The sequence below is a fragment of the Diabrotica virgifera genome, chromosome 9 (genome assembly GCF_917563875.1).
Source record: "Diabrotica virgifera virgifera chromosome 9, PGI_DIABVI_V3a".
NCBI lineage: Eukaryota > Metazoa > Arthropoda > Insecta > Coleoptera > Chrysomelidae > Diabrotica > Diabrotica virgifera.
Window position 1 is genome coordinate 457791 of NC_065451.1, and position 227030 is coordinate 684820.

Genomic DNA, 227030 nt, shown 5'->3' on the forward strand with positions numbered 1-227030 from the left:
CAAAAGACAAAGTAATATTACAAAGTGGTGTATACAAACTGACATGTGGTGACTATCCAAAAACTTATATAGGTCAAACTGGCAGAACTTGTGACAAACGCATAGCAGAACACAAAAGGGCGTTCAATAATAGAAGAACAGATTCTACGTACGCACTTCACGTTCTAAATCGTAATCATTCTTTTAGTGAACAGTTAATTCTTCATAGATATTCAAAATAAAGGCCTTATCTTTATTAGAGTCTATGGAAATAAAATTAAAAATACAGATGTAATTATGAATGACTAACTTGAGACAAACAGTTCTTCTCTGAACCTATTCAGTTAGAGACTTTAAAGTGTAGATACACAGTGAAATGCATCACTTGAGAAAGGCACTCTGTCGATACAGCTGTAGTGACATTAATTTATAATAAATTTTGTAGAAATATTGAAAACAAAAATGTTTTCAGTGATTTATTGGTAAATGAAAGCAGTCTCACTAGTTCAATTCATTTTAGTACAAAAATTTCTAATTCGGGCAATTTTTTTTAGTTTATTACTGAACTTTCTTTTATACTTTTTTTGTGACAAATTTATTAATTAGAATTAGATCATGAATCATTATATTTTTTGCTCGCTATTAAAATACTGACGCGATTTCATTACTTTTGGAGTCAGTGTACCGATAGTTGTTATTATTTGTAATTTCGTCAGTAGTTATGGGTTAGCAATTTTTGTGATGAGTTTCATAATTTTGTAACAAGAATTTGCAATAAGAATTTATAATCAGATAGTGCTTGAATACTTTGATACCGGGTAAGTATATCTTTATTTTATGGGTTAAATATAATTTTTAATAGTTTATTTATGGTCTAGTTAAATAAAATTACAATACACATAAATAAAATGTAATTAGGAACAGATCGGAACAAATTTTAATATATACTAAGGATTTCCACAGTTCACTGTATTCCTTCACTCAACCTTTCTCTCTAGCTCTTTCAATTTTGCTAATCCCCTTCCTGTAGATTTCTTCTCCCCATTGCTTCGTCCACTTCATCTGTGAAGGATCTTCGGGGTCTGCGTCTCTTCCTTCTTCGTATCGGGCGCCACTCTGTTATTCTATTTATCCAACGATTTTGGTCTCCTCTTCTGACATGTCCGTACCAGGTTAATCTCTTCTGTTCAATGTAGTCTATTATATCCGAGTTTACTCCCATGCTTCTCTTAATCTCTATGTTCTTTATTGTATCTCTTCTTATTACTCTGCAGCTTCTCCTCAAGAATTCCATCTCTGTTGCTTTTATTTTGTTTTTGTTTTTATTTATTGTAAAATTTTCACACCCATAAGTGAGGATACTTCTTTTCATGGTATTATACAGGGTGTCCCGAAAAGATTGGTCAAAAATTATACCACAGATTCTAGGGTTAAAAATAGGTTGATTGAACCTCATTTACCTATATACAATACTGCACACAAAAAAAGTTACAACCCTTTGAAGTTACAAAATGAAAATTGATTTTTTTTCATATATCGAAAACTCTTAGAGATTTTTTATTGAAAATGGACATGTATCATTCTTATGGCAGAAACTTCTTAAAACAAAATTATAGTGAAGTTTGTCTAACCCATAAAAATTTTATGGGGGTTTTGTTCCATTAAACCCCCCCAAACTTTTGTGTACGTTCTAATTAATTCATTATTGTGATACCATTAGTTAAACACAACGTTTTTAAAACTTTTTTGCCTCTTAGTACTTTTTCGATAAGCCAGTGTTTATCGAGATATTTTGAATATTTGTCGATTCCACCACATATTTGTATATGGTTAAGTACGATTATAGAGACCTGTTAATAATCTGAAAATTTATTTATAATTTACATTTTTAGGTATATTTTGAAAAAGAAGCCACATCTCGATAAAAGGTGACTTGTCAAAAAAAGACTAAGAGACAAAAAAGTTTTAAAAATACTCTGTTAAACTAATGGTACCACAATAATAGTTTAATTGGAACGTACACAGATATTTGGGGGGTTTAAAGAAACAAAACCCCCATAAAATTTTTATGTAATATATTAAAAAAGAAGCCGCCTCTCGATAAAAACTGGCTTATCGAAAAAGTACCAAGAGGCAGAAAAGTTTTAAAAACGTTGTGTTTAACGAATGGTGCCACAATAATGAATTAATTAGAACGTACACAAAAGTTTTGGGGGGGTTTAAGGGAACAAAACCCCCATAAAATTTTTATAGGGTAGACAAACTTCACTATAATTTTGTTTTAAGATGTTCCTGCAATAAGAATGATACATGTCCATTTTCAATAAAAAATCTCCAATAGTTTTCGATATTTTAAAAAAAATCGATTTTCAGTTTATAACTTCAAAAGGCTGTAACTTTTTTTATGAGCACATTTGTACTAAGGTAAGTTAGGTTCAATCGAACTCTTTTTGACCCCAGAATATGTGGTATAATTTATGACCAATCTTTTCGGGACACCCTGTATATTCTTTTTGTTTTTGTGCTGATGTTCTTATCCCACAGTACCGGGTTCAATCTTTGTATGCAGTCTCTTGTTTGTCCTAGTCTATTTTTTATTCCATTTTCCTTTGATTGATTTTAAAAAACCTAAATACTTGTACTTGTCTGTTCCTCTGATTTGTTTACCTTCGTCAACTTCCAACTGTTTTATTTTAGATCAGGAAGGATCTGCTTTTAGGAGGATGTGAGAGGTGGCATTCGGATTTTTGCGGATAAAGTTAGGTGATAACTTCGTTAATAATAATTGACTTATGCTCTTTCTCAAATATGCCCGGAACATTAATAAAAAAAAAAAAATATTTAAAAATTTCAAAAAATTTCGTTTTTTTCTACTTTCTTTGCTTATAACTTTAAAACGATTCATTTTGGAATAAAGTCGTATAGGAATTAAACAAAGACACCCTTGCTGCAAAATAGCAACATATATAAAATAAGTGGGCAAAACAAGCCTGTCCTTATTCAATGTTTTTTCATCACTTAGGTTACACTTGGAACATTCCTAATTCGGTTAGAAAATTTTTGTAATGTGCTAAAACCGTCCACCAAATTTCAATAAAATTGACTTACTAGATTTTGCATAATAATTTTGCAATCTAAACTTTTTTAAAAATTTAAAATTTTTTAAAATCTTGCACAACAAAAACTAGAACATACAAAGATTTGTCAATTTTTTACATATAAAGAAGCACTCCACCTATCTAATGCACTTTACAGAATTGAAATCGGATTATTTAAGCATCCTCAGCAAAGTTTTAAAGTTATAAAAAATTTTTTGGCTTATAAACAAATTAGTTCTGTGTCCAGAAGGGGTTGCTACGGGCAACCCCTTTATTTAGATAGACTTACCCAAGTTTTCTTATGTATTTTGACCCGTAGAACACGAATTTTTTGGGTAACAGTTGATCCGGATATCGATAAGATTGTTATAAACAAAGAACTTGAGGAATTACATAACATCGATTTTTCGCAAAGTAAAACATTTGTTTCTATTCTCTATAAAAATTGCAATTTTTGAACGAGAATAACTTTTGATTAAAAAATAAAATAGCAATTCTGCTGACAGCATTTGAAAGTTTAAGTCAAATTATACCGGTTTTAATTATTTGCATTGCTAAAAATTAATTTTTTTATTATTAAACAAAGTTATTTGTTTATAAGCCAAAAAATTGTTTAAAATTTTAAAACATTGCTGAGGCCCCTTAAATAATCCGATTTTAATTCTGTAAAGTGTATTAGATAGGTAGAGCACCTCTTTATATGTAAAAAAATTAGCCAACTTCTAAATGGTCTACTTTTTGTTCAGAAAGATTTTAAAAAATTTGAACTTTTTAAAAACATTTACATTGCAAATTTATTATGCAAAATCTATTAGGTCGATTTTAATGAAATTTGGTAGACCATCTAAGTAAGTTATAAGAATTTTCTAAGCGAATTACTAAGGTTCTAAGTGCCACCAAAGTGGTTAAGAAACATTGAATAACAACAGGCGTATTTTGCCCCCTTATTTTTTATTTATCGCTATATTGCAGAAAAGGTAATACCTTAAGACATTTTTGACCAGTCGTATATCATACAACATTCAATTATCTTTATTTTATTTCTATACGACTTTGTTCCAAAACGAATCGTTTTAAAGTTATAAGCAAAGAAAGCAGAAAAAAATCGATGTTTTTCGAAATTTTTAAATATTTTAATTTTTTTTATTAATGTTCCGGGCATATTTGAGAAGGAGCATAAGTCAATTATTATAACTGAAGGTGTCACCTAACTTTATCTGCAAAAGTCCGAATGCCACCTCTCACATCCAAAAATACACGTTTTTTTACAGATTAGTCCTGGTCTATTTCTGTATTCCCGGTTTTTAGGTATTCAGTTTTCTTTAGGTTTATTTCCATCCCATTTTTTGTATATTACTGTTCCAGCTTTCTCATCATAAAACCGAGGGTCATCTTCGTCTTGGGCGATCACTATTTGGTCGTCGCCAAAACTTAGGGTATATAGTGTTATGATCTGCTTCTTATTAATTTTATATTAATTATTATTTATTTGATTAATTATTTAATTGTCGCAAATCATGCATAAAAATGAATAAAAAATCTCAGGGTGCCTTTTTATGATATTAAAAAAATGTCTAAATTATCTTACGTTATACTTATCTTCTCTCGTGGTTTCAGTATCTCTTAGTTGATCCTAATCGGGATAAAATAGGAAAAAGAAATAAAGCAAAAATATAAAATAAACATACAGAATTTCTTTTATTTATCAAAATTAATACTCTAAAAATCTATCAAATCTAAAACCTGTGGACACAGATGTCCGAATGAAATTTTTACCACGTAAATTTATTCTAGTTAAAAAAAAACAATTTATCGGTTTGTTCCCGATGACTTTGGTAAAACAAAATAAACAAAACCAATTTATGTATTCGCAAGATTAGCTATACTTCCTATTTACCTTTTGAAATATTGGAATTTTAATTCATATGCTTTTTACTCAAAATTTTAGTTTCCGAACATAAAAATATCTTTCACATAAGTTGACTGACCTTTTGCTTCACTCACTCTGATGTCTTCTCGTGACCCAAAACAGCTCTCCCTCGTTGACTATGTTAAAGGCTACTCATCAAAGCCCTCTCCGTTCTCCAGCTTCAAAACTATCAGCATACCAGCACCAATTCTCCAACAAGCCAGGCCTCTTTTGACCAGTACTCGATTCAAACAGAACTCCAAAAATTCTCTGCTCTCCTTCTCACAATAATACAGAATCAAAGAGGTATTTCGTCTCAATTTGATCTGTCTCTCGTTCCACTTTTCAGCACTATTCTCCACTATCAAACAACCACTGGTACTTGCTAACTATCTATCCACGAAAACGTCGAACTGCTCCTCAGCGATGCCAATAACATACTGCCTTTGTTTTCAAACTCACTCAATCATTCAAACCACTTTTCCCCTTCCAAATTGCCAAGAATCAGAAACATTTCTCTTTTCCATTCGATAAACAAACAGTCATTCTTTCAAAATTATTCCGACCATCCTAATTACTTTCGGGGAAACTCTTACTCGGGGTGAAAAAAAGATATTAAAATTCCAAACTTTCTTTTAAACCATTTTTCTAGAAAATGATAATTACCTCTACCTGTGGATTCTATAGTTCCCGTAATAAACAGTATTTTTCCATTTTAAACCTGAATACATCGTCCTTTTCACTTTAATTATTCACAAAAGTCTTTAATGGTTCATCGGAAAACTCATTAAAATAGAAATCCACTTACATCCAAACTAAATTCTAATAAATATTTACAGATCAATATAAAGGGTGTATCAAATTTATGTGCCCGCGTTATTTAAAAAAAAAATAATTTAATTTTCATTCTGCCTTTGATTGATAAATTGAAAACACAATAATAGATATTCGTTCCCTACTGGTATACCCATTCCTTCGCACTATATTTTATATGATTTCGGGGTTTTCCAGGAATATTTTGAACAGGGTAGGGGATGTGGAGCAGCCCTGTAGTAGTAGTTCCCTTTATCGTCTTAAATGGACTGCATATTATATTGCCTATTTTGATAGCTAGTTTTTTATTCTTGTAGAGTACTTTTACTGCTTTTATTAATATTCGTGGACTCCATGTCTTCCATTATTTAAACAATGATCCCTTATACAGAGTTGGGATAAAGTATGGAACCAAGCAAATATCTTTTAAACGAAAAGAACAATATTTATGAAACTTTGCATGCAAGTACAGTGACGCAAAAGGCATCTGATGCCATATTTTTTGTTACTACTCCACTTCCGGTTTCACTGGAACTACCCTTAACTTATTTACTTTAAATGGGACACCCTATATATTTTTGCAGCTTTTAAAAGAACTTGTTATTTTTAATTCATACATACCAAGTTTGGAAGAAAAAACTATTAATACAAGAAATAAATCTCTTTACAGTTAAAAAATAGGTTAATTTATTTACGTTAGACCAATAATATTAAAAATAAAAAAAAATAATTTCAAATGTTGAAAATGTTTGCTGTTCACCTCCTGACAACGTGCAAGCCTATAAATAAATTCGTGAGTCACTTTTTGCAAGATTTCTCCACGTATTAGTTCACATTCATCAATTATTATTTTTTGTCTCAAATCCTGCAAGCATGTTGGTCGCCTAACGTAAACATGTAATTTTAGATAACCCAAAGAAAAAAATCTAACGGGTTGAGGTCCGGAGAACTAGCGGGCCACTCTATGAATCCTCTACGTCCAATCCATGGATTTGGAAAATTCACTTTCAAAAAATGAAAATTCACCATAACCTATTATCATAAATATTTCAATACGATATTTTCCACTTAAATGAACCATTTTTAATACAACTTATTTCTGTCAATTAGTTCAGTAACAGTTTTACGGTTTTACCTACTATACTAAATTCAAATAAGTCATGCAGTGCATGTAAACAACAATTTTAGTCTACAGTATAAATTTTATAGATGGTACTCGTTTATTTCCTATTACGTTGTATTAATACAAAAAATTATCTACAGACACTTTTTAAGAAATTTTCTCTACCAAATTTGGTATGTAAGAATTAAAAATAACAAGTTCTTTTAAAATCCGCAAAAATATATAGGGTGTCCCATTTAAATTAAATAAGTTAGGGGTATTTCCGATAAAACCGGAAATGGAATAGTAACAAAAAGATGCTTTTTGCGTCACTGTACTTGCATGCAAAGTTTCATAAATAGTGTTCTTTTCGTTTCAAAGATATTTGCTTGGTTCCATACTTTATCTCAACCCAGTATGAATCGTATACATATTATTATCTTTTGTTTTCACCCAAACGTTGATATAAAATCTGTTCCAACCTGCGCGTAATTACATTTTGATTTTATTTAATTAGCCTACTAGTCGTTAATTATAATATTTAATAATATATTTATTGGTAATTACAATAACTATCGAACCATTAAAACTGCTATCTACAAATATGTAATGTGATGTAACTTTTGATCGTAAAATGAGTTTAAATGAGTAAATGAGTCTAAAAACATCGATTTTTATTTGGTGATAAACCTGCAAAGGCGTTTAATTTTGCTAATTGTTAATCAGTAAAATGAGTTTCTTCGAGACATATTACTGAATGCAAGTGTTTAGTAATTAATAATTTAAACATTTCTCATCATCATCATTGGTTCTGCAACCCATGATGGGTCTTGGCCTGATCCAGAATCAGCTTCCATTCCTTCCTATCCTTCACCTTTCGCAATTTCGCATTCATATCATTCACAAGCCGTCTTCCACCTGGTCCTTAAATTGTGCTCTGGGCCTACCTCTTCTCCCCAGTCTATCCGGTCTCTGGATATAAATGTGGTTCGACGGTTCCACCTCATTCATTCTCTCTAAGTGGCCTAGCCACCGCAGCCTGTTTATTTTGATAGATCTACCAATACTAGGCTCATATATAAAGGCGGTACAGCTCAAAATTATAGCGTCTATGCCATAGTCCTTTTTCCTGCACGCCTATAATAAGATATGTCTGAGGATTTTACGCTCAAAACAGCCCAACAGTTCTTCATCATCACTTTTTGTTATCGTCCACATTTCTGACGCGTAAGTGAGAACGGCCTTGATTAGAGTTCTGTATAAAGGTAAATATTTTTCCGTATTACCACCACCATCGAAAACAAGCAAAACCATCATTTATTATTTTTATTTCCTTTACTCGGATTTGAGTACTGAAAGTTCCTCTGCTGTCCGTTTTTCCTAGACGAATGAAAGCGGAATGTGATCGTTTCCCTTTCGTTTTCTATATTCGTCGTCTGCTGTCTTATTAATTGAAAAAGTCGCAGATTAAGGATGTACCAGTAAGAACTTTCAACACGAAAAATCTCAGTTTTAAAATACTATTTACCATTTTAATTCTTATTAAATTGGTGGATTCTGCATCTGAGATTCTTCAATTTGTCAATTTGTAAATATTTTTGTTCTTTTTGTAACTTTGTGTGATGTTAAAAGTTTCTTTAATCCATAGTAGGCTCTATTTGCTAGATATATACGTCTGTTAATTTCTGCAGTCACTGTATTAGTTTGGTTGATTTGTGAGCCTAGATATATGAACTCTCTTACTCCTTCGAAAGTATATGTCCCAACCGTTTCCAAACCAAAACCAGATCTTCTGGTTTTTCTACTTTATTATTTGTGACCTTCATATACTTATTGTTAACGTGTAGCCCCATTATTTTTGCTGCTGCTTCCAATGCCGTGAACGAGTGAACCAGGTTCGCCTTTCTTCTTGCATTCTTCAATGCCTTGCTTTCTTCAATGCCATCTGCATACGCTAGTATTTGTACACTCCTATTAAAAATGGTCCCTCTTTTTGTTATTCCAGGTTCTCTAATAGCTTTCTCTAGGGCAATGTTGAATAGAAGGTACGATAACCTATCTCCCTGTCGAAGTCCTGTTTGTGTCTGGAAAATTCTTGATATTCCATTCTGCACTCTTAACCTTACACACTCGACTGTTGAGAAGGTTGCTTTTACCAACCTCAATAAATGTATTGGGATATTAAATTCTACCCTGGCTTTGTATAACGAGCTTCTGTTAACACTCTCATAGGCACATCTAAAATCCACTAACAAATGGTGGGTATCAATTCCATACTCATATGTTTTTTCCAAAGCTTGTCTTAGAATGAGTATTTGATAAATAGTAGACTAGTAGTACCCACACTGGTATTTGCCAATTACGATTTCACAATATACCGACAGTCGACCGTAAAGAATGTAAGCCAATATTTTGTAGGGCACGTTTAGTAGGTGCCGAGGCTCCACATTGCTTCTTTGAGCAGTTTCCGATTGGTAGGTTGCTAACCTTGCGAGTCACCCTCCACATTTTATCCGGGCTTGGGACCGGTGTGGTAACTGCAGAGCTAATCGATCCACCCCGCAATTACCCCAGGCAGTGGGGTAATTTGTTATACTCAAGAGAGGTACCTCTAGGAATAATTAAAATTAAAACAATTGAAAACATCTACCAGAACAACACAATAAAAGTAAAAGTAGAAGATGAACTAACTGACCAAATTGAAGCTGAAAATGAGATAAAACAGGGGATTCCTTGAGTCCTTTATTGTTCAACCTGATCATGGATGAAATAATAAAAAAAAGAATGTGTGTGTACTTTGTACGAACGTAAGAAGTTATACTTCTACTACATATTATGTGATTTTTAAGACAATACCAAAAATTTTAAAAAATACAAGAATAAAACGCACACAAATACATTGAAAAATGCCACAAAGAAAAAATGATTTCTGAACGATAATAATTGTTGGCAAAAATTTTAAATACTCATTTTCTGAAAAAAAAATTATATAACAAATATACTTACAATCATAAAATTAATAAAAAAATAAAAAAATAAAAACTTGCATCGGGAATCGAACCCGTGAATTTCGGGACGCTTTGATTCGTAATCGAAGCCTAGACTCACTCGTCCAATTCCACATTATTTGTCATTTGGAAAAATAGGGTAACTGAACGTTTTACTGTTTGACAGTTGTTTTGAATATAATTAAATTATGTAGTTTAAATTTTGTGGAAGAAAATATTAAAATATAACAAAACAGTAAGAAAACAATATATTAGATGAAGATTGGTAGAACTTTTGTTGGTAATCAAATTAAGTATGTAAATCAAAGCATTACATACCTACTAGATAAATAAATCTACGCCAAAAAATCATAATTTAAAAATAAAAATCGGACCTAATTTGGGATTTCTCTCTAAAATCCCCATTCTTGAGAAAATAAATGTACAGTAGAGCGTCGATTATCCGAACGTCGATCAACCGAACGACCGCTTATTCGAACTATCGACTCCCGCGTCCCGCACTCGAATACCGAGCAAGCGTTAGTAATTGACACTTAAAATATCTTCAATTTTCTTCAATATTGTATCCAAAAATAATTATGTTGTTGCAAAGACTGCACTTTTTTGTTTAGTTGCTAGTTGTCATTATCAAGATATAAATAAATATGTAGGTATATAAATATGGCTTTTATTCACTTGTGGATAAATATGTATGACTATAAATATGTATCAATATATTGTAGTTCGATTATCCGAACAAATCGGTTTTCCGAACACCTATGTCCCCCAATTAGTTCGGATAATCGACGCTCTACTGTATTTCAACCTAATCCAAATGTATAATTACAATATGATTATAATAAAAACTACTTACCAAATTAGAATGAGTTTTCCTTGTCCAAAATAGTCCAAAAGTCCAAAAATATAGGTATATGAAAACTATTTAAAAAGGCAGTATAACTATTAACTAACTTTTGTTTGTTGTTTCTTTTCACACAAATTTTAAAACGCAACAACCATAAATAATCTAACTACAGCTGTGCCACAGCTGTGCCACAGCCGCCATATTGAATAATTTTTGACATGTCATTTGAACATCCAATCAGAACAAAGTTATAATGCGCATGCGCCGGGATCGTAGGTTTTAACATATAAAAATTTACCCTCATATCGCCGGTAAAGAAGTATAACTTCAAAAAAGTACGAACTAAAAAAAAGGATGCCAAATGGGAGAAAAACAACTTAAAATAATCTGCTATGCAGACGATGCAATACTAATCTCTTAAAGTGAAGATGATTTACAACGTATGCTGCACCAATTTAACATAACCGCCAAAAAATTTAACATGTTAATTTCCCCAAAAAAAAACAAAATGCATGGTCATAACAGCAAATCCAATAAGATGTAAATTGGAGCTGGAGGGTCAGATAGAACAAGTGATGGAGTTTAAATATCTAGGCATCACACTATCTAGCTACGGAAGGCTCGAAACAGAAGTGGAAGATAAAGTGAATAGAACAAACAGAGCCACAGGTTGCCTGAATGACACAATATGGAGAAATAAAAATATCGGAAAAGAAATGAAAGGCAGAATTTACAAAACAGTTATCAGACCAATAATGACATATGCGGCAGAAACACGACCCGACACTTCTTCTTCCACATCTGAACATAAGCCTCCTCAAGTCTTCCTTTCCATTGTTTTTTGTTGTACGCTACTTGTAGCCAATTTTTCCCGGCCTCTGGGTCTTTTGTGTTCGTATGGTCTCCAGGTTAGAATTGTTCTGTGCCATTTATTAAGATCGCTCCTAGCTACATGTCCAGCGTATTCCCATTTCAATTTTAGTGATTTTTGTACCACATCAGTGACTTTGGTTTTCTGTCTTATCCATGTGTTTGTTTTCCTGTCCTTAAGTGATATGCCAAGCAATGGTCTTTCCATCGCGTGTTGAGTGACTCTGAGTATGTTCATATTCTTTTTTGTGATTGTCCATGTTTGTGCCCCATATGTTAATATCGGAATAATGCATGCATCAAAAACATTAGATGTAAGATGTAGTTGAATTTGCTGATTTCTGAGTATATAGTTCAGTTTGCCGAATGCTGCCTATGCTAACTTTCTTCTTCTTTTTATTTCTTCCGTTTGAATTTCCCTATTTAGTATTATTTCTGTCCTAAGTATATATATTCTTCAACTTTTTCTATAACTTTGTTGTTTATTATTGTCATCGTTTCTTCGGAGTGCATGACTTTTGTTTTGTTTTTTTTTTGTTTGACGCGACACAGAGAGGACAAAAGATTGCTCGAAACAGCGGAGATGAAAACCCTTTGAAAAATCGATAGTAAGACTCTATGGGACAGAGCTAGAAGTACAAATATACGACTGGGATGCAAGGTGAACAACATTAATAACTGGGTAAGAAACAGAAGAATAGAATGGACATTAGCCGAATGACAACAAATAGAATAGTAAGGACAGCGAGAGACGGTTCCCTAATAGGAAGACGATCAGTGGGAAGAGCACGAAAACGATGGAACGACAACTTACTAGAAAAATTGTAAAAACAGAGTCATGTCTATACAAAAAGAAGAAGAAGACGTTTAGTAGGGTAATGTCTGTGTAGTTATCACAAACTGTTTGGTTGCCTTCCAGTCAGCTGGCAGTTTCTCCAGCTTCCAAATCAGTTCTACTAGCCTATTTATACTACCGGTCAGATTTTTGCGTCATGTTTTAAAAGTTCAGAAGGCATGCCATCTGATCCAGGAGTTTTGTTTTCTTTCAATTTTTGTATTGCTTTGATGACTTCTTCTTCTGTTGGGACGTTATCTTTCTCTCTTTCGTCGTTCATGTCTTCGAGCTGTATTTCTGCTTCTTGCAACCTCCTCTCACTTTTTATATTTAGCCTACCCTCAAAATTTTCTGTCCACCTTTCTAGTATCTCGTCCTGATCACCAATTATTTCTCCTGTCCTGTTTCTAACTATTGATAGTCTAGGTCTGAATTCCTTTCTGGTCTGGTTAATCTTCTTGTAGAATTTTCGCGTTTTCATTTGTATGTTATACTTCTCTAGTTTAAACATTTCTAGTTATGTAGAATTCTTCTTCTTCTTCTTCCTCTGTCTGTAGAGGTTCTGAAGAGTTCTATTGTTGTTATATTCCAAATATGGTATAAGAAATTTAATATGTCTGAATGCACATTTTCATCATTTAATTCCAATTTTATTTAGAGGCCAGAAACCGAAGCTTTTCACCTCGCAATTTTTACAGAATGGATCGATTTGCTTGAAAATTTGAGAATAAGTAGTGGATAGTCCAAGGATCAAAATATATATGATGCCGAAAGACGCTTTTACCATGGGGGTGGTTGCCACCCCATCTCGGGGGTGGGAATTTTTTATTATTTTTTGACCGCAAAAGTTGATTCTAAGCAAAAAATGTTCCATATATTTTTTTGCTAAAATTAATAGTTTTCGATTTATTCGCTATCGAAAGTGTTAGTTTTATATCGAAAAATTCAATATTTTTCGATTACTTACTCATTTACGATTCACTCAATTTTTACCGTACAAAAATTTTTTTCTAACCAAGTTCTTGGGAATTAAATAACCTTTAATATTTAAACATTTTTTTGTATCTCGGATGCTAATCTTTCTATTCTGAAGAAAATGGCATTTTTTACCAAACTACAATAATTCGTTATTCGCTTTTAACTCCAGTTTTTTAAAAACTAATCATTTTACGCCAATCAAATTTCTAGGATCTATTAATAATGCACAAATAAAGAAGAATAAATAAGGCCAACGACTAAAAACACCGCTAACTTACATTATTAGGCTTCCAATTGGATTTCTCATTTTTTCTTCAAAAAAAATATATTGATTTTTTAACCGTAACTTTTTTATTTTTTATCCTAGAAAGTTTGGTAAAAAAAGAATTTTGTAGGTTTTTACAAGATCTATAAGGCTATTGAATTTAATTAAGATGTGACTTTGAAATGGTTGGTAAATGTGGTTTTTGCATGTTATTACAAGTTATAATTATCAATAGCTGATTCAATTTTTGCCGTAGAAAAATTTTTTGCAAACCAAGTTCTTGGGAATTAAATAAGCTACAATTTGATATTGAAACATTTTTTCGTGTCATTTTCGAAGAAAAGGGAATTTGTTACCAAACTACAAAAATTCATTATTCGCTTTTAACTCCATTCTTTTTAAAACTAATAATTCTAAGCCGGTCATACTTCTAGAATCTATTAATAATACATAAATAAAGATGACAAAATAAGGTAAATGACTAATTTTAATTAGAGTGGTGAATATGGGGTTTATTCCGATCACTTTTTCGCTGAAAAAAATAGGGACTGACATTCTTTTCATTATAAGTCACTTAATTTTTGAGCTAAAGACTTTTTTATTTCTGTGGATAGATATGTTTAAATACTTTAAATTAGTTTCAACAAATTATCCTCGAAAAATGCATAGTTTTCCCGTCTTTTGACTTTGAAACTACAATATTTAGCATTTGACGAAGAAGAGCTAACATATAAGAAAGTATAGCTCGATTACTATTGGTCTTAAAGAAAATAAAAAAAAAACGGTTTTGTTTATTTTTTCAAAAGGTACATTTTTGTAAAGCAAAGTTGTTTTGATAAAACGAAAACTTTTTGAGTTATTAGCGGAAAACTGATTAAAAGCATTAATTTTTTCGAAATAAAACTAACACTTTTGATAGCGAATAAATCGAAAACTATTAATTTAAGAAAAAAATGTATAGAACGTTTTTTGCTTAGAATGAATGTTTTTACCAACTTTTGCGGTCAAAATATAATAAACAAGCTGAAAATGCGAGCATTGTCATAACGAAAACTTTGTATATTTACGTATTTTAATTCATAATATGGAAAATTTCTATTATGAAAAGTAGTTTAGAATTAATAATTACGTTTTAATGTGCAATTATATCATTCTAATTTAAATGTTATGAACTATAAAGGTAATTTACTCTTGATCGAAATTCATATTTTTTATATACCTCGTATAAAATTAATAAAATTTTATACAAGGTGTCCCAAAAGTAGTGGAACGGTCGAATATTTCGCGAACTGAACATCGGATCGAAAAACTGAAAAATACGTGTTCAATCATTTTCAAAAATCTATCCTATGACACCAAACACCAACCTCCACTACACCCCCTGGAGGTGGGGTAGGGAGTAACTTTAAAATCTCAAATGGAAACCCCTAGATTTTCTTGCAGATTTGGATTCGTTACGTAAAAGTAAGCAACTTTTATTCAAGACATTTTTTCGAACTGTGGATAGATGGCGCTATAATTGGGAAAAACGATTTATCCTGATACCATGGGTAAATTATAGAAACGGTCTAATATCTCGAGAAATACACTTCCAAATGAGAAACCAAACAAATTTTTTTAATACTTTTCGAAAACCTATCGAATAACACTAAACATGACCCTCCAACCCACCCCCTGGAGGTGGGGTGGGGGGTAACTTTAAAATATTAAATAGCAACCCCCACTTTTTATTACAGATTTGGATTTGTCATGAAAAACTAAGCAACATTTATTCGAAACATTTTTTAGAATTGTTGATAGATGGCGCTTTAATTGGAAAATACGATTTATTAGCGCCATCTATCAGCATTTGTAAAAAATGTTTCGAATAAATGTTGCTTAATTTTTCATGACGAATTCGAATCTGCAATAAAAAGTGGGGGTTGCTATTTAAGATTTTAAAGTTACCCCCCACCCCACCTCCAGGGGGTGGGTTGGAGGGTCATGTTTAGTGTTTATCGATAGGTTTTCGAAAAATATTAAAAACCTGTTTTTTGGTTTCTTATTTGGAAGTGTATTTCTCGAGATATTAGACCGTTTCTATAATTTACCTATGGTATCAGGATAAATCGTTTTTCCCAATTATAGCGCCATCTATCCACAGTTCGAAAAAATGTCTTGCATAAAAGTTGCTTAGTTTTACGTAACGAATGCAAATCTGCAAGAAAAACTAGAAGTTTCCATTTAAGATTTTAAAGTTACCCCCCACCCCACCTCCAGGGGGTGTAGTGGGAGTTGGTGTTTGGTGTCATTGATTTTTTTGGATAGATTTTTGAAAATGATTGAACACATATTTTTCAGTTTCTCCATCCGATGTTTAGTTCGCGAAATATTCGACCGTTCCCCTACTTTTGGGACACGGTTGCATCATAAATCTTAGAACAAGAAGAGCTTTTTATGAAGAATAACTTTTATTTGTCAAATTAAAAATAAAAGAGTTATAAATGAAAATGTTCTTGGTATCCATAATTTGAGAAAAATCTTCAAATATTTTTTTCCATTAGAAGGATGTACACAGACACAATACTGGCTAGTGATTTTAGTCAATAATTTTGCCAATTCGACAAAAAAATAATTTCTAAATAGTTAATTATTACTAAATAATTAGTAATTTTGCCAATTTCGGCAAAATTCTCAAAAAACAAAAAAAATTACCTTCTACAATCACTATCCAGTTGTGTCGAGTTTAGGGAACGACTAGGTATACATAATATTTTAATTTTATAGCAAATGGAACAGTCCATTTATCATAGAGGGAGGCCGTATTTATACTGGTATAAACCTTTTTAAAACTGTTAATAAATTATTGCTTTTAAAATATTTATACTCAAATTGTATTTTCGAACATCTTATTTATTTTATATAATAATTAAATTCAATATCAAATGTCATTGATGTTTTATTAATACTTAATTTAAAATTTAGTTTGACATTCACGAAGTGTCAAACTCAAATGTAAATAACCTATGCTTGGCAAATCGAGATTTAAAAAATAGTAACCTACTTCCTAATCAACCATTTGAGCTGACGTTTAGTGCGTCTGTAGGAGATAACCGGATTGTGACGTCACATTTTAGACTTTGAGGTCGATTATCTCGAAGACGGTTAGATATATCGAAATGCCGTTTTCAGATTTGGATTCAGAAGGCAAAACTACATAAGAATCCATCGATACACCTGCTCTAAGTATTGCAGGAGCGGCAACGCAATAACACACAGACTTTTGCAAATTTATAAACGAAAAGTTTTCGTTGAAAATTTCCCCCCCGTGATGGGGTGGCAACCACCCCCACGGTAACAGCTCCTTTCGGCATCATATAAATTTTGATCCTTGGATTATCCACTACTTATTCTCAAATTTTCAAGCAAATCGATCCATTCTGTAAAAATTGCGAGGTTTTATCCTATTTTAAGCTTCATTACTTGAACTATTACACATTACTGTTTATATTTTTGTAAATAAGCTTTAGAAAATAGATAACATATTTAATGTTGATTTGAAATAGTGTCAAGATTGATATTTGCAACAATTCTATAAATATTTAAATTAAACAATAACAAATAAGTGACGATAGTATTTCCCCATTTTAATGCAGATAACAATATCCTTCCATCCTAAAATTTCTATTCGTGTAGTCTATTTTGATCTTATCTTAAACGGTTTGGGGGTAGATACTACTTAACCCTTTAAAACAGATATGTATTATGTTCGGATCGGACAGATAATTTGTGATTGATTATGCAGATGTAATATTTGTTCTCAGCGATAACCAACGAATTGAGTGTTTTTCTTTTCAGTGAAGTGGAAGTTATCGATATAAAGGCGGATATGTTATATAATTTCGTGAAGTATTCTGTAGAAAACTGATAAGTATATTGCTTTTCTCATTTATTTATGTGGTTAAATAGTGAGTTAGTGTTGGTCAACGTAGATGATAACAACTGAACATTGGTAAGTCATTGACAGCTGGCCAATACTGATAAAAGGCATTAGAGATTAAAAATGACCTTATTTATGTATGTACATAAGATGCATAAACAAAATTAAGACGCAATGATTATAGTTGAAAATGAATGAATTAAGAGGGATTTAAAAACCCTTCGTTTATCATTTTTCCTTTATTTTACTACTTCTTCTTCTTATGAAATCCACTAATGGATATTCGCGATCACGTTTGACCATTTTTCTCTTTCTCTTGTAGTGTGTATTTGTTTATATTGTCTCCAATGTTTCTTAGCCCTGTCCATTGTTTGACATTACGGAGCCGTGACATTTTCTTCCTGCGCACTCCTCTTCTTCGTTCAATCTATCCTTCAATTAAGGCTTGAAGAAATTGGTATCTTTCGTTTCTAATTACGTGCCCGAGGTATGCCTTTTTTCTCTGTTTAATTGTGCATAGCAGTTGTCGTTCTGTACCAATTCTTCTCGAGATTTCTTCATTTGTTATTCGTGCGGTCCAGGGAACTTTAGGAATTCTTCGAAAAATTCACATCTCAAATGTCTCTAGCTTATTAATTGTGTTTAATTTTTAAAGTCCATCCTTCCATGCCATATAGGAGCACTGACCAATCTGGCCATATATAGCATTTCGTGAATCTTAATCTTAGGTTCAGGTCAAAGTCAGAGCTCTTAAAGACGTTTCTGAATTTTATGAATGCACTTCTAGCCCTTTCTATCCTACATTTAATTTCCACATCCGACATCCAGTCTTCACATAGCCAGGTTCCCAGGTACTTAAATTTTCTTACGCACTCTACATTTTGATTGTTATATACTAGACTTCCATTTTGATGTTGACATAATTGACGGCTGATTATAAGGAACTTCGTATTTTTTATGTTGATGCAAGTCCCATGTTCTTGCTATGTTCTCCAATTTTATTAAGAAGCTTTTGAAAGTCTTCTATATTGTCTGCTATTAAGACCGAGTCATCCGCATATCGTATATTATTTACCAGGTACCATTTACTTTGATGCCGCTTTCGCAATTCTCAAGAGCTTCCTGGAAGATAATTTCTGAATATAAACTGAATACTGGTGGGGAGAGAATGCATCCCTGTCTTACACCTCTGATAACTTTTTGAGCTTGCGTTTTTTCGTTATCCACCTTGACGACAGCTGTTTGATTCCAGTAAAGAGCTTCTATGCAACGAATAGCTTTTTGATCCATGCCGAGTTTTTTAATATATGTACGAGTTTATGATAGTGTACTCTATCGAACGCGTTTTCATAATCTATAAAGCACATCATTTGACCGTAGCAGTTCTGAACTAGCACATGGCCTTTTCTAAATCCAAATTGTGAGCAACCAATAACCATATCGTATTTTGTGGAGATCCTGCAGTGAAGAACTTTTAGAAATAATTTTAAGGAATGGCTCATCAGACTTATCAGTCGGAGGTCGTACTCTCTTATTTTACTTACTTATTAAGAATTGTTCGCCTCTTTGATCTCATTCTGCTTGTCATACAATTTCAACAACTGCTTTATTTCTGCTCTTATTCTATTGGCTTCATATTTTTGTACATATTTATGTTATATGTTAGCACTACAGGCCGTAAAAGCCTTTGGCTTCGACAGTCTTGAAATAGTTTCATCCACTTTTTTCGGTCTTTTACTTGTTCTCTCCAGTCCCTTGTTTCCATTTCTTCTATGTCATTCCGACCGGCATCTAAACACTTCCATTGTGGTCTTCATCTTCTCTTCTTCACTTGTTCTAAGCTCTTAGTACGTTTCTTTCTTATGGTATTCGTAAAACATATTCCAACTATCTATTTTTTGGTCTGCTCCATGCTGTTAGACTGCTTTATCCCAGCAAAAACGTTTTCAAAATTTTTCCTTGCCAAATCTCTAATTTTTTTTCTTCTTTTTGATTCACTGTCCAAGTTTCATATGCATCCAATTCCGTTGGTCACACTATTGTTTCATAAGTTTGAATCTTGGCTGCCCTGGACATGTCTTTTGCCTTCAAATTTTTATTTATTGTTCTCTACAACCGTTTATCTGTTTCTCTCTCTCTCTCTCTCTCTCTCTCTCTCTCTTCCCCTTTTCTATTTGTAACTGTTATTCCAAGGTACTCAAATTCTGTTAGCTTCTCAAATTTATCCTCTCTCTCATTCATTCTTAGAGTGATCCATATATTTGCTTTTGCGTTTTCCCCTCTCATTTCCCTATACTTGTTTTTTTTCATGATTTATAGTCAGGCCATATTCTCTTGATTCTTCTTCAAATTTTGTGAACTTTTTTCGAAGTTCTATTCTTGATTGTGCCAGAAGTACTAAGTCAACTGCGAACACCTATTCACTGTTGTCTTTTGTTTAGTATTATCTTCTTCTTCTAGTGCCATCTCCGCGACAGAGGTCGGCAATCATCATAGCTATTCGGACTTTGGCGACGACTGCTCTGAAAAGTTTATTTGATGTATGTACATCCGTACCATTCTCTCAGGTTGCACAGCCACGATATTCTGCGTCTCCCTATGCTCCTGTTTCCTTGAATCGTTTCCTGCATAATGAGTTGGAGCAAGTTGTATCTGTCTCCGCGTGTAATATGTCTGAGATATTCCAATTTTCTGGTTTTAATTGTATTTAAGACTTCCATTTCTTTATTCATCTTTCTCAGAACCTCTTTGTTTGCGACATGTTCTGTCCATGATATTTTCAGAATTCTTCTATATACCCACAACTCGAATGATTTCAGTTTTTTCATTGATGTCGCACTCAAGGTCCAAGTTTCCATTCCGTAAAACAGAGTCGAGAAAACGTAGCACCTAGCCAACCTTACTCTTAGCTCTAACTTTAGATCTCTTGCGCAGAGCGTATTTAGTATTTTAGTTTAGTATTATAGCGATTAGTAAATACAACCCAAATAAGTAAGTACTCCACGGCAGAAAATTCCAGTCAAATATTACATTTTGAACTGAATATCTCTATTTGGTAGCATTTTTATTGATTATCACAGAAAAAGAACATGTATATTTTAATTATTATCATCATTAATTCATCATCATGGCATCTACACTCCTAGTGGAGTGATTATTGATCCGCCCTCTTTGAGCTCTTATGACCGATTTATTAGGTATTAACATTTTGGTGTTACAATTGGTTCTGTGACGTGGCGTCTTCTACAATATTTCTGAATTCGCTCCTGTTTTTGCTTATGGTTGACCATTCTCTTACTCCCATCTTCTTAAGGTCCACAACTATCTGATTCTTCCATCTTCGTTTTCAGTATTTCTCCTGGTCTGCTTGATACTGATCTCCATTTGGTGATTTTCTTGATAATTGCTTCTAGATTTCTCCTTTCTATATGTCCCATCGATATGAGTCTCCGTGCCTTCATAAATCTGACAATGTCTTCTTCCAAAAGTTCTCGTAGTTCGTCAGTTTTCTAAATTCATTATTACCTAAGTTTAGTGTGCCTGCTATTCTCTGAATGATTTTTCTCTCTAGGATCCTTAATCTTTCTTTATCTTTCTGTGTCAAGCACATTACTTCAGCACCATATTATGTGACTACTAGTCTAATTGTTGCTCTGTAGATTTTTAGTTTGGTATTCTTAGTAAGCTTCTTATCTTTGAAGAAGTTGTTGTATCTCCAGTAGGTTCTGTTTCCTGCCAGGATTATTTCATTGATTACTATGCTTCTGTCATTAATTCCATTAACTGAGGTCCCAAGATTTTTAAACTGTTCTACCTTTTCAAACTTATATTCGCCAATATTTAACATTGTCACATTAACCGTATTTTTTGAGCATATTAGATATTTTGTTTTATTTTGATTGATTGCCAAAACTCTCTTAGATTCTTTCTTGCACAACTTCGCAAATTCTTCCTTTAGGAAAAGGAAGGTTACTTTCCTAAAGAAAAAGAAACCTAATTCAAATAGATTCCATTTTTAGTCTCCACAGTCTCAATCAAATACCTTTGCAAATAAAGATTATTGATCCATTCTCCAAGAGGGAAAAATCAGAAATATCTCATACCTTATAAGTTCAAGTTGAAGATAACAAATTTTTGTGTACGTGAAGTATTGATAACCTCTTTGATTACATTTTTATCAAGTACTTCAAACTGTATCACACTAATTGATATCGAGTTTGGAAAGATAAATGCCAGGGCAGAAATAAAAATTAGTTACTGTATCTCTTAACATTTTTTGGCATATCGTATAATGATGTGTAAATAGTATTTATATTGACTAGTCCAGAGAAATAAGATTTTTCTCGTGACACATCCCCCTCCAGGCCGAAATCAAATTTTTTGAGTAGTATGGACATCTATTATAATAACCTATGGGCCGGTTGTTCGAACGCTAATCAACATTGATCACTAATCAATCAAATATTTAATTACAGTCACAACTGTCAAGGTTAACTTTGGTTGGGTTGCTGAAAACATAGTTAATTATAATTATGAGATTAGTTAGTCAATTAACATAACAATTATTAACATAATTGATTAACTAATTTTATAATCGTCATCAATAATTATGTTTTCGGCAACCCAACCAAAGTTGACATTGACAGTTGTGACAGTAGTTAAGTATTTGATAGTGATCAATGTTGATTAGCGTTCGAACAACCGGCCCTATATGTTTCCTGCAGTCGATTTTGATGATATACGTAGTTATAAACAAATGAAGATAAAAAAACTGTAAATTTTCGCTTTTTTCGTCTATTGCCAACAAGTGAAGCATTCTAAACAAATTTCAGAATAAGAAACTCATAAATCATATAAAAAACTTCAATATGGCGTTAGCTGAATATGTCTATCCTTATTTGTAGCTTAGAATATTGCAAAATAAGTCATAAATTTTGAGATTTTTTAAATGTTCATAACTTATGTAAAAATTAAGTTAGAACCTTCTTATTACACGGAATGCTGAGACTTCTTGTGCTTAAATTATATCTTAAATTTCAAAGCAATTGATCAAATAGTTTAAAAATTATTTAATTTGTTTATCCCAAATTCATTTTTTTTGCAATACTATAAGTCAGAAAATTATGAGGTTACAGTAATACTTCGGATAGTTTATGAAAGAAGAACATTTATACTATTAACTTAATTAAAAAATGACAAGAAGTAATTTTAAACAGTGTAAAATTAATTTGCAAAACATGTTGATTTTTTGCTTACTTATAAACAATTAGAATAACTTTTTAACCGTTACCCGTAGAAAAATTATTTTTTTTTATATTTAGAAAGACTGAATTTTTATACACATTTAGAAAGAAAAACAACTGTCGTAGGACAATTAGTGACGAAGTTAGCCCCCCCACTTTTTTAATTCACATGTTCTTGCAAGATAATTTTGCAATATTTAGAATTATTTTCTGTAATTTTTTTTAATTAAATTAATAGCGTAAATCTTCTTCTTTCATAAACTATCCAAAGTATTACTGTAACTTCATCATTTTCTCACGTATAATGTTGCAAAAAAAATTAATTTGGGAAAAACAAATTAAATAACTTTTAAACTATTTGACCAATTGCTTTGAAATTTAGGGTATGATTTAAGCACCAGAAGTCCCAGCATTCCGTGTAATAAGAAGGATCTAAGTTAATTTTTACATAAGTTATGAATATTTATAAAAACTCAAAATTTATGATTTATTTTGCAATTTTCTAAGCAACCAATAAGGATAGACATATTCAGCGAACGCCATATTGAAGTTTTTTATACGATTTATGAGTTTCTTACTCTCAAATTTGTTTAAAATGCTTAACTTTTTGGTAATAGATTAAAAAAGCGATAATTTACCGTTTTTTGATATTCATTTGTTTATAACTATGTATATCATCAAAATCGGCTGCAGGAAACATACAGGTTATTATTATAGATGTCCATACTACTCAAAAAATTTGGTTTCGGCCTGGAGGGGTTGTGTCACCAACAGGATATTTTTTTCCTTATTTCTCTGAACTACACATCTTCTAATGCAAAAGTAAATAATTTTGGAGCGATAGTGTCTCCCTGTCTAACTCTTATTTCCGTTCTTATTTTGCTTGTTATTAGAATTTCTACTACGTTTATTTGCATAGTTACATTGTCGTATTATGTATTTAGGAATATTACATATCTGGAACAAATCCTTGCGTTATTCATTCCTTCTGATACGGCCCAGAGTTCTACGGAATCGAATGCCTTAGTGTAATCCACAAATCCCAAAGGAAGGGGTTCATTGTATTCATTATACTTTTCGATAAATGGTCGTATTGTCTATTATAGGTGTATTGTGGTAGGTGTTCTATGGTACTATAACCTTTGCAAAATCCCGCTTGTTCAACAGGCTGGTAACTATCTAACTTATTTGATATTTTGTTGGTAATTATTTTGGTAAGGCCTATTGGTCTGTAATTTTCGAGTTTGCGTTTGTCTGCCAATATGTCTGTGTTTGCCGATTAAATTAAATACAATGTATTTTAGAATAAACTACAAGAATAATGTTAAGCATAAAAATTCTGTTATGTATGTTGCTGGCACACCAATCTGCGGTAGAAGCTGTATATAATGTTGGAGTTGGACGAGCCGATTGCACAGGACCATCAGCAGAAATTACTTTTGTAAGTATTCTATTTTGAATAAAAAATAAAAAAGTTTAAAAAATTTGATGTTTTACAATATTTGCCATCATGGATAAATCAATTGGCTGTTATAGTTCTGTGTACGATGTATGCAACATTATTCAGTAAGAAATATAATCATGTCAAAATAATCTATTTGGACTGCCTGTTGGCTAATCTAATATCCAATTCTGGACTATGTCGACATGGTGTTGTTTTGAATAAGTTATTTTAATCCACTTATTTTATTAGTTGGATTATACAAATTGGTTATATATTATCATTAAAATATGGTCATATTTTCTTTCAACCAATTATGTCATATATCAGATTTTTATTAACATCCTAAGTGTTCTAAACTTTGTTGCAAACACACACTAAACACAGTTGGTCGAAATGACATAGTGTAGTTTACCTCCGAGGTCCAGAATTGCTTTCAACTGTTTTTTAATAAAACTTTTTGGTAAAGCATGGAAGAGTGCATGATTTACAGATTTACAGATTTTTACGCCTCAATGGTTCAAATTTTGACGATATTTAATCATCGTTTTCTTTACCATTATCCTTTACCAACATGACCTGCTTAAGCGTCCTCCCCAGGTGTTCTATTGTCTTCCTCTTCTACTTCTTCCAGGAACCCGCAGTACAGCAATTCTTCGTTATCAACGTCTCGACGTTGAATATAACCAAACCATCTTTACCTACGCTCTCTTATTTTGGCATCCACTAATATACTAAACTTTCCCTAATATACTCATTCCTAATTTTATCCTTTTTTGTTACTCCACTCATCCATCTAAGCATTCTCATTCCTGCCTGCCACATGCATTCGTTGTTCCTGTTTCTTTTTAACTACCCAACATTCAGTCCCATACATCATAGCCTGTCTTGTGACTGTTTTATAGAAGTTTCCCTTCAGATTCATTGGATTTTTCTGTCACACACCACACCACTCGCTTCCTTCCAGTTCATCCATCTAACCCTAACTATATTCCATGCATCTCTATCCATTTCCCCATTACTTTGTAATACCGATCCTAAGTACATACTTAAAACTCTCAATTTTCACAATCATCTCACTATCCAAAGATATACTTTTATTTGTAGTAATTTCATCTTTAAACGAACATTCCAAAAATTCCGTCTTTGTTTTTAAACCTTTTTCCTCAAGAGCTTGGTGTCCACCGTTCCAGTTTTTGTTCTAAGTCTCTTTCACTATTTCCTACTAATACTACGTCATCAGTATACATTAAGCACCAGGAAATGTTACCCTGTAGTTTCGCCGTTATCTGATCCAAGACTAATGAGAATAAATAAGGACTAAGCAGCGAGCCTCGGTGCTATCCTACTTTCTCATGAAACTTATTAGTCTCTCCCAGACCTGTCCAGTTGTTACTCCCTCATACATATCTCTCACAATCTTTACACATTCATCGTATTCACTCTCTTATTGGGTTATTGGGGAGACACCATAGAATCTCTCGAGCAACTCTATCACATGCTTTCTCAAAATCAATGAATATTCAATATACAGAGTGGGCCGAAGAAAAGAGTCCACCTCGATATTTGACAGTATTTATCAGATTTTAAGGAAATGACGAAACAGGTCGGTTTTGGATATAAGGGGGACACATTTTTACGGTACATACATTTGTCATTTGTCAACCCCCTCCCTTCCACTTCCCCCACTCTTATTTTTAAATAGGGAATAGAGGTCGTGTGCCAGCTCATTTGAAAGGTTATTCAATTCTCTATTCAGTAATATAAACATTAACATAATTATTTATACAAGGTCTCCAAGAAAAAAAATTTTTAATTAAATTAATTGACACAAAAAGAAGAATGGATATAATTTATTTACTTCAAAATACATTCTACCGCTGTCACAAAACCGGAAAAAAAGTTTTTTGATAAATAAACATTGCTTTTCGCTTAATTTCAATGTTCAAGCTGCCACCCATCTGCCCCTTGGTAGGTTGAATATTGAATTTAAGCGAAAAAAATTATTTATTTGTCAAATAAACATTTTTCTCTGTTTTCCGTTAGTAGTAGAATGTATTTTGAGTTACATAAATGGGATACACTCTTCTTTTTGTGTCAATTAATTTAATTCAAAATAATTTTTCTTTGACACCCTGTATAAATAATTATGTCAATGTTAATATTACTGAATAGAGAATTGAATAACCTTTCAAATGAGGTAGCACACGACCCCTATTCTCTATTTAAAAATAAGGGGTGGAGGAAATGGAAGGGAGCGGGTTGACAAATGACAGATGTATGTACCGTAAAAATCTGTCCCCCTTATATTTCCTTAAAATCTTATAAATACTGCCAAATATCGAGGTGGACTTCTTTGGCCCAGTCTGTATACATTTAAAAATATTTAGAATTAAGTATTACATAATATATACAAATTATGGGTATATTGTATGTATTTATTTTGAAGATGGGTTATGCCAAATCCGGTCAGAAAGGATGTGGTATCCATTTAAGGCAGTTTTCAAGAGCATTTGTGATTAAAGATGAGAACACTCTAGTTGCATTTGTGACAATTGACACATGTATGATGAACCATCCCCTAAAACAAGCGGTAAGTATAAAAAGATTATTTTTTATTTCAAAAATTGAAGAAAAAGATCTTCTGTGTAAAAGGTATATTAGTTTAAAAGCCCCAATAAAGGACTACATTAAAATACAGAACGTTTTCGCTCTAAAGAGAGCACCATCAGTGTTCTAAGCAAGCTCTACATGCTAAGTTACCAAAAATACATGGCTTAAAACACTTAAAATGCCGACCAAAGGTCTTACATTGGCATATTATTTATTAAACCCTGGCGATGGGTGAAATTTAAAAGGTATACCTCACTCAAGGCACCATATGACTATACCACAAGCATGTGGGTGGTTGAGTTGATTTCTCAGTCTTCACAAAGAGAAATCTACTCAGCCACCCACATGCCCGTGGTATAGTCATATGGTGCCTTGAGGTATACCTTTTAAAATTTCACCCATCGCCAGGGTTTAATAAATAATATGCCAATGTAAGACCTTTGGTCGGCATTTTAAGGGCTTTAAGCCATGTATTTTTGGTGGCTTAGCATGTAGAGCTTGCTTATAACACTGATGATGCTCTCTTTAGAGCGAAACGTTCTGTATTTTAATGTAGCCCTTTATTGGGGTTTTCAAACTAATATACCTTTTACACAGAAGATCTTTTTCTTCAATATTTGTAATTAATGGTATACAGCCAGCTACAGGAAAATTTTTCCTTATGGATTTTTGATTTCCTTTTCTACTACTTTCGTCATTCCTTCTCATCTCCCATCATTAGGCATATATCTAGCAAATAAAACATCCTCATTAAGTGAGCAAATGGTGTACTGGATCACTTTGGTAACCTATCCATCAGGGTCTCTGATGCTGATGACCAGAAGAGCCTCCTCCAAAAGGATGGCTAGACAGATTGTTTTTCATTTTATAGGACTAAGCATGTCATACGCTAAACTTACCAACACCAAAAAAAAAAACCAATTCTCAATATAAAATTTATTTCTATCACCCTGTACAAATTTAATAAGCAGAAGAGGAGATGAAGAGATAAGCGATGAGTTTTACACTCGATATACAGGGTGACCCTTTATAGAAAAGAGGAAGAGATCTACAGATAAGCGACCACTTCTAAATCTTCTGGTCATTGTCGATCACTTCTTTCATACAGGTAACAAATAAACAGGTGACAACTCTTCTTCGGAAAAGAAGAAGAGATCTAGGGATAAGCAATGAGTTCTTACAACCATCTGGTCATTGTCAATGACTTCCTCAGGAAAGAGGAAGATACGTAGAGATAAGGGATGAGTTCTTATAATCCTCTGGTCATTGTCGATACCCTTCTTGTACTTCTTCTGCACCCCCAAAATCAAAGAAGGCCCTTCTGGTCATCCGTATCGGAGACCCTGATAGACAAGTTACTATTCTCAGACGTTTGGAATGAATTATTTTAGTTTTTTAGGAACATACTTTTGATCATTACAGATTTTTTTACTGGATTTTAGGTAATAGATAAATTGGATCTAAAATATCCCAATGTATTTACTCTAAAGAATACAATTCTCAGTGGAACACACAGTCACAGCACACCTGGAGGTTTCCTCAAGGATGTAATGTTGGACATACCAAGCTCGGGATATTGTAAAGAAACCTTTAACGCATTGGTAGCAGGAATTGTAAAAGTAAGTAAAACTCTTTTGAAGATTACATGTACAGGGTGGTTCATCTTATTCACCTCGGTGCCTGTACGGAAAACCAGTTAATATTAAAAAAAAAATTCTTCACAGAAATATACAGGGCCATTAATACTACAATCTAAAAATAATGTAAATTATAAAGGGTGCTCCAAAAAAGAGTGGTATATCAAAGTTATATTTTTTCTTATGGAATGCCCTATATCTGATGACATTATTGAATTGAACTTAAAATATACTATACTTTTATAAGGGTTCCCTCCTCCTAAATACAGGGTGTTTTTATTTATTTCGATTTTTATAAAAATGTAAGGTTTTAGAAAAAAATAAATATCTACGAATCTAAGAATCAGTAACAAATTCTTTCTTGGATCTTAATAATATACTATTTAGCATACTTAAACAGATGCTTATTGCAACCAAGTTTCTTACAGGGTGGTCAAAATATGAGATTGTTCTATTAACAAATTCAAGCTGTAATAACTTACTTATTTTAAATGGAACACCCTATATCTTACTAGTCTATCGCGTAGAAAATTTACTTAGCTTTCAATTTGTATTAGGGTTTCCTATACCTTTCTTTTTACGGGGTGGTCAAAATATTAGATTGTTCTATTAACAAATTCAATCTATAATAACTTACTTATGTTAAATGGAACACCCTGTATCTTACTAGTCTATCGCGTAGAAAATTTATTTAGCTTTCAATTATTATTAGGGTTTCCTATACATATCTCCCTTAATTTTTTAAATATTTACAGATTTCCTAATTTGTAAGCTTTAAAAATTAGAATTTAGAATCTATGTCGTGGTTATGTACAACACATCACCAACACCGGCAATATACTTGGACAAGATACTGTCATTAATAAAATTTTCATTGTTATCTTGTAATCACACAGAGTGTTGTATTATTTTATTTGATTTTGGCCTACATGTGACATTGAATAAAATGTTTATATTAAACTGCACACCCTATATTAGATGCCGTATTCTGGAAGATATTTAAATTATGTTTCATTCCGTATAAGTATTTTCCATATCTTAAACAGACGGTTATTAAGTATATTTAAGAACACCACTTTTTGTTTGAATCTTTGAATCGCAATTACAAACAATTAAATGCAATGGCTACTATGACGAAAATGAGCCTATTGTACAAAAATATGTAAAAATGGGTATTTACAGAATATCATGGGACTTTATATTTAAAGAATAACATGTGTATTGAGAATGTTTACATGTAATTGAAGAGATTTTAAATATCTTCCATTATAAGGAATATAATATCGAGTATGTCATTTAAAATAAGAACACTCTGTATGATTTAATGATAAAAATGTGAATTTTATTAACGAAGGTATCTTGACTAATTGCCGGTGTTGGTGATGTGTTGTACATAACCACGACATAGGTACTTAATTCTAATTTTTAATGCTTACAAATTAGGAAATCTTTAAATAGTTGAAAAATGAAGGGAGATAGGTATAGAAAACTCTAATAAGAATTGAAAGCTAAGTAAATTTTAAGACTAAACTAAGTAAATTAAAAGACTAGTAAGATACAGGGTGTTTCTATTTAAAATAAGTAAGTTATTACAGCTTGAATTTGTTAATGGAACAATTTAATATTTGACAACCCTGTAAAAAATAGGTACAGAAAACCCTAATATAAATTGAAAACTAAGTAAATTTTCTACTCGATAGACTAGTAAGATACAGGGTGTTCCATTTAAAATAAGTAAGTTATTACAGCTTGAATTTGTTAATAGAACAATCTCATATTTTGACCACTCTGTAAGAAATTTTGTTGCAGTAAGCATCTGTTTAAGTATGTTAAATAGTCTATTATTAAGATCCAAAAAAGATTTTGTTACTGAAAACCTTACATTTTCATAAAAATCGAAATAAATCAAAACACCCTGTATTTAGGTATAGGGAACCCTTATGAAAGTATAGCTTATTTTTTAAGGTCAATTCAGTAATGTCATCAGATATAGGGCATTAAATAAGAAAAAATAAATCTTTGGAATCTAAATATACCACTCTTTTTTGGAACACCCTGTATAATTCACATTATTTTTAGATTGTAGTATTAAAGGCCCTGTATATTTATGTGAAGAAATTTTTTTTAAATATCAAGTGCTTATCAAATAAGATGAACCACCCTATATATTGTTTGGCTCAATAAACAAGTACCATCACTGATTTTTCTATCAGGGTGTATTATTAAGAATGTCCAATCTCTGAGTTGTAGATTCTAAACCTAAAAATTAGGTGTTTTATTTAAAAAGTTATTGTTATATAATGAGTTACAGGGTGTTTTATTTAAAAATTTATTAAACTATTTGTGCCCAGTACTTTAAAACTGTTTGACATAAATATCCTTTTTATACTTGGCAGAAAGAGTAGGTTTCGTTCAGATGGCTTAGTGGGCTGAGGCGCTCGATCGGCAACTCTAGTGGATTTACCATCGAGGTTCTATCATCGGCCAAGACATTAAAAAATAAAAAGGTCAACGTCGTAGTATAAAATTCTGTAGAATCTATGGCTTGGTTTCGAATGATCAAGGTGTCTGGTCGGTCTATGGAGGAGCGGTACGGCAAGGGATAAGGGCTTGCGGCTTGGTGATACTTCTCCATAGAATAGATCCCTACCGGAAGCGCGTTGACTCCTAATAACAGTGTATGTATATAGAAAGAGTAAATACTGTACACGCTACTAAATTATGGTCATTATAGGGGGCATTGAATGGTTGGTCCTTCCAAAATTCTACGCCACTGGCGGAATTTCTATTTTTGCGCAATATTTCGATTCTCCAATACTTTCTATGTAAATAATATACTCTTCACTAGTAACGATAAAGTCATTAGTTTTAGAGATATTTGAAGTTAAACATGTCACGGCACAGATATGTATTATACTGCTTAATTTTAAACTTCGAATATATATCAAAAGAATAAATATTTAATCGTTAAGGATGACGAGTATATTATTCATTCTTAACGATTAAGTCATTAGTTTTCTAGATTTTTGAAGTTAAAAATTAAACGGCACAATACATTAATCACAATAGCTGTGCCGTGGCATGTTTAACTTCAAATATCTCGAAAACTAATGACTTTATCGTTACGAGTGAAGAGTATATTATTTACATAGAGAGTATTGGAGAATCGAAAACTTCCGCTAAAATAGCAATTCCGCAAGTGGCGTAGAATTTGGCAAGGGTCAACCAATCACTTTCCCACTTAGTAGGGAGTACAGTACCTATAATTGCTGCTAAGTATGACAAATATATGTCAAACGGTTCTAAAGTACTGGGTACAAATAGTTTTTAAACTTTTAAATAAAACACCGTGTAGTTCAGTAACGAGTCACAGTCTATTTAAGTGATTTGGGTTAAGTCTTAATATTTTGACGTCTAGAATCTACAACTCAGAGATTGGACGTTCTTAATGATACACCCTGTATAAGTTTTCTGTTTCTTCATAGTACAATTATTTTCAAATTTATTCTGATTTAGTCCATAGATAAAGCATACAACAATCAAGTTGAAGCAAGAATCTTTTACAGCACTACTACAGTAACTAATACAAACAGGAACAGAAGTCCAGCTGCTTACCTCTATAATCCAGAATCAGAAAGAAAAAAGTAAGTGTAATACTAGATAATAATACTTTAAACTTTATTAAGTATAATAAAATTAATAACGTACAAAATACTCAAAATTAACATTTATTTCCAAATTACCATATAAATATAATTTTAATAATTCTGGGACTCAAAACATTGTAATTTATTTTTGCTTATTAATAATAATAAATTGTACAAATAAATTCTATTTGTCACTCTAAACACAAATAAGATGTTGCTGTTCTTTACGACAGTCTCCTGGCGACTAGTGTCATAACTTTTATACTCGCATTTTAATGGCCATCATTAATAGTGGAGTCAATGGAGTTTTTACTTAGGAAAAAAATCAAACAAGAGAGGACTGTTTATAACTTCATTAAGAAATGTATCATAAACAACACATCAAAAAGTTCTACTCCAAAAAAGTACGTGCTTATTTTTTAATAAAACAAATTAACTGCAAAATTAGTTGTTTTTTAAAATACCTGCGAAAATATAAATCTTAGAAAAAAACTGGACTGACCATTGAAAAGTTAAGGAAAGTTTAGAAGAAAAAAAAACATATAAATAGTCCAGAAAGCCACTGCGCATCCGCTAGGGAAAATATTCTAATTCGTATTTTTTTAACAATCTTACTCAAAAAGGACCCCTTTTAACAAATTTGCATGTTGCCAGGACCAAAAGTTGATCAAAAATTTTTTAAACGTTTTTTTTTGTTTCTTTCTTAAAATTATTTTTTTTGCATGGAACAAAATTTTTTTAGGTTTTTTGGATCATTCCAAACAGAAAAGGTCTTTAGTGACTTTTCTCTAAAGTTGATAGTTTTTGACATATAAGCGATTAAAAATTGAAAAATTGCGAAATTAGCCATTTTTAACCCTCAAAAACTATGTGAAAAACTGAAAATTTAAATGTTGCCAAGGTAGATAGATATTCTTTAAACATCGATTGATGAACTCCTAAAGAGATTTTTGCAATACAATATCAAAAACCCCTTTGTTTTTTAATTGCCAATCAAGCGTGCGCGACACTATTTTCCACCGTTGCATGTGTATGCAGTATGGTGCAAGTGAAAGGAATAAATTCGTTGTTTCGTAAACCGGCGACTTTAAGCAAAAATCCCGAAACAGGTCGATTTTTATTTTTAAGTTATGATATTGTGACATATATGGTATACTAGTGACGTCATCCATCTGGGCGTGATGACGTAATCGATGATTTTTTTAAATAAGAATAGGGGTCGTGTGCTAGCTCATTTGAAAGGTTCTTCAATTCTATATTGAGTAATATAAACATTTACATAATTATTTATATAGGGTGTCCAATAATTTAATTTTTTTGTCAATTTGCCAAATTATTTAATTTAATAAAAATTTTTTGGACACCCTGTATAAATAATTATGTACATCTTTATATTACTGAATAGAGAATTGAAGAACCTTTCAAATTAGCCAGCACACGGCCCGTATTCTCATTTAAAAAAATCATCGATTACGTCATCACGCCCAGATGGATGACGTCACTAGTATACTATATATGCCACAATATCATAACTTAAAAATAAAAATCGACCTGTTTTGGGATTTTTCCTTAAAGTCACGGATTTACGAAATAACGAATTTATTCCTTTCATTTGCACCATACTGTATATACATGCAACGGTGGAAAATAGTGTCGCGCACGCTTGATTGGCAATTAAAAAACAAAGGGGTTTTTGATATTGTATTGCAAAAAACTCTTCGGGATTTCATCAATCCATGTTTAGAGAATATCTACCTACCTTGGCAACGTTCAAATTTTCAGTTTTTCACATAGATTTTGAGGGTTAAAAATGGCCGATTTCGCAATTTTTCAATTTTTAATCGCTTATATGTCAAAAACTATCAACTTTAGAGAAAAGTCACTAAAGACCTTTTCTGTTTGGAATGATCCAAAAAACCTAAAAAAATTTTGTTCCATGCAAAAAAAATAATTTTAGGAAAAAAACAAAAAAAAAAACGTTTAAAAAATGTTTGACCAACTTTTGGTCCTGGCAACATGCAAATTTGTTAAAAGGGGTTCTTTTTGAGTAAGATTGTGCAAAAAATCCGAATTAGAATATTTTTCCTAGCGGATGCGCAGTGGCTTTCTGGACTAAAAACGTACAAAGATTTTTCCAAAATTAAATCTACAGCTTCTATAATTTTTTTATTTATCAAACGTATAAAACGTGCTACATACTTATCTATATAATTTTACGTACCTATATAAATTTGAAAACTACACAAATTATTTTTCAACCATCATCGTACTAAACGATGTTTAATTAAAAAAAATCTCAAAAATGTTATTTAAATGACATGACGTCTCAAAAAATTAAATTTTTTAAAACTTCGTAGTTTTTTAGAATTACTACCATTTTTAAAAGGCTATCACTCAAGTTTAAAGCTAAATTACAATACTAAAATCACAATAAAGATGCATTAAAAATAAACAAACCAAGACACGTTACATGTTACGAGGAGCACTCCCGAATCATGATTTACAATGTATAAACTTTGGAAATCATCATTTAGGATTTACAATGTATGTACATACAGGGTGATTGATTAATGGGGTAAAGCTCAATAGATCCGCTATAGCAATAGATAGCAATAAAATTTAATAACAAAAATTGTAGCCAACTCTGAGCTTCACATTTTAAAATTAATTAAAATGTTATAAGGTGTTCGATAACTTAGTGGCAGACCAAACTTATGTTTTTTAAATGGAACACCCTATATTTTATCTTATATTCGAAATCTTCTTAACTTTGCGATAACAAAAATATAACATTGAAGTCTAGGGTCTTCTTCTACCTTGCATAAAATCTATCTTAATCTCTCTATCTCTAATAAAACTTATAAATCAAAATATTTTAGGTATGAGACTGACGTGGACAAGGAGCTAGTTCAAATAAAATTTGTGAGTACCAAGGATAACGTTGCAATTGGTGCAATCAACTGGTTTCCGGTACATCCCACCTCAATGAATAACACCAACTGTTTGGTGCATTCAGACAATGTTGGATATGCGTCTCTTCTGCTAGAATCTAGTGTTAACACAGACTCCTTACCAGGTCAAGTGAGTACTCAATATATTGACCATTAGAATTATTCGTTGTCTTCAATTGGCGTATATTCAGCAGGAAGTATGTACTTAAAGAACACCGCACACACCATGTGGAAAATAAACTGCTCGTCAAAAGTTAGAGCTACCTATAGAAATTTATGCTCATTTCCATAGTTGATTTTTTCGTGAACAGATTAACGGATTCCGCTAATTTTTTTATTATTTTAGATTTTTCTTTAGTATTTACACAGTTATCCAAAGGTTTACTTAAACTTCTTATTTGTACTTACACCGGGTGGAAGAAAATAAATGTGTTTCTTATGTTAAGTTTGAGACACCCTGTAGGGAGGACGAGATGCAAATGGGAGTATACTGTAACAAAATAATTATTGACCGACCCTCGTATACCAGCTCCCGTCTCCGTACAGACAGAAATCGATGTTTCGAGATACGACGATGCAGCGCCGATAAGGACGTGCAAGTGGTCTCATGGACATAGCTAGATAGAGATATACAGAACGTTCGGGAATGACGGCTAGAGTATATAAATTGGGACGGATTTTGTAAATAGTTTAGTGCAGTGGCGGCTTTTCTTTATGTGCTGCTGAGCTGCAGAACTACCAAACAACCATAGCAAATCTTAATTATTAAAGAATAATTAATATAGTTTTATTTCAAATCTGCCATATTATCATATTAAACATCAACTGTTAATAATAATTCACCAACAACGATGATTAATATTATTTTTTTTACGTATTTACTCCTCTAGTGAAACCGTATAATTTTTTTACGTATTTGGTGCTCCAGTGAAGCAATCTTTTTACGTATTTGCTGCTCCAGTGAAGCCGCGTCGATTAACAACCGAAACACTGGCAGCGGTAAAATGCATTTATTAGGCAAACGGCGATCTTAGCCGATGTGCTTCGGCAATCAGCTGATTAACGGCCTCGGAAATGTGTTTGCGAGCTGCAATTCACGACAGTTATTCGTGACCGTTGCATCTGTGCCGTGTTTAGAAATTCTTAGGTTACAATTTTGACTGTAGAGAAATTCCATGACTGAAGACCGACTTGTAGCATTAACCATGTTGTCAGTAGAAAAAACACTTATAAAAGAAATACCAAACTTTAATGAAAAAGTTATAGACAAGTTTGCTTTAAAAAAATCGACGAATCGAGCTTATTTATAAAAAAAATAATATATTTGGCTCTGTGTGTAGTTAGTTCGTAAGACCCTATAATGCAATTATTGTTGTGGCGATTTTGTTTGTAGTGTTTTTTCGTTTGCATTCCTTAGTTTCGCGTATTTATCGATAAAATTCTACTAAAAACATAAACTATAAAACAATTACTAGTGTGCCATAATGTACCATTGCTATTTTTGATATAATTGGATTTATCTTCAATTTGAAAAGAAGAAAATCGGTAAGTTCTTTATTATTTTTTAATAATATATGGTATATAATGAATAAATATATGGTGTAAAATATCAAACTAAAAGCCTCGTTGTAAAATACAACGATTAAAAGATATTGAATTAAAAAAAACCAAAAAATACTGCAGAACTACCAAATTTTTGAGTCACCAGCCGCCACTGGTTTAGTGTATAATATAAATTCGTCTGTAACTTGTATAAATAAAGTCGTATATAAATACGAACCGCTAGTTTTATTGTAATTATAAGTAATTACAGCAGTCACGTTATAATACATCAGAATCGTATTATAGTCTTATGTTTTGTGAACATTTTGTTTTATGAATGTCCCTGATATCTTTAGAAACAAAAAGAAAATAAACGGTTTTGTAGTTTAACATGTGTTTTAACCGAAACAAAAGTTTGAGACACCTTTGAGATAGGTGGTTTTACTCTTTATTATGTGTTTTACCTGACTACATGCGATACGTGAGGAGGCTATGTCTTATCATAACACACATGAAATAAATTATTTTCTACATATAGTGCGAAAGAACAGAGTGTTTAAAGAAAAAAATCTCTGTACTGTACCTCTCGCTATTTAGAGAGCCTCCACGTCGTAGACACCAAATCCGTACTTATTCTCAAGAAAATTTTACCCCAAAACATCACAGAGCCTCCATTAAACAATCTTGTCTCTTTTATGTTGCGCTGTACATACCGCTTACCTGGTCGACAAATAACTCTTATAGGTGTCGATAAGAACCGTTTACCTTATGTGCCTTTCTGTTTGTAAAGTTTTGTTAACTGTAATTTTTTATTATTAATTTAGTTTTGTTTAATAACCAATTGTTTATGTTTAATAATTTAGTTTTGAGTAAAACCATCTAAATTCTTTATTTATAAAGTTATCAGTGACATTCAAAAAACAAAATATTCAGAAAACGTAAGACTACAATACGATTCCAATGTATACTATTAACATTTGTACCTCGTTCTCCCTACAGGGTGTCAAAAACTTAACATAAGAAAAACATTTCTTTTTTGCCTCTCGGTATAAATACAAAAAATACGTTTAAGTAAACCTTTGCACAACTAAAGAAAAATCTAAAATATTAAAAAAAATATCGGAATCTGTTAATCTGTTCACGAAAAAATCAACTATGAGAATGAGCATATTTTTCTATATCCCTAACTTTTGACGAGCAGTTTATAATGTCACTTAAATGAAATCAAATTTACATGAATAGATTCCTCTATAGGGCATCAATGAGGGTATTTGGCTCCGAATTCCATCCTACTACATCGATTTACTTGATATTTTCACAGTAAGTAGGGAATAGCTCAAGAAACAAAGGCTACCCTATGCCGATGCGCGCTTTTATCTTGGGAGTGGTTCCCTCCACTTCTCGGGGGTGAAAAATGATTCGGTTAAAATAGCCACGGAAAAGGCTAGAGAACTTTTTTTTTGATTTTTGCGAATACCTTAAAAACTTTGCATCTAAGAAAAAAACTATATAAAATATTTCTGTAGGTTATAAAAAAACAAAGAGATTCTTTCCTTTATAAATCTTCTAGTTAAAATACAAAGAGGGAAATGGTAAGTAAGAAGATTTTGTTTTTTTGCTGCATGCTCAAATCGGTGTATTCAACTTGAAATAACAGAGAAACTGTCGATTTTAGGTGTATAATGATACTAATAACTTTTGTAGTGCTTGAAAAGACCTTTAAAATGAGCAATACTAATTGTCGATTACATTCAAACTAAGCAAGATATTCTGAAAAAAAGTTAATGACTAATGTATTTTAAGAAGAAATGAGAAGTATATTTAACCCCTCATCCATCAGAATTTAAATATATCTTTTTCCTTCTACAATACTTTGTATTATAGTGTTATTTTTATGTTCAAAAAGTTCGGCTCGGCTAGATTAAAATGAATGGTTTTTGAAAAAAATAAGATCAAATTATAAAAATCTTTTTTGAAAAAGATAAGAGATGCGAAAAAAAGATACCACACAAAAATGTAGGGCTTTTTCAGATAAAAATTGCCTTTTTATTTTTCAAATCTGTACCTCTTATTATTTTCAAGTTACATGGAGAAAAGGGAAGATTTTCAAGAAAATTTAAAAATGCGCTCTATAATTTGATCTTTTTTTTTCAAAAACCATTCATTTTAAACCCGTCCAACTTTTTGAACATAGAAATAACACTATAATAAAAGGTATTGTAGAAGAAACACCATGCATTTACATTTTGGTGGATGGGGGTTAAAATTACTTCTCATTTTTTCTTAAAATACATTAATTATCAATTTTGTTTGCAGCATATCTCGCTTAGTTTTAACGCAATGGACCTTTAATAACATTTTAAAGGTCTTTTCAAGCACTGCAAAAGGTATTAGTGGCATTATACACCTAAAATCGACCGTTTCTCTGTTATTTCAAGTTGAATACACCAATTTGAGAATGTACCAAAAAACAAACTATTTTCACCTACCATATCTCTTTTTGTATTACTTGTACCTAACTAGATTTGTGAAGACAAGTCTCTCTTTGTTTTTTTTATGACCTACAAAAATGATTAATATAGTTTTTTTAGTTTGATACATAGTTTTTAAGTTATTCACAAACAACCCTTCGAAAAGGTATCATGTTTCAATGAAAATGGCCAATTTTCAACCGTGAATATCTCAAAAAAGTTTTCAAAAAAAAATTATAGAACAGTTTTTGCTTTGAAATAGGTTCTCTAGCGAATTCGGTGGCAATTTTAACCAAAAAATTTTCCACCTTTAAGAAGGGTTGGGAACCATCCCCAAGATAAAAGCACACATCGGCATAGGGTAGACTTTGAATTAGGAGATAAGTAGAGGCTAGGTCTAAAATTTCATTAAAATCCATGCAGTAGGATAGAATTCGGAGGTAATATCCTATTCTTGCTCCCATTGACTGGCGTACTACATAGTAATTACAATTATTTCATAGCATTGCGCCAACTCTGAATAGTGATTAATACCGGCGTAAATTGATTATGTAAATTAAATTAGTAAAAAAGTAAATTTTTATAAATATAATAATTCTTTTTTAGGGCGATTTCGTGGGTGCTTTTGCCTCTACTAATTTGGGTGACACCTCACCAAATCTTAAAGATCCTATTTGTGTCAATACGGGAGAACCTTGTGATTTTGTTCATAGTAGTTGTGCCGGAGGAAATAAATATTGCATCTCCTTTGGGCCCGGTGAAGATATGTTCGAAAGTACCAAGATCATTGCTAATAACTTGTTTCAAAATGGAAAGGTAAATGTTTTTTTATTATTAGGAATAGTATCTGATGTCTATATAAGATGGAGTATATACAGAGTGCGTTTTATGGATCGAACTCCACAATTACTTCGGAAACGGGTTGCACAATAATTGTTATAGGTCTTAGTGAGTAAGGATCTTGTGATGCGATCGATATTATGGTAGTATTTGCATTGTTGAAGATCTTCGGTTTTTCTGGAAATCTAATCTTTCTTATTTTTTCAGATCGGACACCCTGTATATTTTTTGCACTTTTAAGTCCTTAAGAAATACGGAATACAACACTTCCTATACCTAAATGTCTTAATTTCGGAGTTAATGCTACATTTATTAAAAGAAAATAAAACAAATTGTAAAAATCAATTTTTTTGGTCCGGGCAGACATTATTTTAGGTTTTTTGGATCTTCGGAAACAAAAAAGGCATTTTGTAGTTTTTCTCTAAAGTTGATTAAAAACGAAAAAAAAACGAAAAATGACTATTTTCAAGACTCAACACAAGTAAAAAATATTATTTTTTGAAATTACGTAGCATCTAAATTCAAGTATAAGTCCATCAGTTTCCGATAAGTATTTTGGACTTATTTCATTTTAAAACATTCTTTTGTATTTGTTAATGCAGCCCAATCGCCCGTCCTCTCATAAGCGCTTTATTAACAATTAACAAACAATATTTTAGAATAAAACATGCCAAAAATTTGTATTTAGGCACCTTGTAATTTGTAATTCCAAAAATCATATTTTTTACTTGTGTTTGAGCCTGAAAATCGGCATTTTTCGTTTTTTTTTAGTTTCAAATTGTTTATTAAAATTGTTTTAAAAATGAATAACCATTTTCAATTTCGTTGCAACACGAAACTACAGCGGCATCATTATTCCAGTTCAATCAGAGAGTGCAGCAAGCACCTCTACCGGTTTCGAAACTTATTAGTCTCTCATCAGAAGGCACATATGCTGCTCTCTCTGATCCAATCAAAACAAACCCCAGCGTGCAGTCCCGGATTGCAACGAACTATATGGCAGGGAGGCCCTAGCGGCAACTACTAGCAAAAGACTAAGTTTTCAATGTTACTCTACATCCTACCAGATTGAAAACAATGGGAACCTTCTCTGATAACACCTCCGAAGCTTCTACAATTTGCAAGCCATAACGGATGCTGAGACTAAGGATCGAACGTGAATTATAAATTGTAAAATTCCCTCATCTTCCTTAGTTTCAGCATCCGTTATGACTTGCAAATTGTAGAAGCCTCGGAGGTGTTACCAGAGAAGGTTCCCAATGTTTTCAATCTGGTAGGATGTAGAGTAACATTTTTTTATGTTGTTTTATGTGCTATTAGATTGAAAACTTAGTCTTTTGCTAGCAGTTGCCGCTAGAGCATCCCTGCCATTTCGTTCGTTGCAATCCGTGCCTGCACGCCGGGGTTTGTCCTGGTTGGGTCAGAGAGAGCAGCATATGTGCCTCCTGATGAGAGACTAATAAGTTTCGAAACCGGTAGAGGTGCTTGCTGCACTCTGATTGAACTGGAATAATGATGCGGCTGTTGTTTCGTGTTGCAACGAAATTGAAAATGGTTATTCATTTTTGATTAACATATTTACTCTGATTGGAGTACGAAGGGAACCATTCTCGTTGGAACTTTACCGCGCTGAGCAGATGGGACGTGAATTTTCCTTAGTCTCAGCATCCGTTATGGCTTGCAAATTGTAGAAGCCTTGGAGGTGTTACCAGAGAAGGTTCCCATTGTTTTCAATCTGGTAGAATGTAGAGTAACATTTTTTTATGTTGTTTTATGTGCCATTAGATTGAAAACTTAGTCTTTTTTTTAAATTGTTTTCTCTAAATACTTTAGAGAAAAATTATAAAATACCTTTTTTATTCGCACTCATACAAAGAACCTAAAATAATGATTGCCCAGACCAAAAAAATTTTATTTTTTTTTCAAAAATGTAGCAATAACTCCGAAATTACGGCATTTAGTTATAGGAAATATTACATGAAAAATAATCATTATTTGTTAAGGACTTTAAAACGCAAAAAATATACATGGTATTCCATTTGAAATAAGAAAGTCCATTAGATTTCCAGAAAAACGGAAGATCTGACAGCAATGCAAATATGTACCACCAAAATATCGGCATTTTACAAAATTCCCCTGTCACAGACGTCTAAAGGTGGGAAACAGTGTAATGTAATGTAAACTTATAGGTTCCTTTCGATAATTTTACACCTCTACTAGTTTCATCGCTTTTTATTCACAACGTGCTATGTTTTCCATATTTTGCGTTATTTTGCCGGTTATTAGCCCATCACTGTAAAACTTCAGTCTTGGTCACGAATTCGGCCGGATGTTTGTTTGAGTAGACACGCCGAAAGTTAGTTCCACTATCATCCGCTTACAAAGCGCGACAACCGCTTTATCTGTCAAATCACAAATAAAAATATCCAAAATTGAATTTTGAAATGGAATTTTCAAATATAAATAATGACAATATCAAAACAAAAATATATTAAGCCCAATTCAAAATGTTGATTCCCATTGATTTCATTTATTATCGTAAATTATATTGTATATATAAGAATACTATTTCATACACCCGATTTTAGTTTGGAGTGGTTTGGATTCTACTTGAATCTAAACGTGATCTAAACCACTCCAAACTTGTATTTCTATCTAATTCCATTTAGATATTAAAACATTTAAAAATCAGCGAATTTCTGCTGCATCTTGTCTATGGCATTATTATTTCAACCAATTATCATTGCAAAAAATACACTAGGTAATAAGTTGTAAAGTTCGTTCAAAACTGTAATAAAGATATTGTAGAGGGAAACATACAGTCATATATTATTAGAACTAACAAAACAATTCGGAATTTAAGAATTTGTCGGAAAACACAACAAATTTAATCATAATTTTAAACAAAAATAATAGAATTATCAATAAGAATCTTGAAAATTACAATGGAAACATAGAAAAATAAGTCATTCTCAACGTTTTAACACTATAACCAACTTATAATACAAGTAGGTATTTTACAAATTAAGTAAGAAGAATATCTGATAATTCTGTTGGAAAATCTACTTTTCTATTTGCATTACATAACATACATTAATTTAAAAGAAAGAAATGATACTTTAGTAATGATTCGATAAGTTTTAAATGTACTTACCTTTACAATGAGATCCAGCGAACTTTCAATCCATATTATTCATAATCTTCGAAGTTTATAAACAAAACACTTTAACCACTACATTTCACAAATAGTTATTTATATTCTTATAACAAATCAAATAAATAAATTCTAATTTCAACGTTTGAAATTGTATTAATAAAGTCTAGAAGAAACTATTCGAAAAAGGAATAAAATTATAGAAATCTTCTAAATTTTTACGAGTTTGGTGAAAGACTGAAGACTGAAGCATGTTGCGCATGATCGAAATAATGCATTGTTGGTTGCATAAATTATTTTGACAGTCTAAATTTTGGTGGATTAGCTTTCCCATTCTAGATACCTACAGGTCATAAATTTTATTTTTCTACTGAAAACAAATTTTTTGACGATTCCTGTTACTTATGCAACTAATAATACAGGACAGGTATATTTTTAGAGTAGAGCAAAATTCAAAAAGTGTGTTGTATGTTACTCATAGTAGCACTATCTTTTTCGCGTAGCTTTCTTGGTTCTTCTAGTACCTATAATTTATTTTATTCGGTGGCAAAAATCGGTGACTTAGCATTTTAAACATTGAGGATATTTTTATAAACATTTATTCTAAGGCTTTTCTTTTAGAAACTACTGGATGGCGCAACTACAGACGCAACAGAAATAACTGGTACCATACAATATATTCACAAATTCTCACATATGCCTAGTCAAACCACTACTTACCAATTGGAGAATGGAACACAAATTAATGTAAGTTAAAAAATGTCTATGTTACCGTAAAAACCCGATTTCAGTTAAAACCCGAATTTACGAGGAAAAACTAGTTTTAACTAAGCGCTTTATAGACAAGGGCGCATCTGTAGAAATATTAGTACATTTGGCGTTGAGAGGTGACTCAAATTCTTTTGCCGAAATTGCTTGAAAATAACTCAAATAATAATATTTGAGTTATCCTCCCTCTCAAAAAGGTCCGGAACATTGTTTAAATAATCAAAATATCAAAAAATTATTCATTTCCGAGAAAAGTTGTACTGACATAAAAGTTGCGTAATTCAATTTCCAATAATATAGAATTAGTTAAAATTTAAAAAAATAGTCACCCTTGTTGCAAAATAGCAATAATTGCGAAAAAAACATACAAAAACAAGTATTCGCATTTAACGTTTTTCAACCATTTATGCTACACTTAGGACTTTCATATTTCACCCAGAAAAACTTTATGCTACAGAGGGCTTTTCATCGATTGTCATTTGTTTCGAGCTTCTGTCATGTGTCACATAATATTAATATATCTACGTCATACGTCTTAGGTTTGTATCATTGGTTATATCAATAACGTATGACGTAGATATATTAATATTATGTGACACATGACAGAAGCTCGAAACAAATGACTGTGAATGAAAAGCCCTATACTGTAAATTTTATTAAGATCGGTTCAATAGATTTTGCAAAATAAATTTTGCAATCCAGCTTTCGCAAAAAAAATTCATTTTTCATTTTAAAAAAACATTTTAAAAAAATGAATTTTTTTGCGAAAGCTGGATTGCAAAATTTATTTTGCAAAATCTATTAAACCGATCTTAATGAAACTTACAGTATTGTTTTACTATATCATAAAGTTTTTCTGGGTAGAATATGAAGGTTTTAGGTGTAGCATAAATGGTAGAAAAAAGCAAAATGCAAATACTTGTTTTTGTGTGGATTTTTTCGCAATTATTGCTATTTTGCAACAAGGGTAACTATTTTATAAATATTTAACCAATTCTATATTGTAGGAAACTTTTATATCAGTACAACTTTCCTCAGAAATAAATATTTTTAAAGTTATAATCAAAAAATCAATAAAAAAATCGAATTTTTCCTTCATATTTTGACATTTTGATTATTTAAACAATGTTCCGGACCATTTTGAGTGGGAGGATAACTCAAATATTATTATTTGAGTTATTTTCAAGCAATTTCTGCAAAAATAGATGCCATTTCGTTCGTTGCAATCCGGGACTGCACGCTGAGGTTTGTTTTGATTAGATCAGAGAGAGCAGCATATGTGCCTCCTGATGAGAGACTAATAAGTTTCGAAACCGGTAGAGGTGCTTGCTGCAGACTCTGATTGGACTAGAATATGGTTCGGCTGTATTCTCGTTTTGCAACGAAATTGAAAATGGTTATTCCTTTTTAAGTTTATTATAGTTTATCAAGATTATTTAATAAATTTTTTTGTTGAAACCATTACAAAGTAAGAGGGTGAAAGAAGTTGCTTATCAATTAACGGATATATTCTTGATTTTTTACATTCATGCATTTTACATTTCGATAACGGCTGAGAGTTTGGTAATGCAGTTATAATTAATAAGTTAATGTCATACTGGCCTGAGGCAAAATTAGTTTATGGAAAACCAAGGCATAGCCAGAGTCAAGGTTCAGTTGAGCGAGCTAAGCAAGACATCGAGAAAATGTTAGCAGCCTAGATACAAGACAATAACACAACAACGTGGTCAAAAGGACTTGCGTTTTTATGTTTGCGATCTTGTCCAGTATTTTACGTTTTAGTTTAATCTGGAAATTACTGAAAAGTTTAGTAAAAACTAGTTTTGACTGAAATATGTTTAGTCGTAACTAGAATTAACTGAAAATATTTGACAGTTCTAGTTTTCACTAGTTAAAACTAGAATTGTCTAAAGCCCACAGTTAAATATAGTTTTTCCTAGTAAATTCGGGTTTTAACTGAAATCGGGATTTTACGATAACATCTATATCTATTTTTACTATTTAATTTACAACATACCAGTGGTTCTGGCATTTGTCGATTATGAGAAGGCTTTCGATTCTGAAAAATTTGAAACAATACGAAAAGCCCTAAAGCAAAGTCTAATAAATTACAGGTATAAGGCAAGTTGACAATATTTCACCAAAATTGTTCACGGCAGCTGTAGAGTCAATATTTAAAAACACTCAATGGCAAGATATGGGCATCAATATATAAGGGAAAAGATTAAATCATCTGAGGTGTACATACGATATATTGATTGTAGACAAGATACCATTTCTACGATACATTCACTTAAAACTCTCTCTGAGAGATCAGGATGAACTATCAGGATAAACTTATAACAATTCTCGTAATGAATGGAAATATAAATATTGCCAATGATACCATACAACAAACAGACACTTACAAATATTTGGAACACGAGATCAAAATAAGCAGAGACAATGAAATACTTGAAATACAGTTTACAGAGGAATACAGACAGGAAGATAAAATATAGAATTGTGAAATACAAAACTAGAGACCGTAGGACTAGGATATTGCAAAAGCTTCAGGAACTCACTGGAAAAGCGCAGCCAAGGACATACAGATATAGAAAGATTTGGGGAAGGCCTATGTCCAAAGTGTTATAGAAATAGGCTAAAGAAGAAGAAGTATACAGAGGCGAATAAGCCTAGGAATAAACTCAGAGTTAAAAGAGAAATGCTGAATGTGTGCCTTCAAGGCCACTTAACAAACCAACAAATCAGGCAAAGATCAGGTGTTCAAGACGTCATCGAAAGGCGATCAAGATGCTTAAGTGGAACTTAGCAGAGCACTTAGCTAGAACACAAGATGGACGATGGACAAGTCGAATCATAGAATGGAGGCCCAGAATCTATAAAAAAAAGAAGAGTACGACCAACGACTAGATAGGCCGACGACATAAAAAGAGTAGCAGGAAGCTGACTACAAGCGGCCCAGTGTAGAGAACACTGAAAAGAACTGAGGGAGGCATATGTCCAGCAGTGGACGCTATTTATTGATTGATGATATGTATTTTATATTTTAGGTGAGGGGTTGCCTTCCAGCCATGGGATATGGCTTTGCTGCCGGTACAACTGATGGCCCTGGAGAATTTGATTTTGAACAAGCAACTAATACGAGCAACCCTTTCTGGAATGTTGTAAGGGACTTTATTTTCCCTCCAACACCAGATGACGTTGTATGCCATTTTCCAAAACCTATACTTATCATGTCAGGAAGGGTGAGTATGGTTCATTCTCTTCATTTATTTATTTCTAAGTAACTTTCTATTAACTAGTTTTGATGGGAAATAAGCCACAATTTTACTAAAAAAATCATTTTATTAACGTTTCGACGCCCACAGGAGCGTCATTTGAAATTTTGTTTGGGGGGGGGCAAGCACTATATATACAATACATTATATATGATGTTATGATGAATATTGATGTATTTTTTGTAAATTTCAGTCATTTTTTAGGGCCAGGGGGGGCAAATGCCCCCTGGACGCCCAAATGACGCCCCTGGACGCCCAAATCGAGTGTCGTTGTCAAAATACAAAAAATATTAATGAATTAAATAAAAATGTTGTTGTTTAGCAAAAAAATTCTTTTAATAATTTATTTAATCTGACTCATTTATATTTAGAAGACTTTAAAATGATATTGCCAATATTTATGAGTTGCGTTCCTAGGACGACTTTATTGAAAGATAGTTCATTCGATTACATAAAATCAATCCCAACTCAAGAATATCCGTCACAAAAAAATCATGTGATCTGTCTTCACAAGGTATTTTATAAATACAATTCTTTGTTCTTTCTTGTTCACTGTTTAGTTTAGTTTTAGATAGAATAGATCTCAACGTGTTTGTTGTTTTGAATGTTGTTGAAATTATGAATTTATTTCCTATTGTTTTAAGTTTCTCGGATAGTCCTTTTATATATGTTATTGATATTTTCCTCGTATTATTTCTTGTGAATGCTTTAGGATCCCGTTCTATGTTGTTCTGTTCCATTCGATCCAATCTTGACAATTCCTTATTTATAAACGATAAAGGATAATCATTTTTTAATCAAACAGATGTTAACAATTGTTTTTCTTCTAAGAATGAATTTTCGTTAGAACAAGTAATTTTGTATTAGTTTTAATATTTTGGTATTAGTTTTGAGAGTAAACTAAAGTAAGACCTAATACTTACGATGTTGGGATAGTATCACGAGGTTTTTCCTGGTTTTCCCTCCTGATTTACTATGGAATCTCTAGCGCGAGAATTTTACTGTCACCATTGCATGTGATTGTCTTTTTAAAGACAGATCACATGTTATGATTTTTTTGTGACGGATATTCTTGAGTTGGGGTCGATTTTATGTAATCGAATGAACTATCTTTCAATAAAGTCGTCCCAGGAATGCAACTCATAAATATTGACAATATCATTTTAAAGTCTTCTATACTCCATCTAATTTACTTACCGTTGCACGTCATCCGCCTCATAGCCCGTGACGTCACATGATACCAACACGAAATATTTAGGCGGTAGGTGTGTTCTTTTTTAGAATCATTTTACTGAGTACACTGGCATTACAGCCACTAGACATATTTTATTATATACGCGTAGAAATATTACTTAAAGATTTCTATTAATGTTAACTTAAAGAAATACACAATAATATGTTTCATTTAATTTGTATACCTACATGGATTATAAAGCGTGTTTATGAAGCACATTTGTTCGGAATACACTGTAACTATAATCGAACAAAGGTGATATTTTGGCATAAATTGGTAACATTCTTCTTCTTCTTCTTCAGTTTATTGGCCTCCACCTACTTGGGTATTTGGCCAGCTCATCGTCTCGGAACAAGGGAAAAATCCCTTATTCACTTACAATTTGGAGTTAGTACATTGTACAATTTGTTTCTTCTTCTTCTTCATATTTTTCTTCTTCTTCTTTAGTTAAACAGTAATTTTGGTTGGTGTGGGACAAACATGACAAGATAAAAAAAATTTCACGCTAGGGGCAACCTCTCTTTCCTTGTCTAAGGGGGCAACTGTCTATCAATACACAATCTTCTTTTTCTTCTTTGATTTAGTAGAAATTTTGACATTAAACTTTTTTCTCTCGAGGGCAACTGCCGACTACTACACAATCTTATTCTTCTACTTCTTTTTTAGTTTACTGGCAATTTTGAGTTGGCATGGGACAAATTCAACAAAGACACAAACTTTGCTCTCAGGGGCAACTGCCGACCATTACACAATCTTATTCTTCTACTTTTTTTTTAATTTTACTGGCAATTTTGAGTTGGCATGGGACAAATATAACAAGACACAAACTTTTTTCTCTCAGGGGTAACTGCCGACCATTACACAATCTTATTCTTTTATATCTTATTTACAGGCAATTTTGAGTTGGCATGGAATAAATACAACAAAGGCACAAACTTCTCTTATACAGGACAACACCTGACCATTACACAATCCCATGTTGTTGCCTCAGATAGGTATAGTGAAAAAAGATTATATTATTCGGTTATATGAATTATATTTTCACGTGTACTTTTGACATATTTTTCAAATTATTTATAATATATTCATTTATGTTATTAATTTATTCCGCTCGGTCTGTAGATCCAAGTAAAGTTCATAAGTAAAAAGTATCTTTATCATGTATGTATTATTTATTTTACAATATTGGAAAATTGTTATTTAAAATGTGGTTTGGAATAAAAAAGTATATTCTGATATATGAAATTACATCCTTCTAATGGAAAAAAATATTTGACGAATTTTCTCAAATTATGGATACCAACATCATTTTCATTTATAACTCTTGTATTTTTAATTTGACGAAGAAAAGTTATTCTTCATAAAAATCTCTTCTTGGTCTAAGATTTATGATACAACCATCATGAATCAAATTTTATTAATTTTATACGAGGTATGTAAAAAAATATGAATTTCGAGTAAAGTATCTTTATAATTCACAACATTTAAATTAGAATGATGTACTTGCACATTAAAACATAATTTTTAATTCTAAACACTTTTTCGTAATAGCAATTTTCTATATTATGAATTTAAATAGATATATAAACAAAGTTTTCGTTATGATAATGCTCGCATTTTCAGCTTGTTATTAATAGTTTTTGTATTTTGACAACGGCACCCGATTTGGGCGTCGAAACGTTAATAAAATCTTTTTTTTAGTAAGATTGTGGCTTATTTCACATCAAAACTAGTTAATTGCAAAAAATGCCACAAGAAAATAGCTTCAGAATAACTTTCTAAAGTGGATACTAAATTGAAAAAATAGTGGAATAACCACATAAGCAGAATGTGGTTAACCAAAGAAATAGCAAGATATAAATCACCAATCGGTAGAAGTATCGTCCAACCGCGCAAAAGGTGGAGTGACAAACTCCCCTAGAGGTATCATGAACAAGCAAAAATTACTTATAAAGAAGAAGAAGAAGAAGAAGAAGAAGAAGAAGAAGAAGAAGAAGAAGAAGAAAAAGAAGACTCTCAAAGTTATGGGGTTCTAGAAGTTCGGCGTGTAACAAAATGCGCACTTTAAAACGCAAAAGGTTTAGTTTTAAATCGGGTAGTTTTTCCTTTAATTTGTGCTAGTATAAAGTTATTTTACTCAAAATACACCCGAGTTACAAGTGAAAAATCGCCTAAATGGCGTAATTTTGCAATGTTTTTGCATTAATCATTCTACCACGTTTTTATATACTTCGTTATTTGTCTGCCTCTTTGTCCGAGAAAACTATTGTAATCGATTTTAAACAAACCTACCGACTAGCTAGAGATTTGAAATTTTCAGAATAGCTCAGAACTCGATAACAATGCAATATTCAACAGCTTCTACATGGATGCATTAGGTTTTATTTGGAATTTTAAGCCACTTTAAATTTTATATCATAAAATTAGTTCTCACTTTTCTCAAAAGATGGCGCTGCTAGTTTTCTCAATAGATTCGTTTCTTTCTGTAGTTTACATAAAAAATTCTCAAAAATAAATGTTTAATTAAAATTTTCTTTGATTTATATGAGTTTAAAATCGATTACAAAATTGATTCATGACATAGGAAACAGACCACGAAACAGGACTAGCTTCTAGACTAAAAACCGTTAATATGCTTCTTGTAGATTACTAAGCCATACGAATGGCAACCGGTAACAGTTTCTAACCAATTAGTAAAAATAGGACAGCTTGTTCTGATTGCCGTTCCTGGAGAATTTACAACCATGTCTGGAAGAAGATTGAGAGATGCTGTTAGGAAAGCAATTATCACAAACGACGGACCCTCAGATTCATTGGTTGTTATAGCGGGCTTAAGCAACGTTTATACCAGTTACATTGCCACCCCAGAAGAATATCAGGTAGGTTGTAAGATATAAGATGTACTTAAAGATTGTATTTTCTTTTTGTTCTTGACTGGCTTTACAACTCAGGATGTCTTCGCCGCATCCACTATAGCCCTCCATCTTCTACGATCTTTTCTTTTTTTTATTTTTTGTCCATTTCCCATTGTTGTACCCCAATCCTTCATAAATCGGGTTCGACATCATTCGTCCATCTTTTTCTGGGCAGGTCTACTGATCTTCTACAGTCTGGTATCTCAAAAAACACTATCTGTGATACTCTGTCTTCCTCTGATCTTACTACATGGACTGTCCATCTTATCCGGTTAGCTTTTATTCGCTCATCCGGAAGAACAGTGTCACAAGTCAAAAAACATCATTTTTCAGGACAGACAAAAATAGATTTTTTAGATCTTAATTTAACTGTCAGTTTTAAACGGTAATTGCTAAAATTTTCAAATCAAAAACGAAGAATATGGATAAGTGAATGTTTTTAATTGCGCAAGAAGCAAAACCAAAAAAAAATATCTGATTTAACAAAGAAAAAAAGATGAAAATTTTGACTTACGTCACTTTTCTTTTAAACTGTTGGTTCCTTTTTTAAAAATTAATGAAAGTATTAACTTGAGAAATGAAATTTTATTTATAATAATGTGGAAATTATCTTACTAGTATAAAAAAAATATTATTAAACATATAAAAGAAAATAAACATTTTATGTCTAACACTTGATAAAACGAAAATACTTGAATATAACAGGTACCTAAATAGTAATCTACAAAGACTCATAAAATGGCAAATAGCACTTGGGTATACAATTTTTTAAAACAATGACATCAGCCCTTTCTTCTTTTTTTCTGATATCCCTACTTTATTTTTGTAAACCTTTTTCAAAATTTCAGTTTGATATTTTTTTCTTCGATTCAATATCAACACACTATCAAAATGTTCTTGCTGGTAAGAGGTTTTATAAAACAATATTCCAGGGAATTCTTTTGTGATTTTCAAAACTTTTATATCGTGAAATTTTTACGGGTTCGCTATTAGTATTCTTGGTAAAAGAGTTTAAACTCATATATCAGTTGCTAATTGCTTCAGATCATAATTATCTTGATGACAAATTTCATCAACTTTGTATGGTTCTCCAGAATTTTTAGCACTGCGTACAAGCGTCACATACTGATCAGGGGATATACAGGTCCTGACCTTTTTGATCATTTATTTGGCGTTCAATAACTGAATGAGCACTATCTCCCTCATTCTGACTGTGTCCTGTAATCAAAAACTTATGTGTTATGCTCTGCAGCTCATCGATATTCAAAATGGCGTATACGTATGCAGCTATCATAAAACGGTTTTTCTGTTGGCCTGCACAGTTATCAGAAAAAAATATAATATTCCTATTTTTCTCTTTTTCTAAACTATTGAGGTATTTTAGTATACATGAACCTATTTCATTTACTCCTCTTAGAGCCTCTCCTTCATGCCACATATAACATTGAACATTTTTAGTCTGAATGTTGCATATAGTTAGATTATAAACGTTCACTTTGGAAACATAATAGAAGGATGAGGCTCCTCCAGATGGGCATGGTAAAACCGCCCGAAGATCATAGATTGCAATCGTGTTGTTAGAACTTTTATCGTTTTCCTTTTCTTTTCGAGATAAATCTGTTTCTACACGATGCACGTCATAGGTTGATCTGTAGACCCTTTCCTCTTCCGTAGCGTTATTATATCCAACACATACTTCGCACTGACAATGCATACAATAAACTAACATAATGAATATTTTTCCCATACAAAAAAAAAACGAATACCTCACTGTATTCGTTTCTACAACTGATATTACTAATATTTATTTTTAAATAGAATTCCCCATTCAATAAAGAAATCATGCTTATTCTCAACAACTCAAGATCATCAAAACGACCAATTCTGTAAACATATTTCAGTGAATGTAAATGAATATAAACATTAAACAAATCAGGAATAATTGATAAATTTAAAACAGTATTTTTTTATTTTTTGAATCAACTTATAAGTAGGTATTTGATTCTGTCCATTACTAATTATTAAAATGTTCATTTATTTACAAAAAAGTAGATAAATATACGAGAAAAAAGTCATTTCTGTAAATATTTCAACAGTGACGATAAATAGTAAATCTATTTTTTCAAGAACAATGTAACATGTGAAAAAAAACAAAAACGTAAAATTTATTTTATCAAATACTTCATGAATAATTACATAATTCAAAATATGACTATATTTTATTAATAATGTAATAAGAAACCTATTCACTTTTTCAAAAAAAAAAAGACACAAATCTAAATATCTCACTTTTCCGTCGAAACCCCGAAAAATATCAGGACACTTCTCAAAATATAACGGTTTCTTGATAAAAATCGATAAGTTCACTTCGAACGTCAGAGCCCAACTGAAAAGTGTCATTCTTTGGGAATGAAAGTATTCATTTTACCACCAAAGGAATAAGGACACTACCGCTATCTTTCGAAATTGGTAGTAGATATCTATGTGACATTTTTCCTGGTAAAAGTATAGGATATTTGGAGTCAATTTAACAAGATAACTAGAATTATGCATTTTTTGAGTTGTGTCACTTTTCTTCCGGATGAGCGATATGTCTGATGATGTTTTCAGTTCCATACCGAGTCAACAATTCAGAATTGTGGCGCCTTCTCCATTCACCATTCATTCCTTTGGGGACCAAATATCATTCTGAGAATCTCTTTTCAAATACCAGCAGCTTATTTATTTCCCGCTGATGTAGAAGTGCGTGTTTCACTTCCATATGTAACAACTGGGCGAATAATTGACAGTCTTAATTTGGATGGACTTTTTAGCAGCTTATATCTTAATAATGATGATAGGGAGTATAATGCTCTATTCCCCGCAGCTATCCTTGCTCAGACCTCTTTTTTTATGTGGTTGTCATCTGTAGTTACCGCTACTTTTTGACTACTTCGAAGATGTGGTCATTAATAGTTATGTTCTGCCTAGATCTTGGTTTTGGATTTTTGGAGACTAGCATGTGTTTCATCAGTGGCGTAAAAAAAACTGTCGCCCCCCCCCCCTCGCAGAATTGGAAATGGGGCCCACTTGAAAAATTACTAAATGCGATATGCGTCACAAAAACTTATATGTATGTGTTATAGCCCAGTAAATGAACGTGAAATACGGCGATATCGTGTAATTTCCAATGTCACCATCGAAGTGGTCCAGTCAATACTACTTTTCGAGTTATTTACGAGTGAAAATGTTCAACACTGTAAAACAAAAAACCACGTTTTCAGGTGGGTTTTCGCATATAACTCAAAAAGTAAGTACCTATTCGTAAATAGCAAAAATGTGGCTTATACAAAAATGAAGTCGACCAAGTAAATGTAAATGTGTAGCTTATGAAGAATTGTTCTTATTTGTCAAATTCCAAATCGAATATTTCAACATGAAATAACCAAAAAATGGAGCACTTTTCGGGGAAAACTCATTAAAATTTTTTAGTGTTTAAAATAAGTTTTACGTATTTTTACTTTTTATAAAACTTTCTATCATCAAAACTAAGCGAGTTAGGTACGCTCAAAATACAGTGAGTCTTTTTTGGTAAACAAAAATTGTGAAAATCTCCCCCTATTTAGCACCTCAAATGAAACTAATCATTACACCTTTAAAAATTACTTAACTTAAATTTTAAATGACCTGTAAGTTTCACCGGATCAAAGTGCTTATTTTTGAATGGGTTTTATTTGAAAGGGCTCTAACAAATCACTAATTACGAGTGTATGCAAATTGTGAACAGCCATATCTTAAACAATTTTTGTTTTCCAGAAAAACAAAATAAAACTAAAATATTTATAAAAGAGCAAAACCTACATTTCTTAACTCTTTGAGATTTTTCATATCACTAATATAGGGCGGATCTTCGGGGGGCATGAACTTTTTTTATGATATATGCATAGTTTGGGTTACCTCGTTCAGCACAACCTTCACTACCGTTCTGCGCAAAGATAAAAACATTTTTCTGGTAGAAAGAGAGATATGTGTTTAAAACAAAAACATTTGAACTGCAAATTTTAAATTTATACGATTGTAAATTCTCGAGAGGGGGCTCCCTGAGCCCCTCTAAAACTTTGAGCGTAACTCGCTTAGTTTTGATGCTAGAAGCTTGCTATAAAATGTGATAAAAAATAGAAATAAAGCTCATTTTTAAACATTCAAAAAAGTTTCAATAAGTTTTCCCCGAAAAGTGGGAACGAATATTTTCATGAGCTACAACTTTCCTTTTACTGTGTTTATAGCCTTCATGAATAGGTACACCATTTTTTTTTGTTTTTTATAAGCTACATTTATACTAAAAATATTTTTTCGACAATATTTAATTCGATGAAATACTTACTTTTTGAGTTATTTGCGAAAAACCGCCTAAATACGTGTTTTTTTTTTTGTTGAAAAATAAATATTTGCACTCGCAAGTGACTTGAAAAGAATTGACTTCGATAAAGAAGCTCTATAGAACAAAAGCTGCTCAGTCAATTTATCCATTTCCGGACTTATTTTAAACGTATATTTTTCACACCCGAGAAGGGGTGACTTTCAACCCCCCCCCCAAGTAAAAGCAACCAGCGGCACAACTCCAACTTTGAAGTGGAGGATAAGTAGAATCTAAATCCAAATTGCCTGGCAAATACGTCGTGACGCTGATAATTACACTCCAAAACAGTTATTTACTGTATTCATGCACTGTTTAGGACAACTTACATTTTTCATCTTTATTGATATAGAATAAAATAGAAAGAACATTAATAAATGACTACATTATTACATAGTATTATTCTATGAGATGAACAATTTTCTTCGTACACTACTATCATCGAATATATCTACAATTTTATTAATACATACAATACGTACATACGATACATTGTATCTATCTGATGGGCAACTTCATTTTCAATGCTATAATTGGTTCATTATACATTTTCAATAATATAACAATAACACATTTTTACATATATTTATTAGACAAGATATGGCCCCCCGCAAGCTTCATGCTGCTTCATCATCTAGATTATAAGCAAAGGACACAATAGTTTTGATCCTCAGTTTGCAAATTCCCTTCTCAGTTCAGACGAAATTTTACTTATTGCCTATTCTAAGACCAAATTGAATAGCTTGTCAGTCCTGATGTTATACTAAATGGCATCGATTTTCTATCTCCTTCTTTACCTGTACATATGAGTCTTTCCACTAGTTTTCTTGGTATTGCCATTTCTAGCATTGCTCTTGCCATAGTCTAATGACTTTTGATGTTTTCACCCAATTTTGAAAAAATGTGAAAACTTTGGATTATCCACGTCCGTCTGTCCGTCCGTCTGTCTGTAACCACAACTCCTCCGTCATTATACTAGGTAGAATGACAAGTGAGGTGTCAAATGAAAGCTTATAATCCAAGGATGGTACTAAAGGTGAGAAATTTGACCTAAACTATCTGTCCGTCGGTTTGTCCGACCGCGAATATAACTCCTCCGTCATTATACCAGGTAGAATGACAAATGAGGTGTCAAATGAAAGCTTATAATCCAAAGATGGTACTAAAGGTGAGAAATTTGACTTAGGCTGTCTGTCCGTCGGTCCGTTCGACCGCGAATATAACTCCTCCGTTATTATACCAGGTAGAATGACAAATGTGTCAAATGAAAGCTTATAATCTAAGAATGGTACTAAAAGTGAGAAATTTGACTTAGGCTGTCTGTCCGTCGGTCCGTCCGACCGCGAATATAGCTCCTCCGTCATTATACCAGGTAGAATGACAAATGAGATGTCAAATGAAAGCTTATAATCCGAGGATGGTATAAAAGGTGAGAAATTTGACTTAGGCTGTCTGTCCGTCGGTCCGTCCGACCGCGAATATAACTCCTCTACTATACCAGGTAGAATGACAAATGAGGTGTCAAATGAAAGCTTATAATCCAAGGATGGTACTAAAGGTGAGAAATTTGACTTACGCTGTCTGACCGTCGGTCCGTCCGACCGCGAATATAGCGCCTCCGTCAATATACCAGGTAGAATGACAAATGAGGTGTCAAATGAAAGCTTATAATCCAAGGATGATACTAAAGGTGAAAAATTTGACTTAGGTTGTCTGTCCGTCGGTCCTTCCGACCCCGAATATAGCTCGTCCGTCATTATACCAAGTAGAATGACAAATTAGATGTCAAATGAAAGCTTATAATCGAAGTATGGTACTAAAGATGAGAAATTTAACAGGCTGTCTGTCCGTCGGTCCGTCCGACCGCGAATATAACTCCTCCGTCATTATACCAGGTAGAATGACGAATGAGGTGTCAAATGAAAGCTTATAATCCAAGGATGGTACTAAAAGTGAGAAATTTGACTTAGGCTGTCTGTCCGTCGGTCCGTCCGACCGCGAATATAGCTCCTCCGTCATTATACCAGGTAGAATGACAAATGAGATGTCAAATGAAAGCTTATAATCTAAGGATGGTATTAAAGGTGAGAAATTTGACTTGGCTGTCTGTCCGTCGGTCCGTCCGACCGCGAATATAACTCCTTTACTATACCAGGTAGAATGACAAATGAGGTGTCAAATGAAAGCTTATAATCCAAGGTTGGTACTAAAGGTGAGAAATTTGACACGCTGTCTGACCGTCGGTCCGTCCGACCGCGAATATAGCTCCTCCGTCAATATACCAGGTAGAATGACAAATGAGGTGCCAAATGATAGCTTATAGTTCAAGCTTGGTACTAAAGATGAAAAATTTTAGCTAGGCTGTCTATCTGTCCATCCGCGAATACAACTCCTCCGTTATTAATACAGATAGAATGACAAATGGGGTGTCGAATGAAAGCTTTTAACCTAAGGATGGTATTATTAAAGATGAGAAATTTGACGTCGGAGTTCCGGTTTTAGAGTTGCAACCGTAAGTATTGACTATTTTACAGTCGCCGAAAGAGAATAAGTGATACATTATTCAACGTGGCTTAGCAAGATGAGAAAAAATGTAAAATTTTTGTTTTTACGTAATTTCCGCTTAAAAAGTTATAACCGGAAATGCCATTATTTGCGGTGTGCAAGTACTTGGAAGGGATACGAGAAACGATCGTGCGCGAATAGCGGAGAAATATTGCAACTTTCTTAAATAATTCATATTGTCCATTGAAATTGTCAAATTGACGTACATTTCATACCTACTGTCATTGAAGAAGAAAAATTATATGTTTCTCTACAATATTGATATTATATGCAATTATTATATAAAGGTAAATTAAATTAATTGTATTTTGCTTGCAGTACTGCATTTTAATAACCAATTTTATTTACTACATACAATTGTTTACGTTTTAATAACATAACCTGAATCTTATTTTTTCTTCTTATTATTTTTTTGGACTATGGCCTTGACAATTATCCAGTAACCAGGACTAATATAATTGGCCAATATAATTAAAAGTGCGAATAAAGTTGCAGAGCGTAGAAACCAGGTGTCGTTTTGCCGAACTTACACGGTCCCAATAGACTCAGAAATAGTATATGTAACACATAAATCGAAGCGTATTGAAAGGTTTGAATCTTTAGAGTTATTTCTGTGTAAACAGTTTAGTAAAAATGACTCAAAATTAGTAAATTTGTATATCAATCCACGCAAAGTTACACGAATAATTCAAATATCGACTTCCAGTTCTGCTTTCGATTACTTTGGGTGAAAACCTAGGACTTACAAAGTCCAATTACTTGTTTTTAATTTCCTTTAGTGCGTCTCTTAGCTAGTATTTTGCTATTTTTTATATTCATTTTTTTCTGTCTTTCAATGGTTCCTCTTAATCTATATAGCAAATGTGATGCAAAAACTAGTTTTGTAAAATTTGTTGTTACAGTTCTAGAGTTGCCAAGACTTTGTTTAACCAACGGCATAACCAGGATGATCCTATGGTGTGGGGTTACAACTACTGGAGGGTCTGGGAGGGGGGGTATGGAATAGTACTGGTGTTAAGCGTATAGAGCTCAAAGTACATCCCAATGGGGGGCTATAACCTCCAAAAACCCCCTTGGTTACGCCACTGTGTTTAACTTATACAGAGTGAGTTTTATGTGTGGAAACACTCAATTATCTCGAAAACGGCTTGCACGATTTTTATAGATTTTGGTGCGTGTGCGTTTTCTAATACGGCCGATATTACGGTGCTAATTACATTGTTGTCAGACCTTCCGTTTTACTGGAAATATAATGAATTTTCTTATTTCAACTGAAATACCCCGTATATTTTTTGCGTTTTAAAGTCCCTAAGAAATACGGGTCTAGGACGTTTCATCGCCGCCGTTTCGATGCCGCCAGTTCGATGCCGATGCCGGCCGATTCATCGCCAGTCAATTAATCGCTATCTGATATATTTCCGAATTTTCGACAGTTACAATTATTAGTTATTGTTAGTATTAATTAGGAATTCTAGGAAATGCGAGATATGACGGCGATGAAATGGACTGGCGATGAACCGGCGACATCGAAACGGCCGGCGATGAACCGGCGGCATCGAAACGTCCCATTCCGAAGAAATACTGATTATGTTTCATGATATATTCCCTATACCTAAATGCCATAATTTGGGAGTTATTGATACTTAAAAAAAAAAATAAACAAATTATAAAAATCATTTTTTCGGCCCTGGCATTTATTTTACGTTCTTTGGATCATTGGGAACAAAAAAGGTCTTTTGTAATTTTTCCCTAAAATTAATCGTTTTCGAGTAATAAACAATTCAAAACTGAAAAAAATCCAATAATGACGATTTTCAAGGTTCAAAAACACAAGTAAAAAATATAATTTTTGAAATTACGAAGTAACTAAATTCAAGCTCAACTCTTCGTCTAATAGATTGCCATAAGACTTTTTAGGTCATTTTATTCTAAAACATTGCTTTTTAATTTATTGTTAATGAAGTGCATACGAGAGGACGGGCGATCGGGCTGCATTAACAACTAAAAAACAATGTTTTAAATGAAACAAGCCCAAACTACTTATCGGTAGCTGATAAAATAAGGGTTGAACTTAAATTGGAGTACTTCGCAGTTTCAAAAATAATATTTCTATTTCCTTTTTTTAACCTGGAAAATCATCATTATTCGATTTTTTTCAGTTTTAAATTCTTTATAACTCGGAAACGATTAATTTTAGAGAAAAATTACAAAAGATCTTTTTTGTTCCCAATGATCCAAACAACCTAAAATAATATTTAGCCGGGTCGAAAAAATTGATCTTTATAATTTGCTTAAATTTTTTTTAAATAAATGTAGCAATAACTCCGAAATTGTGGCATTTAGGTGTAGGGAATATAACATGAAAAATAATCAGTATTTGTTAAGGACTTCAAAACGCAAAAAATATACCGGGTATTCTATTTGAAATAAGAAAGTTCATTAGATTTTCAGAAAAATGGAAGATCTGACAACAATGTAATTAGCACTGTAATATCGGCCGCATTAGAAAACTCCTACCTACCAAAATCTATAAAAATCGTGCAAGCCGTTTTCGAGATAATTGAGTGTTTCCATACATAAAACTCACTCTGTATATCATTATGGTTTGAAAGTGGAACTGGTATTTTTCTACAAAAATGGTAGTTTCATTGAAAATATTTTTTATTTTAGCTTCAACGATATGAAGGTGCTTCAACCATCTACGGTCCTTATACTTTACCAATCTATGAAAACATTTATGGTCAGCTAACGAAAGCCATGATGAAGGTAAGAAATGGCCAACTCATTTGGTGCTGCCATAGTGTGTGGTCTACCTATAAATATCTATTATAGTGTACAGAATAAACCAGTTTTGTAGCTATTTCCCAACTTAAATAGTAAATTGATATGACTATTGTATTAATTTGTAAAATAATAATTCTTCTATGCGTTTTCTTCATTTTGTAAAGATTTTCTTACCGGCACTGTAATATATTACAGGTTACCCACCGCATCCGTCGGTAGACCGCAAACTACAGCAGAAACGCGACGGTAGATCGCATACTATGGTTTCACAACTCATTTTATGTCAATTGTCTAATATGAATTCCTATTTAACACTGCTATTCTTTTTCTCATGATCATCTTTCAGTGCGTCACAGTTTTTCGATTTCTTTCTAACGCAATAAATTGTATGTGACAGAAAAAAAGGCACGTCCGTGATTACAGACATTTACAACATTTATTCTAGTTGTCGATAGATGGCGCCATAATAAAAAAATATATTTTTTAATTAGATAATAATATTATAAATATAATCTGTATAATTTATAACACTATACAAATCAAAGAAAATACCATTTTATAAATGCAAGAAACACACATTTGATTTGTTTTTATTCCAAATTGAAAATAAAATGTGACAACTGACAGATTTAACTAAAATGTCATGTTAGAATAAATGTCATAAATGTGTATTACCCTTTTTCCTATCATTTGTTACGCACTGAAAAATGCTCATGAAAAGGACAATATTGGCTTCTTTTTAGAATGAAACTGTGAATGACGACTCAAGTCCCTATAAATTCCCGAAAGACATGGCCACTCTTATTACTCCCGTTATTATGGATTCTAGTGGTTGGTTTAATAATTTTGGTGACTGCGTCGTTCAACCAAATGACTGCTATGAACCGGGCCAAACAGTTTCTGCAGTTTTCGTAAGTTTAGAAGAAGAAAGTATACAGTAAGCGCCATGCTAGTAGACACACGAGTGCCTAATTTATAGGCGTGGGCTAATCCGGCCCGTTCTCACCTGTGACTTTCATGTCATGTGACTGTCATGAAACTATTCAAAATACTTGTTTTTCCATAGAAAAAATACCTTTATTAATACTATTATTACTCTGCTTAAAAAATCTTTATTTCAAACACCAACAATATTGCAATATATACAACTTTATTACAATGACAACTAAACTTACGTGCATAGAAATCGGCCCACTTAAAAATTTGGTCATTTTCGATGTCTCATATTTCCTAAACCTTTTGGCCGATTTAAGTGATTTTTTGAACATGTTATAGCCTGATTCTTTAACAATAGGGCTTTTCATTCACAGTCATTTGTTTCGAGCTTCTGTCATATGTCGTATAATCCGTGTATATTAATGTTATACACAGATTATACAACATGTGACAGAAGCTCGAAACAAATGACAATCGATGAAAAACCCTATAGCACTGTAATAATGATAGATTTGTTCTAGCATGTAGTTTTGTATGGTTCGACACCAGATTATTGTACTGCTTTACTGCGCATGCTCAATCCACAAATTGGTAACAAACTGTTTTTGCTAGAACGCTTTTTTATCGGAGTAAATACCAACGTCAAATTGTTTGTTTTTATTTATAATTTTGAGGTTAGATTAGAAGTACACTTTTCTTATAAGTATCAAAATTTTCCAGATTTATTCTAAATATTAAAAATTAATGTTATAAACGTAAATAATATAGTCAAAGCATATTACTTTCATTTAAAATTTATAAACCTCAAACAAATAATTCCTCTGCGCAAGTCACATACTGAAAATCCGAACAAAATCCGCAAACTCTTTTGATCGTTTGAGACTAGTAATTTGTGTGCTAGAACGCCATCAAACAAATGCGCATGCTTCTGATAGTTTCAAACCGTTTGAAACTGATGCTAGAACAAACCTATTGTTGCTAAACAGGTAAATATTCATTGTATACCGGGTGTACCAATCAAACTGTGTTTTTTTCTTAAAGTTCGCACCACCCTGTGGAATATTTTAGCATTTATAAAATACTGAAACTAGAACCCAACTATAGCCTCAGGTTTTCTTAACATTCTGTTTTTTGAATCATTCGTTTATGTTGGATAATAAAAAAGTTAGGTACTTTAACAACTAGACATGTTCTTCATTAATACACGGTGTTTCTAAATAAGTGTGACAAACTTTAAGGGATAATTCTGCATGAAAAAAATAATGACAGTTGGCTTTATAAACGTATGTCCTCAAATGTTTCGTTTTCGGGATGTTGAATTTTTTCTTACAAACTGATGATTTATTTTATTGCTCTAAAACCGGTTGATATATGTCAATGAAATTTGGTGGGTTTTATATCGTAATTGTTGCACATTTTCTGACATACAATTAAGAATTTAATATTCACCATTAGCCCGCATACGTATAATATGACCGATCATATTACCCGTATGCACGCTAATGGTGAATATAAAATTCTTAATTTTATGTCAAAAAATCTGCAATAACTATCTTTTAAAACCTACCAAATTTCATTTGCATATCTCAACTGGTTTTAAAGCAATAAATAAATCGTCAGTTTGTAAGAGAAAATTCAACATCCCATATCTCGGAAACGAAACATTTGCGGACATACGATTATAAAGCCAACTGTCATTATTCTTTCATGCAGTATTATCTCTTAAAGTTTGTCGCACTTATTTAAAATCATCACCGTGTATTGATGAAGAACATGTCTAGTTGTTAAAGTATCTAACTATTTTTATTATGAAACATAAACGAATGAATCAAAAAGCAGAATGTTAAGTAAACCTGATGCTAGTTGGGTTTTAATTTCAGTATTTTATAAATGCTAGAATATTCCACAGGGTGATGCAAACTTTGAGAAAAAAACACAGTTTGATTGGTACACCCGGTATACAATGAAAATTTACCTGTTTAGAAACAATATTATAACAGTGGTATTGCTAAAGAATCAGCCTATAACATGTTCAAAAAAGAATGTGTGTGTACTTTGTACGCACGTAAGAAGTTATACTTCTATTATATGATTTAAACGAAATTAATATACTTATTATTTATATTTTGTTTAAATATTAAACTAATTTATACTTACTACTTCTCAAACATTTTTATTAGAACAGTGCCAAAAATTAAAATAATAAAAGAATAAAACACACACAAACACATTAAACAAGCCACAAATGATGTCTGAACATTAATTGTCGAAATTTTTTTTAACTAAATACGTATTTTCTGAAAATACAATTATATAATAAATATAGTTACAATCATAAAATGTATTAAAAAAAAACAAAAAAGAAAGTTTCTATTGGGACTCGAACCAGCGCTGATAAGAGCGGTTGGTATTGGAATTCATTTGCCTTCTCCGCTTAGCCACGGACACTATGTGTCATTATTTACGAAGATCGACTAACTAAACGGATTAAACTTGTGATATTTTGAAAATTGATCAAATTATTTTAATTTTGAATTGAAATGATTTAGAATTGAAAAAATACAACAAAACATAGAGCAAAAAACAATATATTAGGTGAATATTGATAGAAATTTTGATGGTAATCAAATTATATAAATAAGGGCCGGTTGTTCGAACACTAATCAACAATGATCATTATCAAATAATTAATTACTGTCAATGTCAACTTTGTTTGGGTTGTCAAAACATAATTAATTACAATTCTGAGACTATAATTAATTAATATAACAATAATTATTAACATAATTAATAATAAATCTCATAATTGTAATTAATTATGTTTTCAGCAACCCAAACAAAGTTTACATTGACAGTTTTGGTGACAGTAATTAAATATTTAATAATGATCATTGTTGATTAGCGTTCGAACAACCGGCCCTAAAAAAGTATTACATACTATGTATTTTGGCAGATCAAATAGGTAGGTTTATACCCATGATACATTAACAATTATTACGTACCTGTTGCTTTTAAAAACTATTTAAAAGTCACTACAATATTATAAACTTTTTTGTTTCTGTCCTCACAACAATAAAACTAATATATTATACATTTGTTTACCTTTACCTCCAAACCACAGCTGCCATATCGGATAATTTTTGACATGTCATTTGAACATCCAATCAGAACAAAGTTATAATGCGCATGCGCCGGGCTGATAGGTTTTAACATATAAAAAAATCACCCTCTATCGCCGGTAAAGAAGTATAACTTCAAAAATCACTTAAATCGGCCAACCGGTTTAGGAAATATGAGATATCAAAAATGACCCAGTTTTTAAGTGGGCCGATTTCTATGCACGTAAGTTTATAACGTTCAAATACAACTGTTCTATGAACTGTCAACTTTCTATGTTTATATTGGTCTCTATACATTTTCTGACGTTCTAGATATAAAAGTAAACAGTGCAATAAGTGAAGGGCCCAAGACTGTATTACCTCAATGTATTATGTATGTGTTTAGTAGAATGGCGGTTACTTCCTCCATAATTAGTTATTTAAAAATGTTTGATATGATTCTTATTTTAGGTCGCAGGCCATCCCCGCAATGATGTTATGCAAGACAAAACCTTTTTGACCGTACAAAAACAAGAAAGTCAAAATCAAGATAAGCCAACTTGGAAAACTATTGCAACGGATGCAAGCTGGGAAACTAAGTAAGTTTTTCTTTTGTTCGTTGTCAGACATGTCTGGTTTACTTTTTAACGCCTTTTACGATCTTTTACAAAGATCAAAATCACAAGGTGATAAATCGGAACTTTAGGGTGGATGTTCTAATATCCTTCATTTTTTTCGTTGTATATTTTCTTTCTAAATACATAACTAACAAGCATAACTAGCATTTCAGAATGTTAGTTGAGCGATTACCATAATTATTGTTTTCAAGGATAACCTGACCACAGATGTGTTTCAATTGAACAAGCTTATAGTTTTTTAACAAGATCATTATTATGTATAGATATATGTATATTATTTGTTATATACTCTTATTAATATATTTTTAAGGTTTATTTGGAGTAGACCAGACCCATTAACACCTACCAGTCAAGCAGAAATTCGATGGGAGATTCCAGATGGCACACAACCTGGATCTTACCAAATCCAACATTTCGGCAACTATAAGACGCTTTTTAGCGGCATCTATGCGTATAGTGGTGTCTCGAGAATATTTTCTGTGAAAGAAAATTGTCAATCCAAGTGATTCATTATTTTTAGATATAATTTTTGAATTTTGGTTTAATAAATTTGTTAGTTTTTTATTTTTTTTATTTCTGTTCATCAAATTCCTACTTGGAGTGTTTGCAGTGCCTATAATAAGTGAACTGTCTACGTTATTCAACTTGTACACAAGGAAAGGTGAAAGTCGAAATAAAAAAGACACCCAATGAACATATTCTATAATAAGTACAACTAAAAAAATCATTATCAAACGAGCCCAACTATTACTCGAATGATCAGAAAAATCCTGTATAATAATCAGACAACTGTCATATGGAAAATTATAAATAAAGTACCTTTCTTTACTTAAAACCAAATGCTTTCATCTTATTTGTAGTAGAATATTATGGTAATAATAACACAGTTTTCTCTAAAAAATTAATAAAACCTTGTAGTCAAAATAAAAATCGTTACGATAATAGTTAATAAGTCTTTTTAGCGCACTGGAAAAGCAAAGTAAAATGATTGTCATTATTTCATGGAGATTGGTCATGATAAACAAAAAATTTATCGTCAAATTTAGATACGTTGCACATACGTTGATTTTAAATAATGATAGCAAAAGTCAAATTTCAAAAGTGACGTTAAAAATTCAAGACACGTCCTAGGGACACCTGATGGTTTGTCTTAACAAAAACTTACTATCCCCACTCCAGAACTATTCACCGCGCACGTGTGCACGTGCGAATGCGCGCGCATGTAGCTGTTCGTTAATTTTTGTTCTCTTAGCTTAGTAGTCAACTTTTAAAAATTGTGACATTTTGCAATATTTACCATATTTTTCAGTGATTGTGATGGAATCGAATAATTTAGGTAAGAATTAATACTTCTTGAAATATTTTTAGAAAGTTTACTGTTATTTTATATTATTTTTAGAGTCAAAAACAAGCCGTTTTATAGTGACATTTTTGTTTAATTTTTATGTTTATAAGATATTTAGTTATATTATCGCCTCCGATCTAGCAATAGTATTTATTTTATAGCATACTGCATATATTTGGCTAATTAATGGCATAGAATTTAGCTGCGGATGCCAGAAATACAGGGGTTTTTAGTTTTGCTTTATAGAATGACGTCACAAAAATAAAAGTACCTACATATTTGTTTTAAATATAATAATTGCGATTTTTTTTAACTCCATCTGGTGACTGCTCTGACCTAAAAATAGTACTCCGTAAATATCTCTGAGACCAAATGGAGCTACAAGATTTTCCTAATGTAGAGGACAAATTAAAATATTTGGAAATTAACTTATTGAACTGTTATATCTGATAATTCAATCAATTTAAAACAAAGATTTCGAGATTTTAAACGGCGATGATAGAGAAAAGGTTAAAGACTGACGAAAAGATGCGGTAGTTCTAGAAGCAAATAAAGATTGGTTAAATGGAACATTTAAAACTTAACCAGGTCGGTTTCCTAAATTATTTGAGGGTTCCAGTGAAAGGATTAAAAGAAGAAAAACAGAAGAAATACGTTCTTTCCTTAATGGTGAAGTTATCGTTCATGCAGCACAGACAATACAGGCTCGTGAAAAAAGGAATGCTTAAAAAATACCAAAAGAGATCCCAACTAGTGCAAGGAAATACATAATTGAGTACAGGAAATTTAACTTCTAACCAGCTATTAACAATTTTAAGAAGCAAAAAAAGTGTACAGAAAGGGGTCAAACCACGGTCATTTTGTTCTGAAACGATTAAAATGCTGTTACCTACCGGGTGACCCCAAATACTGAGTCCGATATGTCAGACACCGACTGAGGTATAAGTAAGAACCTGCATATTTTGTATTAATTTTAAAGGGCCTAGCCGGGTAAGATGATGAAAAGTGCCTCCAACTCGATTCGAATTCCATATAGATCACCGTTTAGCATATATGTATAGTGAAACTAACTTTCTGAAATTTTTAGCCGCCTAGGTGGTCATGTGACCCACCTAGAGCCTAATTAGGCTTTTTAAGTTTTTATTTTTTATCTCAGCCGCATCGAGAACTAGCGAAAAACTTTAAATAAAAAATTTGTAAGATTTAAAAAGTTCTGTGCAAAAAAATTATTTTTTTAATTTTTGGCGGGAAATTTAAATTTTAGAACGATTTTAAAATTTTAAATGAGTATAAAAAAATAACTAAGACATTCGTTTTCACGAAAAAAATATATAACGTGTAATTTTGCATAATATTTCACCCTGAATTTTTTCAAATTTTTAAAATTGGTGAAACGCACCTTCAAAAATAAAAAACCGCATTTTTTCGTTTTTTTTTTTCGTTTTTTGATACAATTTTATACATATTTTTCAAAAAAGGTAACACCGTCACTGGAGCAGGTAAAAAATTTAAAAAGAATTGGGGTTTGCTTAATAAAAATTTTTTGTAACACCATCCATTTTCAAGATACAGGGCGTTGAAGAAAACAAAATTTTACACATTTTTTACGATTTTGCCGAAACTACTCGCAACATTGTAATAAAACTTGGCGGGTTTTAAGAGGTAGTTATTGTGCATGTTTTGACATACAATTAAGGATCTGATACTCATCATTGGCGCGCTTAGGGGTAAAGGTCTGAACTTCAAAGAAAAAAGATAGAAGGTACGCCACTGACATATTTCAAATTAACAATCATTTTTAAATTCCTCATTCAATTTGCGATAAAAAAACTATCTTATTATTTTTTCATACTAGGCGCCGTTTTGCTGCAAAAAATAAAATATCTTAACGCTTCCAAAGTATTCGAATTAGTTTTTATAATGGACGTCCGAGTTTACGTATGTAGATGTAGAAACTACTAATAGAAGTTCGAATACTTCGTAAGGGTTCGTAAGATGTTTTATTTTTTGAATAAAAATGGCGCGTCGTATGAAAAAATAGGAAGGTAGATTTTCTGTCACAAATTAAACGAGGAATTCAAAAAGGATTGTTAATTTGAAATATGTCAGTGGCGTACTATCTTTTTTTTTTAAAAAAGTTCAGACTATTACCCGTATACGCGCCAATGATAAATATAAAATTCTTAATTGTATGTCAAAAAATGCACAACAACTACCTCTTAAAAATCGCCAAATTTTATTACAATGTTGCCAGTAGTTTCGGCAAAATCGTAAAAAATGTCTAAAATTTTGTTTTCTTCAACGCCCTGTATATTGAAAATGGATGGGATTACAAAAATTTTTTATTAAGCAAATCCCAATTATTTTTCAGTTTTTTACCTATTCTAGTGACGGTATTACGTTTTTTGAAAAATATGTATAAAATTGTATCAAAAAACGAAAAAAAACCTAAAAAATGCGGTTTTTTATTTTTAGAGGTGCGTTTCACCAATTTTAAAAATTTGAAAAAATTCAGGGTAAAATATTATGCAAAAATACACGTTATATATTTTTTTCGTGGAAACGAATGTTATTTTTTTATACTCATTTAAAATTTTAAAATCGTTCTAAAATTTAAATTTCCCGCCAAAAATTAAAAAATAATTTTTTTTCGGACAGAACTTTTTAAAGTTTACAACTTTTTTATTTTAAGTTTTTCGCTAGATCTCGATGCGGCTGAGATAAAAAATAAAAACTTAAAAAGCCTAATTAGGCTCTAGGTGGGTCACATGACCACCTAGGGGGCTAAAAATTTCAGAAAGTTAGTTTCACTATATATGCTAAACGGTGACCTATATGGAATTCGAATCGAGTTGGGGGCACTTTTCATCATCTTACCCGGCTAGGCCCTTTTGATTTTTTCTGTGAAAAATGCAAGTCAATTTTTAAAAAACATTTTTCTTTGATTTGCACCAGATTTAGTAGAAATATGCTGTAAAATAATTTTGGCCGCGTAAATCCATTAAATCGACGTACAGTAAAACCTCCGTTAACCGAAACCTTTTTAACCGAAATGGCTGACAGTTTCAATAATTTCGTCAATAAAAAGTAAATTTAAAAAAGCAATAAAATTAAGGGAAAATATCGTGTTTATTTAAAGAAATCTTCTATTTTCTTTTATGTTTTCTTTTAACATCGATGTTTTGCAGCTATATCTCTCCAATACTATGTAATTTATTACAAGAAGAATACAGAAAACAATGATATTTTTAACCGAAATTCTTGTTATCCGAAACGGCCTCCCCCCAATTATTTCGGTTAACGGAGGTTGTACTGTATGTGCGTTGTATTCCTTAAATTAAACAAATCAGTTTGCCGTCGAATTTATGTTGTTATAGTTTGTTTTTAAACCAAGAGGAGTAATTCAAATTGTCCGCGCTGTATAGCTTGTTTGTAATTGGTCCAACCTCAGGCGAGTTTACTCCACTGTTATCAAATTTTGACACTAACGACATTTATAAAATTTTGACACTATTGGAATTTCATAGGTTAATTAAGTTATATCAGCGATTTTTTTTATTGTCTGCGTTATTACTTTAATTTTTAGATATTTAGTCTCTTTTTATATAAAAACAGTTGTTTTTAGAACTCTTTAGCGACGTATTAGTATAATATAATATTTATGAATTACCGTCAAAGGCCGATATAACCAACCAAAAAAGATGTATTTGGTGATACTTCTAGTGACTTTCTTGGGTATAAATCTGTCTCTTTAGTTTACTCCTCTTGGTTTAAAACAAAGCTTAGTTTTTTCTCGTGGCTGTGTCCATGAATTGAATAGTTATACGCTCCTTTCATATATTTTTAAAAACATGTATGTATACCTTTTTAAGAATTGTCTGCAAGATAGACACAGCAGATATATCAATTAGTTCTTTTTAAGTCCGTTGTACTTCATGAATGTCATTTCTACATCACTATAAGAATATCCCTCTATATCTCTTTATATACACTCGACAGGCATATGATAGCGTAGACAGAAACCAAGTATGGAATGCCATTGCCGAGTTCTCAATACCAAAGAAATTTATTCGGATGACCCAAGTCTGTATGGAGGATGGAATATCTAAAGTACAGTGGAACCCCGATAACCCGGAAGTCCGGCTAACCGGGACCGATTTTCATCAGACAAACATTTCAACAATTCAAAATAAAAATGTATGTAATATAATATTTGAAAGATAATGGGTATTTGTGTAATTTGAACTACATATACGATAGTAAAAATGACTCATGGCACACGGCGGCAGGTTCATTGTTTTGAATTATCGGACACAACAGGCACCTGTTTGTGTAAATTGTTGATTGAATTGTTGTTAGGTTGCTGGTTTAATTGTAGATATCGTACTGGTAAATATTAGATCGATAGGTGGAACAAAGAAATTGGTACGTTCACACTTCTTTATTGATGATAACATTGTTGTAACACTGTTGTGTTATATTTAAACACTGTTGTAGTATTCCTTTATTTATTTTAATCAAACTGTCTTAGCATTGTTTAAAAAAGATTATTTATAAAATTATTTTTTATACAATGGTCTTAATTCTTCACTCTTCTTAAATAACATAACATCGTTCCGATTGTGACTGTATTGTGTGTAGTACAGTCTTGTATTGTTTGCTTCCGTTTGTGTTTACGTGTTTTTAGTAATTTAGATGTGTACTGTGCATATACATTTCATGTTATTTCAATTATAACAGAGTTTATCTGTAAATATACCGTATTTTATTAATTTTTACCATATTCTCCGGCTAACACTGATTTTCGATAACCCGGATCGGCCGCGGTCCCGATTAATCCGAGTTATCGAGGTTCCACTGTATGTGTAAATAATAAACTGTCTGGCAGCTTTGAAATCAAAGTAGGCTCAAACAGGGTGACGCGATATCTCCACTACTTTTTAATCTTGTACTAGAGAAAGCCACGAGGGCGGCCGAAAATAAAACAGAATTTCTGTTGGTTCAAAGTCCCAAGTTATTACTAGCATACGCAGATGAAATTATCTCATTGGAGACTCCATCATATCCATTAAAGACATTTTCATCAAGGTGGAGGAGGGAGCAACAAGTGAAGTAGGGCTTAAGATTAATGAAGAGAGGACGAAATATGTGTATAAATAGAACGACACAACAATTGAACGTCACAAATATATTCAACAGCATATACAACTCTGGACAAATACCAACAGAATGGCTGAAGTCCAAGTTTATTGCACTTCCAAAAAAACCAGGAGCCAAAAAGTGCGAAGAATACCGTACGATAAGTCTGATGAGTCATCTCCTAAAATTAGTCCTAAAGGTAATTCATACGAGAATTTACAAGCTATGTGAAAGTCGAATTTCGCCCAACCAGTTCGGGTTCATAAATGCTCTTGGTACGAGAGAGGCTTTGTTTTCAATACAAGTCTTATTCCAGAGATGCAGAGACGTAAATTGCGACGTATACGCATGTCTGGTTGATTACGAGAAGGCGTTTGATCGAGTACAACACGCCAAGATGATGCAAATACTAAAAGAAGCAGGAATTAACAACCAAGATCTGAAAATAATTAGAAACCTTTACTGGAATCAGACTGCAAACCTCAGAGTTGACGGTGAACTCACCGAATATGTCAAAATCATGCGTGGAGTAAGGCAAGGCTGCATTTTGTCCCCCCTAATTTTCAATCTTTACTCTGAAAGGATATTTATCGAAGCTTTGCACGAAACTGAAAAAGGTATTCTACTAAACGGGTATCGGCTAAATAATATCAGGTATGCAGACGAACCCATAGTATTTGCGGACAACCTAGAACACCTACAAGTCCTCATGGACAAAATCACGTATTACAGTCAACAATATGGACTCAATAAAAACGTAAAGAAAACAAAGCTTATGATCGTCAGCAAGAAAAAGATAACAGAAGGTCAACTCTATATCAACCAAAACCCTGTAGAAAGAGTGAGGCACTACAACTACCTCGGCACCATAATAAATGAAGAATGGAACAATAACCAAGAAATAAGAGCGCGCATCGGAAAAGCTAGATCAATCTTCAACCGTATGGGGGCGTTTTTCAAGAGCTTTCAACCTTTCTCTTGGTATAAAAGTAAGAATGCTGAGATGTTACGTCTTCTCTGTCCTTTTTTATGGTGTTGAATCATGGACCTTGAACGAGGATATGTGCCGAAAATTGGAAGCATTTGAGATGTGGCTATATCGGAGAATTCTTACACCCGATTTCACCAACGATACCTAAATAGTTGCTTTATTAAGTAATTCTTATCGATAGGAACTGCCTAAGTCAATACTTAGAAACAATCGCGTTTCACAACTAAAAGCAATGCTTATCTAGGAAATGCTTTCCTAGGTATTACCTTGCGTACGTTTGAACTATTTTTGATAAATAAAAAGAAGAATAAGATGACATTACCTTACTTTTTCGATTATTTGTCATTATTGTTTGTTTGCCAAGTTGGTTTTATTCAGTTTTGTACTGTTATAGTTATTTTATTTAGCAGCTAGTTATTTGTGAATTAAGTTTAAGTTTTGTATGTTATTTGTATAATATGTACAGTGAAATGGAGAAAAATAAAAGAGTTGTCAATTCCACATAAGTATCATGACGAAAAATTAAAGTTAGTTGAATTGTCGTTAATGATATAATTTTAAAATAAATATATTGAAAATTGCTTCTTTTATGATTAATTTTTAATGACACACTTTTAGTGATATCATGAATGGGATTTGAAACACAACACTAGTTTGTTAGGTAGTAGGTCCATCCATAATTTTGTCAATAGACCTGTAAAAAACTCCAAATGATTTTTTATATTTTCCAACACATATTATATTATTAATATAAAAGAATACAAAATTACAACTACTAATATACCTAATAATACAGAATAACAGAAAAATTGAGGTAGGAATCAAATTATTGACAAACGTCACAAGTACATTAGTTAAAATTGTAAAAACATAACCTGACTGTCAACGATAAGTAATACCTAAAGTTTAGGGAGATCGAAAACCGTATCCTAACGTAAGGTAATGCTTAAGCGGTTTAGGCAATTCTTATCGTATGGTGAAATCGGTTTTAGAGTTAGGAAGTACTTAAACCCACTTAGGTAATTCTTAAATATTTAGGTATCGTTGGTGAAATCGGGCATTAAAATCTCATGGACTGATCGCATCACAAATGAGGAGATTCTTAGGAAGAAGCCATCCTACAAGGAAAAATATTTGGAAAGCGAGGTCCAGGAAGAAGAAGAACATCCTGGTTAAAGAACCTCGTAACCTGGTTCAACATCTGTGCAGCTTTTCCGCGTTGCTGCAGATAAAGTGAAGATTGCCATGATGATCGCCAACATTCGTCACGGATAGGCACATCAAGAAGAAGAAAATAGAACGACACGAAGAGACAGGATAGGACGAAATGTAACGGTCAACACGTTCAATTTCGAAAGAGTACAACGTTTTAAGTATCTGGGGGCCGTAATCACAGCCGACAATAATCGCTGTCTATTCGCACAGGATAAGATTATAAATTAAAAAAATCAAGAAGTTTCAAGATCAAAATCTACAATTCCATCGTCAAACCTGTAGGTACTAGCATATGGATACGAAACGTGGACCATCACCAAAGCAAACGAAGAAAAGCTCAGACGTTTTGAACGAAAATTATTTTTTCTACGAGCGTGCAAAAATGTCTACTTTCGCGCACGCGTTTAAGTTTAAAAAGTTTTACTTTTCCGCACTACTTTTCAGCATTACTTTTCCGCACTGAATTTAGATATTTTAATATGGCCTTAAAATAATTATAATACATGCAATAAACTATTTATGCTTTTTCTTATGAGGATCTTTCAGTGCATCACAGTTTTTCGATTTCTTTCTAACGCATTAAATTGCATGTGACAGAAAAAAAGTACGTCCGTGATTACATTTCGTCAGTGACATTTATAACATTTATTCTAGTTGTCAATAGATGGCGCTATAATTGAAAAAAATAATTTACGAATTATATAATATATCTACGAAAATCTGTTCAATTTATAATACTCTACAAATCAAAGAAAATACCATTTATAAATGCAATAAACAGAATTGATTTGATTGTATGCCAAATTGCAAATAAAATGTGACAACTGTCAGATTTAACTAAAATGTCATGTCACTGAAATCTATATTATCACCGATTTACCTTTTTTTCTATCATTTGTGACGCACTGAAAAATGCTCTTGAAAAGAAGCATAGATATTATTTACTAATTTATTTCAAATGTATCTTATTGTGTACATCTTCTTTCTTCTTTTAGCCCATTTCTATCCAACTTTGGACATAAGCCTTCCCCAAATCTTTCCAGTTAGTTCCTGCAGCTTTTACAATATCCACGGTTCTTAGACATTACTACGGTTGCCTAAATCGACTAACCAATGAACATTAAGGGTGAGATTACGTCACGAGAGTTTACTGTCATTTGAATCGTAATATGATTTTTTTCGAATCCTAAGAAAACCAAGTATTTTAGAAAAATTTTAACGCACGATGCAAGATTACACTATTACCGAGGGCGGAAAGCCCCTTAGAATAAACAAGCAGATTCTATTGAATGAAATATTTGAAATTAAATATCACACTTCTCTTTTATTTTCAGCCCTGTAACTTATTAAAATAAACATTATAGAAGTTTTCAGGGACTTTCAGCCCTCGGTAATAATGTAGTCTTTCTTTCTGAGTTTAAATTTTTCAAAAATATTTATTAGTTTTCTCAGGATTCGAAAAAAATGAATACAATTAAAACACATTGAGAATTTTGACTGCGTCAAAATTTTGCATTAACTCAATGTAAAATTCTGAACTGTTGAATTCCAGCTTCCCTAATAATTATTGTACATCAAAGACATTAGAAACTATTTGTAGAGGATTATTGAAATCTGTATTGGAAATAACTGTTAAAATTGGTCTACGTAATTAAACATATTCCAAAATTTTGTAAAAATGTAATACATTTTAGTTTTCAGCCCAAACTTAGGCCGCACACAATGCAATAATGTTCATATTTTTGAACTGTCAATATTTTTATTTTATCATCTATTGTTTAAAAACAATACAGTTGATAAGATACCCTCAGTTGCAGAGAAAGGATTAATAATAAAGATTTTTTTATTCAGACAATGGTGTGAGGCACTGTCAGTTAAATAGTAACGTGTGACCTTACTTTTACAGGCATACCTATTGTGGCAAATGTATCATATTTTTCAAAATTTTGGAATGCATTTAAATCGTAGAACAATTTTAACTTTTGATGTTAATACAGATTTTAATTCTCTACAAGTATTCTCTCATGACTTTTGATGTAAAATAATTAGGGAAGCAGGAATTCAACAATTCAGAATTTTACATTGAGTTTCCTATGGCCCTTTTTACGATTCACCACCCGGTATAAGATAAAATGTGTACTATTTGTGTAATTATTTCATAATAACACAAATAATACACATATATACACAATAACACACATTCAATGATCGAAAATCATTTAAAAATATGGGAATGTAAACTCTTGTGACGTAAAGTCAAAAATATAAGTCTCCCCACCACCGTCGGACAAGACAACCGTAATAAAGTTTAATAACCGTGTACAATATCGTCCTTCCATCGCATCTGAGGTCTTCCTCTTTCTCTTCTTCCTGTCCACGGTCTCCAGTTTTGTATTTCAGCATTCCATCTTTTATCTTCCTGTCTCGCATTGTGGCCCTCAAATCTCCATTTTAACCCTGTTATTTCAGTTACATTTTTTTTTGTAACTGAATAACTACTTTTTTTTGTAACTACTTTTGTAAATGTAACTGAATTGTGTTCATGTTTTAATAACGCGACAATTCGATGAAATAAAATTATTTTGACATAATATTCGAAAGTCAAATCAGTAGACAGTGGTTTTGAATCGTCGTCATGGAAACCAAGATCGTCGTCATGCTGACCAATTATGCTGAAAGCACCTGAAAGTTTTGTTTTGACAACGTTGTCAAAGAATTAATTTGTGTATGTATTTTCATCAAGATTTGGTCATTTTTTAAAGACTCGTAGAAAAAATATTGTTCCTCCCGCTTCGCGTCGTTCGGCAAACTGCAGTCGCTTGCGGAAAATTATGACTTTCTGCACTTGTTATAAAGAGAGACTTGTAAGACTAGTATGGGAGGAAATTCCTATAGCCAAAAGACCACTCGGACATCCCAGAATTCGATGGAGAGATAACATCCAATCAGATCTCCGGAAAATGAACATTCCATTTGACCCTAGGTTGATGGAAGACAGAACAAAAAGCCAGGACCCATCTAGGGTGGTAGCGCTACGTGATGATGATGATCAAGTGTTATAAAAGTCAAATAAAATCTACCATTGTTGTTTTGTTATAAAAAATATGTATTTTCCTGTTGACTTTTTTTGTACAATTAAAATTGGTTCCAAAAAGTTCTTACATTTCAATTGTTACATCAGAACAGTTACAGTGACATCAGAATACACAGCATCTCATGAGCACTCTAAAAAACGTAATACACCGACATATTAAACATTCGAAAATAAATCGATGCCTAGCCAAAATGGCGTTAACAACTTGTGAAATACATGAATCTCACGCTGTCATTGAATTTATTATCGAGACCTACTTCCTAAGTTTTTACAAATTGTCAATAGATGGCGCTTTTAACATACGTCAAGATTATAATGGGGCAAGACTTTGACGTTTGGGAGGCAAACTGTCAAACAATTGTGTTTGTTTTATATTATTTGAACCATATTGCCATGTTTCTTAAGTTTTTTTACCGTTAACGGTTTTTTTAGTTGTATTTTCCGAACATTTTGTTGTAAATTTTGTGTAGTTTTTAGTTACAGAAGTACTTGAACGACTTTATTTAGTTTTAAGCAGTGAAGAAATAAACATGTGTGCATATAAAGTTGATGGTAGACAATACAAATGTTGCTAGTACTAGGTACCTAGACGCACAGTGGTAGGTACAAGCAAAAGATTGGCAAAATAAATAATATACGTCCACTTTCCCTCAAGAGGTCTGAGTTAACCTACTAGGTCTGGATCCCGCGTATGAAAAAAAAGTTGATTAACAGCAAGCTGAAAATTTGTTAACAGCTTAAGGGTGTCTAGTCGGACAAACTTTGATATATGGGAACACTGGAACAGGGGAAGTTTTAATTGTAGAACAGGTTAAAAATTTGGAACGGTCAGACCACGAAAACGGCACATGTATTTTGTCCGACAGAACAGACTTAAACTCTCCGAACAGAGATTAAACTCTCATGCAAAAATCAGACTGCTATTTATCACCAAATGGGCGTTTTAATGAGTGGAACATGTAGAATATGTATGTCAAATGACAGGAATTATGACAGGTGATAAATAGCAGTCTGATTTTTTGCATGAGAGTTTAATCTCTGTTCGGAGAGTTTAAGTCTATTCTGTCGGACAAAATAAATGTGCCGTTTTCGTGGTCTGACCGTTCCAAATTTTTAACCTGTTCCACAATTAAAACTGCCCCTGTTCCAGTGTTCCCATATATCAAAGTTTATCCGACTAGACACCCTTAAGCTATTAACAAATTTTCAGCTTGCTATTAATCAACTTTTTTTAATACGCGAGATCCACACCTATACAGTTTAGACGTTTTCCAAGCGTAAGTAACATGGACATAGTTAGTTTTTTTAGTATTTTTATAGGACGTTTTAGAGCATTTAACCATTGTTGTCTCTCGGATAATATCTTATTTAGGCGTGTTATGTTTTTGTGTCTCAGATGATAACTTATTTAGTTGTTTTATGCTTAAAATGTAGTACATACTGATGGTAACCGATAAAACTGAACATACTTAGCATTCCACAACAGAAATGAGGTGTATTATCTTTTTCGATTAATTATTTTAATGAGAATGTTAAATTAATCCTTGTACAAAACAAAATTACAAAGAAACGCAACTAAAATGATCTAAAACACATTAAGAACTGATAGAATAACATTTATGTTTGCCTCCCGGCTGTCAGATTGATTTAATTTTGACAGCATGTTGGAATACTCTATTTGGATTTGACATTTATTGACATTTTTAACATTTATTAACATTTAAACACGAAGATTGAATGAAATAATTCATTAGAAGGATACAAATTGTTTCAATCTTTTTTAAAAATGTCCATTTTTTTTTAATTTTGTAGAAATTTAAAAAGTTCGGTCTCGGTAGTGCTAGGTTTACTTAAAACGAAACAGTCATTACACTTATTGATTCTTCTTCTAAACCTTAAGTAATATAATACCTTAACTGTGAAGATAAACTATAAATTACATAGATGTCGGAGACCAAAAATTCATTTCTCTTAATTCTGATGGTTTGGCTCGAAAGACAGGTGGAGTTGTCTTGATTGGCTGTTGTTGCTGTTCGCTGAGACTCACTGCTGAGGAGGTGCGTTCGAGATCTTCTTTGCCTTCTTCTTTTATTTGACCAACTGATTGGGAGATTTCTCGTTTGGCGTATAGATTCGACAATATCCAACTACCTAAAAATTAAAAGGTCAGTAAAGAACAAAGACTAAAAAGTATGTTTTCATCTAATCGTAATAGTTTTTTCACAACATTAAAATGAATGAAAAAGGTCGCTTTTATTTTGCTTAAATGTTAATAAAACCAACATCCGAAAAATGTAGCGATTATACAATGATTTGCCTTATGAGCCACACTTTAAAAATATTTCTATGTATTATCCACAGTAGGATCAAAGACAACTGTGACAAGAAGACCAGGATGAAACACAATTTGGCTTCAGAAATGGACTGGGAACCCGGGACGCCCTCTGCGCTAAATGTATTATTGCAGAAATGCCGAGATCAAAGGAAATACGTCTTTGCTGTATTTATTGACTATAAAAAGGCCTTTGATCGAGTACAACATCACAAATTAATTGAAATATTAAATGATAAAGGATTTGATAATTAAGACGTACGAATCATAGAAAAATTATACTGGCGTCAAATAGCGACAGCTTGCATAAATGGAAAATCATCAGAAATATGTAAAATTCAAAGAAGTGTTAGACAGGGTTGTATACTGTCCCCACTGTTATTCAATTTATATTCAGATAGAATATTTAAAGAAGCGCTGCATAATTTGGAATGGATCTTGAAAGTTCTAGGAATCCTAATAAATTCAATCAGATGCGCAGATGATACAGTTATTCTAAGTGATGACACGAATGGATTGTAATGCCTTTTAAATGCCATTGACACAGTGGGAAGAGAGTTTGCCCTAAACATAAACTGTTCAAAAACAAAATACATGGTGTTTAGCCGTTTGGCACATCAAGATTCATGGTTAAAAAATGTTGATGGTCATGTAATTCAAAGAGTACCCAGTTTTAAATATCTCTGTTGTCATATTACTGAACAACTATGTAGATCCAGAAAGAGGTAAAATTTAGAATCGAGATAGCCCGCATAACATTTTTAAAAATGAGGTCATTCTTCTGTAATGATAACTTGCAACTTTAACTTCGAAAGCGCATGATTAAATGTTACATTTGGTCAGTCCTCTTATACGGTGTCGAAGCATGGTCATTAAAAATATCTACCATTAATCTTTTGGAGGCTTTTGAAATGTGGCTGCACAGACGTACACTAAAAATACCATGGACGGCTATGCTGACAAATATGACAGTCATTTAGAGAGCAAATGCTGCTCGCGAGCTGCTTGATAATATCAAATGTAGAAAGATGGCTTATTTTGGACACGTAGTAAGACTGATATTCTTCAATTTATTATGATGGGTAAAATGAAGGACGCAGTGGGAATTGGTAGAAAACAGGCCTCTTGGTTGAAGAACATCAGGGAGTGGACAGGCATAAAGAAAGTACAGCAATTATTTAGAATAGCTCTAGACAAAGACAGTTTCGCCATGTTAATCGCCAACGTCAAGGGGACTTGATAGGGCACGTTAAGAAGTTAATAATCTGAGGTTCTTTTAACCCGGATGTTCTTCTTCTTCCTAGACCTCGCTTTACAAATATTTTTTCTTGTAGGATGGCATGTAGGAGGCATATCTGGATTCATTTCGCATAATGTGTCCAAAGTATTCCAACTTTCGAGATTTGATGGTGGTTAATACCTGTCGGTTCTTTCCCATTCTTCTCACGAGTGTTAAGAGTACGAAATTGGAAAACTAAGGAGAAGGATAGGAAGGAATGAAAATTGATCCTAGAAGAGGTCAAGACCGACCATGGGTTGTACAGCCAATAATGATGGTGATGACGAGTCTTACCTTTAGATTTGTCCACATCCGTAAATGCCCCAGTGAAATACTTATTGACCCTTCTGTGGGCTTTAGGACTGCTTCCGGGAGAAGTAAGAGGTGAAGCCGGTAAAGACTTGCTGTTGCGTCGCCTTGTGCCGTCGTATTTCTCCTCCATGGGCTCCACCGGATAACAGGTTCGTAGGCCCAGACCTTGGTTGGAAATCATCTGCGACGCCACCTTGATTATGGAAGAACCGCATTTGGCCGCTTCTCCTTTGAATCCGTCGTCAGTACCGGGCGATTTGATTTTCATTTCTGAGCTCGTTTGAGGTGGTACGTCTGAAAGACAATAACGAAAGGTTTATAAATATGTCAGAAACAGAGGAGAATATCTTGGTTATGAGTTAGTTTATGTTTTACAAATAAGTAAATAGAAATAAATCAAACCATGAGTTTTAACGTTGATGAATGTTTTCTGAAGAAACAAAATTAAACTGGCTACATAAAACATATTTTGATCTCGAGAAGGCACAAAAACGAACGAGGCAATAGAAAAAAAGAAAACGTCATAAACAAGATCAAAAAGGATAGAAAATACACAATATCATTTCTTTTCATGTTTTGTCCCCCGATACTTATTTTTGTAATTTTCCTCAATTTCTTCTAAGAGTTTTTCACTATATCTTTCTGAAATTGTCTTAAACTAAACAATTAACTCCCTTGTATTTACTTCTGTAGCAAAGTGTTCTAGTTTTCCTTCCTCAAACAATTCTCTGATATTCCACGTTCCCATCTGTATATACTGTTATGCTCTGTATCTCTCTTTTATGAGATTGATGAGCAAATTCTTAATTTAATTAATTACTCAATTATTTTAATTACTGCTTATGTAAAACAAAACCAAATTTAAATTAAATTTTCTAATAAACTTTATTCTCAGGGCTATTTTATTTTTGATGCTTTACCTTTGGTTTGTGGCTTCTGGTATCTCTAGTTGCTTACTCCGTCCAATACAAAGCAGGGAAATTAAACACACTCAATGTCATATAAATGTTAAAAAATATTATTTATTTATCCAATATACCATAAACATAGGATTTAAAAAATATGCTAAAATCTAAATTTGTTGCAACTATGGCTCATCTACTAAATTAAGCTTTAATTCTGATATCTCCTCTGTTTTAACAAAAAAAATATTTAAATAATTCGTTATTTATTCTTACAAAATTTAATAAAATTTACTTTTCTCTTTTTGAATTGATTACTTATTTTTTCTTTAAAATTTGGACTGACTAATTATGTTATAGAATTGTTCAATACAAAAATTAAGCAAATATGGTGTGGATATAAACAAACTCTCTCCGTTTCACAAATGATTTGACTAACCTTTTTGTTTCTTCTCTACTCTTTTCCCGGATTGCGTCGTCCTCGATTCTCCCACACGTACTCTTAGGTAGGATGTTGCGAAAGGTCCCTCTCGTCCAAACTGCTTCACAAACAAACAAACAGGACTCGCTCGAATTCTCGACTCAGTTTTCTCTCTGCTCGATATCTTGTGCAAATAGATACCAATCGGCTACTCCTTCTAGACAGAAACAGAAATCTTCCTCGGACACAGGAAAATTAACTTCTCGAACCGGTCAACGATTTTGTTTCAACTTGATTCTGCTCGCAAAAGGCAATTTTCACCACTTTACACTGACTTCTCACTTTTCAAAAAAACTGGACTGCTGTCTCCCGATATTCATTTCACAGTGCCTATGTTCTCTCCTGTCAAAATCAGACTCCACACTCATCCCCTCCATCCACCATTTTCCACAATTCACAAAACATCCTTTCTACCCACTACCCCATATTATAATGTCTTAAGAACCAATTTAATTTGTATATAACTTTCCAATTTGTTAAATTCCGGGAGACATAAAATTACTTTCGTTTCTAAATAAAAAGCCTTACATTCTAAACGCAATAAATTTTTTACCGCTTAACCTTCTTCGAATTTTTTATAAAATGTCTTATTGTCCATTGCAAAGCGAAATAAACTGTATTGTCGTAATCTGACCGCACCATTGTTTAAGTCCGTTTCCACGAAAACACTGATTACTCACGAAATTATCCTATTACAATTTTTGGTCATATACAGGGCGATGAAAATCTATAATTTCGTGGTCTCTGATATAAATATATTTTTTAAATTTTTCCCAAAAAAAAATTATACAACAATACTTATCCTTTGCTAAACTGTTTTTATTTTTTGTTACATTACGTACTTCTCGTTTTCCTTTTCTATGCCTTATCGTTACCGTTGCGTAGTCATTTTCTATTTTATTTGCTGGTTTTTTTAACTATCTTTGCTATTTTTCCAGTGTTTCTCTTTCTCCATTTCCATATTTCGTGGTCGATAAATATTTTGAAATCCAATCTTAACATGCTTTCCTTTTGTTCTTTCGTCCTTTGCATAGTTCCTGATTTTTTCTTGCACATACATCTCTTTTACTTTGGTCATATCGTCATGTATAAAAATCTATTTTTCATGCTCTTCAATTTATTTTTCGTAACTATTTTTCTTTTTCTCTATTACTTAACTAAACATGTTTTCTCTCCCAATTTTTTCGCTGCATTTACTGTTATTGCAGCTCCTATTTCTCTCCCGATAAAATTCTTTATTGTCTCTCGCAATTCTCTCTGCCCATTATTTTTTATTGTGAGTTCTTGTTTTTTACTCGTTTTTCTCTTTCTATTTTTCCACTCTGTCTTTCATCAAAGCGAGCTCGATTTTTAGTTGCTCCATTCCACGGTTTGTTCATTTACTTTCTTCAGTTCTTGTATTTATTTTTTGTATTCTTTTTGTTTTTATTTAGTCGAGTAAATCCTTGTTCTCTGACCTTATTCGAGGAAATGGAGCATTTTGGCTCGCAATTTTTTCAAGCATGGATTTACTTGAAATTTTCACAGAAGGTAGGGAATAGTCCAAGGATCATTTTCTATATCATGCCGCTGTACGCCAAAACCTTGGGGGTGGTTGCCACCCCATCTCGGGGGCAGGAATTTTTTATTACATTTTAACTATGTAAATCAATGTAGAAAGTAATACTAAGAAAAAAATGTTTTTTACATTTTCTTCGTAAAACTAATATTTTTCGAGTTATTCGCGCTTGAAAGTAACAGTTTTTCGTCGAAAAAAATCGACTTTTTTAGAGGGTTTTTGTAAATATGCATTTAATCAAAAAAACTGCAGATGACAAAATTGTATCTTTTAGTAACATAAACTAAATTCTTTTTCTATGATATCTTTAAGACCAATACAAACCGAGATACGCCATGTTAAAGGTTAGCTGTTCTCGTCAAATGCATAATTTGAAATATTCAAAGCCAAATAACGGGAAAACTTTGCATTTTTCAAGATTAACTTTTTTCAAGTATACAATTAAACCTTTCAAAGAAGAATAATAAAAAAATTCTAGCATGAAAATACAGTGACTTATGATCAAAAAAAGGTCGGTACCTGCTTTTCTCTACGAAAAAATCAGTGAAAATAACCCCCTAACTACCCTTCTAATTAAAAATTGGTCTTCACCTTTCTGTAATTCTTTGTATTATCAATACGCCCAAGAAGTTTAACCTATTTTAGAAAACTAAGAGTTTAAAGAAAAATTGATTTTTTGCAAATTCGTATTTTTTACCTTTTACTTCAAAATATCTCCGAAAATACTGGAGATACGAAAAAAATGACACACTACTAAATTGTAGCTTTTATAAAAACTAAAATTATGTTGTGCATAGATTTTCATTGCAGTGAATAGTTAGTGAGATATAGCTGTTTAAAACCTCTATGTACGAGCAAACATCCCCTTATTCGAGCCCTTTAAACCCACCCCAATTAAAAACTAAGGGATCTAACGGAATTTAATTTACACATTCTTATAGCTCTTCAAAAATCCTACAAAATTATTTTTGAAAAAACTTTTTATCGCCAAAAGTGAAGGAGCTATGTTTATAAAACGATTTTTTTTTCGAAATTTTTGAATAGTCCGCTTATGGAACATTTTTAATGCATGTATCTGGTTCACAGAACTGGTTCGTATACTTCAAGATGACTTAAAAACTATTTGCATTTGTACTTCGTATTTTTGTGTAAATAAATGTTTTTGTAATTCTTTAATTCTACTTTTTTTCTGTATAGATCTATTGAATTATCTACTTATAAAAATTGTAATGTCCTTAAGGGTGATTTTTAAGGGTTGAAATATTATATTATACCCTAAAGCATAAAATAATCATTATTTTTAGCCAATGAAAACCAAATTTGACCCATATTAAAGTTTACAATGTTTTTACATAATTTTTGACAATAAGGGGTAGTTTACACCCCTAAAAATAATCGACGCCCTTGAGCATGTTATAGAATATGAAGTACAGGGTGAGATGATCCTAATCCCAAATTTTTATGTAAATCGATGCAAGCCGAAATTATTCTTTTAGGATAAGTAATTTTTTATATATAGCTCCAACAAGGGTGTTTTTAAGGGTTGAAATATTATGATAGTATATTTTAAAGCATAAAACAATCATTATGTAACTAATAAGAACCAAATGTTGACAATATTAAAGTTTAAAATGTTATTTTATAATTTTTTACAAGTAGTTTTTTTAGGGGTAGTTTTCACCTCTAAAAAACCAAAAGCGTACTACGGCTTAATATAGAAAATGAACTAGAGGGTGAAATAAGCCTAATCCCAAATTTTTGTACAAATCGATGCTGGACGAGAAAATTGCAAGGTTTTGCCATTTTTTCAGTTTCATTTCCTTCATGTTATTCGTTATGTTGTCTAACATTTTCGTCATTGCTTCCATTTTCTTCTTTTTTTGGTATTATTGGTGTCTTTTTTGTTCTATTACAGATATCAACTTCTGACTCATCTATTATAGTAGCTTTCCTCGTACCTTCATCTGTCATGGAACCATCCGAATCACTTTTTTTGTACTGCGATAAGAACCACTGCCTAGGTTGACCCTTCAGAGGCTTAGTTCTTCCCAGTAAAGTTTATTACATATCTAATTTAAAGTCTACTAAATTTAACTCTAAGTTAAATTTAAATACCTAATACTTAAAGTAAAGAAATCGTTACCTTGACCGCTTCGCAGATATTTTTGGCAAGGGACTGGATGTTGCGAGAAATCTTGCTTTTTCTTTGTCACTGTTGCCACCGTGATGTTTTCAGGTAGATTAGTGGTTGTTATGGTGGTGGTGGTGGAAAAGTTCGATTCCGGTTTCGGTCTTCTGTAGTACAACATGAAGCTGTCGTCCAGTTCAGTTGGTGAAAAAGTACTTGGGTCTAAGTCGAATCTACAAAAAACAGTATTTATAGAGACCGGAGGTAAATTTATAAACGATTAAAATGCAGTTTTATTGACGAGAAATATTTTTTTTCGAGAAATACCTAATGTGCGAGATCAAAAAAAATACATTTTACCGTCTACATGTATGTGTTAATTTCCTCATTTGGAGTCTAAATACCTACGTCAGATAAAAGGAATCGTCAAAGTACCTACTTTAACGCTATCAGAAGAATTTTGGGTAAATATTTAGTATGTAATTAACGATTGCTTATCGAAAACTAGAAGTAATTTACCAATTTGTTGTGACACAATAATCAGAGCAAAATAGTTATTTATGTAATAAGGGCATTAAGTAGATGTTTATGCCCTAGGGTGACTATCTTGGTGACTAAAAGCACGTTCACATGTTAAGTGCTTAACGCGTGTTTTGATAACGCGCGATTACAACTATGTACATACATTTTTCATTGTTAAACGCGCGTTAGGCTACGCCCACACAAGTGATAATTTACGACGCCGCAGAGCAGTAAAATGAAGCGCGACAATGGGTCCTACGGTGAGTTAGTGGATGGCCAGAATGAGCTGTAGTCCGTTCTTTAACGGTAAAATATTGCAAAACCTCTAAATTTTAAAGAACCGCTTGGATTGACATGAAATTTGGCATACACATAGCTAATAAGTCAACGAAAAAAGTGATATTGTGCCGATATGTGCTTTTGCCCTGGGAGTGGTTTTCACCCCCTTTTGGGGGTGAAAAAATATTCGTCCAAAGAAAGTCAGGAAATGGATAAACTGCCTAATTTTAAATAACTTTTGTTCTATAGAGTTTTTTCACTAAGTCAATACCTTTCGAATTATTTGGCAGTGAATATGTTCATTTTTTCAACAAAATAACCACGCTTTTAGACGGTTTTTCGCAAATAACTCAAATAGTAAGTATTTTGTCGAAAAAACATTATTAGCAAAAATATAGCCTGTAAAAAATTTAAAAAAATTGTGTATATATCATGTCTGTGCACCTAGTATGTAGAAGCAGAGTTACAGCTAATGAAAAATAGGTTCATATTCGTCAAATTCCAAATGGAATACTTTAACGTGAAATAACCAAAAATGAAGCACATTTCGGGGAAAACTCATTAAAAGTTATTTAAAGTGTTTAAAAAAAGTTTCATTTTTGTTTTATAAAAAAAATTACTAGCATCAAAATTAAACAATTTACGCTCAAAATAAAGTTAGTCCCTTTTGGTTTTGGTAAAAAAATCGAGAAAATCACCTCCTAATTAGTATCTTAAATGAACTTATTCGTTACGACCTCACAAGTTTCTTGACTCGTGTATATATTGTTTATATGATCTGTAAGTTTCATCGGTTCAAAGTCCTAATTATTGAAAGGGCTGTAGTTAAAAGGGGTTGAACAAGTCACTGATCACGAATGTATGGAAATTTAGAAACACCAAATCTTAATCAATTTTTGTCTAACAGAAAAACAAAAAAATACATGATATTCAAAAAAGTAAATCTGACTTTTTTTGTTTTTCGAGATTTTTGGTATCTCTAACAACTTTTAAGTTATTTTGAAAAAAAGCATATTTTTCAAAATTTAAATAAATTTTACTTTGAAACCAAATTTTTTCAAAAATAAGCACTTTGAATCGATGAAACTTACAGATCATATAAGCACAACATAAGTAAAATAATTTGTGGAGCGGTAATGATTAATTTCATTTAAGTTGCTAATTAGGGGGTGGTTTTCCTTATTTTTTTTTTGCAAAAACAAAAGGGACCAACTTTATTTTGAGCGTAACTTGCTTAAATTTAATGCTAGAAACTTTTTGTAAAAACAGAAATAAAGCTTTTTTTAAACACTTTAAAAAAGTTATAATGGATTTTCCCCAAAAAGTGCTTAATTTTTTGGATATTTCACGTCGAAATATTCTATTTGAAATTTGGTGAATATGAACCTATTTTTCATTGGCTATAACTCTCGTTCTACGAGATCCAGAGACCTAACGCGTACACCATTTTTTTACTTTTTTATAGGCTATATTTTTGTTAAGAACGTTTTTTTCGACAAAATACTTACTTTTTGAGTTATTTGCGAAAAACCGTCTAAAAATGTGGTTATTTTGTTGAAAAATAAACATATTCACTCGCAAATAACTCGAAAAGTGTTGACTTGGCGAAAAAGCTCTATAGAACAAAAGTTACTTAAAATTAGTCAGTTTACCCATTTCCAGACTTATTTTGGACATATATTTTTTCATCCCCAAAAGGGGGTGAAAGTCACCCCCAGGACAAAAGCACACATCGGCACAATATCACTTTTTTTCTTTGACATGTAAGCTATACGTATGCCAAATTTCATGTCAATCCAAACGGTTCTTTAAAATTTAGAGCAAAAACCGTGAAAGAATGGACTACTGTAAAATATCTCGCAGCAACATCGAACTTGCCCATCTTCGGCGTCGTGTCGCAAACGAATGGACCTGGGTCCAAATTTGTAGCTCATTTAGCCACAACAATTACCAAAACGCTGTATTTACATCTCGCGACACGCAGTAATTTACATCCCCGTCTGGCCATGCTTTTTACTGCAGCTACTGCCGCTTAATTTTACTGCTCTTAAAGCGCTGTAAGACCAGTAATTACCAGTTGGAAAAAATACATTTGGAAAAATCCTCTTCATCACTGCAAAACATCTGGGTTGGTTTGAAAGATCCCGACAAGTATACAGGTAAGTGTCTGCATAGACCATAGAATATCGATATGGAGCCATGAAGATATGGGTGTGTATGGAGCCAGAATGACAACGTTAAAGCGGCATGATGGATGGAAGAGTACGTCAGTTGCTGAAGGATATATAGAGGGTAGTACATCTTCAAAAAATTAGGTTTCATGGATGCTGACAGACATACATTTTGGATCTGGCTTTTCATTACATAAGCTTGATACATAGAAAATAAAAGATGAATCATTATTTGCTGCTCGCAATCTATCTACTACCGGATCTATCCAGAATTGTCAGTTTTATGTTAATTTCAATAAATAATGATATGTAGTTACAATATTTTAATTCCATATTTTGTAACTTTAATAATAAATGTTATCAAGAATTTGTTAAAATTCTGTTTTGTCTTTATGTATGTGCGGGCAATAAAGTATACTATTATGTGGTTGTTTACTAAGTAATAAAAACATAATAATTGACTAGTACGACACAAATAATATTTTTACATGAACTCGTAAAAAGTATGTACTAATAAATAAAAAGTGTAACATACAAGATAAAAATTATTCAATCAGTTGCTAATAGATTATAATGATGTCTTAAAGAAATTACTCTAGGACGAATGCAGTAATAAAATTAAATGAATAATACTGGAATTATCTGGAATATACTACACTGAGGATGTAATTTTGATAGATAACACAAAGGCCGATCGAAAATTAAATAAATAGCCAAGCAGAATAAGTCGGATTGGTAGGAAGTCACTTCCAATTTACCAATATCTGTACCATGCGACGATAAGTACTGAACTTAGAATAAACAACGTATTGTTGACTACAAATACCAACAAAAATATAAATTCAGTAACAACCGTAGACAAAGGTCTATGATAGACTATGTAATAACCAACAGAGATACACATCAATCAAAAATAATCGATTTTAGATGCCTCAACTCAGCAGATGTAGGTATCATCATTAAATATATCAAGAGAGCGACAGCAACACAAACAAATATCATAGTCGAAGGAAAATACAGAATTCACGAAATACAGAAAAAGAATATATGAGAAGATTGCTGAGAACATAATTAACGCAGCAACAGAAGCACTTAGAGAGAGGAAATCAAGGAATACTAACATCAAAAAAGAAAACCTCATGGTTTAGAGTCGAAGTGAACATAAAATGTGAAGAATTTGTTTCCCTAAGAATATAGTCAGATAATAGAACAAGTGAATAGAGTGAAGAAACAACGAATAGAGGAAACAGAGTCGCAGGGTACCTGAATGAAACATGATACAGAGAAAACAAAAAGAAGACTAGAAGCAGCAGAGATGAAAAACCTTTAAAAAAGTTGGTAAGACACTATGGAATAGAGCTAGAAGTACATATATACGACGGATATGCAAAGTGGAGAACATCAAAGACTTGGAAAACAGACTAGAGAGGAATGGAACGATCATATACACCGAATGATAACAAATAGAGTAGTAAAGACGGCAAGAGACTGTTCACCAATAGAAAGACAACAAAAACGATGGAATGACAACTTTCCGAAGGCATATTTTTTTTACATATTACATAATATACAGATATGTTGTTTACTTATAGTACGTTCTTTAAAGGTATAATATTCCAAAACCTGTAAATTTTAAAAAACTGCTTGGATTGACATGAAATTTGGCATACACATAACTAACAAGTCATAGAAAAAAAAGTGATATTGTGCCGATGTGTGGCTTTTTGCCCTAAAGGTGAGTTTCACCCTCTTTTGGGGGTGAAAAATATATGTTCGAAATAAGTCCGGAAATGGATAAAATGACTAATTTCTAAGCAACTTTTGTTCTATAAAGTTTTTTCACCAAGTTAATACTTTTCGAGTTATTTGCGAGTGAATATGTTAATTTTTCTACAAAATAACCACGTTTTCAGACAGTTTTTCGCAAATAAACTCAAAAAGTAAGTATTTGGTCGAAAAAATTCCGATCAAAAAGATAGCACGTAAAAAATTGAAAAACATGGAGTATAATATTAGGTCACTATACCTAGTAGAAGCAGAGTTGTAGCTAATGAAAAATAGATTCATATTCGTCAAATGCCAAATCGAATATTTTAACGTGCCATAACCAAAAAACGAAGCACTTTTTTGGGGAAAAATTTTAACACATTTTAACTTTTTTAAAGTGTTTAAAAGATGCTTATTTGTGTTAAAAAAAATGCATCAAAAATAAACAAGTTACGCTCAAAATAAAGTTAGTCCCTTTTTTTGGTAAGAAATCGGGAAAATGACCCCCTAATTAACATTTCAAATAAACTTTATTGTTACCACTTCACAAGTTTTTTACTCGCGTATGTATTGATCATATGATCTGTAAGTTTCATCGTTTCAAAGTCCTTATTTTTGAAAGAGCTGTAGTTAAAAGGGCTTGAATGAGTCACTTATCACGAGTGTATGCAAATTTAGAAACACCGAATCTTAATCCATTTTTGTCTTACAGAAAAACAAATAAATACAAAATATTCAGAAAAGCAAAGCCGACTTTTTTTATTGTTTACCAAGATTTTTGGTATCTCTAATAATTTTTAAGTTATTTTGAAAAAAAGCATTTTTTTCAAAATTAAATTTTTTAAAAATTTTACTTTAAAACCAAATTTTTCAAAAATAAGCACTTTGAATCGATGAAACTTATAGATCATATAACCACAACATAAGTAAAATAACTTGTGAAGCGGTAACGATTAATTTCATTTAAGTTGCTAATTGGGGGGTGATCTTCCTGATTTTTTTTGCCAAAACAAAAGGGATCAACTTTATTTTGAGCGTAACTTGCTTACATTTGATGCTAGAATTTTTTTTATAAAAACAGAAATAAAGCTTTTTTTAAACACTTTAAAAAAGTTATAATGTGTTTTCCCCAAAAGTGCTTCATTATTTGGAATTTTTCGAATATGAACCTATTTTTCATTAGCTATAACTCTGCTTTTGCTAGGTATAGAGACCTAATATATACACCGTTTTTTTTTTCACTGTTCTATAGGCAATAGTTTTGCTAAGAATATTTTTTTCGACAAAATGCTTACGTTTTGAGTTATTTGCGAAAAACCGTCTAAAAACGTGGTTATTTTGTTGAAAAATGAACATATTAACTTGCAAATAACTGGAAAAGTATTGCTTTGGTGAAAAAACTCTGTAGAACAAAAGTTGCTTAAAATTAGTCAGTTTATCCATTTCGGGACTTATCTTGGACGGGACATATATTTTTTCACCCCCGAGATGGGGCGAAAGTCACTCCCAGGGCAAAAGCACACATCGGCACCATATCATTTTTTTTATTTGACATGTTAGCTATGCGTACGTCAAATTTTATGTCAATCGAAGCGGTTCTATAAAATTTACAGCAAAAACTGTGAAAGAATGTACTAATAGTTTTAAGTTAAGTTCCTAATAATTTTGATTCTTAAATATTTTTTTAGTTATGTTTGTTTATAACTAATTTATATTTATTTCGGATTTTTCTATAGACACACACACAGATGTTTTCACATCTAGGTGTCTTTCTGTACACTACTATTATGCCTACTTAAAATTGTAAATTTTGGTTAATAAATTAAATTGAATATTGAACAACAGACAGAGTGATGTCTACACAAAAAGGAGTTAAGATAAATAAGAGTTTCATAATGCGGAAGTCCGTGGAAATAAATTTTTACAAAAAGAACATTGAACAAGAAAATTTGCTGTGATCAGTTAATGTTCAATTTAAACGTGGACGAAACCATAAATAATTCAAGATTGAGAAGGATATACAATGCAGGAAACAAATTCAAATATCGTCGTCCTAATCTGTAAACTACGTAACTCCACAATTCTCTGAAAATTAGTTATTATTGCCATATCTTTAAAAAAGTCCCTCTTATCGTTTAAAAAAGGACGCACGTCCATATTTTTACCAGATGAGTAAATAGCGACCTCGTTGTATGCACCGTATCTACATTGCAGACGAATTTAGTATGAAAAATACGTAACTCCCTAGGTTGTCATACCACATGACTGACCTATCACTGTTTAGAAAGTGATATTTTTAAGTATTTTCAAGGAAAATATGATGGTATCTAAGTAATATTAAATGCTTATTAAACAATATACAAATAATGTTAGTGATATGTGTATCTATAAAATATTCCCTTTTAGCATCCTGTTTTAAAATGGGAGATACGTAATATTCGCATTAGTCATATTTAGAGAGATAGTTTTTTGTGTCTCTTGCAAAATTTGGATAAATGGAGTTACGCAGTTTACAGATTAGGTCGACGATATGTCATTCTGATTGCGCTATAACGATGACGTTATAGCCTTGTAATACCACAAATATGTCATTCGAAAGACTCACAATGACTTAAAACATTTTCGAACAGCTTTCAAACATAAAGTTGTTGTTGTTCTGAAGCTATTTCCTTGTGGCATTTTTATAATGAACTATTTTAAATGGGAAATAAGCCACAATTTTATCAAAAAAATGAATTTATTAACGTTTCGGCGCCCAAGTCGGGTGTCGTTGTCAAAATACAAAATCAGTATGATTGTGGCTTATTTCCCATTTAAAATAGTTCATTAGAAAGTTGTTATAAATATTACCCAAAAATGAAGAAAAAATGATAATAAAATACGAAATTAATAGAATAATACCAATATACCAATAGCTACCTCCATCTTAACACGTTGTTTCGTGATCTCCATCACAGACACAACAAATAATAATGTACTTCTGCATACTGAATCGTTTGAAGTAAACTAAACAAGTAATGAAAACTCATTTGGAAATTAATGATTTGTGGGCTTAAAACGAAAAAACCCACAAGTTAGTTTTTGTCACTAATGAATTATTTCGCGTTTTTGTCACTGACGAAAAATACGAGGTTTGTACGATAAATAGTATTTAAAGAGAACTAGTAAGAGACCAGATAGAAGGTTTATCCATGGCAAAAATAGTAGAAAAAATGAGCTGGATCATGAAAGAGAGTCCTAATATAATATGGCTATTATAATTAAAGATTGCCCCCCTCTTTGGTGTCGCCTCTCCCGATGGATCGCATTTTACGAATCTTAATCAATAATGGAAGGTAGATGATTGGCCACATCAGGATATCTCAGGAAAGAAGTTTGAGAATAAAGAGACCTGGTGCCTGGTGGTGGTCAAACGAAGTGCAAGAAAAAATAATAAAAAAAAAGAAATTGTATAAAAACCGAAAGGACAATGGGCCTGACCCAAATCTGAAAAATTATAAGGTTGCCTACAAGCAAGCGAAAGTATCATAGCAGAACCTAAAGCAGAAGCGTAGACGTGATGTATTTCGAGTTAAAATACCAGTAAACTGACCAACAAAATAAAAAGAATATAAAAAGAAAGTACCTAGATGAAAATAATACTTCTTTGATCTTGTGAAAAGAAATATGCAATAATTATAAAAACATGAAACCAACAACAAAATAATCCTTTTGGGTCAATCCATGCCAAATGGTCCAATATAAATTAAGTAGGTTGCTTGACTATTTTTAATATCTTTTAATTTTCTACCTTTTAAACTTCAGTCTATAGAGACCACAGAATTCCATTTATTTTATTTTTAAAAAATTTAGTTTGCCGATGACGGCCATTTTTGTTAAAGCGTATCGATCATTTTCACGGAAAACATGGCCCGATAACATGGCCCAATAAAGAGCCCAGGCTCTTTAGCCAATATTTTCACTGAGGTTTGTCCTAGAACAATAAATCGAAAACCAAACTTTTTAGAAAAGTATTCTCTAAAAAAAAAAACGGTTTATAGCATTATCTAATTTCAAACTACCCTTAAGGCCTTAAATGAACCTCAAAATTTGAAAAGGTAAACTGATAAAATTCCATTTTCAGCATTTTTTTAACAGCATAAGGCAAGCCGATAATGGTTTCTAATTTTTTTTCCAAAGACATACGTACATATGTACTTTAAATAAAAAAAAGTTTGAGCTTTGAGGCTGGAGTAAATTTTTTCAAAAAAAATCTCAAAAATGTAATTTTTTGAAAAATCTCAAATTTTGATACCTTATATCTCTGATGGGCACGGATGAAAAAATTTGAAATTTGGCTGAATGTTAGCCCATAGCAAGTAGAAAAAGGTGTAAAAATTTGGAGTTGCAGGCTTACCTCATATAGGGGTTACAGGCCTGAAAAATGGTCAAAAATCAAAATGATCAAAATTTGATCGTTTGCGGGCAGGGTAATTAAAATTCAAATAAACTGTTTAATGAAATAAAAATTAATCTATTTTCACCAGATTTCACAATGAATACAAATTTATACAGGGTGGGCCAAAGAAAAGAGTTCAGCGTGATATTTGGCTAGATTTTAAGGGAATGCCGAATCAGGTCGATTTTTATTTTTAAGTTACAATTTTTTTTATATATATTTCATAAGTCTCCATGACGTGTCATCGTCAGTGACGTCATCCATCTGGGCGTGATGACATAATCGATGATTTTTTTTAATGGCAATAGGGGTCGTATGTTATCTCATTTGAAAGAGTGTTCAATTCTCTGTTCAGTAGCATAAACAATAATATAATTATTTATACAGGGTGGCCAAAAAATAATTTTTGAATTAAATTAATTGACACAAAAAGAAGAATGTAGTAATTTATTTAACTCAAAATACATTTTATTACTGTCATAAAATAGAAAAAAAAAATATTATTTGGCAAATAAACATTGCTTTTCGCTTAAATTAAATGTTCAAACTGTCAAGAGGTAGGTGGGAGGATGTTTGTGATTTACTTTACGCGAAAAGAAATGTTTATTTGTGAAATAAACTTTTTTTCTATGTTCTGACAGCAATACAATGTATTTTTAGTTGTCACAAGACCTCTATTCCCATTTAAAAAAGCATCGATTACGTCATCACGCTCTGATGGATGACGTCACGTAGTATGAAGTATATCCCAAAAAGTTGCAATATAATAAAAATAAAAATGCTATTTCGGCATTTCCTTAAAATCTAATAGGTAACTATTGCCAAATATCGAGGTGGACTCTTTTTATTGGCGTACCCGGTATTTGTATTCGTTGTGAAATCTGGTGAAAATACATTAATTTTTATTTCATTAGACAGTCTATTTGAATTTTAATTACTCTGCCCGCAAACGCTCAAATTTTGACCATTTTGATTTTTGACCATTTTTTCAGGCCTGTTACTCCTATATGAAGTAAGTCTGCAACTCCAAATTTTTACTTCTTATTCTACTTGCTAGGGGCTAACATTCAGCCAAATTTCAAATTTTTTCATCCGTGCCCATCAGGGATATAAGGGGTCAAACTTTGAAATTTTTCAAAAAATTACATTTTTGAAAGTTTTTTAAAAAAATTTACTCAAATCTCAAAGCCTAAACTTTTTTTATTTAAAGTATGTACGTATGTCTTTTCCAGAAAAAAATTACAAACCATTATCGGCTTACCTTATGCTGTTAAAAAAATGCCGAAAATGGAATTTAATCAGTTTACCTTTTTCAACTGTAAGGTTCATTTAAGGCCTTACGGGTAATTTAAAATTAAATAAGGCTACAGGCAATTTTTTTAGAGCATACTTTTCTAAAAAGTTTGGTTTTTGATTTATTGTTCTAGGACAAACCTCAGTAAAAATATTGGCTAAAGAGCGAAGCCATGTTTTCCGTGAAAATGATCGACACGCTTTAACAAAAATGGCCGTCATCGGCAAACTAAATTTTTAAAAAATAAAATAAATGCAATTTTGTACTCTCTATAGACTGAAGTTTAAAAGGTAGAAAAATAAAAAATATTGAAAATAGTCAAGCAACCACCTTTGGACAACTTGGCTTGGATTGACCCTTTTGAAAGAGAACAAAATCTTAGAAAAAGAGGTAAAAATCGAAATAAAAGAAGATAAAAAATTGTGGAACGAATACATACTACTCATATAAGAAAAAACGTAACAAAAATATGAAAGATACAAAATCCAGATAATAAAGGTTAAAGAAATAGTCAAAAATAGGAAAAAGGAAAGCTGGGATAAGTTCGGAGAATAAATGGAAGAAAACAGTAAAGCAAATGTAAAAATTGGTTTATATAACATCGAAAACTCTACGAAACAACAAATAAATACAGCTAAGACAAGTAATGACCAAAAATGGAACAATTTTAACCGATGATAGGAAATGGAAAAGGACGAATGGAAATATAGGGAACATTTCAAACAGTTACTGAGCGGAGACCAAGGAGAAGCAAACGAAACTGAAAACAACGTAATTGACGGATCAGAGGAAAACACTGAAGGAAACAGAAGCTGTACAGGAATACGAACTAGAGGAAGCAATAGGAAAGATAAAGATTGGGGAATCTCCTGGAAGCGATGAAGTTAGTCCAGCAATGTCGACATATATATAGGAGAGAAAGTAAAGAAAATATTACTATAAATCCTAAATCTCTTCTAATCTAAACAAGCAGGGAAATAGAAGATACTGTCAGAAAAACAGGTTTATATTATTGTGCGTACTTTATGATACATTAATAACAGTTATCTTAAGACATGAGAAGAAAGTTATGGTTTTTTGTTTTGTCTAATGTCACATATGTACAATTCTAATGTTTTATGTTACGCAACCCTTTTGAGGTTATGATTTGCGCTTATCAACAAACTATTTACGAACTTTATGAGATTATGAAAGTATGATGGTCCATCAAAATATTCACCTGTCCTTTATTTCGGCACTCATTTTTGCGTTATACGTAAAACACTTGAAAACAAACAATTTTCAAAGTTATAAAACACCAAACACCTAAATTCCAATCACAAGATAAAGATAACACAAGCTCATCGAAACATTATCGCAATGTTCAAACAATGTTGAATGTTGGCTCGTTCGCAGGTCGAAATACTTTTTCCGCCTCACTTTTGGGGATCTAAATGCATCACTCACGTTCATATCAAGCGCTCACATGATCTTTCGCTCTCGATGTAATTCATTTTTATTTACTAGATTTATGTTTAACGCGCGGCGTCACAAGTACAGCGGTTGCCAACTGAATTGGCGGCGGAATACAGGAAAAGACACAATTAACTAATAAAATAGAACTCTTTTTAAATTGGGGAAATTTTTTAAAAAATTTACATGGAATATTTAAAAAGTGAAAACAGTATAAAACCTAGTTGACATCTACATTTAACCACGGTAACGTTAAGGTTTCAATCACGGTAATGTTAACATTTTAACCACGGCTTTTGTGCCTGCTACTTCCTCTGTGGCCTTTTGCATCTCTTCCTCCGTTGTATTGGGTGTGATTTCCTGCACCAAGATGCTTCTCCTGTTCCCAGGCATAATCCTGTTTCTATGAGCTGTATGGTTTTAAAATCTATCAGTAGAGTCCTAACCTGGCTGTACACCTCCTCCTCCTTTGCCTGGGCCTGGTCGATCTACACGATCCACCCAACAAAACTGCACGCGGAGTCTCAACGTCCACAAAGGAAAACGATACAGAATAGTGATGTTGATTATAGTTACTTTCAAGTATTCGTTACAAATCGATACTTTTGTATAAAGTAATCGTTTAAAGTATTCGTTACTTTGATTACTTTTGTTACTTTTGTATTTGAGTACCGGTAATTAGACCGGCAGTATCGTCGCCCCCGCTAGCGAAATTATTCCGATTCGATTTTTTTGCACAAACTTACTCAAAAAGATGTCCTTATAACATATCCACAGGGTGCCGGACGGTGCCGTGGTAGAAAAATTGTTTAAACAATTTTTTTTTAACAAATTCACAAAAATAATTTTTTCATTTCGAAAAAATTTTTTTTAGATAAATTGGCTTATTCTGAGCAAAAAAGGTCTCCCGTCATTTTTTTCTAAAATTGATTGTTGTCGAGTTATATGCGATTAAAAATTTGAAAAATGCGAAAATGGCCATTTTCAAGGCTTTTCAAGGCTATATTTAATAACTCGATTAAACATTATTATTATGAAATTCAAAAAGTCACCAAATCAAGTTTCAAATCCCTTCTTCAAGGTCCTGAAGAGATTTTTGTCATTATTTTATTAGAAAGCTGTTATTTTTAATTATTAACAATTAGCGCTATAGTCCAGGATTTATCGTCGCCCCCGTTAGTGAAATTATTCCGATTCCATTTTTTGCAGAAACTTACTCAAAACGAGGTCCTTATAACATATCCACAGGATGCCGGGCGGTGACGTGGTCTCTAAAAATTGTTTAAACAATTTTTTTTTTAAACAAATTCACAAAAATTATTTTTTTATTGCGTACGATTTTTTTTAGATAATTTGGGTTATTCTGAGCAAAAAAGGTCTCTTGTGATTTTTCTCTAAAATTGATTGTTGTCGAGTTATATGGCCATTTTCGCATTTTTCAAATTATAAATCGCGTATAATTCGACAACAATCAATTTTAGAAAAAAATCACAAGAGACATTTTTTTGCTCAGAATGTCCCAAATTATCTAAAAAAAAATTTGTTCGAAGTGAAAAAATTATTTTTGTGAATTTGATTAAAAAAAATTGTTTAAACAATTTTTCGACCACGTCACCGCCCGGCACCCTGTGGATATGTTATAAGGACCTCGTTTTGAGTAAGTTTCTGCAAAAAATGGAATCGGAATAATTTCACTAACGGGGGCGACTATAAATCCTGGACTATAGCGCTAATTGTTAATAATTTTAAAATAACAGCTTTCTAATAAAATAATGACAAAAATCTCTTCAGGACCTTGAAGAAGGGATTTGAAACTTGATTTGGTGACTTTTTGAATTCCATAATAATAATGTTTAATCGAGTTATTAAGCCTTAAAAATGGCCATTTTTGCAATTTTCAAATTTTTAATCGCATATAACTCGACAACAATCAATTTTAGAAAAAAATGACAAGAGACCTTTTTTGCTCAGAATAAGCCAATTTATCTAAAAAAATTTTGTTCGAAATGAAAAATTATTTTTGTGAATTATTAAAAAAAAGATTGTTTAAACAATTTTTCGACCACGGCACCGCCCGGCACCCTGTGCATATGTTATAAGGACCTCTTTTTGAGTAAGTTTGTGCAAAAAAATCGAATCGGAATAATTTCGTTAGCGGGGGCGACGATACTGCCCGGTCTAAATCATATTAGTCTAGGAGCTAGTGAACCCTCCGACTAACGGTCGTCCTGTAAGGCTAGAAATTTTTCTAGTGATAATTCATAGCACACCAAGGCTAAAAACCATGACCTGGCAGACATCAGCGGTGCACGTATCTACCAGGTGAATCGAAAAGTGCAAATTTTAGGGGGTAAAATAAACTTTCTCCTGTAAGGTTTAAATTTAAGTATGTGTTTGAGTAAGTCATTTAGAAGAAATGTGTACAATGACAGGCGATTCTGAAGAGCATAAGACCTTGCCAGGCGAGGGGAAAGATTAGGGGTTTTTCCTAAAATTATTCTTTTTGCATCGAACAAATTTTTTTTAGGTTTTTTGAATCATTCCAAACAGAAAACGTCTTTAGTGATTTTTCTCGTAAGTTAATAGTTTTTGTTATACAGTGAGCACGTAAAGGTTGGAATAAATTCATTTTCTCGAGAATGGACGATTATGGAAAAAAATCCCAAAACAGGTCAATTTTTATTTTAAAATTACGACTTATTGGCATACATATCATACAAGTGACGTCACCCATCTGGGCGTGATGACGTCATCGATGATTTTTTTTAAATAAGAATAGGGGTAGTGTGATAGATCATTTGAAAGGTAATTCAATTCTCTATTCAGTAATATAAACATTAACTTAATTATATATATAGGGCGTCCAAAAAATTTTTTTTTGAATTAAATTTATTGACATAAAAAGAAGAATGTATTTAATTCAAAATACATTTTACTGCTATCAGAAAACAGGAAAAAATGTTTATTTAGCAAATAAATATTGTTTTTTGCTTAAATTCAATATTAAAGCCGCCACCCACCAGCCTCGTGACAGTTTGAACATTTAATTTAAGCGAAAAGCAATTATTATTTTTCAAATAAACATTTTTTTCAGTTTCCTGAGAGCAGTAAAATGTGTTTTAAACTAAATAAATTACATACATTCTTCTTTTTATGTCAATAAGTTTAATTCAAAAAAAAAATTTTTGGACACCCTGTATAAATAATTATGTTAATGTTTATATTACTGAATAGAGAATTCAATTACCTTTCAAATGATCTATCACACGACCCCTATTCTCATTTAAAAAAATCATCGATGACGTCATCACGCCCAGATGAGTGACGTCACTAGTATGACATATATGCCAAAAAGTCGTAATTTAAAAATAAAAATTGATCTGTTTCGGGATTTTTTTCCAAAATCATCCATTCTCGAGAAAACGAATTTATTCCAACCTTTACGTGTCACTGTATAAGCGATTGAAAATTTTGAAAATTGCGAAATCGGCCATATTTAACCCTAAATCGGACATTTATCTAAAAATTTCAATGTTGCCAAGGTACGTAGATATTCTTTAAACATTGATTGATGAAATCCCGAAGAGTTTTTGCAATAAAATATCGAAAACCCCTTTGTTTTTTTAATTGCTAATCAAGCGGACGCGACACTGTAGTATAAGTGACGACGTTTGAGTTTGCATAAATTCATTATCTCGAGAATGGGCAAATTTCAAGAGAAATCCTCAGACAGGTCGATTTTTATTTTTGAATTAGGACTTTTTGGCATATATATATAATACTAGTGACATCCAACTGGGCGTGATGACGTAATCGATGATTTTTTTAAATAAGAGTAGAGGTTGTGTGATAGCTCATTTGAAAGGTTATTTAATTCTCTATTCGGTAATATAAACATTAACATAATTATTTGTACAGTGTGTACAAAACAAAATTTTCTTCTATTTGTCAAATTTAATCAAGTTAATTTAATAAAAAAAATTTTTTTTTACACCCTGTATAAATAATTATGTTAATGTTTATATTAGTGAATAGAGAATTAAATAACCTTTCAAATGAGCTATCACACAACCCCTACTCTCATTTAAAAAAATCATCGATTACGTCATCACGCTCAGATGGATGACGTCACTAGTATTATATATATATATATATATATATATATATATATATATATATATATATATATATATATATATATATATATATATATATGCCAAAAAGTCCCAATTTAAAAATAAAAATCGACCTGTCTGAGGATTTCTCTTGAAATTTGCCCATTCTCGGGATAATGAATTTATGCCAACTCAAACGTCCTCACTTACACTACAGTGTCGCGCCCGCTTGATTAGCAATTAAAAAACAAAGGCGTTTTCGATATTGTATTGCAAAAAACTCTTTGGGGTTTCATCAATCCATGTTTAAAGAATATCTACCTACCTTGGCAACATTGAAATTTTTAGATAAATGTCCGATTTAGGGTTAAAAATGGCCGATTTTGCAATTTTCAAAATTTTCAATCGCTTATATAACAAAAACTATTAACTCAAGAGAAAAATCGCTAAAGACGTTTTCTGTTTGGAATAATTCAAAAAATCTAAATTTGTTCGATGCAAAAAGAATAATTTTAGGAAAAACCCCTAATCTTTCCCCTTGCCTGGCAAGGTCTTATGCTCTTCAGAATCGCCTGTCATTGTACACATTTCTTCCAAATGACTTACTCAAACACATACTTAAATTTAAACCTTACAGGAGAAAGTTTATTTTACCCCCTAAATTTGCACTTTTCGATTCACCTGGTAGATACACGTGCACCGCTGATGCCTGCCAGGTCATGGTTTTTAGCCTTGGTGTGCTATGAATTATCACTAGAAAAATTTCTAGCCTTACAGGACGACCGTTAGTCGGAGGGTTCACTAGCTCTTAGACTATATCGAGAATCGCATTTCTCAGTATATATTTTGTATTAGTATTAGTAAGATACTTTGATTACTATGATTACTCTTGTATTTGAGTACCGGTAATCACATCGAGAATCGCATTTCTCAGTAATTCGTCTAAGCATAAGATCCGATATAACGACCTTCACCGATCTATTTAATTGATAGAAATTAAATGATATGTAATTGTTCTGTCATTGCTGCTCCACAATATCAGTAATCTCGAGTAATCTGTTTGCATCAATTAAGTATTAAGTGCCAAAAAACAAACCCTCGAAACTCTAGATGACGTACCTTAGCAGTAATCCTGGGCACCCAGGTGCTTCGGAGGTCGGTTCTGATTGCAAATTCGTGTTCAGTGACCCCAAATACCCCGAAATAAGAAAATCTGGCCCTTAAATACTGATTTTAACATGTTTATACATTTTTCGATGCGTTTTAAACACTTTAAAATGTAATAATGCATTTCCACCTATTTTTGTATTGTTTCTTTTTTCCAGACGTCATCCTAATCCTAAATACAATGCAAAAAGTTGCAAGTCTCTATGTACCTACTATATTTAAAAATAGATTTATTCCTGTGTTTTTAGTGTTAAATGCTCTGGTCTAATAAAAACAATGCCATACCTACATGTAAACTTAAAGTTGATGATCATAGTCTAGAAATATTATCATTTCTACATATTTTCCGATCAACCTAAGCTATTTTTTTCTAGGCCTGATAAGAATAGTGTGTATTTATTATTAAAATCTAATGTGTTGCATTTTTATTTTCAAAAGAACTAACATCTGTGAAATTATGTGAATTATCTACCTCGACAAATCGTATAGACATCTGTTTCTGGGTGCATGCTTTGTTAAATGATATACCTCCCTCTGTTTCAGCTACTTCTCAGCGCCCTGTAATACTGTAAAACTCTTCATAGCCTTCGCCCTTCATAGATAAAATTTTAGTTAACTGTACTGATACCGAACACTTGTGGAATACCGAATACCGGTCCGACTCCGATATCAACTGAGTAGATACAATACTCAAAATCAAAATAGGTACTCGCTCTGATACGATTGGTACGAAGTACCGAAGTAATCAGAGTAATAAAAGTAATCAAAGTAACGATTTACCTCTCTGTATAGTAATCGTTACTTTCGGTATTCGTAAGTAACGAGTACTTTGTAACGAATACTTACTTTTTCAACATCAGTAATACAGAATGGGAAACAAAGAGGTAAAAATATTCTGTTACGCAGACGACGCAATATTGATAGCCCAAGATAAGATAGTCTGCAAAAATTAGTCCACAGATTTAACATAAGAGCAAACGAATTCAATATGACAATATCATATCAGAAAACTGAAAAAGACCTATTATGACATAAAATATGCGGCAGAAACAAGACCACAAACAAATAGAACGTTACAAATGATGAGAACAGTTGAAATGAGAACACTGAGAAGTATACAAGGCAAAACTCTACGTGACAGAATAAGAAGTGAAGGCATCAGACAAAACTGTGGAATACAGGACATAGGAAGGTGGGTCAGACAGAGATGAAGATATTAGAACAAACATATAAAGAGAATGGAGGACAGCAGACTCGTTAAGTAGGTAAAAGACCACAGGGTAGACCAGCGCACCAGACCATATACCAGAATGCTGAACCTCGTCGTCCGGGAAAGACTTGATGGCAAGAAACAAGTAGTAGCCTACTAGCATGATCGATCATGCTAGAAAAAAGATGAAGAAGAAAGAAAGAAAGAAAGAAAGAAAGAAAGAAAGAAAGAAGAAAAAGAAGGAAGAGGGGGAGAAAAAGAAGAGTTCTTTCGTAGTAGTCATAGACAGTTTCCTTGGAAACAAGAAGTCTCCGAACTACAAAGAAATTGTAGCCAACATGGTAGAAAATTATAAAAAACCCTGGGATGCAATATGAGCGTCAAACTTCGTTTTCTGGATTTGCACGTTGACTATTTTCCCGAAAATCTTAGAGCTGTCAGCGCGGAACAGGGAGAGAGGTTTCATCCAGGTATAAATGAGATGGAGAGACGTTACCAAGGAAAATAGAGTATTAGAATGATGGCTAATTTATTACTGCTGGACATGAAGAGGGACTTACTCACAAAAATCCATAAAAAGAGAACTATTTTATTAAAAAAAAAACAATGATTGTCTAACGTAAATTATACTGCATTGTTTTTGCATAAACAACTATGTTTTACAGTGTAACTTTCTATTAAATAATATAGTCTCAATTAATATTTTCTCAGTAGTTTTGGCAGCTTCTATAAAAACATTACAAACAAACTCCTTGAAAACCTGACATGCTGGTAAAAACTAAGCACGGACTAGTGATTAGCATACCCTAGTTACTATAAGATACAGATTAAACTTAAAACACTTTTTCATAAAAAAAATAACAAAAATAAAAAGTTATAAATAATTAAATAATTGTTTTTTTATGCAATTTAATTATTATTTTATTTTTGTCACTAGAAGTAAAGCGTTTCTATTACGAGTATTGTCCTTGTAGAGCAAACAACATAATATGACCTTTAAGGTTTAAGGCCAGGGCCCTGATTCTAAATCAAATTTCGACCAAAAACAAGTCGCTTTCAATATGGCGACTGTCGAAATTATTTGACACGGAGATGAATGAATGGCCAAAAGCGAGGTTAGGTTTAGTTTAGATGTGTTTTGTTTATTTCTTGCAAGGAAAACTAAATCAAAAGGTATTATAATATAGCTGGGTTTAATTGAAATTTGCTTGTTTTCAGGAATTAGATAGAATAGTATTAAATTAGAAATATAATAATTGAGAATGTCCACAACATGAATCATCAACTCAATGAAAGATGTGAGGTAATAATCTGGGAAAATTAGTAAAAAACAAGGAAAATTAATTACCAGCTATTTTATTGCTGGACATGCTGAAATCAAATCTTAAGATTTCCTATATTAGTAATATAGCTGTGCAAAGTCCACAGAAAGTGTGCTATTTTGTTTATAAACAAATTAGCGCTCCGAAATATTTTTTTTTATTATTGCTCTATAACTCCGAAAATTTTAACTTTAAACCAAAACACTCACATAAAAATTGACAGTAATTTAATTCTGCACATTGATAATTTATTCCAATTTCCTTCGACGGAAATTTTCTTCGGAAAATTCGGGTTTTCCAAACAAAATCTTTAATTTTCAACTAAAATTTGAGGGAAGTAATTATTTATCAATAATTAAATAATTTGGTGACAGTGACATAAATCTTTTTTGTTATGAGTGTCTTGAAGATATGAAAATTTGTATGTACAAAGAGGACCGGAATTAAAAGGTATCTAATGGTTCAAAGATTAAAATCCTGTTGTTTATAACTCTGTCGCAAATGCCGGTCAAATTTGACCGGTTATACCTGGAATCACTCCTCGCAATTCAATTTGTTTTTCTTCGAAAAGGACACAGAAGCCGTGCTCTTTTGAACAGCGTTAACTTAATTTAATTTAATCTAATATTTTCTGAGGGGTTCTATTTGTTTATAAGCCAAAAAATTGTTTCTTTATAACATTCCTGAGACCGCTCAAATGGTCCAATTTCAATCCTGTAAGGTACGTTGAATAGGTATAGTGCTTTTTTATATGAAAATCATAGTTATTCTGGTGTATCATAATCTTTCTGGTTATTATTTCGACCGAATTTTTTTAATTAACATTTTAATTATTGCTAAACTATTGGTTAGATTGTCGCCGGTCTCCTGATATACAGAGAGGGGCTAAATTATGGAATAAATTCATTTTCACTAAAATGGACGATTTTAGAGAAAAATCCCGAAACAGGTCGATTTTTATTTTTAAATTAAATTTCTTGGCATATATTTCAAACTAGTGACGTCATCCATCCGAGCGTGATGACGTAATTATTTTTTTAAATAGGAATATGGGTTCGTGTTGTAGCTCATTTACAAAGGCGTTCAATTCTCTATTCAGTATTATAAACATTAATATCAATATTTATACAGGGAGGCCAAAAAAAATTTTGAATTAAATTAATTGACGCAAGAAGAAGAATGCATGTAATTTATTTAACTCAAAATACATTCTATTGCTGTCAGAAAATAGAAAAAAATGTTTATTTTGCAAATAAACATTGCTTTTAGCTTAAATTAAAAGTTCAAACTGCCAATAGGTAGGAGGGAGGCTGTTTGTGATTTAATTTAAGCGAAAAGAAATGTTTATTTGTGAAATAAACCTTTTTTTCTATTTTCTGACAGCAGTACAATGTATTTTGAGTTAAATAAATTACATACATTCTTCTTTTTGCGCCAATTAATTTAATTCAAAATTTTTTTTTGGCAACCCTGTATAAATACCTAATAATATTAATGTTTATATTACTGAATAGAGAATTAAACGCCCTTTCAAATCACCTACCACACGACCCCTATTCCCATTAACAAAATTATCGATTACGTCATCACGCTCAGATGGATGACGTCACTAGTATGAAATATATGCCAAAAAATTGTAATTTAAAAATAAAAATCGACCTCTTTCGGGATTTTGCTCCAAAATCGTCCGTTTTAAAGAAATGAATTTATTCCATAATTTAGCCCCTCTGTATAATCTACTATAATAAATCTTTCATGTCTTCAATTATTTAATTATTGATAAATAATTAGGTACTTCCCTAAAATTTTAATTGAAAATGGCAGATTTTTTGGGAAAACTCGGATTTTCTGAGTAAAATTTTTGTTGAAGGAAATCGGAAAAAAAATAACTTTGTGCAGAACTAAATTACGGTGAATTTTTATTTGAGTGTTTTTGGCTCAAAGGAAAAATTATAGGAGTTACAGACCACTAATTGAAAAAAAAAGAAGATTTAGGAGTGCTAATTTGTTTATAAATAAAATAACACACTTTCTGCGGACTTGTCATACCCCATATTACTAATATATGCAATCTTAAGATTCGATTTTAGCAATAAAATAGCTGGTAAATAATTTTTCCCAAAAATGGTACTATTATTTCGATAATTTTCCCAGACTATCAACAAAATCCAAGAAACCGAAGCGCCAACCCAAATTCTGAGCAGTCTCAACATGATAAGGTATAAGGTTAATATCCCCAGTTGCTGTCATGGCGGTGTCGAAATGAAATTGCGACTGTCGAAATGAATTAGAATCAGGGCCCAGGCTGCGATGCATTGTCCGTCTTATTTAATTTAAACGCACTGTTATTCTTTATACAACGATAACTTGTTTCAATTTATAATAAATATGATGTAAATATTTAAACAATACTATAAGAATCCAGGAAGTTATCAGGAATCGTAAATTTAAATAAAAAATTTAAATATGTATAAGAATTAATTGATTGGGTACATAATTTGTTATTTTTTATCTTCATTATTTTGACAATAATATCACAAGGAAATGAGCAAAAATATAGTGTTTTTATGACATCACTGCAACCTACTACCTAACAATATTTTTTAGAGTTTTTTTCGTATATTGTTATTTATTAATTATTTAAGAAAAAAAATGGCTGGTTTTTAGAATTTTCCTCTGTTAGTTAAAATCATTTATTTTATCAAACAACTGACGAAACAAGGTAAATGACACTGATGGAAAGCCAATAGCAAAATTGTGGTACGAGTGGGAGAAGTGTTAGAAAAATATCTGGCAAAGGGCTTCTTAGGGAGAAAGAAACTTGGTGGTGGTACGATGAAATGCACCAGAAGATTAGGGAGATGAAAGAAGCTAGGAAGAGGTTTAAACGAGAGTAAGTTAAATACAAGGTAGCAAAGAGGGAAGCAAAACGTGTTGTAGCTACTGTTAAGGAAAGATCGTCTGCAAAGCTGTACGAAGAGTTGGAAACACCCAACTGTACAACTGAAAGGTTATCCAGCATGGCTAAAACAAAGAACAAGTCACCAGAGGACTTGACTCACGTGCGGGAGATTGTATGAGTATGAGTACCTACTTTATAAAGTTGCTAAATGGAGAACACAAGAGGAGAGACAAAGGATAAGGGACACCAAATGAGAATGTAATGCCGGGGGTAACGAAAGATGAGGCTGTCGAGGCTCTAAATAGGATGAAGCTTTGTAAGGCAATAGGACCTGATGAAATACCTGTGGAGATTTGGAGGCTCTAGAAGTGGAAGAAATTGATGTTTTGTGGCAAATGATGAGTAGGATATATGAGGAAGAAAGGATGTCCAATGGATGGAGAAGAAAGAAGATGGAAGGACTGTGTGTGGCAGAGAAAAGGTATAAATTAAGAAGACACGATGGACAGGAATAAGTGACAGAATAGTAAGGAAAAGCGATTCATAAAAAGGTATAAATTGAGGAAGAAGTTCCTCAAAAGAAGAGTTTCCTAAAAAGGAAAAAACTTTAAAATGAGCTATAGTAAAAATTTTTTGGTGCATTTATAATAAACCTCAAAACGGAGCAAGACTTCTAAAATAAAATAATTCGTTAATAAATTTTGCAAACATGGTTTTAGCACATTTGATTTTACGTCATAAAGAGGCTTTATAGTGAACAATACGTGATAAAACTTTCAAAACGATTTTTTGAATAGTCTTTAAACAATTCAATTTGTTTATCGCAAATCTTATAAAATTACGATATGAAAATTAACGGTGTTTTACAACTCTTATAATAATAAAATTAGAAGAATTCCACAATGCTTTTTCGGATATATTGAATGTAGGAGCACTAATATAGACTCTGACTCCTATTTTAAAGGAGCAAAACTCGGAGACCTTATATCTAACGCTAAAAATGCCCCCAGAACATAATCTACGAAATATTATGAGATGCTAATATCTGAAACTGCTAGAGATAGTTATTAAGTAGTAGCTTTGGTGGCACAATTGGAAGAAACCACAAAACCTATACCAATATTAACAGAGGAGTTCGACAGGGAGATGTTATTTCTCCTAACCTATTTACATTAGCACTGAAAGATGTTTTCAAAACAATGGAGTGGACAAACATGGGAATAAACATAAATGGAAAGAAACTAAACCACCTAAGATATGCAGACGATGTAGTAATAATAGCATCAAGTTTTGAATATCTACCAACCACGCTAACCGAGCTAGCAAGTGAATCCGAACAAATAGGTCAAAAAATGAATTTTACCAAAACAAAAACAATGACAAACACACAAGATAATAGAAACGTAATACTAAACGAAACCACAATAAAAGCGGTTAATTATTGTATATATTTTTGACAGATAATAAAAATATAAAAAGAAAACCAAACAGCGGAGGTAAAAAGAAGAGTCACATTAGCCTGGGCAGGATTTGGGAAATTAAAATGGGTCTTAAAGAATAAAAAAAAATACATCAATACTTAAAAACAAGATTGTTTGACCAGTGCATACTCCCAATATTCTCACGTGGGCATGCGAAACATGGACCTTGACAAAAGCAAACACGGATAAAATAATTAAGACACAAAGAGCACGGAGAGAGCAATGTTAGGAGTAAAATTAACAGACAAAAGCAAAACAACGGTAAGAAATAAAATAAAAAGTCAAAGACGCAGGACAACATAAATAGACAGACTAAAATAGAGCTTCGCAGGTCGTAAGGTCAGACAAACCGACAATAGGCGGAATACCACGATACAACAATGGAGACCATGGACAGGAAAGAGGGCAAGGGGACGACCCCAGATGAGATGGGGAGGGAGATGATATTAGAAAGATAGGAGGAACACACTTGAAACAGAAAGCACTAAACGGAAGCGAATGGAGAAAACTAGGGGAAGCCTATGTACAAAATTGGACGAATTAAAGAGAAAAAGAAGAAGAAGAAGCTTTGGTGGTCAAATGGAGAATGTAGATCTAGACTCCAGCAACGCAAAACGAGATAAACTCTGGAAGATTGTGAAAACCTCCGACGAGAAGAAACAAGAAGATTTAAAAGGAAGAATACGAGATTGTCAACTAGCATAACAGAAAAGACTCACGAAAGATTCTATCAATATAAAAAGCTGTAGAAAAAAATTCAAACCCAAAATAATAGCCTGTAAAGATATAGTCGAGGAAATGAAGCTGGAAAAATGGCAAAACCTCGCAATTTTTTCGTCCAGCATCGATTTGTACAAAAATTTGGGATTAGGCTCATTTCACCCTCTAGTTCATTTTCTATATTGAGCCGTTGTACGCTTTTGGTTTTTTAAGGGTGAAAACCACCCCTAAATGTAAAATATAAAATAACATTTTAAACTTTAATATTGTCAACATTTGCTTCTTATTAGTTACATAATGATTGTTTTGTGCTGTAAGATATAATATCACAATATTTCAACCCTTAAAACCACCCTTGTTGGAACTATATATAAAATATTACTTATCCTAAAAGAATAATTTCGGCTTGCATCAATTTACATAAAAATTTGGGATTAGGATCATCTCACCCTGTACTTCATATTCTATATCATGCTCAAGGACATTGATTATTTTTAGGGGTGTAAACTACCCTTATTGTCAAAAATTATATAAAAACATTGTAAACTTTAATATAGGTAAAATTTGGTTTTGACTGGTTAAATAGTGATTGTTTATTGCTTTAGGATATAATATCATAATATTTCAACCCTTAAAAACCACCCTTAATAACATTGCAATTTTTATAAGTAGACAATTTAATAGATCTATACAGAAAAAAAAAGTGAATTAAAGAATTACAAAAACATTTATTTACACAAAAATACGAATTTACAAATATATAAAAATACACATATAAATAGTTTTTTACTCATCCAGTATACCAGGGGTGGGCAAATACTTTTAAGCGCGGGCCAAAATAAAATTTTCAAAATGTCTCCCGGGCCGGAGGACTATACCCAGTATGTACGCTAATGTTTTTGGTGGAGGTTTTTCCCTGTCCAAGAAATTTTTTTGGCAAAAATACTATAAGTATTATTTTAAAGAATTTGTAGAAAGACATTTTTGACTGTTAATAATAATAAATTGCCTTTCTGGTGTGTACATGCGAACAATTTGTTCCCAGTAAAATTACGAAATTTTTAATATGGTCCATTATATTAAGCCATAACAAGGATCCAGATAAAAATGAACTTCAGAAATTCGATCAAGAATAGAGTAATCAAGAGCAGCCTTTTTGAAAATGGGCAAATTTCTGAGTAACCAAATATTCAATCTGCATATCTACCGGATGGTAAAATGTTATGTCAAGTCAACCATCATAGACGAAATTCAAAGGAGACAACTGATCTGGTATGGTCAATGTACGACGTCACTGGACGACGACAGGCTGCCAAAACAAATTTTAAAATGGACGCCAAGGGAAAGAAGGAAGAGAGGAACGCCGAAACAATCCTGGCTAGGCGGCATTCAGAAGGCAATGTCGGAAAGGAACCTTCATCCTGACGAATGCAACGACGGACGAAGCTGGAAACTTTCAACCGGAAGGCGGGGAACACTATAAAAATCCGGGATAATAATAAAAATGTTATGTCCACTCTATTCTTCTTTATTGGATTGTTAATGCTGACTTAATGAAAAAGCTGCAACTTTTGAGATGTGGCTTTTTAGGGGAATTTTGAAAATACCATGGACCGATCATATTACGAACGAAATGGTGTTGCACAGAATGGAAAAGGAACAGAGAACTTTTGACCATCATTAAAAGGAGAAAGACATAATTTGAAATTAAAAATCACACTAAATTTTCTCTTTTTTTTTCACCTATGTGATAAACATTATAGAAGTTTTCAGGGACTTTTGGCACTCGATTATAATGTAATTTTTCATTCTGCGTTTAAATTTTTCAAAAATACTTATTAGTTTTCTCAGGATTCGAAAAAAATGAATGCATTACGCTCTTAAAAAAAATTGCTCAAAAATCTCAATGGGCCGGATAAAGTAAGCAAAAGGGCCGGATCCGGCCCGCGAGCCGGCTTTTGCCCACCCCTGCAGTATACGAACCGGCTCTGTGGTATTATATAGGTATATTGAAAATGCTCTATAAGGGGACTATTCGAATTTTTCGAAAAAAAAAAAAATAGTTTTATAAACATAGCTCCTTCATTTTTGGCGATAAAAAGATTTTTCAATAACAGTTTTGTAGGATTTTTGAAGAGTAATAAGACTGTTTAAATTAAATTCCGTAAGATCCCTTAATTTTTAGTTGAGGTGGGTTTAAAGGGCTCGAATAAGGGGATGTTTGCTCGTAAAGAGATGTTTTAAACAGCTATATCTCGCTAACTGTTCACTGTAATGAAAATCTATACATAAGGATATTTTAGCTATCAAAAAAGCTACAGTAGTGTATAATTTTTTTCGTATCTCCAGTATTTTCGGAGATATTTTGAAGAAAATGATAAAAAATGCAAAATTGCAAAAAATCAATTTTTCTTAACTCCAATTTTTCTAAAATTAGGCCTTTTAAATAAGTCAAACTTCTTGGGTGTATTGATAATATAAATATAAAAGAAATTACAGAAAGGCAAAGACCAATTTTTAGTTACAATGGTAGTTAAGGGGTTGCTCTCACTGTTTTTTTCGTAGAGAAAAATAGGTACCGATTTTTTTTTTGATCATAAGTTGCTCAATTTTTATGCTAGAAACTTTTAATTATTATTTTTTGAAAGATCTTATTATATGCTTGAAAAAAGATCATGTAAGTTTTCCTGGGAAAATGCAAAGTTGTCCCGTTATTTGGCTTTTGATTATTTCAAATTATGCATTTGACGAAAAAAGCTAACCTTTAACATGCCGTATCTCGGTTTGTATTGGTCGTAAAAATATTATAGAAAAACAGTTTCGTTTGTGTTACTAAAAGATACAATTTTGATATCTACAGTTTTTTTGATAAAATGCATATTTTTCGAGTTATTCTCAAGAAACCCTCTAAAAAAGTCGATTTTTCCGTCGAAAAACTGTTACTTTCAACCACGAATAACTCGAAAAATATTAGTTTTACGAAGAAAATGTAAAAAACATTTTTTTCTTAAAATTACTTTTTACATCGATTTCCATGGTTAAAATGTAATAAAAAATTCCCGCCCCCGAGATGGGGTGGCAACCACCCCCAAGGTTTTAGCGTACAGCGGCATGATATAGAAAATGATCATTGGACTATTTATTCCCTACCTTCTGTGAAAATTTCAAGTAAATCCATGCTGGACGAAAAAATTTGCGAGCCAAAATGCTTCATTTCCTCGACTAATAGTGATGGTTCTGTAATTAGTGACAAGGAACAGATACCGTGTATTTGACAACAGTGCAGCCTTCCTGTTCTAACATATGGCTCAGAAACATGGACATTAACAAATGCCAACATAAACAAAATAGAAATAACTCAGAGAAAAATGAAAAGATCCATGTTGGGAATAAAACTGCAAGACAGAAAATCAAACAAATGGATAAGAGGGAAAACAAAAGTAAAACATGTAATTGAACATATAACAGGGTGAAAGTGGAGATTTGCGGGCCACAATGCGAGACAGGAAGATAAAAGATGGAATGCTGAAATACAAAAGTGATGACCGTGGACAGGAAGAAGAGGAAGACCTCAGATGCGATGGAAGGACGATACTATAAAAGCTGCAGGAACTCACTGGAAAAGCGCAGCCAAGGACAGATAGATATGGAAATATTTAGGGAAGACCTATGTCCAAAGTTGGATAGAAATGGGCTAAAGAAGAAGAAGAACAGATACTTAACAGATGTGCGAAACATTTTCAAGAAGTGCTTAATGGCATTATGAAGATGAGGTGGAGACTACCATAATTCAAATGAATGCTTTGAATTCTGGAAAGAAGCTGGTAGAAGCTGGAAGAATCAAGATTAGGAAAGAAGCTGGTATTATCGTTAGCTGATAGCAGTTGCAGTGATTGTTTTGATAAGTTCTCATTTTTCTGATCTATAACGTTTCTAATTGAAAATTTGTACACTTTAATAAAGTTACCTTTTATCGAAAAATCCCAAAAATGAAGACATTCCTGATCACAACTTTTTAACAAGTCAACATTTTAAAGTTTACATAGACATAATTAAAGATAAAAGAGAAATTTTGGGTAAGATGTTAGATGAAACTGTTATATATGTACTTCTATTTATGTGTCAATTTAAGCTTATCTCGCTATTGTTCGAGTATTATTAAGTATTGTAGTCTAGACTGTTTATCGTTGACTTTTCCTTGGGATAAAATGATCGACATTTTGAGATTAAATTTCACTGTTATTATGATACGACGTTTATAAAAATAATCTACGCTCTAGGCTGCTTGAAAATGACCGATTACCTATGACCTATACTATTGTGCTATTTCTAAATAAAATCTACTGGTAAGAACAGACAATACATACTGGTAAGAATACTGTTTTTAAAAGTATCTTTTGAAAAGACCTTTTCATTTCTGAACATATTTCTGAGTCTTTTTTTTAAATTATTAACCATTTAGTACTTAGTGAAAAAAAATGCAATAGATCAAATATTTACGATCCGACAAATATTAGAAAAAAACTAGTAATTCAACCGAGACGTACACCAAATTTTTATAGATTTCCAGAAAGCATATGATTCGATAAAAAAAGCAGACTCTAGCAATGCTAGAAAAGAGAATACCAAGATCATTAGTGGAGCTCACTCAATGTGTGTGACAGACTCATATGCACAGGTAAAGATAGGATACAGAACATCGACACCATTTAACATGTCAGGACTTATAGAAGGAGACCTCTTATCACCGTTGCTATTCAATTTGGATTTAGAATATGCAATAAGTAAAATTATATCATCTGAGCTAGCAGAGGAGCTGAGAATCAAGGATCAAAACTATTATTTGCCTTTGCTGATGATCTAGATGTAGTCACTCATTCTACAAGAGACGTGAGAGAGGTGTTTTCAGAACTCGAGGAAGAAACAGGTACTCTGGGCATTTGAATAAATAAAAAGAGAAGACGAAGTACATGCTCGTAACCAAAAATCCAAGATCAACATTTAAGCAGAACATAATTATTAATGACCACAACTTCGAAGTAGTAAAAGAATTTAAATATCTGGGAGCGATAATCACAGATGACAACCACATAGAAAAAGATGTCTCAGCAAGGACAGCTCCGGGGAATAGAGCATTATACTCCCTATAATATACCATCATTATTAAGATCTAAAGATAAAAAGAGGTGTGCGACAGGGATGTATATTGTCCCCATTATTGTTCAATACATATTCAGAACACATTATGAACCTAGCGCTAACGGACATAGACGAGGGAATACTTATAAACGGAGAACGATTGAACAACATAAGATACGCTGATGATACTGTCATTTTTGCAGACAGTCTTGAAGGTCTGCAGACACTTGTCTCCAGGGTGGCAGAAGTAAGTAGCAGGTTTGGGCTTGATTTTAACATCAAAAAAACCAAATACATGGTTATAAGCAAAAATAGGATACCACCTGGTCAATTACTAGTTAACCAACAACCTATAACACAAATCACCAACTTTTGTTATTTAGGTGCAAACTTAAATGAACAGTGGGACCAATCGACGGAAATTAAGATAAGGATCGAGAAAGCAAGATCAGCCTTCGTCAAAATGAAAAAAATCTTTAACAGTCACGATATAAAATTGGAAATAAAAATTCGTTTACTAAAGTGCTACGTATTCTCCGTTCTTTTATATGGCGTGGAGTCATGGACCTTAACTGAAGCATCACTGAAGAGACTCGAAGCATTTGAGATGTGGTGCTATAGACGCATTTTGAGGATTTCCTGGATAGACAGAGTTACCAACGAAGAAGTTCTACATAGAATGGGTAAAGAGCGCGAACTAGTCGTAACCATAAAACGTCGCAAACTGGAATATCTGGGCCATGTAATGCGCAATGAACAACGATATGACCTACTTCGGACCATACTTCAAGGTAAAGTGCATGGGAAAAGAGGTCCAGGACGAAGAAGAATATCCTGGCTGCATAACCTGCGAAAATGGTTTAACTTGACCACTACCGGACTTTTCAGGGCAGCAGTCAACAAAGTCAGAATAGCCATGTTAGTGTCCAACATCCGTAACGGATAGGCACCATAAGAAGAAGATTAAGATCTAAGCAGCTAAAAAGAAAGTCTAAATTAAGACTGTACATGTCAATTATTCGCCCAGTTGTTACATATATGAAAGTGAAACATGGACTCTACACCAGCGGGAACTAAATAAGCTGCTGGTGTTTGAAAGGAAGGTTCTCAGAGTGATATTTGGCCCTCAAAGAGATGAATTGACAAGAGAGTGGAGAAGGCGCCGCAATTCTGAATTGGTGACTCGGTATTTAACTGAAAACATCATCAGATATATAAAAGCTAACCGTATAAGATGGGCAGATTATGTGGTAAGATCAGTAGGTAGGCCCTCCCAGAAAAAGATCTAAGGATGATGTAGAAGCCTATTTATCTAGGATTGGAGTACAACAATGGGAAATGTTGGAAGGCTATAGTGAGTAGATGCTGCGAAACTATCAATATTTGTCAAAAAAGTTAAAAAAATAATTTTTATAACCAAAAATCGTTTTGCAAGATTACTGCTATTTTTAACGTGTAAACAATTAGAATAACTTTTAAGCTATTACTCAAGACGAAATATTTTTTCACATATAAAAAAATGACAGTTTTACACGAATAAACAAAAAGCAAAGTTATTTTAGAACGACTAGGTAAAAAATAGGGATAATATTATATGTACCTAGACAGCATTGTTTGTGAGTGTTAAAAATGAGGCTGAGATGAAGATTAGTTGGACCATGTCCAAGGGGGAACTAAAAATTCGAGCGTTAAAAAATGTTAATGAACTTCAAAATACTGTTTTCTTTCTCTACAGTTAAGTATAGTTGATATAAGTTGATATCTTTTGTCTTGAAAATGAAACTAATTAGGTACTTTTTTAATTATTATGAACAGATTAGCTAAGAATTAAAAGAAAAACTTTCTATTTACCAGCAACATCTTGCGAGTGCAGGTTTTTGGATGCAAAAAGGACTAGATGAAAAAAACGCGAGAAACGATTTAGTTTACAGAAGAAGCCAAAAAAAATATCACTAAAATGATCCTCCTACTCATATCGGCGATATTGAGAAGGTGAAACAGGTAGAAATAAAGTCAGAATTCTCGGAAAATCAATCAACCTGTCACCGTAGAAAGATATTTTGAAAGTCTTTTAAATTCCAGCCAACAAACTATCAAGGGTATGTAATAATTTTAACCACCAACAACGAAAAACAGATAACTATAAATGTAATGAGATTTCTTTCTAGGACAACAAAAGAAAAAGAAATACTTACAGTACAGATACTCACGCAACAACGAATCCTACAGCCACCACACTAGAAATAGCATTACCGCAGAAATAAACCATAAAATTTTCACTGACAAAGGAGAAATTCCACAAAACAATAATATGACCAATAAGTACTTATATTTCATGAATTTACGACTGTTTTGGATTATCGCTAGACAAAACACAGCCAAGGTAAATTGCTCTAGTAATGAAAATAGGAAATAAGTAAAAGTCAAAGTTTTTCAACCTAATAAAATATTTAATAAATATTTTAAAAGATATTTAATTGAAAAACTTATTGGAGCATTTTCCTGGTGACACTTCCATGGCTTCTAAAAATTGCAAGCCAGATGGATGCTGCAGTGAAGACAAGAGGGAATTCTAAAAAGTTGCAATTTATAACCCCGTCTACAGCTTGGTAAAATTCCAACGGAAAATGGACCTAATTACTTTATAGGAGTAATACTAATAAAAATAAAAATGTATACCATTTTTATTCAGTTGCAATGCGAAGGCAAAACTGTCTTATTTTTCATTTGGTGTAGAGAGCGCAAACCAGCACTGAATAAAAATGGTATACATTTTTAGAAATGTAAAATTTAAAAGGGAAATCGCTATAGACCTGGATCCCCCGTACCAAAAAGTTTATTAATAGCAAGCTGAAAATTTGTTCAAAGCTTAACGGTGTCTAGTCGGACAAACTTTGATGTACGGGAATACAGGAACAGGGAAAGTTTTAATTGTGGAACAGGTTACAGGTTTCGAACGTCAGACTACTAAAACGTCCCATGCATTTTGTCGGACAGAACTTCCAATTGATTTGTTATCCTTTCATTAAACTTTCATGCAAAAATCAGACTGCTATTAATTTACCACCAACATGATTCCTGTCATTTGACATGTTCTACGTGTCGGACTTATTAAAATGCCCAATATATTTGTCGGACAAACATTTTTTCATATATACAAAATTTGCTAATGAATAAACTTTAAAACAACTTGCTAGTTTTCACCATCCTAAACTTGTCAGGATGACACGTTCCACAATTATTAAAATTACGTTCCACAATTAAAACTTCCCCTGTCCTAGTGTTACCATACATCAAAGTTTGTCCGACTAGGCACCGTTAAGCTATTAACAAATTTTCAGCTTGCTATTAATAAACCTTTTTTGGTATGCGGGATCCAAGCCTATTAGCGATACTCCCAAAACGGTTGCAAATTAATGGTACCATAATAAGTTTTATCATAGTAGTTACTTTTGATTGGAAGAGTTTATTTGTGTATTGACAGCGAAAATGGCGTGAAATGTTTTAGACACAAATTTCAAGTACTTAAGAGTAAACAGTAGCGATCAACAGGTAGCAACAAAATATAACTTCGGGAGATAGTATCATAAACTTTGGCAACAGTGGTAATATTTGACATTATCTAAGATTAATATTTTGACAATATCATAGTCGGGGTAAATGGAAGTAATAGAAAACGATTTTATTATTAATAAATAGATATTTATAAAAATAAACCAAAATGGGTGAAAATTTTATGTTAAGATAGGTATTTAGAAAGGTATTGGCATGAAATATCTAATAATAAAACAATAATAAATAATCATTTTTTGTTGTGAAGCGAAACAAAATTCGATTTTCGCATAATTTTGGCACAGTTTTTAATGGACTTTTTCTTGGAAGGTTTCACTTTATTTTTCGTTTGATTTACTTTTTCCATTTTGTTAAGCTATTGATAATATTTTTAGAATAAAAAATCCTCCTAAAACTTTATATACTCGCATTCGAATTCGAAATATTTTTACGTAAAATATACTTACCTACCTACATATAACTAAAACTCACAATTAACAACAATCTATTCTTTCAAAGAGGCCAACAACTTATACAACAACAACAAATATATAATAAATTAACTATCAATAAACACTACTTTCCTATGAAACAACAAAAACGAATTCTTAACTTAACACACTACTGCACTGAACAGATATCGATAAAGATTACAGAACAGATTAGAGAAAATCTGACGCAGGTTTGTCAAAATGACAGTGTTTTATTAGACAGTTAGTTATTTAGTTATGATATGTTCGATTTCTTGTTAGAAATAAAAAATTTTAGTAGTTCCAAGATTACACAAAATCTAGGCATTGGATAAAAAAGTTTATTTGAAGAAAGTTTATTTTTTTTTTCTTCTTAATGGCGGTACAGGCTCCTTTTTTCAATATTTTATTTAGTTATAGAGTAATTTCCACGTACTAACATATTTCTGAAATTGGGCTCTGTACCGCCATTCTTTATTATATTACGAATATGTGTACCAAATATCTCGACAAAATTAACAAAATTAGAGCCGCAATCTTGGAACGCGTTTGTTGCTACCTGTTGATCGCTACTGTAGCCTCTTAATATTTAATTTGCACGTTTATTTTGATACTGAAAAGCCAATGGAAGGCATTTGCGACCAGTTCAATCCGTACATAAACGTGTATGTGATGCATTGTGTATTATGGTTTGTTTTTAAACCAAAAGGAGTGATTCAAATTTACCGCGCTGTAATGCTTGTTTGTAATTGGTCCTACCGCAGGCAAGTTTACTCCACTGTTATAAAATTGTGACACTAATGACATTTATAAAATTTTGAGACTAGTGGCATTTCATAGGTTAATTAAGTTATATCGGCGATTTTTTGTGTGTTTCTGTGTTATTCCTTTAATTTTTAGATTATTAGTCCCTTCTTCTTCAAGCGCCGTCTCCTAATCGGAGGTTGGATATCATCATCACTATCTTTACTCTATCCACCGCTGCTCTAAAGAGTTCTATAGAACTGCATCTAAACCAGTCCCTTAAATTCTTTAACCATGACACTCTCCTTCTTCCTATACTCCTTCTGTGTCTTATTTTTCCCTGTATTATCAGTCTTAGCATTTCATATCGCGGCCCCCTCATTACGTGTCCCAGATATTGTAACTTTCTTATTTTTATTGTGTTTATTATTTCGCATTCTTTACCCATTTCTCGCAATACTTCCGTGTTCGTTTTCTTCTGTGTCATTATTAGTCTGCTTTTATATAAAAAGTTGTTTTTAGAACTCTTTAACGACGTATTAATATAATATAATATTTATGGATTACCGTTGAGGGCCGACATGATGAACCAAAAAGAAGATGTAAGTATTTGGTTATTATTCTAGTGACTTTCTTGGGTGTGAATCTGTCTTTTTAGTTTACTCCTCCTGGTTAAAAAATAAACCATAGTGAGACAAAACTCGAAGTCAGTTTTAAAAAACAGAAAAAGTGTAAATACTGAAGTAGAGCTCTCAATATAAATCTAGACCACACATCCAGCCTAAAGATTATTTTGTAGTCATCAAGAACTTTATGTAAATTCAAGTTCAAACCTTCACCTACCAGGTCCCAATAAGAATTGTTGCCATATTTTATTCTAAAATTAATATATTTTTTTAATTGGTAATGAGGAAGGTTTCTTATGGCAACATTCCATACCATAGATCTTAAGAATAAGAAAAAAATGGAGGATATCAGAAAAAATGAAGGGTGCCAGAAAAAATTGGAAGGAGATCCGATAAAATATGAGGATGTGACAAAAAATTGAGGACAGTGACTGTAGAAGGCAATTGATTGTATTCCAAAATCACTATAAGTATACAATAACATTCCTAATATCTTCATGGATGACAATGATACATCATTCACCAAAATAAATCGGTTCCATGACATATTGAAACTATGCATATTCATAACAACGGTACAATTTGTAATGCAAACATTTAATTCTTTTTAGCAAATTTAGTTTATTTGTTCTGACACAACGATGTCTGGATATGAATCAGGACATATATGCTTGCTTCATAGATTTTAAAAAAGCTTTTGACAGAGTTCAACATGAAAAGCTTTTAAGTATTCTTAAGACCAAAAACATAGATAGTAGAGATCTACAAATTATATCGAATCTGTATCAAAATCAGAAAGCAAGAGTAAGAGTCGAATGACTGACAGAGGAAGTAAGTATACTTAGAGGAGTTCGACAAGGGTGCATACTTTCACCACTCTTATTCAACGTCTACAGTGAAGTGATATTTCAAGAAGCTTTATTGGATATTGTGGAAGGTATTTTGGTCAACGGAAATACCATTAATAATATTAGATATGCGGACGATACGGTCATATTTGCAAGTGACATGGAAGATTTACAGTACATAATACAACATGTATACAATGCATGTGAAAGGTACGGACTGCAAATGAATCTCAAGAAAACGAAATCAATGATATTCTCAAAAAAAACCACAAAATGTAGATAACCTGATCATCAATAATACATACAACGATCGAAAGAGTAACAACATATAAATATTTAGGAACGTGGCTAACCGAAGATGGAGATCAAACAAAAGAAATCAGATCTAGAATAGAAATGGCAAGAAACACGTTCATAAAATTGAAGAACTTACTTTGCAACCGTAACCTTAATCTAGAGATCCGCACAAGAATGCTACGTTGTTACGTTTTTTCTACTTTACTATACGGCATGGAAGCGTGGACAATAAAACAGTCTGAAATCAAAAAATTAAACTCCTTTGAGATGTGGTGCTGCAGGAGAATCCACAGAATATCGTGGACTGAAAAAGTAACTAATATAGAGGTGTTACAAAGAATGAAGAAAGAATGTGAAGTCATAAAAACTGTTAAAATTAGAAAGATTCAATATCTGGGTCATATAATGAGGGGCGAGAAGTACGTATTACTTAGGTTAATGATGCAAGGGAAGAGAAACCCAGGACGACGCAAAATATCCTGGCTAAGAAATTTGAGAGAGTGGTTCGGTTGCAGCTCATTAGAATTATTCAGAAGTGAGGCCAATAAAATTAAAATAGCGATGATGATTTTCAACCTCTGATAGGGGAAGGAACCTGAAGAAGAAGCAAATTTAGTATTAATACTGAATTTATACAAAAATGCATTATCTATAAAAAATATATTTCGACCTCTTTTTTTTAAATATAGCTAAATATAGTTCACACATATTTTGCATATTCTTGTTAATATGACAACTAAAAAGTTTTTTATATATTTTATCTTCCATTATCACTTTAAAATAGTAAAACTAAGTGTGAAAAATAATGAAACAAACAAAAACAGTTTCATAATAATCTATTTACTATACTTGATAATTAATACAATTAACATTACTAGATTATATTATTTATTTTATGACATAATTTTAAAAATTTAATGTTCCACGAAATATTAAATGTGTCAAAAATGTTTATCCTGATGCTGGTTCGTTATATAGATAAAGGTAATTTCAATTGTAAATGTAATAAAAGTTAGTTGCCACGTTAACAAAAATAAACAGAATAATTCAAGTTTGACGTTACGAATTGTACCGTTACGAACTTTGCGAATTGACGTAATTGACTTTAAGAATTGACGACGTTACGAATTATCGCGACACGACTTCGTGGATGATAGATACATCATGCAACAAAATAAACCACTTACTTGCTACTCTTGGTCTTCATCCATTGTGGGATGGAGATGCCTGATCCTAGAGAACGGTCCTTGGTAGCCATATTCTCGATTTGGTAGATAACGTTCCAAAATAAGTAAACAGGATGTAGAAGTTCTTAAACTAAGCAACCAATCAAGTAAACTACTCGGTCGGTTGAGAATTGATCTAGAATCCAAACGTAGACACGTCTAGGAATAGGCTTCACTTAATATCCAAATCTGTAAAGAAGAGATCAGTTGATTGAAAGGTTTCACTGCATTCTAAATGGACAAAACATATGTAACAATAATTACAACCTTAAATCTTAAGCTTACAATTAAACAATATGTATTCACAAACATATTACAACATTTCAACTTTTGCAATAATAATTAAATATATAAATAATTAAATATATTCGATGAGATATCAGCATTGGGCAAGCCATTTTTTATATAAAAAAGAATTTTGTATCTATACAGAAATAATACTTTAAATTACTCTTAAAACTGTATTGTTATTTTGTTTTTGGTTAGATATAAATTTTGATAGTGGGATGAGTATACAGACATGATGATTTCCATTACAATTATCATTTGGAAGGAGTGGATATACAGTCGGAAAAATAAAAGAATACCCATGAACGATCACATCAATCACTTATTTTGTATTTGTTGTCTTTTTCTATAAATAACAACCGTTTGTTATAGAAAAAGATAGCAAATACAAAATAAGTGATTGATGTGATCGTTCATGGGTATTCTTTCATTTTTCCGACTGTATGTATTCTTAAACATATTTATTAACAAAACAATACCAGTACACATATTTGATAGAATAGAATAGAAATATGATGCTTCATTGTCATTGAAAATTGTACAATTTTATCGACAAAGTTTACAAAGAGCCACAAAAACAAAACAAATAACATTATTAGCGTGCTAATGAGTCGGGCATGTGATAAGAATGGGAGAGGATAGGCTACCAAAAAGAGCACTGAACGCTAGAATGCAGGGAAAGAGACCGGTTGGAAAGTCAAGAAACCAAAAAGGAGGCAAAAAATAAAGAAGCCCAAGGCTCAATTTGGGCTGTAGTGCAGTAGAAGAAGAAGAATGAAATATAAGAATGACCGATAACCATGTCAGAAGTAGCGAAAAAGTATATATAAAGAGATGTCAAGAAACAGTGCCAAACTACAAAGAGACAGATAGAGAGAGAGAGAGAGAGAGAGAGAGAGAGAGAGAGAGAGAGAGAGAGAGAGAGAGAGAGAGAGAGAGAGAGAGAGAGAGAGAGAGAGAGAGCGAAAATTCCCAAAACACGAGCGATACCTAAGTGGATAGAAAAAGAAAATTTAAGAGAAGAATTTGCAGAAAGGAAAAAAGAACAGCTAGAAGAGCAATTAAAAAAAAACAACAGGTCTACATAAACAAAGAGGTAAACTATTGCTACCGAGTATAAGTCAAGAAGAAGATAGTTTTGAAAAAGTGTCAGAATGTGAATAATCAAAATGAACATGGGAAAGAAGTAAAAGATACAGACAAAACATTAACGAAGGGAAGTAGAGCAATAGGTTCAATGAAATGAAATACTGAAAGCAAAAAAATGTGTCAAGAACAGCTAAACTGAGAGTTTACAAGTAGGGAGAAGAATGTAGGCTAGAAGGAGGAAGGAATGAAATCTAGAAGGAGAAAGTAAACAAATAAAAGAAATAATGAGGACGTATGGAAAACCAATAATTACAACAAAAATACGAGCCAAAAGAGCTAGAAAGCTTTGTCAAACTATAGGTCTACCACAGAACTGAAATGATATAAAACAATTATCTGAAGAAGAGAGAAATGGAGAAAAAAGAATAGGACGTCCAAAGAAGAAATGGATAAAAGCAAGACTTTTAGAAATAGACGTGAGAAATTGAGGAGAAAAAGAAAGGAAGCGGAAAAAATGGACGGAAATACAAAAGTTTTTGGAAGCCAAGGGCATACAAGACCTGTAGCACTGTTATATCAACAGCATTTTGTTCTTTATACATAGTATACAAGACATCTAATGTAAATATTCACAATTCTAAAATAGTTTCAAAATAATAAGTAATTCAACATACTCTGTGTAAAATAATCACAACACAGAATAGTCACACACTATATAACTTTAACTTAACAACTTCGACTCGTCATGTCACTAGCAAAAAACTCATCCATAATTTCACTTTAGCTCACTGTTGTTAGTTCCTGTAACTGTGGACTCACTATTCTTTCTATCTAAAAATTATTATTGGCACTGTTTGGCACAGCTTCACAGTAACACATATTTCTGTCAAATATAAAAAGCGATTTTAATAGACTGGGTACTGCATTATAAAAGTATATAGAAAATATTAGAATGAGACCAAGTATTCAACAATCACGTTTCTACAAGGTCATAACTTTTACAGGTTAAAAATATAAAATGACTGATCTTTCTCCTTATGTTCACAATAAATAAAAATTTATATTTTTACTTGATAATAAATTATGTAATATTTCTATATTATACACTTATAAACTCCTCACTATAATGATCATATCAACAACTTTTGGAATATCATACCGCAATTCTTCTTTTTTTTTTTGTTATAGGGAAACCAGGAAAAAAATCATGATACTGGCAAATTAGTATGAAATAAGCCCAACAAACTTATCAAGAACTGATAGAACAAGGTTTGAACTTGAATTTAGGTATTGTTCTGAAGCTATTTCCTTGTGGAATTTTTATGATTAACTATTTATACAGTGAGCACGTAAAGGTTGGAATAAATTCCTTTTCTCGAGAATGGACGATTTTGGAAAAAAATACCGAGACAGGTCAATTTTTATTTTAAAATTACGACTTTTTGGCATATATATCATACTAGTGACGTCACCCATCTGGGCATGATGACGTCATCGATGATTTTTTTAAATAGGAATAGGGGTCGTGTGATAGCTAATTTGAAAGGTAATTTAATTATCTATTCAGTAATATAACCATCAATATAATTATTTATATATGGTGTCCAAAAAATTTTTTTTTAATCAAATTTACTGACATAAAAAGAAGAATGCAAGTAATTTATTTAATTCAAAATACATATTACTGCTCTCAGAAAACAGAAAAAATTTTATTTGAAAAATAATCATTGCTTTTCGCTTAAATTAAATGTTCAAACTGTCAAGAGGAAGGTGGGTCGGTGGGTGGCTGCTTTAATACTGAATTTAAGCAAAAAGCAATATTTATTTGTCAAATAAACATTTCCTGCTTTGTGATAGGAGTAAAATGTATTTTGAGTTAAATAAATTACACACATTCTTCTTTTTATGTCAATAAATTTAATTAAAAAAAATTTTTTTGGACACCCTGTATAAGTAATTATGTTAATGTTTATATTACTGAATAGAGAATTAAATTACCTTTCAAATGATCTATCACACAACCCTTATTCTCACTTAAAAAAATCGTAGATGACGTCATCGCGCCCAGATGGGTGACGTCACTAGTATGATATATATGCCAAAAAGTCGCAAAAAAATTGACCTGTTTTGGGATTTTTTTCCAAAATCGTCCATTTTCGAGAAAATGAATTTATTCCAACCTTTACGTGCTCACTGTATATATTATTATTTATATATGAATTTAGGTATGTAGTTCGTAATTTTTTGTTTTTTTGAAGTTATACTTCTTTAGGCGCGATTGAGAGTAAAATTTCATAATACTGCGCGCATGCGCACACAGACAGTATGGCGTTTAGTTGCTAAATATTTCTAGTTATGTATAAATATATCAGTGCAAGAAAAGGTGTGAAAATAATATATTAGTGTTTTTAGTAAATATATTTATTATAATGTTTGTGTCTTTAGATTTGTCTTCCTCAGGAGTAAGATGAGTATTATTAAAACAGTTAATTGTATATTTATTCACCTTGACTGTTTGTTACCGTGAATTGTCATTAGGTACATCCGAACCGATACAGACACAGCCCTCGTAGCCTATTTGGTATAGCATTCGGCCAGAGATCGAGAGGTCTTGAGTTCGAATCCAGTGCAATCCTATACTTTTTTTTTATTTTTTTGAAAACGGTAAGCACAAAATTAGTTTGGTGCTTAAAAAAAATTAAAACAAACTGTTTAAAGTATATTTATTTAAAAAAAAATCATATAATAGAAGTATAATTTCTTAGGTGCGTATGTGCGTACAAAGTACACACACATTCTTTTTTTAGTTTTAAATCGATATAACTCGAACACAATCAACTTAACCTTTTCTAAGAATTTTAATCGTTTGCAGAACAGTGCTAGTATACCTATGTTCTGCCGTTTCTTTTTCATTGTCATAGAAACGACAGTTCTCACCTTCTCACTATCTGATTTTCCCATTTTTTTGAGATGATATTTCAGAGGGCACTGACCAGAGAGAAGGCTAGTGACCATTTTTATATCTCTTACTCATTTCGAGAAGGCGGTTTGTTGCAGTAGGCGACACTTTTATGAGCCTTTTTGCGTGCCTTTGTCCTGGTGTGTTAGACCAGTATAGTTGTAGTTGATTGAGTTCCCAGATCGGGAGATCCTCTCTGATGTGGCTTTTTGATAGTCCACAGAAGGGTTCTGGTCCTTGGAATAGGGTATTGGCCCCTTCTTTTGTGAGGCTATCAGCTTCCTGATTTCCTGCAATTCCCTTGTGACCTGGCACCTACGTCAAAGTTACTTTGTTGCGTTCCGCCAGCTTTTTGAGGGATTGTTTACAGTCCCAAACCAACTTTGACTCACAAGTAAATGACTTTAGATCCTTCAATGCAGCTTGACTTTCTAATAAAATGAAGACTTTTGCCTTACGAGTCTCGGCTGAGATATTCTTGGGCACTAATGTCTATGGCATGTATTTCTGCCTAAAAGATAGTTGGAGCGTTTTTAAGAGATTTGGACAGCCTGAAATTGTACCCAGTAACTCCCACTTCTGCCCTTTCATTTATCTTCTACAAAAGACCTTTTTTTGTTTCAAATGATCCAAAACATCTAAAATATTATCTGCCTTGGCAAAAAAAATTAGTAGAATTTATAAAAAAATTAATTTTTTAATTATTAATTAATGATAGTCGGGACAAAATTATATCGGGCACCCCTTGTTTTTTATAAATGTTGACATACTAAATTACGTATCAAATAATTTTTATTCATTACCTACTTAAATGTTCTGTGAAGAATCTATTTGTTTTATAGGAAGAAAATCCAAATTATGCCTACCAAACAAATATCACACCATAATTAAACCAATATGGATGTGGGTAGCAACCTTGACCATCAAGTTAGTCTACTGATTAGCAACAACCAGCTGGTATATCAAAGTTTTCATAATATAAAAATAAACATGTTACTACAACATAAAACTTACAAATTAATAACAAATATCTGATATGAATTTATAAAAATAGAAAAGAAATTCCAAATTTAGCTGTTCTGAGGTCATATCAAGTTGTAAATCGTTTATAGAATAAAATCAATCAATCTCTGATGAAATTTTTATAATTTTAAGTCTCAATATTATCCAAATTATATACAAATAACGCTAACACTGTAAATATATAGGGTAACACACAATTGTGATAATAAAAATACAAGGAAAATTATTAATGGTAGATACTCAGTTATGATTTTTGCTTGGCAAACAAAGCGATGCAGATTTTAATTCAGCCTTGTCAGACACCAATAAGAACTACAAAATCTGCTAAACAAGGTAATGAAACAGAGTGAAAAATATGACTTACGACTTTTACAACTCAAACATATATTATATAGACACAAATATACAACATAAAACTATGTGTATTAACAAAGATGACAGACAGATAACAATAACAACAGATTAAAATTGGAAGAGAGAATGAAAAAAAAAGGCATTCATTATAAGGTATCTCTTAATTTTTGATTTGAATTGCTAATTTAATATTAACAAGAGTTAAGATTTTTTAAAAAGTAAAACTAGTTTTACCCAGATACATTACATATTATCCAAATTGGCTTTATAAAAGGCAAAGGAGGTTGATAACTTCTTGATTTATCCAAGTCATTCTAGATACATCCAATGTCAAATAGATACAACTGTAGAGTCTAAACTTTGGTATAAGTAATACTACTTATGTTTAAATTTTATTTCCTTTCTTTTTGCTATTAGGAATCTACTATAGAATTATATTGTCCAAAAGATTTAACTAAGCATTGAGAACTTGATAATATAACTAACAGCGATAAAAATCATATTCATTTTGACTTCAAATTAGAAACATTTATTTGAACAGTATAATACAGTATTAACTGGGTAAATCCAGAATACAACAACAAAATATTTCCAAACACACTTTCTTTGTTGTTTAAACACCTTTTAAATATGACAATATTAATTCTGTCTGATTTAGAGTTGGTTAAAGAGACATGATTAGATAAAAATCAATTGAACAAGTTTTTTTGGATGTTTGGTAATCAGGAGTGTCAAATTCAGAAGGGTGATAAATATCTTAGATCTTTGGACCTTATCACAACCTTAATAGCAATCCTTACCCTTACTGAATGAGAGAAAAGCGACATGCGACATAGTCCAAGAAATTAAATCTCAGCATCTAAGATGATAAGTCCATAGACTCCCTAATAACCACCTTGTAGAGTTAATCTGGAAGGAAGCCCCACAGGAAGAAGGCCCTTATGATATCCATGAATGCGATGGAGAGACAATGGTCAGATTTAAGAATGATGGGACTACCCACTAACCTAACTATCATGGACAACCGTTCAAGATGGAAGCGAGTTGTGCAGTTAGCCAAGACCAACCCCGGGTTGTAGTGCTACGAAAAGAAGAAGAAAAAGATAGATAACTTCCGTCAAACAATAATGGAAGAAATACTATAAGGAAAAAGTGGTCTTGGCAGAAGACAAATGACATGGCTGCATTACATGAAGGAATGGGCAGAACTAGACCTCAAAATCTTACTAAGAAAAGCCCAAAATAGAGATATATTTGCAGAAGTCATCCTCAACCTCCATCAAAGACTGCACGTGAAGATAAAGATTAACCTGTTCAGACTTTTTGAAGACAAACGAGCAATTCACTTCATGTGTACTGTTTGGAATATATTTTCCTAAGTGTTCAATCAGTTGAAGAAGAAACCACTTATTGATTTTTCAAATTAATAATTCTAAGAAAAATGCAATTCAACCTACTTTAGATAAACTTTTGACAGACATTAAAAATCACGAAACTTTGCAAACGGTCAATAGTGGATAATTTTGCATTAATTAGACTATGTTCAAGAACAATAAGAAACCTGTGATCAAGAGAACTACACTGGAGTTGCTTAAAAGATGGAAATCAAGGTCGAGTGTTCACTTAATGCAAGCATTTCGAGACCTTCTAAGAACTGTTTACACCGTCACTATTTGTGTTTCGCACTTCCGCTGGTAAATTTCATTAGGCAGTGCTTAAAATTCGGTTTTTTTTTTTGTAGGGTTTAAATGTGGTAAAAGTGGTGACATCAGAAAAGGAACACGTGCCGTTCACATGATCAGTCCATCTTTTCAGCAGTGGATAAAAGCAATGGTGGATACAGGGGGGTCACAATGTCATGACCCCCCACCCCCCAAACGAAATTAAATATCAATTCAATCATCCTAAAAAAAATAAAAACCGAGAGCTGTCAAACAAAAAAAAATTAGGCCCACCCAAAAAATAATTGAAAACCCACTTATCCTAGTGCTGGTAAGACTAACACTGTTACTAATAAAACACTCGTATTCTAAGGTTATTCCGTATTTATATCTAGAATAGTTATCCTAAGTATAAGGTAGATATAGTACGAAACTAATTCGTTACTAATAAACTCGGTATAAGTTAGATATAAGTATTCCCACTTTATTCCGAAATAATAGTTTGGCAACGTTGCAATCTTCTGCACAAATACATAGAACAATGATAAATATTGTGCGAAATATGTCAATTTTGATTTTTCTCTGTAACCGACAGACCAAATTAACCTAGGCGAAAAGTTTTCGGAATGATAAAAATGAGTTTTTATTGATTTTTTTAAATACCAGTATACTTCTTTCATATGGATTCCACAGAATTGCTATGTCATTATTATTTTCTGAACAATAGCATTGCAAAAAAAGTTCATAGAGGTAAACAAATTAAATAAAATTTAAACTAATTGACGAATCATCTTGAAATTTTTTGTGCATTATATTATGGACTGTTTGACTCAACTTTTCATGCAATATCAAATTCAAATAAGTGAATCACCTATTTTCTAAAAACCTTACACCATCTTTAGAAAACCGATATTTAATTCTGAATTCCTTATCGGTGTATTGTGAAAAGGGATTTATTCTATCTTTGAAAAGTTTCCTTTTTCGTGTATTTTCTATCATGTTAATTAAATTATCAACTTCTTCGACAGCCGCAACACCCCTTAAGCACATTTTTTATTATATGTATAATGACTCACAAAACAAATCAAAATATAATATATTTTTGCCTCTGATGACATTGACAGTCATAAAATAGGTTATACCAGACTTAAACAAGGGTGTGGGTCGGTATAAACTTGGACTAAATTCTTATACCCAGTATAACCTATATCTAAGTTATTCCATGTTTATTGGTAGTGATTTTGCCTATACCTGATTTATTCTCAGTATAACTTTTATACTTGGTTTATTAGTAACAGTGTTAGTGACCTTGCATCAGAGAACAGTAATTAAATCACCCTCAAGATCCATGACCCCCCCCCCCCCCACAAAAAAATTTCTGTATTTATCTGCTACTGCATAAAAGAGGAAAGACAAATTTATGGAAACACAACATGATCTACTTTTATCGATTCCAAAGGGAATAACTATACTATTATATAAATACAAAACTGAAAATATACAGAGTTGTAATCAGACCAGTAGTTACATTATAAGCAGCTGAGATGATGTTACTCACAGAAAAAGATGAAGAAAAATTAAGGGTATTCAAAAAGAAAATCCTCACATAGATTATGAGCCCGATAAGAATAGAAAACAGAGAAATGAGAAGAATGAACCATGAAAAAAGAGACATAATAAAGGGAGAAGATATAGTTATTTATTTATTAAAGTGCAGAGACTGAGATGGTTGGCACACCTAGAGAGAAGGAAAGATAACCTACTGAATAAGAAGGTCACCAGATGGAAGCCAGAAAAAACCAGAATGAAAGACTGAGGGGAAGACTCAGAGAGAGATAGTGAGTTATGAGTTATGAGAGATATCAAAATCCTGAAAGTGAGAAAGTGAAGGGAAGTATGTACATATCGAAATGAGTGGAAGAAACTTGTAATGAAAGCCAAGTCATACAACAAACTTTGACAATACACAAGAATAATGCAGAGTGATTCACCACAATAAGCGAATCAGAGTAGCAAACATTCCATCCAGAATGAAAGGCCTTGATGATGGTGATATAATAAATGCATGTGCTTATGAACCTTCTCCTATTTCTCTATAGTCAAATATTTAAGTACTTACATTGTACATTGTATGCTTTCTGTTGCATTGTATTACTGCTTGTACAAAATTGAGACAACAACATATCTATCACTATTTATAATTTTTTCTACCTTGAACAGTCCTGTACAAAAACTGTGCTACAGGGAGTATGACCAATGAACAACTCAAGAAACACAGAGTAGATATTCTATAATGTTTTTCCCAATTACAGTACAGTGACTCATACAAAAAGAAGATAAAATACTACAACGGAGATAAAGGCAGTTTTTGTTTTTATTTGATTCAGAGTTGGACCACCATCTCCATATAACTATTTCAGCATCCTGCCTATTTAAGGGAAAATATCGCGATGCAATAATTCCACCTTTTGAGACACAAAACAGCGACATCTCTCGTAATACGAGAAAGACAAAAAGCCCTAGATACAAAGTTTACTAAATTTAAACGATTAGAATAATTGAAATAAAAATAATAAACAATATTTTAAATCCAAGACTTTTTGTTAAGAAACTGCTTTCTGGCTGCATCCTGTGTATCTTCGGCTTTTAAAATATATAAGCACAAGAGATGATGAATATAGAAGGAAGCAAATAAAGGACACTGGCCACGTATTTACCTTCTTTTCTCAGAATGATAATAAATGAAGCATTTTTACAGACATTATCAGTTTCGGAAGCCATATATGTTAATATGCCATTTTATCATTTAATTAAATTCTCAATTTTTGCCACAAAGGTTAACCCGGATATCCTTGTATCTTGTATTGCAGTGTAAAATACCATCCAGTTCACTACTGAGGGTTCATTTTTAAATATACAAATAAAAATCATAGTTCCCCAGAACATCGTTAGCAACGAATATAGAGGCTATTTGCGTCTATGTATTTGTTGTCTGTCTTCATTTACTATGTATCATAAATACTTCGTAAATACACAAGACCAGACAATGTTTTTTTATTTATATTCTTTATGAATATTTCCGCATGTATTAGATTTGATTCCATTGTTCCTTCATGCTAGTACTTGTTTGCATTTATAAATAGACATAGACATAGACATGGAGATTTTGCCACTATATTCAACTGGTTAGTAAATCATTAGAGGCTTTGTTTATGAGGAAATTTTTTTTGATAAGTAAATTTTTTTTGATAAGTAAATTTTTTCCAATAAACTATTTACAAAATATAAGAGTTGTAAAACATGACGTTCAGTACAAGAGAACCTTTATTATAATTATTTTACAACCGCAAACAATCCTTTTCGAAACTATTTAGGTGAACATTGTTTGTAATGGAAAATTACAACAATTATTTGCTATCTTTGAGTGGTTAGATATCAAAGATTCCGTAATTTTGGACAATAATAACATGCTATAGGTATATTTAAACTTCTTACCTTGCATAAATTGTCAACAATTGTAGAAAAACAACTTTTTAAAACAAGCATATTGAAAAATTTGTAAGAAACTATTAATGAAAATGAAACAAACTGTCTTCTCTAGGAGGATTGATTGATTACTGTCAAATTTTTTGACAGCAGGCAGCAGGTGACAGTAGAGAGCACCGTTAGGAGAAGTTCGGAGCGTTCGGAACACATGCCTGTATGCTATCGTCTCTCTTTAATTCATCATTTTAACAAGGATAAAATATGAAAATAAAAATGCAAGGACAATTTAATACAAAATCAAAGGTTAAAAAGTAAAAGTCTAGGGAAACAATGGATTTTTATTGCAAATTTTATAGATTTCGTCAGTAGATTACATTATTTCATATTCAGCGTCATTGCATCATTCTTAGAAAAATTTAATTGTTCAGGTAAAAATGACCTTGCAAAGAATAACTGTTTTACAGGTCGGTTATCTCTATTTATTACGATCTATTATTTTGATATGGTTCGTACTGGCCGAAAGTGATTCTTATTTTTTAAATGTAGACAACAATTTTTTTAGGTGTCAATAGTTATTATCAATGAATATAAATATATTATTTTAAATTATGGTTCTGGATGACCGACGAAATCTTCTTCTTTAAGTGAAATCTCCGCGACGGAGGTCGGCAATCATCACAAATATTCGGATTTTAGAGACGGCTGCTCTGAAAAGTTCATTTGACGTACATCCGTACCATTCTCTCAGGTTGCGCAGCACAGTGGCGGATCCACGGCGGGGCGATAGCCCCCCCTCTTAAACCAAGTGATTTCATTTTTTTTAATTAGGTATATTATAATTTTAAAAACATTAATTTATTTTCATAGAAATTTAGCCAATCCCCCCTCCCCATCGTAACAACGCTGGATCCGCCATTGGCGCAGCCACGATATTCTGCGTCTCCCTATGCTTCTTTTTCCTTGAATCTTTCCCTGCATATTCAATTGGAGCAAGTTGTATCTCTCTCCACGTGTAATATGACCCGCAGCTCGAATGATTCTGTTTTTTTTTATTGATGCAGCATTTAAGTTCCAAGCTTCAATTCCATAAAACGTGGTCTAAGTCGAGAAAACGTAGCACCTAGCCAATCTAACTATTAGCTCCAACTTCAAATCTCTTGTGCAGAACACTTTTCTCATTTTGTTAAAATTTGCTCTAGCCTTTTCTATTCTGATTTTGATTTCCTGTAAGTAATCTCCTGTGGAGTTGATCATTGTTCCAATTGGAATTACCTTAAGGTAAGCATATTGGTCGACTCGTTCGATATTGGATCCGTTTATGAAGAGATTCTCGTTATTTCTTTGAGTTTTCGATATTCTCATAAACTTTGTCTTCTTGATGTTCATTGTTAGACCGTACTCTTGTCCAAACTCCGCTATTCTGGTCACCAGCCTCTGAAGATCCCCTCTGGAGATTGAACTAGAATATAATGCTGATGCGTTTTCGAGTTGCAACGAAATTGAAAATGTTTATACATTTTAAATATTTAATTTATTTACTCTAATTGGAGTACGTAGGAAACCTTCTCGTTGGAGCTTTTACCACGCTGAGCAGATGGGATGTGAATTACAAATTGTAAAATTCCCTCATCTTCATATAGTCTTGGCATCCGTATGACTTGTATTTTTAGAAACCTCGGAGATTGTTACCGGAGAAGGTTCCCACTGTTTTCAATCTGATAGGATGTATATTTCAATGTCGATTTATGTGTTATTAAATTGAAAACTTCCCCCAGTTGTTTGCTACTGGGGGAAACCTATGTTCAGAATTGGACGAATTAAAGGGCAAAAGAAGAAGAAGAAGAAATTGAAAACTTAGCCCTTTTCTTAGTAGATCTTCGTTGCAATCCGAGACCGCACGCATCGGAGAATCAGAGTATCCTCGAGAAAACCTATTTTACTTCAAATCAGGCCCGAGGCACTATATAATTTTCGGGTCCCTCAATATAATTTAATAATAATATTAATTAAGTTAATGAGTTAATATTGATATCAAATTTTTTAATTGTTCTAAGACCTTCATCTTCTTCTTAACGTGCCCTATCAATTCCTCTTGACGTTGGCGATTAACATGGCGAAACTGTCTCTGTCTCGAGCTATTCTACATTGTTGTTCAGCTTTCTTTATTCCTGTCCACTCCCGGATATTCTTCAACCAAGAGGCCTGCTTTCTACCAATTCCTCTACGTCCTTCGATTTTACCTATCATAATAAGTTGAAGAATATTATACCGGTCTCCCCTTACTACGTGTCCAAAATAGGCCACCTTTCTATATTTGATGTTATCAAGCAGGTCGCGGGCAGCATTTGCTCTCTTAAGGACAGCCACACTTGTCAGAGTAGCCGTCCATGGTATTTTCAGAGTACGTCTGTGCAGCCATATTTCAAAGGCCTCCAAACGATTAATGGTCGATATTTTTAATGTCCATGCTTCGACACCATACAAGAGGACTGACCAAATGTAACATTTAATCATGCGCTTCCGAAGTTTAAGTTACAAGTTATCATTACAGAAGAATGACCTCATTTTTAAAAATGTCGCGCGGGCTATCTCGATTCTACATTTTATCTCTTTATCTGGATCTAGTTGTTCAGTAATATGGCAACCAAGATATTTAAAACTGGATACTCTTTGAAATACATGACCATCAACATATAAATGTGAATCTTGATGGGCCAAACGGCTAAATACCATGTATTTTGTTTTTGAACAGTTTATGTTTAGGCCAAACTCTCTTCCCACTGTGTCAGTGGAATTTAAAAGGTGTTGTAATCTATTCATATCATCACTTAAAATAACTGTATCGTCTGCATATCTGATTGTTTTTATCAGAAATCCATTAACTTTCACCCCCATTCCAAAATATGGAGCGCTTCCTTAAATATTCTATCTGAATATAAATTGAATAACAGTGGGGACAGTATACAACCCTGTCTGACACCTCTTTGTATTTTGCATATTTCCGTTGATTTTCTTTTTATGCAAGCTGTCGCTGTTTGACGCCAGTATAATTTTTCTATGATTCGTACATCTTGACTATCAACTCCTTAATCCTTTAATATTTTAATTAATTTGTGATGTTGTACTCGATCAAAGGCCTTCTCATAGTCAATAAATACAGCAAATACGTCTTTCCTTTGATCTCGGCATTTCTGCAATAATACAATTAGTGCAAAGAGTGCGACCCGGGTTCCCAGTCCATTTCTGAAGCCAAATTGTGTTTCATCCTGGTCTTCTTCACATTTATCTCTGATTCTACTGTGGATGATACGTAGAAAGATTTTCAAAGTGTGGCTCATGTGGTTCTAAGACCACAGTTGACAAATTTGAAAATTTATCTTGTTTTATTGCAATAAAAATTTTTTGATGATCTTTCCGGGTCCCATTAAAATGCGGGCCCAAGGCAAATGCCTCATTGGCCTAGTGGTAAAATAGGCCCTGATCATCGAGGGGCAAGAAAGTCCCGAAATCGGTATAGACGCTTGCTGCACTCTCTGATTGAACTAGAATATAATGCTGCTGCGTTTTTGGGCTTGCAACGAAACTGAAAATGTTTATACATTTTTAACTATAATTAATTTTATTGATTATCTTCTGTAATAATTTCTACTTGACGTGATGCAGTTCAGTTAACATACTCAGTAAATAAAAGAAAAAATAAAAAACTCAATCGACATTCCAAGGTGTATGGAAAGTAATGACGAAGGAAATGAAGTTTGTGCTCAAGAAAACTTAAAATTCCGGTCGTGCCTCGTTCGGACGTTAGCACATCTCGTAATTTCCACCGTGTCGCACCCCGTAATAACGAAATTAATTGAATTGCAGAAAAATCACTTGCGTCCGACATACCCTTGCGCGAGCGCGTTCGTGCCACTTTCATCTCAGGACAGCAAGTAGGGATCCTGACTACAAGGGTTGTATAGCCGATGCCAGCTTATACAAGCGTTGTAGTAAGGGTTTTCATCTTAGCTGTTTCTAGAAATCTTTTTGTCCTCTCTCTATCAGGTTGTGTTTCTGCCGCGTATATCATTATTGGTCTAATGACTGTTTTGTAAACTCTGTCTTAAAATTTTTTCCGATATTTTTATTTCTCCATATCGTTTCATTCAGGCAACCTGCTGCTCTGTTTTCTTTATTCACTTAATCTTCCACTTATGTTTCGAGTTTTACGTAGCCATATAGTGGGATGCCTAGATATTTCAACTCCATCACATATATTATCTGACTTTCCAGCTCTAATTTACATCTTAGTAAATATACTGTTATATCCATGCATTTGGTTCTTTTTAGAGAAATTAAGTGTTACATTTTCTGTCGGTTATATTAAATTAGCACAGCATACTTTGTAAATCATCTTCACTTTGAGATGTATTCTATCGGCTGTATAGCCGATTATTTTGAGTTGTTTTTCTCCTTCTTTAGTTCTTACTTTTTTATTATTTCATCTATGCTCAGGTTGAACAAATGAGAATTCAGGAAATATACCTGTCTTATTCCATTGACAGCTTCAATTGCGTCAGCTAGTTCTTCTTCTACTTTTACTTTTATTCTGTTGTTCTGGTAGATATTTTCGATCGTTTTAATTATTCCTAGAGGTACCTCTCTTGCGTACAATAAATGAATAATGTCCTTTAATTTGACCCTGTCAAATGTATTCTTAAGGTCCACGACACATAAATATGCCGATTTGTTGTATTCTAATGACTTGTCTTGAACCTGCATGCCTCATTATAAATATATCCTTGATGCATGATCATCCCGACCTACAACCTAGATTTTTTAATTTTCAATTTCCTTAATGCTTTCTTTACCTCTGATTCTTCAATGTTTATTTCTTCGTTTGTTGTCACTTTAGGTGTTGGTGGTTCATTATTATCACCTTTAGCAAATAGGCTACGAAAGGATTCTGCCCGTGTCTCATTCTGAATGTGTTTCATTTTTATTTTAGTTTGTTCATCGTTTTTCTGACCTTTCCTTCTTTGTCCTCTGATCATTCTCCATATTTCCTTATGTGTTCCGTAGAAGTCGTGTTCCATCTATTTTGAGAAGCTCAATCGTCTGAGTTGAGGCATCTTACGTCGATTATTTTTGATGGATGTATACCTCTGTTGGTAACAACATAATCTATATCATAGATCTTGTGGAGGGTAGGTTGCAAGGTTAGCAACCTACCAATCGTAAAAACGAACACTACTCAAAGAAACAATATGAAGCCTTGGAACCGTATTGACTTTATAAAGACGACCAAGGCAAGAAATAAGGACAAAAAAACGTCAAAAACCCAGATGAGAATAACGATATGGAGCATCAGATCGCTCAACACTAGAGACTAAGAAATAACCTTAGTGTAGAAAGAGGAAAAAAAAAGAATGTGTGTGTACTTTGTACGCACCTAATAAGTTATACTTCTATTATTATGATTTCAACGAAATTAATATACTTAACAGGTTATTTGTATTTTATTTAGATATTAAACTAACTTTCTTTACCTACCATTTTTAAAAATTTTTGAAGTTATACTTCTTTACCGGCGATATGAGGGTGAATTTTTATATGTTAAAACCTATGATCCCGGCGCATGCGCATTATAACTTTGTTCTGATTGGATGTTCAAATGACATGTCAGAAATTATTCAATATGGCGGCTGTGACACAGCTGTAGTTATATTATTTATGGTTGTTGCGTTTTAAAATTTGTGTGAAAAGAAACAACAAACAAAAGTTAGTTAATAGTTATACTGCCTTTTTAAATAGTTTTCATATACCTATATTTTTGGACTTTTGGACTATTTTGGACAAGGAAAACTCATTCTAATTTGGTAAGTAGTTTTTATTATAATCATATTGTAATTATACATTTTAATTAGGTTGAAATACAGTAGAGCGTCGATTATCCGAACTAATTGGGGGACATAGGTGTTCGGAAAACCGATTTGTTCGGATAATCGAACTACAATATATTGATACATATTTATAGTCATACATATTTATCCACAAGTGAATAAAAGCCATATTTATATACCTACATATTCATTTATATCTTGATAATGACAACTAGCAACTAAACAAAAAAGTGCAGTCTTTGCAACAACATAATTATTTTTGGATACAATATTGAAGAAAATTGAAGATATTTTAAACGTCAATTACTAACGCTTGCTCGGTATTCGAATGCGGGACGTGGGAGTCCATAGTTCGGTTGATCGACGTTCGGATAATCGACGCTCTACTGTACATTTATTTTCTCAAGAATGGGGATTTTAGAGAGAAATCCCAAATTAGGTCCGATTTTTATTTTTAAATTATGATTTTTTGGCGTAGATTTATTTATCTAGTAGGTATGTAATGCTTTGATTTACATACTTAATTTGATTACCAACAAAAGTTCTACCAATCTTCATCTAATATATTGTTTTCTTACTGTTTCGTTATATTTTAATATTTTCTTCCACAAAATTTAAACTACATAATTTAATTATATTCAAAACAACTGTCAAACAGTAAAACGTTCAGTTACCCTATTTTTCCACATGACAAATAATGTGGAATTGGACGAGTGAGTCTAGCCTTCGATTACGAATCAAAGCGCCCCGAAATTCATGGGTTCGATTCCCGATGCAAGTTTTTATTTTTTTATGCATTTTATGATTGTAAATATATTTGTTATATAATTCTTTTTTCAGAAAATGCGTATTTAAAATTTTTGCCAACAATTATTATCGTTCAGAAATCATTTTTTCTTTGTGGCATTTTTCAATGTGTTTGTGTGCGTTTTATTCTTTTATTTTTTTAAATTTTTGGTATTGTCTTAAAAATCACATAATATGTAGTAGAAATATAACTTCTTACGTGCGTACAAAGTACACACACATTCTTTTTTATTAAAACGATACCAAAAATATAAAAAAAAGAACATCAATCGTCCGGGATTTGAACCCAGGATCTCTTGATCTCCGGTCACACGCTCTACCACTGAGCTATATTCCTTTAGTTTTGACAGGTTATAAGATTTCTCATACATACTGCCAAATTTAATAGACCAAGTGAAGTATACAAAAATACTTTAAATATACTTACTATTAGTATAAAATATCTTATTCCCGAGGAAGACAAATCCAAAGACACAAAAATTATAATAAATAATACATTTACTAAGAACACTAATATATCCTTTTATATGATATAATATGACTTATTTGCGTTGACAGCGCTGATACATACATATCTTGAAAGATTAGCAACGAAATACATACTGTCTGTGTGCGCATGCGCCCGGCATTATAAAATTTCACTCCCGATCGTAAAGAAATATAACTTCAAAAATAGATATATTATGCGCTCTACAAGAAACACAAATAAAAGGAGAAGGACAATCAAAATTAGGCGATAATATACTAAACTACAGTGGAATAGCAAAAGAAAACAGGACCAAAGAAGGTGTAGCTTTACTAATACACCAAAGATACCAAAATATCATCAGTGTCAATACGTATCAGAAAGGACTGTAGCAGCAAAAATAAGAATGGAGAAGGAAGACCTGAACATCATCGGAGTATACGGCACAGAAAATAACAAGACACAAAAAGCAAGGGAAATATTCTATGATCAATTGCAACGAGTAGCAGATTAAGTTAGAGGGAAATTAATAATACTGGGGGATTTTAACGTTCGATCCAACTCGAGGACAACCAAGTCATGGTCCAGATCTACAAATTTTTAGTCCCCCTGCAAAAAACACGAAGGGCCCCCATGAGCGGTTCTAGTCATTTTCGGTGTCTACCGGGGTCGGGGGTTTTACCCCCAAGATGGAATACCCCCAGGAAAACCCCCCGCTCCGGGGCTCTGGATTCCTCTTCCCCCGGAAAAATTTGAAAAATTAATGTTAAAATGGTGAGTTTTAAGGAATTTTACAATGTCATAAACAGTTCAATGATTTTCCACGTATTAGTATTTTCCTCTTGTCAAGTTGAGCAGCTTCCTCTGAGTTGATTGCCAAGAATAATCCAAGACCACTTAATCTCTCCTGACCCATACTACTCCTTGAATAACTTTTAATTCGCTTTAACACTGAAAATCATTTTTCAGGATAACTTGAGGATAGTGTATCGAACTCATTAATCAGTACGCAGGCAGTTTCACATACTGTTTTTAGGGTTGTTATTTCAGTGTTCAACCTTTCCCGAAGAGAAATTAATTCCAATTACAGATAAGGGCCAATGTCATTTTCATACTTCTTTTGTAACTTTTCTGCTCTTTGCATAAGTTCATCCTCTGTCAGTTTTACAAGCACAGTAGGAAATATTCATGAAAATGTATCAACTACGTCCTGCAGAGAATTGAACCGTTGTGCAATCTAACCATTTACCACGTCTAAAAGAGCATAGGACACAAGGGCGGATCCAGGACCGATTTTCGGGAGGGGCCATGAACTTTTTTTATTACAGGGAGTAATTTTTAAAAATTAGGGATACAATGGTGAGTTTTAAAGCAGTTTTCACACTTTTTTGAGTGACATAAAGGCATTCAAATCTTATTGTTATTAAAGTATTACTTATTAAAGTCAGTACCGACTCCTACACATTTCTTCTGATCTAAGTGCAATTCTTTCAACAAGTTTAATACTATTTTTCTCAATGCCTCTCCTATCAGGCATTGTTCTTCCCATCTTTCTTGATTTTTAGTAATTATTTTTATGTTCTCATAAGTGTCAATGAACTTGACAAAGTCTTCACGAATTGTTATTGTGTATGTATCTTAAATTTAGATACATAATGGAAAATGTGGTGAGCAACTTGGACAGTCCATAGCGGCCAGCTTTTGAACTGAGTAGAGAGCTGTAGAAGAGTTTGCTATAGAACTCTAAGGACCTCATTGCCTTCCTTATGTATGAACAGAGAACAAAAAAAGTTGTGACTGGCTAAATGACACCCAAGTCTATGCCATAAAAAAAAATCTTAAATTTAGAGAAAGCTGTTCCACATGGGATACATCAAATATGACAGAGCAATACTTTGAACCTGATTCACTATTTGTTCACTTTTCTTCACCACAACATGTTATCAATTGATTTTGACTGGTGCTACTAATGTATGTTGCTCAGGAAGGCGCTGTGGATAGGTGTTGTTTAAGAGTCTTATCTCCTGATGCGATTTTAAATCTTAAAAATTCCTCAAAAAAATAAAACGCAATACTTGTAAAACAATGGCTTTTGACTGTGCGAAAATACCAACCAACTTCTTTGTTCTAAGTGCTGGTGACCCAAGTAACGATTAACGCTTCATTTTTTTTATTCTTTGTGTGTATAGAGTTATATAAAAGAAATAAAAGTTGTTATAGAAAAGTTACAATATTTCGGCCATGTAATGAGACATCCAGAGAAGTATAACCTTCTACACCTCATAATACAGGGCAAGAACGCCCGAAGAAAGGGCCCAGGCCAAAGAAGAACATCCTGGCTCGTAATTTATTTAGAGCTACCGCAAATAAAGTTATTATTGTCAATATGATCGCCAAAGTTGGATAATCGGACAGGGTACTGAAAGAAGAAAAGAAGTTTATATAGAATATGGAAATTGATGCTGAAATTGATGGCTGCCAAGGTCGTTCTAACAATTAGTACTTTGTAAAATGATCAACATTTTGATTTATAAAGCATCCTATCTTATTCTTGAAGCTTTTGTTGCTGCTTTTATTCAATTTTAGCCCAGAAAATATATTTATCCCCTGTTTTGTACATATATAAGTGTTTGAATCTAGAAACATTTGAATTGCATTTAATTATATTTATATTTTTTTAAATTCTCGAAGGGGGCCATGGCCGCCTTGGCCCTCTCCCTGGATCCGCTCATGATAGGACACCTTGGCCTTGAAAGAGTCATCATAAAATCTATGGTTCTCTGCTAATTCATCAAAATGCTTTTTCACTTTGCTCTGTCGGGTACTAGTACCTAAACACTGGATCTATGTGCTATTTGGAAGCAATATTTAGTAGAGTCTTTTCTTATACATAGTTGGGTAGTCTTCTCGAATATTCTGTAAACGGTCTTTACTCGTTTTTAGAGTCTGCACAGCTTCTTCCAGATATGTTTCTTTACCTTGAAGTAGAGGTATTCAACTGAATGAATATCTTAGATTAATAGTCATACTATTGAATTTAAAACTTTCCATTGCTTTTACAAGTCTGTTTGCTTCTGCAACTTCGTCCGGTCTTTTGCTTTCAAGCAAAATTCTTCTTAGTGCTTTAATAACATCTGGGAATCTAAGTTTCCTTAAAATCAGCCTTTTATACGATTCTAGCTTTTTGTTTCCCATTTGCTTCTTGCGTCGGGGTACCTCCGGGTTCCCCCGTATTGCGGGGTCTCGCGGTTCCTAGATCCGGGCCGCATCTAAACATTCCGTATATGTATTTGGAACCTAGGAGTTTTCTATTGGTTCGTTGCAGCACGCGGTCATATTTTAACCAATAGGCGGCGAGGTCCCAAACTCATATACGGAATGTTATTCGGTTCCAAATTCATATACGGAACGTTAAATATTCGTACACCGAAAAGGATAAGTTTTTATTAGAGTCTCTTAAGAGGAAACAGTAGCGATCAACAGGTAGCGAAAACGCGTTCCAAGATTGCGGCTGTAATTTTGAATATTTTTTCGAGATATTTGGCACACGTATTCGTAATATAATAAAGAATGGCGGTACAGAGCCCAATTTGAAAAATATATTAATATGTGGAAATTACTCTGTAATTAAATCCAATATTAAAAAAACGAGCCTGTACCGCCATTAAGAAGAACAAAAAATACACTTTCTTCAAATAAACGTTTTTATCCGATGCCTAGATTTTGTGTCATTTTGGAACTACTAAATTTTTTTATTTCATTAGTAGTTCCAAAATGACACAAAATCTAGGCATCGGATAAAAAAGTTTATTTGAAGAAAGTGTATCTTTTTGTTCTTCTTAATGGCGGTACAGGCTTGTTTTTTTAATATTGTATTTAATTACAGAGTAATTTCCACATATTAATATATTTTTCAAATTGGGCTCTGTACCGCCATTCTTTAGTATATTACGAATACGTGTGCCAAATATCTCAAAAAATATTCAAAATTACAGCCGCAATCTTGGAACGCGTTTTGGATACCTGTTGATCGTTACTGTATCACCTTAAAAGGAGATCTATTTTAAAATACTTGTTACTGTTTAATGAAACAAAAATAAAACAATAATAGTATTTGGAATGTTATTTGGTGCGAAATTCATATACGGTATGTTAAATATTCGTAGAACAAAAAGACGATTTTTATTAAAGCCAGTTAAAATTAGACTGGTTTTTAATAATATATTATGCAACGAGCATTTAATGATGGTCATTATGAAGCGAGTATAAGGGATACGAAACGAGCCGCCTAGTGGCGAGTTTCGTATAGAGTAAGTGCTTCATAATGATAATTAAATGCAAGTTGTATACACGATTTTTTCTATGATCGTTCACAAAAAAAATATATTCAAATTTATTAATTTTGTATTTTACATATTTGTTTGTTTACATAAATAGTTTGTTTACATATTGAGCACTGTCAAAGAGTATGTATTTGACTCGCCATTGGTTACTGCGCGTGTGCCACCTTTATCGCAAATGTCATATCGCGATTCTATTGGTTAAAAATCTGTATCTTATTGAAAATCTGTATCATAATGAAGTTCATTATGATATAGGTAGTGACATCATAATTGATATATTATAGTATGAGAATAGAAAAATTATTGTTAATGTATTATTAAAGATCCATGAGGAAAAAGGTTTTCCTGTAGTTGGCTGTATACCATTAATACAAAAAAACGAATAAAGTCCTTTATAAAAGGTCTATATTTAAAATCCCTAAAAAGGGGTACATCACAGAACTTGTTTTCGATTGGTTGCCCAATCATCATCAGTGCTTTCCTAAAACGAATATAACCTTATAAAATGGTGCAAAAGTTTTAAAATTTTGACTACGGTTAAAAAAAGTTGAACCACCAAAATATTTGTAATTATGTAAATAAAATTTGTAATATATTTTGGTGGTTAGCATGGTAAGATCACGTGAGTATAACCTACAACTTTTTTTAAACGTAGTCGAAATTTTAAAACCTTTGCATCATCTTTGGTTAACCAATCGAAAACTAGTTCTGTGATGTAGCCCTTTTTAGGGATTTTAAATATATACTTTTTATAAAGGACTTTATTCGTTTTAATATGGTATACAGTTAACTACAGGAAAACCTTTTTCCTTGTGGATCTTACCTGTATCATAATGAACGTCATTATGATACAGATTTTCATTAGGATACAGATTTTTAACCAATAGAATCGCGATATGAAATTTGCGATAAAGGTGGCACACGCGCAGTAACCAATGGCGAATCAAATACATACTCTTTGACAGTGCTCAATATGTAAACAAACTGTCAGACTGACAAACTACTTATTTTTTTTGCGTTACAAAATTAATAAAATTGAATATATTTTTTTTTGAATGATCATAGAAAAAATCGTGTATACAACTTGCATTTAATTATCATTGTGAAGCTCGTACTCTATACGAATCCCTTTCGTATCCCTTAAACTCGCTTCATAATGACCATCATTAAATGCTCGTTGCATAATATAGTATTAAAAACCAGTCTCATTTTAACTGGATTTAATAAAAATCGTCTTTTTGTTCTACGAATATTTATCATACCGTAGGTATATGAATTTCGCACCAAATAACATTCCAAATACTATAATTGTTTTATTTTTATTTAATAATACAGTAACAAGTATTTTAAAATTAATTTTCTTTTAACATACTCTAATAAAAACTTATCTTTTTCGGTATACGAATATTTAACATTCCGTATATGAATTTGGCACCGAATAACATTCCGTATATGCGTTTGGAACCTCGCCGCCTATTGGTTAAAATATGACCGCGTGCTACAACGAACCAATAGAAAACTCCTAGGTTCCAAATACATATACGGAATGTTTAGATGCATCCGGGCCTCTGGAATTAAGCAAAAATATAAAGCTAAAAATAGTAGGGGAGCAAAGTATGCTAAATGTGCAGTCACTCGAGTGCTTTGGGGACCTATTGGGTTGTGAAGAGTAAATCCGAAAACCAAAAAAAGTTAAGTAACGTTTTTCATTATATTGAGCACTTGCCATTTTTTAATTTAATTTTCCATTTCCAACAATCGTTTTTTCCGATTATAACGCCATCTATGCATAATTCGAAAAAGTGTTTCGAATAAAAGTTACTTATTTTTTCATAAGGAATCCAAATCTATAATAAAAAATGGAGGCTTCTATTTAAGATTTTAAAGTAATCCCCCACCCCACCTTCTTGGGGGGGTCGTGTTTGGTGTCGTTCGATAGATTTTTCAAAAATATTAAATAAGTGTACTTATTTTACAATTTTTCGATCTGATGTTCATTTCGCAAAATATCGCGGGATTCGTATTTAAAATATTAAATTTACCCCCCACCCCTCTCCGTGCTTGTCGTGTTTGGTATCGTTCGATAGATTTTTAAAAAATATTGAGCACATATTTTTTAGTTTTTCGATCTGTCATTCATTTCGCGAAATATTCGCTTTTTTCTTTGGAAACTTTGGGACTCGCCAATTTCCTTACGCCCGGCTCAAATCGTCAGATTTTTGAAATATACACTCTTTTGCATGTACCTAACTTACCTTATCTTAATTTGACAATTTCGAGTTTTTTTAAGGATATATTTTTTTTCGGGCCCCACTTAACGAACTCCCCTGTGTTAAGAGCCAATATATGGTAGAGGTACATCTGCAGGGTACCAGGTTCTTCCTATATGATAATCTGACGCATAATCTGATCGAGTAACTGCAAAAATCCCTGCTTGGGCTCCCCTACCAAAACGCATTAAACGTAATAAACTACGTAAAAATGCACTTAAAATTCCATATTTCAAACTAGTACGTATGACACTTCAGCTGGCATCCACTATAAATGCTCATATCAGGATCCTCACTGCTGTACCGAGACGCAAGCATTCCTGCCGCCCTAATCCGCCGACTCCAACGTGACGAGTCCGTTTTTCCGAAAAGAAAAATCAATATGGCTTTCAGTTTCTTGCAGTTAGAGCGCGGAGAGCAGCCAGAGGCTCTTTCCTAGTGTCGTGTCGCACTTTCACCCTTTTCCGATGATGTAGGGTGTCAACCAGGGTGATAATGCATCTGCATTTTGAAAGGACCGTTAACGCGAAGAGTGACTGCCCTATTTTGTCTTTAACATGGATGGGAAAGGTTCCCGATGAGCTTCCTGAAGTAAGACATTTTTAATTGGTCATGTAATAGCTGTCTTAGAGATGTGTTACAATACACTCATTGTTTCTATTGATTAAACACATTGATTAAACACACGTTAACACATAAAAAAACACAAATGAAAAAAAAAACGAATACATATTTGTTTGTTAACTCTAGTGCTCACAATTCAGCATATTTTGAGATTAATAGTCTTAATTCTTGAGTCTTGATAGAGTTCTTTGATATTCGTGATATTTATTTATAGGCTCCTTTCGTAGATTTCTAATTTGTCATAATTTTTAAATGTATTGTCTCTAAATAGCAATGTAAAACTTGGTTTTTCGTTACCATGGTTACTATTATTATTATTAATGTCGATCTATCAGTGTGAATGGTTTGCTTCTACGAAGCTGTATATATAAATAATGATAAGAATCCAATTGTTAAGAATATTAAAATTGGTAATGTCCGACTGGTATATTATTTGACAAATAATGACACGATTTCGAAGTCAGTTAAATATGATATAATGCCCTAGGGTGTTATTTTGAAAAATAACGCCCTTAAGCATTAAATTTAAACAGCTAGTTAAATACTGTCAAGTTGACAAATAAAAACCCAAGTAAAACTATGGTTACCACAATTACGTTACGACTATTGCTGCTAAACGTACTTACATATTTGAAAACTAATTAATTCAAATTTTTTGCATATAAAGAAGAATTTAGTCGAACATTAAATGTTGAAGGCACCACGGGTATTATAGATAATAACGCTTTCGGTCAACGTATATACACCATTGACTTCAAGCGTTATTATCCTTATAATACCCTTGGTACCTTTACCTATTTAAATGAAAACTACAGAAAATCTATGTGGTAACTAAACTAAGTAAGTACATAGTGCGATCCAAACTAGACGAAAACAGATAAAAATAAACTATTGTAACTTTTCTTTTAGGTAATAACCATTCCCATTATTCCCATTATTCTTCAAAAGGCGTCTCCCTTAAAATTTTCAACCATGACGCTCTCCTTCTTCCTATACTCCTTCATCCTCTTATCTTTCTATGTCTTATCAGTCTTAGCATTTCATATCGCTGTCCCCTTATTACGTGTCCCAGATAATGTAACTTTCATGTTTTTATTGTGTTTATTATTTCCTATTCTTTGTCCATATCTCGCAATACTTCCGTGTTCGTTTTTTTCTGTCTCCCTTCTCCATGTTATTCTAAGCATCCATCTGTAACACCACATTCAAAATGACTGTAGTTTATAATATATTATATTATTATGTTCTTGCTTCAGTATCTAATCACAGACAAAGTAGAGAAAATGCAGAAACTATTAGTTTTGCCAAATATCTATGAGATACAGAATTTAAAAATGGAAATTAATCTCAACAAATCAAAACTTATGATAATAAATGAAGATGAGAAAAAAGAAAGGAATACTAATATAATCGTAAGGGAACAAGTAATAGAACACGTATCTACTTTTGAATATTTGGGAAATATAATAACAGATGATAAGAAAACGGACTTGGCAATAAGTAACAAACTGAAGAAGGCAAGCAACTAACGTGTATTACTCTTTAAATAATACAATTCTGGGAAAGTCAGAAATAAACAACAAAACTAAACTCAGAGTATATAACAGCATAGTAAATCCGATAATGACATATGGGCGTAAACATGGATTGTGCAAAAGAAACATGAATCAATGATAAACGCGACCGAGATGAAATACATGAGAAGAATAGCTGGAGTTCGAAGTTTGATAGATTCAGAAATGAAGATATAAGAAGAGAGCTGGAACAAGAACCAATAATGAGGAAGATCGAAAACAAACAATTAAGCTGGTTTGGACACATACAACGAATGGAGCAAAAGAGACTTACAAAGAAGATACATGAAGCCAAAATGGGAAACAAAAGAAAAAAGGGAAGGCCGAGAGACATGAGTATGAGGGATATGAAGATCCTGGCCATCAATAGAAGCGCTTGGAAGAAATGGATAAAAGGCGGAACCCGACATTCGACGCCCTGAAGGGCACTAAGGATTATGAGAAAGAAGAAGAAGCTTCCGTATCTAGCTTCCAAGTCCATATTTACCGAGGCAACGAGGCATTAAACCTAGGAAATTTGTGCAGTAAGATGAATCGTCATGCAACTTTTTGTATTCGATTCGGAAGAGTGTTTGTAAACTAAATTGATCTCTGGGAGATAAAAATTGCATTTTGAGCATAAGGAAAATGGATTTTTAATGTGCATCTCGAAGAGATGGAAAATGAAAAATTTAGAACTTGGGAAATATTGACAGAAATGATTTCAATTTTTATTCTCGGGGTTTTGGGGGTCCCTGAACCAAAATTTCATGTCGACAATGGTCTCCAAGCTACCTGGTGCCCAGGGTGGAACTTGTTGCCAAAATTTCCTGACTTTCTCTCGAATCGAATGCAAAAAGTTGCATGACGATTCATCTTCCTGCACAAAATTCCTAGATTTTGGAATTTTTAGAAAACACACTGAAAATGAAATCGAGAAAGTAATTGAGAGAAATAAGGGCCTAACATGCTTACGACCAAATTTATAGAAACCACACACTACTCATTTCAATAAAGGATGAAACAGGACGGGAAGAGAGGAGAAAAGATAAGATATCACAAGAAGTAGAAAGGTTTTATAAAGAACTATACACCTCAAAGAAAGACGCAAACCTCAACACTCAGGAATATATCAAGAAAACAATCACGAATATAAACTCACAAACATTACCAAAAATAGAAAATTATGGTTTCCAATCTCCTAAAATTATGAAAAATGAAATATATCTAGAAAATTATGAAATAGAAGCAGCACTATCACAATTAAAGAACAACAAAGCACCGGGGACCGGGACCAGATGGAATCCTTGCTGAAATGTTGAAAGAAGGAAAAGAATAAATCTTACAAACATTAAGAAATCTATTTTATCAGTGTCTACATAAAGGAGAAATACCCGACGAATGGAACAAAAGTCTTACAATCCTGCTATTTAAGAAAGGCGACAGAAAGGACATAAAAAATTACAGACCCATCTGACTGCTGTCGCAACTGTATAAACTATTCATGAGGATTATCAACAACAGGCTAACACACAAATTGGACTCGTATCAACCAGTAGAGCAGGCAGGATTCCGAAAGGGATATAGCGCCACTGACCATCTTCTAACAATTAGGACACTAATAGAAAAAGCTAACGAATACAATATAGATCTGCACTTAGCACTCCTAAACTATTTATATTAGCACTGGAAGGTGTTTTCAAAACAATGGAATGGACAAACATGGGAATAAACTTAAATGGAAAGAAACAAAACCACTTAAGATATGCAGACGATGTAGTAGTCATAGCATAAAGTTTTAAAGAACTACAAACCATGCTAACCGAACTAGCAAATGAATCCGAACAAATAGGTCTAAAACTGAATTTTGCTAAAACAAAAACAATGACAAACACACAAGATAATAGAAACGTATACTAAACGACACCACAATAGAAGCGGTTAATGATTATATATATTTGGGACAGATTATAAAAATATATAAGGAAAAACAAACAGCGGAGGTAAAAAGAAGGGTCAGATTAGCCTGGGCAGGATTTGGAAAATTAAAATGGGTCCTAAAGAATAAAAAAATACAGCAATACTTAAAAACAAGAGTGTTTGGCCAGTGCATACTCCCAATTCTCACATACGCATGCCAGACATGGACCTTGACCAAGGCAAACATGGATAAAATAATGAAGACACAAAGAGCCATGGAGAGAGCAATGTTAGGAGTAAAATTGACAGACAAAAAGCAAAACAACTGGGTAAGAAATAAAAGAAAAGTCAAAGACGCAGGACAACATATAGCCAGGCTAAAATGGAGCTTCGCAGGTCATAACGCTAGACAAACGGACAATAAGTGGAATACCACGATATAACAATGGAGACCATGGACATGAAAGAGAGCAAGAGGACGACCCCAGATGAGATGGGGAGACGACATTAAAAAGATAGGAGGAACGCACTGGAAAGAGAAAGCACTAAACAGAAGCGAATGGAGGAAACTGGGGGAAGCCTATGTTCAAAATTGGACGAATTAAAGGGCAAAAGAAGAACAAGAAGGGATTTTTAGTGCTTCGTTGATTCGCCTAATTGTAATATCGAAAACGCGCAGCATCTCAGAGCTGTTACTCTCAGTTCTAATCTAAGGCCTTTTTTGCAGAGCATTGTTTTCATTTTTTACAAACGTATTTATTGCTGTTTCTATCCTGGAACTGGATTATCCATGCAGAGCCAGCTGTGTAGCATCTATAAAAATGATGTCTAAGAGTGGCAAAAATGGCATCTTGTCGATGATGGTCGTAAAGTGTCGATTGTTAATGCGTTAAAATTAATAAGAAATAATATCCATAATACGCAATAATGATTCCAAAAATAGGTATGACTTTTACTTCAGGAGATAAGGTACATGGCGTATAACTCAACGGGATCTATTTACACCCCTTTTAATGCTGAGTGTACGTATTTCATTCAAAAGAGATTTAAATATTTTATTACAATGACCATTTAATATTCAGGAGCCTTGAAAATGCCAAGATCTCTCCTGTTTTTACTTCAACTCCTGTTTTAATACATTCAGTTTCAAAATCTCTGTTTTCAATTCCGGTTTCTAAACTTGAGCGCGGATTTTAGCCTTCGCGATTTGTAGCTGAATTTTAAAATCTTTTTTCTATTCTCATACTATAATATATCAATTATGATTTCACTACCTGTATCATAATGAACTTCATTATGATACATATTTTTAACCAATAGAATCGTGATAAAGGTGGTACACGCGTAGTGACCAATGGCGAGTCAAATACATACGCTTTGACAGTTCTCAATATGTAAACAAACCGTCAAACTGACAAACTACTGAATTTATTTGTGTTACACAATTAATAAATTTGAATATATTTTTTGTTGTGAATGATCATAGAAAAAATAGTGTATACAACTTGCATTTAATTATCATTATGAAGCTCGTACTCTATACGAAACTCGCCGCATTCGGCTCGTTTCGTAACCCTCATACTCGCTTCATAATGACCATCATTAAATGCTCGTTGCATAATATACTGTATATACGAGGCTAAATTTTATACTTTTTACAAATATTTTATTGAAATATTTTGTCGTAATATTGGAATATTGTCATGCAATACTTGTACTTGAAGTATTCATTGTTGCAGGACGAAGGCTGGAAACTGAACAGAACCAACTATTATCAGGAAGGGTGGTTAGCTACAAGCAACGTCAGAGGCATTGTAGGCGTCACGTTTACTACAAGCCACTGCAAGAAAAACGTGGAATATCCACTTCGAACCAATTACAATTTAAGAGGCCACAGGTCCGAAGTGAGTCTTTTTATTTAATATTTTAATACAATTCAACAGATTTTGATAATTTTTGTATCCACTAGTTAAGAAGTTGTCTACCACTTTCGTAATATTCGCTTTGACCGTCGTTGATGATTCATCCTTCTGACATGAGCATACCACTTTACAGATTTTCGTTCTGCAGTTTCCAGAATATCAATGTCTATGCCCATTTGCTCTCTGATTTCCATATTTCTTATTGTACCTTTTCTAGTGAGTTTAGCTCAAAAACAAGAATGGTACAAACTACCAGTATTCTGGGCAGATTATCGGCGAATGGGCCATTTTTGGGAAAAGTTATTTACCCGAAATTTTATTGCTTCAATCGAATCTTATGATTGTATATACATATTAATAATATACAGTAGGAAAAATGAAAGAATACCCATGAACGAACATATAAAACACGCTGTATTTTCCTGTCACCGTGTCACACAAAAAATTGGCCAGCGCAAGTACATGTAATAATTATTGTTACATGTACTTGCACTGGACAATTTTGTTTGTGACACGGTGACAGGAAAATACAGCGTGTTTTATATGTTCGTTCATGGGCATTCTTTCATTTTTCCGACTGTAGGTATGCAAAGTCCGCAGATAGTGTGCTACTTTTTTTATAAACAAAATGGCGCCCGCAAATCGTATTTTTTTTTCAATTTTTGCCTCTATAACTCCAAAGATTTTAACTTTACATCAAAACACTCAAATAAAAATTCACCGTAATTAAATTCTGCATAGAGATGTGTTTTTCCCGATTTACTTCGACGAAAATTTTCCCCGGAAAATGCGGGTTTTCCAACAAAATCTTTAATTTTCAACTAAAATTTTAGATAAGTAATTGTTTATCAATATTTAAATAACTTGGTAATATAAAAGCTCTTTTCGTATAGATTATAATTCCAAAAGCCGATGGAAATTGAATAAACAGTTTAGCAACAATTAAAGTGGTAATTAAAAATTTACGGTCGCTATAATAACCACAATAATTATGATACATAAGAATAACTATGATTTTTGTATAAAAGACTCTATACCTATTTAACTTACTTTAAAGAATTGAAATTGGACTATTTAAGCGGCTTCAGGAATATTTTAAAATTATAAACAATTTTTTGGCTTATAAACAAATCGAATATCTCGGGAAATATTAAATTAAATTAAATCATAAAAACGGTATTGGAAAAAAAGCGGCAGGACCCTTCTTTTAAAAGAAAGAACGTTTAATTGTGATGAGTGGTTCCTGAGATAGAACCGGTCAAAGTTGACCGGCATTTACGGCAAAGATATAAAGAATAGAATCATAATTTTCTAACCATCGCCTTTTCTCCACAGCAATTTCCATATCTTTAAAATAGTACTCATAATATATTATTATAATAAAAACTATCGATATTATGAGTGAAAATTGCCAAAAATAGCAAAATTCCAATCAAAAATTAGGTTGGAGAAAATGTAATCTCAAAGTTCAAAATTGGTATACGTTAAAAAAATGCATTTTCTCGGCTTCCCATGGAGCAATTTTTTTCATTCTTTTTTGTTCCCAAGTAACTCGAGTAGAGCCATCTCACTAACGTATTATTAAATGTCAAAGTTGCTTTTGTTTTGTTATAATAAATTTATTTATTTATTATAACAAAAATTTTTAATTTGTTTAAATAAGATTGTTTAAATAATTATACAGCTCTCAAATGAGAATATTTGTGTTTTTAACGTTAAAAGGTACACTTGTAGTAAGTTTATCTAAAAAAAGTCTACAGCTGAAAAAAATATGTAGCTTTCTTTTCTTATAAATAATTTAATTAATTATAACAAAATAGAAACCAGTTTGATATTTAATAATGCATTAGGTAGATTACTCTACTCGAGTTACTTGGGAACAAAAAATAATATAGAAAATTGCTCCATGGGAAGCCGAAAAAATGCATTTTTTTAACGTACATATACTGATTTTGAACTTTGAGATTACATTTTCTACAACCTAATTTTTGATTGGAATTTTGCTATTTTTGGCAATTTTCACCCATAATATCGATAGTTTTTATTATAATAATATATGTTATGAGTATCTTAAAGATATGGAAATTGGTGTGGAGAAAGAGGACCGAAATGAAAAGGTGATGGTTCGAAAATTATGATCCTATTGTTATATCTTTGCCTTAAATGCCGGTCAACTTTGACCGATTCTATCTCAGGAACCACTCATCGCAATTAAACGTTTTTTCTTTTAGAAGAAGCGTCCTGCCACTTTTTTTCCAATACCGTTTTCGTGATTTAATTTAATATAATATTGTCTGAGATAGTGTATTTGTTTATAAGCCAAAAAATTGTTTATACTTTTAAAATATTCCTGAGGCCGCTTAAATAGTTCAATTTCAATTCTGTAAAGTAATTTAGATAGGTACAGTGTCTTTTATACAAAAATCATAGTTATTCTTATGTATCATAATTATTGTGGTTATTATAGCGACCGTAAATTTTTAATGACCACTTTAATTGTTGCTAAACTCTTCATTCAATTTCCAGTGACTTCTGGAATTATAATCTATACTAAAAGAGCTTTTATATTACCAAGCTATTTAATTTATTGATAAACAATTACTTATCTAAAATTTTAGTTGAAAATTAAATATTTTGTTGGAAAAACCCGCATTTTCCGGGGAAAATTTTCGTCGAAGTAAATCGGGAAAAACACATCTCTATGCAGAATTTAATTACGGTGAATTTTTATTTAAGTGTTTTTGGTGTAAAGTTAAAATCTTTGGAGTTATAGAGCAAAAATTGAAAACAACACGATTTTCGGGCGCCATTTTGTTTATAAAAAAAGTAGAACACTATCTGTGGACTTTGCATACCTATATTATTAATATATACAATCATAAGATTCGATTCCAGCAATAAAATTGCTGATAAATAACTTTTCCTTGTATTTTGCTAATTAGCCCAGAGTACAGTCTGAAGGATTTACACCAGAAAAATTCATAGAGATGACAGTGAGAACACAGTAAAGAACCAGATTGATTACATCACTTTAAACCAAATATTTCGTAACGCTATATAGCCAGGTAGTCTGGGTTTTCGAATAAATGAAGGGAAGGCGAAATACACCCTAGTAACCAAAAATCCAACACCTTTAATTTATTTATTACCGTTCTATATTTATCTTTATACTATTGATAGTCGGTATGATATTGAAGCTGTTTAATGTTGAGTCCATCAATCTCCTCCAATCGTGAAAAAAGATTAACACTTCAATAAATAACTTTATAAGATACGTCCACGGGATAATAGCCATTTCCTAATTATTACTACTGACAGTACGCAAATATCAATGATACTACACATCGACGAACGTTTAACTTTATGTTTTGATTTAAAGGCGGGTTCTCACTTGTCAGTTTCGCTGACGTAGTCTGACTGATTCATTAATAATGAAAAATAAAAAGCGACGTTTGTATTCACACGTTTCATGTTTTGCTACATTCAGTACGCAGTTAGTCTAAACATTTTTTATCATGGTGATAAAAATGGTTAAAAAATATTAAGCCCAGTTGTTTGCGAAGTATTTATGCTTACAATTAGTAAATGAATTACAGAATATACGTCATTCCACGAATATACGACTGTTTTGGATTATCGAGTCAACGAATATTTTAGTGTGCAACATAAGAAGTACGAAAGTAAATGGCTCTAATAATTATTTCAATAAGCAACAATGTAATTTGCAGTTTAGTTTCGTTCTTCATATTTTGCACAGTAAAGTATTCGTTGTTGAGATAATCCAAAACAGTCGTATATTCGTGGAATCGGGTTCTAGTGAATCAAAAGAAAAGAAAGCGTCGTATATAGTGGATCAGGTCCTGGATATTGCGCAGAAATAAATGGGATGCCAATGGAACTATATTGAAAGAATTAGCTTTAGAAGATGGTGATTCATATGCAAACCACTTAAGTATGAACGAAGACAAATTTCAAGAAATTCTGCAAAAAATTGCTCAAAATATACAAAAAGCAAATACTAGCATGAGAGAATGATCAGTAAAAATGATAAAAAGTAGAACTGGGTTTCAGTTTAACTGAAAGTATGAATACAGATCGTTTAAAATGAAAATGTGTTCTCATATTTGTTCTGTATGACTGAATCAGTTGAACTGCGTGAGCGAAACTGACAAGTGAGAACCCGCCTTAACTTGTTTGAAAATGAATCATGACCCATGGGTAAAGATAAAATGGAACAACTATATCAGCTATTTTGAGACATTTGCATCGGACAAACTCCAAACAAATTGGCGCATTCCTGAATATTCGCCATTTATACATGGAAATTACTTCTCCCGAATCAATTAACCTTTCTAATTGATTTTCATCTACTTTTATCGAAGGTCTGGGTCGTTCGTTTATTGATTTTAGGGATTTTTGTAGCTGAACGGAAATTACGTGTCTGCGACAGATTAAATTTTCGATCTCTTAATAAATATGAATAATTTTATCATTTATTAAGGAGCAGGGTTATTGGTTTTGACGTTCTCGTAATAGGAGTCAGAAAATTAATTAGGAAAGTTATATTAAGTTTTTTTTAATGAATAAATACATGAAATTCGGTGATGGCTTATTAAACGAAGAGTTGACAGAAAACCAATAAAACTTGGAGATACTGCTCCACAACACAGCAAGGAGATTTCTCTATCCTTCGGCAGATGAGTTTGTTGCACTTTTTATAGATTGGGTAGATGATACTCTTATTATTACACTCTTTTGACATTTTCTTTTGTCCCCGTATTGTGTATCTTCTTTAGTAGCCCCTTCTGGTCGAGTTCTGGACATCTTCTTAGGGTGCCTGGCCGTTTCGAGCGTTGGCGATCATTCCGGCTATGATGATTTTGCCGGTTGTTGTATGGAATAGTTGTGTTGAGGTCTTTCTATACCATGCTCTCAGGTTAGGAAGCCAGGATATTTTTCTTCGTCCTGGGACCCTTTTTCCTTCAATTTTACCTTGCAAAATTCATTCTCAGTTCTGGACATATGCCTCCCATTGTGCTTTCTATATTCGTCTATCTTGAGTTTGAGCCATCTGATGCCAATTTTTTCCTGCTTTTTCTTTAATGTATTCGACCCATCTTTTTTGTGGTCTTGCTAGGCCTTATTTATGTGCTTTTGGTCAATATTGTACTACTCTTTTTGTCCACTCCTCTTCGCTTTCTCTTGTCACATGTCCTGCCCATTTCCATTCATATTTCGCGACTGCTTCGATATCATCTTTTATTTTGGTTGCTCTTCTTAGATCTTCGTTTCTCATATGATCAATTAAGCTTACATTTATCATAAGTCTCCCACTAGCTCTTTAGTTGTTCTATGTAAGTCTATTGAGAGATTGGTTAGTTTTATGGTCTCCATTCCATGAGTCATGACAGGAAGGATACATGTGTCAAAAATCTTTCGTTTCATATTACATAAGTATACGACTTCAATATATCCTATTCGTTATTTCGCTTTTTCTGGACTTGAACAGTTCTGCGGGTATTTCATCACATCCAGGGGCCTTGTTTGTTTGATAACCATTTCAACTTCTTCTATTGTTGGTAGTTTTGTTATCTCATTCTCTTCATTTTCTGCTTCTTAGAATAGTTAATTCAGGAAGACATCATAGAATAGGAGGAAGATAGAAAAAAGTAGAAGAAAGCACGATAGAATAGGAGGGGAGTCAGGAAATATTAGAGTGAGCTAGAAAAAAATAAAGAGAGTCAGGAACATTAGAGGTAGTCACGAAAAATTAGAGGGCGTGGGGAAAAATTATAAAGACACGATCAAATTGGAGGGACTTAAAAAAAATGGAGGTATTCATAAAAATTGGAGGTACTCATAAAAAATTGGTGGTACTCATAAAAAATTGGAGGTACTCATAAAAAATTGGAGGAGGTTATGAAAATTGGAGGGAGTCACAAAAATTGCAGTGAATCAGAAAAAATTGGAGGGAGTTATAAAAAATTGTAGGTAGTTAGAAAATTGGAGGTAGTAACTGTACATGGCAATTGATTGGATATCATGACCAGATGGTGTGTGTGTTTTGGTGTGCTGGATACTCTTCCCTAGCCAAATTGTTTCTTGAATTGCTACCAAAACAATCTTACATGTTTTCATTTCAATTTTTAAAAGAATACGTGGTAAAACATAAACATCTGGAAATTGTTTGAATTTATTCAAAACATACTGATAACATTTTTATTGTAAGGATCTCACGAGCATATGATAAAGTAGTTAGAGAGGCTCTGTGGTCAATATTGAACAAGAAAAACGTTACTTTTTATTATCTTTCGCCTTTCAGGTTATTCTTGTCAGATGGAACGAACCATATCAAAAATTAGCATCATGTGACAGTTTCGGCATCATCTACATTTGGATCAAGTATGAAGGACGGTGGTCAATAGAATTAATAAATGACAGAAATACGCCGGTTACACATTTTTCATGGTCACACGATGGTCGTATGGCTCTAATATGTTATCAGGTGAGTTATTATTATTAGCAGTTGTTTCTAAACAAAACTTTAAATCAAAAATGAATAACCACTTTCAATTTCGTTGCAACACGAAACTACAGCCGCACAATTATTCCAGTTCAATCAGAGAGTGCAGCAAGCACCTCTACCGGTTTAAAAACTTATTAGTCTCTCATCAGGAGGCACATATGCTGCTCTCTCTGATCCAACTAGGACAAACTCCGGCGTGCAGTCACGGATTGCAACGAACGAAATGGCAGGGATGCTCTAGCGGTAACTTCTAGCAAAAGACTAGCACTTTAACTTTTCAATTTAATAGCACATAAAACAACATCAAAAAATGTTACTCTACATCCTACCAGATTGAAAACAATGGAAACCTTCTCTGGTTACACATCCGAGGCTTCTACAATTTGCAAGGCATATGGATGCTGAGACTAAAGAAGATGAGGGAATTTTACAATTTATAATTCACGTCCCATCTGCTCAGCGCGGTAAAGTTCCAACGAGAATGGTTCCCTTCGTACTCCAATAAGAGTAAATGTAAATCAAAAATGAATAACCATTTTCAATTTCGTTGAAATAAATAATAAATTTCGTTCAAATGAATAACAACGATATTGAAAATGGTTATTCATTTTTGATTTACCATTCTCGTTGGAACCATTCTCGTTGGAACATTACTGCGCTGAGCAGATGGGACGTGAATTATAAATTGTAAAATTCCCTCATCTTCTTTAGTCTCAGCATCCGTATGGCTTGCAAATTGTAGAAGCCTCGGAGGTGTAACCAAAGAAGGTTTCCATTGTTTTCAATCTGGTAGGATGTAGACTAACATTTTTTTATGTGCTATTAGATTGAAAACTTAGTCTTTTCCTAAAACTTTAAATGTTATTTATAGAACTTTGCAAAATATTAAGAAAATTGGTAAATATGATGATTTCTTATGTTTTTTATACAGTTCATAAATTTATATATTTCCTTATATTATGTTGATTACCGTTGTATTACCGAGGAATAGAAATAACCATATATATGAGTAGAATATATTGGAAGGTTTTGAAGAATAAAATCCAGGAAGAATATTTAGATTCTGAAGCAGAAAAACGAGCAGGATTTCGTAGGAATCAGTCAATACAAAGAAACCAAATACTTGTGCATTGGTGGAGAACAAAAAGATCTCATATTAGACGACATGATCACGATAAAGCGCTGCAACGACTACAAATAACTGGGTATAACAGTTGTGAATTTGAAAACGTCGGTGTAGTTTGATATGTAACGGGCGCGGTATATTTTTGAATTTGTAATTAGATAAATTATTAGATTTAGTGTTGTTCTGAAGCTATTTCCTTGTGGCATTCTTATAATAAACTATTTTTATGATTTTTTTGTGACGGATATTCTTGAGTTGGGATTGATTTCATGTAATCGAATGAACTATCTTTTAGTAAAGTCGTCCCAGGAACGCAACTCATAAATATCGGCGATATCATTTTAAAGTCTTCTACTTTAATTGTAACAAAAAAAAAGACTTCTGTTAAAGTGACAGTAAAGAGAGGGATATACTCCAACAGAAGTAAGAAAAAGAGAACTAGATAACTAAATAGTTGTGGCTATTATGAAAATAAAAATGAAGGGGCTTCTACATTGAAGCCGAAGTAACAAAAAATACTACTTGGCAGTAATACCGAAGAAAGGGGGATTAAAAGGGATATACAGGGCATAAAGTCTTCTACTTTAAAATGTATAATATACGTCTAAATTGCCAATATAAATGAGTCAGATTAAATAAATTATTAGAAAAATTTTTTTACATTTTTGTTTATTTTAGTAGTATTTTGTATTTTGACAACGAAACCCGATTTGGGCTTCGAAACGTTAATAAAATCATTTTTTTTTGGTAAAATTGTGGCCTATTTCCCATTAAAAATAGTTTTTTATTAGATTTAATGTAATAGATAAATTAGATATCGTAGTTTGTAAGATAAAGGATATAAATTCAGTGTTTTTTGTTTGTTTAGATGTAAGTTATTAAAAATAAATAAAGTCAACTATAACTAAACATTAGTGCCTAAAATATCATAGAAAAGTCAGTTTTGTAACAGTATCAATATGTATTTCGCATGATGAAACATTAGACCAAGCCATAAGAGAAGGAAATATGGCAGGTGGAAAAATCATCACGATGTTTAAGTGTATTTTATGGGACCAATACATCAGCGAAGAAAATAAAAAGAGCATATATGAGACTGTAGTGAAAACTATTACTCTATGTAGCTGAGAGCTTTGGCCACTGAAATAAAGAACACTGGCAACGCTGAGAGCAACGGAAATGGATTTTTCTAGAAGAGTAGCAGGAAGATCTAGAAGAGAAAGGATTACCAACGAACGCATCAAAGAAATAATGCTCATCAAACGAACAATCACAGATGACTTATCAACAAAACAACTTATCTGGTTTCGGACATATACCTACAAAGAATAGATGTACAATGAATACCTATCAAAGAAATAGGGGAGTGCAATTAGAACGAAAATATGCATTGTTTCGGAAAAATTCAAACAAGCTTATATTTTTCTAAAACTTTTTTTGTTAGTTTATATACATGTTAAAGTAAAAAGTTCTACTAGCGGATTTGGCCGCTAATTGTTTATTAATTGTTTAAACAATAACAATTATTTTGTATTAATTATTTTAAAAATATCGTTAAATTCATCATTTTACTTTGATCAAATATGTTTCTATTTTGTTTTTGATTATACTGAATCCGAATATGGTATTGCCATTTGAAAATTCTTATACAGAAGCTCTTATACAGTATGTCTGCGTAGCTAGGAACCACATGGAAAACTTTTTCATTATCAATTTTACGAAAAAAAGTTATTCTTCATAAAATGCTTTGAATAGTCAAAAATCTAAAACTCAACCATCAGATATCAAATTTTATGAATTTTATACGAGTTATGTCAAAAATATGAATTTCGTTAAAGAGTAAAGTACCTTTATATTTCAGAACATCAAAAAATGCTATTATGAAAAGTTGTTTGAAATTAAAAACTAGTTTTAAATATACAATTACATTATTCTAATCGAATTTTTTTTTCAATATTTTCTCAAATTATGGATACTCATCATCATTTTATTACAATTATGATAACTATTTTATTCTCACTTTTACGAAAAAAAGTTATTCTTTATAAAATGCTCTTCCTGGTCTAAAATCTAAGATACAATCATCAGATATTAAATTTTTTTAATTTTATACGAGGTATGTAAAAAATATGAATTTTTCTTAAGAGCTAAGTGCCTTTATTATTCACAATATTTTAATTAGAAGGATGTAATTGAACACTAAAACAAATTTTTTAATTCCAAACAACTTTTCTTAATAACAATTTTCGATATTGTGAAATTTAACAATACTTTACTCTTGAGTGAAATTCATATTTTTTGACATATCTCGTATAAAATTCATTAAATTTGATATTCGATGATTGCATCTTAGATAATATACCATGCAGAGTATTTTATAAAGAAAAAGTTTTATTCGTAAAACTGATAATAAAAAAGTTATCAATAGGTTCCAAGTTACGCACATACTGTATAAGAGCTAAAAAAATTTTTTTTGCTGAACATTTATTATTGTTGAAGTTTATTTTTAAATGTATTTTAGGTAAGTTTTACAGAAAAAAGTTTTGATCCCTTTATATAAACATTTTTTAGCTGGTAATTTTCGGTTTTTGTATTACATTTTTGTTATCTTTCTTAATTTTCTCAAAAAGAAATAATCTATGTATTTCATTTCTAAAGTAAAATAATTCAGTGCATTTTAAAGATTACATCCTAAGCTTTAAAAAAGCACTTCTAAAACTGTAATAGATTTGTTCAAACTTGAGTAATACCGTCTTAAAGTGTTGGTAATTCTATAAAACTACGAAGATTTAAAAAATTACATTTTTTAAGACGTCATATCATTTGAATTAAATTTTTGAGATTTTTCTTTAATGAAACATCATTTAGTACGATGCTTGAAAGGTAATTTGTGCAAAATTTAGGGTTTTATAGGAAAAATTGTATTAGTTACACATTTTTAAATAATTTTTTAACAAAATTCATGTAATGTAATGTAATGTAAATTCATTTTCTGCCCGCACCGTACTTATGCCCATACATTTTATTTCTTTTTATTATAACCATAAGATAGCTTAATTATTCTTCTTTTAGGTTCAATTTGTAAAATTTTATTTTATGTAACTCAACCGTGCACTTAGCCGTACGCTGGTTTACAGTGCGCCAATGTTTGTGAGAAGGATGACCTTAGCGTTATAAATAAAAAATTATAGAAGATACAGATTTAATTTTAGAAAATTCTTTATATAAGGTTTTTTTTGTAAAATTTTCTGAATTTTTCAATGGCCAAGTCAGTTTTGTTCTAAAATTTATATTTTCGGAGTTATTTAAAAACACATCTAACTTCGTAGTTCATTTGTTTAATAAAAAATGAAGCGCCCACTTCTCGAGTAGAACTTTTTGATATGTTGTTTATTAGGCATTTGTTAATAAAATTACAAAAAGTTCTATCTTGTTTGATTTTTTCAGAAGTGAAAATCTATATGCACTCAACCAAAAATACTAAAATGGAAACCAGAAGGAGAGAAAAAACGAGGTAGATTGAAAAAAGTTGGAGCGAAGGAATAGACAAAGAGCTGAGAGAAAGAAATAGAAACGGATCTATGGAACAACTGGATAAAGTGTCGATTGGAAGTCGGAAAATAGCGAAGAACGTAGAAACGGCATATTATTCTTTGGCTTATGTAACTGTTATTTATGTTACTGGATTTATTTTCATTTTCTAGCAATCATTAACTTGCTTTTTTGCTATTTTTGTTGTTTTTAGTAAAGTTAGTGTTTATTTGGATATTTTTTCAGGATGGTTACGTTCTTGTTGGCTCGGTAGCCGGCCAGAGATACTGGTCATCGATGTTAAACTTGGATTCCACGATAACTTGTGGAATCTGGACCCCAGACGATCAACAAGTGTACTTCGGGACCACTTCGGGACAGATCATCGTTATGGACGTTCATGGTGCTATGGTCTCTCAGGTGCAGCTGAATTCTGAGGTAGGGATCACTTTTATGGCTTGGTCTTGTGAAAAGTTCAAGATGGAGGAGGGGGACGATAATAATGGAGGAGTTGTAAATTCAGGTAATACGAATTAAATATATACACGGAGTTTAAAACGACCTATACAGCATCTCCACACCTAACCGCCATCTATTCCTATCCTGGAGGTCCTCTTCCTCCAAATATCGACCTTCCATGACTTTTATTACATTTTCATTGCAGCATAGCCTTGGTCTTTCCCTCTTCCTCTTACCTGGGGGTTTTCACTTTAATAATTTTTTTCGCCAACGCTGCTTACTGTGTTGATTCGTCTTCTGGATTTTGATATTAATGTCCATGCCCCACTCGCATACATCAGAACTGACTTCACGAAAGCCTTTCCTATTCGAATTTTTGTTTCTTTTGTGATATTTTTTCCACCAAATGGATATTAAGCATTCTATTACTTTTCTGCTTTGCTCTATTCTTCGTCGAAATTATATTTTTCCCAGACCTTATCTAGTTACTATAGCTCCCAGGTATTTAAACTCATCCACCTGTTTTACTGTAGGCTTGACTTTTATCAAGATTTGAAAGTTAGCATCGGAGCGATCTACAATTTGCAAGGCAAAGGCACAATAAATGGATATAGTAGATGTCATTGATTCCCCATGTAGCAGCATGGTGGATGGAAGAGGAGTACGTCAGTTGCTGAAGGATACATAGAGGGTAGTATATCTTCAAAAAATGAGGTTTCAGGTATGCTGGTAGGCATACTTTCTGGATCTGACTTTTCCTTACATAAACTTGACACGCAGACAATGAAAGACGAATCAACATTTGCTGCTGGCAATCTGTCTATCACTGGATCTTTCCAGAATTGCCTTCTTCTTCTTAAAGTTCCATCTCTTATCGGAGGTTGGATATCATAATGGCTATGGTCACTTTGTTAACTGCTGCTCTGAACAGTTGTAATGAACTACAGTAAACCATTCTCTAAGGTTCCTCAGCCAGGAGATGCGTCTTCTTCCTATGCTTCTTCTTCCTTGGATCCTTCCTTGCATAATAACTCTCAGCCACTCCTATTTTTCTCCTCTGGTAATGTGACCCAAATATTCCTGTTTTCTTGTTTTTATACTGTTCATAATTTCTAACTCCTTATTTAAACGTCTTAGCACTTCAACATTGGTAATCCTTTGAACCCACTGAATTTTCAATATTCTTCTGTAACACCACATTTCGATCGCTTCTATTTTTTTATGTATTGTCTCTTCAATGTCCAAGCTTCCCTTCCGTATAGTAATATAGAAAATATGTAGCATCTTAGAGCCCTCAATCTGAGAGGCAACTGAAGGTTTTGTTTGTAAGCAGTGTCTTCATTTTTATAAATGCTTGCCTTGCAGTTTCAATTCGGACTTTAATTTCTTTGCTTTGGTCATTTTTGTCATCAACCCAGGTTCCCAGATATTTGTATGTCTTTACTTTTTCTATTTAGGTTTGATCTAGTATTAACCTTTCATTTCCATGTTGTGTTTTTGAGACAATCATAAATTTAGTTTTTTTCTTGTTTATTTTGAGCCCATATCGAATGCAATAATCGTTAATTCTATTTAGCAATTCTTGTAGCGATTCCAGGGTGTCTGCCATTATAACGGTGTCATCAGCGAATCTTATGTTATTTACTATTCTTCCGTTTATAGAGATTCCATCACTTAGTTCCGCTATCGCTTCCTGAAATATGGCTTCACTGTACACGTTAAACAGTAGCGGCGACAGAACACAACCTTGTCTTACCCCTCTCTTTATATCAATATTCTGGGACTCTTGTTCTTCTATCTTTATATTGGCCTTTTGATTCCAATACAGATTGATGATAATTCGTAAATCTCGTCTCTCTCGTCCAGAATTGCCAGTTTTATGTAAATTCTACTAAATAATGTTATCGAGCACCTATTTAGTTTATTGAATCTTGCCCAAGTATACTTTTGTTCCTAGAGCATCATCAGGGGCATTTCGTCGAATCAGGAAAATATAAGTAGTTTTAAAATATTTTTTCCACCTACCTCTACCGAAAGTATACTTTTCCGGACCTGATTGTAGGGAGCAAAGTTGTACTTTTCCTCCCTAGGGAGGAAAATATTTTTCCTCCCTAGGGAGGAAAAGTAAAAATGACGTCATGGTATTTCATTCATGAAATATAACTTATTGACGCCCTGTATAATATCTATTTTCTATTACGAAGTATCTATACATTTTAACGTTTATTTATAAAACATCCTGTATTTTGCAGAATGGTAAAAAACAGTAAATTGTTATTTTGATTTAACAATGTTTACATTAATAATTTGACTTATATTTGACAGTTGACAGTAATATTGTACCTACTTGTTGTTTTAGTTCTAATAAATTTTGTTGGTTAGTTACATAAATAAATTAAGTAAAAATGAAAAAATTACTTGTTATTTGAGGAAGGTGGAAAACCCATATGTATAACATGGGAGTAAAGTGCCTTTTCCTCCCTTGAATGATTACTGCCCTCCGCTACGCGTCGGGCAGTAAACTTCATTCTCGGGAGGAAAAGTTACACTTTCCTCCCTTGTTATACAAATAGCTATTATTCCATATTCTGTAACTATGATATTAAGAAGTTATTAAAATTTTTATGCCTGTGAGGGCCGTAAAGTGACCTGATTGACCACACGGGCATAGAGTATACTATTATGTACTTGGTAACGAAGCAATAAAACACAATAATGAAGTAGTATGACATAAATAATTTATAGCTTTTAATTTTCCGTCTTTGATTGCACTATAACCAATGCAGTCGTCCGCTTAATTCTCCCGACTCGTTTCCGGCAGATTTTCATTTATGTTCCCCGATATCACGTAAACTGCACCACAAATTGGCTCTACAAAGAAGTTGGAATTATTGCCTTAATATCAATGACATGCATGCACAATAGAAGTCCTCGAAAACTATTACAGCCACATAATAGTAAATCAAAGACGGTTCAGACTAATAATAAAGTGTCATAAGGACGTTTTATGATGTAACTTGGACTGCGCCCAAAAATATCTAGAACACGAAGTGCTTAGTGACTTTTAGAAACGGCAAAGAAATTCTTACCAAGAGTTTTTGTAGCTGCTATTCAATAGTATTTTAAAATTTTATTGATTGTAAACCTGAGTATTGTAGCTTGTAGCAGATGTAATAAAGGTGGGTTTACACGTTACGATATCGTCGCGATTTCTCGGCGATGTGACTGACTTTATTGCTTCGTTAAACAAAAAATGAAAACTGCAAAAGAAAAATGGATCACAGAAGAATATGAAGAGATCGAATACCTATTTAAAAACATGATGACTTCCATCTTCATAAGAAACTAAGGAAATCACAGGCACGACATACTCACAAAGACCAAATAATTTAATCAACGCAGAAAGCAAACTGATTTCAAGCCCTGAAGAACAAATAAACATATGGGAAGACCATATAAAGGAAATCTTCTATGATATCAGAGAACCTCCTTCATTAAATACAGAAAACGTCGAAGGTCCTCCAATACTGAAGTCTGAATTGGAATATGCTCTACGTCAACTAAAAAACAACAAATCTGTAGGAAAAGATGATATGCCAGCTGAGCCATTGAAGTTAAAATCAACGAGGAAAACTTATTGGACTATTTAATAATACACACACCCAAACTTATATAGAATCACCATGTATTTCAAAACAATATTTATTTCTTTTAAAAAAATTTGTTATTATTGCGAAGAAGAAAGGTTTTTATTGAAAATAACCAAATCGATAAGACAATCAGATAGTACAGCTCGGTAGTACGTATTTGCTTGAGTTGCAAATTGAACGAAAATAAATGAACTAACTTTTGCATCCAAAAACGAAAATATGCCTCATGTGGGGTTATAGAACCTACAACGGGGAAAGACTATTGGTCTTGTGGAGCAAGTAATCTCCTCAGAGGGACATAGCTGCAGAGCTAGGTGTAACACAGGGCGTTCTGTCCAAAACATATGCTAGGTAACAGAAAATAGGAAAGCTCAAAAATAAAGAAGGCAAAGTCGCCAAAAAGTAATATCGGCTCGCCACGATCGTTTAATTGCCCAATGAGCTGGAAGACACCCAATCATTTCTCACTAGCAGCTCCAAAGGCAGCTTTTGGAAGCTACAGGTGTAACTGTTTCAGTTGAAACGATAAGAAGAAGAGTTCGTACCAAGAAGTATACAGCAGGAGACAGTTATGGGTTCCCGAGTTATCCAGGCAGCATAAAATTGATCGCCTAAATTGGTGTCTTCACCACCAAAACTGGAACATTGGCAATTGACAAAATATGCTATTTTCAGAAAAAGTCAGGATTTGTGTACAATCAGATGATCCACGAAATCGTGTACTTAGAGGTCGAAGAAGACAAGCAAGAACGAAAACTGTCAGATCTGTTCACAAATATAAAAGGGGAAGTGCAATGTTCTGGAAAGGAATTGTGATCCGTAAAAAAACTCCTTTAATTTTCATCCAATCAACTTTAACTGCTCACAGGTATGTTGATGACCTGTAGTTAGGCTCTGGAGAGGTGCAACAGGAGAAAATTTAATTTTCATGCAAGATAATGGACCTCCACATACCATTAGAGTGACTAGAGACATCATTGAAGCAGAAGGTATCCCTTGTTTGGAGTGGCCTGCTTGCTCACCCGAGCTTAACCCTATTGAGTATTTGTGTGATATGCTTAAAAGAAAAATTAGAGCTCACCGGGAAAATCCACAAAACACCGCACGGCTAGTTCAAGCTGCTCTTGAAGAATGGAGCAACCTATCACAACAAAATGTTGATAATTTGATTAGGAGCGTGCCCCCACACACTGAAGCTTGCATAAGGACTAGAGGTGATAACACTAACTACCAAAAAAAAAGACAAACAAAAATTAATAAAAACAATTTAAACATTATTAGTTTTACATTGAAATTTTTGATGCTATTGACTTTAAAACAACTAGTTTCAATTTGTTGTTTAAATACTTTATTGTTGTATTTAATTGTTATGTATTTGTGACTAAATTGTTTTAAAATAAATATTCTTTGACTTTGTGTGTTCCTTTTTTTAAATCCGCACGAAATAATAAGAAATATCAGATGATTCCATATAAGTTTGGGTGTTTGTATTTACAGTACAGGAGCGATCCCTAAATTATGGCTTGAATCCGTCTTCATACCACTGCCTAAAAAGAAGAACAACAGATTATGCCAGGACTTCCGCTTTATAAGCCTACTAAATAACATTCTGAAGCTTTTCTTGCGAATCATGCCGAACAAAATATATAGAAGATGTGACGAGGCCAACAGTCAAGAACAATTTGGCTCCAGGAAAGATATGGTGACACGAGAAGCAATATTCTGTCTTCAAACTCTGGCACAAAGGTGCAAAGATCAGCAAGCAGATATTTTTGTATGTTTTATAGATTTTGAAAAAGTGTTCGAACGGGTGCAGCTCAAGACCTTGATAGAAAGATTGAAACTATTGGAGTCGACATTATAAAATTATAGAAGCTATTTATTGGAATCAGACAGCAATCATAAAGACCAATGGTAACACGTCAAGGCCAATTAAAATACAATGAGGTGTCAGACAGGGTTGTGTGCTATCACCGATACTGTTTAACGTCTACTCTGAGGTAATATTTGCGAACGCTTTATTGCAATCTCCAGAAGGAATCACGATAAATGGTCAAAGAGTAAATAACTTCCGCTATGCAGATGACACGGTTTTAATGACTGATTCGGAGCATAGTCTTCAGACACTGTTATATAGTTGAAAATAGTTACTGAGAGTTGTGAAATTGGGATGAAGACCCTAGATTTCTCCAAAGCACAAGACTTCAATCAAGCGTGTGTGACACAACAATCTGAACAAAATACTCTCCCGTGTTGTTTCTTAACAATCTCTTGTTTTTTTTCTAGCTGAAAGAAAGTTTATGTTAGCAGTAGCCTTACAAAATGGTTTTATAAATCTGTTATCGACTTTCGATGACGTATCCCCCATACAGATAAAAACTGGCCTACAAGGACCTCTGTCCATCGAATGGAGCAACTCTAGAGAATTCTTAGCAGTAGCAGGTACCGTGTTGGAATGCAGATCACCAGGGGGCCAGATAGAGTATACTAATATGTTGAAGTTTTACAATGAGAGGGGCCAGTTGTTGTATTCTACAGTTATTCCAGACAAACAGGTAAATAAAACTTTAATTTTTATGAAAAACTTATGAGGTGCGATGTTTACGCTATACTATAAGAATATTGTATGGGTATTGTAAAACATGGCGCTTTCGCTATTTATCATCATTATCCAGCCTCAAAAGTCCATCATCATCATCAGCCTCTCTCAATCCACTGCTGGACATAGGCCTCCCCTGTTTGTCTACAAAGTGTTCTATCTTGTGCTTGCTGTACCCAGTTTTTTGTTGTCCTTCGTAAGTCATCTTGCCATCGTGTTGGTGGTCTTCCTCTGCTACGTTTATCGGCTCTTGGTCTCCATTCAACTAGTTTACGAGTCCATCTTCCGTCCTTCATTCTGGCAACGTGTCCAGCCCATTTCCATTTTAAGTTACAGCTTCTTTCAATGACGTCTATGACTTTGGTCTTAGCTCGTAGATCTTCGTTTCTAATCCTGTCTCGCAGAGTGGCCCCTATCATTGATCGCTCCATTCTTCTCTGCGCTACTCTTAGCTTTTGTGCGTTTTTCTTTGTGAGCGATAATGTTTCTGTACAATAGGTCATCTCCGGTAGCACGCATTGGTCGAAAACTTTTTTCTTCATATTAGTTGGAATGTTACTCTTAAAAACGTTCCTAAGAGCTCCGTATGCTGCCCATCCTTGTATTACTCTTCTGGATACTTCGGTTGTTTGACAACCGAAACAACCGAAGTAAACAAACAAACAACCTCAAAAGCCCACTGCTGAACATATGTCTCTTTCCCGTATTTCCAACTCCGTCTGTCTTGCGCCGCTCTTATCCAGTTTTTATTTAGCTTTCTTAAATCGTCATTCCATCGAGTATGTGGTCGACCTACGCTTCTCTTGTCTTCCCTTGGTCTCCATTTTGTCCATGGCCCATCTGTCATTCTAGCTATGTGTTCTGCCTATTTTCATTTTAGTCTGGCTATCCTTTCGATGGTGTCAGTGTCAGTCACCTTGGTACTCCTCCTGATCTCTTCGTCTTTTATTTTGTCTCGTACGGATATTTCTAACATGGATAATTCCATTCTTCTGTGTGACTTTGAGTTTGGTAGCCAAGGTTTTTGTTGCGGTAAGTGTTTCTGCTTCGTGTATCAACACTGGGAGGGCACATTGGTCAAATACTTTTTTAAATATTAAAATGGTTGCTGATGTGAGCACATAATATTGTTTATGTAGGGTAGGTAATAAGTCTACTACTCACAATCTTGTTCGATTTTATTTATTTAAAGTGTAGAAGTAAAATTTGGGCGACCGGTCTCGATGTTTAAAATATACATCATCATCAGGCTCTTAAGAAGATATCAGTAGATAGCATTAGCAAATTAGCCCTCTCCCTCCAGACATTTTTTATATTAAAGAATTTTAGATAACTAAAAAATTGCACACACAAATTTGTGTGTACAATTTTTTAGTTGTCTCGTCGGTCTCACAAAAATTCAAAAATTTTTAATATAAAAAATGTCTGGAGGGAGGGGGCTAATTTGCTAATGCTATGTACTGATATCTTCTTAAGGGCCTGATGTTGATGTATAACTTTTTTTTAAACATCGAAACCAGTCGCCACACTTTTACAATTATTGAAATAAATAAAATCGAACAAGATTGTGAGTAGTAGACTTATTACCTACCCTACATAAATAATTACTTTTTTCCACCTACCTCTAGCGAAAGTATACTTTTCCAGACCTGATTGTAGGGAGCAAAGTTGTACTTTTCCTCCCTAGGGAGGAAAAGTAAAAGTGACGTCATTCATGAAATATAACTTATTGACGCCCTGTACAATATCTATTTTCTATTACGTAAGTATCTATACATTTTAACGTTTATTTATAAAACACCCAGTATTTTGCAGAATGGTAAAAACAGTAAATTGTTATTTTGATTTAACAATGTTTACATTAATAATTTGACTTATATTTGACAGTTGACAGTTATATTGTACCTACTTGTTAGTTTTAGTTTTAATAAATTTTGTTGGTTAGTTATATAAATAAATTAAGTAAAAATGAAAAATGACTTGTTATTAATTTGAGGAAGGTGGAAAAACCATATGTATAACATGGAAGTAAAGTGCCTTTTCCTCCCTTGAATGATTACTGCCCTCCGCTACGCGTCGGGCAGTAAACTTCATTCTCGGGAGGAAAAGTAGCATTTTCCTCCCTTGTTATATAAATAGCTATTTCTTCCGGCATGTGGACAGCTCACTTTTAAAAGTTTCTCTCAGTTTTCCATATGCTGCCTGTCCTAAATCGATTCTTTTCTTTAGTTCATGTGTCTGATGATCTCTTCCGATTATAATTTTATGTCCTAGGTATTTATATTTATCTACGAGTTCTATTTATTACCCGGCAATACTGATGTTCTGGTTGGGTACCAAATTTGTAGTTAATATTTTTGATTTTGAGATGTTTATATTTAAACCTACATTTTCTGTAGCCAAAACGAGTTCCTGTACCATCTCTCTTTCCATCCCTAGATCCTCAGCTATTCTCCATTTATTTTGAACTGTGTTCGTAGTTTCTTCTCCAGCTGTATTTCTTAGTTTGTTAATTTCCATTTTTCCCTTTTAAACGCTCCTTCTAAAAATTGTCATGTCTTTATTTTGAACATTCCAGTTGATCCATAAAATATACATTCCATTTGATCCTAGGTTGATGAAAGATCGAACAAGTTGGAAAAAAATTGTACAGTCAGTCAAGACCCACCCAGGGTTATAGCTCTACGTGGTGATGATTAGTTCCATAAGGGATTTTGTATGCTGACTTAGTTTTACATCCTTTTTGTTTGTTTGACAATATTTGCTATTTATATAGACTAAAATTTAATCAAAAATAGCTGATCAATATTATGTTTTAATATTTTAGGCAAAAGTGTCTACGCTAACTTGGGGCCATAACGATAAAAGGTTATTTTTGGCGACAGGAACCCAAATTCACATAGCCTGGGTTTCAAAAAGAATCGCCTCTTTGCAATTACTGTGCAGACTTAGAATCCATGAACTGATCAAACACGAGGCTCAATTGAGTCTATTACCTCTACCTGCTCGTTTAGGAAACATAATCGGCAATTTGTTTGCTCAAACGATTAGGGTAAGTTAACAGTTTCCTTATTGACGTAGAGTAGTTTGCTTCTTCGTCTTCATGTACCATGCCCTTTCAGAAGGCTGGTTACCATCATAGCTATCTTAATTTTATTCATTGGCACCCTAAATAGGATGCTTGTATCAATACTATACCAATCTCGCCAGTCCTTCAACCATGAAATCTCTCTTCGTTCTGGACTGCATTTGCCTGCTATTTTCCCTTGCATAATATTTTGTAGCAACCTAAAATTTGGGACCTCTCACTACATGTCCGAAGTACTCCAGCTTTCGACTTATATAGTTGATTCTACAAGGACAAGACAAACACACACCTTGGGAGATTGAGCTAGTCTAGAGTAAACGATAATTATCAAGTTGGTTGAAATATTATTCTTCAATATTATTTCAATTATCTGGGGTAGTTTATCGTATCAAAGCAAGATTGAGGACAAGAGAGGCCTTGGACGTAGACGTAAATCCTGGCTGGATAATCTTAGGAAGTAGACTAGTCTAACGTCAACTGATTTATTTCGAGCTGCTGTGAATAGAATAAGATGGGTCAATGTGGTCGCCAACGTCTCTAGAAAATAAGTGCTACTAGAATGAAGCTTAAAGAGTTGTTGGAAGTTAAAATATATCACGTTTATAACCGTTATACGCTTATACCAAAAAAAGTTGATTAATTGCAAGCTGAAAATTTGTTAATAGCTTAACGGTGTCTAGTCGGAAAAACTTTTATGTATGGGAACACTGGAACAGGGGAAGTTTTAATTGTGGAACAGGATGCAAAAATCAGACTGGTGTTTATCACCAACTGGGCATTTTAATGAGTGAAACACGAAGAACATGTCAAATGACAGGAATCATGTTGGTTAGTAACAGCAGTCTGATTTTTGCATGATAGTTTAATGAATGGATAACAAATCAATTGGATGTTCTGTCCGACAAAATACATGGGGCGTTTTCGTAATCTGACGTTCCAAATTTTTAAACTGTTCCACAATTAAAACTTCCACTGTTCCAGTGTTCCCGTACATCAAAGTTTGTCCGACTAGACACCGTTAAGCTATTAACAAATTTTCAGCTTGCTATTAATCAACTGCTCAATTACAAGAGGGTAGAAAAGCTATATCCATGATGAACGGCATTCTGTGGGACGAAACAATATTTATCTAAAGCGAACAAACAGCTCATATACAATACCATACTCAAAAGTGTAATCGCATATGGCAGTGAAGTTTGGTCACTGAAACAAAGAACGGAGAAAATGTTACTAGTAACAGAAATGAACTTCTGGAGAAGAGCAGCAGGAAAATTAAGAAGAGATCGGATATTTTATTATATTATTTTAACCCTTCCATCTTTGTATATTTTAGAAACTGTTTGCTTAATTCTTAAACATTTACATGTCTTTCCACCAAGACCTAATCATGACTACTTCACGAGAAATTCTACGTTTGACGTCTATATGCCGACCCCGTCCTCTGAGTTAGTAAAGAAATCTATATTATATTCCGCAAAAAAACTTTACAACCATCTCCCTCTACAACTTAAATCTGCAGCATCTTTCCCCAAATTCCGTAAATTGACAAAAGCCTACCTATCTGAAAGACCATATGATTCAGTAGAAGATTTTCTTAATCAATAACTAAGAAATTACAGTACCCTTTGCACAAGTAGTATTTTTATTATCATTTTTTTTTGTCTATTGGGTGTCATATGCAGCAGCTTAACTTTTAAACTTATTAATTACTAGGTAGACTATGCATTTGCAATTTACTTAAATTTTGCAATTGATTACTTCTGTTTAACTTCATTATTATTGTTATTATTGTAAATATATTGACGATTTATGTAATTTTAGTAAATTGGATTGTTATTGTTTTGTTTTCTTGACTTTTTATAAGCTTTGTCGATAAAATTGTACAATTTTTCATGACAATAAAGCATATTTATATTCTATTCTATTCTATTGATACCAAATGAGAGAATAGAAATGATGGAAGTCACACATACAATAATTGATGACGTAAAAACAAAACAACTAGTATGATACGGCCATGTACAGAGAATGCCAGATGACAGGATCCCTAAGCAGATTTTGGCATGGACACCACAAAGGAGAAGAAAAACAGGAAGGCCGAGAAGAAGCTGGAGGGAGGGAATTGAAAAAGAACTAGAGGAAAGAGAAAGCCCTCCAGGTCTATGTCTAAACAGAGAAGAATGGCGGTTAGGAGTCGGAAGGCGTCGGAGAACACTGTAAACCGATATTAGTAGTAGTACTTATTTTTAGTCCAAATACTGTTGGAATAATAGGATGCATATCTTGTAGGTTTGTATAACATATTTTATATTTGCAGTGTTGTGTACCAGAACCATCAGCATTGAGGGAGTTCGTGTCGCGACCGCCAGTGGGTTCAGTGCGCCTGCATTGCACCATGATTCGACACGACGAAGAAAACAATCTTTCCTCGGGGATTTGTTATACGCTCTACTTGGAGTATCTGGGAGGCCTGGTGCCGCTGTTGAAAGGCAAACGAACTAGTAAAATACGACCAGAGTTTGTAATATTCGACCCACAGGAAGGTAAGTGTGTTTAATTCATATTTTCGATAAGTAAATAAGATAATAGAACCCAGTAGATGCTAATACATTTAAATGTTACATAATGGTTAGGATTATAAAAAACAAGTTAAGGAATATTTCTTACCTTAAATAAGATAAGGAATTTCTTACCTTAAACTCCTTGGAGCGTTGTCTGGAAAGTTTGGAGGCACATCAAACAAGACTCTCTTACACACCTACAAAACATACATAAGGCCCATTATCTACTACAGAGCTTGTCTCTATGAAAGCCCCATTATCTACAGAAAGTGATTCAGGAGGCATTGGAGTTATCCGTCAGCGTTAGTACACCCACTCACGTAACATGTACGATTAATGGTACGAATAATAGAGCTAAGAACGTGTTAAAAATTCCTTGCAATAGATATGGTCACATACTCATCAGGAGTTCCAAAAATAAAGTTCCATTCCCTCCAGCCAATCTTCTTCAATTGGCCAGAAACGAACTTTCTGATGAGTATTACGACATTCTAGAGCAAACTCCCCTAATATATCGCAGATGACATAAGCTGCGTCTCTACACACTGAATTCAAGAGTCGTCCCGAATAATAGCAACTTGAAATCTTCGCTGGTAAGGGCAAGTTCATAGCAACAATTCTTATCCTTAACCTCCACAGCTTCTGCACCAAAACAACATCATCACCTTCTAAAGCCCCCGCTCCACTAGCAGTTTTGTTTCTCCACTTACATTATCTTCATCCCACATCTGTCTACACTTACTGATCCACTCAAATATCGCCCCTACACTCCCGAAAGGGAGTCTTCAGTGGCTCAAGCCTAAACAGTGAATAAATAACGTGTATTCACTCATTCATTGTGTGATGTAGTTTGTATCAATTTTTTCTGGCAGTTTTCTGACAGGATTTTGTTTCGTTTGTCGTAAGCATTCAATTCTTGACTACATCTTTATCTAGTCTGCGTATTATTCTTCAAATGTTCTATGTATACGCTTTCTGAATTTTCTTTAATGTTATTTATTCGTCTCCAGTGCCATTTGCTTTCTTGACCTATTTTATATGCAGGCCAAATATTGAGAATCTGTCGTTTCCTATTCTTTTACATGCCCTAACTACCTTATACACCAAACCCCAGTAGAAACAACTACCTTGGCATCATAATAAATGAAGAATTGACCAACAATCAAAAGATAAAAGCACGCATCGGAAAAGCTAGATTTATCTAAGTTTTAGTGGCCTCCTTCAAGAGTCACAAGCCGCTCTTGGTATAAAAGTAAGAATTCTGCGATGCTACATCTTTTCTGTTTTCTTTTATGGTGTTGCATCGTGGACCTTCAACGAAGATATGCCCAGGATAGTAGAAGCATTTGAGATTTGGCTATATTAGGAGATGGAAAGTTACAACATTTCGGACACATTATGCGCAATGGAACCAAATACCAGAGATGCCCTTCTATGAGCCATCGTGCAAGGAAAACTATTTGGAAAACGAAGTCCAGGAAGACTAGGAACAGCCAGGTTAAAGAACCTCAGAACCTGAACAGATTTTAATAACATCTGTTAAGCACGTGTGTGTTACGGATAGGCACATCAAAAAGAAGATTTTTTCGTGACTTTACATACCGTGTTTTATTCCTCTTCTCTCCTCACCTCTCTACTTTTCTTTCTTATTAATTCGTCCTTAAAACGATTGTTAAATGTTTTTGATAGAATAATTTTTTTAAGTTTTCCAACATTTTTCTTTTAGATTACATACCACACTCTTCGGATTCCAAGAGTTCCTCATCGTCGACCAATTCTGCAAGTACAGGTGGCGCTCCAAGCGATTCTTCGGAAAGCGACCGTGAAGATGGATGTACGGGGTCTCCGAGAATGCCGAGAAAAAGAAAACGAAAACACAAACACCACTTAAGTTATAATCATCATTCATATCAAAGGGCAGAACAAGACCCGGAGCATGAAGATTTATCTTATGTTGATACTTTGCCAGAAGTAAGTATAGCAAAATTTGAAGTAATGTAATTATATTGTATTCCTCATTCCACATATCTCGAACCATACGCAGCTGACTAGTCTAGCCATTACCGAAGCACATAGAATGTACGTCTTGTTGATGTTAATCTTTAGTCCGACATCTAAGGAAGCGTGATATAATTATTTGTTCAACATTATTATTGCATCATCCATACGATCGGCTATAAGGACGATGTCATCTGGGAATCTCACATGGCAGCTTCTATCCATTTATGTTGACACCATATTGGTTCAGATCTGCCTTCTTAAAAGGGTTTGTGCTCTAAAAAGGTTGTGAATAGCTTTGGTAAGATGGTGTCTCCTTGCCGTACTCCTCGCTGTATACAGAATTTATTTTTGTTTGTTATTCAGATAGACCTGTATTACGCTAGCCGTTACCTTTTGGTAGATATATTTGATCATGTTAGTGGAGCGATGGTCTAGCGATTAAACATTAGGGGCAGTTTTTCTGATATAATCTAAAGCTAGTTGTTATTTTTTCAGCAAATCCGTCTAGTGGAAGTAACTTCCAATATCTGGGGCACCAAATTCAAAATACACGGCTTAGCCACATCAGTTCCCTGCAACCTGGGCCAAGTGACGTACAAAACGTCTCTGCTCCATTTACAGCCACGCCAGATGACGCTTGTGATGACTGAACTCAGTGATGATTTCCCAGTTGTGCCTGATCCTACCTTTAACCCGAATCTATTTTCCGAAGACGAAGAAGAGACATCCCAACTAGAGAGCATCAAAAGGGTGGATTCGTTCGATAACTTTCCGCCGATTGCACCGATGGCTTCTACGAGAAGACCAGTGCTGGGTAAGCAGAAATGTCCATATTTGGTTCCAGAGGTAACCAACAAAAGAGGTAAGTTATGCATAGGCCTTCTTTTTCTTCTTCTTTACATGCCATCTCCACGACGAAGGTTGACAATCATCATTGCTAGTCGAATTTTTGACACTACAGCCCGAAATAGTTCAGTTGAGCTGCATCCAAATCATCCTCTGAGGTTTCTGAGCCAGGACATTTTTCTACTACCTATGCTGCTCCTTCCTTGGATCTTTCCCCAACAGGGCAGTCAATGAGGGTATTTGGCTCCGAATTCCATCCTACTACATCGATTTACTTGATATTTTCACAGTAAGTAGGGAATAGCTCAAGAAACAAAATCTACCATAGGACGATGTGCGCTTTTATCTTGGGGGTGGTTCACTCGGGGGTGAAAAATGTTTTGGTCAAAATAGCCACGGAAGAGGCTAAAGAACCTAATTTTAAGCAAAAACTGTTCTATAATTATTTTTTCAAAACTCAATACTTTTTGAGTTATTCGTGGTTGAAAATTGGACACTTTCATTGAAAAATTACACCTTTTCTAACGGATTTTTGCGAATACCTTAGAAACTATGCATCTAACAAAAAAACTATATAAAATATTTCTCTAGGTTATAAAAAAACAAAGAGATTTGTTTCTTCATAAATCTTCTAGTTAAAATACAAAGAGGGGTATGGTAGGTAAGAAGAGTTTGTTTTTTTGCTGCATGCTCAAATCGGTTTATTGAACTTGAAATAACAGAGAAACTGTCGATTTTAAGTGTATAATGATACTAATAACTTTTGTAGGGCTTGAAAAGACCTTTAAAATGAGCAATACTAAATGTCGATCACATTCAAACTAAGCGAGATATTCTGCAAAAAAGTTGATGACTAATGTATTTTAAGAAGAAATGAGAAGTATATTTAACCCCGCATCCATCAGAACTTAAATACATCGTTTTGCTTCTACAATACTTTTTACTTTTTCTATGTTTAAAAAGTTGGACTGGATTAAAATGAACCGTTTTTGAAAAAAAAATAAGATTAAATTATAGAGCGCATTTTAAAATTTTCTTAAAAATCTTCCTTTTCCTCCATGTAACTCGAAAAAGATAAAAGATACGAAAAAAAGATAATACACAAAAATGTAGGACTTTTTCAGATATACATTTTCTTTTCATGTTTCATTACTGTATCTCTTATCATTTTCAAGTTACATGGAGAAAAGAAGATTTTTAAGAAAATTTAAAAATGCGCTCTATAATTTGATCTTTTTTTTTTCAAAAACCATTCATTTTAAACCCGTCCAACTTTTTGAACATATATAATATATATATTTATATAACACTATAATAAAAGGTATTGTAGAAGGAAAACGATGCATTTACATTTTGGTGGATGGGGGTTAAAATTACTTCTCATTTTTTCTTAAAATACATTAGTTATCAATTTTGTTTGCAGCATATCTCGCTTAGTTTTAATGTAATGTACATTTTAAAGGTCTTTTCAAGCAATACAAAAGGTATTGGTAGCATTATACACCTAAAGTTGATCGTTTCTCTGTTATTTCAAGTTGAATACACCAATTTGAGAATGTACCAAAAAACAAACTATTTTCACCTACCATATCTCTTTTTGTATTATAACTAGAAGATTTATGAAGGAAAGTGTCTCTTTGTTTTTTTTATGACCTACAAAAATGTTTAATATAGTTTTTTTTAGTTAGATGCATAGTTTTTAAGGTATTCGCAAAAAACCGTTCGAAAAGGTATTTTGTTTCAATATAAATGGCCAATTTTCAATCACGAATATTTCAAAAAGTATTGAGTTTTCAAAAAAATTATAGAACAGTTTTTGCTTAGAATTAGGTTCTCTAGCGAATTCCGTGGTAATTTTAACCAAACATTTTTCCACCCCTAAGAAGGGGTAGGAATCACCCCAAAGATAAAAGCACACATCGGCATAGGGTAGACTTTGAATTAGGAGATAAGTAGAGGCTAGACCCAAAACTTCATTAAAATCCATGCAGTAGGATAGAATTCGGAGGTAATATCCTATTATGGCTCCCATTGACTGGCGTATAATATTTCCACTAATAATCCGGTTCTGTACAAATGTTGTACTTTAATAGCTCAAAAAATGTTGCACCAATATCTAAACCAGGAGTAGTCAACCATTTCTGACAGTGTCTATTTCTGAAAAGTTGTTCTTCAGTGGTCTCCTTGCCATGTTCTCCTTGCCACCAAAAATTTTCTACACAAATCATCACCACCTGGTCGTCTGCGAAAAACAATGTGTAGAGGTAATTATCCCCTTAGCGGTATTCCCATACCCTACATTTTTATTTCCAAGCTGTTCCTTTCTTCAAATCTATAAGGCACATATATGCTGGTTTGTTGTATTCAAGCGACTTTTGTTTATTTGTCTTATTACATAAACTGCATCCGTGCATGATCTTCCTGTCCGAAATCCTTGCTATTCCTCTTTCAGAGTTATTCGTTCGTTTATTTTTGTCGGAATACTTCTTGTTGTCAATTTGAGTGTTGTATTTAATTAAAAGATTTATTGCTCGATAATTATTGGGGTCTTTCTTATCTCCGTTCTTGAAGAACATCAGCATGATCGCTCTCCTCAAGTCATCTAGTATTCTGTTCGTGGTGATTATTTTATGAATAAGAAGTTGCAGTTGTTGTACAAGGTAATCACCTCCATATTTTAAGAGTTCATTTGGTATTTGATCTTCTCCTGGTGACTTTCTATTTTTGAATTTGTTTATTCCTTGTTTCACATCTATTTGGGAGATTCCGGTTTTTTCATCAGTTATTGTATTTGGCGTTTGTGGTAAAGATTTTTCATTTTCTTTTTTAAATATTTCTGCCAGGAAAGTCACCCATGTATCCTCTTTTGTGTGTTCTATTTCAACAAGTTCGTCATTTCGCTTCTTTGTTATCTTTTGAAGCACCATACTTGTCTCTGTTGTCCGTAGAAATATATATCTCTATTCCTTTTGTGAATCTTTCTCAGTAATCTGTTTTTATTTTTCTTACCAATTAATGAGTTTCAGTTCTTACTCTTTTATAGTCTTCATACGATTCATTTGTTTTTTCTAACTTATATTTTAACAAAGCTTTCTTTTTTTGCTGACATTTTTGTTTAACCTCTACTGTAAACTATGGCGTTTTCGTTGACCACTTTTTGTTTTTGTTTATTATTTTCGTTCCAAGGGCTTCTCGGCAGTGTCCAGAATATTTTTCTTAAATTTTTTTCAGCTAGTTTCTACATTACTTTCATTGTCCTAGCCTTTTTTGATATAATGATTTTATGGAGTCATCTCTTAAATTTTTTAATTTTATTATTTGCTCTTAATTCGTTTCCTCTTCTGGTATTTCATTAATATATACGTGTTAAGTTATTTTTGGTATTTTTTGATGTAGTAAATAAAATTTATTTATTTTAGATGCACCAAAATCATCCCCTGAAGAAACTATCACCAATCTACCTGTAAATAAAGTACCTAGCTTAAGTAACGACGTCCGTCCTCAAAACTTGAGAACCACCAACAATAACAATAATGCACAGCTCAACATACGTCCAAACAGTTCTCAAAATACGAGTTTCATCGGCCAGTTTATACAAAACGGAGGACCCAACGGGAGTACCCAGCGGCACGCCATATCACCAATCTGTTGCGAGGTACCATTTTTAATCTTTAGGTCCTTCAAGGGTAGTATGGTTTGAAAATTTTGAAATTTTCGATTTTTTATCATTTTAAATGAAAGTGCAGAACTTCAAGAACACTTTCTGAAAATTTCAGATTGATCGGAGCAAACTTATCGGAGATACAGCATGTTGAATATCCCTGCATTCCACTAGTGTTGCAGCAGCTTCGCGATAGCGCGCTTGAGGAAGTGAGAAACTTTCAACAGCTGAGATTCCCTTCTCTTTTCGATTCAAAAACATATTCCGGTGCGCATCATTTTAAGATTTGACAGACAAAAAGAAATTGAAAATAAAAGTTGTCAAAATTTTAAACGGGTTTTTCTCAAAACTGCTTTTTCAAAGGAGGTGGACATTGTATCTCCAAAACTACTTGACCGATCCAACTGATATTTTGCATAGATTTTATTTAGACATATCTTGAGGTAACGCTGTCAAGATATTTTTTGTTTTATGCTTATTTTTGTGTTTAACAATAATAAATATATTGATATTCATAATTTAAAAAAAAATCGTTATTTTGATTTCTGAGTGATACCAAAAACTCAAAAATCGTTAAAACTAAAAGACAGCTTTACCTCGAGAAACCCATGAGCTAATAAAATCTTCTTGAATTTTTTGTTTCACATGATCCAATGACGAGTTCTGATGTCCACCCCAAAATTCATTCTTTTCGGAGGTGTCTGCAAAAATTTGCCACCGTTGCTTGGCTTATTTTTCAATATTTTAATTTTTTATGAATATTCTTTGAATTGCACTGAATATGTTTATTTATTTTAAAAATACAGTAATTCTACTATAGTTTCAAAAAAAATTCACAAAAATTTACTTGAAATGTTGATTTCAAAACATACCCCCTTTTCGATTATTCAAGTGCTTTTTGTCTTCGTTTATTGAGGAACAAAATTGATTAACCTTTCATCCTTTTCTACAGGTGTCAGTTCCTGCATTGCAGTCTCCAAAGAATGCAGTGGCGCCCAGCGACATCATGTTCGACCGACCACCAGCTACTACCCTTATGTCCTACCCATCGAACGAATACGGAAATTCCACTACCTTACAAGTTAAATCGTACGTAGACCACAAAAATGACATCGCTGTCAATTATAGCTACGTTAGTGAGACTCAAAAACCGTTCACGATTAAAAAAGTCGACGAAAGCGTTGATAGTAAACCAATCAGTAATGATAGTACCAAGCCACCTGTATCAGGTGAAGAGGATAAATTTTCGGTGCCTTCAACATCCAGAAAGTTTCCAGTCCAGAGTACTCCGTATTTGTTAGATCCTATGGTTAGAAGTTGTAGTGTAGGTAAGACAAAATATTATAAATAATTTTTCAAATATGTCTGTGATAACTGTTCAAAATCTTACATTGGTCAAACTGGCAAAACATTTAACCAACGTACAGCAGAACACAAAAGGGCTAGTGTTGTAACGAATATAATTTTTTGAACATTCGCGAATACGAATGCGAATACCTATTCAGTTTTTTTAAATTTATTTCTATTTTTGTAATGCCTTCTAAATTTATAATCAGCAGTTAATTGACATTTAGTGTAAATAAATCTGATTCTTAAGGAATCTTAAGGCTTAATAAAAAAAGTAAAGGCTGATAATGTCATTATACGAAGTTAAGTTACCTTTCCTTAATAAAAAAACAGATAAGAAGTGAATATATTTTGATTTTTTTAGCCTAATATTATCTTCAAATTACTTTTTTTCTGGTATTCATATTCGCAAAACATTCGCACAAATTTTGCGAATACGAATGCAAATGCGAATATTCAAAAATATGCGAATATTCGCGAATGCGAACACGAATATCCGTTATATCACTAAAAAGGGCTGTTAAGACAAAAAGTTCCAAATATTAATGAATACTTAATATGGTTCACTGATGGATCTAAAACTATTACAGCCTATATCAATACGCAACTGTGTTCTAGGCTAAAATTTTTGCTTTGGTGGCCTGCATTGACGAAATTATGGATGGAAACCCCAAAACAAAGAAAATCAATATTTATATAAATAGCCAAGCGGCTGTTTTGGCAGTAAAGAAGCCACCCACCAAATCAAAACTGATGAAGAATTGCAAAGGTCTCCTCAACAACCTGGCAAAAGATAATAAAGTGTTTATAATATGGGTGCTGGATTATGAAGGGGTGCTTGGGAATGAACAAACATATTTGTGGGCAGGCAAAACAAGGCTCGCGAGAAACCTTTGTAGGCCCAGAATCATTCTGTGACATGACTAGAGATGCTAAAAAACGAGGTTCAGAAGTGGCTGATAAGGAATCATCAAAAGAAATGAAGAACCATTCAAGGGTAAATCCAGATTAAGAGAATAATCAAGAATATTGATAACAACTCTAGCACAATTTGATGCAGCTCAATAAACGAGAGATTAAAACTGTCACCAAAATGGTGACTGGGTATTTTCATTTAAGAAAAGACATACGTACCAACTAGGTAAGGTGAACGAACCATGCTGCAGACAATGCGAAATGGAAGAAGAGACTGCCAAACATATTATATGCCATTGCCACGTGGTAAGTGAGACAGGATTTCAGTGGTGAATTGGTGAAGTGGGTATTGAATCAGAAGATACCCTAAAGCTACCAATAAGGAGACTGGTGGCCTGCGTTGAGGCTACAGGACTTATTAGAGCTTAATGTAAAACAAGATATGGTACATATATCTTACGGCCAAGTTCCAGACATTAACGAGTCTCGTCTGAACTAAGAAGAAGAACAGGTACAAAACGATTCGTTTTATATATAATGTAATTTTCGTGTGAAAGTCCTTTGTGCTAGTTCTTGATGTTTAACTTTTCTGGATACAAAAATAACCAACAGCATATTGAACAATTTTTTAAACAGACAGACAAGGTTTTTTCCAACCAATAAAAAACTACATAAGAAACAGAAGTATTTCATATCATAAATGGAACCCATCTCTCTTCATAGTGGTATTTTGACCTTTTTGACGTAAGTTAAACTTTGAATTCTAAGATCAATTATTCATTAGAGATATTTTATTGTAGCATAGCTCCGAAGATGGCTTTATAAGCCGAAAGCGCTCAGCTAAGAATTATTAATTTTACACACTTCAAAAGTACACTTCTCCCCCTTTTACCTGTTGTCATAAGTGTGTACAAAACTATTTCAGTCTTTACATTTAAGAAGAAGAAGAAGAAGAAAAATCTTCATATCATCCTCATGACCATTTTTCTCTCGTATCACTATCCATAATCAATATCAATTAGTATTCAAAACACAAAGTGTTTAGTGGAAATATTTATAATAATTATTATTATTAACTAATTATCTATATGTTAAAGTATCAGTAAACTAGAAATACATTATTGTTAAGAGTCCTTGAATTTTTATGAATACATATTAATTAATAAGTAGTAAGTACTGATATATAAGCACTTAAAAAAAAATAACAAAAAAAGGGTTCACTTTTGATTTTAATGAGTAATTAACAACATTTTAATGTTTTAATTTGCAATACAATATGGTAAATATTAGTTTATCGTAAATCTGATTCTGATTCATTTGTTGCGGAGAATCAGTTCGCATTAACGTTTTGATTTTACATTTGACTTTATAGACAATGACTAATCTGTAAAAAAACGTGTATTTTTGGATGTGAGAGGTGGCATTCTAATTTTTGCAGATAAAGTTAGGTGACACCTTCGGTAATAATAATTGACTTATGCTCCTTCTCAAATATGCCCGGAACATTAATAAAAAAATTAAAATATTTAAAAATTTCGAAAAACATGGATTTTTTTTCTGTTTTTTTGCTTATAACTTTAAAACGGTTCGTTTTGGAACAAAGTCGTATAGAAATAAAATGAAGATAATTGAATTTTGTATGATATGCGACTGGTCGAAAATGTCTTAAGGTATTACCTTTTCTGCAATATAGCAATAAATACAAAATAAGGGGGCAAAATACGCCCGTTGTTATTCAATGTTTTTTAACCACTTTGGTGGCACTTAGAACCTTAGTAATTCGCTTAGAAAATTCTTATAACTTACTTAAATGGTCTACGAAATTTCATTAAAATCGACGTAATAGATTTTGCATAATAAATTTGCAATTTAAATGTTTTTAAAAAAGTTCAAATTTTTTAAAATCTTTCTGAACAAAAAGTAGACCATTTAGAAGTTGGCTAATTTATTTACATATAAAGAGGTGCTCTACCTATCTAATACACTTTACAGAATTAAAATCTGATTATTTAAGGGGCCTCAGCAATGTTTTAAAATTATAAACAATTTTTTGGCTTATAAAAAATAGCTTTGTTTAATAATAAAAAAATTAATTTTTAGCAATGCAAATAATTAAAACCGGTATAATTTGACTTATACTTTCAAATGCTGTAAGCAGAAATTTTATTTTTTAATAAAAAGTTATTCTCGTTCAAAAATTGCAATTTTTCGATTTTTTGAATGTTCCACCGCGTTTATCTCGAAAACTATGCATCCTACGAAAAAACTTGTAAGAACATTTTTTGCTAAGAATTACCCAAGAAGTACAAAAAAATGTTTTATATTGCGAAAAATCGATGTTATGTAATTCCTTAAGTTCTTTGTTTATAACAATCTTATCGACATCCAGATCAACTGTTACCCAAAAAATTCGTGTTCTACGGGTCAAAATACATAAAAAAACGGGTAAGTCCATCTAAATAAAGGAGCCCGTAAAACCCCCTCCTGAACACAGCACTAATTTGTTTATAAGCCAAAAAATTGTTTATAACTTAAAAACATTGCTGAGGCTGCTTAAATAATCCGATTTTAATTGTGTAAAGTGCATTAGATAGGTGGAGTGCTTCTTTATATGTAAAAAAATTGACAAATCTTTGTATGTTCTAGTTTTTGTTGTGCAAGATTTTAAAAAATTTTAATTTTTTAAAAAAGTTTAGATTGCAAAATTATTATGCAAAATCTAGTAAGTAAATTTTAATGAAATTTTGTGGACGATTTTAGCACATTACAAAAATTTTCTAAGCGAATTAGGAAGGTTCCAAGTGTAACCAAAGTGATAGAAAAACAATGAATAAGGACAGGCTTGTTTTGCCCCCTTATTTTATATTTATTGCTATTTTGCATCAAGGGTGTTAAATTAAGACATTTTTAACCAATCGTATCTGATATAAAATTTAATTATCTTTGTTTTATTCCTATACGACTTTGTTTCAAAATGAATCGTTTCAAAGTTATAAGCAAAGAAAGTAGAAAAAAAACGAAATTTTTTGAAATTTTTAAATATTTTATTTTTTTTATTAATGTTCCGGGCATATTTGAGAAGGAGTATAAGTCAATTATTATTAACGAAGTTATCACCTAACTTTATCCGCAAAAATTCGAATGCCACCTCTCACATCCACCTAAAAACAGATCCTTCCTGGTCTATTATGACTTGGCGTCTTCTACACTATTTCTCCATTCGTTCCTTTTTTTGCTTATGGTTATCGATTCTTTAACTCCTATCTTGTTAACGTCCGCAAGTATCTGGTTCTCCCATCCCGTTTGCGGTCTTCCTAGGGGTCTGCCTGATACTGGTCTACATTTGGTAATTTTCTTGATAACTGCTTCTGGATTTCTACTTTTTATACGTTCCTCCATATGAGTATCTGTTCCTTAATAAATCTGACCATGTCTTCTTCTTTCAAAAGTTCTCTTACTTCGTAGTTCATCAGTTTTCTACATTCGTTATTATTAAAGTCCGGATTATAAGCATTTTGCATTTTTTTGCTTTTTTTACTTATAATTAGGATTTTTAGTAAAAATGCTTATTTTAAAGATATGTTGCTTATCTTTGTTTATTTTACTTCTTATTATAAACTATTGTTCATGTAGTCCTGTCTCAAGCAAAATTCAATGAAGTATACAGAGCTATAAAATTCTAATAATTCAATAAACCATAAGAAATTTAATCCCTTAGGCTTAGGATATAAACGAGAAAACCATCCTTATACCTGTTCGTGTAATAAACTAATACTTGTCTGCAGACAGCCCAAACATATTATATTGTTGTAAAATACTTTTCCTTGTAAAATCACATCTGCAGATGTTGAAAGAACTTTTTCTACGTATAAATATATGCAAACAGATAAAAGACATAGCTGTTTACAAGAAAATTTTGAAAAACATATTATTAATTGTTTTATGGCCTAATGGCCATAAATAAAAAATATTATTAATTCATATTTATATCATTATATCCATGTTTATTTACAAGTTTTTTCTTGAATCTTGCTTATTTCCTAAAAACTTTGCTTATTTTTGCGATATTTGTTGCTTATATAAGTGCTAATTTTGTCCTTTTTATCATGCTTTTAATCCGAACTTTAGTTATTATCTTAGTGTGTCTGCTATTCTCGGAATGACCTTTCTCTTTAGGATCCTCAATCTTTCTTCATCTTTCTGTTGCCAGGCACATTGCTTTAGGACCGTACGTGATTACTGATCTGATTGCTGTTTTGTAAATTTTTAGTTTAGTATTCTGAGTAAGCTTCTTGTCTTTGAGGAAGTTACTACTGTTCTGAAGCTATTTTCTTGTGGCATCTTAATACAGTTTAGTATTTTTGGTGGGAATAAGCCACGATTTTACTTTAAAATTAAGTTTATTTGACGTTACGATTTCCACCTTGGAAATCGTTCTCAAAATAAATTTCAGATCAAAAGAAATGAAAATCTTATTAATGATATCAGAGCGATTATCATCATTTAAATTACTGAAGGAGAAATAAATGAGTCGCTCAGAAGCAGAGTGGCCTAAGTGTAAAATTGATGTTTTGAGATATCGGCAAATAAAGAATTGAGCTAAAAATGAAACCAGTTTTTTTTATTAAACAGTATTATTTTATTCACTTACACAAACATTTCTGGAACCTAATACATTATATGAGTCGAATGCGCAAAAAATTAACAAAAAAAATCTTTTTTTTCTATAAAAAAAAGTCAGTTGGGCCACTATGTCAAATATTAAGCTTTTACGAAAAAACATAAAACTTTCACTTGGGTCACCTATTCATCTGTTTCCGATCCAATATCATTATCTACTGCCTCCACGTTTGTCTTCAGGTTTATGTAAAATTCATGATAGACCGGCGGAATGTAAGGAAAAAGACTCTGAAGGTCTTTATACTTTAGTTGCTCTATGGGTCTTCCAGCAGGATAGAGGATGTCCAAGTAGAAGTCTTCTCTTTTTATCTGAAAGACGTCTGTTCTTTTTTTTGTGACGTCAACACAATTAAATAATACACTCTCGTTATTAGAATACTTAAAATAAATTTTGAATGGCTCTTCTGATTTGAACATTAGCCACTGTATTTTAAGCCATTCTACTTTTATATCTTGCTCTCCTTTTTTTCGGTTTGTAAGTAACTTCTCTAGTTTTTCAGTACACTTAAAATTTTCAGAGGTCATTTTAAATACCTGAAATTTGTTCTTCTTTTTGGAACTGGAAATAACTTTCACCCAATCGTCTGGCAAAAAAATGTCTTTAAAATATCGTTTTTGTTTTTCGATCACTCCAAAGTCTCTGTCACATGGCAAATAGGAGTGACCGGAAACTAGAAACTTGTGATGTATGACTGTGGGACTGAAAGTATTGGAGACACTCATGTATGTACAAATAGATGCCAGTTTAATATTTCGATTTTGACCTCCGCATTGGTCGCTGTACAAGATCAAAACTGGTGTGTTAACATATGTTTTTACGTAGTGTAAAATGCAAGAACCAATTTCTTGTGGGCCACGTGAGTCTATGCCTTCATGCCATACATACATGTGTATCTGTCCTGTCGTTAGATTGTGGATGCCAAAACAATACGTCCACAACTGTCTCTTGTAATAAGCCACTCCCGTAGAAATACTAGGAGTAGCTAAAGTTTTCATTAAATCAAATGCAATTACTGTTGTGGTATCTTTATTCTTGGCTGCATCTTCCTTCATTCCACTTCGAGCTGCTTCTGCCTTCCGCAGGTGTAACTCTTTCTCTATTTCCATTCTGCTTTTTTCTACACCTACACAGCTTTTTATTTTCATGTTATAAGCGTCACATCGTTTGCAAGTGTCAGTGAGAGGATAACGGAAATGAAGATTAAAATCTTCATTAAATATTTTCGAAAAGATGAATTTGGATACCTTCACTTCTGGTTCTTCACCTTGCACATACAAATCAAAAAGTTTTGAGATATTTAAATCAGGTGACAGATACTCTCGATTAGGATTTTTGTTGCGGCTATAGTGTGATGTATATTTGGCAAATTTGTTAATGAAATATTTTATATTTTGGATATCGGTTTCCCTTGTCTTATTCTTAGGGGGGTGCTTGCCTCTTTTATCTAGTGGCGGAGTGATTAATTCGCCACCTATTGATTTGTTTATTAAAGCTCTGGTGAGCCTTCCATCTGAAACTTGTAGAGCTTTTTTGAAAAATGATTTACAAACAGTTACCATATCACCTGATTCTTTCGGTAATGTATAAATTCGTGTCTTAGAACGTTTATTATTGTTTTGAGCTGCTGTATGTCGACCTTTATTGACAACATTTACTTGTATATTAATGTAAGCAGTCTGTAAATTAAAATCAGATAAGTTGTAGAAACTTTGGAAAATATTTTTTCTTTCTTTAAGAGATAACAACAAATGACACTTTCGTGGACAGCTGCAAACTCCATGAAAAAATTGTTTCTTAGACACAATTCTACCACGAGAATTCAAATATGATTTTCCTGAATTTCTTTCCAACTTAGACTTAGATCTTTTCCAAACTGAATTATTTTTCTTACGTTTTTTACCCCTACTTGATCCAGGTTCCATAAGTCCATCTTCTGTGAAGCTTTCCCTAGTTATAGAAGACTCAGCATCAGAAGGTGGATGGAAGTCAGAGCCAGAATCTGTTTCAAATTCACTGGGTTCACGAGTACTGGATGTATCCGACAACGGCATTTCCAAACTATAACAAAAATATTCTCTATTAATTATTAATTCAAGTGATCAAATGTCTTTAAAAAAAACTTTTGAATAAAATCCTTTACAAATGTCTTTAAGTTAAAGACTAACCTATACTTTTGGCAACATCGCTTAGAAAACCATAAACATACCATAGATATTATGAAAATATGTCTAAGTAGAAAACTAGCCTGCTTTCTTCATTTTAAGGTTATAATTTTAAGGTTATAATCTTAAAAAATTTAGAATCCTAATTTAAATTTTGAGCCGAGATATTTACAATCACTATTAATTTACACTAAAATACAATAATTTACTCACCGTTGCTCAAGATTGCACAAACATAAACCGTATAAAAGGCTGATAGTACTTTAAAGAACGAATTAACGCTAGACGAGACTGATACAAACACACAAGGCAAGAGTGACAATGTCTAAAATATCATACTGCACACTGGCCCAACTGTCACTTGGGCCACGTTTCCATAACTAGATCATGTGAAATGTTTACGTAGCCTAACTGTACAAGTCGCGTCATCTCTTGGTATACAACTAAATGTTAGTTGAGCCACTCTGAAATGAAAGATATGATAAAATGCCACCTATTGTACTACCTACCTGAATTATACAAAAAAATCAGTTGGGCCACTCTGCTTCTGAGCGACTCAAATGTAAAATAAGTATACAAAATAGTGATGACTGGCAGATGCCTTATATCGTTTTTATTGTTGTTTTTTCGTTTTTGTTCTTGTTCACTACTTTGTACTTCTGCTGCTGGGGACAGCTTTCATTTATACTCTCGAAGATAACATGGTTCACTGACGTGGCATTTAGATGGAGGTTGGCGCGAAGATGTTTGACGGAGGGATTTGGATTGGTAGCTGGAGCGGACGATGTTTTCTTTAGGAGAGATCTCCATGTCGAAGCCAACCGGGTGCAGACATCTCATATATTGATACAATTCGGACGTTTTACAATATTTATGGCTTCTCTGAAATTCTTAGTTTACAAAAAGCCCCATGCATTTCTACACTTCTAAAGAGGCTTTTTTTATAACTAGGCTTAGTGGAAAACGCCTTTTCTCTGGTTGTTGATAAAAATATCAAGTTGTGTCTTACGAGGTGAAGATAAATTGTTTTAAGAGCTATTCAAAAAATTATTTTACCAAAGTCAAACTGATTGAAGTTTTTAGTATCTGTAATGGATTTTACTTTACGTATCCATATGTTTTTAAAACAGTTTCAATATTAAGCACATTACAGGGATAAGTATAAAAAAATATTTTAGGGTTAATTAGGAGGCTGGATAAACCTTAAGACATTAAGTTAGAATTAAAGGCCTCAGTGATAAAGAACAATGATTTTCAAACAGAGTATATTGATTATTCGGTAGTGGTTAATATTTGTAGTAGATTTTGATTTAATTGAGCACTTTCGGTACATAAAATAGTTCTCACAAAAATATTAATTGATGAAACCTATGTTTTTGCTTTTTTAGGATTTTTGGACATGGTAGAACGACAACTAGTACCTAGCGACGAAACGTTATCATTATTACGAAAGGACATCCCCAAGCGTTTAGTATTAGTAGACAAAAAGGGCAAGAATAAAAAATCGAACCGCCTAAATTCGAAACAATTCGATCACATTTCTAAAACCTCTGAAGTTAGCCACAAACTCAAAACGTGCGGCAAATCCAAAAGCCTAGACTCTAGTGATATATTTCCACATAGCGAAAACGTTCTATCTACTGTAATAAAGAAGAAAGAGAGGGATATACCGGAAATTGAGACAGTTGAAGAAGCCGTTGCTGAAAATAATGTTACCAGTGCTCCCTTAAATGAAGACCAGATTAGAAGTAACAACAAGAAGAACAGCAGGAGGGATTTCTTCTCTTCTCCTTTGATTAGGCGAAAGAAAGCTGATATAAATAACGACAAAAATAACAGAGGACGAAATAACCAGAAAAAAACTAATGTTAACCAAAATAAGGAAGCTAGTAGTGAGAAAAATGGTATAGCTCTTCATACGCAAGCCTTAGCTAATTTGGAAAAGTTGATTACTAGACTTAGAGAAGATGATAACAAGTCGAATACTAATAGTCCAAAATTGCCGAAAAGTTCTCCTTCTTCACCTGCTCCTAGCAAAAAAGGTAAAAAAGCACACCAGAAGGTCGTTTATGAAATAATACACTTCTCCAAGAAACTAACGCACCACCTTCAAAATTGGTCATTTTTGATGTCTCGAATTTCCTAAACTTGTTGTCCGATTTAAATGATTTTTCAATACATTACAGCCTTATTCTTTAACAATATCGCTGTAATAATAATATTATTGTTGCTAGACAGATAAATTGTTACTGTATACCGGGTGTACCAACCAAACTGTGACTTTTTCTCATAGTTCGCGTCACCTTGTGGAATATTCTAGCATTTATAAAATTGGTACTGAAATTAAAACTCAACTGTAGCCTCATGTTTTCCTAACAATTTGTTTTTGATTCATTCGTTTATGTTGGATAATAAAAAGTTAGGTACTTTAACAACTAGCCTTGTTTTTCATCAATACAGGTTATTTTTAAATAAATATGGCAAACTTTAAACTTTAAGGGGTAATTCTACATGAAAAAATATTGACAGTTTGCTTGATAAACCTATTTTCGCAAATGTTTCGTTTCCGAGATAGGGGGTGTTGAAATTATTCTTACAAACTGACGATTTATTTATTGATCTAAAACCTGTTGAGATATGCTAATGAAGTTTGGTGGGTTTTAAGAGGTAGTTATTGTACATTTTTTGACATACAATTAAGAACTTTATATTCACAATTGGCACAAATAAGGGTCTTATTGCCCGCATGCGCGCCAGTGGTGAATATTAAATTTCTGATTGTATATCAAAAATTGCGCAATAACTACCTCTTAAATTTCATTTACCCACCAAATTTCATTTAAATATCTTAACTGGTTTTAGAGCACTAAGTAAATCGTCAGTTTGTAAGAAACATTTCAATACCCCCAATCTCGGAAACAGCATTTGTGGACATACATTTATAAAACAAACTGTCAACATTTTTTCATGCAGAATTACCCCTTAATGTTTGCCATACTTATATAAAAACACCCTGTATTTATGAAAAACAAGGCTGTTGTTAAAGTAAAACAAGGCTGTTGTTAAAGTACCTAACTTTTTAATTATCCAACGTAAGTAAATAAATCAAAAAGCAGAATGTTAAGAAAACCTGATGATATAGTTGGGTTTTTATTTCAGTCTGTTATAAATGCTAGAATACTCCACAGAGTCACGCGAACTTTGAGAAAAAGTCACAGTTTGTTTGGTACACCCGGTATACAATGACAGTTTATCTGTCTAGCAACAATGTTATTACAGTGATATTGTTAAATAATAAGGCTATACGTTATGAGCTCGTAGGCAGAGGGGATAATTAAAAATTCGCGAACGCCAGTAGTGACAAGTCTGTAAGCTTTTACTGGAAATTTGATATAAATGTCAAAGTGATTAATTTATAACATTGAAATTAAAAACATTAATAGGAAATAATATTAGTTGGTCAAAGCTGTGGTGTATATTCTTACCTTAAATATACTTACGTTTTAAATACTGAATTTAAGTTTTTTTAATATCTCGTAATAATAAAATTTCGTAATAATTATAAATTAAACTAAGCGCCATCTACACGATAGTTGTAAAAGTATCCGAAGTAAAAAATTAATATTTCATTAATAGAACGTTAATATGATTAGCAAAATCTTTAAAAAATCGATTACAATTTAATTAATTTTTTGCTTTGTAAATATTAAGCGATAACAATTAAATATTAAATTTAAAAATTACCGGTGAAAGTTGCATTAGTAATCCGCTAGGAGCGACACCAGCGAAGCTCAGAGCATATAACATGTTAGAAAAATCACTTAAATCGTACAATAGGTTTAGGTAATTCGAGTCATCAAAAATGATCCATTTTTAAGATGGTGCGTTAATTTCTTGGAGAAGTCTATATATAAATAATGTTTCGTTATGTTCTAGGTATGAGACCACAGTCAGCTTCACCTATTAGAAAAAAATTCTTAAACTCACCGCTATTAGGTCGAAAAAATAGGAAAAATAAGTATCAAGAAAGTTCCGATGACGAAGTAAACGCATCTGGAGATGAAATCTTCAATGGTACTAATTACAAGGATTTGGAAACCTTCCAAAAATCGCAGTTACGACAAAAGGTAAAGAATTTATCAATATACAGTACTTTTTTTATTTATTTATAATTTACAATGTATGTACTAATGACTTTCCCCGTTACTTCACTTAATGTTTACTGACTTTTTCCTATTTTATCGTATCTTCTACCAATTCTTTCTGACTCCCTACAATTTTCTCTGAATCTCTCCAATTTTATAATATCTTCCTCTAATATTTCCTAACTCTCACTGATTTTTCCTGACTCTTTTTAATTTTTCCTGATTCCCTGTAATTATCTCTAACTCTCTAGTTTTTATTGACTGCCTCTAATTTTTCCTGAATCTTTCTAATTTTTCTTGACTTCCTCTAATTGTTTCTTACTCCCTCTAATTTTTCCTAATTTCCTCTAGTTTTTCCCGGCTCCCTCTAGTTTTTCCTAAATCTCACTAATTTTTTCAGACTCCTCTAATTTTTCCTAAATCTCACTAATTTTTTCAGACTCCTCTAATTTTTTCTGACTCTCACTAATTTTTCCTGACTTTCTGTAATTATTTCTGACACACTCCAAGTTTTTTTTGCGTCTCTCCAAATTTATCGTGCCCCTCTAGTGTTTCCTGATTCTCTAATTTTTCCTTACTTCTTCTAATTTTTTCTCACTCTCCTAATTTTGTTGACTTTCTAACTTTTCTCGACTTCCTCTAATTTTTCCTAAACCTCACTAATTATTTTTTCCTGATTCTCTGTAATTTTTCTGACCCTCGCTAATTTTTCCTGACTCCCTGTAACTTTTCCTCACTATCCTAATTTTCCTTAACTCCCTCTAAGTTTTCCTAATTTCCCCCAATTTTCCTGACTACCTTTAATTTTTGCTGACTCAAAACCAAATTGTGTATCACTTAGGTAGTTCTCATATTAATATATCTCCTATTCCAGCTGTTTAGACCTTGGTACTTCAAGTTTAAAAAGTTCCTAACATTTTTTATATTATGCGTTCGTTAGAACATAACCATCCATTTTTTGTCAAAACAAGGTTTACAAACGACTGTATTCTAACAGTAATATATGTTTTAGCTCAAAAGAGGCAAAATAGAACCGAATGGAAGTAGTTGTAATAATCACATCATCCCCCAAAGGAGGGAATTCGTAATGCACAACAAAGCACCGATGTGGAACGAAAACAACCAAGTATATCAATTGGATTTCGGCGGTAGAGTTACCCAGGAATCTGCTAAGAATTTTCAAATTGAATTTAGAGGAAAACAGGTTAGTAAATAGCTGTATCCACACTGAGTGCCTTTTTGCGTGCGCTTAGACGCATGCCTCTACGCACGCCGCAGCGCATACATTGTCACCGAAGTGCATGCGCTAAGGCATGCCTGTTTATAGTCCTGCTCCGGTTTTTCATGGCGCACGGTGTAGCACACGTAGTTTAACCGCAGTTGGATTTCTTTGCGCTTCAACGTGCCTTTTATACACTCGGGTGCAAAATTAACCGGACACCTTAAAAATGGGTCATTTTTGATGTCTCGAATTTCTTGAACCTATTGTCTGATTTAAATGATTTTTTAATATATTATAGCCTTATTCCTTAACAATATCGCTGTAAGAGTATTGTTGCTAGACAGTTAAATTTTCATTGTATCCCGGGTGTACCAATCAAACTGTGTTTTTTTCTCAAAGTTCGCATCACCCTGTGGAATATTTTAGTATTTATAAAATACTGAAATTAAAATCCAACTATAGCCTCTTGTTTTCTCAACATTTTGTTTTTTGATTCATTCGTTTACATTAAACCATAAAAAAGTTAGGTACTTTAATAACTAGCCATGTTTTTCATCAATACAGGGTGTTTTTAAATAAGTATGGCAAACTTTAAGGGGTAATTCTGCATGAAAAAATAATGACAGCTTGCTTTATAAACGCTTTGTCCGCAAATGCTTCGTTTCTGAGATAGAGGGTGTTAAAGTTTTTCGTACAAACTGAAGATTTATTTATTACCTTAAAACCGGATGAGATATGCAAATGAAATTTGGTGGGTTTTGAGACGTAGTTATTGTATATTTTTTGACATACAAGTAAGAAATTAATATTCACCATTGGCGCCCAAACGGGTAATATGAGCCGTCATATTACCCGTATGCGCGCCAATGGTGAATATTAAATTCCTGCTTGTATGTCAAAAAATGTACAATAACTAAGTCTTAAAAGCCACCAAATTTCATTTGCATATCTCAACCGGTTTTAAAGCAATAAATAAATCTTTAGTTTGTATAAGAAATTTCAACACCCTCTATCTCAGAAACGAAGCATTTGCGAGCATAGGTTTATGAAGCAAACTGTCATTATTTTTTCATGTAGAATTACCCCTTGAAGTTTGCCATACTTATTGAAAAACACCCTGTATTGATGAAAAACATATCTAATTGTTAAAGTACCTAACTTTTTTACGGGCCAACATAAGCGAATGAACCAAAAAACAGAATGTTGATAAAACATGAGGCTAGAGTTGGGTTTTAATTTGAGTATTTTATAAATGCTAGAATATTCCACAGGGTGATGCAAAATTTGAGAAAAAAACACAGTTCATTGGTACACCCGGTATACAATGAAAATTTACCTGTTTAGCATTAATATTATTACAGCTATATTTTTAAAGAAAAAGGCTATAACATAATAAAAAATCACTTAAATCGGACAACAGGTTTAGAAAATTCGAGACACCAAAAATGACCCATTTTTAAGGTGCCCGGTTTATTTTGCACCCCAGTGTATTTACTATTTTTCATGTTGGTGTGTGCCGTGGTAACTTGAATATCGAACAAACCCTAGAATTCATAGAAGACTACCGGTCTTATACGGAACAATGCATGTTGTTCGTTTCAGTCTTTTACGTTTTTTAACTTTCTTTAACACCAAATATGCAATACTAAGTCCTAACAAAAAAAAAACGTCACCATTGTGAATAGACTGAAAGCCTCTATAATATATGGACAGGGAAAAGGCATGCGTCTAAGCGCACACGCGAAGGCATGCGTTGATGAATGTTGAATTGAATCTTGAAAGGAACGTTGAAACGCATATTGAAAGTGGAAGCGCACCAGTGGGGACATAGCCAATGAATTTTATTGTAAAAGATAAAAACTGCTATTCTACCAGGGTTGCTACTTAAAAGTTGAGATAGGGAAATAAAAATAAATATTTACCAAAACCTGCAAAATTCTTCGTGTTGAGTTTTTCAAGGTGAATGGTGTATTTTTTGTAGCTAAATTAAAATTTTTGAGTAAAATGTTCAAGATATACCTATTAGTATGATATAATTGATCCAAAAGATGGCATAACCTAGACATCCAAAGTGAAAGTTATCCTCCTAGACCAAATTGTTCTATATGGTCCACATAATGTTCAGAAAAAAGTCACATCATTTTGAGCGTCGGTTTGGGGGGGGAGAGGGGGGAGAAATCGGTAAATTCGTACTTTTTTAAGTTTTTCGTCAATATTTATAAAACTGTGCGGTTTAGCATGAATAACCTTCCATACAAAAATGTTCTAAATTAAATTTGAAATAAAAAAGGTCCTATGCATAATCCTTCTAAAATAAAAGGTTCCAAAGTTACGGAGGTAGTATAGCATAATTGGTCCAAAAAAAGGCCTAACCCAGACATCCAAAATAAAAGTTTTCCTCCTACACCAAAATTGTTCTATATGGTCCACATATGGTTCAGTAAAAAGTTACACCACTTTGAGCGTCCGGTTTGGGGGGGAGATGGGGGAACAGTCGGTAAATTAGTAGTTTTTTTTACGTTTTTTGTCAATATTTCTAGAGCTATACTTTAGCGTAAACAATGTTCTATACAAAAATGTTCTACATAAAATTTAAAACAAAAAATGTCTTATACATAATTGTTATAAAATCAACGGTTCCAGAGTTACGGAGGGTGAAAAGTGGCGGTTTTCGATACTTTTTATATTTTTTGGGAAATTGATGATACTTTTGGTTGGTGAGGTTGACGTTTCTTCAAGGGCTTATCACTAATATACCATCGGCCACTGAAATAGCAAATTTGATTTATAAAACACAATCCTGTTAAAGAAAATCAGTAGGGAATTGCCCAAAAAATATAAAAAGTATCGAAAACCTCCACTTTTCACCCTCCGTAAATCTGGAACTGTTGATTTAATAACAATTATGTGTAAGACCTTTTTTGTTTTAAATTTTATGTAAAACATTTTTGTATAGAACATTGTTTACGCTAAAGCATAGTTTTAGAAATATTGACGAAAAACGTTAAAAACTACTAATTTACCGATTTCTCCCCCATCTCCCCCCCCCACCAAACCGGACTCTCAAAATGGTGTTAATTTTTACTGAACAACATGTGGACCATATAGAACAATTTGGTGTTGGAGGAAAACTTTTACTTTGGATTTTTAAGTTAGGCCTTTTTTTGGAGCAATTATACTATACTACCTCAGTAACTTTGAAACCGTTCATTTTAGAAGGATTATGCATGGGACCTTTTTATTTCAAATTTAATGTAGAACATTTTTGTATAGAAGGTTGTTTATGCTAAATCGTAGTTTTAAAAATATTTACGAAAAACGTAAAAAACTACGAATTTACCGATTTCTTCCCCCCAAACCCGAAGCTTAAAATGGTGTGACTTTTTTCTGTACATCATGTGGATCATACAGAACAATTTGGTGTTGGAGGATAACTTTCACTTTGGATGTCAAAATAGAATACAGAGGAATAGAGTAAGAAAGAAGCCTGATAATATCAGGATTAAAAATGGATACAAATGAAGATAGAAACATAAGAGAAGGAATGAAAAATTTCATAGCCAGAAAACTACAAATACAAGTGAAATTAAGAAATGTCAGAAAAATTGGGGAGAATATTTGCGTTATAGAAACCGAAACAATGATCGAAAAAAAAGAGCAAAGGAAGAAATAAACAAGAAATTGGGAATAATCACGATGGAAAACCTAGAGGAGGAACGGGAACTAATACAAACAGCCATGCAACAAGCGGTAGACCTTAGCATTGGGAAAGGACAAAAGAACAGAGAATTTGGCTTGATGAAGACTATAAACAATCCTAGCGCAGAGAAAGAAGGTAGAAAAAAGAAGAAGGTAGATAGAAAGACAAAAGGAGGGAAGCTCAACGATTATTATGCAGCCAAAAGAAGAGAAAAGTTCTGGAAAACAACTAGAAATGATAGAAGACAACTATGTCCAAAAATAAGACATTTTTATCAAGGAGAAAAAAGAGACGAATGACACAAGAAAAGCACAATATTTTATAGAAATAAAGATGGTAACAATAGTGACACTAACGGTAAAGTATGCATGTGAAACTTAGACAATAAATCAGAAAGGAGAAGAAAAGTTAAAAATTTGGGAGAGGGAAAGCTCAAGAAAGGTTTTTGGTAGTATAAAGGACGCTAACGTAGAATGGCACAGAAGAATAAACCAGAAGTTAATGGATATGTATAAAAAACCTAAAATAACACAGGAAATCAGGGCGCAGGGAGTTAGATGGTTGGGACATGTTTTACGAATGCCAAAAAAAGAAACTTTTTAAGAGTTTTGCAACTCGGAGAACAAGGAAAGGAAAGAAGAGGGAGACCACGAAGGAAGTGTTTTGTTGCCATCCGGAATGACATAGATAGAAGAAATGAGAACAAGAGACTGGAGAACAAGTGAAGAACCGGAAAAAGTGGAAGACACTAATCAAGATGGTCGAAGCCAAGGGCCTCTTAGATATGTAGTGCTGTTTTACTAACTAAATAACAGTTCCACTATTAGTAACCGATATTAAACAATTGTAGCGTTAACAATTAAATAAAACTCGCAATTCGGATTTATATAAGGCTATTTATTTTAACAAGTTTATAAATCAAAATTTATCTTATCGACACCCCCATCGAACAAGGTTGTAACTCATTTTTAGCGATTTTACAGGACAGGCAAAAAACGAAAACATGAATTTTTAAAAATTTTTAGCGAAATGATTAGATTCTTTTACACTAATGCGATATGATAGTTATAACATAATAAGGGATTACTGTGAGATGTTTGTTTTGTAATTTTATTAACTGTTGAAAATCTTGAGTTTGATTGAGATTAAACATGATTATTCGTAGGAAAAGTTGTAACTCGCCTAACAACCATTTTGCACTCTCCATGTTATTATGTTTCCCGCTTTGCTATTAAAAGGTTGTATATTTTGAGTTATTGGTAATGTAGATAGGAACAAATTAGTTTTTATGGTATATTTAAACAAAATATCAAGTCACAGTTTTCACAATTGTAATTGGAAATTATAAATTTTACAATAACAATAATATTCTACCATTATGAAAAAACATGGTATAAAATATCTCAAATTTTTCACATTTTTAATACGTATCTGTAAATGTTTAATTTTTGGACCATTTTACTTTATTACTTTACTATTTTATTATTAATATTTACTTCAAAATTAACATGTGTGTCCTTAAATAGGTTAAAATTTAGAATTTGCTTTTGATTTATTTCAGTTACGGAATAAGGCTTGCCTGATGCTTTGGCACATCGTATCATGGTTGTCCATTGGTCTAGAATACTTAATGTTTTTTTTTTCGTTTTTCTATAAGGGCATGCATTGAATCACCCTCGTTTTGTGAATGTGCTATTTCAAAAAATACATGTGTACAATATTAAACTTTTTCGCTACATAGAAGTACGTAGCAAAGCTTATTCTATATTTATTTTGTCCATTGCAACTATCAACAAGCAAAAAAGTCCGAAAATCCTTTTTTATTTTTATTTCGATAAATTGACTTATGAGTTGCACCATTTGAACACTTTATACATTAAACATACATGCAACAAGAAAGTAAATATTTAACATAGGGAGTATCCAGTGTTACTGCCTTTTCACGCTAAAATGCCACACGTAAGTTAAAACACAACTTTTTTCAATGGAGTATTAGCCAAACTATTGAGAATTAAACTATGTCGTTTATATTGACGTATGCGCAATTTTTTGCTGAATTCGCCTGTGTTGAAATCTGAAAATAGATCTAACTTGAGTTACAACCTTGTTCGATGGGGTGTCGTTATAACTAACTATCCTAACAGCAGCGTTCCTATTTATAAGAAAATACAAGAATACTAGAAAGTTTCAGAAAAACGGTTCCACCCATCTCTGTTTCACCAGAATTTCGAGTAAGTTCTGGAACACCTCAATTCCCTCGCCGCGCGACGCTTCTAGAGAATCGAAGACTATCTCGTCAGTAGAGTTGCAACCATTATTTGCAGTCGGCGAAATGAACTATTTTGTTACAATATTGTTTTATTGATACCAATCTTCTTTTTCAGGTCATGCAATTTGGCCGCATAGATGGAAACGCCTATACCTTAGATTTTCAGTATCCTTTTTCAGCCCTTCAAGCGTTCGCAGTGGCTCTAGCTAATGTTACACAAAGACTTAAATGAATTGTTTTGTTTTGTTTTGAATGTGCCAATTTTCGAAAGTTTTTTTAAACTATAAAAAATGCTGTTTCGGTTGATAAGTCATTGTTTCTATGAAAAGAAATTTATATATATTTTATACATGTTTTAGAAAAATGCGTTGAATTTGTAATATCGTCTTGTGATTTTTAATTGATATTTTTATTGTATTTGAATGTTACCATTATATCATGAATAAAATGTTTCATATTGCTTCAATCTTTCGTTTCAAAACTTCACTCAACGAAACGGTTCGTATTGTAATGATATGCCTTCATCAGATCGACAGCGGAGAACCGTACCCGTCCCGACACCTGCGCAATCCGATACCCCGCTCATTCGATACCCCGAGGTAGGTCAGCCGTGAGCGTATTTAAGGAGACTACCGAACAAGAATAATCAGTCTTATGAGGATAAAAGGCTTAGAGCGCTTAACGCTGGCCTAGTTTTGCATTCGATTAGGGTACCACATTGGAATCCTATTACCCAGGGTTCCACTGTGAAGAGCATTTGGCTGATAGTTGTGCCCCTATCGCGCATCAGCGTGCTATAGGGGGGAAAGGGATGGCCTGGGGCATTGGAGCGAGGTGGGGTGATCCCTGTATTTATACTCGGGCCAAAACACCTCGCCCCAATGAATTGTTACACCCGAATGTCTCTTTTTCGAAAGGGTGAACATCTTCCACAGGTCGGGTTGAATCAAATTGCTTGCTTGAATAATCAGTCTTGTGGAGATCAAGCTCTAGACTTCCTGGCCATCAAGTGTAGTGAACTGGTAGGCCAACCTGAGTGGTGGAACTCTGTAGTGAATAGATCTGCTGCCCGTAATTGAACATGGTTCATGCATCCGTGGAGTGAATAGCTACTGCCAGCTCCAATCGTAGTTGACTGTGTTTTTGACATTCACTGTATAATCTATATGAGTAAAATAACAAAAATTATGAAGTTTGGTTTTCGGGAAAATCAACTGACTATCCAAGAAGTCCATCGATTGATAAATGAAGTATCAAAAAGTCTTGAAGAAAAGAAATACTCAAATGCTTTATTCCTGGACATCTCACAAGTGTTTGACAAAGTCTGACACAGAGGCCTGCTTTACAAAGTAAAAATAGCACTATCCAATAACTGTTTCCTCCTACACACAAGTCCAATGTATCAAATAGATTTTTTCTGTAAAATTCAATGATCAACAATCCACCTTCTCTGATATCAATGCCGGAGTCTAGCCGGGTCTTGTTCTGGGACCGCTGCTTTTCTCCTCTACAGAGCCGATATATTTCAGTTATTCTCAGTATTTATATGTTTTAGCTTATCATTTCTTCAGCCAGTTCTGTCGCCTTTTTTATATTACTTCTCATTTTTCCATGTTCCTAATTTAATCTCTTTTTCTCCCCGTTTTGTATCCTGTCTTTTGTCTTCCCCTTCTCCTTCTTATTTGTTTTTGTATTTTGTGATTCCAAACTTTTTCCCTATTCATCGCCTTGTTCGTCATTGAATTTGTTTAAATACAATCTTATAGTTGTTGTAATTTACGAACGAAAATTATAAAAATCAGCAATTTTTTACTTAAATTATTATTAATAAATAAAATATATGAAAAAAAAAAATTGATTGTCAAATAACTGTCAAAGTGTGGACACGAATTTTTATTCTCCGCAGTTTAATAGTTTGATTTTAACGATACAAACGAGCAGTTCTCGGTGTATTGTGTGTTATTGTGTTAATTAGTGTTCCTTTTGTTAATTTTCTTTATTGTTTATAATAGGTAGGTTAGGTAAGTGATTAAAAAAAATATATAATGGATGAGACCTCGGGTGGCACTTCGCCACCCGAAAATAAGGACGCAGAGGAGGATAGGTATGTAAATAATTTTATAGATTTAAATAATAGATATAGAACCGAGGATAAAGGTCCATATTTTGTATATATTGAGAGTACTGATAAGCATTTGGGAAGAATTTTCCCAATCCGGATTGGTCACGTTTTGTTAACTGACAATTATATAAAATCCGATGTTCTTGATATCAAATCGATTGGTCTTAATCGCGTTAAAGTTATTTTTAAGTCTTATGAAAAAGCTAATTATCTAGTTAACAATAAAATTATGTCTAATAATAACTTAGTAGCGTATATACCCAAATTTTTTACACACAAGAAGGGTGTGTTGAGGAATATTGACACATACTTTTCTGAGGAATATTTAAAAAATGCCATAATATCTAATAAAGAGGTGGTTCAAGTTCAACGCATGAAACGAAAGGTAACAGATAAAGACGGGAATATTTCATATGTAAACAGACAAATGGTTATTGTTCAATTTGTAGGAAATGAACTTCCTCAAAATATAACAATTAATTTATGCAATTTCTCTGTAGAACCATATATATTCCCCGTTGTTCAATGTTTTAATTGCCTGCGATATGGGCATTCTGCCAAGCAATGTAAAACCAAATCTACTCACTGTCGAAACTGTTCTAGCCTAAATCATACTTCAGACTCTTCTTGCGAAAAATTCTGCATTTATTGCCAAAATAATGAGCACTGCTCTACATCCAGAGATTGTCCAGTATATAAGAAACAAAAAAATATCAAACAACTCATGGCCAGGGAAAATATTACATTTAAAGAAGCTGAAAGATTGCATGATAATCCATCTTATGCCAAGATTTCTACAAATAATAGATTTTCTGTTCTTAATAATTCCACTAATTTTCCCTCTCTGCCACTCCCCAGTACGTCCCAAACTCCAAATTCTAGCTTTTTGCTACGTAAACCCATTGTTCGAAATACTTCACCCAAAAGACAAGTGAAAAAACGTAAGCCATCTGCTCCGGAGTCTCCACCTATTTCTCCGTCTCTGCCTACTTCTTCCCATTTTCAATCAAAAAAAACCAAATCTTCACATAATCCCATCATACCAAATCCTCACAGAGATGACTTTATCCAATATAAGGAAAAACTAACAAGTCAGATAATAACCGTAGTTAAACAAGTAGTTAATTCAGATTCATCCGAAACAAATTACAATTTAGAAGAAAATATTAGAAATATGATCTCCTCTATATTAAGTCCTTCAAATCTAATTCCAGAAATCGATATTGAATCTTGTTCTGATGATTCAATCCACTAATAAGATAAGTACACCCAATAGTAAAAACATTAAAGTTATCCAATGGAATATTCGTTCTTTCTCTAAAAACCATCCAAGTTTATTAAATTTTTTACACAATGATCCTGTAGATATTATAGCTTTATCAGAAACCTTCAAAAAACCAAACCATTCTTTTAAACTAAAAGGGTATAAGATTATCCGACAGGATCGTGCAAATGGCTTTGGTGGTGTTGCCATTGCAGTTCGCCAAGACATTAAATTTATAAATTTTCCTATTACTTTTGCATATAAAAAAGATTTAGAACTTTGCGCAGTTAAATTTCCGTCCTTAAATATCATACTAGTATCGGTGTATAAACCACCTAAATTAAATGTTTCTAAATCAGATTGGTCAAATATCTTTCGGCAATTTAATTCTCCTGTTATTTTCTGTGGCGATTTTAACAGCCATCATACACTTTGGGGATCTCATATTAATAAAGCTTGTGGTAATCAATTAGTAGAAGCCTTAGATGACAATAACTATGTTGTTCTCAATAATGGTAAACCAACTAGAATTTCTCGTCCAGAAGAGCTACCTTCGGCGGTAGACATTACATTTTGCTCTGCTAGTTTGGCTAGTGATTGTTGTGTATGGGATGTCGTACCAGATGCGTTAGGTTCAGATCATTGCTTAATCAAATTTGAAATTATTAGGGATAGAGTTATAATAAATAAAAATCCAGCATCTAAATGGAATGATAAATTAGCTGATTGGTCTGCATACTCCACTATACTGGAAAATTCGTTAATTAGTACAAACCAAAATCTAAACTCCAATCTACTAAGCTTCTCTATTTTTATGGAAAAGGTCTCAGAGGCAGCATCCGCAACTATTCCCCTAAAAAGAGCAAGACAACAAGTAACTCAACGTCCAATATGGTGGGATACCGAATGCTATGATATGTTTCGTCGCAGAAAAGAAGCCCTGAACCAGTATAAACGTGTCTCAAATTATACAAACTATTGTCAATATCAAAATGTAGCTAGTCAAACTAAATTACTATTTTCTAAAAAAGCTCGAGATAGCTGGATATCTTTCATAAGCAATATTAATAAAAACACGCACCCTACTAAAATTTGGCAATTTATAAAAAAAATATCAAACAAAGACTCAACGGGATTGGACAGTATATCAGCTGATATGGTGGACGATTTTTTTGAGTTTTTTGTTCCCAAATTTGCATCAAATAAAATCGACTTCAGTAAATTCAATAGTAATGTAGCATGCAATGAATCATTTTATATGCCTATCAGTTTGGAGGAATTACGATTAGCAATCAAACAATCTAAAAGTACAGCACCGGGTTTTGATAGCATTACATATAAAATGATTGAATACTTGCCTGAAATTGCTAAAGGAATTCTTTTAAATATTTTTAATAGTTGGTGGTTGCAAGGATTATATGACCAAAGTTTAAAAAAAACTGTAATTTGCTTACTTGCTAAACCCAACAAAAATTTAAGTCTACCTAACTCTTACAGACCAATTTCATTAATATCATGCATTACAAAAACATTTGAGAGAATTATCAAATTAAGAATGGAATTGCATTTTGAAAGTAATTGTTTATTACCTATTAATCAGTTTGGATATCGCAGAGGCAAAGGCACCTCTGAAGCATTAGCTCAATTAGTTTCCGACATTCAGAATGCACTTTCCGTTAATCTTATAACGGCATGCTTGTTTTTAGATATTAAAGGGGCTTATGATACTCTGGATATTGATATTTTAACTGTTCAGCTCATAAAATACGGTCTAAATTATAAATTCGCACAAAGAATCACAGATTTGTATAGGGACAGAGAAGTTTTCATTCGAGATTCAGAAAATCACATTTACGGCCCTCGATTATTATCAGTCGGAATTCCGCAAGGTTCAGTCCTAAGTCCAGTACTTTTTAATATCTATACTGCAGAATTGCATGACATGTTAAATGAAACAAATAATACAATTAAAATTATTCAGTATGCAGACGATTTCTGTATATACAGCAGCCGTAAATCATATAATGAGTGTTTATGCGATTTGGAACTGATAATGCAATGTATAAAAAGATGGTCTATGGCTTTTAATTTCACGTTATCCCCTGAAAAATCTAGCATCACCTTTTTCACTAGACATAGGTTAAGTTCCCCTACCAGTATAAATTTAGGTAATGTTGATATAAATGTATCCTCTCACCATAAGTATCTGGGCGTGGTTTTGGACAAAAAACTAACCTGGACACTCCATGTGAATCACATTATCAACAAATGCGAAAAAGGTTTAAACATGCTTCGTTGCATATGTAAAGCTAGATGGGGTGCCGACCCAAAGATAGCATTAATGTTCTATAAATCGTATATTCGGTCAATCATTGATTATGGATGCTTTTTATATGGTTCATCGTCAAAATCTAATTTATCAAAAATCGATCATATTCAGTATAAGGCAATACGTATATGTATTAGTGCGTTTAAGTCAACGCCATGTGCTGCAATTCTAGCAGAAGCGCAGGAACCTCCTCTAAACCTTAGAAGAGAATTCTTGTCTAATAAGTTTCTATTAAAGACCAGGACTTTAGACTCACATAAATTATTAAGTAAAATTAACAGTCTCACTGAATATAACTTAACAAATTCTTATTGGAGAATTAAAACTTCTCCCCCTCTTACAGATGCTTATCTAGAAACTAACAACTTTAGCATTAACACTAAACAAATATTACCCATATATAACCTTTCTATTGAGGAAATCGCAATCTTTCCAAAGATCATAAAACCTACATATAGAAACTTACCATGCCAAAACAATAAAATTATAAAATTAATCTTATCTGAATTTTCCAATTATAAATACATCTATACAGATGGTTCAAAAACATGTAATAGTGTAGGTAGCGCTTATTATGTTTCTAATATAAAAACTGGTAATTCTTTTAGACTACCTAAATGTACATCTATCTTCACTGCCGAACTTTATGCTATTGAAAGAGCCCTAACTTACGCGGTTGAACAGAACTTTGGAGACACGGTTATACTATCAGATTCTTTATCTGCTCTTGAGGCAATATCACAACCAATAACCAAAAAACACAACAATGAGTTGTTATGCCATATTAGAAAGACAATCTCTCAATTTAAAAATAATAGTAGTGACTTGGTCTTTATCTGGGTAAAAGGACATGCTGGAATCAAAGAAAATGAGATAGTGGATGAAATGGCAAAGAATTCGGCAACTTTAAATGAAATAGTAGATTTAACAATCTCCAGCGATTACATTCCAGAATTGCATAAAAAATTAAGAAAGAAATGGGAAACTATTTGGCTTAAGTTTGTACAAACTTCGAGGAATCCATACACTTACATATACCCACAACTTCCGCAAAATATCCCACATATATTTGATTATCACGTTACTCGGTTTTATTCCACATCCCTAAGTCGCTTAAGATTAAACCATGGCAATTTTCCTGCACATTTAGCTAAAATAGGAATGCGTATCAACTCTCTCTGTTCATGTGATAACTACTCTACTGCAGATTTAAATCATATAATCTTTAATTGTGAACTTAATAAAAACCATACGAAAGCACTAATTGCTAGACTTCAGGAGCGGAATGTAAGTTTACCGCTGAATATTTCACATCTACTAAGCTTCAATACCAAAACTATTAATGATATTATCATACAATTTCTTAAAGATTCTAAAATAAAAATTTAATATGACATCTTCAATCTTCAACTTTCAAATATCTGTGGCAAAAAGTTTATCTAATGCCATCCCCTCTTTGTGAACACACACACATATGAAAAAAATTGGATGATTAGCATTTGTTATTTAAAAGTTATGTAAATAACCGAAAAACAATTGTTAGATAGTAGCTATAACGACTAAATTATCATTTCTCTAGTATATCTAGAAAACCTTGAGACTCTAACAGAACAACAAAGAGTATTCATATGAATAAATATGATAAAGAAATAACAGAATAACAGTAAAATAATTTCTGACTCTGAGTGACAGGGATAATAACGAGGAAATGGGAAGAAAGACAATGCAATGGACCGGACATGTGATAAGAATGGGAGAGGATAGGCTACCAAAAAGAGCACTGAATGCTAGAATGTGGGGAAAGAGACCGGTTGGAAAGCCAAGAAAGCTCTTGGAAGACACAGTAAACAGCGACGTACAAGCCTTTTTAGGAGTCCGTGTATGGAGAAGAGCAGCCACAGACAAGCAAGGGTGGAAGCAAAAAATAGTGGAGGCCAAGGCTCAATTTGGGCTGTAGTGCCGTAGAAGAAGAAGAAGAGAAGAAAGACAGGAGTCATAGATATCACAAAGCCCACAGTATAGCCTTGTGATCAGCATAAATGACGGGCAGTGGATCTAAAAAACTACAATATCTATATCACTAGCAGATGGAAGAAGCAGTGGTAGATCACCTACACGATGGCAACCTCAAAAGAATCTCTGGTAATTGGCCGCAAGAAGATCAAGACTACCAGAACTGGAAAGAATTAGGGGAGGGATATGCTCACCTTTTGACATAGTATTGTAACGTCCTGATCATAGCAAGACCAGGGCATTAAGCAACACCACACCGATGGGAGAAACAAGGGGAGGAATTCCTCGAACATCCCTGAGGATATTCAAAAGAAAAACGTCCACCGTTCCATCCATCAGAATGGTGCTCTGCCCGACTGCTCAGCCCTGGGTTCGTTCCCTGTTCATTCTTCCTTTCACACCCATCCCAGAAAGGTACAGGAAATAAAAAGTTCACCAAATCATGCCATATACACTATATTTATTAAAATAAAAAAAAATAACAAAAGTCATTCTAGATATTATTATTTACAGGCAACAAAATTAACTTGTCAAAACTGTGACCGAGACCCTGCTGGTTACCGGTATAAAAATTATAAAGATAAAAAAGGTACTCAGTTTTAAATCTTCCTGTCACACAGTTCTCAAGGGAGGTCCCCAATCTCTGCAGAACTTGTTGCTGCCTTTAGTTATGAGAAGTCTAGCGCTTTTGGGAAGTCCAGGGCTATCTTGTATAACTTATTCTTCTGATGCATCAGGATACTGTGGGCGGTCGCAAGCCAGTTCTGCTCTCCAAGGTAGTGTGGCTACAGTTTTCTTTCCCGGTAGTATTTAACTATAGCTTTCTTCCCGAGGTAGGGGCCGTATGTCTAACGGCCTAAACACAAACACAATTATTTATGCCGATATTGTTGGTCGTTTACGTGGTAATGGAAGACGCGCAAGTACAAATTTATATCGGCTTAAATAGCTTAGAAGAATTGAACAAAAATTAATTTGACGATAGTAGGGTCGCTTGTAGAAATATATAGTATGAGGGACAAATACCAAGCGGAGTTTGGTGTAACGTTCAATCGGTTGATTGAAACGTTACAGTATTTACTATTAACAACCTTATGTTTCTTAGAGCAACAGAAATGGATTTGTGGCGCCGTTGGGTAGGAATATGTATACGTGTCAGAATAACAAAGGAGAGAGTCCGAGAAATCATGGGGGTTACAGATACTCTTGTTGACAACATCAGGACGAAACAACTCAGCTGGTACGGACGCGTAAGGAGAATGCCGGAGAATAGGATACCAAGACACATTCTCGAATGGCAACCAAGAGATAGGCGCAGACCAGGAAGGCCTAGAAGAAGTTGGAGAGAAGGAGTTGGTAGAGAAATCAGGGACAGAGAACTGGAGGACGATCTATGGAATTACAGAACGAGATGGAGATTGGAAATAGGAAGACGTCGAAGAACGTTGTGAACCGATATTATTTACTATTAACAACATATAGATTGAAAATGTGGAAAATTCTACTTATCTAAGTGTCATAAAAGAAACTGAAGATCTACTCTACAGATGTGAAACCTGGAAAGTAACAAAAACCCTTACAGATAAACTGCAGGTCTTACAAACAAAGCCTACGAAGAATTTTTCGTATTTTCTGACCTAACATCATCAGAAACGACGAACTCCTACATCTGACCGAACAAAAGAGAGTGGAAAATGAAATAAATACCAGAAAGTGGGGTTGGATCGGTCACACACTACGAAAAAAAAAACAGCTCCATTATTGCAAACACTGTTCTAGAGTGGAATCCTCAAGAAAAAAGAAAAAGAGCTCGTCCAGAACAAACCTGGAGAAGATCAATCATGGACGACATGCTGAATTTTGGAGATAGAAGGCTAGATGATGATGAAACATTGCAGAATCGAATTTGTTACAATCGTACTAAGAAAGTGCCTTTGTTAGGAACGACTACTGTGAAAAATGTAACTGAAATTTTATAAAAGAAATAAAATTATCTGTCTAGATCTTATAAGAAAAAATATATATTATTTTTGTGAGTCTGGCATCATATCTGAGTCCATGGATATGGTGGATCGACTGAAAAAATTGTGCAATATTACATTTTATAAAACAAAATAAAATCATAAATTACACTGACATTCAACATACCGGCTAAGAATAATATTGGTAGCCAAAAAAAGTTAATTAATTTTTTTTATTTCGACATTATCTAGTTATCTTACGTGAGATAGATAACCAACCAAATATTTCAATCAACGAAATCCAGCAGGTGATATATCAATACACTTATTAGCATAGATAATAATTTACATATTAGCAACTAATTAATAATGTTTTAGTCAAAAAATTATTAATAAATTCGACTTTTTTGATAAAAAAATCTTTCCAAGAATTAAGTATAAAAATGTAAATTTTATATTGGATGTGACTGTTTTTTAAACGCTTTTCTTTACTTCAATAGTTTGCATCAAATCTTTAGACGTTAATTTGACTGAATTTTCTTCAATGCAAATGAATGAAAATTTCCAGACATATGCATTTGCGGGAACAATACACGAATAGTCAATAAAAAAATTTTTATGTTTATTAATTGTTTAAATAAAAAAAAAACGATTTTAATATAAAATGGTTGTTTTACAATATAGAAACTTGAAACTTTTACGGATTGTAGCTAATGATATGAACTATACAGAATTTCACTTTTTACGTTAATTGTTTACGTTATGCTTCATAAATAAAAACAAATTTTGAATACTCATATATTTGTTTATATATAAATCGGCGTTTATTCGTGTCAAATTTCGATACGATACGAAACAAAACTTCAACCAAAACTCGAATTCGAAAAATTCGTGTTTTTATCGTAGTCTTAGAAAAGCCACCGGTAGAGACGTTTTGTGCTACAAGTAACATTAGAATTCGTTTTGTCGTATTAATTAATTAAACGCTTTTCTTTAGTTCAATCGTTTGGGTCAATCCTTTGGACGTTAATTTGACTGCCTTTTCTTCAATGCAAATGACTAAAAATCTGCAGACATATGCATTTGCGGGAACAATACACGATTAGTTAATAAAAAATTTTTTTGTTTATTAATTGTTTAAATAAAAAAAAAACGATTTTAATGGAAAATACTTAAATTCTCTTTTTTTTACAATGAAGAAACTTGAAACTTTTACAGGTTGTAGCTAATTATATGAACTATACATAATTTTACTTTTTAAGTTAATTGATTAAGTTATGCTTCATAAACAAACAATAAATTTTCAAATTTTTTGCCGATTCCGACTACTTTTCATTTTTGTACATAATATGTACCGGGTGTCCCAATAAGAATGGCTCTCGGCCATATCTCAGGAACCGTTTACAGTAGAGCTTTGAAATAAAAAATTTTATAACAAAAGTTGCCTCAGGAAAAGCCTGGAAATTATTTTCATAATTGTGGGACCACCGCTAGAGGGCGTAATTGAATATCAAAAATTAAAAAATCTAAATTTTACAAAATTTTCCTAATGAAGGGGCACTGGAAATCCGATCGTCGTATTCTTCATAAAATTCTACGCACATTTGATTTGACAAGTTTAGGTCTACCTTTGGAAATAAGAGGTGGGGGTGAGTGGGAACCTTGTTATGAAAAACTGGCTGTGAGTCCGGTTCTGCTTAATCAAATTTTGCAAACTTGGTCTTATTGAAGACAGATCTTTTTCGTCAATGTAAAAGTTATGATTTCGAACCAACTTACTGAGTAATATGCCAGCTAGAAGGCGTTATTTATTTTTTTTCAGAAATCTAGTGTTCCTTGGAAAATATTAAATATAAACATGCATTTTTAATACCATATTACAAAATTAGACAAAATTAGCAACAGAATAGCGAAAACCGCATGTTAATACCTTTTTTCTATCTCGAGATATCTTACAAAACGTGTAAATTTAAAAACATAACTGTTACTGTCACCGGTAAACGAAATTCATTAAAAGTAGTGTGCTATGGAAATAACAAAGAAACATTTTCCAGCTGTCAACGTATATTAGGTCTTTTCAACGCTTCTCATTTGTTTCGAGCCTCGTTCATATCTCGTATATTAATATTATACACGGATTATACGGCATATGACAGAGGCTCGAAACAAATGAGAAGCGTTGGAAAGCCCTATTACAAAGAAATAAAAACAACTATTTAGTGATGGCATAAACGTTCAAATTTTTGCCCATCATTTTCGTTGCAAACATTTACTCTTTCAAGAGTAGATTGAACAGCAGTCTCAATTTCTGCTCTCGATATGCTTTGCATGACGTTTAGTATTCTCTGGATAATGTATTCTAGAGAAGTGTATGATGGGCAACAATTTGAATATTTAGGTCGTCACTAAGTAGTTCTTTTTGTTCTGTGTTATATTTAATTTTAATAGTATTGTTTCTCTTTATATTGTTGTTTAATTAATTATATTTTTATACGTTGACATCTGAAAAATGTTATTTTGTTTTTTTCCACAGCACACTACTTTTCATTAACTTAGTTTACCGGTGATAGTAACAGTTATGTATAAAATTTACACGTTTCTCGAGATATCTTGAGATAGAAAAAAGGTATCGACATGCGGTTTTCGCTATTCTATTGCTAATTTAATCTAATTTTATAAAGTATGATTAAAAATGCATACTTGTATTTAATATTTTCCAAAGAAAACTAGATTTCTGAAAAAAATTAAATAACGCCTCCCAGCTGGCTTATTACTTATTAGGATGGTTCAAAATTATCACGCTTACATTGAAGAAAAAGATCTGTCTTCAACAAGACCCAGTTTTCAAAATTTGATTTAGCAGAACCGGACTTAGAGCCATTTTTTCATAACAAGGTTCCCACTCACCCCCACCTCTTATTTGCAAAGGTAGAGTTAAACTTGTTAAATCAAATATGCGCAGAATTTTATGAAGAATACAATAATCGGATTTCCAGTGCCCCTTCATTAGCAAAATTTTGTAAAATTTAGATTTTTTTATTTTTGATATTCAATTACGCCCTCTAGCGGTGGACCCACAATTATGAAAATAATTTCCAGGCTTTTCCTGAGGTAACTTTTGTTATAAAATTTTTTATTTCAAAGCTCTGCTATAAACGGTTCCTGAGATATGGCCGAGAGCCATTCTTATTGGGACACCCGGTACATGTATATGTTTATACTGTATATGTTTTATACATATTTTAATAGACATGACGATATATTTTAATGTTTGAAAAGTGTAAGACTAAAAAGTAAAAAATAAAAAAATATGAAAAAAATATTTTTAAGAAACGCTTTTCTTTAGTTACGAGTCACTAAAATTAAACATAAAAAAATCAACTAAAAAGCAAAAAATAAAAAAATTTAAAAAATCTAACACATTCGTTAAAGAAAAGCGTGGTGCGAAACCGTTTATTTGATGAAGCCACGCTTTTCTTTGACGAATGTGTTAGATTTTTTCTATTTTTTTATTTTTTGCTTTTTGGTTGACTTTTTTATAATATGTTTAATTTTAGTCACTCGTAACTAAAGAAAAGCGTTTCTTAAAAATATTTCTTTCACATTTTTTTAATTTGTAAAGCTATAAGCACGCCAGCAATAGAAATGAGCCCAGCATGATGAGACTTGTATATCCCTAATGATATTCGCGTATATATACATAATTCATTGAGGTGAAGGGGATTGATCCATGTAAATCCGGGACCACTCCATCCTGTCTCAATGCTTCAGTTCTTATATCTCTCTACTGCCTTCCCTACTTATGGAGTATTAGGCGCTCTTGCCTTTCTTAATCAAAAGTGAAAAATGGCTGATTAGCTGGATCAGCACATCCTCTTCTGTTTTATTCTTTCGAAATTCCCCTACAACTCTTTTTTACTCTACTTTTTATTTCTATTCTTTACTGTTAAATGTAGTTTCCAGTAGGTAGTGGCCTATTACATGGTTTCTTCTCACTCTTTTGTCTCCTATCTAACTCCTAACTCCTCTCTGTGTTATTGCACTAAATCGCAATCAATCATAATCGCTGTCAATAATTGATTGTTAGTTTCTTGATATGACTTCTTTTGTGATCCTAAGTATCTTTTGATGTTGAAAATGTTATTCATGACCATTATGTTATTGTCTAAACATAATTCAAGTAACAGTTTTTTAATTTTTTTTTATTTTATTCTTTCCGTCTATAGCATCGTTCCAGCTTTCTACTTCTTTTCCCATTCTAACTTTCATATCTTCTTAGATTACTATTTTTCGCTGTATAAACGTTCATTACTTCTTGCAGTTTGTTCCAGAACTCATTCTTTTCGTTTTTTGTTGCATCTTTATCAGGTCCATAGTATATGATTTGGTTTGTAATTGCTTCTTTGTGACCATCTCTATATCTACTCATAATATACGCACATTGAAATATATCTAGTTCCTTATTTTATTGATGAAACTTTTCTTTACCCTGAGCTTTACCACTATCCCGCCTGAGCTTTGTTTTTTGCTTCTAATTCATTATTACTACGTTTTCGTTTTTCAATACATTTTTGTTCCTTTTCCTTTTCTTTTTGTTTCTGTTACAACTATTACTTCAATCTTCTTATCTTCTATTTCTTTCCCTACTTACACTTACATTTCTTTACCTAGTTCTATTTCTAGCCCTAGTTCTATTTCTTGCCCTAGTTCTATTTCTTTTCCGTTTATTCCTCTTACATTCCATGTTGCCCTTTTTAAAATGGCCTTCTGCTTGTGTGTCTTTATGTTGCCCTTTAAATGTAGTTTCTTTCTGTCTGTGTTATCAGCTTTATATTCACTCATTCCTTATTCAGTGTTTTTTTTCTTTTCCTGTCCCGTCCACGTATTTTCTTCCACTTTTTTTTAACTTGATTAAAACACTTCGCTGTTTGTAGCTTTTTCTATTATGTTTGTTTTTTGGTTGCATTTTAATTTTTTGTCTTTTATAATTATGAATCCGTAACCGATTATTGGCTTTTTCCAATTTGATATTTTGCTTATACTTGACTACCGAATACCTGTAATCTCTTCGGCGTTGTTTTAGAGCTTCCAGTACTGTTTTAAACTCCACAGAATCAAAAGCTCTCTCGTAATCGACAAATGCAATAACCAGTGGTATGTTGTACTCCATGCATTTTTCAATTAACATCTTTATTGTATGTAAATGGTCATTTGTAAACGACCATGTAGACAACAATTAAAACCGATCAAAACAGCTTATTATATATTATATCAAAGTTTATTTTTTCTCATAAATAGCTATAAATAGTATGTTCTTGTCCCCAGCAATTAACCTCAATGTGATTCGCTCAAAATTAACATAAATAAAACATTTCAAAAATTGCATTGGGATGGAACATTGCAACCTATCGTTATAGTCGAAGATACGATATAAGGTCGATCGGGACCTTATTGGTAAGGAGATCGGAGATTGGATATGTAATTTAGTATGTTACATACTTTCTTTTGCCCTTTAATTCGTCCAAATTTTGAACATAGGCTTCCCCCAGTTTCCTCCATTCGCTTCTGTTTAGTCTTTTCTGTTTCCAGTGCGTTCCTCCTATCTTTTTAATGTCGTCTCCCCATCTCATCTGGGGTCGTCCTCTTGCTCTCTTTCCTGTCCATGGTCTCCATTGTTGTATCGTGCTATTCCACCTATTGTCCTTTTGTCTAGCGTTATGACCTGCGAAGCTCCATTTTAGCCTGGCTATATGTTGTCCTGCGTCTTTTATTTTTTTTTATTTCTTACCCAGTTGTTTTGCTTTTTGTCTATCAATTTTACTCCTGACATTGCTCTCTCCATGGCTCTTTGTGTCTTCATTATTTTATCCTTGGTCAAGTTCCATGTTTGGCATGCGTATGTGAGAATTGGGAGTATGCACTGGTCAAACACTCTTGTTTTTAAGTATTGTTGTATTTTTTTTAGTCTTTAGGACACATTTTAATTTTCCAAATCCTGCCCAGGCTAATCTGACCCTTCTTTTTACCTCCGCTGTTTGGTTTTCTGTATTTATTTTTATCATCTGTCCCAAATATATATTGGGACCGTGCAAGTTCGGCAAAGCGACCTCTATTTCTACGCTCTGTACTTTTATTCGCACTTTTAATTATATTGGCCAATTATATTAGTCCTGGTTGCTGGATAATTGTCAAGGCCATAGTCCAAAAAAATAATAAGAAGAAAAAATACGATGCAGGTTATGCTATGCAAACGTAAACAATTGTATGTAGTAAATAAAATTAGTTATTAAAATGCAGTACTGCAAGCAAAATACAATTAATTAAATTTACCTTTATATAATAATTGCATATCATATCAATATTGTGGAGCACTATATAATTTTTCTGCCTTACTGACAGAAGGTATGAAATATACGTCAATTTGACAATTTCAATTGACAATATGAATTATTTAAGATAGTTGAAATATTCTCCGCGACTCGCGCACGGTCGTTTCTCGTTTCCCTTCCAAGTACTTGCACACCGCGAATAATCATTAACCGCTTTTATTGTGGTGTCGTTTAGTATTACATTTGTATCATCTTGTGTGTTTGTCATTGTTTTTGTTTTGGCAAAATTCCTTTTTAGACCTATTTGTTCGGATTCATTTGCTAGTTCGGATAGCATGGTTTGTAGTTCTTCAAAACTTGATGCTATGACTACTACATCGTTTGCATATTTTAGGTGGTTTAGTTTCTTTCCATTTATGTTTATGTCCCATGTTTGTCCATTCCATTATTTTGAAAACATCTTCCAGTGCTAATGTAAATAGTTTAGGAGAAATAACATCTCCCTGTCGCACTCCTCTGTTAATTGGTATGGATTTTGTGGTTTCTTCCAATTGTACTGTCATTGTTGCTTTCTTATATATATTATGTATTAGCATTCTGTATCTGGAATCTATTCTACAGTTGTTTATAGCTGTTTCTATTGCCCACATTTCCACGCAGTCAAATGCTTTTTCGTAGTCAACGAACGCTAAGTGCAGATCTATGTGGTATTCGTTAGCTTTTTCTATTAGTGTCCTAATTGTTAGAAGACGGTCAGTGGTGCTATATCCCTTTTGGAATCCTGCCTGCTCTACTGGTCCAATTTGTGTGTTAGCCTGTTGTTGATAATCCTCATGAATAGTTTATACGTTTGCAACAGCAGTGAGATGGGTCTGTAATTTTTTATGTCCTTTCTGTCACATTTCTTAAATAGCAGGATTGTAAAACTTTCGTTACATTCGTCGAGTATTTCTCCTTTATGGAGACTGATTACATAGATTAAACACATGATTATAGATATACACTGATTAAATAGATTTCTTAATGTTTGTAAGATTTCTTCTTTTCCTTCTTTCAACATTTCAGCAAGGATTCCATCTGGTCCTGATGCTTTGTTGTTCTTTAATTGTGATAGTGCTGCTTCTATTTCATAATTTTCTATTTTTGGTAATGTTTCTGAGTTTACATTCGTGATTGTTTTCTTGATATATTCCTGAGTGTTGAAGTTTGCGTCTTTCTTTGAGGTGTATAGTTCTTTATAAAACCTTTCCACTTCTTCTGATATCTTATCTTTTCTCCTCTCTTCCCGTCCTGTTTCATTATTTATTGAAATGAGTACTCGTAGTGGTTTCCCTAAATTTGGTCGTAAGCATTTTATGTTACATATTAATTACAAATAATTTTTATCCATTAAACAGATCGGTCCCGATCGACCTTATATCGGATCCTCTACTATTATTATGTTTTTAAACAATCTACCGTTTACTGCGACTATAACGACATCGGGAGGTGATTAGTGGTTAAGTAGAAAACATTCGAATGAATTGAACCATTCCGTGCTCCCTAATTTCCATACATTTAAATTTATAATAAAAAACTGCTTTAACTTTATTTAAATCAAAGTTTTAATTTCTAACTACACGTATAAGTCATTTGTGTACATGCGAAATATCTAAATTTTAATAGTTGCAGAGCTGTTAGACATTTCTGTCTAGGCATTTCAGGCATTATGACAATTTTTCAGGTAACTCTTCTATAATAGTCTAACACAACAATGCAGACCTGCCTGGAGGGTCTTCCTTTTCTTCTTGCAGTTCCTCCTCCATTCGGAGGTTAGCTATCATCACAGCTATCTGCACATTATTGGCGGCTGCTCTAAAAAGATCTACTGAGCTGCAAATATACCGCTCTCTTAGATTTCTCAGCCAGGAAATTCTTCTTCTACCTATAGATCTTTTACCCCTAATTTTACCTTCTATTATGAGCCTTAATATCTCATATTTCGCACCTCTGGTAATGTGGTCTAAATATTCCAGCTTTCTTGTTTTGACGTTCTTTATCATCTCGCAATTCTTTTGTAGTCTTCATATCACGTCTACACTTGTAACTCGTTGCATCCATAGTATTTTCAGTTGGCTTTCACCTTTCTATTTGTGAAGACGGAGAAATCAACTCAACCACCTACATGCTCGTGGTGTAGTCATATGATGTTTTGAGGTATATCTTGTTTAAATTTCACCCATCGCCAGGGTTTAATATATAACACGCCAATGTAAGACTTTTGGTCGGCAAATTAAGGTATTGGGTGGCTTAGCATGTATTTTTGGTGGCTAAGCATGTAGAGCTTGCTTAGAACACTGATGATGCTCTCTTTAGAGCGAAAACGTTCTGGTTTTTAATATAGCCCTTTATTGCGGTTTTAAATAAATATACCTTTTACACAGAAGATCTTTTTCTTCAATTTTCAAAATACTTCAATAGCACCACATGTCAAATACTTCTAACTTCTTTATATTGTCTACTTTTTGTGTCCAGCTTTCCGTTCTATACAACAAAGTCGAAAACACGTAGCATCTTAAGGCTCTTATCCTCAGCTCCAGAGGAAGGTCTCGATTAACAAACATCGATTACAAACATTTTCTTCATTTTTATAAATGCTTGTCTTGCAATTTCAATGGGTGTCCTAATTTCTCTACCTTGGTTATTGTTTTCATTTGCCCAAGTTCCCAGATATTTGTAGTTGTTCACTTTTTCCACTTGTATTCCCTCGATATCTAGCCTTCCTACAGTATGTTGCTTAGACATAATCATGAACTTGGCTTTCTTAACGTTCATTTGTAGTCCATATTTTATACTGATTTGATGTAATGTATTTACTATCTAGCGGTGTCGTCTGCGACTCTTATGTTGTTCAAGATTTTTCCGTATATTGATATAGGTACCCTGTTCTTGCTCTGATATTGCTTCGTTGAAAATAGCTTCACTGTAGAGATAGAATAACAATGCAGACAACACGCAACCCTACCTAACATCTCTTTTGATTTCTGTGGTTTCTGATTTTAACCTTTGCTTTTTGATTCCAGTACAGATTGACAATAACCCGTATATCTCGACTGTCCACATTATTTTCTTTTAAAAGTTCTACAATTTTCTGATGTTTTACTCTATCAAAAGCCTTTTGATAATATATAAAGCAGATATAGAGATCCTGGTTCATATCTAGTTGTCGTTGTGCGAGAACTTTAAAAGCGAAGAAAGCCTCTCTCGTTCCTAGTCCTTCTCTGAATCCAAACTGGATGTCATCTATCTTCTATTTTTATGTATTCTTCCATGTATTATTTCAAGGAATAAGTGTGTGGCTTATTGAGGAAATTGTTCTTTACTGGGAGCATTCTGTCGCATGTACTGACTTTGGTAGTGTTACAAACGTGGACAGCAACCAAATCCTGGGGAACTACTCCTGTTGCTGAATATTACTACCTTGTTGAATACACCTAAAAGTATATGCAGTGTTTCTTCGTCAATGCATGTAATAGTCCAGGGTAATAAGGTTTTTTCCATGACACTTGACCAGCCAGGGTACTGAAGCGTTTTTTCGACAGGTAATACTTATAAGAGCAAATTGTAACTATTTCCTGCGTAGGATCTGGCGGCCATTTTTATTTATAAACAATTAGGTGTCAAAAAATGGCATTTTTCACTTTTTTTTTCAAATCAATGGAAAACAGGGAAACTTATGGTTTTTTTAGTACAAATATCTTCGAGAATATGGAAAATGCTTTAAAATGACGTAGGTATTACAAAGTTTGATATACCTACTCATTGATTGTTAATATAATTGCGAAAAAAGGTCGTAATTGCAAAAAAAATTATTTTCGCAATAACTGTTGTAAAAATTAGTGTACAGCTTTGAAATATTTGTCAAATAAGGGTTATTTGGTGCTTAATATGTGATAAAAATTTCAAAGCGATTCATTTAATTGTTTAAATTTTATTCGAATTGTTTATCCCACACAGCATTTTTTTTGCAATAACATAAGTCTGAAGAAAATGACGTTAGAACCATTCAACCGGTGTCAAATGAAAGAGCATGAGCTATATTTTCAATTTGGTTTAAAAAAAGTGAATAAAAAATGCATTTATTAGTAATAAATGAGTATGCAAAAGTATCATAAATCTTTCCTTATAAACTTTTTATTTTGTTATATAAGAAATTATACATATTTATTACAATTTTTTTTCAATTATGATATACTTAGATAATATTACTTGGTAATTGTGCACTTAAAACAGGGTAAAAAAGTTAATTTTTTTGAAAAAAGTTATTCAAAAAGTTTATAAAGAAAAATTGACGATACTTTGGATAATTATTTATTACTAATAAATGCATTTTTTATTCACTTTTTTAAACCATGTTGAAAATGACACCTGTGAATGGTTCTAAGGTCATTTTTTTCTGACTTATTTTATTGCAAAAAAATGCTCTCTGGGATAAACAATTTGAATAAAATTTAAATAATTGAATGAATCGCTTTGAAATTTTTATCACATATTAAGCACTAAAGAACCTTCATTTGACAAAAATTTCAAAGCTGTACACTAATTTTTACAACAGTTGTTGAGAAAATATTTTTTTTTAAATTCCGACCTTTTTTCGCAATTATATTAACAATAAATGAGTAGGTATATCAAACTTTGCAATACCTACGTCATTTTAAAGATTTTTCCATAATCTCAAAGATATTTATACTAAAAAAATCATAAGTTTCACTGTTTTCCGTTGATTTGAAAAAAAAATGGGAAAATGCCATTTTATGACAGTTAATTGTTTATAAATAAAAATGGCCGCCAGATCCTACGCAGGAAATAGTTATAATTTGTTCCTATAGGTATTACCTGTCGAAAAAACGCTTCAATACCCTGGCTGCTGAAGTGTCACGAAAAGGGTATTTTTTGTCTTATTACCCTGGCGTATATAATTAGCTCATCGGGTATCTGATGTAGGCCTACTGCTTTTGCGGCATTTCTAATTGCCTGTTCTAATTCGCACATATTTTCGGCTCTGTTTGTTCTTGTGGTTCTTCTTGTATATCTATCATCGTCGAATAGTGTCATTATAATTATATTCTTGCCAAAGCCTTAGTTTATTATAATATTAATATATTTATATCAATATCATCTTTAGTTACTCCCATAGTGTGCTCGCTTTTTGGTACATATTAGTTCTTTTATTTTTTTATGCATATTAATGCTGTCGTATTTTCTGCCATACTCTTCTATTTCTTTGATCTGTTGATTGATCTGTTAACTACTTCTTCCTGGCCTTTTTTTATCTCTACCATCAAAGTACCAATATGCTCGAATAATAGTGAAAGAAGATCGAAAAAAAGAAAGGTCTAGGAAGAAAAAATTGATAAAGACTGTTTGACTTGTACACACTTCTATATAAATCAAAACGGGAACTGGTGTATGTTTTCAAAGACTGATAGTGTGTAAATAAATTTATTTAATTTATACATATATATTTATACATATATTTAATTTATTTACACACTATCAGTCTTTGAAAACATACAACAGTTCCCGTTTTGATTTATTTAGGAAG

At 32.7% G+C, this 227030-nt stretch overlaps 3 protein-coding genes across 9 annotated transcripts; 2 read left to right on the forward strand and 1 right to left on the reverse strand.

Annotated features, from left to right (window-relative positions):
- Positions 1–778: 778 nt before the first annotated feature.
- On the forward strand, positions 779–66336 carry LOC114324889 (neutral ceramidase). Of its 3 annotated transcripts, none has more exons than XM_050662861.1 (14): positions 779–797; positions 24168–24304; positions 26754–26897; positions 28360–28536; positions 32071–32198; positions 35081–35282; positions 39772–39981; positions 43781–43906; positions 46981–47175; positions 51088–51321; positions 60989–61084; positions 61846–62013; positions 65608–65735; positions 66085–66336. In XM_050662861.1, the coding sequence occupies exons 2-14, from the start codon at positions 24185–24187 to the stop codon at positions 66278–66280; spliced, it is 2124 nt and encodes a 707-aa protein (XP_050518818.1). In that variant the 5' UTR covers positions 779–797; positions 24168–24184; the 3' UTR covers positions 66281–66336. The 3 variants fall into 3 exon arrangements, with proteins under 3 accessions (XP_050518818.1, XP_028128589.2, XP_050518819.1); XM_028272788.2 differs by lacking the exon at positions 779–797 and adding an exon at positions 17319–17692; XM_050662862.1 differs by lacking the exons at positions 779–797; positions 51088–51321 and adding an exon at positions 17319–17692.
- Positions 66337–77546: 11210 nt separating this feature from the next.
- Positions 77547–135326, reverse strand: LOC114324891 (uncharacterized). Of its 5 annotated transcripts, none has more exons than XM_028272790.2 (5): positions 135162–135326; positions 124254–124481; positions 86566–86783; positions 81464–81775; positions 77547–79709 (listed from the first exon to the last, which is right to left on the reverse strand). In XM_028272790.2, the coding sequence occupies exons 2-5, from the start codon at positions 124322–124324 to the stop codon at positions 79495–79497; spliced, it is 816 nt and encodes a 271-aa protein (XP_028128591.1). In that variant the 5' UTR covers positions 124325–124481; positions 135162–135326; the 3' UTR covers positions 77547–79494. The 5 variants fall into 5 exon arrangements, with proteins under 5 accessions (XP_028128591.1, XP_050518821.1, XP_028128592.1 ...); XM_050662864.1 differs by lacking the exon at positions 135162–135326 and adding an exon at positions 133786–133896; XM_028272791.2 differs by lacking the exon at positions 135162–135326 and adding an exon at positions 126344–126503.
- Positions 135327–149301: 13975 nt separating this feature from the next.
- Positions 149302–205888, forward strand: LOC114324892 (tubby-related protein 4). The gene is made up of 15 exons (XM_028272795.2): positions 149302–149511; positions 154757–154921; positions 161262–161444; positions 166369–166645; positions 172518–172786; positions 175658–175882; positions 178236–178461; positions 180206–180450; positions 180976–181342; positions 184746–184981; positions 185940–186315; positions 195481–196134; positions 198029–198219; positions 199250–199441; positions 205544–205888. Exons 1-15 carry the CDS (start codon positions 149416–149418, stop codon positions 205658–205660), a joined length of 3819 nt encoding a protein of 1272 aa, XP_028128596.2. The 5' UTR covers positions 149302–149415; the 3' UTR covers positions 205661–205888.
- Positions 205889–227030: the final 21142 nt, after the last annotated feature.

Bases quoted from the DNA above. Each gene is read 5' to 3' on its own strand.
- LOC114324889 (XM_050662861.1), top strand. From the start codon at position 24,185: ATGTTAAGCATAAAAATTCTGTTATGTATGTTGCTGGCACACCAATCT. The intron at 28,537-32,070 runs GTAAGTAAAACT...ATTCTGATTTAG, and splicing joins TGGTAGCAGGAATTGTAAAA to TCCATAGATAAAGCATACAA. The intron at 61,085-61,845 runs GTAAGAAATGGC...GCTTCTTTTTAG, and splicing joins TAACGAAAGCCATGATGAAG to AATGAAACTGTGAATGACGA.
- LOC114324891 (XM_028272790.2), bottom strand. From the start codon at position 124,324: ATGGCTACCAAGGACCGTTCTCTAGGATCAGGCATCTCCATCCCACAA. The intron at 86,784-124,253 runs GTAAGTGGTTTA...TGTTTTTTGTAG, and splicing joins ATGAAGACCAAGAGTAGCAA to ATTCGACTTAGACCCAAGTA. The intron at 79,710-81,463 runs GTAAGACTCGTC...TTTAATTTTTAG, and splicing joins GGATGTGGACAAATCTAAAG to GTAGTTGGATATTGTCGAAT.
- LOC114324892 (XM_028272795.2), top strand. From the start codon at position 149,416: ATGCATCTGCATTTTGAAAGGACCGTTAACGCGAAGAGTGACTGCCCT. The intron at 178,462-180,205 runs GTAAGTGTGTTT...TTTTTCTTTTAG, and splicing joins AATATTCGACCCACAGGAAG to ATTACATACCACACTCTTCG. The intron at 196,135-198,028 runs GTAAAAAAGCAC...GTTATGTTCTAG, and splicing joins ACCTGCTCCTAGCAAAAAAG to GTATGAGACCACAGTCAGCT.